This window comes from Canis lupus, chromosome 13, assembly GCF_011100685.1.
Source record: "Canis lupus familiaris isolate Mischka breed German Shepherd chromosome 13, alternate assembly UU_Cfam_GSD_1.0, whole genome shotgun sequence".
NCBI lineage: Eukaryota > Metazoa > Chordata > Mammalia > Carnivora > Canidae > Canis > Canis lupus.
The window spans coordinates 62950320-63238677 of record NC_049234.1 but is presented as its reverse complement, the minus strand read 5'-3'; the positions used below and the strand labels follow the sequence as shown (position 1 = coordinate 63238677).

The 288358-nt window shown below is 35.3% G+C and overlaps 3 protein-coding genes and 1 pseudogene across 9 annotated transcripts in view; 1 reads left to right on the top strand and 3 right to left on the bottom strand.

Annotated features, from left to right (window-relative positions):
• The window catches only part of AFP (alpha fetoprotein), a 20787-nt gene extending 15010 nt beyond the window's left edge, over positions 1 to 5777 (bottom strand). The window contains 5 exon segments of the mRNA NM_001003027.1: positions 242 to 374; positions 1491 to 1702; positions 3496 to 3628; positions 4758 to 4809; positions 5692 to 5777. Of these exon segments, the coding sequence (NP_001003027.1) occupies positions 242 to 374; positions 1491 to 1702; positions 3496 to 3628; positions 4758 to 4809; positions 5692 to 5776 (615 nt within the window). The 5' untranslated portion in view covers position 5777.
• A 13559-nt stretch (positions 5778 to 19336) lies between these two features.
• On the bottom strand, positions 19337 to 36131 carry ALB (albumin). The gene is given in 15 exon segments (NM_001389214.1): positions 19337 to 19506; positions 20679 to 20745; positions 21355 to 21487; positions 22951 to 23174; positions 23775 to 23913; positions 24963 to 25060; positions 26274 to 26406; positions 27748 to 27962; positions 29146 to 29275; positions 30742 to 30839; positions 31417 to 31549; positions 32185 to 32396; positions 33977 to 34109; positions 35148 to 35205; positions 36023 to 36131. Coding segments are annotated over 14 exon segments (1827 nt in total). The 5' UTR covers positions 36102 to 36131; the 3' UTR covers positions 19337 to 19506; positions 20679 to 20703.
• Positions 36132 to 116257: 80126 nt separating this feature from the next.
• Positions 116258 to 118036, bottom strand: LOC119876924 (annotated as a pseudogene).
• Positions 118037 to 132363: 14327 nt separating this feature from the next.
• On the top strand, positions 132364 to 286187 carry ANKRD17 (ankyrin repeat domain 17). Of its 7 annotated transcripts, none has more exons than XM_038556304.1 (34): positions 132364 to 132975; positions 207443 to 207596; positions 215519 to 215675; positions 218844 to 218991; positions 219270 to 219417; positions 220576 to 220809; positions 223398 to 223492; positions 225595 to 225832; positions 227324 to 227515; positions 227891 to 228000; positions 229785 to 229872; positions 230885 to 231012; positions 231255 to 231398; positions 231814 to 231916; positions 233391 to 234143; positions 238391 to 238536; positions 246640 to 246751; positions 246927 to 247072; positions 250943 to 251085; positions 251655 to 251868; positions 252329 to 252504; positions 253622 to 253784; positions 256105 to 256200; positions 257730 to 257846; positions 264828 to 264999; positions 266332 to 266779; positions 267276 to 267431; positions 269317 to 269466; positions 270771 to 272407; positions 276169 to 276366; positions 282348 to 282596; positions 283092 to 283270; positions 283691 to 283855; positions 284767 to 286187. In XM_038556304.1, exons 1-34 carry the CDS (start codon positions 132529 to 132531, stop codon positions 284824 to 284826), a joined length of 7866 nt encoding a protein of 2621 aa, XP_038412232.1. In that variant the 5' UTR covers positions 132364 to 132528; the 3' UTR covers positions 284827 to 286187. The 7 variants fall into 7 exon arrangements, with proteins under 7 accessions (XP_038412232.1, XP_038412231.1, XP_038412237.1 ...); XM_038556303.1 differs by having other exon boundaries at positions 238388 to 238536; XM_038556305.1 differs by lacking the exon at positions 132364 to 132975 and adding an exon at positions 166859 to 166990 and having other exon boundaries at positions 238388 to 238536.
• Positions 286188 to 288358: the final 2171 nt, after the last annotated feature.

The window sequence follows — 288358 nt, the reverse complement described above, 5'->3', positions numbered from 1 at the left end:
TTATCCTCTCTCCTCCCAAACTCACATCCTTAGTCTTATAAAAATGTTCTGGCCAAAGGAATGAACACAAAACAGCAAGTCTAGCTATTTTAGCCCAAAGAATATCAGACGGCTGAAATATGCTCAATTCTGAACATGGTATTCTGCATGCAAAGCATATTTCCATTTTTAACTTCATTTGGTCTTAATGAGTCACAGCCAGATTAAAGTATTGGTTCAGGTATCTGTGCAAATAGAATACCTTTGTTTGGAAGCATTCGACCGCATTTTCAGCTTTGCAGCAAAGTGGAATTATTTTGCCATAGTGGGCAGCCAAAGAAAGAATCGTGGGTGCATACAGGAAGGGGTGCCTTCTTGCTATCTCATAGATGTACCTATGAAACGAAAAGGAGCTGTAAGAGTTGCAAACATATAAAAATAGGACTACTACTAGAACTGGACTCGAGTTTGCTTAAAGAGTCAGAAAACAGTCATATTTTTTCCACGTGCTGACCAAAATTGTACTTCCTACCGATCCGCGGGGGGAGAAACAATCTGACCACCAATACCACGTGTTATCATGACAGCCAAATAGGCAGAAATGCAGACTATGATTCTTATTAAGGTGCCCTTTTCAATAAGCACACTCAGACGCGTTTGGAGGGTCAGTAAATCCCGACCTCCACTAAGTAAAACAGAAAGGTGGAGTCTTTTTTCCTCATCAGTACCGAATGGAATCATCCACCTTGCCAGTCTCCATAGCAGAGATGGTGTAAAGTCAGGCTCTCGGTTTCTCTGGCTCAGGCGTGCAAGACAGCAGCATGTCAGACCAACGTGATTGAGAGTCAGATACAGGATTCCCCAACAGAGAGCCTGAGTCCAAGTCCCTGCTTGGGAATGCACTAGCACTGTGCCCTCAGCCCTCAGTTTGAATTATCTTAACCTTCTAAACTTCAGTTTCCTCATCTGCAAAACGGGAAGAAGAACGAAGTGAAAGAGGACAGGAGACTCTAAAGGCAGGTAATGAGCATTAATCTGATCGGAAGTGCCAAGCACACACGGTCCTACAACATCCTGAATGCTCAGTAACTGGTAGGCATGCTTATGCACCTCAAGCTTTCTTGGTTTTCTAAAAATTTTTTCATTTCCAGGCAATCTGGTGAACGTGGCACACCAACTATTTGGCTCTGGAAGGAATCACTTTGTGTGGTACTGAACTATTCTTGGGCAAGCTAAAATGGAGAGATTAAAAGGGGGGGAAACAAAAGTATATCTCAAGAGACTAAAGGAAGAACCGATGGGTCTGCCATCTGGTCTGTACTGCATCTCCCAGGCACAAAGTTGCACTTAACATGGCTCACCTAACTTTCCCAGGTAGGACCTCAGCAGGTGCAACGTTACTGCCACTTCTCCATGTTTTAGAGTTCATCTGTAAGTCTCAGCAATACTAGATTCTGCTTGATACTGCTCTTCTTTGGGGGTTTTAATCTACCTTTAAATTGGATCTTTACCTGTTCATGAACATATCCCTGTTTTCTTCATATGCCTTACAACTGGTGACGGGTTCTGCAACTTGGAAGGGTGGGATGGATGGCGGAGCAGCCTTTTTGTGTGCTAGGAAACAGTTATGTCTTTCCTCTTCTCTTTGGCTGCAGCAATCTGCAAGTCCATACTTTTCGGAAATTTCCTTCTCATGGCAAATTTCTTCCAGAAAGGCAGGGAGCTATAAGAAAGATTTGTTTTTAATGAAAGACAATTAAGTTTACTTTGAGATTCTGTAAAACACATGAAGAGTTTTCTATTATTCCAAATTAGAACTACAGATTAAAAAACAATCCCCTATACAAATCCCCATATCTTTAATTTCAGCCTGATGAGAGCTTTCTTTCCTGACTTTTGGGCAATGGAATTTTAGTTTCCCACCTTGAGACATACACATGACTGTTAGACAAGATTACTTTATCTTAAAAGGAAGAGAGCCATGCAATATTGTATTTCTCCACCAAAATGTTTGAAATATTTTATTTTTCCCTTTTATATTATCAGCAGTTTGGCTCCGTGATGTCTAGAAGCTTTTTGAAAAATATATAAACCACTATTTATATTGCCCTAATTTTACCAAAATCAGATGATGACACCAATAGGTTAAAGAATGCCTCCAAGAAATACACATGTTTCATTCTTCTCTGGAAATTTTTATTTAGTTTTTATTACTGCTAAAATTTAGAGAACCCTAGAAATTTTAAGTAAGACTTTCGATTCCCAATCCACATAAAAATCATGCCTTTAAGTTTACAATGATAAATCACCAACCTGTAAACATTACTGTGAACCTCTCATTGGATGTAAAGTTGCAACACGGAATGTATTTTGCTTAATTTATACATGTTTTTAAATTAGCAAGACAAGCCAAAAATAGAGATGCAAAACATGGAGTTTTATTAAATCACCAATTTCAGAGTTGGAAAGTATTTTATATCTTTAAAAAGGCATCTTCTCTACAATATTCCAGATATACTGACTTTTGGCCACTCATCAATCCCACCATGACAGAAGATTTTTTGGATCTTTCGTTCTATAATTGGGTAGCTCTAATCATTATAAAGTTCCTAGTTTTTTCCTATTGAGATAAAATAAACAACAATAACTCTTATTTATTGATCTTCTACATTAAGATATGCTTGTACTAAAAGAAAACCTATTTGTCATTTAACTGAAATTCAAATTTAAGTGAATTTCATATTTTGTTATTGTTCATTTGCTAATTCTGGCAGCCTCAGCATGTGCTACACCCGTCAGGGTCACCGTAGTGTAGAGTACAGTGTAATGAAGCCACTCAAGGTGTTAGCCCTGGAGCCTGATGGCCTAGTTTGAATTCTGGGCTCCCTTTAAAAAGTTATTTAACCTCTCTGTGCCTCAGCTTCCTCAACAGGAAGAAAAGCATTTATCTGCTAAGATTATTGTAAAGATCTAATAAATTTATATTGTAGGCAAAGAGGATATTCTGCCCCAGAGAGGGTCTCTTGGCTCCCTGGACATCCATCTGATTCATCAGGGCTATGTTCTGTGTCATAAAATATTTTTATTATCGATGGGTATAGAACACTCCCAAGAATAATGCCTGTCACACTGTGTGATTAGTAAAAAGTAACTTCTATTACTGTTATTATATCTGTCTTTATGAACAACAACCCTGAAATGGAAATGGAAGCTATTATTATTCCTTATTTTACAGATACGGAAACTAAATTTCAGAGAAGTTAAATAACATATTCGTGGTCACCCAGATACTCCAACTTCAGAAACTTAGCTCTTAGTCGTCACGCGCGTATATATTGTTTCTTTATAACAGGCACCCACTCTTTTCCGCCTTCTTCAGCAATTCAGAATTAATCTAATTCCCCTTTCATGCAACTGCTCTTCAAATATTTAAATGTATCTCTGTATCTGCTCTTCTGCCTGCGAAACTTGGTTAAATATCCCAGTAGGATTGCATTATTATTATTATTCACTCACCTGGTTTTCTAAACATCCTCCGGGCTGCTCGCTGCCAGTAGATTTCTCAATTACAGTCAATATATCTTTCACCATTTTGCTTACTTCTTTGTAAGTGGCTTCTTGGACAAACTGAGCAAAAAATATGGTAGCTCTGAAACAAAAATACATACCAATGCTCAGGATCAGACATGTCAAGCTGCATTTTCTAAAGTGTACCTTTGTTTGTTTCGGTTTTCTGTTATGTGACCTGTTTAGGGGGTGACTTTTGCTAAAAATTTATGTAAAAATAGATTCTAGCCATCCAGAAAGAAATGTCAGTCACCTTGCCACTCCCCGCTCCAAATATACATATATCTATTAAAAACTCAGATTAGATTTCCCATAAGAGTGGTTCCTGCTTTTGTGGTCACTTACCCACTACAGTGTATCTATAGCTATATTCTATGGTTCCTTATAAATTTAAGCAAAGAATTAGTCATTAGACCTCTGCCTGTAGCTACTCTCAGCCTGATCAAGATTTAATCCAAGACGGCGTTCATGGATGGACCCAAATAATTGTTTTAACAGGTTTCTGGGTGCAAGTAGTAGCAGTAACCCACTACTTTAAATTCCTTCCTTTTTTTTTTTTTTTTTTTGACACAGATAGTCTTTTTTTTTTTTTAAGATTTTATTTATTTATTCATGAGAGACACAGAAAGAGAGAGAGAGGCAGAGGCAAGCAGAGGGAGAAGCAGGCTCTTGGCAAGGAGCCCGTTGTGGGACTGGATTCCGGATCCTAGGATTACACCCTGAGCCAAAGGCAGATGCTCAACCACTGAGCCACCCAGGCTTCCCTTAACTTCCTTATTAGAAACTTCAGGCGTGTGGAATAGCATCAAAAGAAAAATGCACTCTACAAATAATAGAAGGTAGAATATTTTACCTCCTATTATCTGCTACTAGGATTTACATAGTATTCAGAAAAGAGAATATTGTAATATCATCCTATTGGTAATGATGTGGAAAATTCCTGTATTTCTGTATGGTGGTTACCATTGATCCAATATTAATCTTGAGTTTCTAAAATCTGATGTGGTTTTTCCCATGGAATTTCAAGGAATCAAGAGGTTAATATCTAAGGCATGGCCAACAGTTCAACCTTTTCAATATCAATATGAGTAACTTCTTCAATTTGCTTTTGTACTTTTCAGAACTCAAAGAGCTATTCAGGTCTATTTAATTACCTAACTAAAATTATCACTACTTCATATTTGAAGTGCATTTATATGAACAAAACTTACAGGTCAACTAAATTCATTTCTGCAGAACATTGGGAAGAATCCAAGATGGAAGCTGGAAAGCAAAATAAACTCCATGAGAAATGATGTTTTCAACTGCAACTGATGTTTTCAACTGATAACTGTTTTCAACTGTTATCATCATTGTTATACACAAATGTTTGTGTTAATGTTAGAACTATATAATTTTAGAACAATTTAGAAGTGTACAACTTTGTATTTAAGGTATAACTATACAATTTTAGAACCATACAACTGAGAAGATGTTAGGGAACATCTATCAAAACATCTTAATTTTGTACTTGAGAAAACTAGGAAACTAAAGAATAGCTAATTTAACAAGAATAATTTATGGTAGAGCTAGCACTAAAATCCAGTTGTTTGGATCCCCCCTTGTACTGTGATGTTCTAATTGGCTTGGAAACCAAAGGATTAAAAATACATTTCAGTCCTCCTTTTGAACATGATTATACCACAGTTCCCTTGCCTATTTCTATCCCAGTCACACCATTTCTTCTTTAGTTAAATAATGACTCATTTTTCTGAAGTAAAGAATAAAGATATTACTTATTTTACCAGTTGGAGAGGATTTTATATGTGAAGGAAGAATTATAGCCTCATATATAGAGATAGATAGAGATATATCAAAGACTTAGATATTTCAAAGTTAATATGTATATCAACTAAATAAACAAAGTACAAAACATTGATTCAATGTGGAATATATAAGCCATTCATAGGTAATGTTAAGCACCACCATGATTTTGTAAACCTCTTGTAAAGTCACAAGTTTATCATTCATTTAAAGATATTCACCGTTAAGTGTTTTTCCTCTATGTGGAACAGGAAGTATAAATAAATCAGGACAAATGAATAAATCCAAATTTAAGAACTCTCATATACAGAAAGACAAAAAAGAAAATACAAAATATCTTACCTATTCCATATGCATTTCTATGCATTGTCCTGGATTCAGAAAAATTTAGTAGGAAAATGGAAAAAAATGATACCACCCACTTCATGGTTGCTAGTTATTTTGTTGTTGGCAATGATGGGGGGGGGAGAATAATGAAAATCATGCTGTAATTCTTTTATATTCTTCTCAAGCAATGCTTGTTAATTAGTAATCTTTAGTTAGTGTATGGGGATATCTGTTGCTTGATTTCCTTAGGTTGTAAATGGGACAACTTGTCAATAATTAACAGCACAGGGATTATTTGCATTTTATGTTCAAGGACACAGACTTCTTTTGGAGGAAGAGGGGGAAAACTTCAAATTTATCTCATTTTGCAAATATAACAAATACTCTTCTCAACCTACAGTATTCTCAAAGAAATATTTTTCCCTAAATTGCACAATAATTAGCTCCTTTCAAATTAAAAAGTTAAAGGCTCCATAAAGATGAAGACTTCAGACTTTCTATGAAATTCAACTAAATGCATGAGGTCATTTAAAAAATACTAATTGAAAAAAAAAATTTAAAAAAAGAAAAAAAATTTTAAAAAATTAAAAATACTAATTGAATGTTTATCATATGCCAGGCACTGGACATAGTATTTGACCAACTCAGACTTCACTGAAGAATTCATTGCTTGATTGTTATGTTGTTTAGCTTAAAAATCCTCTTCATCTGATTTTATGTCAATAAAATCCATTTTTAGGTATTTAGTATACTGCGTATGGCTTAACAGAAAATTTTGAGTACAAACTTTGATGAACCAAGCCCTATAATAATTTTATTTGTTACAAAATAATTTTACATGTATGTCAAACTGAAATGGATCAGCTGCACTGTTCATTCAGCAACTCAAATGATTATGTTAATACTAAGGAGCACTTACAAACACTGCCTGATTCTAGGAGCAGTCCACCTCATATCTTTCCTGTAAGGGCTCTCAATTTAGCTGCACACTTAAACCGCTAGAGGAACTTTTGAAATCCCCATTGCCTAGACTGTACCCCACATCTGTTAAATCAGAAGCTTTGGAGGTGAGATCCATGTGTCAGTATTTTCTAAACATTTACAGATTATTCACTCTTCCAAAGTTAAGATTTAAAAAAAAATAATGAACCACAGGCAAAAGTAAATAACATGGTGCATTCATTGAGTGAGGTAATATACAGCCCTCAAAATAATTTTGTGGAAGAATATTTGATAATATGAAAATATGCTCATAGTATGTCCCTAAGTAAAAAACAGGAGAAAAGTCATCAAATAACCCCATTTTTTGTAATTCTCTGGTCCTTCCCCCTGCTCAAAAAAAAAAAAAAAAAAAAAAAATATATATATATATATATATATATATATATATATATATATATATATATATGACAGGAATAGTAGATCACAAGGTTTTAACACTGTTTCTCTAGATAGTAAAAATTACCAGTGAATTCCTCTTCCTCACTCTTTCTCTTTCAAAACTCGGTCAATGAAAGGTTGATTATATAATTTAAAAATAAAGATTAAAAAATTGTTTGTATCTTTAAAACATAAATTATGTGCATGAGTCAGTCAGGAAAAACAAATACCATATGATTTCACTCGTATGCGGAATATAAACAAGCAAAAGGAAAAGAAGAGAGAGGCACACCAAGAAACTGTTAACCGTACACAACAAATGGAATAAATCCATGGTTACCAGAGGGAGGTGGGTGGGGGCGTGGGTGAAAGAGGTGATGGGGATGAAGGAGGGCCCTTGCTGTAATGAGCACCTAGTGTTGTATGGACGTGTTGAATCACTATCTTGTACACCTGAAACTAATATTACACTGTTTGTTAACTTCCTGTAATTTAAATTAAAAATTTATTAAAAATAAATACATTTTACTGCAACTCACGAGGGCAAACATTTAGGTGAAGTTTTATCAAGATCTTTTTACTTAAACTTCTAGCACTTCCGGGAGATACAAAGATTTAGTATAGCATGGACAAGTTCTTCATTCCGGGTCAAGTAAAATTCCCATTTGTCTGATAATTTCTGTTAATTTTCTGCTACATGGGGGCACCCTAGGTTTTGGCTCCTAAAGAACATGCTAATGGGGACAAACCTCGTTCTTCCTCCCTACTGAGAGGCATTGCTGACCTCGTCCTCCCATTTGAGTATAAGTGGGTCACCACTCTCCTGCCATCCAGAAGAGGGCTCTTTACTCAAGTTTCTGGGGAAAAGGCATCATTAATCAGGAGGAACTAAACCCATTTTACAGAACAAACTATAAACAGGGTTGCTAAGCAGGGGCCAACTATCCCAAAGGCTTTCACAGTGCCTGGTCCACAGTTCACCCTTTGCGACATTTACTGAATGAATGCTGAGTATATTGGTTTAAAGACAGGAATTTAGGGTAGAGGAAGAAGGTGCATTTGGCAAATCTCAGATTCTATATGCTCTGGTATCTTTGTGACTTTACAACCCTTCTTTCAAGTTTTATGCTAATATATATATATGCTAATATATATCATATATATATATATAATCGGCAAGGCTGGGCAATCCAATCTTCTTATTTCATCAAAGATTAGAGGAAAAAAAAAAGATTAGAGGGGTCATATGCAAAATGCCTGGCAAGTAGTAGGCATTTACTACAGTGAGACTATTTCAATATAATAGATAGACATCTAAATAGATGACTACAAATAATATGTGCACGTCAAGCTGAGGTGTAGTCTGTCAGCCACCAACTCATCAGGAAGCTGACAAGACTAAACCAGGCGTAACAACCTTCCCATCAGTCCAGGTCCTATTTGAATCTCTCCTCTGATAATGAGCTGGTTTTGTGCCATCCTTTGGTCTCCTTCCATATTCTCCCTTACAGAGCAGGTCACTGCCATTCCCTGCCCGGTGATCAGAAAGGCAGTAGAATGTCACTGTTAGACATGATGCAAGCTGGGGTTTGGATCTTTGCCCTACTACTTAGCCCAACATGACTTTGAGTGAGTTATTTAATTCTTCTGAGCTTTATTTTAATCATCCATAAAATGAGAGCAGTGATAATACCTTCTTTATGGCTGAATGAGGATTAAATAAATTAATGAATGTAAATGGCTCAGCATAGGGTCCTGCACAGAGTAGCACTTAATAAATGGAAGTTTTATTTATTCATTCAAAAGTCGAAGTCTGCATTCCAGACACTGTCCTTTGGTGGGAATCGTCAGCAAAACCTCTCCTTGGGGAATAAAAAGCAAAGACTGTTTCTGTTAGTATGGTCCTTAGGAGAAGAAATCTAGGGTGGCCACACGTAGCAGAAAATGAACAGAAACCATCAAATAAATTGGAGGTTTACTTGACAAGTAACAGGCACCATCCCTGCTTTCACTGAGCTACATCTAATAGGAGAGACAATTATGTCGGCAATCACAGTAGGCATGATGGATGCAGTGATAAGTAGAGTGAAAACCATTTTTCAAGGAAGTTAGGAAAGTCTTCTTGGAATAAATAGCCTCTCAGTGGAGACTGGTAGAAAATATGGAGGTGGGCCAAATAAAGAGAGGGAAAGTGTCCCAGACAAATGTAGAGAGCAGTGCAAAGGCCCAGAGGTAGGAGCATGGCAGATTTACAGAACTAAAAGAAATGTCATTTCAATGAAATACAAAGTTTAAAAATGAGAAAACTTACTCTGTAAAGGGAATTTCTGCCATAGTTAGCAGGGTTACATCTCAGAGACCTTTTCAATCTAGTTTACACCTCATCCTAAGAGAATGGCAGACCAAAGAGGGAACTGATAAAAATCACATTTGTGTTTAGAAACCATCTCTCTTGTTATAAAAGGGAACAAGATTGTGAAAAAGACCACTTAGGAAGTTTTTTGCAATAAAGTGGTCCAGGAAGTGGCCTGAATGAGAGTAGTGCCAATGGTGGAAAATGAGAGTTATATGTAGAGTCAAGCGATATGAGGCACAAAACCACAGAGACTTACTGACCACATGTTCAGTGTGGGATATATTGGGCTTAAGACAGAGTGACCAGTGTGTTCAAACAGTTAGGGTTTTAGCCTGTTGACTTAGTGTAATTATTAAGCAGAACACCCCAGTTTTGCATGTCGAAGTATCTTTAAGATCTCCAAGTGGAGAAGTAGAATAGTGCTCCTTGTCCTTTGGGGCAAGATCAAGGCTGGAGATGGAGATTCAGGAATCATCAACTTGTAGAGGGTCATTGTAGCCACGTGATTGGAGGAGAAAGAGAGACCATAGTGAGGAGAGGTACCCTGAGGGACATGAGATTTTCCAAGACAACAAAAAGAAGAGCTTTGAACCACAGTTTACCTACTAACTACAAACAACCCTTGATCCATATGTCATTGCTCAAAGTGTAGCCCTAAGTACACAGTTCACATCAAACGCTTTTCCATTGCTGATTCTGTTTGCTTTTTCATAAATCTATGAAACTGCTCCAAAGCAACAGAGCATGGTAAACTGGATTTGGGTATCGGACAGATTCTAATCTTGGCTGTGCCAATAATTAGCTGTATAACAGCAGGCAAAGAACTTAATTTCTCCGGTTCTTAATTTTCTTACCTATATAATGAAACGATAATATTTCCCCTGGGTTTTTTATATATAGATGAAATACTACACTTAAAATATCTGACACCTAAAAGACAGTTTTTTTTTCAATGACAATAATTATGATCACGAGTATCATCGCTATCAGTGAGATGTACTCTTCTTCCAATCCGTTTGGCTGTCCATGTGACTTCTAGAAAAATGCCTTCACCGCAGACAATACCAGATGATTTATTCTTCTGAGATCTATTTTGATCTTTGTTGCTTTGAGTGGCTGGTTGTTTGAAAGTTTGATTTTTATCTTTTATGTCACTTCCTCTTCCTCATCAATGCTTGTAAAAACTTTATCTGTCCTTTAGAGTCTGTATAAAATAATTTTCCATGAATTATGTCTGGTTACTCCCTAACTAGGAAAGAACCCTCTCCCTTTTGACAACTTATAACCCCCTTTAGACTGTTTTCACACGAGACTTCTTCGACCTTATATCATGTTTGTAAGCTTATGCGATTCTTCCTAGATAGCTGACTTCTTGGATTCAAAGACTCCTCTCAGCTCTCCTACAGTGCCCAGCACACTGGCTGGCACAAAGTGGAACCTTTGCAAGTAGGAAATGCATAGCACTGAATTAGACTGTTATGGTCGGGGTTTATGCACTAGTTGCCCTCACTCATTCGTTTGACTCAAATACCCTATTCATGTTGACATTTATATTTTCTCTGATATTTGGAGTCTAGAGGCCCTGGGACAGATCTGAGAAGAAGACAACAGCTGGGGCCTTGGGAGGAAGCTGATGAGTCTGTTTGCAAGTCCTGTAGCTTAAATCAAACTCCACACACCAGACATAACCAACATTCCAGTAGGATGAATGTCTTCAAAGTGCTTCCACCCAGTTAGATCCTCTTGTCCCTTCACATTTAATTGCATTTAGCCCCATGCTGATCTCACGTATCGAGAGCAACCAGAATTACCACCATTACCCTCCCCAGTTTTCTAAGAATCCAAGAGTAGGGGAGGATTGCATGCATTTATCCTTGACTCCTCTGGTTCTTATTCTCTAGTGCTGCTAAATTCTCTTTCCATGTGCTTTATCTTCTCTCTTATACATGCTCTCTCTTCCCTGTCCTAAACCTCATGCTGCATATCCCCCAATCGCTTTTTCAAAAAGCCCCCAACACAAGTTTGTATTAAAGAACTTGAAATCAAACACGAAATTGACTTTTCAGCTGTATCAATACCACCTGAGTCCTCACGGAGCTCTGACCAACCTTCTCCTTTCCTGTGCTCTCTCCCCGCCTCCTTTCTTATCTTTTCTCATCTAGTTGTGTCTCCTACTCCCCTTCTTATTACTGTTTTCAGGCAGAACATAGCATCTCTCCCTTTGTTTCATTTGAGCCTGTCTAAATCATGCTTTGGAAGGAGGAGGCCACCTTTCACATTTGCTTCCTCCCACCCCCTACTCCCCACCCCCCACTCCAAGAAGCTATCAAAGTATTTTCCTTCATTCCTTCATCAAAGGGATTTTGCCTCTGGTTGTCAAGGGGGAAAAACATGTTTTTCTTCCCTTCTAGACGGAGAACAAAGTGAGAGGGATCAGAGTCAGAAAAGGCTGGCAATCTGCCTGCCAAACTTGAAAGGATCACAGTGTCACAAGGTCAGCAAGGTGAAGTAAGACATCAGTGTGAGTCAAGCAGAGATAGAGCAAAGTCCGTTAAGGGTAAATTGGAAATAAAAAAAAATAAAAAATAAAAAAAAAAAAAAGGGTAAATTGGAAATACATTCCACAAAAACCTACGTCCCATTAAGAGCATTTCTCCTTATATGGGTCTGCTGCTCCTGCTAGGCTAGTTATGAGTCCTTGAAACAGCTGAACTGGCCCACATATTCAGACAGATGATAAACTACTTGAGGGAAACAATCATACTTTGAGACCATCTCCAAAAAGTCTTAGAATGATAACTTGTACATTAAAAGCACTTTCTACATATTTTTTTGCATGGCATACACTTTCTCTGGTGAGGAAATACTCATGACCCCTCTCTTCCTAGCGACTGTAGCAATGGCATGTTATGAAAAATAGTAAAGGGAGTCTTTGGCTTTATGCCATCATTGGCGCAATTGCTGGATACTCCCTTTCCTTGCCAAGGTTGAGAAATGGCTCATTGTCATAGGAAATTTAGAACAATCCCCTACGTGGTCCAGAGATTTCATATAACTGTTATAGACTAAATGTTTGTGCCCTCTCGAAATTCATATGTTGAAGTCCTATACCCCAATGTACGGTATTTGGAGATGGGGCCTTTGGGGAGTAATTAGATTTAGATAAGGTCACGAGAGTAGGACATTTGCCATGGCTTGATTATATTTATAAGAAAAGACACAAGAGAGCTCACTCTCTCTCTCTCTCTTTCTCTCTCTCTCTCTCTCTCCTGCCGTGTGAGGACATTGCAAGAAGGCAGCCATCTGCAAGCCAGGAAGCAAGTGCTCACCTGAAACTGAATCTTGGACTTTATAAAACTACAGCAAAATAAATTCCTGTTTAAGCCACCCAAGTTATGGCATTTTGTGTGGCAGCCCAAGCAGATTCACACACATTCATACACACACGCACACACATCCCTGTAAATATATAGTCTTCTCGTAGAAAATATATGGAATACAAAACCTGGAATTATTATCTATTGTTCTTAAGCAAATTGTGCTGCTTCCCAGAACATAGACTTTGTATTTCTAAATAAGACCTCTTATTTAGGGCAATGCTGCTTGCTTTTGATGTTCCTAAAACAGAATAAGAACATCTGTGTTTCTAGTATTGTGTAGGAGACAAGAAGTTTGTGAGTGGATTGTACTGTGGTCCTGAAATTTCTGTCATGAAAAAAATAATAAGTATCCCTCCATTTCCATCCTCAATACCTCACAATTATCCTTGCATTGAATCCTTTGTGTCTCAAGCAATGAATCTGTGGGCCACCCCAATCACAAAGTTGGAGAGGCTAGCTCTCTCGTCTGAGACCATTTGGAATATAGAAGACACAATCTTTCAGCACTGAAAAGAAAGCAGTGAATCAAACACTTGGATATTTTTGGTGGTGGTCTACATTTTTTTCTTATTGCAATTTAAAAAAATAGAAACCAAGGGATCATCTTTCCAGGAATGCAGAGTCTTCTTAATTTGGGCACATAGTCTGTTTGATAGCCACTGGAGCCAACTCTATGCTCTGCTCCCTCGTGGCCTCTGCTCTTATGCCCAAGTATCAAGCCCAAAGGTATGGGCTAGCCATATCTGAAACTTTAGAGTGTTCTTCCACCTTGTTGATGTCTCCATCCATCACTGGAAATCCTTGTGGATCTTGATACTCAGATGTGCGTCTCCTCACATCACCGAACCAATTACTTTACCAGGGGTGGATGACAGCCTCCACTCACCCAAACAGGATGGACTTCCTCTCTCTGCCATTTACTGTACCCCCAGTGATGCTGCTCCTTAGTTTCCAGTGACACTATCTTTAATTCAATTCCTCGCTTGAGATTTTTTTTTCAAGATTTCATTTTATTTATATGACTGAGAGAGAGCACAAGCAGGTGGAGTGGCAGGCAGAGGGAGAGGGAGAAGCAGGTTCCCCCCCAAGCAAAGACCCCAAATTAGGGCTCTATCCCAGAAGCGCAGGATCATGACCTGAGCTGAAGGCAGATGCTTAACTGACTGAGCCACCCAGGTGCCCCCTCCCTCCAGATTCTTAAGATCAGCTTTTTAAGGAACCAGCTCTTTGGGTGCATATATCAATTGACTAAGTGAATAAAGGAAGAAATATGCAACAGACAGAACTGAGTAAGACCTAAGTGGAGACAAAAAGTAAATATGGAAAAATGATCTGTTTGTTTGCATGCAGTATTTCTCAGATGTCCTGGCAACTGCTAATAGTCCAGTGCTAAAGAAATTTTTTTTAATAGACTTCTATGTCCCAGTTTCTTTTTTTTTTTATGATAGTCACAGAGAGAGAGAGAGAGAGAGGCAGAGACCCAGGCAGAGGGAGAAGCAGGCTCCATGCACCGGGAGCCCGACGTGGGATTCGATCCCGGGTCTCCAGGATCGCGCCCTGGGCCAAAGGCAGGCACCAAACCGCTGCGCCACCCAGGGATCCCCCAGTGCTGAAGAAATTACACGAGGTTCACATGAATTAAGTGGACAAAATGCTGTTTATCTATATGTCAACCATCATATGTAATATTTTATAAACAAAAAAAATTTATTAGAAAAAGATTCTACTTTTCCCAAAAGATATATCTCAAAATACTAAAGCACCTTCTTTGGTGTCATATAAGTATTCATATACTTTTTTAAAAAAGTATTCATATACTTGTCAGTTACTCACATGAGAGATAATTTAGATAATTTTAGATCAATTGAGCTGGTGCAAAAGTGACACCACCAAATGGAACATTACTCGGTCAATCAGCTTTAAACATTCAGTTCTTGAGATATTGTAATTTGAAGTCATCTTCATTATTTCACATTTTTATTACCTTAAAGCATAAACTTGCATGATACAAATCTGCATAAAATTCCCTTTACTATTTTTACTGTTTTGGAAGTTCTAGAAATTATTATAAGCCAGGATTCTGTGATTTTTAGTTTAGAATATTTATAGCCCTTAGTATAAATAAATTTATTCCTCTAATTTTTATTGAATATGCACTAGGTGCCAGGTTTGATAAATGCAGACACATGGGCTTCCAATCCATGTCCCTTCTGATGAGAAATACTGGTTAGTAGAAGAGAGAAATATAAATGAACTGATACCATTAAATGAGCTTGCTCTCAAGAGTCAGCACCATGTGTGTTTAAATTTCAGGTCTAGAACTGGATTTAACATGTTTAAAGTGGATATAAAATCTCCCATAATTACAATAAAGGGTGAATGCCACAACAATTCAAGTTCAAAAGTGAAGGGGCATCAGGGAAGGAAGTGACTAACAATGCATGGAAATTTCCTCAAAGAAGGTGACCTTTCAGTTGAATTAAGGAGGTAAAGAAGAGACAGACAGACAGACATTCCAAGTAGAAGAAGAACATATGCACAAAAAAGGGACGCCTGGGTGGCTCAATGGTTGAGCGTCCACCTTTGGCTCAGGGCGTGATCCCCGGGTTCTGGGATCGAGTGCCCCATCAGGCTCCCCGCAGGAAGCCTGCGTCTTCCTCTGCCTGTGTCTCTGCCTCTCTCTGTGTGTCCCTTGTGAATAAAAAATAAAATCTTAAAAAAAAGAAAGCACAAAAAAGCACGGTGTAGTAAGGAATAGTATGAAGTTCAAACTGCTTAGAATCTTGAAGGGGAGGTGAAAAAAGAGATGAGAAAGGTAATCACTTTATAAAGTGACTGAAGAGGAGCAAAGAGAGTTGTCAGGTGAGAAGCAAGGGTGGAAACTGTGTGATTCCATGCGTAATGTCCACATAGCCCACACATCCGGTATAAAACCGTGTTCATCACACTGTCAGCCACAACCTTTGGAAACCAAATCCCTAAAATGTTAACAACGGCAATAAAATAACTGGGCCCCTGTTGTTCAACTCCAGGTGGCACTCTTCACATTTATTCCATACTAATAATGTCCTCTGGATTTATGCAACACCAGCATGGGCCCATGTGAGATTCATTAATTTATCACTTAAGATTTAAAATAATGGAGAGAGAGAGAAGTGATACTTACATGCTTGATTGTCCAGTAAGTGCACATGAAGATTCATCCTAATGTCCAGACAGCATATCCTCCTATTCAGGTCCCGATACTCTCTTTGTTGGTACTGTCCTCTTTATTGTCAAATGCATCTCATTTCTGGCTAATTTTCTATCTATAATCTCAAGGAAAAGGTAGCAGTGCTGTTATTATTCATGGCGTGATCGCTCCTTGGAGCTTATTTGTATGGAAACAAAAGAAGAAATGTGTGGGAAATATCAGAAAGGGAGACAGAACGTAAAGACTGCGAACTCTGGGAAACGAACTAGGGGTGGTGGAAGGGGAGGAGGGCAGGGGGTGGGAGTGAATGGGTGACGGGCACTGGGGGTTATTCTGTATGTTAGTAAATTGAACACCAATAAAAAATAAATTAAAAAAAAAAAGAATCTCCCTTCTTGCCTCTATGGTTCTCAATTATCACCTATTTAAAGTAGTACTGGTCACATCATTCTTCACAATGACACGTCATTCATCATGTCACCATAAGTTCTGGCTTCCGAGGATTCTCTTGAATGTTATCATTGTGCCTCATTGATGATAACCACAAATGTCTCTGGTCTTTTTAAATGTATCATTATGACTTTCTTAGCATAAACATAGATCAGCACATCTTCCACCCATATTTCTACTGAACTTTTAGATCATAATCACTGCATTTCTAGAATGCAAACTCTTTCAATGTTAACTCCACTCCTGGTTTCCACACACAGCCACCAACAGGGATGATAGGTGAGGGCCCCGTGAGGACGCAAGAGTAATTCCATTCCAACAAGGGGTATTTGGCAGGGTTTAAGATATTTGGCAGAGGGGCATGACATAACCAAACTGACAGGAGAAAGAGAGGACCTCCACTGGAAAGGCCCAGTGACATTGCAAAGCAATTGTCTACAAAGCCCTTGGAATAGATAGACATGTAAACCCCTGAAGACTACATGACACTTGATGTGGAGTTTGTGGAAGGATTAGAATGACCATCCTGGGTGCCAATGGAAGGAAGTACACAAAGGACACCTGTCACCACTTCCCACCTTTGCATACGGAAGACAGAGGCTGTCTTATTGGAACACAGACAGGAAAAAACTGCTGGATGGACCCAAAAGTCAGTCAACCTCCCAAACCCTAAGTTCATCTTGTGTCCAATATGAGTGAGTCACCCAAAACTCACCAGTCACAACCTCACTAACGAGGGTAGAAAAAAATGGAGCTCAGTAACTGAAAAATAGGGTTATAAGGTATATAGACACTGTACTCTAGTCAGTAAATTTGTTTCCTATGGAGGTATGGGTCAATAATTTTGAAACTTTTCATATGTATCCCGGGGTTGAACAAATAAGTAAATTCATGGTAAGTAATGGGAGCCAAGCTTCTATGAAAGAGCTAAGTAATAAATATGCAAGAAAGGAAGGTTTGAATGAACTTTGTGGTTCTGGGAATGGTCAGAGACATCAGTATGAACCCTATCTATCTATGTAGATGATGATAGATAGATAAATGATAGATCGATGATAGATAATACAGAAATAATTACAGGTATGTGTTTGTAAATGAGCTAATATACAAACCCACATTTCTTAGCTCTCTTCCCTGAAAGAGTCTAGAAGCAGTGAGACCCCATTAACGAGTACAACCAGGCTCAGATTATTGTTTAAACACCACTATGGATTCAACAGAACCAGAGATCCTTGTAGAAATGACTGTTTCCAGGTCTGAGGAAAGGAAAGTAACAAAATGAGCCTGGAGTATCTCTGAGTGCCAGAGAGTAAAGAAATGCTCAAAAAGTCAAGTATGGGGGCAGGTAAGAGGGACTCAGAAGCCAAACTGAAAGAACTCATAAAGGCCAAAGCTGAAATAATTTGAGCAACAACAACAACAAAAATATGTAGCATTGAATTATAACCCAAAGTACAAAGTAAATATACATGAATTCATACTAGCATAAAGTGAACAAGTAAATAAATGGAGTGAAGTGACATATCTTCCTTACAGAAAAATTCTAAACACACACACACACACACACACACCAGTGAGTCTGCACCATTCTGGTGGCCCAAATTTCTGCACCGTGCAGCAAAAGGCACACTGCAACCGCCATCCAGCCAGAATAATGCGCTTACTAGGCTGCCCTGTCAGAAGTAGAGCAGGCCTCGGGCTCCTGAACCACTCAGCCTCAAATGTCTGAGCTCCCCAGGGGAATCTTACCCCTTAGGAAGCAGGGAAGCTGAACTCTGGGAGTTCTGTGTTTTGGGGCTTCTTCCTTCAAAAGTTTTAAGTCCTCCTTCACTGACCAAGTGACAATGCCATCCAGGTAGGGCACCCAGACCTGATCCTGTGTGGGCCCAGTTCTGTGAAAACATCTTATTCAAAATTTTCTAGATCTGTCTCCAGGGTCTTTGATGAGCCAGTGCCTACCATCTCCACTTTTCCCCTTCTAGGATCTCTCTCAACTTTGTGATGATTGCATCCAATGTGGAAAAGTATTTGATATAGTCAGTGGTGAGGCCAAAGTAGGTGGTGTGTGGAAATGGGTGGAGATAGAGGGATGGAGGGGAGGAGGCTGTGGGATGCAACATTCCAGAAATGAAAGGAGACTTTCTAAACTTGGTACAAAAGTCTTTTGCAAGCATCATGCTTAAAATGAAACTATAAAACATCATTAGGGAAAAGATAAATTGCGGATGGCAGGTACATATGAGACCTATTCTATAAAAAATTCTAAAGTACACAACCTAAAAAGGTTATAAATGACTTTATGCTTGTAAATTCATAGATAACTGTCTTATATCAGTGGTTACCTCTGGGAACAGGGACAAGAGGCTCAATTTTGAGTGTAACATCTCAATTCTTACATTTCACCTTTCAACTCTTGCACTCTCTCAGTCCTATATGTCTTTCTCACTCTTCTATTGCATCCGTGTTCAGATCTTTTGATCCCCCCTCCAACAATGCTCCTCCAAACAGGTGGTGAACTTAAACTTCTTACACCTGTTCATGTATTGTCATCCTAAACTGCCTTACCTTTTTTTTGAGGCTCAGTTTTTTTTTTTCCAGTTCAATTAACCACTCTTACAATCATCTCTATCCTCTTTGTCCGTCACATACCCTAGTCCTGGTAGTAAGGAAAAGCCTATACCAGTTTTCATTCTTTTATTCAGAGTTATCATAATGTTAAAATATTTATTTGAATGTTTATGATCCATAACTCAGAAGATTATTAATGTTTCTTTTCATCAGTTAGCCCCTAAAGAACTAGACTGAAGTGGGAAAAGAGAGAACAGTGGGATATTCACAGATCCTACACAATTTTCAGGATGGCAATACATCTGTGAAAAATAACACTCCTGGACAATAATGTTAGATTCTTTTCATTTTTTATTAATTGCAGCACAGAGAAAAGAGGCAAAATGTTTAAAAGAATTTGTGTTCTTAAGATAGAGGGTTGGTTTTACACCAACAGAAAAGAAAAACAGATGAATAAGCTCTAGGTCTTCATTTCTCTTTTTTTCTCTTATTCTCAGGGAAGGCTAAAAGACAAAAAGACAAATGTAAGTATTGTTTGTAAAATGGTCTGAGCTTTGAAATCTATTCAAATCAATGTTGAATTGCTTAGATTGTCTTCCTGCAATTTCCACAAAAGAAAATCATTCAGCCTGTCCTAGACTCTGAATTCTTCTATTGGGCTGGGGCAGAGGACACACCAATAAGTATTGTAAAGTCCTCTCTTTGTCTCTGATGTCATCAGTTCTTCAGGCTTCAAAATCCCAAGCTTGTCATCATCACTTACTTAATACCTACTTCTTATCTAAATTAATTACCAACAAAACAAGTGTCTTCTCAAAGTTAGAACTTTCCGAAGAAAATCTTGCCATTTAGGATGAAAACAAATCACATTTTAAGAAGATTGAATGTACAAAGATACAAAGTTGCTTCCTCCCTTGAATGCACAATATATAGGTATTATCAGGTGGGCAAAGAGTAAGTGAAAACCTAGTAGTGGGGACAGAAAATAATTCATGCTAGAAAATAGTTGGACAATTTGTTTTTAAAAAGAAAGTTGATACTATTTTTTTAATTTCCCCCAGAATATTACAACCAAAATGGATGAATATGTTTATGTTCAAGCATTTAACTTTTAAAGTGGGCTTAGTAGCAAGTTACTCACTATAAAGTACAAATTTACATAAGGTAGATCTATCACATTCTCCAATAAAATTACTTTGTTACCGGGCTGTTAGATTGAACCGTGTGAAATTATTGCTATTAAACTGTTTTTTACCTTAAAACTTTCATATGGTCCAGCCTACTATCTAAATACCCCACTGTTAAACCATTGCTCAGTTGAATGATTCTATCTACTGTGTCACATTAGGTCAGAATAGGAAACTGGTTAACTCTCAAGCATCGGTCTGAATTTTGAATTGGGGCTCCACCCCTCATGAGCTGGATGGTCCTTGGGTAAATTATGGAACCTATGTCTATCTGTGCCTTCACTTTCTCATCTGAAAAATGGGAAAACTAATGGCACTCAATTCAGGCTACTATTTTGAGAATTAAATAAGTTAATACATATAAAAGTCTTAGAACGGTGACTGGCACTGGTCTATATGGCTCTTGGTAAATGATTGGTCAATCTTTGCTATTTTAATAGTGACTATTATAATTACTTTTTAAAAACCAAAATCCAAAGTATAGTTACCTGAGATGTTTGTTATTGTGTTCTTTCAGACTAAGGCAGCTTGAGCAGCAGCAACGAGTTTTGGACCCTGAGTACAGAGAGATGACAGATTAAGGAAAAATATTAGCATCACTATTAGGATAAAAAATTATATAGCCATCTGTAATTACAAACTAATTTTACACGAATCACATTCTTTAATTCCACTTTGGTAGTAGAATCTCTACAAGGAGCGTTACTGGCATCCATTGTTCCCAAAGGAATAAAAACATTACCCTCAAGTCATAGGGGGAATAGTAAATGATTCAGACATTTAAATATAAAGTTCCCCCATTAACCTAGAAAATCAAACTCAAATTCAACCAAATCACAAACCAGCATTTTCTCAAAAATATGTTTAAATAAATTAATGTATCGGCTCAAAAACTTGAGCCTTACAAATATTTCTATCTGTATTTATAAACATCACAACTTTGGAAACAGAACAAACACTATAAATGTTTACTAATATGCTCCAGTGCAGCAGGAGATAAAAAATGAGAACTATTGAAGTAATTTTGTCAGATAATTGTATGTGGAATAAGATTCTGGTCTTGAATATACAGTGTCCTTCAGATATATAAAACCCTAAGTCCTGGTCAGATCAAATGCAACAAGAAAGGAAATTAGTCATGTCGCAATGAAGAAACTCCAGTACCTCTTCAGAAAAGCAGCCCTCTTTATTTTCAGCTGCGCAGCACTTCTCTACAAAGGCTCCAAAATCTCCCATAACAGTTTTCAGTTGTTCATCTGTTGCCTTGGGCTTGTGTTTCAGCAGTTCAACAAGTGCACTGCATTAGAATGAAAAGAAAACAAAACAACAGCAAAAATCAGGAAAAAAAAGTTTGCCTACGTATAGAAAGCAATGGAATGAGTAAATCGTAGGATTAAAAGGCACAGCAGAGGGAATATGGTCAATGATACTGTAATAGTGTTGTATGGTGAAGGATGGTCGCTATACTTGTGGTGAGCACAGTATAATGTACAGACTTGTCAAATCACTGTGTTGTACACCTGAAGCTAATGTAACCTTGTGTGTCAATTACACTTCAATTTTCTAAAAAGGGAGAAAGAAAAATAGAGATGGTAAAGACAGTTGCATTATTGTTTAAGATTATAAGTCGTGGAGCCTGGCAACTCTGAGCTTGAGGCCCAGGCTTACCACTCTAAGCTTTAATAGTCTCGCTTGCATAATGAGAATAAAGTCCACCCTCCCAGAGTTGGTGGAAGGATCAAAAGAGATAATCAATGTAAATTGCTCAACATCTGTAGTATCAATAAATCAATAGATCTCTTTTCAGTAAGTCTCTGGAAAGGATGTCATTGAATTTATACATTATTCAGATCTTAGTAGTTATACGATATTAAATAGAAAAAAAGCAGTTATACCATATTGAACGGAATTTTCTTGTGATTTAGGAGCTAAAACTGATCCTTAAAAACTTAATTATCCTGTTGGACTCCATCTTAAAAGTTTATAATCTGAGAGTCTTTATATTTGGTCTGCAAAATTTACCCCAATCAGTTAATATGGGAGAGGCCACAGATAATAAAACTATCCAAACTGACGGAAGCTGGTAGTGGTTCTCTTTTATGGACATCCACAAGGATAACAGTGCTAGAGAGAGGTTGGGGGTTTTGCAATATTACCCATAAGTCTATGGCCATGATTAGAACCCCCAAGATAACACTATAAACATTTACTAATATGCTCCAAGTTAACAACTTTATGGTGCTAAATTTCATGCATTTCCAACTCCTGTGACGGCAATAGGGTTTCAAGCCTCAGAACTCATTTTCCTAGATATTTTTCACTCAAGTCCAATTCTCAAAAGTTATATGTTGAGGATTTGCCTTGCCTGTGGGTTGCCATTGAACAAACTTAAAATAACCATTCATGCCTAGAAATAAATTCCATGATTTCTAATAACTAATTTGTTATTTGCACAAACGCATCAGTTAATTGTTCATCTTTTTCTGATGAACTTGTCTTAAGACACTATTCCACTGTAGCTTTTATCCATATGATTATTCTGAACGATTTGTAGACAAGATTATACCACAGAGGGTTTTTTGCTAAGAAAACAAAACGCTATCCATTTTATTCTTGACATTTTTATCAGCTTACTAAGACCAATACATAAATACTATTTTCTAAAGAACATAATCTCTACCTCAGAAAAAGTTACACATTTCAATTTACAACTCTCACTCTCAAGACTCTAAACGCTTGCAGTAATGAAATATTACTCACGTTTGTTTCTTGACTTGTTTCTCAGCCTCAGGAAGTGTGCATAAATCTGCATGGAAAGTGAATGTTTCAGCATTAAACTCTTTGGGAACATAGGTCTCATCGACTTCCAGACCAGAAAAGCATGGTCGTCTGTTCACCAAGGACTCTGAGCAGCATTTGGTAACTCTCTCGCTCACTGGGGTCTTCTCGTGCAACACACACAACCGGTTCAGGACCACGGACAGCTAAAGAACAGGTAGGAGGGTAGAAATTCAAAAGAAGCATTAAAAAGTTTTCCATGAAAAAAAAAAAAAAGTTTTCCATGAACTCCTACTTTCCAATGGACTAAAAGGTATGTTATATTTTAACTAGCAATGTTTAATCTAAGGTTGATTTGAGGAAGTGATTTGCTTAACTTTGGAACTACAAATAATGAGGGACTTTTAAAAGTATTTTCTCTTAAATATGTCTACATTTTAAGAATAATTCACTTGAGAAAATAATTGATTAAAATAATTTGACATGAGTCTTAAGATATGTATTAGAGTAGGAAGGAAATAGTCTTACACTGATACGTATTTTAAAAATACCCTAAAGAATATGAAAGTTTTAACTGCTAGGATTAAACATAGAAAATTCATGGAATTTTTGTCAATTTATCATTTTGGGGATCTTATACAAATCCTCGTTCAGGATACTATAGATGACCAAGTCCCGGCTGCCACTACCAAATACACACACGTGCATGCACATACATGTTAGTTCAGCCCTGTTTCTGAAAGTTAGCTTTGTCCATTTCTAAAGGCAAAAATTAATTATTAATTTATTATACATAAAAGACTCACAAAGTCATCAGCACAGGACATTCTCTCTGATTCAGGTTTCTTACAACATTTGGTGCCCACTTTTCCTAGTTTTCTTGAGACCTCCACGAGAGTTGGAGTTGACACTTGGGGTGCTTTCTTGGTGTAACGAACTAAGAGCCTGTAACAAAATAGTCCATGTGTTTTCAGCCAGGCAAGAAACTGTCTTTCTCTAACATAGTAAGTCAAGCAGAGAACGCTTAGGTAAAATTAACTAAAATGACTTTCCGTCCATAAAATTATCTCTGTCTCCAGGTTGGTTGAGTAGTATGTGGGAGGACTTGGTCCTGAGTAACTAGTTAAGCTTATCTTTGTTTCCACCTGTGCTATTCAATCTTAGGAAAGTGACTTACTTTATCATAACTCAATGACACTAGTATATTTATTTATTGTTTCTTTCTTTCAATAAAACCTACTGACATCTTAATATATGTCAATATCATGCTAAATTTGAAAGATACGTATAAGTTTTCTCATCTATAAAATGGAAAAAAATTATATCTGACTCAATAGGGATGGTGCAAGCATTAAATTAAAGTATGCGATCAACCTGGCATAGTATCTAGCACATAATAATCACTTATTAAGAGTTCAAATCACCACCAAAAGTCATGTGTGACTACAATCTACTCAAGAGAAGATACTATATCTGGTTTTCTGTTCTTATCCCCAGCACCCATAGTTAGAAGAATGCTAACATATGTAAACTGAACAGTAAATATCTACTGAATGATGTGTCTTTTATCTTTACCTCCATAGATAAGGCTCTATGTGGATCAGGACATTCATCTATCAGCTTATATATTACTTCTGAGCTACTATTATTCAAAGTCTACCACTGCCTCCTTTGTAAAGCATTGCTATGTTTTGTTTGCCCACAAGCTGTTCCTTAACCTTCAAGGGGCATCCTTGGTTCCTATATTCCATGATTTGCTATTTCCCTTTCTAATCTCAAGAGGCCAATTTTTTAAACTGCACTCAAATATAGGCCTCTCCATTCCATTAACCATTTTATCTCTCCCTCTCCAGTCTTTCTTGATAGAGAGAGATTAGGAATATATACTATATTTTCATGAATAAAATGTCTATGATAAGTGGTATATATATTGGGTCTTAAATAATAACAAATTGATCAAGAAAAAAAATCAGCCGATAAACAAAAATACTTACGCATTTTGGAAGCCATACTCTCCAAGTTTTTCAAAAAGTTCACAGTTTGTTTTGACTAAATTCTGAGGCTCATCCACAAGAGGTTTAAATTCATCAAGCTGAAAGGTAAAAGAATGGTGTTGATAGAATTCCGCCTGAGGACCAAACACAGGGTTTTTTTACACCCCTCTAGGCAGAATGAGATCCTTCCTCCTTTCTGCTCAAAGTCATGTAATTAGATCTTTGATGCCAAATCTATCAAACATGTTCAAACTGTTATTTTATTCAGGGAGGGCGTACAGTATAAGAGATTAAGAATACTCAGGCTCTGGAGTGTTACTGCTGGTGTTAGAACCAGACCATCCAACTCATTTTCTAATTGTGTAATTACACCCCTCATCTCCAGACTTCAAAACCCTTGCTGCTAAAATGGGGATTAAAAAGAAGAAGAAGAAGAGGAAAAGAAATAAAAATACAAAAGAGGAGAAAAAGAAAAAAATTTTAAATTGGGATAAAGATGGTATTCACCTCAAGAATTGTTCTACAAACCACCTGAGCTAATGAATTTAAAACGGTGCCTGGCAGATAATAAAAGCTTAACAAATGATGCCTCTGACTATATCATCATTATTAAGCCATCTATCTAGTTGGATTCTGAGCTACCTGAGATAAGAGAGTTTACCTTAGTCATTGGCTCCAGTATGGTGTTTGGTATATAGTAGGTTCTTGATAGAGGAAAGAATGACTTTCCTTTGATTTTGAAGTTTGGAAACTACTTACTATATATGCCAGGAGTGCTAAATATCTTAAACATGTTAAAATCCTCTTAAACTATAGCTGAATATGGCAAAAATCCTCAAGATTTCCTCTCCTTACTTAAAGTCTTGTAAAACAATCTCTAAACCTTTTCCAAAAAATCTGAAAATATTCTAAATGAATAGATTTCACAATCATCCTTAAGATGCTAATTCTTGATATTTGGTAAGTCTTAGAATCCTGGTTAACTTTATATCTAAGTTAAGCCTCTTAACACTTAAATTTATCTTATTTTGTTCTTCAGGAGTGTAAAAATGAAAAAAAGGCATGGTCAAAATTTTGTGAAATTAGAGGCTGTTCTCTTTAGATCTTTCCTTTCTAGACTACTCTAGGTTTTATTAACCATTCCATTTAAAGCTACTTTTCCTGTAATATTTAAGAGCACAAAACTGAAACCACTCCAAGAAAAGATCTAAATTGCACTATTTAGCAACTCACATTCTTGGATTATTTGTTTTTCTCATTATTAAGGATCATCAGCCAGAGGATGACACTTTTTCCCTTTGAGAAACCTACCACTTTGGCATAGCATGTAGGAGGATCATCGGTGGCACAGCATTTCTCTAGTGTGGCTTCATATTCCTTGGCGAGTCTCAAAAGCAATGAGACAGAGTACTCTGGATGCCTTCTTGCGTATTCATACAAAAACCTGATTCAGATGAAAATGAAATAGTTTTACTTGGATTTAGTTAGATACCAACAAGAAAGGTCACATAACTAACTCAAGAGTAACTCATATCACAAAGGTCTGAATTTGACCAGACCCCATGCAGGGAAGTTTAGTGGCTAAGGGGGCTGCAGTTCAGAATGAAAGCTACCTGCATTCCAATCCTGGCTCTGCCACTTATTTTACTATATCACCTTAAGCAATTTATTAAAACCATCATGGCCTTAGTTGCCTTCTTTGTAGAATGTGGATAATAACAAGTACCTATCTCATAAGATGGGTTGTGGGAAACACATGACATAATCAATGCAAATACACATTGTCTGGCACATAGTAAATGTTTGATGAGTGACACCTGTTATTATTATGTGTATTTTTAAGAATTTGAACTATACCACAAAAGGGTTTTGATGGAGATATATTCTTAAATTTTTCTTTTTCCTCTCTGAATGAGTGAAATCTTGAAGGGTACATGATTATGTAAAATATGTAGTGCACATTACACTCTTATAATCCAACAATAAGGGCATGATCCTGGATTCCCAGGTTCAAGTCCCACATCAGGCTCCTTGCATGGAGCCTGCTTCTCCCTCTACCTGTGTCTCTGCCTTTATCTCTCTGTCTCTCATGAATAAATAAATAAAATCATTAAAAAAAAACAATCTGACAATAAAAATGCGAAGTTTATCATCAAACTTACTGACTATATATACTCATTTATTTTGTCACTTAATTTCATGCTATCCTGCCATGCTACTGTATTTCTAGTCTGTTCAACCAAATATAAAGCACCTAGTTAGTAGCAGACTCCACATTTCTTTTTATACTTCCTTATATAGGCGAATAAATGGCAGATGGAGAGACAGATACATAAACACAGAGATAAAAGGATGCATGACATATATTCACACATATCTATTGTAGTAAGTTCAAGAAATACTCTTTGAGTGAACAAATGAATAATATGTATATAATTTATGTATACACAGAATGTTCCTAGACATATTTCCAGAAATATCCCTAAGGAGAAAATGAATGGGGTGAGGGATAAAGATAGAAATTTTTATTACTTCTCTTCCCTATTCTCTTTTCTACTGATTGAGTTTTTGCCATAAGCGTGTATTATAATACACAGTTTATAATAATTTTTCTAAGCTAATTAATTTTTCCCAAAAAAATTAAAAGCTAGGAGAGGGAAGGATAAAGAAATACTGTAGACAACATGGAAATTGTAGCAATGCCTATAGAAAGCCCAGTTTATTTATCTTCCTGAATCCTGAGACCACATAAAAGCTATGGAAGGATTATTCCTTATCCACTTACGTGCCCAGGAACACATCCTTTGCCTCCTGATAGTTTTTGCAAACCTCCTTATCTTCAACAAAATCAGCAGCTAATGAGGGCAGGTCACCAGGTAACTCATCTCTTTCCACCTCAGCAAGACACTGGGATTTTTCCAACACAGGCTTATCACAGCATTCCTTCAGTTTAGTGGAGATTGAATCTTGATTTTCACACATATACTTGGCAAGATCCGCCTATAAGCAAGTTGATAAAGATTTTTCAATGTAAATCGACATTTCTGCACTTTCTCTTTATTATGTTGGCAAAACATGTTTATTGTATTCAAAGACCATACACACACCAACATGACTCCTATGAACACTTTTAGTCCATGTTCCTAAGACTAGAGACTCAGATAGAACTACTATATAATATTTCCCCTCATTTACAAGAGACTGGTCGGTAACAGGGGCCCATCTCGGCTATTAATAATTTTATATTTCAACTGTTAAGGTATTTAAAAATTTTTTTTTGGCATTTAAGTTTCTAAATTAAAACTCAGGGGATCCCTGGGTGGCGCAGCGGTTTAGCGCCTGCCATTGGCCCAGGGCGCGATCCTGGAGACCCGGGATCGAATCCCACGTCAGGCTCCCGGTGCATGGAGCCTGCTTCTCCCTCTGCCTGTGTCTCTGCCTCTCCTTCTGCCTGTGTCTCTGCCTCTCTCTCTCTCTGTGTGACTATCATAAATAAATAAAAATTTAAAAAAAAGTAAAACTCAGTAGTGTTTTTCAAATATTCCCCTCAAATTAAGTACAGGCATTTTGAAACCAAATAATGAAATAAAATGTGAGAGATCTTTGAAAAATTAGGACCATAGTCACAGGTCCTATTTTACAGTCACATACATGTAAAATCTTTGCCTTAGTATTCCAGAAAGAATTCTGAGAGATTAAGATTCTGGTATTTGGTCAAATTTTTAAGTTTGGAGAAAAGTGATATCATGCTAAACATATTTGTATAGGTAGCACAGATAGTTAAGTAAGAGAGAATATAAAGTGGGAAAAACTACATCATTTCCAAAGATCTCTTCAGATAGCAGAACTTCTCGAACTCCACCCACCCCCCAAAAAAGAAGTCTTCTTAGAAATCTACCTTTATATCAGCTGTCCTACTTCAGTGTAAGACTTTGCCTCAGAATAGGACTGAAATGGTTACAAATTAGTGAATGTGTTTATCAGATCATTTAGTGAGTGAGATAGCCAGGTTAAAAAAGAAAAGAAAAGAAAAAAGTCCATAAGGCAGGGAAAGAATTGAGCAGATTAGGCACAGGAAATAATCTCAACCCACTGTTGGCTTCAGCGATGGATCATCCCAAGCAAATTCACCCTCCCAACTGACGCATGTAAGTCACCAAAGAGCATACTGCGGATTTTTTACCCTGTCATCTGCACACTCCAGCAGGTCACCATGGCAGCATTCCTTGTGGACTTTGGTAAGATCTGTCACCACCTTGGAGATCTCTGCAAAGTCAGCTTTGGGAAATCGCTGGCTCAGGCGAGCTACTGACCTAAAAAGAAAATTCGCCCGTGAAAACATTATTGACGTGCAATATTTTATGTGAAAGCATTAGGAAAGTCCTATTTAGAACAAGAAAATTCAGGGCAAAATAGCATATCAATAAACTTTGTACAATTTATTTGTTCTTATGTTAATGCTAGTTCCGTACCACATGGTTATCTGAGGGCAAAGCGTTTCCTTAGGGCAGAACTAGCTATTGTGAGTGTGTATGTGGTGGATGGAAGTCAAGCGATTCATAAAAGCAGAAATCAAAGAGGGATTCTAGAAGAGGCAACATGGGGAGAGGCACCAGGTTTGGAGTCCAGACCCCGCTCCTAGATCTGGCTGGGACACTAGGCGAGTTCCCTGGCCTCTGTGAACCTCAGCCTCTACACGATGCCAGCGGCCCGTGACATTGCAGGACTGATGTGAGAATTAAACTAATCCATGTGTAAGCATTTTATAAACTAGAATATGCCATGCAAACTCCCGTTATCTTTTTAAACTCAATCTTTCTGACATCTAAGAGTCTCTGAGAAAAGAAATTTTGTAACTTCTACAAAATGAGGGAGTTTTGATGAAGCATGCTTGGACTAAGCCATTGATCCAGCACAGTATCTAAGCTTTCTGACAACATGTTAATATCCATATGCGTTCCCAAATCATGTCAGTGTCTCCTAAATCTGATAAAAGCTTCCTCCTCCCCCAAAACCGATCCCAGCCTGTTTAACTGCATATCATTTCATGTTGGGGCGGGGGTTGTTTACTGATTTCATTAGCTGATCTTGGTGGTGTGGGTATAGGGATAGCAGGCAAAGATAGCTCAAATGATGGTTTCTAGAGTGCTTGCAAGATGTCTATTATTTTCATTTTATACCCTGTTGCTGTCAATTCATTGTTGACTAGCAAGTGAGGCATGGGGGAGGGGATTTTTCTTGGTTTAGGAATTGGAGGATGTTCCTAAAACCGGCTAAGTTAATATAAAAACAGAGGCCCAGACAAATAGAAGAGATTGACAACAGAGCTAGAGCTGTGAGAGACTGAGAACTAACCTTGATGGCTAAATTTAATTATCAGAACATGAAAGGACAAACATATTCAGATAATTGTGTTGTTTGGGGGATAAATTTAGGTAGAGGACCCTGACTACTGCTTTATAAAATGAATGGATCATTAGTATAAGGTCTCTAGTCTTTCTAAATAAATAGAAGTTTAAATACCTGTCCTATAAGGACAAAAAAAAAAAAAAAAAAGACACCCTCTAAATTCTTTGACTACTTAGAAAAAATACAATAAAAAATAATGAGGAATTCTCACTGACGCTCTGATTTTCACCACTGTTAAATTTCTACCTTTTAAATGACTAGAAAGATGTATGGGAAAGCACCATATAAAATGCCACGTAAATGTACATTTTTGTCTACTGGATCATAACCATTTACATCCTTATAAAGATTTAAACTAAGTTTGAAATACCAGGCTTTAAAGGCTCTATCTCCGAATTTTTGGAGGCTGGCACACTTGAATCTCTCCTTGGCAGATGAAAGCAGTACTTTTTCCCTCAAAGCCTCAATCTGCAAACAAAAACAAATAAATAAAAAATAATGATAGTAATATTTTGGAAAAATTAGAAAAGGAAAATTCTACACAAAATGCTCTTTCAAAACTTCAGATGTGACTTCTTAGTTTTTCATGGAATTCATCTCAACCGGTCGGGCACCAAGCCTCACGTCATAAGCTCCCTAGAGATGAGAAGGCAGTGTGTACGGGATATTTATGGGATGAACAGATAAACCCAGCCTTCTGGGTACAGCTGGAGTCTCCGGTCTGAATTCCCTCCCCAATAAAATGGGCTCATGAAAAGATAAGCAGTTTCTGTGCTTCATTAGAGAGACTGACTCCATGAAAGAAGTGAGATATTCAGACACATGCATTCCTCTGCCAGGTTCACGTTGGCAAATCCGAGAAGGAGGCAGGAGGAGGTCAGGGGCCTTAGACGGTGAAAGATCTTGGGGTGAGCGGAGAGGGAGGGCGGCTTTGTTCACCGTGTAAAGAAGCTTGTAAGGGAGACGCCCATCCCCTGGATGCGGCCCTAAGATGCTCAGAGAGTGGGGCCTGATGATGGCCCCCCCTCCCCCCCGCCCGGCCTACCTTGGGTCCCAGGCAGGCGGCCTTGTCTGCGGCCTGGCAGCACTCCGCAAAGACTCCTTTATACTGTTGAGCATAGTACAGGAGTTCTGGGGCGTAGAAGTACGGATGTCTTCTGGCAATTTCGTACAGGTACCTAGTTTCCCAAAAGAAGAGCAGGCGGTCATTCTGCCCTACGAGCATCTCGGGCACCTCGGGCACCTCGAGCATCTCGAGCATCTCGGGTACCTCAGGCACCTCGAGCATCTCGGGCATCTCGGGCACCTCGGGCACCTCGAGCACCTCGGGCATCTCGGGCACCTCGAGCACCTCGGGCATCTCGGGCACCTCGGGCACCTCGAGCACCTCGGGCATCTCGGGCATCTCGGGCACCTCGAGCATCTCGGGCATCTCGGGCACCTCGGGCATCTCGAGCGCCTCGGGCACCTCGGGCACCTCGAGCATCTCGGGCACCTCGGGCACCTCGAGCATCTCGAGCATCTCGGGTACCTCAGGCACCTCGAGCATCTCGGGCACCTCGGGCACCTCGAGCATCTCGAGCATCTCGGGTACCTCAGGCACCTCGAGCATCTCGGGCACCTCGGGCATCTCGGGCACCTCGGGCATCTCGAGCGCCTCGGGCACCTCGGGCATCTCGAGCATCTCAGGCATCTCCGGCACCTCGGGCATCTCGGGCACCTCGGGCATCTCGAGCACCTCGGGCATCTCGGTCCGACACCGGTCCCTGCAGCGGAGGGCCCAGGCCCGGGGGAGCGCGGCCCGCGGACTTACTTCCCCAGGAACAGCTGCTCGTTGTCCTGGAAGGCGGCGCACAGCGCGTCGGGCTCGGGGGCCACCAGCGGGGGGAAGCCCGGGTTGTCGTCCTTGTGCGCCAGGAAGCACTCGTTCCTGTCGGGCTCCTGCTTCTCGCAGCAGTCGGCCATGTCCCCGTACTTGTCCCGGAGGGAGGCCACCGTGCACAGCTTGTCCCCGAACAGGGTGTGCTGGGCGGGAGGGAGCAGCCAGGTCACCCGCAGGCCCTGGGCGCTCCTTGGGCCCAAAGAACGGTATGGAGAAGTCAAAGCATCGGTGCACCCTGGTTAGGAAGTCATGCAAACGTCCCCCTTTTTTCCTTAGCTTTGGACAGTTTCTCTTGAGCTGACCATCCGTGGGATCCTCCTAGGAATTGCCCACCACACCACTAGGAAGAGCAGGTGCACCCGGGGCAACCAGAAGGAAGGAGCATCGCCTCTGCTTCTAGCTGGCGCTGCACACAGGCCGGGAAAAGTAGTAGAAATAGATAGATAGATAGATAGATAGATGATAGATAGATAGATAGATAAATAGATGATTGATAGATAGATAGATAAATAGTTCTGTATTTTATAGACCTCACTATTAGCCAGAAAGTCTATTCACATCAGCTGTTATCAGATAGATAGATAGATAAATAGATAGATAAATAAATAGATGAATAGATAGATAGATACATAGATAGATAAATAAATAGATAAATAAATAGATAGATACATACATACATACATACATAGATAGATGATAGATAGATAAAAAAAATAAGAGGAAGATAGTCCTCTATGCAGCAGGCGAATTCACATCAAGGAAGAAAGGCCGCAGATAGTTTCTCACTTTATCTGCTCCTCTCCGAAAGGTCCAGTTCTTAAGTAGATAAAGCTTAAACACTGAGGAGTAACACAATTCACTGTTTATTGCTATGTTGAAATATAGATCTTCTGTTCTAGAAACATTTTTGCCTCAAAACGTGTTCCATTAGATGTATTCTTTCTGTCCCCATCAACGTTTATCATGAAAGTAACTGGAACTTCAGGGGAAAATATATGGCTGAAGACAGGATTTATTAATTTTCCATAAGTACATTTTTAAGAATTCATATTTACAGCCGTAACTCTATGTTAAAGACATCGAGTTAAAGTACTGATTCTACCTTGAGGGAGAGATACGTAGAGAGAAAGAAATAAAAGGAGAAAAGAATTCTGGGATACATAAAAACTGGCCTTGCCCCAGAAAGGTTGAGCGGTGAGAGAAACATAAACCTCTCCTTGAATTGAACACCTCCCTGGAAATACCAAAACGTCAAAGTCCTTCAAAATGAGTAAATGCCCTTATTTTTTATTCTATGTGAAAATGCAACTATCCCTAAAATGAAGACTATACATCTGTACTATTATTTTAACTAATAAACAAAATTACCACAGAAATCCTACGAGTGCCTCCGGAAGATAAAAAAAACCATGCTTTCACTGTTAGCCTCCAGGAGAAGAAGTCAAATCTCAGATTTTAAAAAGAGACTTTCACAAATAAAAAATTTCCACTTAAATACATTACAACCATTGTGTGTGGTCTTCATAAAAAAAAAAAAAAAGGCTTTGAAAACTGTGGATTTAGCTAGAGCATCTCTATCATAGAAGAAACAATGGCAATGCTCGCTTTTGAGACTTGTTTATGAATCAGTGATTGAGGATATTAAGTGGGATTTTTTCCCCTTTGAAATAATCAGGATCACTTATGAGAAGAAGAAATAATCCCCCAAATTGAATGTACTCACAAGGGATTTGTCACAGTTGGCCCCTGACTCTTCAGCAGCACAGGCTTTTGCAAACTCAGTCACTTCCTTGGCTAGTTTCACATGATCCTCAAATGGACACTGCTGGAGATACTGAGAAAAGGCAACCAGCACCCTGAAACAAAGGACACAGAAAAATGTAACATGATGAAATTTTAATATAAAGTAGCTTGCTGGGTACCTGGATGGCTCAGTGGTTGACCATCTGCATTTGGCTCAGGTCGTGATCCCAGGGTCCTGGGATCCAGTTTCACATCGGGCTCCCCACAGGGACCCTTTTTCTCCTTCTGCCTGTGTCTCTGCTTCTCTCTGTGTGTCTCTCATGAACATAAATAAAATCAAGAAAAAATAAAGGAGCTTGCTATGCTGGATAGCAAACTGTGTGTCTGTATATGTTCTGTATTTTACAGACCTCACTATTAGCCAGAAAGTCTATTCACATCAGCTGTTATCAGAAGCTAAGCAGGCATATTTGGCTTTCTGGACAGAGGACAGTATCTACACTATGTATAAATACATGTGTGCGCATGTCAGTAGATGCACAAACATAGAGCAGGGAAGTGAAATGTATTCTAAATAAATCTAATTATTATGACCAGGGACATTACATAGGCCCTTTGACTATTTACAGCAACCTCCCCCCCCACACACACACACATCCCTCTCTTTTCATCAGGCTGTAGCATGAGATTGACCTCTAAAAAAGAAATTTCTCATTTTATAGTGGATTAAAAAATATTAAAATACTCTCAAGAAGCCATAGATCTGTTTGCTAGGTAAAAGAACTAAGTGAGCTGCCACAGGAATCAGGTATTAAAGTCTTTCCCACCATGCAGGTTGGATAGGAGTTCCAGGGCTACAGTAGGCACATGGGGCTACAGAGATTCAAATAACCCAAAATCAAATGCAACTTTAATTTCTGACCCTCAGTTGCACTTGACACATTTAAAGCATTCAATAGCCACATGTAGTGTGGCCAGTGGCTACCATATCGAACAGTATTGATATAGAGCACTTCCATCAATGCAGACACTTTGATTGGATAGTGTGATTCTAGAACCTGGTCTCTGATGACTGAGGAATATAAGAACTTCAGAATGATAACCAACACTATTAGAAAAAACAAATTTGACTTTTCACTGTCTTAACTTACAGGCCTCTGAAATGTTCTTCTCCCAAATCATTGTACCGATGAGCAATCTCACTCTTATCTGGAGAGGAAAAAAGAAAAAAATAAAAATAAAACAGATTTGTTACATTCTGAAGAAAATGACCTCGTTATGATGTTACTTTTTGTGTTTCTCTCCACATGACTTAAGTATTCGTTTGCTCCAAAATATTGGCCTCTTATCCTGACAGAAAAATCTTAGAATGATGAAGTATTCATTCTGCATTAAAACAGATAAGTTATTCAATCACGAATGATATGATTTCAAAAAATCATTAAAATCGTTAAATATTTGTAGCCTTATATTCAAACTTGGATAAGATCTAATGCTCTTGTAATGTCTATTAACAGCTGCTGAGAGGACAGACTGAAATGAAAAATATAAATACAAGTTCTATTTACAAGATTAGCAACACAGGTTTGTGGGTTTTTTTTTTCCCATAAATCACAGTGCAATAGCCTTTGGGAATACGGAGCTATCAATTCTAACATCAACTATATTCTGTGAAGTTTAAGGCACTCTAAGCTCCTTCATGTACAGAAGGTAGTTACAGCTACTAAATAATTCTATTTTTTTTTTCACATAGGATGTTGGAAATATATTAATAAGATAACTTCCTCAGGCTCCCTGCTTCTCCCTCTCCCTGCCCCCACCACTTCATGCTCTCTCTCAGATCTTAAAAAATAATAACTTTCAAAGGGGTCACAAATATAAAATATCATCACTGTCTAGAAATAAATGCTAAAGGAAAGCAATTCTGGAAAGATGCAGGGTTTTCTAAAAATTTCTTTTACAAAAAAAAATTTATTTTACTAGGAAACTAAAATAAAGTTGAACAATAGGAAAATAGAATTCTTACATGCTTCTCGTCGAACCAAGCCCCTGGAATAAGCAGAGCTAAAGAGAAAGAAGAGGGAAATAAAAGTTACCCACTTCATTGTGCCAAAGGCTTGTGGGGTTGATAGAAGAGAAAAGGTAGGACGAACAGAGGGAAATTCACACTAATATACTTCTTTAACCAATAATTGTAGATTATTAACCAGACTCATCTTTGTATTTCATTGGCTCCCAACTGATTACAAAATTCATATCATTCTTGCCAAAAAAAATTGTTTGACTAAATCCGTTGCGTATGTTTGCCATCTGGAACTGTTTTTACCACAAGACCTTGTCAATTCATTAGTTATGTAAAACAGCTTATCAAATTTTACATAAGAGTTTAAACGATTTGTCCCTATTATTCATTACCATGTTCTTTATCCATGATTTACTATTTGAACTTTTTAGTTTTTAATATTTGCAAAATTCTAACCAAACCAATGACAAAGCTTGGAAATAAGACTCACTAAAAGAGCTAAACTTTGAACTGTATCTATTATTAACTCCAAATATGCTTTTGACAATAAATAATGAAAAATTCACACACACACACACACACACACACACACATACACAAGGTTTCCATGTCTTTTTCATTCTCCTAAAACTGTTCTAAAAAAAGTTTATGTTGCCTCAGATTAAAACTGAGAAAAAGCCACAGGAACAGTAACAATGAAAATGGATGTTCAAAAGTTCTACACTCCCACCCCAGCTCTGGCCCACATGTGCAATTCAGGTCCTGCAGTAGGACGCTTAGGTACAATGTGGCATAACTCATGGAATTTTCAGTTAACGAGATATGGGGAAGAAAATGGACACAATGACAGTAATGACAATCTTTGTCATAAAACTATAGATAGGATAGGAATACCTGGATGGCATCCGACTCTTGATCTTAGCTCAGATTTTTATTTCAGAGTGAGTTCAAGCTCTGCATTGGACTCTACATTGCATGAAGCCTACTAAAAAAAATTTTTATAGATATATATAAAATTGCATATATATACATTTTATATATATATATATATATAATATGTATGTATATGACAGGTTGAGCCTTGATTATACCTCTAGAGGTAGAAGAATCCTAAACCTTCAACAGGTATCCTATTTTTTCCATCCCTGCTTCACACTTTTTTCTTTTCTCCCTTTTAATAAAAAAGTCACATGTTCTTCTTTAATGTTACTTTTTATTTCAAAATAAATTTCACATTATTTCTAAAAACAAAGCAAAGGGAAGATAATTTTCAAAGATGTTTTTCTCAAACTGCTTTCCTTTTTGTTCCCCACCCAAGTTTCTGATCTCAACCTCTGAAAGGCTACTCCATCTCTGTCCTTTTGCTTTAAAGATAAAGAACTACACATTTCAACCAGTAGGAAATGGAATTTCTCTGATACTATAAAACAACAATTAGGTTTTAAGTAGTCATTTCATTTAATTAAATAACTGAGTCAAAACTGTCAGGTGCCCTATGACACGTATAGGGACAGAGAGCAACAAATACTGAAGAGAAGCATTACTTTTTTATTCAGTCATGATGAAAGAAGTATACTTTCTTTGAACATATTTTATTTTATGTCATTTTCAGGTATGAGTGCTAATTAAATAATCAAACAGAAGAAACCATAGATACATAGAAGATAGGAGATAATAGGTGATAGATGATAGATGGATAGAGATGGAATTTCTTACGTAGCACAAAGGAGTCCTGAATAATGGAGCCTGAGTTATCTTTCATGCCACAGATGGACAGAAATAAAAGAATGTCTGCCTGTGGAATTATTCCCATTGGAGAAAACTATTTTGTTTAAATCTGAAACCCTATATTAGAAAAGAAAAAAAAGGATACTATTCTAACTTTCTAACTTCATAAATAGAAAAAATAATTCCTTTTTTGGTAAATTATATATCATTTCTTTTGGCCTCTGGGAAAAAGTAGGCACCTTTGATTTGAAGTCAGTGTGTAACTCTAGCTTTTTCTTTATATAAATCCTTGGGGAAAGCTTGCTCAAACATGCTATCCTTATCATTGGATGTAATTGTAGTGCTAATTCACAAAATCAGGCCTTTGTCATCCACACATATATTTTGTCCATGTTTTTTTTTCATTTAACAAATGAAAATAATATTAGTCTCTCCATCTACTTTGCATAGCAATGCTATATTGTAATACAATGGTAAATATAGAACACCCAAAAGATCAAATTTATCACTGATCTAGAAACTTAGAATTGATTTTCCTGTATTTTATGAAGATCCCATAGTTTTCAACCCCATAATTTCAAATATAAATTGAAAACACCTGAAAAACTTTTTCCTTACAGTACCAATAGATATTTCCATGAATGCATCCTTATTAGAGATTAGTAGATGGTTGGTAAATTAAAATATTTAATTTTTAACACTATATACATGCTTAAAGTCCATCTTAATTAATAAGAAACCCTTGAGCATTTACATTTTGTGGATTTCCAAAGTAAGAGTTCCTATATTTATCTTCTATTAGTTCTGCATGTACATTCTATACTGAAAGAAATAAAACTACACAATTGTTATTATTTCTAAATATTTCTATATTATTTCTAAATATTCTGTTCTTCAAGCTTTTAAACGCTCAGGTTTAGTCAGTCATCAAAGGACTCTGGCATGAGAGTAAATGTAAATGTTTAAACCAGGAGTTATAAATATGGCCTACAGAATTGAGTTTCTAAGTAAATAGGAAACTAGCTCCAATGACTTTTAAATGTTTTCCCATTTTTGTGGGAGAAGTTTAAAAAGAGAGAGTGGTTAAGAAAATTACTTCATCTGGAAAGAATATGCTAATATACTGATCATTTAGAAGAGAAAAAATAGCTCAGTTGAAATATAAATATACCTGGAAATTAAATCTGATTCTTTATCCCTTTTCTCTAATATTTTGCACTTTTTTTTTTTTTTTGACAGGATAGAAAAGGCACATGAAGCATGTGAAACATCTCTTTGGACTAGTCCCTCACTTCCATGTCACCATAATCATTACCTTAAATCTATGCCTTTCGATTATCTCTGAAATCTGGAAGCTTCTCACCGAGTTATTCAAACCAAGTTTCCCTCTATTTGGCCATCTTCTTAGGTTAGTCCTTAATGCTGTCTCCCTCTGTAATAGATTACTACTTCTGAATTACCTTCTCTTGGAAATAAAGTGGAACATGCATAAAAATGGGGGGGAAATGTCTAATAACAGCCTCAGTATTTTAACAGATACTTTCTAGAAACAATCACTTAACCCTAAGGCACTCCAAAATACAAGAAATTTGGATCCACTCAGAAAAAAACTTGGAGACAGAAAAATATTTTCTTAGCCTTCTTCCTCTATCTTATGGACATATGCAGATCCTCCCTATCATGAAGGACCTGGACTGCTATAAGGAATACAGAAGAGTAGACAAGTGAAAGATCGTGAAGCATCAAACTAATCAGTTGAAACACTTAAGTAGTTTAATTTCTTGTTCATTTGTTAAGGAACATTTCCCATTAAAAAATAAGAAATAAATTGTCCAAAATGTATAGACTTTCATAGATGTTTCAAATGCAAATTAAAAAGTTGTAATATAATCCAAATATCAGTTGTCCCCTTATCTCCTCCATAAGCCAATTTTTATCCAAAATACCCACTTGCATTAATGAGAGATATAGAATTTGCTGGAGATATCACAGAAAACAATGAGAACACCACTTACATTATAAAACCCACACTAGATAACCATCTTTGCCTTGTTCCATCTCTTAAGTTCCTCCCTCTAAAGCCCCCATGACAAAAGATCCTTTTTTCTGCCTTTTCTTATGGTACAATGGACCTGTGGAATTTACTTCAAATTTTACATTTTACTATGCAGTTTAATTCAGCTCAATGTCAATTTCTAGCTCCAAACTCAAACACACAGATCCATATAGATCTCCATGTCATATGGGTCAAGTTGGATGAAATTATCTTTGGGAACTCTTCACTTTGAACATTCTCTGATTCCATATTTCCAATGTAAAAATCTTATAGAATGGCAAAAGGGCCTGACTGATAGAAGGTAGAATTAATATATCAAGTTAAGGAATTGGGAACCAAATTTGAGAATTTATTCATTGCTGACTTACTCAATGGCTCTTCAGGCATTACTCTGTATCTAGTTCACCTTGACATTTGTAAGAAATAAAAAGATCCTTTAAACTTGCCTAAACTGTACAAGTAAAATGAAACTTTTCCATTTTTTATCATTTTTCTATTCCAAGAAAAATATAGCTAATGTTTGAAAGCCATGCTTATTACTCATTCTTCATATAAGTTAACAACCAATATAATTTGTAAACATGTAAATTGAAGTTGATGCTAGTAATTCCTCTGTCATAATAATAGCTATGGATGGAAATCAAATAAATGAATATGCTACTGAGAATTTGAAAGTGTTTTGACTATTCATATTCCATATTTTTTTTCCAAACATAATTCAAGAGACTTACTACCTAAAAAAAGAGGTTAAAGTTACAAAACTGGACTTTTAAAAATTTCTTGTGAAATAACAAAAGTTGGGTCACTAAAATATTCCTAAGCTAAAACCTCAGTGGATCATACACCTGAAACTAATGTAATATTGCATGTGAACTATACCCAAATTTAAAAACTAACACAATAGATGAATGGATAAAGAATATGTGAGCTATATGTATTATATATAAATATATATAATGTAATATTATTTAGTCATAAAAAATAATGAAATCTTGCCATTTGCAATGACATGATGGAGCTAGAGAGCATAATGCTAAGCAAAATAAACTGTCAGAGAAACACAAATACCATGTGATTTCACTCATTTGTGAAATTTAAGAAACAAAGCAAAAGGAAAAAATAGCAAAAGAGAGAAACCAAGACACAGACTCTAGAGGCCAAACTGATGCTACCAGAAGAGAGGCAGATGGGGGAATGAGTGAAATAGGTGATGGGGATTAAATGTACACTTACCTTGATAAGTACTACATAATGTATAGCATTATTGAATCACTGTATTGTATTGTACACGTGAAACTAATATAACATTGTGTGCTAACTATACTGGAGTTAAAATAAGAAACCTAATTTTAAAAACTAACAAAAACTAACCACAAAAAAAACTTCAGTGGATCAGGTTTAGAAAGTTTTCATTAAAGTATGATGTTTTTTTCTTGGTGTCCTCTAAAGCTTAGAATTTATTAGATTTTTTGTAATCTCCCATTGCCAGACTCTAACTAAAACTTCTCTGGCCTGCCACCCACCTGAGCCTTGGATGTTAAGTCTGAAAATTCTCATCAACTTTTCAAGCATCTGTGTATGGACTAACATTAATAAGTGAATTATTTGATTAAAAAAAACTTGTAACTCTTAAGAAATATATTAAATAAATAATTGGACTAGTTCTCTTTTTTAAAAGAAATTCACCTGTAGCATAATTATAATAAGCTATATAATGTAAATGTTTTCAAAATTATTTTTAAATATAATTATTGCACATTTTGAATTTTTCAAAATTAGCTTTTCATTATATAGACACTGAAAATAACAAAACTCTTTTATTAGAATAGTATTTACAGGACTGAAGTTTTTATATGTAAATAAAGTTCATTTAATAATTTATCACAACAAAAAATATATATTCAAGTAGCATAAAGAATAATTTCAGTAATATATGATGTCAATAATGACACTCTCTTTCCAAAACACTTCTTTTATGATTTTATTTATTTATTTGGCAAAGAGAGTACAAGCAAGGGGAGCAGGAAAGGGAGAAGAAGAAGCAGGCTCCCCACTGAGCAGAGACGCTGTGGGGCTCAATCCCTAGGATCAGGACCTGAGCCAAAGGCAGATGCTTAACCAACTGAGCCACCCAGATGCCACTCAAAACACTTCTGATTTAGTTAGGAGACATCCAGTATATTAACATCAATAGCTTAAATTATTAGACAAAATACATACAATTACTATTTCAATTAAATTTAATTTTATAGTCACACTAAATATTTATTCTTCATTAAAATTATATGAATTAATCTTGTGGCATTTAATGTCTTGAAGGCAAATGACTGTTATTGATGAGTCCAAATTTCTCTTTGTGGTTACATGGAAAATTGGCAAAAAATGCACATCAAGAAAGATGGTATCTAAAGCAAACATTGTCCTGACATCAACAAACCCACTATTTATTTAAGAACACCAGAGTTCTTGCTGACAGGGCACGACCCAGAAATTAATGTTTTATACTTATTTTAAGTAGCACAATCTAGTCTTTCGTTCATGCTAAAAATGTATTGACCACTGAAGGCAAAGTATTTGCTAGGTTATGAGGATACAAAATATTTTTTTAAAATTTTTTAAACTTTTTGGGGGGATTTTATTTATTTATTCATGAGAGAGAGAGAGAGGCAGAGACACAGGCAGAGGGAGAAGCAGGCTCCATACAGGGAGCCTGACGTGGGACTCGATCTTGGGTCTCCAGGATCAGGCCCTGGGCTGAAGGCGGTGCTAAACCCCTGAGCCACCGGGGCTGCCCAGATACAAAAGATTAATAAGACAGTTGCTGACTTCAAGGAGCTCAGGGTCTAATAAAGCAGACAGACAAATAGAAAGATAATTATAATGCAACACTGTAAATTACTGTGCACTGTAGGATACAAGATACTTTATCCTGGACTGATAAAGTAGTAGCAGAGAAGCCCCAAACACAAAGTCAGTCTCATGCATAAATAAGATGTGTGGGTTCTTAACCTCTTAACTAACTATAACTTAACAGACTGTAAACCTTCAAATTTGCATTCTCTGGGTTCATTTTTGCTTGTGAAGTTAACTTCCTGAGGAAATGGGATGAATAGGTATAGCGGACTGAGGAAAGTAAGAAGGGTATGAACATATGTAATTTCTAAATGTTTGATAAAAGACCAAAATGCAGAAAGCAAAGAGTTAGGCCTCAATTTAAAAAGTGATAGGAATTCTTGCAGGAGCAAGAAAGAAAAGAAAAGCAGGCTAGCTGCAGAAAAGAAGAGCAGAATTTGCAATTATTTAGATTTCCAGGTAAAGCTAAAGATGAGATTGAACATTTTAATATTATAAGCACACACAAAAATTATTCTTATGGAAAGTTACAAAACATCCATGAGAAAATAGTTTATCTAAGATGATTGACAAAATTGCATAACATTCAAATATTTAGTGATGAAAAGTTGTTTCTGATTCAAGATCTATTTATTTAACAATACTATGTCCCTAGAAGTCTGAGAGGGCTTTTCCAGGGATCTCACCTTTAAACTGAGAATTTTTTAGGTGGACTTGAAGAATGAGGGAAGAAAATAGCCTTGAAGGCACACATCACGTGCAAATGCTTGAGGCAAGAGAGAACATGAAAGAAACTAAGGAACTACACAGACTTGGAGGGGAGCACTGTGTGAGATGAGATATGAGACTACATGCCTTTGTGTGTCATCCTAGCCACAGTATTTTTGTATTATTCTGAAAGCAATGAAAAGAAGCTGAATGATTTTATTAGCTCAATGATATAATCTTATTTCTGTTTCAGAATGATTACCTTGACTACAGCATAGGGAAGAGACTAGAGAGGGCAAAGCATGTATTTAGGAAGACTAGTCAGGGGACTAATGCAATAGTTCTACCAACAGATGGTGAGATCTTGAGTTACATCAATGATGTAGAAACAAAGACAGGTAGATAAGTTGAAAAGATGTTTAGGGATAGTACTGGCCTTGGACCCATGCAAGAAATCCTCTTCTCTAAAATCCATGCTAAATTTAGAAGTCCTCCTCTGGCTATCCTGTGAGTCAGACGGCAGAGAGTCTATATAAAACAAGGGGTATGTGCCCACCAAAATCTGTCTTCCTCCTTTTGGAGCTGTGATACTCAGGCCCGAGAAATCCCTGTCTAAACAACCCTGAAACTTTTTGAGAGCCTGAGAGGGTCTCTAATATGAGTGTAGATTCCCAAGAGCAAGCCACGTCATTGATGTATTCACTCCTAGGCCTGAGAAGTGGCCAGGAGACAACTGTTTGGAGGAGATGTGGATAAAACTGGGACCTATGAGGAGGCATTTCCACATGCACTACCTGATACATAATACAGAATGAAACCAGAGATAGGCAGAAAGGAGAGATGGGCCAGAGGTTGGAGCTGGTTCTTCCCAGCACAAAATTCCAAGGAGATAAAATAAGCAAGGACTTGATGGATTGAAAATGAGCCGTGAGAAAAACTGAGGTGTCATAATGATTTCTGGCTTTCTGCCTTGTATAATTCAATGCTTGTAGTGCATTGGACAAAGACCAGAGTTATGTAGAAAGATCATTAGTATGATCTAGATGTGTTTGATTTCAGACATCTTTGAGACATCTAAGAAGAGATGTCAAGTAAATGGTTAGAGTCTAGAGGTCAGTGGTAAGGCCTAAGGTTGGAATATTATTTGTGAGTCGTCAAACAGTGCAGGATTGAGATAACCTGGGGAGAGAGTAACAGGAGACAAAGAGAGGCCTATTATGGAGTCTTGAGAAAGATCAAAGATCAAAGAACAGGTAGTCAAAGAAGAGGGAGTAAAGAAAATCAAAGCAATGTTATACTGGGGAACATAAGGGAAAAGGATGTTTAAAGTGGAATAGATAAAGAGTTACAAATATTACTGACAAGGACAGTAGACAACAATCGAAAAAAGGAAAAAAAAAAACTGTGGGGTGGAGGTTACCAATATCCTAAATAAAGCTGTGTCTGTTAGAATGATGAGACCGAAAACCAGATTGGAGTGGCTAGAGAAAAACAGGAGGTGAGGAATATAATCTGCAGTATAGACAACTCTACCCAGAAATTCGGATGTGAAGGGGCCCAAGGGAAGAGGGCTGAGAGTCAATGACTGATTACTTGTGATCATTTAGAGGCCAGTGAGAAGGATTCCACTGATTGTGGCTTTATTTTCTCTGTAAAAGAGCAATTGTTAAGAATGAAGGGTTTGGGTGTCAATCATACTCAAAAAAACAAAAGAAGGAGGGGGGGAGGAGGAGAAGGAAGGGCTTGGGGCTGAATATTTGGGGGAAATGGAGAAATCTGTAGTCATAAGAAATGAGGGCATGCACTGAGCAGAGACTTACTGCCTTGAGCTAAATTGAAAAGCAAGAATATTTCATCCACGCCACTCATCTCCCTCTCTGACCCCTTGCTAGGGCTCCTGATAATCCCTCTCTCCCATTCCACTGCCCTCTGCAAACCTCAAACACATGGATTAGACTAAACCCAGCACTACTCTTATTCTAGGTACCCCAAACCCCACTGGTACCCTGCCTCTAGGTTCCACTTGCCCCCTCTCTAACAGACACCCTCATGCCAAAACTTCATTTCTGAACTAATGGGCAAATACAGGTAGGTGTTAAAGATCCACAATCACATGAAACTAAATCCACAAAATCTAAGAGCCCCTCCTTATCTTAGGCCCAGGCTCTCAATCTGTGTTGCCTCCACAAAACCATATCTAACTTTCCTAGAAATAGAGCCATTTTAGAAGGGACTGCTGTTCTGTTGGTGAAGTCCTAGTGGATGGAATCTTAGAGAGCTAACAAAGTAAAAAGTAAAGGACAGAACCTGAGGCCGTGGTCCCATGGTTCTTCGAATCTCACCAGGTTAGATCCTAACCCACCAGGACAGAAGGCTCACCGACCCTTATAAATAACCACTGGGGTCTGAACTTGGTTCCTGTACTGTGGAATCTCTCTTTGGTTGTTTAGAAACCTCTCTCTCTCTCTCTCTTCCTTATTGACCATTGACCTCAATGCCAATGTTTCCTTACAGATAAAATGCTGCAATTTGTGTCCTACATCCCCAATATCATAAGGTTCTGGAAGGCATAAAGTATGTCTTATGTTCACCATATCTAACATCAGATCCAAACAATCCTTGGTTAGAGGAGCCATTCAAAACTTTAATTCAATGTCAGTTGACTAATCAAGAGGCAACTGCACCCATATGGTGAGAGGCCTTAAGTAAACTGATATTCCTACTGTATGCCCTCCCACATTTTTAATTCTCATTGAACTTCAACCTGGGAATTCATTTAGTTTGAGAGAGGAAATCAAGGTAAACAGGTTACCAGAGGTTGATCTTGACCAACTTAAGAAATGAAAAACATTCTGTCCAGTAGGCATACCAGTTCTATTTAAATAACCCGATGGTATATCCTATTAGCCCAGGAGCCACATTCATTGCCCAGAATGTTGCTCAATTCTCAGCATGTACCATACAGCTGATATTTCTTTGCCCTCCCCCTCCATATCCAGGCAAGTCCAAAGCCAATACTAATTCACATTTATATTCTTCTGTGTTCAGTTTAGGTAAGTAAGCAAAGTTCAAATATGGAGTCCAAATATGAAAATCTTCCCAATGACTCAACCACCCTGTGAAGCAAGGTCTGCAGAGAAGCTTTGTCAGGGCCACTGATGACATGGGTGCCACTGCTTCTTCATCAGCCAAATAAAACATTAACCTAAATCAGTCCATTTGCAAGTTATCTTTTGGTTCATTCTAACTATACCTTAAAGTTGTAAATACTCTCCTGGGAAATATCAAATATGAAATATGTCTACCAGGATGGGGAGGGGAGGATATGAGGAACATTCCTTTACTCTGTAGGAAAAATCTTGCAGATTACTTAATGCAGTCAGCCATTAACACAGACAAGCTTCTTAAACTCAAGCATGTTTTTATAGGGAAAAATTATCATATTGCATAATATTACTTATTATCCATACTCTGTAGTATATCTAACTAACTTATCCATATGTTGGAGTCCTTTTTGTAGCCATGACCATCTAGGAAGAATTTCTATACCCTGTGAACTTTAACTTATTTCCTGATGCCCTATAGCACAATCCCAAATCTATATTAGCTTGCTCCTTATTGCCAAAAATCGCTGCAATCCACCAACTACAAAAAGATACTGATTTTCAACTATATTTAGAACAGTTTTTCAAACAAGGTGTCAAACCATGACCCTCAATCTAATTATTTTCCAAATTTATCCATGAGCCTCATTATACCATAATTCTCCATGTCATTCATTTTATAACCTTATAGTAATTTAATATCTCTTTCTCCATAACCTCAAGTATCCGATCTATACTTGAATATTTCTGATCCATCCTTCAAAATCTCACATTTATCCTTATCCCAGGACAAGGCTACTGACACAACTTTGTTTCAGGCTTTCACAAAATTATGCCTTAGTTATGATAATAAACTCATGACCAATGTTCATACCTTGAGTCCCTATAGACTCTGATTAATCCTAAAATTTTCCTCTTCTTAAAATCTTGTAATATTTATTTTAAATAAACTCCAGGCTCCTTTTCCCCTAGTATTCAAAATATTCAGGAATCAGGTTCCACTGGTTTATAACACCCATAAAAGCAGAGGCTTTATTTTTCCTTATCGCTGCAATACTCCCACTGAATAGCACATGACTGGCACATAATATGTGTTCAATAATATTTGTTGAATGGATGAGTAAATGAATGAACAAAGAAATGAAGAAACAGTCTCTGTAGTGTATCTTACCTTCCTCTTTCACATGTCAGTTCCCCCCATTAAAGTCAGTGATACTCAATGTAACATTTTTGTAGGCCTACAAAGTACCAAAGTTTACAATATTGTATAGATGCGAAGACTGTGTAAGGAGCTGAGAGGTCACCCTCATGGCTTCCTGGAATTCCAAGTTCATTTCCAGACTGAAAGGTGTCTGCCTGTTAAGCTGCTTCCCATCATACCATGACGGCTGCTCCTGCTTTCTATTTATAGAAATCCTCCTCCTCTTCAGAACATACCTTAGAACCTTCTCTCCTTAGTCTCACATTCTTTTCACTCTCTTCTGGTAATCTTTATTACTTCTTCAGTTCTTAGTCATATCTTTTGAATTTTTATGGTTTTATTAAATGTAAATTATTTTATAAAATAAGAATTTTTCCAGTCCATTGTATTCCCCACAAAATCTCAGTTTATTATTAAATACTTAGTTATCACATTTTTTTGGGAAAGATTTTATTTTTTATTCATGAGAGACACAGAGAGAGAGGCAGAGACACAGACAGAGGGAGAAGCAGGCTCCATGCAGGGAGGCTGATGTGGGACTCGATCCTAAGACTCCAGGATCACGCCCTGGGCCAAAGGCAGACGCTCAACTGCTGAGCCACCGGGCATCCCAGTAGATAGTTGTTAAACCCACGAATTAAATCAAATGAGTAAAAATTTGCCAATTTATTATATTGTGGAAAACACCAAGGAAGTTTATTGAATATCCATCTTTGGTAAACTTAAGATCATGTAAGTAATCACATACACTCCTGGCATGGAGTAGATGCTACAAAAATATTCATTGCATGAATGAATGAACAGTTACTAGTCTAGCGTCCATCAACTCCTTGATATCCATGACAGCATAATAAAAGTTTATGGGCTTATTGTCAATGTTACAAGTAATACTAATAGAAATTTTGTGTTTATTCATGCTAAGGATGCAAATGCAAAAATCTCAAGTTGCTTTACACTAAGTTAAAACTATCAAATCTGGGGTACCTGGGTGGCTCAGTTGGTTATAAACACCTGACTCTTGATCTCAGCTCAGGTCTTGATCTCAGCATTGTAAGTTCAAGCCCTGCACTGGGTTCCACACTGGATGTGGAGCCTACTTAAAAACAAGAAGAGGAAGGGAAGGGAAGGGAAGGGAAGGGAAGGGAAGGGAAGGGAAGGGAGGGAGGGGAGGGGAGGGGAGGGGAGGGGAGAGGAGGGAGAGGAGAGAGGAGAGAGAGAAGAGAAGAGAAGAGAAGAGAAGAGAAGAGAAGAGAAGAGAAGAGAAGAGAAGAGAAGAGAAGAGAAGAGAAGAAAAAAACCCAACTACATCAACTCTGCTAAAGCACTGCTGAATATATCAGAAGAAAAATGACAGCCATTTTTTTTAAACATTATAAAGTGCCTATGATTGCCCTATTGTCCCTATTCTCAGCAGTGCTCAGCATTAGCTCATTTACTCTTCAAAACAATCTTATGAGGGCAGCACATTATTATCTCTATTTTGCAGATGAGGAAACTGAGTTTAAAGTAAACTAACTGAGATTAAGTAACTTGGCCAAGGTCAAAAGTTAGTGAACAACAAAGCAAGGATTATGAGCTCATGCTGTCTTGGGACAGGAGGATATAGATCTGATCTATGTACAAATTTAATCTCGGTATAGATCTAATCTCTGATGTCTTTCAAAACATAAGGGCAGTTATTCTCTCCTGATGGTCCCTAAAAACTTTCCATCTTTTCACAAAGCTATATCCCTTGGCATTGGCAGTCAACATATTGTTCCTTGGGTCTGAGCAATAGAGGCTGGCATCAGGATATATCCCTTTTGTTTTATGCTTTATTTTTTGTTTCCTTAAAATAAGGTCTCCAAGAGTCACACAGGCCTTGCTTTTTATGATCCCAGTGGCTATAGCAGCAGATAGATGGTAGAGGTAGTAGTGCAAGCTGGAGAAGACAGGCACTGGCCACGCTGTTGGGAATTCAGCACTAAAATATCTACTGAGCGTCCTAGGAATCTGCTTGATCGACTGAGCAACCTTAGCCTTTGGCTCAGGTTGTGATCCTGGAGCCCTGGGATCTAGCCCCAAGGCAGGCTCCCTGCTCAGCAGGAGCTCTGCTTCTTCCTCTCCCTTCCTTCTTTTTTTTTTTTTTTAAAGATTTTATTTATTCATGAGCGACAGAGAGAGAGAGAGAGAGAGAGAGAGAGGCAGAGACACAGGCAGAGGGAGAAGCAGGCTCCATGCAGGGAGAGCCCAACGTGGAACTTGATCCTGGGACTCCAGGATCACGCCCTGAGCTGAAGGCAGATGCTCAACCACTGAGCCACCCACGTGTCCCTCCCTCTCCCTTCCTGCTGCTTCTTCTCTCTCTGTCACTCACTCTATCTCAAATAGATAAATAAAATATTTTTCAAAAATTAAAAAAATAAAATATCCATGAGTATTTTGAGTTTCAGGTAATCTGACAATATGTTACAGCTGTTTCATATTATTTTATTCTACTCTTTTTAAAATAGTCATAATACAAAGTTTTGTTTTAAAATATCTTAACCAATATTCTTTTCAGTTATTGCTTTGCCACTTCTAGAAGACATGGAGAAAGAACACTCTTTCATAACTCTAGAAGCAAAGTCCTTCCTCTAACCCACATAAAGACCTGCTCCTTTAGGAAGATTAGGTTTGAGTTTGTTTTCAGGTTAGCTGTACTAATGATTGCCTTTCAAGTTGAGTAGGTTAGATGAAACATTTTTGGAATTTGAAGACAGATGGGTGCTCAGATACAAAACTGCTGGATTAAGCAGAGACAGAATGGACTGGAGTGATAAATACAAATCTAAGCCACGTGAAGGCTGCAACCAGAAAACAACAAAACAAGGTACTCATGGTAATGAGCATCCTTTTCATAATAATTACCGAGGAGTGTTCTGGGTGACATATACAGGTACTTCATAGAACTGCTATTGCACATTTTTCTCTCACTCTCACTTTTATTCAGGTCATTTGAATGAATATCTAGTGTCCATTAGATTTCCCATATATTTCTAGGGTCTATGCTAGATGCTGTATGAGGCATTATCATGTGTTGGTTAAGAGCACAGTTACTTCAACTCTCTGTGCCTTGATTTTTCTCACCTCCATATTGGAGATAATGTTAATTCATGGGTTTACTATGAAGATTAAATTACTTAATGCATGTCAAGTATACACAGTGCCTGGCACATATTGGCATTCAACGAATTTTAACTAGCATTCTCATTACTACCATGAGAAAAAACAAGCTGGGACCAGCAAAGTCTCTTACCTAAAAAGTGTTCAAATGAAATTGCACCTATAGACATACATGCACGAGTATTTTAACTAAGAAGACAGAACAGCATGCAGCTAACCACAGACTGGACTTTAGAGACTCTACAGTTATCCGCACAGCAATGGCTGCAGAGAGGTCCAGGGACAGCATACTCAGAAATGTGACTTGATCTAGGTCCAAGAATATCTGTTCAATGTGGACATTTTGCCGTCCTCGTTATTCAGAACAATACAATTTTAAGAGGCTAGAGCAAGTCTTGAGACTGCAAAAGTCCTTAGAGATAACTGGTTCGGTCCTTCTGTTTGAAAGGTAAGAATCTAGCACTGAAAAAAGTAAATAAATAAAGGTAAGAATATAAAGACCAGTTAGCCAGCCCATCAACAGATATTTTTTGATGGCCTACCACCAGCACCTTCTATTCTAGGTGCTAGAGATCGAGCATTGAGTAAAACATACACATTCCTTGACCTCAAAGAGATTATATTCCAGCAGGAAAGATACAAATCAACAAGTAAACAAATGAACAAATAGCTACTTTCACCCACTGATAAATTGAAGTTCATAAAATTAGGTACAGAGAGAGAATCTGACTGGTGAAGGGCTACAGCTTTAAAAAAGGGACTCAGGCAAGGCCTGCCTGGGGAGGTGACATTTCACTTGAGTTCTAAATAATGAAGAGACAGGCATGGTGAGATTGGGGCAGGAGGCAAGGGATGTTCAAAGGAAAAGAATCCGTAAGTGAGAAGGCTCTCAGAAGGGCTGGAGAGGAGACCAGCATGGCTGTACTGCAGTGAACAACAGGAGAGTTTAAAGAAATGAGGTCCAGAGGGAGGCAGAAACTGGGCTCTGTGGACCTCAGTAAAGTCATAGGTCAATTCCTAAGCAACAGCATGATGAGATCTAACTTAGAGCTTTAGAGACACCTCTGTCTGGATAGTCTAGGACACAGTGAGCAAGAACAGATGTGAGGAAACCAGCAGGCCACAGTACTATTTGATGGTTTCGACACGGATTCTGGCAGAGGAAATGATGATCAGTGGGGAGATTTTGAATATACTTTTAGGAGTAGAGCTGTCAGCTCCTACTGACAAATTGGAGATGAGGTGTCAGGAAAAAGAAGGACTCAGTAAAGAATCTTAGATTTTGAGCTAAACAAATAAAAGAATCCTGGAGCCATTCATGGAGATGGAGAAGGTTTAGAGGGGGGATGGAGAGAGGAAGGTGAGAGAAGATAAACCCGGTTTAAGGGAGGTGATTGATAGTGCCATTTGGCCCTGTTAAGTTTGAAATATCTGTTAGACATCCTGATAGAAATATCATCTTGTTCAATATGTGATTCTGGAACTCAAGGCAGAAGTCTTGGCTGTAGATAAAAATTTGAAAAAAATAATACAGAGATTTTTCCAAAGGCATGAGATTAAGTGAGATTATCTTATCACCCAGAAGGAGAGTGTCGTCAGAGAAGAGATGGCTGCTGAGGACAGAACCCTCAGTGCTATAGGAGGTAGGGGTATTAGGGGGGAGGAGGAACTCTCGTTAGAGAGAGCTAAGGAGAGGGTTGGAGTAACAGGAAAACTCAAGAGAGTCTGTGCTGTAGCAGTCTAGAAAAAAAAAAAAAAAAGACCCAGATACTTATGCAAAGTACCGGCAATTAGGATGGCTGTTGTTACTTTACGAGTACCTTGAGGACAGCAGAGGCCTTAAATCTCTATTTCTCTTGTTTCTACATCACTGAAAGCACTTGGCAGAGCTAAATATATGGTGAAACACACAGTGAGAACTCACTAAGTAATTGTTGATTGATTATACATATATGTGACATGATCAAAACTGAGTTTACCTTGATAGGAAAAATAATAAATCTCTATTTTAACTTTTCTGTAGTTCCACTGAATTACAAATGGATATCTCTGTGTAAACTCATTTGGTTATCTTCATGAGCAATTATTAATTATTGACTAGTCACATCGCACTCTGATTTAGTGATGCAATTGGTGACCATACCTGTGTATCTTGACCCTTAGATTTAAATATTCTGATGCAAACAATGAGATGGACTTGTAGGTATGTTTGATTTGGACAAACAGTTAATTCAAAATCTTTCTGGACCTTTCTTTCATTCATGGTGACTTAAAATTTTAATATATAGAAATATCCAGCCCCTTAAGCTTTAGAATCACATCTGAACTTTCTCCTAATTCCTTTTGCACACAACAAAATATCCTGTAGAAATCCCTCAATGTATCAAAGAATGAATTCATTTAAAGATTTTAAAACTATAATATCGGACCACCCATTGCATTGAGGGTCAATGACCTGATGTTTACACTTTAATACTTTACCACTGATAATTTGCAAAACTCAGGTGAACAGCAAATACTTTACAACTCTAATCAACAAAGAGTGAACTATGTTCATTGAAAAGTATACTCTGGGCAAATGAATTACAGAAAGTCCACACAAAATAGTGACCCTCGGGGAGTAGCTTAGCTTTTGGGAGAAGGAGAAATGCTGAGCCCAGTATTTGTATTATCAGTCGGGGAGATCTAATGGGCAGAGTTTCAACAAATGAATCCCAACATTCTATAAGGGGGGGGGGGGGACAGCTAACAGCTTGAAACACATCAATAGTAAATACAATGAAACAATCACTAATTTGAATATGACAGTGATCTAATTTGGAGAAACACTAAGAAATATTCATTATGTGTTACACATTCTGCTATGCCCATTTTAACACATCAGTGGAAAGACATTTGCAAGGGACAATGTGGTGAAGTAAAACTAGGGATTAGTTTTCTGTACCTGTGAAGATCACTTTACCTCTTCCAATGCGATTTTTTCTTTTTAATATTGCAGTGGGTGGCCATAGTACACCCAAATTAGTGAAATAGTTCCAGAGACATTAAACTCTACTTTCTCCCTCTAATCTTCTGTCAAAAACCCATGATGTACAAAGAGAACAGTTAGATCTTATTTTGCCACTTTGTATATTCGGGTAGGGAAGTGACTGAGCATATGGGTGTAATCCTGCCTCGGCCACTCAGTGGCTTTTGACATTGGACAAGGTACTTAACTTCCATATGCCTCAGTTTCCTCAGCTATAAGTTGGGGGATATGAATTAGTTTGACAGGATTCGGTGATTTAATACATGTAAAGTGCCTAGAAAGTACCAGGCACATAGCAAGTAGCCTAATAAACTCTATTATTATTACAACTATTATTATTGTTATACATTGTAAGCACACAAGAACACGTGTATGTGGATATTGTGGTGTCTAAAAACACCAAGCAAACAAATGCGAATGAAGAGTCCCAGATAGTAAGCAGAACTCTTGTAGGTGGCAAGAGGAGAAAGAGGAAAAAAATCCACAGGCCCACTCACGTATATCCTGTTCTTCGTTACTGATATGTGCCGAGTGACTCTAGGAAATATTTTCAAGGCTAGTCTACACACTCTTTGTAAAGAGCCTTTATAATTTCTGTTTCAAAGTCTTAAAATGATAGTTAAAAACAGCCAGATAAACAAAAAGCCAGACTCTTAAATATAGAGAATTGGTGGTTGCCAATTCTATATTCTCAAAGGGGAGGTGGGGGGGATTAGTAAAATAGATAAAGGGGATTAAGAGATACAAACTTCCAGTTATAAATAAATAAGTCACAGAGACAAAAATCACAGCATAGGGAATATAGTCAACAATACTGTCGTAACATTGCATAGTGAGCATTTACTTATGGCAAGCACTGAGTAAGGTATAGAATTGTTCACTTAGTATGCTGTACACCTGAAGCTTACATAACATTGTAGATCAGCTATATTTCAATTTAAAAGAAGCAGCCAAAATTAATCTGGAATTCTTAAAGAGGGAGTAATTTAAAAAAAAAAACTAGAAAATATTTTATTTTATTGTATTTTATTTTATTTATTTTATTTTATTTTATTTTATTTTATTTCGTTTTGTATATACATGCTAAGTGCCTAGAACAGTCCCAGACATCTAACAGAATCCTGATATGAGTGTTAAACAGTTCTGACTGCCTCTAACAGGCTGTGCCCTTGGAGTGAATTACTTCTCTCTCTCAACATTACAGCAATAAATGCAAGAGATAATAGTTATTGTGTATAATTCATAAGTTTCCTCTAGTTTTCAGCATTCTTTAAATTTTTAAAAATAAATTAAGACTCACCGTTAGACAGTCCTACTTTATTATTCTGCCAATTATCATAGGAGAGATCATTTCTCTAAAGATTCTTACCTTCTATCCCAATATGACAATAAAGAATGACTCAAGATCTTCTTATTTTATATGGGAACTCCAAAAATCTTTGGGGTGGACACTACAATCAATCACTGGATATTTACCGAATAGAAATAAAAATTGAAACTGAAAATGACCCATCCCTACAAAATATCAGTACCTATGCAGTAGAATAACATTTGACCTGGTAAATTTTCTTCCTTTCTTTAAGAAAATGTTGACCTTTTTGGTCATATGTAATTAGGCTACTCTGTTCTGAATGCTTTGGAAGAGGGATGTGAAGGATGAAAAGCATGGTATAGACTTCCTTTTGATGCTGGCTTCTAAAGCTTAAGCTCTTAGATCTAAGGAGCTGAAAGTATTCCTGAAGTAGACAAAATGTTTGGGAGAAATACTTGGTGGAGCAACAGACATGGGAAAACATTAGAAATAACCTATGGATCTGGGGAGAGGAGAGAAGTGCAAGAATATGGTCCCTGGAAGTTGGAAAGAAAGGCTTGTCTGAGAAACTCTCTTTTTCTTGAAGAGCAGAGGGAAGGTAAAGAAAAAATTATTATCTTGAGAGAGAGGAGGGCCTCATGTTCTATCCCAGGAAGGGCTTTGGGACGAGGGCTCAAGACCCCAGAAGAAATGACTGTGTGGTGTGTCTTAAGCAATTCTAAATTGATGAAGATGAAACTTTCTCCACTTTAGCAGGTTGAAAGTTGGAATGCATTTGACTTACAAAAAAAAAATTAAGGAAAGTTACATTCTTACATAGCTACTTGATTTACAAAATATACACATAGACGTAAACATGCACACATATATATGTATACCTACATGTATTTAAGTAAATTAAAACTAATTTGCTTTGAAGACTGATCTATATCTCCCCTGATTTTTAGCAAACTCCAAGGTTTTCACAAATGCTTGATACAGGTAGAACCAAGATATCACATATAATGAAAAATAATCATGTGGGTTCATTTTTAAATTATTTATAAATCATATAATTTTGTGAAAATAAATAACATTCAAACATTTTCAGAAGAGGCCAGATGTAAGTTCCATTTTCAAAAGCCCTTCATTTTTATTACATTGTCAGTGTCTTGAAAGCAACATTTTGAACGTATAGTCACAAAATTGCATATATTTGCACATATTCAATGACTACACCTAAAATTTTTCCAGTTTCTATTAGTTATTACTATAGTTATTATCTTTAAACAATGAGAGTCAGATTTTTTATTATTATTATTTTATTTAGTTATTCATGAGAGACACCCACAGACAGAGAGGCAGAGACATAGACAGAGGGAGAAACAGGCTCCATGCAAGGAGCCTGATGCGGCACTTGGTCCCGGATCCCAGGTTCATGACCTGAGCTAAAGGCAGATGCTCAACCCCTGAGTCATCCAGGCATACCAAGAGTCAGATTTCTGATTCAAATTGACAACCTGAATTTGCTACATCTTTCTGCTTTTATTTTATTATGTTCATATAATTTAATCATATGCTCCAGTTAAGATTTTTAGCTCATTTTGAAATATATTAAGCATTCACTGTTTTAGCCAATTATTTCCCAAATATTCATTGAGTGCTTGCACAGCACCAAGAATTATGCTAAGGGTGTAAGCAAAATGTTTTATTACCAACACACAATTGTTGAATAAAGTTAAGAGTAAATATTTTCAATGTGATATTTTTAACACATTTTCATAAAATCCAGGGTGTACGTAAAGATTATAGAGACCTGTGATTAACTACCAAAATTCTGTAATTTGCTAAAATTGTGAGAAATTGGAAATGTTAATGAAATGCCATTAATCCATAGGAATAGCTGCTCAATTTGTCTTTTGAATTACATATCATTCATGGAATTGAAATGAAATAAAAATTGATCATCTCATATTCCATTTGATTTACATTATTATTCCACTTTAATATACCATCAGTTATAGATATAATTTAATAGCAATTTAATTTAATAGTAACTTTTGGGAGGGAAGGAAAGAAGAGAAAAAGAAAGCACTAAGAAACACAAGTCCAAAAAAATAAAACCAAAAACATAAATCAATTGCAAGATACTTCCTAATTTTAGAAATGTTATAACAACAAAATAAATGCATGTCCTAGATTAGAGAATTATGGTGTTTTAAAGGCCATCTTTTGAAGTTAATATTTTATTTCTATCTAACAAGATTATTTGTACTATTCAGTTGAGCGCAGAGAATATAAATCTAAATGACCCTGTTCCTTGAAAATTAATAGACTTAGCTTTCCTCAGGGAAAAATCTAGCAAAACAGGAAGGTTCAGTGTTTCAAATAACAAATCTATTTGAACCTATCCATTGCCTTCAGAATTACTCAGCTGATTTTAATACATAAGAGATCACACATACCCTCTTGTATACTCTATCAAGTTTAAATATATATCAAATCCATAGATCATCATAGTATCTGGTATTCTGGTCTCAATTTTAAAAGATTTTAAAGAATTTATTTATTTATTTATTTATTTATTTATTTATTTATTTATTTATTTATTTATGAGAGAGCATGAATGAGCAGGGAAGAGCAGAAGAGGAGGAGCGGAGGGGGGAGGAGAGGAAGAAAGAATCTGAAGCCAATTCTGCTGAGTATGGAGCCCAGGATGGGCTTTGATCCCAGGACTCATGAGATCATGAGCTGAACTGAAACCAAGAGCTAGAGGCTTAACCAACTGGGCCATCCAGGAACCCCACAATTATAAAAAATTTTAGAGTTGTAGCAAGCTTTATGTTTATAAGCACACACCCCATATAGTAAGCTTTCTACACCAACGGAGAAATTAGGGAGCTAATGAATTCAGGACCTTTTAATAGAATTTAATTCAGTTTGATTCAAATTAACACAAAAGATGGTATTCCAGGTGCTGGGAAAAAATAAACCAAGAGAATATGTGAAACCATTCAAATAATTCGAGAATCAAGCAATAGAAATAGTGTATCAGACCTAATAAACTTTTCATGTTAAATATCCTTTTAAGGATTGAAATATATGACAGAATGTAGACCAGATCTCAAAATTACCTCCGCATCTCTGAAACTGCTAATATCACACTAAGGAGTAATTGGATAAAGTCATGAAAAATAGAAACACACAAAGCAATATTGGAATATATGTACGGCTGGCTAGACCTTTTAGGTGCTTGATCAGCATATAGTAAACGCACAACAAACAGTAGTTCAGTGAATAAGAAAGTAAGTGAGTGATTCACTCCACATACCAACATCCTCAATTAAAATGTATATCTCAAGGCGATTATAAACTTGTGTACATACAAAGGACCTGTAGAGTAGCTTCAAAATAGTTAAAACTGTAAATGTTAAATCTGAATTTCCACCCTGCCTTTTAAAGCCTCTATCCTCACTCTTAATCATAAAACAATTCTCACTCTTGACTGTAGGCTCCTTGAGAATTGAAACTTATCTGTCTTGATCCTCACTCTGTCCCCAATGTGTATGATACTGGACATTTAATAAATATTCATTAAATGAGTAGATACCTAACAAATGTTTGTTGAATTAATAATATAAAACATGTAAAATGATTTTTAGATAAGTAACCGATTTCTTCTGCTCCCTCTTCTTATGACAAAGTAAATACATTTATGGAGATTAGTATTACCTCTAGAATTTTATTGATCAATTTACTGCATTCGGAACCAAATGAATTGATCCCTATGTATGGCAAATCACTACATGAACTTTCTGAGACAAACTAATTTTTATATAATTTTATTCTGTACAGTACTGTCTTCACTTAAAAGAACAATGAATATGATTAAATTTAACACGTTTTAAAGCTTGCTATTTATACTCACAAATAAAAATGAAATTGTTGGGCAGCCCCGGTGGCCCACCGGTTTAGTGCCACCTTCTGCCCAGGGTGTGATCCTGGAGTCCCGGGATCGAGTCCCACATCGGGGTCCCTGCATGGAGCCTGCTTCTCCCTCTGCCTGTGTCTCTGCCTCTCTCTGTGTGTGTCTGTCATGAATAAATAAATAAAATCTTTAAAAAAAATGAAATTGTTAGACCATGAATACTTACTTTTAGTTCAAAATATGATCTGCATAATTTAATTAAATAGCCACCTTATAATGATTGTAATAGTGTTATATATCAATGTAACATAATTTCTTGTATAATTTAAATATAATTCTACCAACAACACTGGGACACAATAAGAATAGTCCAGAAAGAAGAATAAATTTGTTTAAAATTAAAATTAAAATAGATGGTAGAGCAAAGACAAAAAATTCTTCTAGTTGGGGTCTCATAGTTTTCCATTATCCTGTTGTCATTTAAGATACCTAATATAGATAATCTATGAAAGAATAGTGTTGGGGAGGAAAAGTTTTCCTCTACTTTTTAAAGATTCTTCTGGCTCATCTCAGAATTAAACTGACATGAAACAGACTAACTAGAAAGAGAAAATAAAATTTAAATAAAATAAAATTTGATTTCTTGTGTATGGAACCCCACATACATGAGAGGTTCAAAGACAGAGAGGTAAAATGAGTTATATATGCATCCTGAGCTAAGGAGTGGAATAGGGGGCTGGAACTTCAAAGGGGAAGAGGGAATTACCCTGTGAATTCACCAGGTAATAAGTAGAGATGTTTGGTAGTTAGATGTTTGCCCTGCCAAACCCTGAGTTGGATCTCTCAGATAAAATATTATCTCTGGTAATAATTCTTATTCTTGGAAAGATCCCCAATTTAGATTCTTCTAGGTAGTTAACAGATAGGCAAAAGTTTCTCTTGAGCCCACAAGGTCTCTCAGTTACCTTCAGTTCAAAATAGTTCACGTGCCAGTCATACATTTTGGGGATTCTTGTTCTGAATCCCTTCAATAGGAAGATATACCAACTACTACCCAAACATCCAAGAAATACATACTTTATATATACATGTCAATTAATTTAAAAGCCACATCTGCATGTCATGGGAAAGAATGAAATCAGAAGATAATTCTGATCTGGTTATGTATTGTAGAGTAGAAAGGCACGTTTGTCGTTTTGGAAACTTTAAAGACAACTCAGAACCTATCACATGAAAACTGGAAAAGGGAAAAAAAAAAAAAAGAAAACTGGAAAAGGGGAAAACCTGAATGAGTTTAGGAGGTGCTCACCGAGTAACTAAATGTGTAAGCATCTATTAAATGAGTTTTGATGGTGAATTCAAATCGCGACCAATTATTGTTGGTATGTTTTTATTGAAAGATCAGTCTCTGTTAGCCACTATGCAAAAGATCTCTTCATTTAAAAGTGAGATATCCAGAAAGAAAATGAGTGGGAAAATCAGAGAGGGAGACAAACATGAGAGACTCCTAACTCTGGGAAACTAACAAGGGGTAGTGGAAAGGGAGGTGGGCGGGAGGTTGGGGTGACTGGGTGAAGGCACTGAGGGGGGCACTTGACGGGATGAGCACTGGGTGATATGCTATATGTTGGCAAATTGAACTCCAATAAAAAAATAATAATTTTTAAAAAGTGAGATATCTGGTTTATAGAATAAAATCAAGTTCTATTTCTCTTTCAGCAACTACGAAACTAATCACCAGAAAGCCCTGCATGGGACAAAGCAAACACATAATATAGTCACCCAACTGCAAGAATCAACTAATCCATAGTGGGTTATAATTACCTGAATCTTGAGGTAAACATTAATGATTAAATTGTGAATGATGGGCCTCAGATTAATAAATTTGTACTTTCACTGAAAGAGAGTCAAGGTTATCACTGCTTCTCTGAACAAATTCTAAAGCCCACGCATGGTAACCTTTGAAATTTTAACAGAACATCACCAGTCTTGCACTGATTGCTTCAGTTTACACGCCACTGGTCATAGAACTTTGAACTGGCCATTTTTGTTTGGAAAACTTGCAGATACTGTATCTCTTTAAGTTAAACAAACCCTTGGACATACACGCATGCTGTTTAATGAGCTTGTCCCCTACAAATGGAAAATTTCACTAGTAAAATAATTGAATGAAATAGTACAAACCAAATCTAATTGTCCCAAACTGAAAAATGTTCTCACATTTCCTGTCTTTTCTCTCACCTACACTTTATATGAAAAGATATCTCTACCTTTCTGTTATTCTTCAAGAGAATGATCTTGTATGATCTGCAGTTATACCTATTTAAAATTGATGTTAAAATATCTTACTATGATATCATAAATATTATAAAACTTCATTATTTTTGCTTTGCAATATCTCTTGATCAAATACAGAGGTGTTTCTAAGCAAATTTCTGGTAGTGTAATTCTATCTTTCTATTGGATTTCATGAAAAATCATAGGCAAATTTTTATGGGGAAAAAATATAACCCCTTTGATAAACTAAAGCCACATTTTATTCTATAGCAAATAAAATTTGAATTCTTTAAATAAAAGAAATTAATTTCCCATAAACATTGACAATAATGTTCAGAATACTAATAATATTATTGGCCTATAATTATAACATCTTGGAATAAAAATACTAAAGAGAAAATAAACAGCCACATTAAACTTTAACAGTATTCTTTTTTTTCTTTCAATGAAGTTTTAAATATATTTGTTTTTGCTTTTTGTGTAGGTTTTACTACTGCTTCAGACTAGACTAGAAGAAGTTGGAGGTTAAAATTAATTCAAGTACCAACAATGTAAAAATTAACCTATTCCAAGCCCTTGCATAACACTGTGGCTAGTCATAGTGACAATTCAATGAACTATTCTTATTGCCTTTTCATTTCCTAAACTTTTAACTCAATCACAAGCAAAATGTGTTATAAAAACTGATGTTCCAGAGTGCCTGGGTGGCTCAGTTGGTTAAGAGTCTGACTCCTGATTTTGGCTCAGGTCAGGATCTTGGAATCCTGGGACTGCCACACACACAGACATACCCCGCTGCCACTGAGTCGGACTCCATGCTTAGCGGGGAGTCTACTTAAGGATTTGTCTCCCTTTCCCTCTGCCCCTCCCCCCATGTCCTCTCTCTTTCTCTCTCTCTTTCAAATAAATAAATCTTTTCTTAAAAAAAAAAAGCTGAGGTCCAACCTGTATGTCCATTTGCTATAGGACAAGTTGTATGAAAAGCCCATAATGTCACAGTAGCAGAAATTCAGTGGGAAGTCCTTCCCTCTACACTTCAACCCAACATAAGCATTGTCAAAACATGGTGTCCAAACCCATATATTTTCCTGTTGTTTACAGTAAAGAGTATTTTAAAAGCATTTTAATTTGTACGCCATTTGGTGGGGCTCCCTTTATCCAGTTTACTAGTGGATAGTCAGTCCCAATAACCTTATACCTAACCTCACTCAGACATTTGTGTCACATCTGCCTGGTCCCAGTAGACAGTTGATTTTCCAACTCTTGTGTTAAACTGACTGGTATCCATCAAAGCAAAGACAACTTCAGGAAGATTCTCTTTTATTATGACGACTAAGAAGAAATTGATTGTTTAAAAATCTAGAAACATTTACAATTTTTTAATTGCCCCAAATAAAAAAAAAAAAAGTATAGCTAGAGCAAGCAAGGGGAGTTTCAGGGAGCCTGGAGCTCTGCAAGCCTCGCTCCTGCTCCGGCAAAGGAATCCCAGGAGTACAGAATGCCTGTACAGCAGCAGAGGCAGGCTTCCCTACAGGTGACAGATTACCAGAATGAGAAATCCTTCAAGGCACATGACTCAACATACAGTGCTCAATTCTTAACAAGAATTTTCAGCTTAACTTGAAGGAAGATCCCACCAAAAGAAAAGTGTGTTCCTGCATCCACAATTACCTGCTAATGTCAGCTATATGGCAACTACTCATTTCCTCTTCAATTTCCCCCAAGTGATTTCTGTCTCCACCACCGCTCTGAAACTGCTTCTCATATCAAGCATTCACATCTACTAGAAAAGTATTTGCTAAGTGTTTCATGCAAATGAAAGGTATTTGACTTGTTTCTTTCATGTTGATCCTCATGAAATACCATTTATTCTAGCTCCTCATCTTCTTCTTGAACCAATTGTTCTCTTTCTCCTATGCTAACAGCTCTTTCCTTTTGATTTTCCAACAAGGGGCTCCTTTGCCTTCTATTGAATCAGTCAGAAATCATTTAGCTCTTTCTGTCTTCATTATCTTGTTCACTGTCATTTTGGTTTTGCTATTGTAATGTGGGAATGGGCCTCCATACTTCAGGCCATAAGGAATTCTGCACATTGCCCCCACAAATATCTTCTCAGAATGTCATGTGTTATCCTTACTCTCCTCCTGCTCAAAAATTTGTATTGACTCTCGCCATTGCCTCCAAAATAAAATCCAAACTAATAATGAGCTGAACCCTGCATTTGGTGCACAGAGAAAAGCTGCATCACTTTAGCCCAGAAATGAGGGCCTTTCAGAATCTGAATCACTCAACTAGCTTGGGACAAAAATGCAGGCTCTATGAAGGCAGTGAAAGTCAAAGGATTGGTGACATACAACATGCAAAAAGGAGAAGACTGTACATAACTGGTATTCAGTGAATGCTTGTCCATGAATGGGAGAACCAGGTTTCAATCAAAAGAGATAAGAAATAGGCTTGGGATAAAAAGGTTGAGAATCCAAATGTGCCCAATAGATAAAAAGGGGTAGATAAAAAGAAACTGCAAACTTAGAAATGACATGAGCTACATGAAGGTAAAAGAACTAATACCCATAAAGCTTTGGATATCAACAGTTATCCACAAGTATCTCACAGAGGCAGGGAGAGGGAAACCTTGAAGTGAAAGCATACAATTACTTCTGAAGTAAATGTTAAGGAATGGAGCCAATTTTCTTGAAGACAAGAAAGCAGAGACAAGATAGACATAAACAAGAAAATAAATACATATTTAACAAAGATAATATTTTTGGAAATATTTTATTTTTTGGCTTCCTTGCATATGATATTCCTCTTCATTACCTGGGAGAGAATTAAAACTGTTATAGCAGGAATACAAAGAGAACGAAGTGTTAATATTCATCTGTCATTATTAGATTTTCAAGTGACATGATTATCTTGAGAGATTTTTGTTCAGGGAAGAGATTTACCTTAATCTTGCTCATGCACATATCAGAATGGTCTCAACCTACAGTCTTTTTTTCGTCGTCTTTTACAGGCTTGAGATAGAGAGAATTCTGAATGTGAATAAGGGACATCCCACTATGTAGGAATAAAATGTGGAGCTGCCTCCCAGAGAAAGAACAGGAGGAACAAAAGGGAAATTCAAAAGAAATGAAGTGAGGATGAATACATGACTACCTTCACTCTGAGACCTATTTTCCCCAACAAAGGAAGTAAGATGAAGACGGAAAGTCAGAAAAGTTGAGGAGGAAGCCCGAAACTGTTTCTACCATTTCCCTTTTGGAACTCTTGGAAAAAAGACAGATGTTCACCTGGGCCAACATGAGGAAGCCTTTGCAGAGCAGAAATTAACACACTGGCATAATGACAGAGAATCCTGTCTTTGTAATATACAACACTGTTTCGTCCATTTATAATTACATTTTACGTGAATAACTGAGGTATGTGCAGTAAGTGCATATGCCTAGTTCATGGGTTTGAAGTTGGGGTAGGACAACCCTCTTTGGTGAATTCATCTGTTACTGTATCTGAGTGTAGTTCAGTGTGACCCTCACAGAACTTTATCCTACGTACATAAGACTGAATTTAGTATTTTTTGTCCAGTGTGGATAGTATACTATAGAATCTTGTGGAATTGGACAATTCAGGAATACTAGAGAAAAGACTAAAAAGAAGCCCATAGCTGTAATATTTGAGAAGTTAAATCCTAATCAAGTCTTTAAGTTATTCCAAATCAAAAAGAAATGAAATTCTAAACGGTGACCATCATTTTGATCATCAACACTGACCTTCTTGTACTGCCTTTGTGATAAGAACATGTTGTTCTGGGCAGGTCTCAAGCCAAGTAGCCCAAACCATTAGAGAGTAATAGTCCCTTTGGCAACAGTTTGATCACTAAGTCCAATGTCACATGGAAAAATAATCAAGAACATTCACAATGTGTCTTATTCCAGAGAACTCACCCACACATGTTTGCCTATTATGTGTTCTACCACAAAATTTTACTACTTCTAAGATAGCGTGTTGACTCTGGTCAGGAAACACTAACCACAGGTTTAGAGGTCACATACTACCTGCAGGAGAGCTCACTCATCTCCAGCCTCTACCACTCCCCTCCCAACACCAAAAAGAAAACCACTTAGGACAGACATCTCTTTCTTCTACTTTTACCACTCCTATTCCCAATATTTTCTGATCACTCTGAACAAAGTGCCATATCTCTTTTATTTCTAATAGACCTTTGGTATTTTCTTCTAGACAAGCTACAAGAATTACCGTTTCCGTTTTTTATTTATTTTTATTTTTTTATTTTGTTTTATTTTTTTTACTGTTTCCTTTTTTTAAAAAAAATATATGAGTAAAATAAACTTTACTTATATACTAAAAATACACTAAAAATGAACTTTTCCTAGTCTCACTTGCCTGAAGAGAATTTCCTCTCTAACCCTTTATTTACTTCTAAGTTTGATATTCAGTGGGATTTTAAAATACAGAGAAATAACCAATAGCATTTGCCATTCTGAAGCCACGAGATAAATGTGAACTAAAGTAACACATGTGTGATGCCACTAACATTTTAAGGAATAGGTCTCAATTTTTCGTGTTCTTAAAATCATCATTGAGGTGATAAGACATCTCATAGTAAATCATATTTTCCTGATGATACTCCACACTAATGATGATTTATTCCTGATTTTAAAATGATTGTCCATATCTAAAGGTAATATTGCATCAATTCAATGGAATACTATGCCTGTACAAAGAAGGAAAAAACTCTTATAAAATATATGAAATAACATCTGAAGTATAGCATTTAGAGAAAATATATACATAATAAAATAAAATAAGGATAGGGCACCTGGGTGGCTCAGTGATTGAGCATCTGCTTCTGGCTCAGGTTGTGATCCCAGGGTCCTGGGATGGAGTCCCGCATCAGCTACCCACAGGGAGCCTGCTTCTCCCTCTGCCTATGTCTCTGCCTCTCTCTGTGTGTCTTTCATGAATAAATAAATATTTAAAAAAATAAAATAAGGGCAGATATCAAAAAGGGGAGATACATATAAAATAAGAGCAATGTATAACATTCTACCACATAGGTTAAAAGGGGGCATGTCAGGAGGGACAAACCTAAGAACACCGAGTAGTTTGTGATAAAACAATCTGTGAAAGGATATGTAACAAAATGGTAAAGCTAACTCCTTGGGGAGGAGCTGGATGACTATGGAATAGCTATAGAATGGATACTTTCCATTTAATACTCCTTTACGACTTTCTAAAAACTTGAGTTATACTAATGCATTCTCCCTTCAAAAATAACTGAAACTAAAATTGAAAGAATATTTAAGACAAAAAAGATTGAAACTAAAATTAAATAAATATTTGTCATAAGCAGTCTTTTATGAAGCTAAGAAGTGGCAAATTTTCTCCCACCATCATATTAATTCTAGGAAAGTATGGATATGTCTGAGATCACATGTTTCAGATACCTTCTCATTTGGTTGACAGAAAAAATTCTGGTCTCCTACTTTTGAAAAAAAGCTGCCAGTGGGCTTGGTCTGCACATTTCCCTTTTGTTACACTGGTTATACTGACTGGGGAAGTTTGAGAAACTTCAGGAACACCTTTCAGAAATTACCTATGCCTTTGAAGTTTTTAAACTCAACATTAGGGACACCTGGGTGGCTCAGTCGGCTCAGGTAATGATCCTAGGGTGCTGGGTTCAAGCCCTGTGTTGGGCTTCCCGCTCAGCAGGGACTCTGCTTCTCCCTCTGCCCTTCCCCCCTGCTTGTGATATCTCGCTCTCTTATAAATATTTATAAATAAATAAATAAATAAATAAATCTATCTTTAAGCTCAACATTAAATCTTAATTATTGCACATGATTTTTAAAAATTTTATAAGCACTGAAGGATGGTAAAAATGACGATTAATAGAGTAGGGAAAAACAAAACAAAAAGTACCTTTCCATTCTAGTTGGAAACTAGCCATCAAGCTAAATTGATGGGCACACTATTAAGCAGGCCTCTAGGACTGTGCAGTGTTCTCAGGCAGACACCTCCTCTTATTTATCCCTGTACACCCAGTATCTAGATCAGTAATTTTCAAGTTCTGTTCTATGGAACCCGGGGTGCTTCAGACATTTTGCAAATACTTGATTTGGTTTACTTCTTTTAAAATATATATAGTTTTAGACATATAGACATTTATATGTAAACATATATATGTAAATATGTCTTATATCCAAGTTGGAGACTTCAAAGACAATGAAAAATCAACTTTTATGGCAAGGCAGCTCATTGTTATACGAATTGAGGGAAAAAATCTTCTCTATGCATATGTTTGAACTTCTCAAAACCATCAGTGCTTAGGAAGGTTGTAACTTTGTAATAGTATTTTTCTAAAATTCAGAACCGAACATATCCTGGTATATAAAATTCTATGTAAAAGATTTGTTTCTGCTCCTCTGCTCTCCCAGCTGAATAGGCACTTCCAAACTGATTCCATCTAGTCCCTCCTGGGTCAAGAAAAAGATGTGGCTTCCAGTCACCATCTCTCCCAAAAATGGCTAAAATCTTCACCTTTTTTGAGACTGTGTATTACAAGTGTCCTGGGTCATTTCACCACCATGTGACATTAATAAGAGCAAGATAGAACTCAACCAAGTTCTGTGCAGCTTCCTGATGCTGGAACGTGTGATAAAAGGCATGACTGTGGCTGGTTGGTGGGAGTGGGTAGGGTATATCATTCCTTCTCTTCCCTCTTCTCTAGCTGTATTCCTTCTCTTAAAGATAAGGAAATTTACTGTTCAGTTACTCAAATTTTTCTGTATTCTGTACTTCACTCCCCTCCTTTCAATAATAGCGCTCTGGCAGAAAGGGAAATATCCTTAGGTTATGAGTGAAAAAATTTTGTGAGCCCTGGTTGAGAAATTTGGAAGGGAAGAAGAAAAAAATTAATACTTAGAAATGCATGTGTCATGCTCACATAAATGTTAATTAACCTTTAGGTATATCTGCCTATTACATACTTTTCACAAGTCATAAATAATCATGTGCAAAGACCAATGAAATTCTAGCAGGTACCATTTTGAAAGCATTACAGTTTTATCACTCACTGTAAATTTCGATGGTTCTTGTCTGACTTTTATGATAAATAATGTAAATGGTTGTTAAATATTTTTGGTGATTAACCATGAAATAAAATTATTGCTATTTCTATTTACCACACTTTGAGATAGAAAACTATTTTATTTTTCCCTTTTTTAAATTTTTATTTTACTTTATTATTATTATTTTATTTACTTATTTTTTTTTAGAGAGAGAGAGATTGAGATGGAGGGGAAGGGCAGAGGAAAAGGGAGAGAGATTAAATCTTACACAGCTCCATGCCCAGCTCAGAGATCAACAAGGGGCTCAATCTCACGACCCTGAGATCATGATCTTAGCAAAAGTAAAAGGGCTTAACCCATTAAGCCACCCCTAACTCCTTTTGTTTTATTTTTAATTATTTCCATTTGCAATTATTTTTCTTTTTATCCATTTATTGCAGTTTAATTAACAAAATGGTAATATATTTAAAATGTATAATGTGATGATTTGATATATGTATACATTATGAAAGATTTCCACAAAAAAGTTAATTAATATATCCATTACCTCATATAGTTACTTTTTTTCTTTAATTGAGAGAATGCTTAAGATCTATTCTCTCAGAAAATTTAAATTAAAACAATATAGTGTTATCAACCTTTATCAGTATTATAGTCATCATGCTATACAGTAGATACTCCACATTTATTTGTCTTATAACTGAAAGTTTGTACTCTTTTACCAGCCTCTCCTCATTTTCCCCACACATATCCCCCCACCTGCCACTAGCAACCACTACTCTATTCTGTTTCTATAAATTCAGTTTGGGATTTTTTTAAGACTCCACTTATAAGGGATAGGAAGCAGTATTTGTCTTTCTCTGTCTTATTTCACTGAACGTAATGCCCTCCAGTTTTAACCATTTTATTGCAAATTGCAGGAATTTCTTCTTTTTTAAGGCTGAAAAATAGTGGTAATGAGTATATTTCTATTTACTTATATTCATTTTTATCATTTTATTTATCCACTCATTCCTCAGTGATTGGAGGTAATTTTCTTTTGATTGTGTCTATAGTGAAGTGAAGTACAAATCACAGTCATGGCTTAGAAAGATGGGGGAGGGGAGAGAGATTTGATCTGATTTCCTGACATTTTTTTCTGGGAGCCTGGGCCAGTTCATAAGTATATGACCTGTGCAGTCACACAGGACTCCACATCCAGAAGGGATTCACACTTGGTTTAATGACTTGCTATCACATTCTTGAATACTTACTAATTTTTGAACAAGGAGCCCCACATTTTGGTTTTTCACTAGGCTGCACAAATTATGTAGCTATCCCTCTTCAAGCTTTTGAATCTTTGTCACCGGTGTTCGAGAATTTCCTGTGGTACTTTGACATGGGTCTCTTTTAACTCTTGTACTGGATCACAGTTGTGATCAGAATAGCAACCAATTAATGTCCTTCAGGTCTAAGAAACTTCCTTGAATTGCTTCATTGACAATTTCCTCTTTTCCTTTTTCTAAGTCTTATAATGTGAATATTTAACTTCTTGTACAAATCTGATTTTTCTTATCATTTTCCATGTCTTTGTAGTTTTTGTTTTAATTTCTGGGCAATTTCCTCAACTCTGTATCCCAATGCAAATTCTGTTAAGCTTTTTTTCTCTTCTGTTACATTTTTTAATTTATTTTTATTTCCTAAATTTATGTTTTTGTAGTCACCTGTTCTTATTTAACAGCTTTTGTGATATCCTTGCTTGTTTTGGCTTTTTAAGTTTTTATTTTAATCCCATTATAGTTAACTTACAGTGTTATATTAGTTTCAAGTGTACAATAAGTGATTCAAAAATTCCATACATCACCTGGTGCTCATTAAAGTGCTCTCTTTAATCTCCATCACCTGTTTAACCTATCCCCCCCAACACCCAACCACTAGCTTGTTTCTGTAACTAGCAGTCTATTTCTTGGTTTATCTCTTGTGATATCCTCTCTTATGTCTGCATGATTAACTATAGTTTTTTCTTCTCTGCTAGTATTTTCTGTATCCTCTGAATTCTGTGTGCTTATTTTTTTCTCATCTCCCATGTAAGAGACTCCTCTCAAATGTATAATGATGTGTAATGATTCTTTGCTTTTCATACATATTTTAAAACAAGACAGAAGATATTACTTGGAATTTTTATAGGATTTGTAGGATTTATTGACTGTGGATTTTGCTGCAGTGTGATCATAGGTCCAGACATTTTGTCATTCTCTACTCTTGGGTCTGCCAATTTCCTCAGAGAGGAAATTTCTTAGTTTCTTGCTTAGTTATAAAAGTTTGGCAGCCAATGCTCTGGAGATCAATTGACAAAAAGAGGTTGGAATCTCACTATTTAAAGTACTGACTTTCATTTGTTTTTGTTATTTTTCAGTATGGTGTCTCATCCTTGCTTCTTCCTGAGCCCAGAGATTTTCTGGTTCAATAATTTTGTTGACTAAATCTTCAGTCTCCAGTTATAGGAAGAGAAGGGTAGCCATCTGAATGCCTAGAGAGGACAGGGGATCTGAAGAGATAATTGCCCTTTTAATTTCATTTAATCCTTCAGTTAGACCTACCATCTTTCACTCCTACCTTTGAAGTTGCCAGTTTCTCCCATTCATGATAGCCAGGCTAATGATAGCCTGAACTTGATTTTTATTGACCTTTACGTTAGTTTGTTAGAGCTGCCATAAAAGTACCAAAAACTAGCTGGCTTAAAGCAACTGAAATGTACCTTCTCAAGAATAAAACCGGAAGTCTAAACTCAATGCATCAGTAGGGCCAGCTTCTCTACAAAGACAGTAGGGAAAAATCTGTTCTCTCCTGGCTTCTGGTAGCCTCAGACATTCTTTGGCTTACAGATATATCATTCCAAGTCTTCACTTGACATTCTCCCTACATGTTCCCCAACATTTTGTGTGTACTTGCCTCTGTGTCCAAATTTCCCCTTTTTATAAGGACACCAGTCATGTTGGATTAGGGCCTATACTAATGACCTCATTCGTCTTAATTTGATTGAATCTGCAAAGACCCTATTTCCAAATAAGATCGCAGTCTGAGGTGACAGAAGTTTGGATTTCAATAAGTCTTCTTCTGGAGAACACAATTCATCCCATTGGCCAAAATGTAGTTACATGGACAAACCGAGTCCCAAGATTGGCAGAAAATGTAGTTGTTATGTAGGCCTACACAGCCATACTTGGGAGTCTATTATTAAGGAAAAATGGTATTGGTGAACAACTGGCAGGGTCTCTCCCAGGGATTATTTCTCTTGTATATGAAATGGCATCCCAGAAGCTAAGTAAGAGTCTAGTTTACCTGTTGGGTAAATGATTTCATGTGACTTGGAATAATTGCCATATATGTATATCACTGTAGTGGTATTAAAATTTATTCTCACTATACTCAGATATGTAATAAAAATATAGGTTTTTTTTGTTTTACTTTCTAAAAGTAGTGACGAATCCTTTCCCCACTGAGTAGTAGGGAAATGGATAAATCTTTAATTTTTGAAGTATGGTATCTGTATTCGTTCAGACTACTGTAACAAAATACCATAGACTGGGTGGCTTAAAGCACATAAATCTATTTTCTCAAAACTCTGGAGGCCGGAGATCCTAGATCATGGTTTCAGCATGGTCAGATTCTGGTGAGAGTTATCTTCTGGTTTGCAAATGTCACCTTCTCTCTGTGTTCTCAAATAGCAGAGAGATACCAAGCTCTGGTGTCTCTACTTATAAATATCCCACATTCATGATCTCATCTAAACCAAATTATCTCTCAAATGTTCCATCTATAAATATAAGCACTTGAGGATTAGGGCCTCAACATAAGAATTTTAGTGGGAGACACAATTCAGTCCAATGTAGTAAATTTATCCCTCCTACTTTAAATAGTCCGCTTCATAACTCAGTCTTTTTTGTTTTGTTTTATCTTGTTTAAATGTCTACTCTTTCAACTTGTCCCCATCCCCAGCATTTTTCCTTCAGTGGCATCCAGCTGTACGAATACAGAGTGTTCATAGCACTGGGGAAAGTGGAAGGTCTGTATTTGTAACTTGGTGCGCACTGCTCCTGAGACATAGCTGATAAGAACCCATCTCTGGACATTTCACTGTCTGTTCCTGAGTCTACAGCCTATGAAAAGACAGAATACAGAGGGTAGAGTGTGAGGAAGGGTCAAGAGTGTGAAGCATACCCTGACTCTGCCCATCCTTACTGCTCTACCTCCCCGCAGAGTGGTGAACACCCAGTAGACCAGAGAGAAGAATCCTAATTGCCGCTGCTGCCAACACCCATTCACCAAAATGAATGTACCCATGCCTTTAACTGATCTAGCATTTCTCCCCTCCAGGATTTCAGCCTGGAGCATGGAGATCAGGGCATGTGTATCTCATAGCTCTCTTCCTTTCTCTCCTTCCGACAATCTCCTGAGGACAGAATAGGTGGATTCAGACTTTTGTCTTTCCTCAAATCCCTCTTCTGTCCTAGTATAGCAAGGGCCATAGCCTAACCATCATCATTAGAGATAGTCAAAGTAGGAAAATCTATGATCTAAGTCCCTCTGATCTGGTTCTTGACATTAGTGGGACATTAACAATTTGGAAAACTGCTTTTCTCTCTTCACAAAACCTAGATTTCAAAGCTTTTCTAAGAATTTTTCTTGGCAGATAAAAATTGGTTCAGAAATTACCAACATTTTGTGATGATGTTTCATCTGTAACTCAACTTTTTCTTCTGGACTATTTTAAAACAAATTCCAGATATCATATTATTTTTATTTTCCTTTATAATCTTTCCATAAGTCCAAATTCTATGAGAAGTCCCCCAAAATAACAGTAAGTTGCTTTAGGCTAACTAAGATAAAAATTTAGAACATGGAAATGCAAGAGAAAAAACTTTCCTGGCAAATTAGAGAATCACCAAAAGATCCATGGTTTCCACTGCTAAGTGCTTTACATTAATTTTTTTTTCATTTTTACTAGTAAATATTATTTTGTAATAATTTTCTCACTTGGGCCTGAGAAGCGTCACTTAAAAGTCTTTCATATTCAAAGCTTTATCACCCTCTCAGTAACCAATTTGTCATTGACTCACAGTTAAACAAAAAGTATCTGAAAATATAATTTTTCCTTTTGAATTTTCTCATTTGAAAATATAATGCTCATTACATTATGATATTAAGTAAAGGAAATTCGGAATGGAAATTATGTATGTCCTGTGAATATAATTATATTTTTTTAAAAAATAGACATATAGGGGAAGAGAGTGTGTAAGCCAGAAAACAAAACAGTGCTGTGATAACATTTCTTGAATTGAGGAAGAATTTTTCTCTCATTGAAGTTTCCAGATGTTCTATAATGTAGTTGTGACACTTCTATAGGAAAATATTGTTTTAAATAGAAAAAAATATAGATTCTAAGGACTTTCTTGATGCAATTCCCTAATTCCCTTGTTTTTCATTTCATCTGGTGTTTCACCAAATCACAAATTATTTCCAATGTTTACCCAGTTATGCAATGTATACCAAGAGCTCCAGGTGGCTTTTTACAACAAAGTTAAGGCAATCTTGTTTCTATTAAACACAATCTGTGAAAAATTTCAAAAGATAAATGATGCAAATATATTTTGACAGGGAGACCAAACCTGTTAAAATACTTAAATCTCTTATTTGAGCTCCTGGCTATGTGGGAAGGCTCTGCACTACTACTCATGTGGTAAGAAAATCCTGTAGAGTATACAAAAGACACTGGGCAGGGAGTTAGGGAGCCTGAGTTCCCATCTCTGATCTGCTCCAATTGCTCTGCAATTTAATGAGCTTTCTAACCCATCTGGGCCTCAGTCCTCATCTGTAAAACCTAAAGTTTATCAGCCTCTCTCACATCAGTGTGCTAGCAGGCAGACAAAGTTAAAGAACCTTATCATTATTTTAACATTATTGGTTGCAAATCACAATCCAAAGGCAACTGAAAAGGTAATCATGGAAAGCGTCTGATTAGCAGCAGTCCTAAAGAGGCCTAATTGAATTCTACAAGCTTAATGTAAATCAGAGTTTGTGGAAAAAAAAAAACAAAAACAGCAAGTTTAGTGATGAAGGGATAAGAAGAAGAAAATCAGTTGGAAAATTGCACAGAATATTCAAAAGAAAAACATGGAATTTTTCAGAAACACTAGCTTTAGTTAACCAAAAATGTGTGTGTTACTTGACTATTCATAAATTATGTTTGCTCACATAAATTATAAGGCAAGAAATTTACAAGTAATGTAATTCATATAAAAGAAAAAGAAATGACACTATGAAAAATCTTTCTCTTGGGCATCCCAGGTGGCTCAGCGGTTTAGTGCTGCCTTCCATCCAGGGTGTGATCCTGGAGACCCAGGACCGAATCCCATGTCAGGCTCCCGGCTTGGAGCCTGCTTCTCCCTCTGCCTGTGTCTCTGCCTCTCTCTCTGTGTCTCTCATAAATAAATAAATAAATAAATAAATAAATAAATAAATAAAATCTTTAAAAAAAAATCTTTCTCTTGAACTTCTAGGAATCAAAGAACTCAGGGTGAGCAAAACCTATATACTTAAAATCTACAAATAACTCCTTTCCCTAATTCTTAGGTACTTTAGAAAAAACTTAAAGGTAAAGATATCACATCTCTGAAAAGAGTGTTTTGCATTGCCTTTGTGCACCATTAAGCAACTCCAATTATGTTGTCAGCCAGCTAATATCTCAACCCCATTTGGCTTTCTTGGTGTTTATCCAAATATTTGTTTTTTCACATAATGTTCACTCCATGGACATGATGGCTTTTAAACACTAAGTTCCTCTACCTTTGAACTTGAGGGCATTAACAGGTGATAGGCATTTGTACAGTGATTTATATGAGAGGGAAAATATTCCATCATGGTTGAATATGTATAAATATTATTTTAAAAACTAGCTTTACTAAAAAATAAAAAAAATAAAAAAAAAATAAAAACTAGCTTTACTGAGCACTGATCATACACCCAGCACTGACTTTTTTACAGATATTATTTCATTTAAGCTCTCATGGCAAATAAGGAAATTGAGGCTTAGAGGAGGTTGGTAACTAATCCAAGGCCATAGACCAAGTTTGTAAGTAAGACAGGGATTCAAACCCAGATCTGACTTAAGCACCTGGCTCTTAGCACTCACCATGCTGTTAGTGCAAGAGCAGTTCATTAAATCTTGCAGCAAATGCAGTGTTTCAAGAATGCAATGTGTACTGGGAAAGACTTGGATAGCATAACCTTTCCTTTCCCGTTCTTCTGTATGTAACCATTATCTTACCTGTGCTAGAACAAAGGAAGAAGGGGGAGGAGAAAGAGAAGGTGGAGTGGAGGAGAGGGAAAGGAGAAGAGGAAAAGGAGGAGGAGAAAAAATATTTTGTATTTCTCTGCCCTGGAAGATAAAAGTTAAATTCCAAAAATATATCATTTGGATCATATAGATTGGCTCATAAGGGAGTGCTCTCAGATCCAAATCCATTCTTCTTTTCTTGATTTTGCAAAGATGGGACTGTGACTCTGAAAGTTTCATTTCCCCTTTGTAAGCAAATTCCTGTTAAAATCTGTCAAAAGGGGCTGCAGAAGGAGATTAAGAGGTGGAAGAAGACTAATAGATGTAAGAAAGAGACAATATGGATAGAAACAGAAGCTGATGGAACAAAAAAAAAGAAGAAGCTGATGGAACAAGGAAACTTATCCAACACAAGAAATAGTTAACTAAAAATACAAAGAAAATTTTCCAACCTCTGATACAACTGATTAAGAAAAAAGAGAAAATACGCACACAATCTGAATGGAAATGAAATGATGATAATAATAACGAGGCTTCTGCCTCCAAGCATGAGGTACCAGGTGAGTTAACTCTTACAAATCAACAAAACTCCAACATCCAAAGGAAAATGGACTAGAAATAAAGTAAAAATGTGAGATCATCAGAACATATGATAGGAAGCTTCAAATATATACAAAATAGAATAGTATAATGAATCTGGAGGGAGGCAGGGACCCACACATCCAAGGAGAGAGCACCACTGGATCTGCTTGTACTTCTGTGGCAGCAGAATAAGGCTGGTTCTGGAAATATCTAAAGAAGGCAGAAACTGGAATCAATTGCTGTTGTCAGGGTAAAATGGCTATAGCAAAACTGATCTGAACGGCCACCCTAACAGGAAGGAGAAAACAAAAATTAGAAGGTACCAAAAAATATTATTCACAGTAATAGGGAAAGATGTGACATTTGTGTACAATCATGTATAACATTTCTGGAGGCAATGAGAACCATAAAAACGTTCATACCATTTGACATTGTAATCCATACTTTGTATTTTATCCAAAGACAGATTAAAAAATGTGCTCCCAAATTTATGTTCACAGTGAGTGGTTCATGACAGTATTACAATTTAACTACATGCACAAACATGTCCAATGATGATAGGGCACTCCCTTTTACCCTAGTTCATTGATTACTTGCATAAGTAGGTTCCACCTCCATAGACTGTCTTTAGCCCAGCTTCTAATTAAGCAATTCTAAAAACACCAAAATTTTCCTCAATAAAATCAACTAACCATTGATCACAATGGTCATTCTAAGTGTAAGATAATAAAAATAGCGCCAGAGATTTGCATTGTACAAATTGCTGATCTCAATTTCAAGGAACTGATAGAGCATAATTAAGAATTAAGAGGGTAAAATTGGAAAAGAAGCAAGGAAAAACCTCATAGCCAAATAACTGACTCTAGATCTTTGAAGGAGTGTCTATTTCTGTGCCCCCCCAAACCTGCTCAAAGAAAGATTTGATGACTGTTGACTGAATGAATTAGGGATGGAAAAATAAGGAGGAGAGGATATTCTTTCATGGAATGGGGACAGACTTGTAGACAAGACAACAAAGTGTAGGAACAAACTCACATTTCTTTCAGTTTCAAAGATATGAATCGCTACATTTCCTACTTTATGAACAAGGCCTATGCTGAGTTTCTTCCACTTGCTTCTCTAAATCCGTTCTACACCCTTCTCCACCCCAATCTATGTCACAGGAGGCTGGCCTGTGTGTACTGCATCAACTGAATCTCTTGCCCTCCAGATGCCAGGGGCTTCTGTCAATCCCCTGGTGACAGATGGGGATTGGTAGGAGAATGAGGTGAGGATATTATTTTCCCAGGCTCCCTCCCTGCTGGTCACCATGGACTGGCTGCGTCTCCCTGGGAAAAGTTGAACTTTCCCCAGGGAGACGTACAGCCCCCTTCTTTGACTTCTTGAAGCATTGGAAGGGTGCTCCCCCCCCCTTTTGCTAACCCTGGAAGAGTGTGTTTTCTCAACCCTGCCCACATGCTTAAAGAAGTTGTCCTTTCCAACTACCTACTTTGGGGTCCCTTCTGATTCTTGCCAGGATCTTGGCTATTCAAAGGCCTCAGTTCATAATTGTGTATAAAATCTTGAGAAGGGGACAAATTTTATGGCCATCATTGAGGTTCTCTAATAGGTTTGGGGAGGTTTTTCAATCAAAATAGATAATAATAAATATTAAGAGTGTATATTTATTTTGAGGTGGGGTTAATTAGCTGAAAAGTGTTAAGAGAAACACTGTGAGCAAAGGTTAATGCATTTGGGAATTACTAACATAAACTATTAGAAACTATAACTATAGTTAGAAAATAGTGGAAAAGAACCTATCAGGTATAATGCAGGAAAAAACATTATTATTATAAGTATACTAGTATAAGTATACCATCATAATAATGATGGAATTTGATTTTGAAATTTTAAAGAACAATAAAATATGAAGAATCACTATACAAAAAGCTTCTTCATTATGCTATCCATTTTTAAATTCTATACTCTCGGGGTTTAGAACAAGACCTTGTACATAGAAACTGAGAAAGTATTTATTGAATGAAATAATCAGGAAGGACACTGAAAACAAAACAGAAAATGTCATCTTACACTTGCATATTGCATTTTGGTCATTACCTAACAATAAAATATAACACCTAAAACCAGACCCAGAAAACAGTAAATGCTCTTGAATAAAAAGATGAAAATGATTGGACCCATACCATAACAACAGAGAGCATTTATTAGGTATCATATACTCTGCTAGATACTTTAGATAACGTTAGCTTCCATCCTCACATACCTGCCCAGTTGAAGCAGTCAAGGAAGGTTTCTAGGAGGAGTTAATGTCTTTGTTGACTCAGAAAGAAGGAGCAGGAATCATCCATAAAAATGAAAAGACAAAAAAAGCTTGAGGTAATATCATGCATAAAATCACAGAGAGAAGAGAGCAGGAAGCATTTCAGAAACTTTAGACATTTCAGTAATGAGGAAAGAGTAAAGATTGGAAAGGAAGTGGAATTTTATCCATCATTTAACCATCGTTTCTACCTAGAAATGTCATTAATCTAATGTTTGTTTTATGTATGTGTATAGAGCAGCAGTGAAAAGATTATTGTTATAAAGATTAAAATGCACAATAAAGGTGACTACGAAGTATACTAAAAACCACTGTCCAGACACCAGGTCTTTTTTTTACTTAGGTTGTCACCATACTAAGTGACTCCCTGCCCTCCTCTACAAATCAGTCCACTCTCTCAGGCCCACCCGTGGCTTTGTGCCCGGTTAACTGTTCAGTCTATCTGGCAGACTCCCAAAGGCGTTCAGACCAACCCTATCTTCTGAACTTGTCTGTCCTTTGTCCAATATACTGTTCTATGTAACTCAATGGGACAAGAGTGCCACCTCGTGTTGCATCATTGACTGTTCACAATCCCCAACATGCTGTCTTTTCACTTGATTTACTTGAGGATGAGGCCATTGAAGCTTCATCCCAGGAGTGATTTGGAAAGGAAAACTGTTAACAAATGTTCTCACAAAGACAGCAGAAAGGGAGCCCAGGACCTTTTCAATACAGTGATAATGCTAAAGCTTGAATTTAGTAGATTAATTGTTCTGTGCTAGAAAATACTTAGCTTATGTGCTTTAAACTCCTGCTATTATTGTTTTTAACAGATTTATGGGTTTTTAAAAACTTGTGTTTAAATAAATTTAAAAATTTAAATTTGTGTTTAAATTCCCATTATAATGGGAATTATAATGTAGGAACCGAAATAGATTAAATAAAAACCTGCCCTGCTTTCCCTCATAAAGGCCCCATTCAATAATAAGTTCTGAGAAGGGATTCCAAGAGGTTGTTTGAAAGTACATTCCTTGATGTCTGCAAAAGAGGTTGCAAGCCTTTGCATGCAGACCAACTATTTAAACTATTTTAAAAGAATTATTGGAGAAAGAGTTTCCTTAAATTCCTGGAGAAGGACCATGCATGGATTCTATTTGCCTCCTCCTCCCCACACTTCTCCACAGGCAGTTTTGCTTTATTTTTCTCCTTTTCAAGCTTCATTTTTTCCCTCACTATTTATTGAAAAATGAACTCCCAATACCTGGGAGTTTATAGCTATTTCTTAATCAAAATATAAGCCAATACCTTGCTACTGTACACACACAATGCTGTGTCCAAGAAAATAAAAACTATCTCTACTGAGCACTTTCAATATATTAACTCATTTAATCCTCACAAAAGTCCACGAATGTAAGTCCAAGAAATGTAAAAACGATCTTTACTGAGCACTTTCAATATATTAACTCCTTTAATCTTCACAAAAGTTCACCAATGTAAGTACTATTGTTCTCATTTTATTTTTTTAAAGATTTTATTTATTTATTCATGAGAGAGAGAGAGAGAAAGACAGAGACAAAACAGAGACACAAGCAGGCTCCATGCAGGGAGCCCAACGTGGGACATGGGACTTGATCTCTGGCCTCCAGCATCACACCCTGGGCTGAAGGCGGCACTAAACCATTGAGCCACCGAGGCTGCCCTGCTCTCATTTTAAAATGGAAATTGAAGGGGCACTCGGTGGCCCTGCTCAGGTCAGTTAAGCACCTGCTCAGGTCATGATCCCAGGGATGGAGTCCCACATCAGGCTCCCTGCTGAGCGGGGAGTCTGCCTCTCCCTCTGCCCCTCTCCGCACTCACACTTGCGCACGTACTCTCTCTCTCTCTCTCTCTCTCTCTCTCTCTCGTTTCTCTGAAATAAATAAGTAAATAAATACATAAATAAATTTTTAAAATATAGAATAAAATAAAACGGGAAACTGAAACTCAGAGATGATTATGCAAGTCATACATCTAGGACATAGTACAGTCAGTTCAGATCCAGGTTTCTCTGACTCTAAATACCTATGCCCATAACCATTATGACTTACTGACTCTAACCATAAAATCCCAAATCACAAGGATATACTAGGACCAATAACTTCTTAAGTACAACCAAAAGATAATCAAATTCTGTGTAAATGTCAACACTTTATACATTTGCAAATTAGATGATCATTCAAAACTTACTGCAAAGCTATAGTAATCAAGATAATGTGATACTGGCATAATGATAGACATATAAATTAATATAGTAGAATTGGGAAATCAGAAATAAACCCTTAAATCTATGGTCAACAGATTTTAGGCAAGAGTGCCATGACCACTCATAGTCTTATCAACACATGGTCCTGTGACAACTAAATAGCCACATGCAAAATAATAAGGCTGGACCCTTACCTCACACCGTATTCAAAAATTAATCCAAAATGAATCAAAGACCTACATGTAAGAGCTACATGTAGCTACACGAGCTTCTACTTTTAGAAGAAAACATAGGCATAAATCTTGGTGATCTTGTGTTAGGTAATGATTTTTTTAAAATGACAACAAAGTATAAGCAACAAAAGAAAAAATAGACAAATTGGACTTCATCAAAATTAAAAACTTTTGTGGCTCCAAAGAACACCACCAAGAATGTGAAAAGTCAACCCACAGAATAGGAGAGAATTTTTGTAAATCCTATATCTGATTTGTATCTAGAACATAAAAAGAACTTATAACTCAATGATAAAGTCAAATAACCCCAATTTTAAAATGAGCAGAGGATCTGAATAGACAGTTCTCCAAAAAATATATACAAATGATCAGTAAACACATGAAAAGCTGCACAACATCATTAGTCATCAGAGAAAATGCAAATCAAAACCACAATGAGACACCATTTCATACGCAGTAGGATGATAATAATCAAAGGACAGATAATAACGTGTTATTTTTTTAAGATTTTTTTTTATTTATTTGAGAGAGAGAGAGAGAGACAGAGACAGAGAGAGACAGCACAAGCAAGGGGAGGGGCAAAAGGACAAGCAGACTCCCCACTGAATGCAGTGCCAGATCTGGGGCTCAATCTCAAGACCTTGAGATCATGACCTGAGCTGAAGTCAGTCACTTAACCAACAAAGCCACCCAGGTGCCCCAATAAGTGTTATGAATGATGTAGAGAAATTAGAACCTTCATACATTGCTTGTAAGGCTACAAAATGCTGCAGTCACTTTGGGAAACAGTATGCAAGTTCCTCAAACAGTTAAACATAGAATTACTACATGATCTACCAGTTCCATTCCTGGGTATATACCCAGGGAAAATGAAAATATATTCACACAAAACGGGTTCACAAATGATCATAGCAACATTATACAAAATAGCCAATGTTGGAAAACCCAAATGTGGGTGGAAAAACCCAAATTTCGTCAACTAGTGAATAAATAAACAAATGTGGTACATCCATAGAATGGCATATTATTCAGTAGTAAAAAGAAACGAAGTGATGATATATGTCACAACATGAATGAATCTTCAAAAGATTATGCTAGGTGAAAAAAATAGTCACAGAAGACCACATCTTACAGATTACACTTATAACAATTGTCAGGAATGGATAAATTGATAGAGACAGGAAGTACATTAACAGCTGTGTAGGTCTGTGGAAGATGAGAAGATGGAGGGGTAACAGCTAAGGGGATGCAGATGGCTTTTTTTCAAGGTAATGAAAATGTTCTAACATCAATTGCAGTAATGGATCCATAACTGTGAATACTACAGGCCCTTAATAAGTAGAGTTGAAATGAATGAATTGTATAGCATGTGAATTGATCTCAATAAAACCATAAAAACAGGGGCACCTGGGTGGCTCAGTGGTTGAGCGTCTGCCTTTGGCTCAGGTCATGATCCCGGGGTCCTGGGATCAAGTCCTGCCTGCATCAGGCTCCCTGTAGGGAGCCTGCTTCTCCCTTTGCCTGTGTCTCTGCCTCTCTGTGTGTCTCTCATGAATAAATAAATAAAATATTTTTAAAAGTTTAAGAAAACAAGTTATTTGTATGTGACGGTCATTCAGGAATATTTTGCCTTGAACACAGAAGCAGAGAATCACATGCTGATTGTGAAAGAATGTCATAAATCAAATGTGAATGTAAAATATTGCAAGTCTCTGAGCCTCACATAGCTGCCATTCAGAAATGCAATAAAGACATTACTGGCTTCCAAAACCAAGGGAGATAATGAGCAAACAAAGGAAAGGTACATAAAGTAGTGAAAATGCTGCAAAACATTACCTTGGTGATGTTGAAGATACAAGTTCACGCAGAAGTCATTGACATAGACATTTAGAGTTTGTTTTCAGGTTCCCTTTATTAAGGGAGCAAAGAGGAAAAAGAGTCCATTTCTTGTGCCACAAATGAAGCACTGGTAAGCTTGGAGACTTCTCAGCTTCTTTACTCAACTTTAAAATTACAACAAATAGAGGATCAAGAAATCCTATCACTTCAGAAGGACTCCTGCTCTTGAATTAATATTTGAAAATCATGAATTACTAAGGAACACTGTCATTTAGGGTAAACAGGTGAACTTGACGATGAAGAATGATTTTTGAAAAATATTCATTTTTACTCGAAAGAACCATTCAAGGATCCAAGGCAGAAATTACAAGAAATATCCTGAGTAGATATGTAAAATATTTATATATAATAGTAAATATAGTAATATAGTATCTATAGTAGAATTTAATATAAGTTCCATACTTATGTTATTTTTTAAATTGCTTTATAATATATGTGTATGTTTAATTAAGTTAAGAGATCCTGAAGGGAAGAGAAGGGCTGGGGGAGATAAGGAGATTGATGGATGATAGCTGGGGATGCATACATGTATCAAGATATAGATAGATATTATCTTTATTCATGTTATATTAACTTTTAATTGGAAATTATTTCAAGTATGAACTGACATCCAATTATTGATGAATTTACACATTAATCATCTTTTGCTAGATAATGCGGCGGTAACAAATCCCAGTCTCTAAGGAGCTTACAATAACAAAGAGGTTATTTTACTTGTCAGGTGGAAGCTGTCTGTGTACTCCACATTCTCTCTCCTTCAAAATCCAGATAGAGAAGAGCCTCTGCGTGGAGATTTGTCATTGTTGTGGCAGACGGAGAAGCGACAGAGCAGAACCTAGGATAACCCTTAGAGCTTCTAATGAGAGCAACGATACGCGGAACTTTTGCTTATGTCCCATTGACCAATGCATGTTGCTGGTGATGCCTGATATCACTAAGCTGAGTGTAATCTTTCCACAGGAGGGTACTGCTGGTCACGTGGCTGAGCCTGACATCACAGAATGGGGGATTATCAATTTTTCACAGGAAGAAGAAGCAAATACGTAAAAACAATAATCTGCCATCACCACAAATCATAGAATCTGAAGGAAAACTTAGAGACCATCTATTTTAACTCATTCAATATTATCTGTGGTTGAGAAGTCACAGGCCCAGAAAGAGGAAAGTGATTTCCTCAGTTATATAACTAACTTAGGGCCAAATCTCTGATACTCTTTCCCCACAGTAGGATTCACCTTTTTGTTTACATGAACAATTTATAAACAAAAAAAGGAATAGATGGGTAGACCAACTTTGAACCTGCACAATAGATACTGAGAGTACCTTCAATCAGCAAATTCGAATTTATGCTACTATTGGGGAGTATCATTTATATCCAACAGGGTACTTAAACAGAAGAAGAGAGAAAGCATTTCTATTTATTTTTAGAAACACTACAGGTCTTGATTTGTTGCTTTAATGATAGATCTTAAAAACTGTGAAGAAGGGCAGCCCGGGTGGCTCAGCGGTTTGGTGCCACCTTTGGCCCAGGGCGTGACCCTGGAGACCCGGGATCAAGTCCCACGTCAGGCTCCCTGCATGGAGCCTGCTTCTCCCTCTGCCTGTGTCTCTGCCTCCCTCTCTCTCTCTCTCTCTCTCTCTCTCTCTGTCTCTCATGAATAAATAAATAAAATCTTTTTAAAAAATTGTGGAGAAAATGTTAAAAATTTTGGTAAAGGCCAATGAAAGAATTCTGAGAATCAATTGGCTATGTGAAATTCTCAATAAAGAACATTATTTATTTTATTATAATTTACAAATTTTGTGCTATACATCCTTTCTCTTAATATACTTTATAACAAACTTATGTACCTATATGTATACTTTTTTACAGAGAGCTTGTTAATTTACCAGCAAGCACCAGGAATATAGAAAGCTTCTGCTATTTATCAAATGCTTTTCTGTTTATATATTTAAGTACCTACAAAGTGTTAAAGATCTGTTTCTAACTGTTATGTCAAATACAACAATGTAGTCTCCTTAAGGAGTTAAAAATCCAACAAAAGAAATAAGTGACATAAATATAACGATCATACAAAGCAGTATGAGCAGCCAGAAAGAGCAGCAAAAGCTGCAATGAAGCAATGTTCTAATGCACTTCTATTAGAAACTTCAAATATGGAATGAGGAATTATGTTTATATACATTCCTAGTCATGAGAAAAAGTTTTACTGTGAACTACTATTTAGAATTAGTGCTTATCAACAGTGACTTGTGAAATAGTAAATGGTCAACATATGTCTCCTAAATTATGCTAAAGGTAAATGTGCCAGAAAATAAATAAATAAGTAAACAAACTAACAGTAGAGTGAGAGAGAATAGCAAAGATCGGGTTTAAGAAGAGGCCTAAAAAAAAAAAAAAAAAGAAGAAGAAGAAGAGGCCTACTGATGATTAGGCACAAAAGCAGCAAGAAGCATGGAAGGCAGATGGTAGAACCAACCAAACTCGAAGGGCTAGGTTGTTGGCGTCCTCGGTTCTAGGAACTGGGCTCTAGCTTGGAGTTTCCTCAAAGGAGCAGGTTTGAAGGGAGATAAAGAAAGATAAATTAATTTGTGTGCCCACCCCCCCCCCCATTTCAAGTTACACTGAAAGAGAAATTTCAGGATTCTTTTCAGGGCTTTCAGTTTTATTTGCTTCATGAGATTTCAAGGGTCTCATGGACTCTCCTCTTAATATAGTCTCACCTCTTATGGATACTTTTAAAACCCACAAATATAGAATAGGATTTAAATGCAGATGGATGGTTGAAATTCAAATTAGCTTCAGAATGAGCACAACCAGACAGCAAAGAAGCGTCAATGATAATTTGTCTGATTTTTCCTCGTTTTGATGGGATGAATAAATAAAGAAAGAAAGCTTGAAGAATCTGAAGAAGGGAAAAGATTGCAAAAAGAAAAATCTAGGAACAAGAAAAGACTCTGAGCCTTCACATTTTTACCTCAAAAAAAAAGTTGTGAGGACTGGGTGTTTTATGTAAGTGATGAATCGCTAAATTCTACACCTGAAACTAATATTGCACTGTATGTTAGCTAGCTGTAATTTAAATTAAAGCTTAAAAAAAATAAAAATAAATAAATTAAAGCTTGAAAAAATATAAGTGAACTAAGAAAATTTGTGTAATAGGTTATTTTATGGCATAACTGCAATGATACTACAGTATAGGTTTCTTTTTTTTATAGTATAGGTTTCATAAAGATTTTTTGGTTTTTATCATTTTTAAGCTAAGGAGGCCTCCTGGGCATTTAACTGAGATATTAAAATGAATGGATTGATTTCATTTCCTGGATTTCCACATCAGAATGATGTATCTATCATTCTGTGTTATAATGTGATGCACGGAAATAAGATGACATATACATAGAGTGTAGTGCATTTAAAAGATTAACTTATATAAACAAGAGGGTTTGTTAACTTGTTAAAATGAATAATAAAAAATGGCTTTGACAGTTTAAAAGGCAAAGAAATAAAGTACTATATATAAAGTACTACATAAATGTATAGGGTGCACCCAGAGTGCATCTAAGGAGAAATCTAAAACTTCAACTGCATTCATGGGGAGTGGGAGGGGGAGAAGAATTAAATTTGTTAAGTAAGTATTCAAATTAGAGAGAAAGGAGAGAAAACCCAAAAAAGCAGATCCAGGAAGGAAATAATAAAGTTAAACTCTAAAACTGAAGAAATGTCAAAGAAACAAAAAAGAATAGAAAACCTAAACTAATTGTGAAAAGGCTAATAAAATGAACTAGTTTTTAGCAATCAAGGGGAAAAGATAAAACAAAGAAGTTTAAAAAAAAACATATTAGGAATAAGTGAAGAAGAAATTTTTAAAATCATAAAGAAATGGCATGCCAATAATTGTTATATATTTTATATTTCAATAGATAGTATTCACATGATTCTAAACTCAAAATACTTCAAGTACATACAGTAAAAATTCTCTCTCCCACCATATCCTCCAACCACCCTGTATCTTTCCCAAAAACATATTAACATTTGTCATTTATTTGTGAATGCTTCCAAGGACATTTCACTCATTTCCAGGTTAATATAAATATGACTTCTCTTACCCTTTTTCTCACATATAAATTAAACTACATGAGTTTAAAAGGCCTTTCAGATCAAAATGTACAGGTATATTTCACAAAACCTTACAGAAACAGATAATCCCTGTCCTATACAAGTTGTTTTAGATCACAGAAAATAAGAAAGAGTTACACATGTACATCAGTGTGGACTGGCTTATTTAATACCTATTTCACTTACTTAAAGCAGGCTGAAACCATTAAAAAAAAACATTGCATTTCCATATATGATTCAGTCTCTGCTACGTAACTTAAGTCATATGAAACTTCAATTTGGAAAGGAATCAAATGGGAAGGAAGGCAGAGCCTAGGACATCTCCTATGCTGCAAGCTGGTTGTGATAAACTCAGGGCTGGTTCCCGAGTCAGTAGCTGGCAGCAGCTTCCTGACTGTAGATGACTTAATGGTTAGCAGAAGCAATGCGATTGCCCAGCTGGCAATAGAGAAGTCTCTGTTGCCAACTAGCAAGTAACTTCCTGAGTCAGTGGCTTCCTGATCATGGCAGAGACGGTAGCTTCTTAATTTTTCAAATTCTCGGTTGCATGACTGGCATGATCTATCTTGATGATCCACTTCTGCAATATGGATTTGGGTGTAATTCCTGAAAATTCAGATAAAAGTCTTTTTCGTTCTTAGTGATGTATGTCTAAGTAAGCCATTTCACTACCGATAGGATAAATCCCTTTTTGTGTAGCAGAGAATCTGTTGCCTTGAACTGAACCCTAACTAATATACTATCCAGTTTACCTCAAAACTAAAACTGGACAAGAACAATATGAGACTGGAATACTGTATGTGAATGCCATTTATAAATACAGGTGCAAAATCCTAAATTAAAATTTAATAAATCACATTCAGCATTGAACAGATGGATATAGAGGTAGTCAAGTGGGGTATATTCCAGGAACTTCAAAATGACTCAACCTTAGAAAACTAATTGATGTGATTCACCGCATTAATAGATTAAAGGAATGACTTATGATTATTTCAATTAATGAAAGAATGCACTAGAAAAAGTCAATATATATTCATGAGTTTTTAGAGTAGCAAACCAAAAATAGAAAAAATGTGCTTAACTATAAGTCATTTTTAAAAAACCTTCCATAAACATCATACTTAGTGATAAAAAACTAGAAATATTACTTTTAGAGTTATAATACACAGATGTTAACTAAAACATTGCTTTTCAACAATGTGCTGGAGCTCTAATAAAATGTAATTAGAAGAGAGAAGTTTTTAAAAATTATAAGACTTAGGAAGAAAGAATTTTGTCCATATTGTTCTTCGTCCTCATTGTGTAGCAATAAGCCTATTACCCATAATAAACAGCACTGATCACCTCTGTCAACACACAAACCTCCTTTTTTTCTTGTTTGTCCAGTGGCATGAATTTCCCAAATGGCCAGTTGGCTCTGTGCACTTTTAATTCAGTTGAACTTTACTTACGTTCACCAATGGAACCATTTATTTTAGATATTAAGACCTCTACACTAGTAAAAACTAGTGTTCTGAAGACAAGATGCAAAAAAATTTATAAGCAGAGTATTGGGTATAATTTTGTGAACTGCCACTTAAAAACATTGTTTCTCAAATCCGTGCATTCTGGCTGTGAGAAAAACTGCACCACATCCTGGTTCCTGGTTCCAAACATATAATGCATCATACAAGACGGCATCCTGACTTCTCAAGATACTGCATTCCCACCTAGCACTCTAAGTTGGTATTTAGTAGTACATTTTGACAATTTAGAAGGCAAATCGTAAGGGATAAACTATAAAATATAAAATCAATTCCTTGGAGGCAATGTTGTGTGGGATACAACAACTGTAAATAATAGTCAGAAATTCCATGCAATAATGGTGCTAACAAAAGCACAGCAGGCAGAGAAATCCAATCTATATTCTTTCTAGTGACCTGCCCTCCACCTACTCTGCTCCATTTTTATGGTATCATAGCAGGAAAACTCCAGGGGTGGCCCATGTCATCTCCACCTCCTTGTATTCATGGCTTTTTATAATTCCCACCCCTTGAGTGTGGGCAGGACTTGTGATTTGGTTCTAACATACTATAGCAAAGGTAATGGAATGTCATTCTTGTGATTACATTATATGGCAGAAGGTGATGGTTATCATTTTGTGATTAAATCATGTTATGAAAGACTACATCTTCACACTAAAGCTAGAGATTCTCCTCACACATAGGATTGATTCCATAATTTGTGGAGCTCAGTGCATAAGCAAAATGTAGGACTCCTTATTCAAAAATTAAGAATTTCAGAACAGCTACAGAAGAACATAAACCAAGTGTGGGGCCTTTTAAGCACAGGACCTGTGTGACAGCATAGAATACATGCCCATAAAGCCAGCTCTGCTTCTTGGTTTGATGAAATAAGTGCCCATGTTCATGAAAACTGTATGTCAGGGAAATCTGACAGCTTACAGACAACTGCTTCCAGTCAGCAAAAAGCCAAGGCCCTCAGTCATATAGCCAAGAAACTGAGCTTAGAATTGGATTCTTCCTGGGGCACTTGGTGGCTCAGTTGGTTAAGTGGCTGCCTTCAACTCAGGTCATAATCTCAAGATCCTGGGATTGAAACCCACAAAAGGCTTCCTGCTCAGTGGGGAGTCTGCTTCTCCCTCTGCCTTGTCTCTGCCTCTCTCTCTTTCTCTCTCTCTGTGTCTGTCATGAATAAATAAATAAAATCTTTTTGAAAAAATTGGATTCTTGTCCATTCAAGGCTCCAAATGAGAATGCAGTCTGTTCAACACCTTGCAGCCTTACAAAACCCTGAGCAAAGGACCCAGTTACACCATGTGCAAATTTATAAGCCATGGAAACTGTGAAATAATAGATGTCTGTTGTTATAAGCTGCTAGCTTTATGATATTTTTTATGCAGCAATAGAAAACTAGTGGATTTATCACATAAAAGGCTGAGGATAAGTCGCTGCTGTCAGCAAATTAGGCATTGAGTAATGATGACAATATCCCCCTTCAGGAGTAAACATGGATGTTGCGGAGTCCCTATATAACCTCTATTCCTGCAGGATGGTCATTTTGTTCATGAGCCCATTGAAAAAGTAATGATGAGGCCATGGAAAAAGGCTGACTCACAGCTAAAGGAATTGTCATTTTGTCCATGTGATTATTAAGATACTCTTCTTTTTTTTTAATTTTTTATTTATTTTTATTTATTTATTTATTTTTTTAATTTATTTTTTATTGGTGTTCAATTTACTAACATACAGAATAACCCCCAGTGCCCGTCACCCATTCACTCCCACCCCCCGCCCTCCTCCCCTTCCACCACCCCTAGTTCGTTTCCCAGAGTTAGGAGTCTTTACGTTCTGTCTCCCTTTCTGATATTTCCCACACATTTCTTCTCCCTTCCCTTATATTCCCTTTCACTATTATTTATATTCCCCAAATGAATGAGAACATATAATGTTTGTCCTTCTCCGACTGACTTACTTCACTCAGCATAATACCCTCCAGTTCCATCCACGTTGAAGCAAATGGTGGGTATTTGTCGTTTCTAATGGCTGAGGAATATTCCATTGTATACATAAACCACATCTTCTTTATCCATTCATCTTTCGATGGACACCGAGGCTCCTTCCACAGTTTGGCTATCGTGGCCATTGCTGCTACAAACATCGGGGTGCAGGTGTCCCGGCGTTTCATTGCATTTGTATCTTTGGGGTAAATCCCCAACAGTGCAATTGCTGGGTCGTAGGGCAGGTCTATTTTTAACTGTTTGAGGAACCTCCACACAGTTTCCAGAGTGGCTGCACCAGGTCACATTCCCACCAACAGTGTAAGAGGGTTCCCTTTTCTCTGCATCCTCTTCCACATTTGTGGTTTCCTGCCTTATTAATTTACCCCATTCTCACTAGTGTGAGGTGGTGTCTCGTTGTGGTTTTGATTTGTATTTCCCTGATGGCAAGTGATGCAGAGCATTTTCTCATATGCATGTTGGCCATGTCTATGTCTTCCTCTGTGAGATTTCTGTTCATGTCTTTTGCCCATTTCATGATGGGATTGTTTGTTTCTGTGCTGTTGAGTTTAATAAGTTCTTTATAGATCTTGGAAACTAGCCCTTTATCTGATATGTCATTTGCAAATATCTTCTCCCATTCTGTAGGTTGTCTTTGAGTTTTTTTTTTTTAATTTTATTTATTTATGATAGTCACACACAGAGAGAGAGAGAGGCAGAGACATAGGCAGAGGGAGAAGCAGGCTCCATGCACCGGGAGCCCGACGTGGGACTCGATCCCGGGTCTCCAGGATCGCGCCCTGGGCCGAAGGCAGGCGCTAAACCGCTGCGCCACCCAGGGATCCCTGTCTTTGAGTTTTGTTGACTGTATCCTTTGCTGTGCAAAAGCTTCTTATCTTGATGAAGTCCCAATAGTTCATTTTTGCTTTTGTTTCTTTTGCCTTCGTGGATGTATCTTGCAAGAAGTTACTGTGGCCGAGTTCAAAAAGGGTGTTGCCTGTGTTCTCCTCTAGGATTTTGATGGAATCTTGTCTCACATTTAGATCTTTCATCCATTTTGAGTTTATCTTTGTGTCTGGTGCAAGAGAGTGGTCTAGTTTCATTCTTCTGCATGTGGATGTCCAATTTTCCCAGCACCATTTACTGAAGAGACTGTCTTTCTTCCAATGGATAGTCTTTCCTCCTTTATCGAATATTAGTTGCCCATAAAGTTCAGGGTCCAATTCTGGATTCTCTATTCTGTTCCACTGATCTATGCGTCTGTTTTTGTGCCAGTACCACACTGTCTTGATGACCACAGCTTTGTAGTACAACCTGAAATCTGGCATTGTGATGCCCCTAGCTATGGTTTTCTTTTTTAAAATTCCCCTGGCTATTCGGGGTCTTTTCTGATGCCACACAAATCTTAAAATAATTTGTTCTAACTCTCTGAAGAAAGTCCATGGTATTTTGATAGGGATTGCATTAAACGTGTATATTGCCCTGGGTAACATTGACATTTTCACAATATTAATTCTGCCAATCCATGAGCATGGAATATTTTTCCATAAGATACTCTTCTATGGTAAAAGTTTTTTGATGAACAATCAGGACAATACTCTTATGTTTTAGGTCCACTAAAAAAGGTCTATCCATGTATTTTACTTCTCAAACCTCCCTATCTCTAAGATTACAATCTTCTTCCTTCTGGTTACATTAGCCAATGACCATGAATAAGTGTAGATTTGTGACTGATACCACATCTTTCATAAAAATTGGAAAACAATCTGAAATACTAAAAATTCCACCTATTAGGAGGAATTCCTTCTTATGATCCTTATGGGCCAACCCTGACATGTGGTTGTAAGGCAGTAGCAGTTCACTTCCACTTGGTGCCAACAAATCATCTGGACTAATCTGTTAACCAGGGTCATGTATGTAGGCAATGAAGAATTTCCTGAGTCCCTAAATGAAGTTGAGGGAGAAATGACAGTGTTGCAGAAGTAGCATAGTCAGAATGTGAGTCATCTGCAACTTGTGCCTCTAGATATTCTGAAGCTTGGTTCCATATATATTACTTCCATTAGATGATGGAATACTGCTGGGCATGATCAACTTTTTGGTTATTTTGATCTGAAAACATGCTGTTAATCATGGGCAGCTCTGATCAAATAGTTACTTGGTCTCATGGTCAAGAATTTACTGTCTCTCACTATTATAACCATGCCAATTTGCCTCTATTGATTAAGTGCTTCTAGTTAGCTTCCGCCAGTCTACAATCTCCTCATCCTCACTGAAATGAAAAGAGTACATAATATGCTGGAATTCTCCACTCCAATGTATTTCTAAGAACTTAGTGAAAGGGTTGTCTTCTGGATCCACTTGAAGAATAGAGTTAGGAATGAGAAAAGTAGATGTACATAACAAATCAATCCAACATTTCTACTTCCTAAATCTTTTAACTAGTTTCTCTTTTCTTTTTTGTACTATGTCTATTTCTTTTACTATGAGATATTGTCTAGATTCAAGTCATCCAAAACAAAACAAAACAAAACAAAACCACTAAGAATACCTATAATAGGCAAATTCAATTAAATCTTATATTCTTCCTTTTTACTGGTCTAGCATGATCAGATTCCATTATCATATGTATTTACCATATTTATTTTAGCTAATTTTAAACCTATGCCCTAAGTTAAAAATTTGAACATGTCATTCCTTTTTTTAACTGTTCAGTGTATTTAGAAACACTTCCAGCCTACTCCTGGTACTTATCTATATCAATCAGAATTTTTAGTTGGAAACAAACAAACAAACAAAAAAAACAAGTTCAACTGACTTAAGCAAAAGAGGAAATTATTAAATGGATTTTGAGTAACTCATTGAATTATTAGGAAGCCTAGACAATTAGAGTCAGGACTTCACTAAAGAATATTTGTTCCTGCTCACAATGCAAACAGTTGGCTCTGTAAACAAAATGCCAACAATAGCATGGATACTAATGCTGCTACAAAATTTAACCTTGCTGCAATGACCTACCTATCTGTCCAGAGTTCTTCTCATCTGATGCATTGACTCTTAATTTCAAGTACAAAACCAAGATCATATAACCATGTGTTAGGTGCAAGCAAAGCTAAGAAAGTATTTGACATTTCAGTGTTTATGGCGGAAAGTAGGCTCTGCCTTCCATAATATTTGTAAAATGGAAAGTTCCCAAGGCATAGGAAGGCAAATTAATTGATGAGCAGTCAAAATGAATGACAAATGTCAACTATGATTAAAATTATGTTTAGTATATGTACTCTATGATCCACAAATTCGGCTACTAGAATTTCTAAAGGAATTCTCATGCAAGCCCAACATGGAAACAAGGTTGTTGTTGTTTTTTTTGAAACAGTGTATATAGTAACAAAAATGTGAAAAGAACTCAATATTAGTAAAGAATTTGATAGATTATATGTTAATATCATGTCATGTTTTTTGTTTATATATTGAGAAACCACTAATCAGATACAATGCTAAGCACTGTGGACAGACATTGGGATGGGATGAGGAGATATTTACAAATATGAATTTTTTAAAAGATTTCCTTTGAGACTGTCCTAATGGACTGGGAAGATAGACACATAAGGGGTTTTTTTGACACATAAATGTATCACCAAGATATATGCAACATATTAAAGGCTCAAATGGATCATGTATAATGGTGTTAGGAAGGTGAGTGAGGGATCCCTGGGTGGTGCAGCGGTTTGGCGCCTGCCTTTGGCCCAGGGCGCGATCCTGGAGACCCGGGATCGAATCCCACGTCAGGCTCCCGGTGCATGGAGCCTGCTTCTCCCTCTGCCTGTGTCTCTGCCTCTCTCTCTCTCACTGTGTGCCTATCATGAATAAATACAAATTAAAAAAAAAAAAAAGGAAGGTGAGTGAGAAGAATATAACTGCCTGCATAAGTGGAAGAAGCATTACTGAGGAAAAAGATACATATGTAAGTAAGACCTTAAAATGTCTACAGGAGTATATAAGGTAAGGGAGGAGAGGTGCATTCCAAGTGTACAAAGTCTATTTGTAAAGTCACTAAAGCTTGCTATATATAGCACACTGTTTTTCTGAAAAGTGCTTTCCATGCTTGATTTTAAACAAACAAACAATGCTTGGTGGCAGTACGGTGGCATGAGGGAAAATCTCTAAGAAGAAATTTTAAGTTCATAAGAACTTATTTTTAGCCTCAAACTAAAGTAAAGCATAAACGGAAAAAGCAACATAATACTCCAATTTTTGTCTACTTAAATCTCTGCCATAGCTATATTACATCATTCAAAAACTTTTCTATAAATAAAGCAATTATAATTTGTCCAACAAAAGATAATTTATTCATAGAAAACTAATCAATAATAAAATTGATGCCAACAAAGTGGAACACCTAAAAGAAATGGATAAATTCCTAGAAACATACAAACTACCAAAACTGAATCATGAGAAATAGAAAATCTAGACAGACCAATTACTAGTAATAAGGTTAAATAAGTAATCAAAAACTTCCTCACAAAGAAAAATCCAGGATCAGATGATTTTACCACTGAATTCTATCAAACACTTAAAGAAGAACTAATACTAAACCTTCTCAAACTCTTCCAAATAATCAAGGGGAGGAAACACTTGAAAACTTATTTTATGAGGCCAGAATTACCCTGGTACTGAAACTAGTCAAGGACACTACGAGAAAAGAAAATTATAAGTCAACACCTCTGAAGAATATTCAAAGGATCATATACTATGATCAAGTGGGATTTTTCCTAGGATGCAAGGATGGTTCAACATACACAAATCAATTTTGTGAATGTGATATACCACATTCACAAAATGAAGAATAAAAATTACATGATTATCTCTTTAGATGCAGAAAAAAGCATTTGACAAAATTCAACATCCATTCCTAATTTAAATAAAAAAAAGAAATGAAGTAGGCATAGAGGGACTATACCTCAACATAATAAAGGCCATTAATAACAAGCCACCATTAACATCATATTCAATGGTGAAAATAGAAAGCTTTTCCTGTAAGATCAGGTACAAGATAAATATACCTATTTTCACTACTCCTGTTCAACATAAGATTGGAAGTCCTAGCCTGAGCAGTTAAGCACAAAAAAGAAATAAAAGACATCCATTCTGAATACAAAGAAGTAAAACTGTCTCTATTTGCATATGACATTATATTATATGTCCAAAACTCTTTAGGAGTTTATCAAAAATTATTAGAACTAATAAATTCAATAGAGTTGCAGGATACATAAACAATATATAAAAATCAGTTGCTGCTCTATACAGTAACAGTGAACAATAATAAAGTGAAATTAAGAAAACAATTCCATTTACAATCGTGTCAAAAAGAATAAAGTACCTTAGAGTAAATTTAAACAAGGAAGTGAAAGAAAGAAGAATAAAGCTCGAGTGTCACATTTAAACTATATTACAGGGATCCCTGGGTGGCGCAGCGGTTTAGCGCCTGCCTTTGACCCAGGGCGCGATCCTGGAGACCCGGGATCGAATCCCACGTCAGGCTCCCGGTGCATGGAGCCTGCTTCTCTCTCTGCCTGTGTCTCTGCCTCTCTCTCTCTGTGTCTATCATGAATAAATAAATAAAATCTTTAAAAAAAAAAAAAAATAAAATAAACTATATTACAAAACTATAGCAATCAAAACATATGGTTTTGGTGCAAAAAAAAGACATACATTAATGAAATGGAATAGAGAGCCCAGAAATAAACCCACATATATATGGTCAATTAATTTACAACAAAAGAGCTAAGGATACACAATGGGGAAACGATAGTTTCTTCAATAAACAGTATTGGGAAAACTGAAGAGACATATGCAAAAGAATGAAATTATCTTTCTTTTTTTTAGAATGAAACTATCTTATATCAAAAACAAAAGTTAAGTCAAAACAGATTAAAGATTTGAAATAAAATTTGAAACCATTAGACTTCTACATGAAAATATAAAAAATAAACTCCTTGACATTGGTCTTAGCAATTTTTTTTTATTTAACCCCAAAAGTGAAGACAATAATAGCAAAATTAAGTAAGTAGGACACATCAAACTAAAAAAACTTCTGCAGAATAAATGAAACCACCAATAACATGAAAAGACAACCTACAGCAAGGAAAAAAAACGTAAATCATATATCTGATAAGGGGTTAACATCCAAAATACATAAAGAACTTATAACAGTTTCAAATCTTATAAAATTTATAAAAGCAAAAACTCTCAATTTAAAGCTGGGCAAAGGAACTGAGTAGACATTTTTTTTCAAAGAAGACATACAGATGGCCAACAGGTACATGAAAAGATGTTCAGTATCACTAAACATCAGGGAAATGCAAATCAAAACCACAATGAGATATCACCTCACAGCTGTTAGAATGGTTATCATCAAAAAGCCAAGAGTTAACAAGTGTTGGTAAGGATAGGGGAAAAAGGAGAACCCTAATCATTGTTGGTGAGTATGTAAATTGGTGTAGCCACTATGGAAAACAGAATGAAGATTCTTCTAGAAATTAAAAATGGAACTACCATATGATTCTGCTATTCTACTTCTGGTATATACCTACAATAAGTGAAACAGGATATCAAAGGGATATCTACATCCCCATGTTCATTGCAGCATTATTCACAATAGCTAAGATATGGAAAATTAAGTGTCCATCAATGAATGAATAAAAAAAATGTGAGGTGTGTGTGTACTATATGTATGTGATCTGTATGTATTTATGTACATATATGGTATATATCTACACACAATGCATACAATTGTATATATACAAACATAATATGTACACATAAGAGTGTACCTATGTGAATAAATATGTATATATATTATATATATGCAACGGAACATAACTCAGCTATGAGAAAGAAGGACATCCTGCCATTTGTGATAACACAGATGGACCTTGAGGACGTCATGCTAAGTGAGATAGGCCACACAGAGCAAGACAAATACTGCACAATATCACTTATAAATTAATCTCCCCCCAAAAATCAAACTCCTAGAAACAGAGTAGAAAAGTGGTTGCCTGCTACAGGGGAGGTAGTGGTGGGGGGAATGAAGAGCAGTAAGATAAGGTTTGAGGATCTAATGCAAAATATGGTGACCATAGTTGATAACACTGTATTGTATTGTTGAAATTTGCTAAGAGAGTAAAACTTAAGAGTTCTAAATTATAATTGATTAATTAATTAATGGGATGATGGATGTGATAATTAACCAGATGGGGAAAATCCTTTCACGATTACGCATTTATCAAATCATCACGATGTACACTTTAAATATCCTACAATTTCATTTTTTATTTTTAATTGTTATTAGAGCTGAAATTTTTAAAAAATGAAATAGTTGTATTTACTTTTCCACCTTAAACTTTCAAAAGTTTTAATAAAACTTTTGAAAATGTTGCCATCTAGTGGTGTCAAACTTTTTTTTTTAAAGTTAATTAGTAAATCATTCAACCACATTTCCTAGGAAATGTTTCCCTAGTATTTTTCAAAGAAATGTTACACTTGTGCCTCTGCTTTAAGAGAAAGCATTCTGGATTTAGGCTACTGGGTTTTTAGAATCTGGCTTCCAAATGAGCACAGACAAGTTGCTTAATCTCTCTGTAAATGCACATAATCATAGTACCTACTTCCCAAGACTGTTAAAGAGAATTAATGGAAAAATCCTTATAAAGTTGTTTAGCACAGTCTTTGGCTCATAGCATATACTCAATAAGTAGTAATTATTATATTACTTGATGGAGAAAGAGTTGCAATCTTTGGGCAGTCAGTTAAATTGAAGTTTGAGTGATATAGTACTTAAAAATATGGGACTTTATATTGTCAATTCTGATAACAGTATTAGACTTTTTTCTTGGGGTAGTAGAAACATTGTATTGGTATATGGTTGCTATGTAGATGGCAGTTATTAATGACTGGTATTATCTAATTTTGAAAGATCCTTGAATCAAACTATGATTGTGATTTACAGTCAAAATGTTTATAAAGTGCAATTTACCCCTGATTTGATCTCTTAGCTATTCTATAAGGAAATAGAAATCTTTCTATGATATCATGAATGGAAGTAAAGGAAAGACAGTTCCACTATTTGGCTAAAAAAATTCAGGCTCATATAAAATGCAGTCAGCCCTAAAACTGACTGTCAAGAATGCAAGGCAGATGGAACTGGTCCTCTCTATTTATGACATCCTTCGAGCTCTAGTAGTGCTATGATTTATTTTATTCTTTAGGACAGTCCTTGAATCTTATTTTAACTTGATTTCACCTGTCCAGTGAAGCATAGTGTGATTTTAAAAATCTAAATTTTAAAAATCTAAATCACAAAAAATGTCTCCTGAGATCTCCAAGGATATGATGACAAAATATTAGTCAGACGACACTACTTTAGTGAATTTACAGATAGGCATCCAACAATATTCATAATATGAGTTAGTGGATTGGAGTCGGTTTGGAGGGAAAAACATGCCACAAGACTCTGTTATGAACACTCTTTAATATTTTTATCAGAAACTTGAATGAATAAAGCATGCTTTTGCTTAAGCGGCAGAAAATTCTGGATAGACTGATGTGGTAAATAGCCTGTAAAATAGCCCTAATGATTCCTGCCTCTTGGCATTCACACCTTCATGTAATCCTCTTCTCTTGTGTGTACTGGTCCTAATGACACACTTCTAATAAATATAATAGAGCAAAAGTGATGGGTGTCACTTCTGAAATTAGATTACAAAGAGATTAGGACTTCATTTTGCATTTCTTTCTTGTTCTCTCTTGCTATGATGGAATCATAGCTGCCTTATGGAAATGCCCATGTAGAAAGGAACCAAGGGAGACCTCTAGCCAACAGCTAGTGAGGACCTGAAACACTCAGTCATGAAAAACTAAATTCTGCCAACAACCTCGTGAAAGCTCAGACTGGATTCTCCCTCAGTTGAGGCTTTAAATGGACAGACCCAGACAACACCTGAAGCCTGATGAGGGCCTCTGATGCACAGGCAACCAGATAAGCCAAGCCCTGGATTCCTGATTCACAGGAATGGTGAGATAATGATAGGTATTTTTAGCCACGGAGTTGTGAACTGATTTGTTATACAGCAATAGATAACCAATACAATTCATCAAGAGTCAGCAAACTATAACCTGTGGCTAAATCTGGTCAGAGATCTGCATTGTATGGCCTTGGAGTGGCCTTGGAGCTAAGAGTGTTTTTTACATTGAAAAGACTCCTTCCTTCCTTCCTTCCTTCCTTCCTTCCTTCCTTCCTTCCTTCCTTCCTTCCATCTCTCTCTTTCTTTTTCTTTCTTCTTTCTTCCTTCCTTCCTTTCTTTCTTTCTTTTTCTTTCTTTCTTTCTTTCTTTCTTTCTTTCTTTCTTTCTTTCTTTCTTTCTTTCTTTCTTTCTTTTCTTTCTCTTTCCTTTTTTTTCCTTCTTGGAACATGTAACAAAGACCCCCCCTGATCCACAAAGCCTAAAATATTCATGATCTAGATTTTACAAATCTAGATAAAGTTTGCCAACTCCTGGAGTAAATAATATGACTGATAAAAGAATCGAGATTCAAAATGATTATCCTAACTGACTAAAATAAAGAAGTGAAGTGAATGAGATAAAATTTGGCAGTAGTTCATAAAATGTTTTGCCCTTAAGGTCAAAACTTCAATCTCAGAAACATAGGATAATGATCATATGAAAAGAATTAGAGGATTTTAGTAGACCCCAGGCTCCCAAAGAGCTAAAATAGAATATGGATGCTTAAATCATGTTTAATATAATCCAAGATTTCATTAACATAAATATAAAGCCAGTTCATAAAGAAATATAACCTCAAGACTACTCTACATTAGTCAGACCACATGTAGAATATTTCAACATAGACCATTTAAAAGCTATTTAGAGATCATGAAAAAGGCTTTTATATTTATTTTGATAGAAAAGGCTTTTAAATTTATTTCTTTAAATAATTGCAAGATACAATTTTTGAAATCAACATGATAGTGGAATCACTAGTATCCAAAATTATGCATTTTATCTGTATTAATCTATTTTTTACTCACTTCTTCTTCTGATACCTATTTGTATTTTATAACAGGAAGACATTATATAACTTGTCTTCCTGTTTTCTTTCTATGTATGCCCAAAGTTGTAAAAGGGAAGGGAAAGACATCTAAGGACATACCTATGTTTGACCAAGGAGGTGGGAGATGGTTGCTTATTTAAGAGGATTGTAGTTTTCGGTGAGGATGTAGAGGAAAAGGAAACTTCATGCACTATTGGTGGGAATGTAAATTGGTGCAGCCAATGGAGGTTCCTCAAAAAATTAAAAATAGAAATACTATATGATCCAGTAATTCTATTAAGTATTTACCCAAAGGGAACAAAAACACTAATTCAAAAAGATGTATGCTCCCCTATGTTTATTATAGCATTACTCAGAATAACCAAATATGGAAGGAATCTAAGTGTCTATCACTAGACTAATGGATAAAGAAAATGTGTTGTACAGACACACACACACACACACACACGAATATCATGCAGCCATAAAAAGAATGAGATCATGCCATTGGAGACAATACGGATGGACTCAGAAGTTATTATATTAAAACAAATACTATATGATTCCACTCCTAGGCGTAATCTAAAAAACAAACAAACAAATGAATAAAAAAAGAAAAAGAAAAATCAGACCTATAAATACAGAAAATAAACTGATGGTTGCCAGAAGAGAGAGAAGTGGGGGTTGGATAAAATGAATGATTGGGAGAAGGAAATTGAGGCTTCCAGTTATGAAATGAATAAGCCCTAGATTAAAGAGATACAGTCAATGATATTGTAATAGGGAGGTAATGGGACTGATGGTAGTTTCCCTTGTGGTGAGCACAGCATCATGTATAAACTTTTCAAACCACTAAGTTGTATCCCTTTAACATGTGTGTCAACTACATTCAAAATTTTAAAAAAGAGTATTGTATTTTATAACCTCCTGAAATCAGGCCTTCTCTGAGTGCCTACATTTGTGTGTGCTGTACACATCTGTGCTTACAAAAGTATCCCAGAGTTTCAAGGTTAAATCCATTGCAGAATAAATGCACCCAGAAACAAACAAAAAGATAATTTTAAACAAACTCTAACTTCACATTTCTCCGTGTCACGAATGAGAAGCATAGAGTCTAACCAAATATAATTCAACTTACTTGAATACAGGGTTTTGAGACTGACTGGGGATAGAACATACCTGAGAGGCTCAATTAGCTCCACTCTTTCCTTATTTGCAATAAAATCTACTCATCCTTGCTTTTCTAGAAAGCTACTACAGTTTATTTTAACTTTATAGTCCATGACTCCTCACTGGTTACTCTTACCCATGAGAAATTGTTCTGATTGTAAGTAAGCAATGACTGACTCAGACCCAGTCAGAGTCCACACCAGGCAGAGGGAGAGCAGGCAAGGAGGACTGGTGATAAAAATAGCCTTTGCTGCCAAACCGTGGAAAGCAGAACTGTGAAGGCACTAACTTCCTCTTGGGAAGATGCTTTCTCCTTCAGAATGAGTGAAAAGTGACTGCTATTTTCATACTCTAGAGGGAGGTGCAGACTTGCACGAAGCTGACTCAGTGGTAAAAAGACAAAAGAGAGATTGAAGGAAAAAATAAACACACCAAGGAAAGAAAAGAATCAGAGTGATAGCACTTCTGCTTATATTGAATCCCTATTTGAATGAAATTACTTAAATATGTAAAGTTAAAATTTTAATTTCAAACCTACATTTGAGTAATGCTTACCTTTGACTTTATTTTGTTCCAACTTTATATAATATGTAAGTCAGAGATCACGATGCTCAAAAAAGAAAAAAAACTTTTAACTGCTATGGGTGTAGATGGACATCACCGCATGATAAGTTTCTTAATTACGAGTGTGTAAACAAATTATTCCTCATAAATTTTAATTTGACCATAAGAAACTAGGAGATGCAAATGCATATATTCTTTTAAGTTATTTTAATAATTGAGGGGGAAAAAAGAGAAAACTGGGAATGAAGTAAACTGTAAACCTGCTTATTCAAAAGGAAATTACAAGCATATATGACCAGTCTTTCTATTTTTATAGTTATTACAAAGCAATTCACCAAAGATTATTTGAAGTCTTTAATACATTTAAAAGATGACTCTTCGTGCTCAATGTGCTTTCACTTGTCTGAAACTTGGGAAGCCACATGTCCAGAAAATACTCTTTTTTTGTTTTAAAGATTCTATTTATTTGAGAGAGGGAGAGAGAGCGCACATGGGGGGTTGGCGGGAGAAGCAGAGTCCCTGCTGAGTGCAGAGCCTGATATGGGGCTCAACCCCACAACCCTGAGATCATGACCTGAGCCAAAATCAATAATCAAGGGCTTAACCTACTGAGCTACCCAGATGCCCCTAGAAAATATTCTTTTTGGTATGAGGTATATAATTATGTGGCTATTGCAACTTCATTTTGAGTTTGAGTTTTCTCTGTTACCAGGTATAGGCATTATCAGATTCATAGGTAAATTAGAAATGAAAATGCCTCTAAAATTAATATGGCTTAATATATATTTTATCACGTAATTATTATTAAATATGATGTGTTTTGTATTATTCATATCATATTATTATAAATTTTATATTCATACAATGCAGAGCTTTTATTTCTTTTTCTCCTAATTTTTATGATATAAACAAAATAGCAGTAAATAAAATGAAATATCAGCATGCCTTTTTAATATAGTCATTGTTTCTTTTCCCTTGTTCCCTTATTATTATGCCCATATTCATGCATATTTTAAATTGTTGTTTTCATAGTAGACGAAATGTTATGCCTTACCTTTTTCACTTAAAGTTATGTCAAAATTGCTTTTCTACTTGCTGCATGGTTCCTAAATATCATCTTAATGTGTAGAAACTCAAAGGCACTGTAAAATGAGATAAGATAACACCTGTGGAAGGCCAAGTGACTGGCCATGTCCACAACATGCCACTGACCTTGATAGAGTTTTCACTGTCCCCTCATTTTACAGACTGGGACACCCAATTTGTCCCCTGCCCCAGAATTAATTGGATACAGGATATCAATTCATTCAATGAATCCTCCAAGACTGACATATGATGAGACTAAAATAGTAATTTATTAATCTACAATGGAAAGTAAGTGAGTAAACATGCCCCTGTGTTTGCTTTGACCTATCACATTCTCTCTCTCTAGACAAGCTATACAAGAGGTTGCTTGATTAGGAAGGACTCCAGACAGAGTCCCTAATACAATTAAATGCCTGTCCCCAATAGCTGCAAGTACTTCAAAAGAGGATAATAAAGTCCTAAACAGTGTTACATGGGCAGACCTGTTTTGTTTTTAAGACTTCTCCCTTTTCACTGGGGAGCAACCCTATCTTTAATTGATACATTCATTAGAAGTGTCAGTAAATTCATTCTGGTTACAGTTACATTCTTTAGGCCCTGGCAGCCATTCTCCTTCTTCTGACTTGACCCATTATAGTTTGATTTTACCATCTCTTTCTTGCAAAAATATTATTTTTCTTAAATCTTGGTTTTTGAAAAGCTCATCCCTTATTGTACCCATGTGCCCCAAATATCCCTTACAAATGGCAGCATAGTATTACATCCAGTTTCTCCATCATTAGCAATTTATAGTTTTCCTTTCTCCATCCTATGAAATTATAATGCATGCATTTTTTCTTCCTCAGAATTTTTTGAAAGAATAAATTCCTATGAGCATTAGAAATACAAAAAGGGAAGACATTATTTAACTTTTTATATTACAACCTAATTAGTTCACAAAATGATTTGAGTCTATCCTGATAACCAGTAACATAGAGCAATTTCAAAATAATCTCACTTGAGTTATTTAAATTACTTTGAAATTTTAGTTTGTGAATAGGAGTAAAAATATAATATGTTGCTATTTAAAATTGCATTTTTAAAAAGTAGGCTCCATGACCAGCGTGGAACCCAACATGGGGCTTGAAATCACAACCCTGAGACCAAGATCTGAGCAGAGATCAAGAGTTAGATGCTAAAAAAAAAAAAAAAAAAAAAAAAAAAAAAAAAAAAAAAAAGAGTTAGATGCTTAACTGACTGAGCCACCCAGGTTCCCAAACTGCATTTTTAAATTCTACCGAAACTGGTCACTTTTGCAGTCTCATTATTAATTTTTTTTCTTGTTAAATAAGTCAAATTATATTCCTGGTTCATTTTTTTGAGAACTTGATATTTACCTTATCACTTTCTATGAATTCTGTATGTAATATAGATACTGTTTCTATCAATAAAGAGGCTAAAATTTCCCAATTTGTTGTTTTAATTTAAAATATCCAGATATATTCTATGTTTTATAAATGTCTTTAAATTGTGTTCTGCTCATTTAATACATTTTAAGTTTTACTTTTTTGATAAAATCTTCCTCATTCACTTCTCCACTGTTTAAAAATACCTGATTTGTCATATGTTAAGATAAATGATTACATATAGCTAGTTTCCCTCTCCAGTATTGCTTAGGGAATTTATCAGCCATCCTTGATAATGAAAAAATTCCTGCAGCCTCACACTGCACCATATACTACATTGAGTTGTCCCTGAAAGAAGCAGCTCAATTGCAAATCAATGCCCAAAATAAAAACTTCCTTTGTGAATTTTGACTGAAACTCATATTCAAAATTCCTGTCTGTTCTCTTTGTTATGTTTTAATATGTATGACCTATCTTTCACAACTAAAGTAGCACGGGCCTCGATTTCATCTGTTCCAGAGAATTACTGCCTATCTTTATGATGTGCTCTCTACAAAATCCTCAAAAGTGATTTATTTAGATTGGGTCTTTCTGAGTTTCTTTTTCTGAATACATATCATATCATAACACATTTATTATATTACATTATATTACATATTACATAATATTTTAGTCTTTTGAATTCTTTTGCATTTTGGTTTGCATCTCAGTAGTGTGAAAGAATCTTGGAACTAAAATTATGCGTATTAAAACAGGTTAAAGATGACATTCCTCAAAGTACAGTAAATTCTCTCTGTTACTTACATCACCTAATCAACTCTACAGATAGATAAATGGATGGAAGAGGAAAGAAGAGAAGGAAAAGGGAGAATGAAAATAGAATTTACAATCAGAGTCATATATTTTTTAAAGCATATAAATGAAACATAAACTGCATTTCTACTATTATTTGTAAATGACTGTTGTTTACACTCTCACAATGCAAGGCTCTCTAGCATTCCCAATAATAAATACTATACTGGGTTCCAATCCCTCTTAGACATTCTGCAAGCGTAAGGTATGATTTCATATATCTTCCAAGCCTTGTATTCCCAAATTCTAAAAACAGGAATGTATAGATTTAGATATATACTGCCCAGGGCAACAAGAAGAGCCTTTCAACTATGCAAAGACAAGTCTTTTCCTGTTGGTCTGGTCTTGTCTGTTTCACTAAATCTCTTAAGTGTATCTTTAAATTGCCATCAGTAATATAGTACATGAATAGGGAAACAGTAAAAAATATTAGAACAGAAGACCCTGTATTAATGGCTCTGAAATAACTAAGGCACTTAATATATTATTATAACAGGGAGATACTGTTACAATGTCTCACTCTTAGTGTAACATGTATAAAAAAAAAAAAGAGGTGGGGGTGGGGGACAGGGTGGAGAAAGCAATGGAATGCTATGATGCTTACACTACTCTTGGGTAAGCCCCGTGACCATGTTTAAGGATTCCGGTATTCACCTAATGTAGTCAGATTACTTTGGAGGACAATGATTTTTAAGTCTTTACCACCCTCAACAAACATACTTGAAGGTGGAATTTCACACTTAAGAGATTACAGCAAGGTATTCCAGTTAAGACACTTGGACCAATACATGGTTTTGTTTGCAACAACAACAAAAAGTATTATTTGCCTTGTGAACATGGAACCAACAGAAAGTGTTAAAAGTTATGTTAGTCAAGTTTGATTTTCTTATTTTGGATTTTTTTTTAAGATTTTATGTATTTATTCATGAGAGACACAGAGAGAGGCAGAGACATAGGCAGAGGGAGAAGCAGGCTCCCTGTGGGTAGCCCGATGCGGGATTCAATTCCAGGATCCCAGAATCACGACCTGAACCAAAGGCAGATGCTCAACCACTGAGCCACCCAGGCATCCCTTTTATTTTGGATTTAACATAAACCCTAAAACCCTAATTGGAAAAAAAAGTTTTAATAAATCTGTCAAATATATAGATAAAGAGCTTTGATAATAACATGTAACTGAAATTCTCCAAAAGATATGATCTGCTCCTAAACATCCTGTAGGAAGTGATTTTTTAAAAAATCTATTTATGTTTTTAAAATATAAAATATTAATAGTCATGCCATATCTGAAAAAGATACTTTCTTAAATGTATATGACCTTCAGCTAAAGGAAGCAAAAATGCCAGCCTTTAGATTTTATGCACTGTTACATAATTTTTCCATTACTGTTTCATCATGCCTTTTTCTAAATGTTCTAACTTCAAGTTGGAGGTTGAGGTAGCAGGCACAGAACAGAAGTTGCACAAACTGTTGCCAATCTAATCTCATTTAAAAAGTGTTTTCAACAATGAATCCCTATTTCCAACCACCTCTAGGCTAAACTCTTCCTCAGGGTCCTAGAGTTTCCATAATCTGGATCTAACTTTTCTATTTTATTCCCAATAAATCCTTAGTGCCCTTCTTTTTTCCCAGTTGGGCCTATTAAATTAATTCATTTGATAAATCTTTGTTGAATGCTTACCATGTGGCAGTCACCAAGCCACAATGTAGTGGTGGCATAGGCTCCAGAATCAGGCAAAAAAACAAATAAAGATACAAGCTAAAATGCCACCTATTGTGAGATTCTTTAATCTCCATTTGCCTGTTTTTGTATCTGTCAAAAGAGGGTAATACAGTACCATAAATTTATTATAGAGATTAAAGGAAATAATACCTGTTAAATGCATACAACAGTTCCTGACACCTAGTAAGCCCTCAAGAAACACTAAGTGTTATTAGGGAGTACAAAGTATTTAAGAAAAACAAAGAATTAAAACAAAATTTGATAGGTGCTAATCCAGCAGAAGCGTGGGGTATGATGCCAAGGGTCAAGCAAAGCAACTACATTGTCAGAACAGGTTTCCCAGAGGAAACTACATTGAAGGTGAGTCCTGACATATGAGTTGAAATAAACTTGGTGATAGCAGAAAGGAGTGGTCAAGGCAAGGAGAGCTATATGTGAAAAGGCTCAGGAGTGCATTAACATGATATTTTGGGGAAACTGAATGAAATTCAGTAGACCTGAGGAACAAGAGGTGAAGATAGAGTGGGAGTGGGGGAGGGGCAGGATCCAGATCCAGTCTTTAAGATCCAGATCTATATTCTTTAAGAGAATTTCAACTTTATACCAAGAGTAATGAAAAGCAGTTTGAGGATTTTAAGAAGACAGACAGGGTCCGTGGGTGGCTCAGTTGGTTAAACATCTGCCTTCTGCTCAGGTCACCATCCCAGGGTCCTGGGATTGAGCCCTGAGCCCCATGTAGGGCTCTCTACTCAGCCAGGAATCTGCTTCTCCCTCTGCCCCTCCCTCCGTCCATGTTCTCTCTCCCTCTTCTCCCTCTCTCTCTCGCAAACAAATAAATAAAACTTTTTTTTAGAAGAAAGAGGAGGAGAAAGGCAATATGATCATATTTGGGTTTGAAAATAAATGGCTACAGATTGGTGAATAAATTGAAGGAGAAAAGAAGGAACAGGATCATCTCTTGTGTGCTACAATCATGACATGCTCTACTATCTTTCAAAGAACTGACGAATACCATAGTCCTTACAAAGTCTTTACTGCTTGAGCCCTCCTTGATCAGCATTGATCACTTTCTTTCTTCTAAACTCCAATAGCACTTTTTTGTTTTTTGTTCCTTTTGTTGTTGTTGTTGTTGTTTTACTTTGGCAATATACTTTTAATCCATAATCTCACCACAAGGTTAGTATATGGGGGAGACAGACTGAGAGAAGGAATAGTCATTTTTCCAAGCACAACTCCAAGAAAGACTCACAACTATACTGGTGTTGCCTGTTGGATTCCTAAAATAGTCTCAGGTTGAGTTTAGCATATGAGAGTATTTAAGGGACAAAGGAGTACCCATGGGATTAACATTTGTGGAAGAGATGAAAAGTAAGCAGAAGTGGGGAGAGGAAGAAGTCAAGCAACAGTCCCAACCAACCTTGTTGGAGCCTTGGAGTTAGAACAGCCTTTCAGATGACAAGGCCTTTATACCCCACACCAATCAACTATTGGGTATAGGATTCCCATGTGGCTTTCTGTAACTGAGGCAATCTCTGAAAACTACCTATAAATAGTCCCTTCAACAGGCCTTAACCCTTCATTGAAAGGGGATCCAGGTGGTATATCATAGTGTCATCACATTGGAATAAGCTTGGACTGCTTAACCAAAAAACCTAACCAAACCCATCAAAATCTTCATTAGAGTTTATGCATAGCCATTATACATACTTCTTAATAGCCATGACCTCCTTCTCTGGAGAAAAATAAATTTCCAGTGTAAATAGATGAGTGAAGGAGAGGACTATGGAAGAGAGGAAAAAGAAAAAGCTGAGTTTGTAGTGAGCTCCAAATTTAGCTAGAATATTTTGAGAGAATATGTCCAAGACCATACATTAGATAGGCATTTACGATTAGAGGACTATTGTCATCAACTAACCAGAGATACACAATGCTGTGAATTTCTCGAGTATTTAGACACTGAATGTCACCTAAATCTAATCTAGCATTCCCACAGGCCATGCATAGAATAACTATTTTACCTGATACTGTCATTCTTGAGGAGATGGATAGATAGATATATAGGTAGGTAGGTAGATCAATCGATCGATTGATCAATTAATAGATAATAGATATAGAGATAAACACACACATTTAGCCTATTAAATGGTGTTTTTGAAATAGGAACCAAATATTAATTGTGAATAAATAGTTGACTGCATAATCCAGTTTGTGTCTGTGGCTCAAACCCAAAAATTAAAAAGGAATGTAATATACTCTTACAAGATCTCTATATCCCTTAGAATTCCATAGATGAAATATCTATGACAATCTCTCAACCCTCTTTGCTTCTTTGCTGGTGCCCTGGTACTCTTTAAGAGAAGAGCGAGAAATCTGCCAGGAACTTCTGCAACTGCAAATCTGTGCTGGTATGAAAGTATTCATCCCCAAGACCTTAGACCAACTCAGAGGGATCATGAAATCTAATCCACATTCAGGAGAACATTATCAGGAAAATGGTCATCCAGACCCACTTGGAGCAACTTAAGTATTTGGTAATACTTGTTAGCCATTGGAACACTCAGGTAGCTTTTTGATTCTTTGTGATCTAGATATATCAAGAAGTGTAGCCTTATATGATTGCCTGGATTTTGTGGCCCTAGCACTACTATACCATCTCTGAGGAAACTCTAATAGATGTATCTTTGAGACCTTTGGGTTTGAATGTCTTTGCAGAATTTTGTTATGTGAATTTAGCCAATGCTGAAAACTACATTTCCCAAAGTTCTTTTCCCACTGTGGTACAAAGAGTTAGCCAAAAGTGGACCACGTGAGATTTGGGAGTCAAAAGTGAAACAGAAATCATTACTCTTAGAAGGCCATTGCCGTCAGACATGGTGACAGCTTGTCCTCCCCTCCATCTGGCTCATCTTCCCAGCTTCTGGTTCTGCTGGGAAATTTTGACTCCAGGCCCTCCACCGGGTGCTTGACTGTGGACCTATGGAGGCAGAAGCTACCTGAAGGCAATAACTTCCCAGAACCAGCAATTTCCATAAACCTTACCCTCACTGTTGTGCTTTGGCATCCTGAAGGGTTTGGCTTCTTGTTTCCTGCAAGCTGCAACGTCTCCACCAGGCAGGTATTTAGAAAGTACTAATTGATGATGATTTTTCTGAGTCATTAACGCCTTTCAACCAGACTTTCATTTACATGGGCTCCTTTCACATTTAATAAATCCCTTATTCTTTTAAATTTCACAATGGCTTTATCACCTGACAGAATCTTGAATGATATCTTTTTTAGCCAAGGAAGTTAGAGAAACCAGATAAGATATTAGGGCCTACAAATGGTAATTATCTATCAAGAGTGGAAGAGCTTCTTCACCTCAATCTCAACCATACTCTGCCTTCCATCTCCTCCTCTCATAAAGAAAGTCCTCCATCATCTCCATGGAGGAATCCCTGCCATATGGGTACCTCAGATTAATGTGTACTCTGCTGGTGCACATATCTCTAGAGAAAGTTTGATGGCAATGATCAATTACACAATATATAAGACTGGACATGTTTCCTATACACACTGCCTCCAAGGCCTGGATACACTTACTCGAGAAGTCTTAAAACTCCTCTATGATGTTCTTAACAAGGAACAGCACAAATGACAAAAGAACTAAACATATATCAGGTGCAGGTGTCATATTCTTCTTGGAAAGTCAAAGGTTAGTAGCTGGGGGGTTGAGTAGGAAAATGTATATATACATTACATATATATATATATGTAATGTATATATACATACCAGGTTTATATAAGCTGAGAAGAATCTACAAATTTATTGATGTACAAGGTTATTCATGCCTTAAAGTCTTTGCTCAAAGACTGAAATGGCCCTACTACCACAGACAGAAGTGAAAAACTTCATCAGTGGATAAGAAAAGGCAGACACTTGGGCCAAGCAGCATCTGAAGGAGCTGTAGGATTACTAGAAGCAGTCCTGAAGAATTAAGGTGTTGCTGGCACTAACATGAAGCCCAGACAATGTGATATGGCTGGATACTGAGGTCCATTTTTCTGACAAAACTTTCTGATGCATGCCACTATTTATAAGATTTGCATTTAGAAGCAAAGCAGGCTCAGGATTACCTAGGAAAAATTCTACCCTGATCCTTCAGAGCTCATCAAAAAGGGTTTGTCCTAGGGTTGCCTGAGCAACGCAGTCAGACACCAGAGTCTGAGTTTCTGCTCAAATCATGATCTCGCAAACCCTGCCTTAACTCTACACTGAGCATGGAGTCTGCTTAAGACTCTCTCTCTCTCTCTCTCTCTCTCTCTGCTCCTACTCCTCCTCTCCCTGAAATAACTAAATAAATGTCTAAAAAAATGTTTGTCCCAGCCCTTCCCTTTCATATAGATTTAGTACAATTTTTAGTGCTTCCACCAATCTGGATGGAACACAAAGTATTCTTTACATTGGATCATATTCTGCTTCAGAGCCTGCTGCCTTACTGATGAGAAAGTTGTTTCCTCTCTATAAGCTATCTTTACATAATTTACATATTTACTTTAGATAATTTACAGTGAGATCATATATAGTGACTAGTCTTGTTTTTCGAGAGTGCATCCCTCAAATTCTTCAAAGTCTTAATTCATGCCTCTCCTCACTATCCACAGATAGCAACCAGATGCATATGGCCACATATCAAATAAATAATATGACCATGTCATCTGTCTTACAACAGAGAAACTGGCCTTTAACAATTTTTATATATCCCTTCTTCAATAAATATGGATTTCATGTTCACTGCTTTCCTCTATGCCTAGCATCACCATAACCTTTGCCTCAAGCCAATTCCTAGAAGAAATCCAAAACAACTCAAAGATCCAAACATCTCCTGAAACAAGACTTCTCTGGTTTTCATATCCACTATCATTCAGGCCCTGTAGCATGTGCATCTTCAGTTTCTACAGCCAGCATTGTCCAGACCTTCCAACAGATGGGTTGCCAATTTCTAGGTCTATGACCACCTAAGTCAAATCCTCTGGCTACTTACCACTGTTTGTCCCCCTCAAAGAAATTTCCCATACATTTCACCCGTGTTTCTGTTATATGACAAATTGTATGGTCAGTCATCCTCCACTTCACCATCATCACCATAACACTTTTCATTTCCTTCTTCAGATAAGACTCTGCCTTTTAATTGAAATCTGGATCTCCCTTGAAGATATCAGTTCCCATAGGCCCCTTTCAAGTGCATGTTTTTGGCTGGTAAGTGAGTTTTTGTCTAATGGCTTCTATTCTCCCAGTGAAATAGGAGATAAGATCATCTTCTAAAAGTGATCAGGGAAGTGGAGGCAGATTGGAGGAAAACATCATCTTTCATCTTCAATTCATCAGGAAGTCCTATTTTCTCTGATTTCAAAATATATCTTGAATCTAACCACTTTCAGTTACCTCCACCACTAGCATAGTAGTCTAAACCAGCATTATGTCTTGCCTGAATCAACTAAATAAGCATTCTGACTGGTCTTCCTACATCTTTTGATCTTTTCTACATAAGCAACTAGGATAATCTTTCAAAACACAGATCACAGCACTTTATTGCTTAATATACTTCAGTGGCATCCTATCTTTGGGTAAAGACAGAAAGTGTTACAATGACAGCCTATGATTGACCTTTACCTGTTTCTTAGACTCATTTGGCAACATACGGTTCATAGCTTTCTGACACAACTTCTTGAAGCTACAATAATTCCTTTTATCAGAAGGAGTTAGGAGTACTTTATCCCTTGTTTACATAGTTATCTCCTATTTCCCCTTACAATCTCAGATCAACCATAATTTCTCAGGGAAGCATTATTATACTCTCCTTCCTCCCTATAATATTTAACATAGTTACAGTTTTCTATTAATTGTTTTAATTAATCAACAATTATTATTTCCATTAATTAGTATTATATTTATATTTGGTTATATGGATCATTACATTATCATATTATATTTATCAATAATTTCCATTCAATAATTTGGATTCATGGATCATTACATTATCATATTATATTTATCAATAATTTCCATTCAATAATTTGGATTCATGTATAATGTCTTTCCCCCACTTTGCTTGTAAGCTGAGTAATGGTAGGGACCACCATTTATTTTTGCTCACCACCGTATTCTAACCCAGAGCCTAATACATATGTGGTAGGCACTCAAAAAAGTATCTGTTAAAGAAATGAAAGCTTAAGTTAACAGTATTGAACACTAAGAAAGACAATATACACAATATAGATGGCAGACTATGTGGCTCTTCATAATAGATATGTACTAATCATCACTATTTTCTAGCCTATATATGAAGAAGATTTCTGACCATAAGGTAGGAGACTTCTATTTCCAGGTTTACCATTCTTGCATCCAAAATTCATTTTCAGGGTGCCTGGGTGGCTCAGTGGTTGAGCATCTGTCTTTGGCTCAGGTCGTGATTTTGGGGTCCTGGAATTGAATTCCGCATCAGGCTACCCATAGGGAGCCTGCTTCTCCTTCTGCCTATGTCTCTGCATCTCTCTGCGTCTCTCATGAATAAATAAATAAAATATTTTTTAAAAATTCATTTTCACTAATCCCTATACCCATGACACTAGAACTCCACTCTAAACCCAATACTTTGTAACTTACCCCAACTGCCAGAGAGAAGGAGCCAAAATACACAGTAGGAAATGATCTGGACTTTGGCATTATTATAGCTAGCCTGGTACTTCATCTGTGGTGACAGTACTTGGTAGAGAAAAACGCATATGGACAACCACTGATATGAAACTCTTGTGTAAGGCCCAGTGGTTTTGGTTGAGGCATTGCTCCATGACCAGAAATGATGGTTATGTTTCCTACAGAAACAGGGGTTGAGACCCTATAGAATAATGAAGTCATTTGCAGTTGAATGATCTCTAGAATATGCTTTTGAGAGCAAGCCAAGAATCAAAAGAAGAAACCAAATACCAAAGTCTAGTTCAAAGGACAGGAGCAGAACTAAAAACTGGGAATGGAGCCACAGACAGAAGTTAGATGGACTATGGAATGAATGGGTACAGATTAAGAACCAGGAAATTGTTTACAAAATAATCATAGTGAACAGATCAGAGTAGACAGATGCCTGGGGCTATGGCTATTAATGACTGATGTAACGCACAGAGGTAGAATAGAACATCCAACCAAAGAGAATTGATGTCTACCAGGGAAAACCCTGGGAAAGTGTTCCCTTACTTGAGAAGGAAAGTCTGGATGTTTTTGCAGGGGTCAGAAGGAAAATCCCTCCAACCATATTCCTTTAACTGAGGGCCCACATATTCAGCTTGTGACCCACACCCCAATAGCAATTAAGCTTTAGCAACAGGTAGACTTCTCTGGTAACTAATAGGGAAGTTGGGTAATACAGTGCTTCTCACATCAGGAATGCTAAATCCTCTAGCTTTATTGCCATCTTGCTTCTTTCTCCCACTGTATTCTTGTGTTGACACAATTCATAATAATGAGTATGGCAATATTTAACTCCAAAGCCTTCTGAGAAGTTATATGCTACCAGATTCCATTCAACACTTCTACAATTAACTTTAATAAAATACTATAATCTTAATAAGTAAGATAATTTTCAAAATGATGTATTTGTTTTTAAGGAATGTACATGATATCAAATCATGGAAATTTATAGTTGGAAAGACCCTCATAAATTATTTAACATAATCCCTTGATAAAATTGGAGATTATCTCCTTAATGTTCCTCTCTAGGCCTGTGGAGACAATCATTAAAACATAACTTAATGAAAGAAGCCAAAGACAGTTCTTCTGAAAAAAACAGAAGACAAACTGATTTATAGGGATGAGTTAGCTAAGTGAAGGGGGCACACAAAGTATGGGGTAAAGGCTGGGGGAAGAGAGACATAAGCGCCCATTGAGTTTGAGCAACTAGAACAAAGAGAATAAGGGAAGAGTAAGGGTACAAGAAAACCTAAAGCCGCCAAATTTTGAAGACCCTGCTGAGGATTATGGACTTTATCCTAAGAACAGTGAGGAGCCATTAACAGGTTTTATGAGTAGCTTAATATGAAAAGATTTGTATTTTATTAAAAAAGGTCACTCTGGACTTTTGCTTCTGGTAAAGATGGGTAGCCAGGATTTGATTTATCCTTCTGCCTGAAATAACTAGAAAAAGATAACATTTATAAAACAATGGCTTTCAAGATATTGGCTATCAGTCAACGAAAGACATTTATCTCCTGTGAAATGAGAACAAATAAGGTAAGCTATACCATAGCCCCGCTTACTGCCTTGAGAAAGTTTTCAGGCTGCAATGGAGGGAGGAATAACCCTGAGTTGAAGAGAAGGACCTGGGACTCTGAGAAAGTTAAGTAGGCTAGAAGCAGCAAGAATAGACCAGGGAAGAGAGAACTGCATTGAGAAAGAATTCTAGAGATCTGCAGAGAGTGCCTTTATTCAGATAAATATTCATTAGCACGTGCATGTGAAGAAACTACCTGAAGCTAGGGGGAGGAACCATCCAAAAGGATTAGAGGAAACAATATTCATAGTTCACATAGGATTTAGGATAGTGCCTGCTGCTAGCAGCCAGGCACTGGCTTTATATTTTAGAAAATATAAAGCTTTATATTTTAGAAGACATCAGACAGGAAACTAAGAAGAATCATGCCTCAGTGGTGGATAATATTTCATCATGGACTAAATGTTCTGGTCCTATCTAACACAGTTTAGCAGCAAAATTTCTTTTTTTTTTTTTTTTTTTTGAGGAAAATGCTTGTTTCCACTGCATTTATTACTAATATAAAAAATGTTAAAAAGAAAAAAAATTCATTCTCAGTTCTCCAACGGCTCTCATCCTTCCCTCTTGCCCACACAACTCCTGACCCATTTCCTCAGGGCCAGTGCAAAACCGAACCTGTTCACTGCCGTTTTCACAGAAAACAACCAGTGCCAGGGATGTAGGGAAGAAGGTTAGACGAGGGCAACAGTACCGTCCAGGTTCCACCCAAGGGTAGGCCAGGTGGAGATTCACAGAATTCAGACGAAAGGGCTGGTGGCCTCACAATGACGTACTCTAACTAAAGTGGGCTGGAGAGGAGATAGGATAGCCCGTAAGAGGCTTTAGAGGACATCTCATGGGCTTGGGTCAAACCCAAAAAAACCGACACCAGGATAATAAGGAGACCAGGGAGGCAGTCTTGCAGAAAGTTTCACAATTCTCCCATGTTGGGAGGTGTGGAAAATCTAGAGGGCATCAAGAGCCTCACTCATTTTGGCAGAAAAACTTACTCTAGTGTTGGGAAGTCACAATGATGCCACGGACACTGAGAAAGGCTACGTACGAGGGGATGCACAGTTTCACAAAGCACAGTGATCACAGACGAGTGGTGGGGACCATGCTACTGACGCAGGATCTACAAAATCCAAAAGCAGGGAGAGTGGCCTTTCAGGGAATAACTCTGCACCAGTCATCCGTACTTGACCCCAGGTCAACCTGGTGAGTTTCACAGAGCAACTGGCAACTTTGGGGGTAGGGTTTGTCACATAAAAAGGACTTAAAACAAGCAGCTAGAAGAAGGGAATGGCAGGAAACTGCTCCAGGGCTCTTAGGAATCGAGGGCAGTGCCGAGGGCTGGGTGGACAGATAGATGCACAAGAAACAGCACCAAAGAGGCTTCCTGTTCAGCAGTCAATCGGCGAAGGGGAAGAGGATCCAGGAGGCAGTTGAAGAGAGCAATGGTGGGGTCCTGAAGGCGAGTCTCTGGAGGCTGAATCGGAAGAAAGCCCACACGCTGGGCACCAGTGATGAAACAAAACTCTGGACCCCAAATGGGGGAGGTGAGAGATGGGGGTGGGTGTCTGAGGGTGGTGGGTGAAACAGCCTCACAGTAGCCGTCACAGGGCCACAGGGAAATATATGGCCGCTAGGTCAGAGGGCTCCTTCCAGCCTGGATGGGAAGGCACAGTCTCACAGAGGAGGTCCATTGACGCCTGGGTGGTAGAAGGCACAGAGGTCCTCATATCGACAGTGGCCCTTTTTGGCAAAGTGTCGGCAGACGGGGCGGTTGGATTTGTCTTCCATAACTTGGGGGCCATCCTTGGGTGGGCAGGTATTTTTGATAAGAGACCAACTTTTGAGCCTTCGGGGATTTCTCTGCTCTTTGTGAAAGCCTCCTCTGGAAGGACCCCCATGGCCTGGTCCAGGAAAAGGAGGTTCAGTATTGGCCCCCCACCAGCCACGACCATATGGGCCGCACCTGGGACCCAGGCCTCCCCGGATTGGGCCTCTGCCCCTGGGAGGAGGTGGGAGGCTCAGCAGTGGTGGAATCATTGGTCCCCTTGATCCTGGAGGACCTCTGTGAAGAGCTGACTTGGGATCACCAGGCTTTCCATTGGCCATGGGGGGAGGGCCCAGAAGGCTAGGTGGTCCGATGGGACTCCCATCCTCCTCGTCTCCAGTCTCCCCCCGCTCTGGCAGCTGGGGCTGTTGCGGAGGCGGCGGCTGCTGCTGATTCTGCTTCTTTCATTTGGGCATCGTGGTTGCGGCAATGGCTGCCAGCAAAATTTCTTAGAACTAATAATAAGCAAATCTTAAAAGCAGTCAGAGGAAAAAGGCTATGATATAAGGGAGACTAAAGATAAATATGAGAGTAAATTTCTTATCAGAAGCAATTCAAACCAGAAGATACTGGAAACAATATCCTAAAAGTATTGAAAGAAAAATAAAAATCAATCTAGAATTCTTTACCCTCTGAAAATATTTTTCAAAAACAAAGATGAAACAAGGACTTTTTAGGAGTCAAATTAAAAACTTATAGCAACTTAAGGGAGCCAAAAAATGGGGACTAACTGTACAGAAAGCATTATTAATGAAATTGGCTGAGACCTCTAGAAGTGGCTAGTAACTAAGAAGAAAGATGGGGACTGTCAGTAGCAATCCTATGGTGGCAGGTGCTGCTGTGGTTCCTAATGGCCAGGTTTGTGGAGGATCCTGGGAGATTTTGCTGCTGATTATCTCAACAGTCCTTGCAACAGCTGTGGATTCTCTTCAGCTTTCAGAGCAGAGGACCCGTAGTGTTCATCAACACAGATTCCAATGTCCTGGTCCACATAGGACACCCATATCCTTTTCATTGAAGTAACCAACACCCATTCCAGCCAGGGGTCCCAGAAAGAGATGCTACTGTACTTCCCTCCCACAAAGAAACTACTGTTGTCCTTTCCCAGAACTGGGGCTGCCATCCTCCCCCCAGCCTTGCACTTGCCCTGCACCCAACATTGGAGCACCTAAATATATAAAGCAAACATTAACAGATATGAAGGGACAAATAGACAGCAATATAAATTGGTAGTGGACTCAAGCCTCCATTTTCAACAATGTTGAAATTCTATCAAATATTTAAGCAAGAAATAATACCAATTCTACACAAACTCTTCCAGAAAACTAATGAGGGGGAAATACTTTTCAAATCACTCTGTGAGGACTACATGACTTATACCAAAACAAGAAAACGACATTATAGAAAAAGAAAACCTCAGAAAAATTTATCTTATGAATATACATGCAAAGCATCTTAACAAAATGTTATCAAATCAAAAACAATATACAAAATGGATAAATACAAAATGACCAAATGGAATTTATCCCAGGAATGTAAAGTCATTTAAATATTCAAAGCCAATTAATGTAATGCATTGTAATAACAGACTGAGATTTAAAAAAAAGACACGATCGTCTCAAAAACACAGAAAAAGCATTCGAGAAATACAAAATCCAGTCTTGATAAAAAGTCTCATAAAACTAGGAACAGAAAGGAACTTCCTGCATCTGATAAACAATATACATGAAAACTCTACAGTGAAAAATTGAATGCTTTCTTCTGAAAGTCAGCAACAAGAAAAGAATGTCTATCTATTTCTAATCAGCTTTGCACTGCTAGTTCTCACCAATAAAATCAGCCAAAAAGAAAAGGGAAATGGAAAAGGAAAGGGAAAGAGGAGAGAAAGAAAGAGAGTGAGAAGGAGAGGAGGAGGGAAGGAGGAAAGGAGGGAAGAGGAGAGGGAGGGACGGAGGAAGGAAGGAAGGAAGGAAGGAAGGAAGGAAGGAAGGAAGGAAGGAAGGAAGGAAGGAAGGAAGGAAGGAAAGAAGGGAAAACATTAGACTGGGAAGGAAGTAACTCCTTTTATTCACAGACAACATGATTTCTGTGAAGACAAATAAATTACTAGAAGTAATATGGGAGTTTAGCAAGGTTGCAGGATAAAAGATTCATATACGAAAATCAATTGTATTTCTATATAAAGTAGAACATCATTTCATGTGCTTATTTGTCACTCATATATCTTAGTGAATTATCTAGTCAAGTATTTTGCCCATTTTTAGAAGGCAAACATATATCTACCATATGACCTAGACATTTGAAAACATTCCTAAATCACATCCTAATCTCAGAAACCTGTGAATATATATAATCTTATATAGCAAAGGGGACTGGCAGATGTGATTAAGTTAAGGTTCCTGGGATGTGGAGCTTATCCTGCATTATCTACATGAGCCCAATGTAATAATCCCAGGGTCTTTAAAAGGATGGAAAAGAAAGAGGGTCAGAGAAGATAAGATAATGGAAACAGAGGTTGGAGAGATACCTCTTAAGATGACGAGGCCACAAGCCAAAGCATTCAAGCAATCTTTAGAAGCTAGGAAAGCCAAGTAAACAGAATTCCTTCAGAGAATTAAGAAGGGATTCAATTCTGCCAGTATCTTGGTATTTTAGCCCAGAGAAACACATTTTAGATTTCTGACCTCCAGAATTGTAAGATGATAAATTTGTGTTGTTTTAAGCCACTGGGTTTGTGCTAATTTATTACAATGGCAATAGAAAACAAGTACTCTTGACTTCTGAAAAGATTCTTCTGTGCAGTCTCTAGTTTTACTTGCATAAATTTATGTTCTGTATAAGAATGGAATGAAATGGAAAAGTTGCCTATTATTGTAGAACACCTAAATTTGATATGACATTCAAAGAATCATAAAATAGAGATAATTTATTTGATGAACTTTGTCTTATAAAAATATTGTCCTGGGTGTCTCAGTGGTTTAGCGCCTGCCTTTGGCCCAGGGCGTGATCCTGGAGTCCTGGGATCGAGTCCCACATCGGGCTCCTGGCATGGAGCCTGCTTCTCCCTCCTCCTGTGTCTCTGTCTCTGTCTCTCTCTCTCTCTATCATAAATAAATAAATAAATAAATCTTTAAAAAAATATTGTCAAAGAAATTTGCTATGAGTTAAAGCAAAAAAAGACAGTAACTTTAAACATTTGGGCTGAAATATTTATATATTTAATAAAACAAAATCTAACTTGAGAATATACTCCATTTAGGGGCACACCTGGGTGGCTCAGTTGGTTAAGCATCTGCCTTCAGCTCAGGTCATGATCCCAGGATTCTGGGATTGAGCCCTACATCGGGCTCCCTGTTCAGTGGGGAGCCTGCTTCTCCTCTCCCTCTGCTGCTCTTCCCTCTTGTTCTGTGTCAAATAAATAAACAAAAATATTTTAAAGAGAGAGAGAGAGAATATACTCCATTTGGAATAATTTTCTCTGAGTTTACCAGGTACCTATATTAACCTATAGAGAGTATGTTCCCAAATAAAAACACTAAGGTCAACAAAGGACAGTTAATTGAGAACATCAACAATTTTGAATTTATCAACTACAATGTTAAGGAAGTTTAGAGATATTTTTATTTAAAAATTACAAACATAACACCGTATTAAAATATATTCTTGAGGATCCCTGGGTGGCTCAGAGGTTTGGCGCCTGCCTTTGGCCCAGGGCACGATCCTGGAGTCCCAGGATTGAGTCCCGTGTCGGGCTCCTGGCATGGAGCCTGCTTCTCCCTCTGCCTGTGTCTCTGCCTCTCTCTCTCTGTCTATCATGAATAAACAAAAATCTTTAAAAAAATATTCTTCATAGGCACAGGGGATGGGGGAAAATGGGGAGATGCTGGTCAAAGGGTATAAACATCCAGTTGTTAGATAAGTGACTTCTGGGGATCTAATATCTAGCATGTGACTATAATTAATAATAATGTACTATATATTTGAAAGTTGCTAAAGGGACTAGATTTTAAATGCTATCACTACCCCCCAAAAAAGGTAATAATACGAGGTGATGAGGGTGTTAGTTATCTTTATTGTGGTAATCATTTTGCAATACAGTCTCTTATGATTTTTACCATTGTAAAAATAGTATGAAAGCAATACAATACAATAGTATGAAAGCAATACACATTCAGTGGAAACAATATTTCAAATTTTGAATTCAATTTTTTCCCCAGGTTAGTGATATGCAGTACAATACTCTATCATGATACTGGGCAGTGACAACATGCGACAGCTGCCATCAGCCGTGTAATCATGAGGCTAAACAGCCAGTACACTTATAATCATTCTGTACCAATATAGCCATTCTGCTTTTCAATTTTAGTACAGTGTCCAATACATTATATGAGATATTCAACAATTTATTATAACATATGCTTTATGCTAGATCATTTTGCCAACTGCAGGCTCATAGAAAGTGCTCTGAGCGCATTTTAGACAGCATAGGCTAAGCAACAATGTTGAGTAAGTTAGGGGTATTAACTACATTTTCACCTTATAATATATTCAACTTTGGCTTGTTTTATCTGGACATCATTCCATCATAAATTGAGAATAATCTGTATGTATGTGTATCAAATCATCATGTTGTATATCTTAAACTTAACACAATGCTATGTGTCAATTATATCTCAATGAAGCTGGAAAAAATATATTCTTCAGAAGTAAAAAAAAAAAAAGAAATGGCATGAGGGACAGATGTAGTCAATAAACTGGTTAAAATTCATGAATATGTGTAGAATAACTATTGATATTTTTAATATGCTGATAATCAGTAGTAAGCAGTTTGCCTTTGTTTTTCTCTAGTATATTCAGATTTATTTTTCAAATTAGCTTTTAAAGTCTATTTTGTAGAGCCACCAGTATAATAAAACTAATTTGTCAGTTAATACATGTCTTAGATTTTTATGTAATTTTATTTATTTATTTATTTTTTAAGATTTTATTTATTTATTCATGAGAGACACACAGAGAGAGAGGCAGAGACATAGGCAGAGGGAGAAGCAGGCTCCATTCAGGGAGCCTGATGTGGGACTCGATCCTGGGACTCCAGGACTACACCCTGGGCCAAAGGCAGATGCTTAACCACTGAGCCATCCAGGGATCCCTGATTTTCATGTAATTTTAATTGTTTAATGCTCTACTTCATTCTTAAAAGTATCTAAGTTTGGCCAAAAAATTATATGGTCCCTCCAGGCATTAAGTTTAATGGTGACTGATACCATTCCACTGCCACCCCTTTGTTCTCAGACCTCTGCGTTCTGTTATTAGGAAAAACAGTATTTGAATTTTGTGACACAGTATTTCCCAACTTGTACCATGTATAATAAATGAGTTCTTCAATAAATCATTCCGCATTCTACAAAGTCATTGCATTATAGTTCAGTAATCACATGGGTTTGTAAACCATTTAAAGCCTGTGATCACATGGTTGTTATTATTTTGCCTTAGCTCATTTAGAGTAAAATTAGTTCTTTGGTCAGATGCAATGTTGTGTGAGCTTCTCTAATGGTGAATAGGCATTTTGTCATTTTATAAATAGCACTGCTAGAGGAAGTATGGCAATCAAGAAAGACAAATACAACTGTACAAAAATGATCCATTCTAGGAGAACAAATTAATGCTGTCTCTATGATGGAAGAAGTCTAATGAAATCAACCTGCCACCAGAGGCTGACTGGTTCCCCTAGTATATGATACTTCAAGTGTATATAGCATTGGTTTTCTACTGCTGGAAGATTGGGCTCCCAACTATAGCAATAGACGGGTCAGTCTTTCAGTAGAGAAGACCATGTTGTTCTGAGATCATAAATAGCTTCTATCTGACCTTGTTCAGGGAACCATTGAACAAGCACTGCCTACCTGAAAGAAAGAAGCTAACTAACTGTTAGCCACAGTAGAGGTTATATTGACTACCTAATTAATGATAAACCTCCCCTGGTAGCCTCTTTTGTTGTTACTGTTGTTAGTATTTACATGAGATAGAAGTATCCTCATACTCTGTTACTTTGGGAGTTCTATCCGCATATTGCTTCTCTAAATTTATTTATCCCTAAATCTTTCAGTCTTGTTTTTCACATGTCCCAATCTGTCCAGCCATATTATTAACCATTGCCCATAAATAGACACGGGACATTGCTTGGACACAGTAAGCAAATTGGAAAAAGAGATACATTGATCAAAGTTCTTCCCACTGGAGGATTTTCTCTTCTGTGTATATTTCAATAGCCTCTGAATGACTGCAGTGCTATAGCATTCTGCTTCTGGCAGGGGCAGGCTCATTTTCCAGAACTATCTGCAAACCAGGCTTGAATTTTTACTTCCTAAATCAACTGATAATAGAGAATTCCCTTTGATTGATGCAATGGTGATAATGTAGAAACAGTAGGCAGCTGGTAATGTGAACCACCTACTTGGTCATGAAATTTACCAGTAGCTTCAGGACTAGCTTTGTTCCAATCTTCTATATTGTCACTTCCAGTTGATTTTGCAGTGATCCTGGATGTATTCAGCTTTATGGTTCGTAGGTTACATAGAATCCAGTTTGTGATGATCATCCAAGAAGACCTCAAGGTGTTAAGTCTCTACCAGGGCTCACAAAGCAAACCAGGGACTGTTTCTCAAATGGAGAGTAGTTTATTGTTTGGCATCGATCCAAAGCCCTAGGAGCCTACATTGTGATTCTCCTAATGGGTGAGACTGGCCACCAGCTCCAAATAGCATCTTGACCTGTTTTTGACACTTAATTACTGGTCTTGTTACAGCCTATGCCAGCTAGAAGGGTTTCTTGCTTTTGAGGACCTTTCAAAGTTGGTAACTTTCATTAAAGAGATTGAAGTAGTACATCCAATTGTAGCATATGCAACTTAAAAAGAATTCAGAGGCTCATCAAGTGTTCTCTCTCTCTCACTAATATGGGTATAAGGTGCAAAACTTTTCCTATTCCATTGGAAAGAATATCTTGAGATGTTCAAGACTGCCTGATCCCCAGAAATTTCAGTGAGGTTATAGTTACCTGGATTTTCATTGTAGTTTATCTCCCATTTTCTGAAATCTAGTCACTAAGTCCAACGAGCACATCATAAAAGTAGTTGGCCAGTGTGATGTTATATAGGATTATGAGATAGTGAAATGGTAAAAATCTCTGTAGAATAGTTTCCAAACCAGAGCTGGAGAACTAAAATAGATCAATGAAAATAATTTGTGTTCTGACAAGGTAAAAAACACGCATCCTTTGGAGAACTCTTCTTATCAAGATAGAGGGGGGAAAAGCCAGATTAGTAGCCATATTCTAAAGCTGTTACTAAAGTCACTATTTATGGCAACCCTGATTATTCTTGTGAGCTGCCTATCTATTTAAATCCTAAGGAGCGGGGTATCCCTGGGTGGCTCAGGGGTTTAGCGCCTGCCTTCGGCCCAGGATGTGATTCTGGAGTCCTGGGATCAAGTCCCACTTCAGGCTCCCTGCATGGAGCCTGCATCTCTCTCTTCCTGTGTCTCTACCTCTTTCTGTTTGTGTGTGTGTGTCTCTCATGAATAAATAAATAAAATCTTTAAAAAAAAATCCTAAGGAGTTTTATGGTCAGTTTGCCATTACCAAAGAATCTTTTCATTCTCAATATCATTGTATTATTACGTTGACGGCAATCATGCCTGCCTTGCCTCTATTGCTTAAATGCTATGATTTGATCTTTGTTACTTTGGGATAACATTTTTTTAAAAGATTTTTTTTATTTATTTAAAAAAAATCAGAGAGCCTCTTTATAGATCCTCAATAGCATTTAAAAATACTTTTTGGCCCTAGCCTTCACATGTAAGATACTAGAGTGCTGAGCCTTTAAAGACTGTTATCCCTTTCATCACAGTCTCCTCAATATCTTACTGAAGAGTGTATCCTCTGGGCCTTTTTGGGAGACAGTGAGCAGTAGGAGAAAAAGTGAATATGATAAATCAATTCAAGTTTTCCTATCTCCTTAAGTCTTTCTATTCTTTCCTCTACATTTTGCTAAGGAACTTCTGATCTCAAATCCACTTGACATGTCCATCAGTGAAAACACATTTCAGTCCCTGAAGCAAATGAATGATTATAACTACTCTAAAAGAATTATAAGTACATTAATTTAAAAATTCTGTATCAATAAATTTTACTCTATAAGAAGTGCATTTATTGAGATGAGTATTGGATGAAGAATGGAATTCTTGATTCACTGTATTGTACACCCGAAACTAACAAAACACTGTATATTAACTATACCAGAATTAAAATAAAATAAAATAAAATAAAATAAAATAAAATAAAATAAAAAACAGATTTGACTGTATCTAAAACTGTGTTCCTTTATTCTTCATCTTTATACACATTCCCAGTTTTCTGGAGGTGCAAATTAGCAAAATCTTGCCATTAATTTGTACATAGACCTTTTCTTCATGGATTAGGACTCTAGACATAGGTCTCAACTGGATATAAGAAATGGTAGAGATAAAGCAGAAAGTAACTTCCTCCAGTGAAGTTGCTACAGGGATTCCACGCAGAAAGAAGGCAGTCTCAACATAAAGGGAAAGAAGGCTCCTGGGAAGGAAGACTCTGAGAGATTTGGTGTTTTGTGGACCTCAAAGTCATCTGAATTTACCCAAATGTTCTCAGGGTCCCACTATATCCCAAATAGTCCCTGATTTTTACATATAAGTCCCAGACATCCTAAAAATTCAACTTTTATATTAATTCTGCAATTTGGTAGAGGAGATTCAATATCTTATTTTTTTATAATTGTCCTGGACCTAAAGATGCAAGAGTTTCTTTTACAGTAATTATAGAAGCTACCCAAATCTCTAATCATGTCTGTAGAATTTAAAACTCCGAGTTTGCCATGGTCTGTATTTAAGCCTTTTTGGTACAGTTAAAAGCAGACAGCCCACCCCACAAACCTTATTTTCCTCATTCTCACTGAAGTCTGTGGTCTGCCAAAGTCTTGCCTTCAGTAGGCACTTCAATCCAGGTATTCACAAGTGATCATTTAAGTAACATATTTTCTGGGCCCCACCCACTGATGCTAAGATTCTTGCTTCCTTAAAACTTACCCAGGTCAGATAATCAATCACAGGTTCCCATTTTCTCAAGAGAATGTTGTCTACAGCCACTCTTGTTACTACTCTATTGTCAAAGGTAAGTTGAAAAGAGCAGAATTCAGTGTAGTTTAAGCAGAAAGGGATATGTTACAGGACATTAAATGGCTTATTATTTTAATGCACAGATGAAATGGATATTACGTGAGTTTCCAGAGTTAATACCCAAAGTCACACCTCAGAATAGGGCCAATAATGGTGCTACTGCTACCGCCAAGATCAGGAAGGTGCCGAACCTCCTACCTTGGGCTAAGGAATCTTATTACTGTGCATCCCACATAAACTCACTGGTTTTACATTTTAGACTATGTCACTTGTTGACACAAGTACTATTTTATGGACTAATCAGGAATAAAAACACAAACCTTGCCATTTTGAGATTCATACTCTCTTCCAGTTTAACAGTCTGTTTTGAATTTCACATTAATTTTCTTATTCAGGTTCACGAATTCAAAGGTTAAGGTATTATTATTATTATTATTATTAGACTGCTCTCATTCTCCTCTAAGATTTAATCTAGTTGCTAGAGATAACTTCTTTACCCTCATGGCATTGGCAGAGGGAAATATGGTTTGCTAGGTGTCTAAATTTGTTGTTGAAAGGTCTGTTGTTCATACGACTTGTAATCCACTCTCTCAGTTAAAGTGTGATTCTTTTCCCTCTGCCCTTACTTCAAAATGTATGGATATTAGTATCTTCTCAATAGGATCTTCTATTCAATCCATTGGATTCATACCACAGCCTCTGCCCCAAGTTTCCACCACCCTGTCCTGCAAGCGGTTAGGCTGTGAGCCAAGATTACATACCTCTTGAGAGATTCTGTATCTCCTTTTCAGTCCACGGTCATCAAGAAAGGCACAGGAGTGCGAGTCGTTATCAAGCTGCCTGGGCTACTCGCTTAAACAGAATATGCTGCATTATTTTTTATTTTTTTGTAGTTGTCCTTGTTGGGCAAACTTCCTGGTGGGGAGCTAGGAATAAGCCACAAGCTCTGTTTGAATTCTGAAGTCTTCCTGGTAGTATCTATCCCTTACCCTTGGTATATTAACTCTAGGGAGAGAGCCAGGAAGTACATGTCTCCAATCATGGGCTCTTCTCTTACAATTTCATTCTCAGGCAAGTCCACTGCACAAGGCGATGATAGGCCATAGAGAGTTAAGTTTTCGCATAATTCCAGACTGAGGTACCTCTTTCTCAATAGTGCTAGCCAAAATGGTGAGACTTTTTCTGATTGGCTTTGTTTTGTTAGCTTGCCCATGCCTGAACCGATCATTAGGACTGTGTAGTTAAGGTACTTTGGCTGACCTGATTCATGGGCCCATTCCTGTGGTATCATGGGTAATGGACAGTTGCATCTTGGGAAAGAAGGCTAGGATTATATTAGGATAATTTCCAAATCTGTGGTTTAACACAAAAGAATGCATATAAACTCTAATCCAAGTGAGTCCTTTTACCCTGTGGCTTGGCCATCTTCAACACATGGCTTCTAATACAACTGTGTTCATCAGCCTTGAGTTGGTGGGGAACGTGGAGATCTTGGACTTTTCATGTGCTATTTTTCTAGACCACAGCTGCAACAGGAGCACATCACTTCTACTCATATCCCACCTGTTAGAACCTAATTGGCACCCCTCACCGGCAAGCCTAATTGCAAGGGAGGTAGGGAAATATAATCTGTGTGCCCAGAAAAAGAATCTAGTATCTGCAAGAGTCCACTATTCTGATCACTAGATATCTATTTTACCTTCTCTTCCCACACAGAGATTACATCCAACTCCAACAGAGACAACCTAAAATTCTGTTGAGTTACTAGGTCAGGCTTAAAGTCTAGGTTTATAAGTAGTGTGCAGTCCTCTTAGGTCCATGTGTAACCCACGAACTAAAAAGACAAGTTATCTCTAATATAACCCCATGCTTCCACAAACCCAATGTACAGTGGTAAATCAGAGATAGGTAATTACATTATAGTCTTATTGGGAAGAGAAAAATGTGAGATACTAGGCAATGTGAATACATAATGATGATGAAATACTGCACGGACATTTTGTGATCCACCTTCCTTGAGAGTAGAAGAAGACTTGATGGGACCTCAGTCTAGTCTTTGGGAGAACTCTGTTGTCCTTTGTCTTCTGTATAGCTCCCGGTATCAACCTCTGATATGTTGTCCGATATTCTCCATGCCACATCCTATGTGGGTACTGGGATGCTATAAAGTGTTTATGCCCTATTTTCTTTTTTATGAAAGCCTGGGGCCTTACTGTTTTAATACTTGAATAACATTTGAACCAAGTTAATAATTTGATTAGTAATAAAAGTCCTTGAAAAATTTAGTCTTGTGATGATTTGCTTCCAGTAACTACACCCAAAGTTCGTTCATTCTTTCTTCCTTTTTTAAGTTTAGTATTTAAGTAATTTCTACACCCAACTTGGGGGTTTGAACTCATGACCCTGAGATCAAGAGTCACATGCCCTTCTGACTGAGCCAGCCAGGTGTCCCAACCCAAAGTTCTTTCTTACATAATTCTCAAACCTGATTTACTTCTTTGCTTCCTTGTCCTCATGCCTGTTTCTCTAGAACTTCATCCCAGCCACCTTCAGGCCATCTAAAATAATGGCTTGGTTGGGAACAAGAAAGCGTTGATATCTTTGTTCCTGAACTATAGTCAAGGCTTCTTCCATTTCATTTGTTACCACTCAAGGTCTAGAAAGTCAGAATCCTTCCAAGAAAGTCTTGGAAAAGTCTTCTAGAAAGTCAATCCTTCCAAGTATTCTTACGCATTTTCATTTCTGCAATTCTTTCCTTGAGCTCATCTTTTTAGAAAAACCTTGCTAAAAGCAAAATGTAAAATTCAAAATACACTATCACTTTTAAATTCTTTTGAACTATTTCCTCTAGAACTAGTCTCAATAGATAGGTGATATACTTTTCAATTATGTTGCCCCTAGAAAACCTAGGTCTCCTTTCAGCCTCCTATATCAGTTTCTACAACCTCTGCTACATCATCACTAGGACAATGCAACATATTTTAGATGACTGTCCTAGCAGTATTCCCCTTCTGGTACCAAGTTCCAGATTAGTTATGGTCATTCTAGCTCCTATAATACATAAATTCTCAAATCTCAATTTTCTCTTATAATAAGCCCCAAAGAGGTTTGTTTTATTTATTTATTTATTTATTTACTTATTAATTAATTATTTGGAGTGGCAGGCTTCCAAGTAATGATTTAGCTACTCATGTGCCTCTCTTCTGGCACTGGCATCTCCGACATATAGTTTTCAAGGTTATGATACTAGTTATAAGCTGATGGAGAAAGAATAAGGGAAGACGGGAGGAACTTTATTAAGCCTGGAAATGAGTGCATCACTTCCATTCACATTTCACGGGCTAAAAGTCATCTACATGGCTCCAACTTGCAAAGGAAATTGGGAGATTCAGACTAGCTATACGTCCAGGAAGAAGAAATGTTTCATGAATGGCTAGTCCAGTCTCTGACACAAGGCTCTGAAAAACAACAAAAACAAAAACACAGACACACACAGAAACAACAACAAAACAACCAACCAACCAACCAAACGACAACAACGAAAGCTATATAAAAATAACAGAAAGTCACTGCAGGGGCTCTATTTGAGCAGGCTTGACTATATCCTACTAGTCCCAATAAGGTGCTCACTTTGCTACTATGGAAGAGATAAAAATTTATTTTCTTCTAATAATGGAATTAAAGTGAGTGCTTTTCCTAGTGTGACGGGCACAGAAGTTAGGATGCAAGGGGTTAATGAGTTACATTCAGACCACAGAGATATTGAGCACAGAATCCTCTCAAAGAATTGCGAAGGAAAGGAAATGGTGTGGAACCAGAGATGTGGGGGGCATCAATCTTCTTTTGACATTTGAAGTAAAGTCATACGACGACGGAATGTGGCCGGGACTTAAGGCTGTAAAAAGTATTCTGGTGAGAAGGGAAAAGAAGGTAAAGAAGGTGCTGATGGATGGATATACAGAGTGGGAGGGAGGAACCCAGCTGAGGTTCTAGAAGCTAAAGCTGCAGCGGGTGGGATACACACTACAGTGTCAGGCTCTGCACAGGAACCCAGCCACTGCTGTAGGAGAGGGACAGGTGGATGGTCAGCTTAGCGTGTGTCTTTTACTACAGCACTTACTATACCAAAAGCCCCTGGAAGTAGAGACTTTGATAAAAACAAAACAAAACAAAACAAAACAAAACAAAACACCAAAAAAAAAAAACGCAAAAAAAAAAAAAAAAAAAAAACCAAAAGAAAAAAAAACCAAAAGAAAAAAAAAACCAAAAAAAAAAAAAAAAACCTATGCACACAGTAGGAACATGATGAACTTCTGTTTGAATGAACTGATTCAGTCATCGCCAATCCTGCCATAGTACTCTGTAGAGTACTGGCAACTGCCCACATTTCATATGGTATGCCAATGCTAAAAAGAAAAAAAAAAATGCTAAAAAAAAAAAAATGCAGCACACTCAATTAAACTCAGCAGTCTTAAAATGGCAACTGTGTCAGCTGAGACGTACTTTTTAAATCCTGTGCCAGTACATCTGCCTTGGGCGTCTGCTTCATCTTCCCTACGCCACTGTCCTCTTGCGGTACCAGCAGGGGAATGATTCCGAGTCCGATAAGCCACGCTCTGACGCCGACAGTCCTGAAGTCCTCCGTGGATGTACAAGTGGAACTCGAGACCCGCCTTCACGACGCTGCCTCCCGGAGATGCTCACACAAACGCGAGGACCGATAACGCCCGCTCCGCAGGGAAAGGCGGAGTCGGCGCGGGGTGGAAGGACTGCTCGGCCGTTCCGTGGAGCATCCCCAAAGCGCGGCGGACCGTCTCGTCCTGCCTCCTCCCTGCTTCCTGGAAACCTCGAAGTCGTCGCCGTCTCCGGCATCACCGAACCGGACTCCTTCCCACCGCGCAACGGGACACCCAGGTCCAGGAAGCGTACGCGGCCGAGAGGGCTCCTTCCCTTGCACGACGCCGTCTCTCAGAGACCCAAAGTCCTTACCACGAGTCGGCGGTGGGGGACACAAACAAACAAGCACCAAAAAAAAATAAAATAAAAATAAATATAAATTTAAAAAAAAAGGCCAGGAATAAAAGTACGTCTCCGCACGACGGCCCACCTGGACCCGGCGGCGCCGCCGTCCGCTCACGGGAGCGTCGGGACCGCGCGCTCGATCTCACTCACGTTCGTCTCTCGGGCGCCCGCGCGCCTCCGCTCGGGCGACGGCTGATGGCGTCACCCGCACTTCCGGCCGCGGCTGCGTTCTAGTCCCCAGCGAGGAAGGAGGAAGGGAGGTCTGAGGCGCTGGATGTGTGGGGGAAATAGCGAGCGAGGGGAAGCGATCCGGGCGCCCGCGGGCTCCGCGACAACGCCCGCGGGCCTCCTCTGTCCCCGCCGCCCCGCATCGGCGGCCGCCCGGGGCTGCCCTCCCTCGCCTTCTCGCGGTCTCCCGACACCCGGTCTCCCTTCACGCCTCGCCCCCCCCCCACTCCCCCCTCCCTCCCCGTCCCTCCCCCTCCCTCCCTCCGTCAGGCTCCCCGCCCTTAGTATCGCGAGACGAGGTGAGAGCTGGCGGAGCGGCGGCGGCGGCGGCGGCAGTAGAGGTGACCGAGGCGGTGGCGGCGGAGGCGGCCCCGAGCGCTGTGCGGCCCCGGTGCGGCCGAAGTCGCGGTAGAGCGTAGCCCCCGCGCCCCTCCCCCGCCCGCGCCCTCCCTCTTTCCCTGGGGATGGAGAAGGCGACGGTTCCGGCGGCGGCGGCGGCGGCGGCGGCGGCGGCTGAGGTAGAAGGGAGCCCCCCGGCGGTGGCGGTGGCGGCCGTGGCGGGCCCCCCCGCGGTGGCGGCGGCGGCGGCGGCGGCGGCGGAGGTCGGCAGCGGCGTAGGCGGCGGCGGCGGGGCTCGCTCGGCCTCCTCTCCTCGTGGGATGGTGCGAGTCTGCGACCTGCTCCTGAAGAAGAAGCCGCCGCAGCAGCAACACCACAAGGCCAAGCGCAACCGGACCTGCCGACCCCCCAGCAGCAGCGAAAGCAGCAGCGACAGCGACAACAGCGGCGGCGGCGGCGGCGGCGGCGGAGGCGGCGGCGGCGGCGGAGGCGGCGGCGGCGGCGGCGGCACCAGCAGCAACAACAGCGAGGAAGAGGAGGACGACGACGACGAGGAAGAGGAGGTTTCTGAGGCAAGGGCCTGGTTTCAAAGGAAGGAGGGAGGAAGGGACCGTACAGGGCCCAGGGGCCGGAGGAGGGAGGGGACTCGCGGCGGGACACGTTCTCGTGGGCTCCTGCCCCTCGGTGGCGCGGCCGTCGCTGTCCCCGTTCCGCCCCGGCCTAAGTCGCGAGGCGTGGGGATGTGGGGGAGGGTAGCTGACACGTGGGGGCGGGAGGCCGCGGGGCCCACGGGCTTGGATGACCCGCTGCTGGCGCTAGGATGCTCCCTCCACGCGGTTAAGCGTGAGGAGCTGGTTAGATCCCCGTGTGCTCACCCGGCGGGGTCCGCCTGGGGTCAGTAGGGCCGTGTAACTCCTGGGGCGGGGGCGGGGGCGGGGGCGGGGGCGGGGGCGGGGCCGGAACGGGAGGGAGAGGATAATAGGCAGCTGGGTCTCTCGCGGAATGGCCAGGAGCTTGGTGGATGGATTCTCCCACTTGCGAGGTGGAAGGGAGCAGTTCTGAGGGGAGGGAAGAAAGGTTGCGACGGACTCAGAGCTAAGAAGTATCTGTGTGTGTGAGAAACACGTGAGAAGCTGTACTTTTCCATACTGTTCTGCTGCAGGCTGCTGCTTTTTTTTTTTTTTTTCTTCTTCTTCTTTTCATGATTAGTTGTGGCTGCTGAAGTAGCTTTTAGTTCTTTGATCCCTCAAGGGTTTTGGATGGATCAAGGGTGAACTGATTTTAGATGCATACACATCCATACGCAACTCAGCGGCTGAAAAATGCGTTTGACTCCTACACGTGCATACCTGTGCATCTTCAGATGCTTCCTTACTAAGGAAAAAGTAAAGCCAGGCTCTGTCGTTTTCCAGATAATGTGGGGCAGCTAAACAGTGCGTTGAAGCCAGCCTTGGTTGTGGTGAGTTGGAATAGGAAGGCCTCTTGGTTTGTCCTAGTGATCTGGTTTCATAACTGTTTATAATTTTTCCTGGGTCCACAGACAGGCGGCGTTGCAGGACCTTATTCTTCAAAGGCCACATAGAACCCAAAAGCTCAGTAAAACATACCATACTGACGAAAAATAAGAGCCTTACTATCAGCTCTTTTGTAACTCTCTCGTCCACTCCCTGAAATGGAAGCTAGGAAAATCTCGATTCGGAGAATGAAGTTGTAACTTAAGGCAGCAGAAGGAAAAATAACCTGAAAGGCTGATTTTAAATCTGAGTTGTAAGAGAACAACTGAATTATCTAGAAGCATCACTTGCCATTATTCTCTTCCACAGAGTTTATCTTGGTGCAAGGCTTGGTTTTTTTTTTTTTTTTTTTTTTTTTTTTTTTTTTTTTTTTGAAAATTGTACTATTGGATCTTTAGTTCCGTTCCAGTAGAGAAATGCGAGTTTGAGACTTGTCCTCTATTGGAAGACCAGATTCTTTTACCTCAGATTGGATGAAGTTAGACAGGTAGAGATGTAATAGTTCAAGTATGTATACCAAAAAGATGGACATTCCCTGCTATTCCGTTATCCTGTTGAATTCCAAGAATAGGTTTGTATTGGTAGATTCTGTATTGGTTTTAGTTGGGCCTTTCAGTATAGTGTGTTACTTGGGCTGCACTTGTAACAATGAAGAGGAGGATGTGGCGGGATTCTTATTTCCAGTAAAATCTATTATGGTAGTTAGAATCACTTCACTTGTGTGATTCTTTGCAGAGATGAGAAACATTTTAGAGATGATCTAGTTCAGCCCTTTTGTTTTAAAAATGAGGAGAACAAGCTTTAGAGGAAACTGTGGTGGATAGTAGCAAAAGTAGAAATCAAAGTTTTCTAATGGTTCAGACCAATACATTTTTTATGACCACTCATTTCCCCTCCTGACATCTTTCAAGAAATTGCAATGAACTTCAAGGTAACACAATCATGGGCAGATGTAGGCAAAATGCCAGTTTTTTATTAAGATTTTAAATTCTCCCACAAAATATCAAGCTTTGGTTCGGAACTTGGTATCAAGTTGAGTGGAGTACTTACTGGAATATTATGCTATAAACTTCACATACCTAGGTAGTTTTGTTCATTGAAATTTGGCCTAATAAGCAAAACTTTTAGTAAGTTTATAGGTGTTAATTTTGTGAGTCACATTTATTATCCTCAGAAATTGGGAGTGATATATGTTGACTATCATCAACTAGGTAGGGGAGTTTCTTTGTTTCTAGTATGCTTTATTTTGTTTTGTGCACAGTGGTGTAAACAATGGGTTTGTCAGTAATGAAGATGAGTCAGGAGAAATAAGTGTAAGTAAGAAAGTACAGCCATTAAAAATAAATCTATATAGGTACATGAGGGATGAGCAGACAGAAAGGAATACAGTATGCCTCTGCACCTGCCTCCATCCTTTACCAAAATAAAGAAGTAAATCTCACAGTCACTGTACATTATAAGCCAAATGGATGAGTTGTGCAATGTTTTTCATATTATTATCATTTTATTGGCATGTCAGCAGAAGTTTAGCTTTCTAGAGCTAGGAAATCTTGTGGCTAATACTCATGGTATTTAAGTCCATTTTCTAATTCATTCTGTTATTGGCTACACAATGAAAAATGTGGATAATATGATCCTTGAGATTATCCTTCCAATAGAAATCATAAAAAGATGAGAAAAGAACATGAAAGGCTATAGTTTTTGTATATAGTTGTGGTTTCAGGTATTTAAACTGAAAAATTGGAGGATAATTTAATAAAAACATACATTTGCTATGAAGAAATGTTAGCTGGATATTCTGTATATCTGCTGAAAGAGGAAACCGTTGGAAGGAAAGGAGATTCAATTTAAAGAACAGCTTTATTTGAATGTTGAAGAACAGGAATCTAATTCTTATTAAATGTTAGAATAGCTTATTGAGAATTGGATTTTCTTTTCAGTATCAGAATAGGATAATCATGTTTTAGATAATATGTGTAACTTCATCTATACCTGAAAACAAAAGTATAAGACCAGGAGCTCTCCTCTTCCCTCTCCTACTCCCATTTGACTTAAAATCTTAGATCAGAAATTGAAAAATGCAGAATTTCGTTGGCTTTCGGTGGGTGACTAACATGGAAAATACACGGAGTTGTATTTCCTAACATATCAGTTGTAATGCACAAAAGTTAAAATTGCGAGAGTTCATACTCCATTTCAGAAATAACATTGCATTTTGTTGAGTGCATTTTTAAATGTAATTGAATGTTATCAGTCTGTGTTTGCTAATGAAGAGTTCGAAGGGGAAAAAACTTGCTAGTAAAGGTAGCATTCATGTTCAAAAGTAACTTTTACTAAAGATGCATAAAATGTAAAGATGTTAGTAGGAGTTATTCAGAATTCCAGTTATTTTTGGTAGGTAATTTGAGGCTTTAAATTTAAGAGACAAATCTAGTGGTGAAATTTTAGACAAGGGGAGCCAGTGAATAAATTAGTATTGACTATTTTTTTTTTTTAAGATTTATTTATTCATAAGAGACACACAGAGAGAGGCAGAGACATAGGCAGAGGGAGAAGCAGGCTCCTCATGGGGAGTCTGATGCGGGACGTGATCCCAGGACCCTGGGATCACATCCTGAGCTGAAAGCAAGACGCTCAACTGCTGAGCCACTCACTTTTTAAGGAATTTGCAAGGCCAGGGAGAATCTGTTTGTAGACCTGGAAAAGGTAGGGTTGAGTATGAGAGAAAAATTATTTCAGTCGATAGTTTTCTCTCAAATTCACTTCAAAATCTTTTTGTTGTTGTTGTTTTTTAATGGAAAAATGCCACCCAAGTTCCTTTGTTACAGTGGTAGAATCCCAGATAAGTCCAGAGAAGCTTACCTTTTCCCCATTTTCATCTCTTAATTGATAAAGCGGTATTTTAAGATCTTTGAAGAAATAGTTCTGTCATAATTATCCTGTCTTCTAGACTGCTTAAACACAATACTTGATAAAAAACATTTTCAGTGAGTAACTAGTACTTAGGGAGGATCCAGAATTCATCTAGGAAACCAAGAGAAGGAATTGAGTTTCCTTTTCCCTTCTTGGATCCAGGACTGCCAAATAGCTAAAGTTTGGACTTATTTCAGTATCTTTTAGTTGCTAATTCTTAGCGACAGTCCTCTTCCATAGGTATTACAGGGAAAGCCAGTTAAGCCAATATACATTGATTGTTGAATGCCTGATAAGTACCTTAAGCCTCCTAGATACATTTACATTTTAAAAACATAAGAAACTATTATTCAGTGCCTACTGTATGTTAAATCCAACATAATGGTTAAGAGCGTAGATATGATCCATTACTCACTAGCTTTGCGATCTCAGGCAAGTATTAACTTCTCTGCACCTTAATTTCCTCTTATGTAAATGATGGTAAGGTATGTTCTACTTTATATCATTGGTATGAGAATTAAATGAGATAATACAAGTAATATATTTTCATTTTATTTTCACCATATCCCTACAAAGTAGGTATTTTTATATATGTTTCATTATTTAATAAAATGTTTAGAGTTCCTATTATATGCTGGGTATTTTGCTCTACTGGGTAAGTAATGGTGAAGAAACATGTTTTAAGACACATTGATTTTAAAATGCACCAATAATTAAATATAGGTTTTGGGAAGTATGAGAGCGAGAGTAAATGGTTAATGTAGATCCTGAATAAAGTGGGTGAATTTCAGAAGTATACAAATGTTGGGAGAGGATATTCATATTGACTTCAAAGGCAAAGATCCTGGCTTAGAAGGGTTTTGGGTAACTTCATCAGAGTCACATAGCTAGTAAGTGGCAAAGCAGGACGTAACCTGTCTGAGTCAAAGCCTCCTCGTTCATTCGCTTGCTCACTCACTCATTTATTAATTAATTAATTCATTCACATGTTGTTATGTGGTGTTGAGTGCGACATCTTAGATGTTGGCATTTCAGATAGTGTGAAAACAAATTCAAATGGTATAGGAGAACATACGTTTAGGTAGTAGGGCAATCACTGAAGACAAGTTGACTACCCTAAACTTTTCTTTCCTTTTCTTATTCCTATTTTCTTGTTCACCTTCTCTTTTTTTTTATTCAACTCCTTGAAAAGGAAGAAATACAGAAAAGTACAGATAAGTGTGTCCGTGTTCCTACCATCTAGAATTAACAACTGTTAACAAAATAAACTTGATAGTGAAAACTACCCTCTTTAGAAGCAATCTGTTGCTTCTCTCAGATTTTTAGTTTTCAAGGTTATTTTCTTTACTAAGCCAAAAAAATTTTACTTTTAAATAGGAGTTGACTTAGGATCTGGGTAGGCTGTGAATACCTGACATTAAACCCAAGATTTTGTTGAAGGTGCTCATAAGTGTTTTATTCTTTTTTCCCTTACACCCATGGTGTGTGTGCAGAACTTTTATTGGATATTTTAGAGAGGTCAGGTGACTGCCTCTTCCCTCCCTCCCACCTTGTTATTTTGAAACATTCTCACTGCAGTAGTAGTGGGGAATCAGGCAGGCATTTATGTGCATTGTTTGGAATTGGGAAACTGCTTGTAGCCAAGGTAATGTGGTAACTCAGAAGACCTATTTGTGTTGAGAAGTCCAGAACTTACTTTACTTGTTCTTTCTGGAAACTAACCTTACGCTTACTTTGTCTTAAGTCCTCATATTTTGTCTTTTAATTGTTTAATTAATGAATCAGTTTTCATCTAGTCTGCTAAGAACTATCAGATCTGAAGATGGAAACCTTGCCTTACACATCTTTGTATCTCCTGCTGCACTGTTCAATGTGTTACATAAGTCTTAGTGTCTTACCTTTGCTAGGTTTTCAAGAAGTTAGATGTCTGAAGTAAAAATAAATAAGTAATTAATAAGTATTTCTTCTTTAACCACTACTCTGGAAATATTTGGGTTCGTCAGAGACTTCCCAAAATTTGCTAGACTGTTTACTAGACTGCTGCTACTGGCATCCAGTTTTACCATCTGGTTGACTGGAAGTTCAGTTTTTAGGTCTTTGAGATAGCATATTTGCATTTATGACAGTAGTTAATTCTGCATTCTTACAAAGATGATTTAGTGGGTTAGTAAAGGTACTTGTCATGAATTTCCATATAATTTTTACAGACTTGACCAACATCGATGAAAAAAATTTCACTTCATAGTGGTATGTGAGATAGTGTGTTGATACCACTTAGTTTTTGTTAGCACCAATAGGGGGCACCAACATCCTTGATAATCTATGCCCAATCTGACTAACTTCCTTCAACTTTCACCTTTTGGGGGAAGAAAAAAATCGTTAGGGAATTGAAGGTAAAGAGTGAATATGAATACCCTTTTAGTCCCTGGAACCTTACTTGTCTGGTAGTTATGCCTATCCACGTGCCATACAGAATCAAAACAGCTCTTGTCATGTTTGGTGTTTTTTAACTTACTAATGTATATATTTTCTTCTCTTTAAAAACTTTTTCAATCATTAGGGGAAGTGAAGTTGTGGAACAACATAGATATCATTTTATCATGATTTATAATTTAGATTTTAATTATTGAAAAAAGACATATTGAATTTCATTTTTCCCAAAAATGCTTTGAAACTCAACATTAATAGAGACCTGATTATTTAAAGTACAACACAGATTGCCTTCTGTTATCTTCTAAAACTCGTAAACATTACCTTGATCTTTTGAAAGAGTTGGCTTAAGTTTACTTCTGGGTAAGACTATAGACATAAAAGAGGGTCAGTTGCAAAAAAATGTAAAGTTTGTAGTACTTTAGGAATTTCTTTTGGACCCAATATTATTTAGTATATTTATAAATAATTTGGATAATATGGTGAAATACCTCTCAGGTGTACAGTAGGTCAGAGTGAATTGTGTTTGAGAAGGTTGTTGAGAATATGTTAAAAATGCTGAATAGGTTTTTATGAGTCACGGGTAAAAAAATGTGGTTTTTTTTTGGTAAATGATCTGAAACAAAGCATGCGTTTTCAGTAAAAGTTCAGTATGGTGTGGAACAAGATGAAATGCGGTATTGGAGAATCATAACTCTTATTTTAAATAATTCTGTGATACCTCTGCACAAAATAGATTATGTATATTTCCATCTGCTGTACCATGGAAATGTTGACCAAAACTAGGGAGGATCTAGAGTGGGATAATTTAAAAATGATTGGAGGGTTAGGGATGGAATCCATGATCAAGGAGGATTGCAGATTATCCTTAATTATATTCTTATTGCTTGTTACTTAATGTTCAGATTAATCAGTTACTGAAACTTGAATCATGGAGAAAAATGTGAGGTGTGTTAGGTAGTGTTATTTAAATTTTGAAAATAAGTAAACTCCTCATTTCTTAATTCTTGATATTATTTGAAAGTACACACCAGACATGACAAATTTATGAAACTAATTTATACAGATGCATCTCTATCAGGCCACATATATCTCTAGCAGGCATTCCTCTCCTGAGCTATCCTTAAGTCTCATTTAATCTTCCTTCCTTCTTTCCTTCCTTCCTTTATTCTTTTTTCCCTTACACCCATGGTGTGTGTGCAGAACTTTTATTGGATATTTTAGAGAGGTCAGGTGACTGCCTCTTCCCTCCCTCCCACCTTGTTATTTTGAAACATTCTCACTGCAGTAGTAGTGGGGAATCAGGCAGGCATTTATGTGCATTGTTTGGAATTGGGAAACTGCTTGTAGCCAAGGTAATGTGGTAACTCAGAAGACCTATTTGTGTTGAGAAGTCCAGAACTTACTTTACTTGTTCTTTCTGGAAACTAACCTTAACTAACTAACCAACCTACCTACCTTCTTTCCTTCCTTCCTTCCTCCCTCCCCAAAAATAAAGCAGAAAATTTTTTAAAAAGGTGAAGAAATAACCTATCCTAAAATTAGTGATCTGTGTTTTCCTCTTGAATTGTCTTGTAATTAAAGAACCTTTGAGAAATAACTTGATCTGTAGAAAAATTAGTTTCATCAGTTTTGAATTTGGAATGAATAAACATTAACATATAGTTCTATTTTCCTTTCCTTCTTTCCTATCAGTCTCAGTCTGAGACCAGGAAGGAAAGGAAGTTTGTCTTCTAGTTTGTGTTATATCAGGTCTATTTCCAGTTCAGTCTTTGATCTCATTATTGTCTCGTTTTCCTCTTATATTTTATTTGAATTTAATCAAACAGAAGGAGTCCTGTTATCAAGCCTCCAGTACTTACTAGTTCAAGATGTAGTATAGGAGTTAATTCTTTTACCTGACATTTACTGAGTCTCCTATGTGTAGCTGTTTTGAGTATATAGTAATCTCAACCATTTCCCTCTCAGTGAATGTTAAAAAGTCAGCTATATTTAAAATAATAGCTGTATATGTTGAGTTAAATTATTTTATTAATGTTGTAGGTTAGTAAAACTTAAATTTACATGAAAAATTCAATGATGGAATTTTTTTTCTGATTTTTAGAAAATATCACTATTATACTTTTTTTTTAAGACATTTATTTATTCGTGAGAAACACACACACACACAGAGAGAGAGAGAGAGAGAGAGAGAGGCAGAGACACAGGCAAAGGGAAGAGCAGGCTCCATGCAGAGAGCCTGATGTGGGACTCTATCCCCGGTCTCCAGGATCACGCCCTGGGCTGAAGGAGGCGCTAAACCGCTGAGCCACCTGGGCTGCCCTTTTTTTTTTTTTTTTTTTTAAGATTTTATTTATTTATTCATGAGAGACAGAGAGGCACAGACACAGGCAGAGGGAGAAACAGGCTCCATGCGGGGAGTCCGACATAGGATTCCATCCCGGGTCTCTAGGATCACACCTTGGGCTTGCAGGTGGTGCGCTAAACTGCTGAGCCACCCAGGCTGCCCACTATTATACTTTCCTAAATAAATTTAAAAAGCATTATTGAGACCTAGCAAAATCAGGGATTATGAAGAATTTGAAGGCACTGAAACATTATTACTAGCTTCGTAAAATTTAAGTCATGTTGAGATAAATTAATAATAATTTAAAACTGTGAAGATGGTTTTAGTTTTGTATAATTAATTTGGGGATCTGTGTTTTCAGTATAACTGTAGATATATACTATATATACTATACTATATATGCTATATATACTATACTGTATATATAACTTTAGAATTGGTCTCATTATAGGGATTGTTTTATTTCTGTTTTTGAATATAAGCTGGGTAGACTTTACATCTTTTATGAGTGCCTCTTGGAATACTCCCTAATTTGTGGTATTATGTTCTGATTTTTTTTATATGATGTAGTCTGTATCTGCTCTTTTTCTAGAATATCCTTAGCAATTACATTACACCAAATATTCATCCATTCTGATTTTACTGTGAAGATTTTGTAGTAAGAATAGATGTTATAAAGGTATACTTAATGGTTAATGCAGGTACAAATATGTTAAAATATGAGGAGTTGAGTGATAGGATGGTGTAGAGTACAATGTTAAAAGCCTTCTAAGTTAGATTTTAAATGTAGCATTTACTTATAATTCTACCCTTCAGAATTTATCATTATTTGAAATTTTTTCTTTCACCCTTGGTGTATGTTAATCAAATTATCTGTCACACAGAACAAAGTTATCACTTACACATTTTGTCTGCTAAAAGTTTAATTGATGAGCATACTTAAAATACATCAGTTGAAAAGATAAGTCTTCAGTCAATGATTACGTACTTAGCTATAAAAACTAATGAATACGTTCATACTTTAAAAGAGTCTTCTAATAATTTTTTTTTATCTTCTTTCTCAAAGTAAATGCTACTAACAGCTTGGTGTATATCAAATGTTCTAGTTTCTTTTCTTGGTGGGAGTGAATGAATGAGTGTGGGGTGGGGAAGTGGGGATGTGTGTCTGACCAAGTACATTAGGATTTGCCTCATTGTTCTCATTTTCTTATGAATGTTCCATAGAATGAATGTTCATAATTTATTTGCTCTTTTATATTGGTAGACATTTTTTAAAAGATTTATTTATTTTAGAGAGAGAAAGTGTGCACAGGCACATGTGCAAGGGGGGAGGGGCGGAGAGAGAGAGGGAGAAAGATAATCTCAAGCAGACTTGGAGCCAGATGTGGGGCTGGATTTCATGACCCTGAGATCATGACCTGAGCCAAAACCAAGGGTGGAGTGCTTAACCAACTGAGCCACCCAGGTGCCCCTATATTGGTAGACATTTTGATTGTTTTTAGTACGTTGCTATTACATGTATAATGCTGAAGTAAATGTCCTTTTACAGTTATTTTTGAGTATAAAAATATTTCTTTGGGATGGATTCCTGGAAAGAATTGCTGAGCCAGAGGTTATGCATGTGTTAAATTTAATAAATACTTCCAAGTTTAACTTCCATCAACAGGATTTTAAGGATATTACTGGAAATGAGCAATCTTAGTTCTTAAAACGTGTTAAACAAAAAAGTGTTTGTATTGTTTTGTTTTCATTTTCCTGAGTACTATTGACATTAATAAATTTTTATTTTTATTTTTCATTTGGATTTCTTTGGAAAATTTCCTGTTATATCCTTTACCTTTTCTATTAGAATTGTCTTTTTCTTAGTGATTTGTTGGTGCTGTTTATATTTATGCATAATAATCCTTCACAGTATTATTTGTGCTCTCTGTTTACAGTATGTTCGCAATGTAGAAACATGTTTATTTTTGTGTAGTAAAATGACTTACTCTTTTATAATTTCTAGAGACCTTCACCCCAATATTTTAAGAAAATATTCTTAGAAATTTTCTTTTGATACCGCTGTGATGCTTTGTTTTTGAAAGATACACAGATATCTTTTTAAATATAATATTTAACTGTTGTGTCCATTTCTTATTTACTCTTTTTAGTAGCATTTGATCTTGTTGGCCAATTTTTGTCTCTTCAAAAAATGCTACTCTCTTTGCTTATGTAATACCACCCTCTTCTGTTTCGACATTACTAGCAGCTTTTTTTGGTCTTCTTGTTTCCTCCTACTCCCCTCACTGTACATTCTTTGATTATTTAGGACCTCGTTGCTCAGTCGTGGGCCCTTTTCCATCTTGTGTGTAGTCTCACTTCTTAGGTGATCTTATCTAGTCTTGTGTATTTATATGTAATGCTAGTGACTGTCAAGTGTGTATTTCCAATTTATAAATTTATTTTTTATTGGTATGTGTATTTCTAATTTAAACTTTTCTTCTTGAGTATGGATATGAACTTTTTGGTCATCCAATATTTGTACAAACCTTTCTTCTAACAGATACTTTTCTTCCTTTCTTGAGAATCACTCCAAAGTTTCATCCAGTTACTAGATGTAGCTCAACATGATAGATATTTACATAATTCTTTTTCTCTTAATTCAGCCAGTAATCTATAAAATAATAAATAATGTGTCTCTTATTTTGCCCAACCATTGCACAGCAGTGAATAGGAATAGGATAATCATAATGATGCTTCGTTGGAGAAGGAAAAAACAGAAGTAGATAGCAGTAGTTGGCCCATGTTAATACTGAAATCCTTCTTGACTGAAGACTCTGCTTTGGCAACATATAAATTCCTCAGTTAAGCCTTTGATTTTGCTCTATGATAGAAATGCCATTTTGATTATTGTGTGTGTCGTTGGCTTTGTTCTTAGGTGATTCTTCCTTGTTTGTTATTTCCCTTTGCCACATCTGAAGTAATAGGCATTCAAGATAATGACATCCCTAGAAATTGTACAACTTTTATAGCTCCCTGCCAGTTGGTATAGATTAAGGGTTATTTAAGGTTCAGTCATAGGTTTCTTTCTTTCTTTCTTTCTTTTTTTTTTTTAAGATTTTATTTGTTTATTCATGAGAGACACAGAGAGAGGCAGAGGCAAGAGGCAGAGAAAGAAGCAGGCTCCGTGTAGAGAGCCCGACATGGGACTCGATCCCAGGTCTCCAGGACCACACCCTGGGCCGAAAGTGGCGCTAAACGGCTGAGCCACCCTGGCTGCCCCTAGTCATAGGTTTCTATAGGCTAGTAATGTAGTTTGGTGGTAAAACTTTCAAAAACTTTAATTTCTATTCTGTTTTCTTTAAGTCAGTACCGTATGACTTTATCATCAGCAGAAGATCTCTTTTAGATTTTTTGAAAGCTCTTTGTTCTCATAGTGCTGTTCTCCCTGTTACTGGGCTACCTTGAGGGTATCTGAAAAAATAGGCTTGATTGGTTTATCAGTCAGAGTTTAACCAAGTTGACACATCAAAACCCAGGTAGGAAAGCAATACTCTTCACGTGTTCTTTGCTACCCTGTGGCAAAAAACCTTTGAGGTCACAAAGTTCTCTTGGTATATTTGGAGCACAAAAGTCCTGCCTTTCCTAACCTGAGAGGCCTCAATGTACAGGATTCAGGTTAGAGTTTGCTACTGAAAGAGCTTCCCACGGTGGCATTGTATTTATGTCTATCTCTGTTTACAAACTGTGTTACTCTTGGTGGAGCTGTTCTTTTTGCCAGTTCTTTAAACAACCAACAGCCACCAATATTCTGAGTTTTTTAATTGCTTTTCTTAGAGTTATACACATTTGGTAGTCATATAATGTGCCCTCCCCATTATTTCAGGCATAGTGGTTTGGTACTGTATAACAGAGGTTGTTGGTTCTTCAGCCTGATGTGTTTCCTTGCTATCTGTCCTCTGAGCCTTACCAGAGTTTTTAGGAATTTGTTATGGCAATTTACTCTGTTGGTTAAAATATAAGATGGATTGTTGGAATAAAGAGACTCCAAAACATATCTGGTTATGTGATACCCTGGGGGTAGTCCTTCAGGTCATACATAGGTCTAAGCTCCTGTTTTGTTACACCATCCCTTAACCTGTGCTGTCCAGTATAGTAGCTGTGTACCATGTATGGCTATTCAGTGCTTTAAATGTGCCTAGTACAACAGGGTCTAGATTTTTAGTTTTATTTAGTTTTAATTAATCTAAGTAATCACATGTGGCTAGTGGCTACCATGTTGGAGAGTGCAGATATAGAACATATACATCGTCACAGAAAGTTTTATTGGACAGCTCTGCCTTAGGGTGTTGACTTCATCTACAAAGTCTAATTTGTGTCATTAACATCACATTCATGTTCCAGCCTGTTTTGGGCTGAATTGTGTCCCTCCAAAATTCATGTTGAAACCCTAACCTCCATTGTTGGTGGGGTACAAACTGGATATTATTACTGTGGAAAAGAGAATGGAGTTTCCTCAAAACATTAAAAATAGAACTACCTTACTCTACTGGGTATTTCCCCCAAAATACAAAAACACTAATTCAAAGGGATACATGCACTCATGTTTATTGCAGTATTATTTACAATAGCCAAATAATGGAAGTAGCCCAAGTGTCCTTCAATTGACGAATGGATAAAGAAGATGTAACACACAGGAATATTATTCAGCCATAAAGAAGTGAAATCTTGATATTTGCAACAACATGAATAGAGCTAGAGAGTATAATGCTAAACAAAATAAATCACCCAGAGAAAGACAAATACCATATGATCCGACAATACAAGTAAAGGAAAAAAAGACAAACCAAGAAACAGACTCTTAACTATAGAGAAGAAACTAGTGGTTATCAGAGGGGAGGTGGGAGAGGGGGATGGAAATGAGGATTAAAGAGTGCACTTCTCATGATAAAAAATAATGATAATAATAAAGAAGCCTTATTATACCCCCAGTATCTCAGAATGTGACTGCATTGAGAGGTAATGCTTAAAAAAAGGAATTAAGGTTAAATTAGGTCATATGGGTGGATCATCACCCTAATCCAATCTGACAAGTGTCCTTATAAGAAGAGGAAATTTGGACACAGCAAGAGGCACCAGAAATGCACACAAAAAAGGTCATGTGAGGACACAGCAAAAAGGTGGCTGTCTACAAGCCAAGGAAGGAGACCTCTAAAGAAACCAAACCTGATGACACCTTGATCTTGGACTTCTAGCCTAAAAAACTGTGAGAAAATAAATTTTTGTTGTTTAAGCCACCAGTCTATGGTATTTTGTAAGACAGGCCTAATGTAAAACTAATGTAAAGCACATGAGAAATAAGAAACAGAAAGGCATACACAGATAGCTTCCTTTTAATGAATTGGCCAAGAAATTGCAAACATCAGTTCCTGACCAGAATTTAGTTTTATGTCCATACCTGGGACCCAGCTCTTGTTATAAGGCCATCACACACAGATATAGCTTGTGGAGAAGTGTTTTACTAAAGAAAAGGGAGTGTGGATGTTGGAGGACAATTAATGTCTTACACCAATATAATTTAGGATTACATTGTTGTTATGGCTAGCAATACAAAGAAAAACAGTTACTCCTGGATCCTGAAATAATCTTCTTGGGTCATGTGTCCATTCTTGAACCAGTCGTCGATAAGGAAAGAGCTGCTTTGTTTAGGTGTAGATCATGTCTTTCTGTACTTCTAGGAGATAGACTAGGACAGGTCATTTTCATCTGAGTCTCATGGAATGGTTTCCTGTAAAGTGTTTCTGCTACCAAAAAGGTAAAGTGGTAGAGTGGGAATGGAAAGGATACTGGACATAAGACTTCCAAGGTAAACCTCAACACTTCCCACTTCTCTCCATGTTTGCTGCCATCATATTAGCCCAGGCTGTTATCTTGCTTGGACTTCATTGTGGTCTCCTAATTTGATCTCCTAGCTTTCTTCCTTGCCTCCTTGTACTTCATTTCATTCTTCATGCAGCAACTAGGCCAATCTTTGTGAGATGTAAATTGTTATTTGACTTCTCATTGCTGTTAGAATAATATCCAAACTCCTACTTTGGCCTGTAAGACTTTGTATGGCTGATCCTTCTAACTATTCTAGCCTTATTTTATATCCTTTTTAGTTCATTTACTATCTTCTAGTTCTGCTCTATTCTTAGAGCATGGAGACTTTCTCACTTAGGGTGTTTTACTTTCTTTGTAGAATATTCTTCCCCTAATTCTTTGTCTCATCTCTTTTAGGTTTCAGCTTAGATATCCTTTCTTGGTCAGGGTTATTGAAAGAAACTTTTCCTCTCTATCTACCCCTCTCCACCCTCCCTTTCAGTTTTCTGCCTATAACTGCTACTGGGGTAAGAAATAGGGAGCCCTCTTGGTCTTTGATCAAGCTTTATTAGTATTAGATATTTTAGTGGACTCCTCTGTTTCTTAAGACTTGGAAAGGGATTTGTGGGCGGTGGGAGTAGGGGAATTTGAGTGTTTAATATTCCCAGATTAATAATAGCTGTTTTTATTCCTTTGTTTACATCAATTTTAGTTATTAGATTGGACCTTTTGATAGTGTTCTTTTTGTACATGGAGAGTCCTCAAATATCTGTGATTCTGTATGGCTCAAAGCCTAATATGTTAAAATGCTTTGATGTCTTAGAAGGCAGTTTTCCCTCATTGATCTGTCAAGAGTTTTAGATATTATGCATAACTTATCAGATGGCTTTTGTAAACTGCCATAAAATATGCCTATTGAGATTTTAATTGGAATTACAATGAAATATGGATTAGTTTGAGGAGAAATAGATGTGTAATACTGAGCATTTCCATCCAGAAACATGGCATGCCTCTGTTTTCTTCAGGCCCTTCATCTGTCTTTAATAAAGTTTTATAGTTTTCATATAGATTTTGCACATTTTGGGGGGATTTATTCCATATTATTTTATAGTTCTTACTATCATGAATTTTTTTTTAAAGCTTTATTTATTTATTTATTTATGAGAGAGAGAGAAAGAGAGAGAGAGAGGCAGAGACACAGGAGGAGGGAGAAGCAGGCTTCATGCAGAGAGCCCAATGTGGGACTCAATCCTGGGACTCCGGTATCATGCCCCAGGCTGAAGGCAGGCGCTAAACCGCCAAGCCACCCAGGGATCCCCTGAATTTTTTTCTTCCATTACACTTTTTATTTAGTTATTGTTGGAGTATAGGAACCTATGAATTTTGATATTTTGATCTTGTATATATGGCGACTAAGCTGAATTCTAATATTAAGTCAGTTTATTTTGTTGAGTTTTCTGATTAAATTGTTATATTGACTCCAATAAAGTATTGTCTTTGGTCTCTTCTTTTTCAGTACTCTTACCTCTTGTTTTTCCTCTTACTGCATCAGTTTTGAACACTCCCAAAATGTTGAATAAAAATGATTATAATAGAGGCAATTGTTATCTAGGGAGTGCTAATGGGAGTGCTGCTGTGTCACTATTAAGTATAATGCAAATATCCTTTCTTAATTTAGTATATCTCTTTCTCATAGCTCACTAAGTTTTATCAGAAATGTATACTGACTTCTATCAAATAAATTTTTGGCATCTATTGAAATGAGTATTTCTTCCCCCCCTTCAATCTATTCATATAATGAATTGCAGTAATAAATTTCCTAATATTAAACTGTTGGGAATACTTAGTATTATGTAGTATTTTTTTAACACAGTGTTGGGTTTGATTTCATTAACATTTCAATTTATATTTTCTGGGAGATTATCCGTTTCATATTAGATTTTCCAATTTCTTAAGAGAAACTGTATTCCTTTCCTACATTCCAATCCTACATTACTCTTAAAAAGATTTGTGCTCGACAGATGCAATTTTATGCATTCTTTTTCTTTTTTAATCTTCGATTTTGTGTTTTTAACCACATTTGCCAGTTGGATGTTAGAAAAGAGTTTGATTATTTGATCTCTGTAGTTTTATAATTTTTAAAAGTGGCTTAAGTAATTCAATGTATACCTCTTAATTCATTTGTAATTGAGAAAATAGTAATTGTGGTAAACAAGGAAAATAAAAAAATTACCATTTTAACCATTTAAGTGTAGTTCAGTAGTGCTGAGTATATTCACGTCATACAACAGACACTTTTTATCTAGAACTAGCTAGACTCCCCATTTTCCTCTTTCCCCATCTCCTGGCAATTACATTTTACTTTCTGTTTCTGTGAATTTGACCACTTTAGATGAGTAATATAAATGGAAATCATGTAGTATCATTTTTTTATGACTGACTTATTTCACTTAGCATAACGTCCCTAAGATTCCTCTGTGTTGTAGTATATGGCAGTATTTCTTTCCTTTTTAATAAAGACTGAATAATACATTGTGAACATTTGGGTTGTTCCACCTTTAACTATTGTACCTCTTGTTTTTTAGGCTTAATTCATGTATTTTAAATTTAGACTGACTTTTGGAGGGAGATAGGAACTTAATTAATCTTATATTTTTAAATGGTTAATCAGTTTATTTGGCTATTTCAATCTATCCTTTCTCACTCTTTGAAGTACTACCTTTATTTCATATATTTGGACAGTAGAATGGTAGACTGGATTATATATGCTCAGTATATACATCTCTACTTGTACTGCATTTGTGTAACCTGAAGGCCCATATACTAAAATTAGGGATTTTTTTTTTTTTAAGATTTTATTTATTCATGAGAGACACACACAGAGATAGAGAGAGAGGCAGAGACACAGGCAGAGGGAGAAGCAGGCTCTATGCAGGGGACCTGATGTGGGACTCGATCCCTGGACTCTCCAGGATTATGCCCTGGGCCTAAGGCAGTCACTATACTGCTGAGCCACCCAGGGATCCCCTAAAATTAGTTGTTTGTACTAAACAGTTTCCTGTGCTTTTTGACACGTAGCTAACGTCTGCAGGGTTTTATGGTTAACAAAGTAATTTTCCATATTTTTCATTTAATGTATGTTGTCAGTGATCTTTTGAAACCATTTTTTTTTCCCTCTTAACCTCTAAAGCTCTAAGCAGGCTTGGCTTCTTTTTTTCCTTTCTTTCCTCTCTCCCTTAAAAATTTCTACTAAAGAAGTAAAGGTGCTTTTATGAAGAAGACAAGAGCAGTAACAGCATCTGTAAAGTGTTCTTAATGATTTATGATGTCATTAGTCTTAAGTAGGCTGTTTTTGGACTTGAACATATCTATACACATTTACGGCAGGACTTACAAATTCTATGAATGTATTTTAGTTATCTTTTGTGTTATCTTTTGTGTTTAGTTTTGTTTCAGTGATTTTGAAGTATATTTCAGATAGACCAGAAATAGTTTAAAAATTATGTAGTTGCTATTTCAAAGAAAAAAATGCCAGAATAGAAGAGTTGCTATAAGACTCAAGCTAAAAAAAAAAAAAAAAAGACTCAAGCTAGATAAGTTTCAATTCCATTGGTGGGATGACATATCTTTTGAATCAAACCTGTGATAAAGTATGCAATCATAATATCAAACTGTGACTGGTATTTTGTTTTCTTTCTAATTTTTTTATGTGAGAGGAATCTTAAGGGAAATTGCATTGTGTTTTTTCTATTTTTATTAAGTCATGTAGTAAATACAAACTGTAAAATTTTAAATAGTAGAGAAAGATAAGTATAATAGTTGAAAATCTCCCTTTTATATCCTAAAGGTATAAATCTCAGATATATGTAATGTTATACTTTTTTTTGTGCATTTTCATACATATATCCACGTGTGTATTTATGTAAACAAATTTTTGTTTTGTATGAATGTGGTCCTTATGAAAATATTGTGAAATTTTTTTAAACTACTAGTTTATCATACTCTTGCCATATAAATACACATATAGTTTCTTATTTCCTTTAATGGTTGGGAAGTATTCTCTTGTCAGGAATCATTTTTTTTTCCTGGTTTTATACAGTGTTCGTAGCCAGTATTTTGATTGTACCTAGTGTTCTGCCATTACAAATAATACTGCAGTGGACTCTTTGATATACATATCTTTGTGTATACGTTTCTGTTATTTTGGCTGGATATATTCCACTGGTAAAAGTGCTGGACCAAAGGTACATGGGTCTGTCTCTGTAATTCTCATTTTATTATGTGTGTCAGCACCATATTTTTAAAACTACAGTGGTTTTGTAGTGGTTTATTATGTTTTGGGTTATGGTAGGTCAAATGTTAGCTTTCAAGCCCAATTAATATCTCTTCTCTGTAGGTGTAGCTCTTGGCTGACTGCTTTATCCATAATCTCTCCCCTGAAGCTGTTCATTACATTTAGCACATAGAGTAATTATAATCTTCATTAACTAATATTTTAATGAGTGCTTACTATATCCCAGGCACAGTTTGAATTGCTTTGTCTCATTTAATCCTCACAGCAACTCTAAGAGGTAGATAATATTATTAGTCACATTGTATAGTTGGAAAAAATAAAAAAAATACCTTGTTCAAGGTCACAGTAAATGATGAAATATAAACAGGAATAGTCTCAAATCAAAGTCTGCTTTCTTAACTCCTATAAACCACTGCCTTTTTTACTACTGTAATGGCCTCCCTAGTAGTTAATCAAGAAATATGTTTTATATAAATTATTAGAGATCACTAGCTCATTTCATCTTGTGTCTAGGTCCTTTTTACAGATATTTGTATGAATGACATCTTATTCTAATTACCCATCAGTAGTGATTGTCTTAGTATATTTAAGAGTTGGTTAAACACCAGATTATAAAACTGTTCCCTCTTCTCTTCCCCACCCCCAAAAAGATTTGTCAGAATGTAGCTAGTTAATGTTGCTCTGTTCTGTTAGGTCTTGTTTATCTAATCTTATCTTGGGAAAAATCACATGATTGATTTTGAGCTAGATTATAAGTGAATAGTGTACTATTAACCTTTTCTGGAACATCAAATCAAAATACATACCTTTAGATGATATCTTTTATTGTAAGTTCTCAAAATTTAAGGTGAGATGAAAGCTGTTTTAGATCCTACTACCTCTCTTAATTCATTATGTTCAGTAAGTACAATATGTAAACTGAACCCTTCAGAGCCTCACATAAAACGGGATATAGTAATAAGCTTTTTTGGGGGTGGTCAGATGAGATAATGTATGTGAAAACATTTGTAAAACTATTAACGGTCTCCATAAATAATAGTTGTTAAAAGTGAAGCATTAGGAAGAATGAAGGGTGTTGTGAAAATAGATTTACTGTTTTGGTTATTTTTTTTTTTTAAAGACAATTTAAAACTAATTTAGAAAAATCACACTCTTTCATTTTCCTTCCTAATTCCGTTTCATTTATTTATTTATTTATTTAGTTCATAGATTGCCAATAAAACTCTTTAGCTATAATTGTGCATGTGGGTTAATTTATTTTAGATGGAGCCAATGTTAGCATAGGGAATGAAAGTCTAATGGAGATTCTACAAATCATAGTGACATAGGTTATATACCCTTTTAGGATTCTATTCTGGATTCATTAGATCTTTAGTATTTAATTAGAATATGTTATTAAATTCCCACAGAATTAAAAAAACATAGCATTCTATCATACTGTTGTTAATAGAGGGAGTGATAAGGGTAATGCAAAATTCAACATCCTTTCTTACTCTTCTGTCTCCTTTTCTGGAATGGTTAAGCAAACCTTATTTCTGTGACTTCTCTGCTATAAAGTTAGCAGATGATTCTGTGATTCTAGATAAAATAGCAAAGTATCAAAGCAAAGATTTGACCATGCCGTTTTCTAAATCTTGGAACCTTTAAGATCTCTGACTTGCTTTGTGGATTATTTTTTCATTTGTACTTAATTTCTTTTCTTATTCTGCCCCCATATAACCATTACCTTACAGTCCAAGATCCTCTCCCTCATTTGACCCAATTTTCTGCTCCAATCCAAACTCTAGTACCTGAGTTCTCTTGGTTAGATCCAAGTACTAAGAATGTGTTTTAAGTTGTAAATGTGCCTTAGTATGTGTGGCAGAGGTCTTTTAGTATGTGGAAGTTCTTATTTACTGTAGCCTTATCAGCAGATCCTCTTGTCTTTTATGCCAAAATGTAAAAAAAAAAAAAAATCCCAGGCTTGGCATTTCAGCTTTTTTGTCCTCCATCCATGAGCAACTTTGTTGGGTATCCAGTGGAGCCCAGAAGAGCAGTGTTGCTTGGCTAGAGAGAACCTATTCATTCACTTAAATAGTCTTCAGTGTTAAGATTTATATATCTTAATCACACTGAGGTCTTCCTGACTTCACTACCAGAAGCAGAAGTTTTCCTGAATATCTTAATCAAAGGGCAATTAGGAATAAGGGTCAAGTTCTACTTTCATTAAACCATGGGCATGTGAGTACTTGACAATCTGTGCCTGACATAAAATTACATTCTATTATGAAATAACCCATTGCCTTTGTATTTCTTTTCTTATGAATTAAAAGAATTTGAAATCAAGTTGGAAAATTTGCTTTTGAATCCTATTTTAATACTGTGTGTCTTTGGGAAAGTTACTGCTTAACCTCAGTATTTTCATTCATATTGGAGCTAATGATTTTTTTAACGGTTTTTTTTTTTTTTTAAAGATTTTATTTATTCATGATAGTCACAGAGAGAGAGAGAGAGAGAGAGAGGCAGAGACACAGGCAGAGGGAGAAGCAGGCTTCATGCACCGGGAGCCCGACGTGGGACTCGATCCCGGGTCTCCAGGATCGCGCCCTGGGCCAAAGGCAGGCGCCAAACTGCTGCGCCACTCAGGGATCCCTTTAACGGTTTCTTTAAAGAATGGAAATAATTTATCTAAAATACTCTTACATGTTGAAGGTATTCGTTAGATATTTTTCTAGATTTAATTATTATATGAAATTCTTGAATGAAGTTGTCATTGTTCTTTTTCAATTAGGAGTAGTTTTATTTATCTTTTTTAGGTCATGAATTTTAGTTTTTAGATTCTGATGAAAACCATGGACCTGTTTTTCCCCTAAATGTACTTAAATACATACATACAGGAGGAGTTCTTAAGGCATAAGTCTATGAACCATGAATTATGAACCTTACGTGAGGAGTATTGGATATCATCTTTTACCCATTGAGGAGTTCAGTGACCTTCTGTACTTCTTACCCCTCTACAATTGAAGAGTAAGCAACACTTTCCCTATCTCTGCCCCAGTAATCACACCAACAGCTATAGAATTTTTCTTTTAGGGGTTGCCATTACATAACTATACAGAGGGTTTTTTTTTCTTTTTTTACAGTAATAGATTAGAAAATTTTAAATTACTGTCACCTTTCTGTGTTTGTTCTTTTTCTTTTTTAAAACCATTGGAATCTTGACTCAGAGAAAAAAACTCTTTGAGAGATAATTGGTTTTTGTGTCTGCTTTTTTATTCCTGGAGGTATGAATATATCTTATGGAACAATAAGATACACTTAATAAAGTTTACAGCTATTTCCTCATGATATGTTTAACAGCAAACTATACATTGCTAATTTTATTTCTTCAGGCTGACTTTATAGTTATTATCCTAACTTTTCTTTTAAATATGGTGGATTGAGCACATTCCTTTCCTTTAACTTCCTTTTTTCCCAGTGTCCCACTGATATTGTATAAGGATTGAATTAAACAACAGTCCTGAAAAGCAGGAACAGATGTTACTATATTAGTCAAACTACCTTAAAAAGGAGCAAAAGGACCTCATTAGCTCTGTGACTTTAATGTAATGTTTGCATGTGTGTGGGAGGGAGAAGATCCAACCTTGGTGTGGATAAATCCAGATTTGAATGATGTCATCAATACTGTTTCAATGTTTTTAGTCTTTATTTTCTTCTGGCTTAGCTTTATTTTCAGCCAGGCAGTGATGGCTGCAAAAGGAAAAGGGGATGGGATATTCTAGCCAGACCTAAGTTATGTGGCCACCCCTGTGGTGGTTGGAAAGAAATCACCTCCTAAATCACATGGACTATTTTCCCCACAGAAAAGAGGGATTATGTTACTAGAAAAAGGGGGAGGGGAGAAAGCCTGTTGAGCAGTAAAATTACAGTTCACAGTCCACTACAGGTACCATCAGAGGACCAGAAATTTTGAAGAAGATAGAAAGTTCATGGGATTGGATTGACAGCAAAATCTCAGAAGAAATGGAACCCAAGATATCAGAGGTAAGCTCAGGTTTTCCTAGGGGAACCTCCGAAAGACTCCAAGCTTGGAGCCAACAAGTACAAAGAACAGTAGTGGGTAATTGGGTAATAATCAAGAGTTTTTAAAGCGATTATTTTCCTAAATGGTTTAGTTGGACCTTTCTCCAGCCTAAACAGCTCTGATGACAGTGATGCCTGCCCTCAGACCTGAAGTCTAAGAACTATGCCCTTAGGAAAGTAGACCAACAATTTAGTAGGACATCTACTGAGATATTGGAACCTGAGAGGAGAAGCAGAGCCACTAAAGCATGCTACTCCAGAGGAAAACAGTTTCGACAGTTTCCAGTGAACTTCCTATGCAGGTACCTGCTTGGATCCCTTATTTATATCCCCTGCCTGATTAAATAGTACTACTCTCCTTTTTAAGGGAGAAGCCACTTGGGCAAACAAATTTGAACAATCTCAGAGAAAGCCCACTTCAGCTTCCTGTACTCTCTAAAGTAATCTTTTTATTTGCCAGTATAAATAGATAGGGATAATCAGACAATTGAGGGGAACCAAGATGGAAGAGGATAAAGATAAATAAAAGAACAACTGACATCAGATACAATTCAGAAGAAAACTTCAAAGAAAAACTAATTGATATATCATGTAAGATTCAAGAACATGTTGTAGTTATTAATCATGCTTTCACTGAAAAGGGGGCAGAGAATCAGAAAAGATTTTGAAAATTATAAAGAAAAATTTTAATGGATGGGCTAAATAACAAATTAGCATGAGTCAAGAATGAGTTGTTGATTTGGAGCTAATAAACAGGAGGAAATCTCTGTTTATATGAAGCAAAAAAATAATCTGGAAAAACAAATTTAAAGAGATATGGAAAATATATCACAAAGTTTTCACATCATAAATTTGAGTTCTAGAAGCAGAAAACAGAAACACTGGGAAGGAGAAAAATAATGAAAGAAATAATTGAAGAAAATGTTGTGAGCTGGAAGAAAGATAATGAATCTGAGCCCATCTAATACCAAGCAGGATGAAACGAAAAAGATCTATGTCTAGACACATCTGGTACAATTTCAGAATTCTAAGGATAAGAGGAAAATCTCCGATTACTGCCAGAAGGAATAAAAAATGGAAAATGAAATGACTGAGTTCTTAGCAGCTGTGATGAATGCTTGAAGACAGCAGTTGAACATTACCTTCATATTTAGGGAAAAAGAAATTTGGACCTAAATTTTCCATACTCAACCACAATACTTATCATAGGAGAACAAGTACATTTTTTATACTTGGAAAAACTATGCACTCCACATGAAAATATTTCAGATACTATAGTACAATGAAAAATACAGTCCAAAATAGAGGATATGGTGGTAGAGCAGTGTGGGTAGGAGGAAATTACAGTGGCCATCTTGGGCATTCAGAAAAAACTGAAGAAACCTAGGAAAAATTTAAGAGTGTCATCTGTCTGGGATACATGGACAATTCTCCTCTTTTTTGTTGTTGTGTTTGTTTTTTAAAGATTTTTATGTATATACGAGAGAGAGAGAAGGAGAAAATAAGCAGCGGGACCTGGAGAGGGAGAAGCAGACTCCCCACTGAGCAGCTAGATGGATGTGGGGCTCGTGGGGCTCGTGGGGCTCGATCCAGGGACCTTGAGATCATGATCTGAGCTGAAGGCAGACGCTTAACTGACTGAGCCACCCAGGCGCCCCAACGATTTTCTTTAAATCAGTAACATCTGAATGATATAAGATTGTATTTCCCTGTGATTAGTATTTAGGCACATTATAAATGTACGTAATTGATTTTCAGTTTTTAGAATCCACTTAGAAGATATATAAAATAGGTTTAATTAATGTTATGGAGTAGAATGCATTATAAAACTTTATAATATAAAAAAATAACCTATAAAATTAGCAGGAGATTGAGGGCAGTTGAGGAAGGGTCAGTGCTCATTTCTTCAATGGACAGTCAATAGATAGCATATAAAAATGCTAAATTAGGAAACAGAAGTAAAATATTAAATATTTTAATATTAAAATTTATTATTAAAATTTAATATTTTAATATTAACTTTAATATTAAAGTTAAGCTGGTAAACTACACCAGAAGTCTATTAACAGTGTAACAGTGTATTGCCAATTTGATGCAGGGAGGTACAAAAAAGACCTATTGTTCATTTTGTCCCTTTGTAGCCTTTGAATTTTGAAAAAAATCTCACATGCATAGCATTTATAACATTAAAAAGATTACAGAAGTCACATCTACCTAGTTAGATGATAATGTTTTTATTTATAAAGTGACATTCCAGGGTCACATGGTTTTTAGAAACTGAGGTAGAAATAGAAGACGCATAGGCATTAATTCCAGGAAATTGGAAAGTTGCATAGAATACTGATGGCTATTTGTATGTGGAATGAATAATTATTTCTTGGCTGGCATATATACTTGATTTTATATGTCAGTTCCTAAATCCTTTCCATGATTCTTTTCTAAAAAAAATATTCATTGTTAAAAATTTGGGTATATGAGAAAATTTTGAGCCCTTCTTCCTGCCAATGGCGCTTAATAAGATATTTTCTTTGATGTACTGAAAACCAACATTAGAAGCCTGGTTTGTCTATAAGGATGAAATCATGTGTTCAAGGAGAGCAACAGCTACTAGAGGCAGGATGTGTCTTCTGGAAGAACTGGAAGAAGGAAGATGGCAAATAGAAATGGCCTTTTTTATCCTTCTAGAGATGGCACTGATATTATGTCCCTAGCCAGACAACAGTTGTTGAATGAAAGAATTAATTTTTTTTATTTTAGAATTAATTTTATTTTGGTGCCATTTCAATGTACAGTGGTTAGCATCCTGTTTATGCTGTATATATGTAAAATGGTTTTTTTTTGTGATCTGTGGGAAAAAGATTTCTACTTGTATGCTTTGCAGACTTGATTATAAAAAACATAAAATTTTATGGTATTATATTCCCTTAAGTATTGAAAGTGTAAACTGCAAAGGACTCTAAACCCAGGTATACTATCTACTTAAAGTGTACAGCAGTTGGAGTGCTAAAAAAAAAAAAAATCAAGTTATGTAAATGTATGCCTTTGAAATAATCATGAGACATATTTTAAAAACTACGTGTTTTACTGGAAAGCATGGAATTTGTGTGAGAGGACAATGATTTCCTTAAGCATACAAAAATATACTAAGTATAAAATTATGTTAGTTGAGTTATGCTTTTAAATATTCTGTAAGCTATTATTCAGTGTCTATAATATTAAACTATTGATTTAAACAATATTGATTACCTTCATTGAGAAACATTGATATATATGTGGTTGAAGAGTATGGGAGTTGATAGGCTTTCTAAAAATACTTGATTCTTTTAAGAAATTGGTGAAGAGGAATCGAAAGTTATGAGTGTGGGTTAAATTTGATTTCATAAAACATGCTAGTGAGATATCCATTTCAGACATAAAAGTTGGTAAATACTGCCTTCTGTTTTCTTATATTGTTTAGTTTTTTGTTGGAGATTTGATAGTAAAACTTGATATCTGAAATTTGTGGGGAAAGTTGAAAGTAATAACAGCTGTGTTGTGAGATAGCTTCATAAGGACCAAAGAGATATTTCAGTTACACAGAATGAAATCAGTATGTGTGCATATCTATTTATCTATCTATCTATCATCTATCTATCTGAAATACGAAGGTTGTGTTAGAATCCTGTTTGTATATCCACTTTGGGAACTTTGGAAAGTCAGTTACGCTCTGAGATTCTCTTTATGTGAAGATCCTTAAATATCTGTGGTCAGATTACGTTCATAGAATACGAAATGGTACTCTGTTTTGTAATTTTTGACCTGGCCTTAGGTTGATAGAGACAATTTGATGAAATACCTTTCTTAGGAGATGGAGTTATGAATCTGAAAGAGTGTCAGTCTTGATATTTACAGCAGTTGCTTGCTGACAAGCCATTCAAGATTTGTTATGATTAAATTAGATTAGAAGGAGAGGCAGCCCGGGTGGCTCAGTGGTTTAGCGCCGCCTTCAGCCCAGGGCGTGATCCTGGGGTCCCAGGATCCAGTCCCACGTCAGGCTCCCTGCACGGAGCCTGCTTCTCCCTCTGCCTTTGTCTCTCTCTCTCTGTCTCACTGTCTCTCTCTCTCTCTCTGTGTGTCTCATGAATAAATAAAATCTAGAAAGAAAGAAAGAAAGAAAGAAAGAAAGAAAGAAAGAAAGAAAGAAAGAAAAGGAAAGGAAGAAAAGAAAAGAAAGATAACAGGCATCACGAGAGACCAGATTGATTGGAGCATGTTGCCAGTAACCCCAAACCATCCAAGAACCAAAGGAGGAGAGCCAGTGACAGTATTGGAATTCTAAGGTTGCTTGGATATTTTTTACAGTCTAATTATTTTCCATGCCTTTGATACCATGTTAAGCATGTTACCCGGAGCTGTTTCTTTAGTCATCTAGAGTAGGACACTCGTCCTTCAAAAGGGTGGTAGAAATTGGTGACTAAACAAGTTGGTTTTGGACTTAAGTCTTTTCTTGTAATTTGTATTTGTATCCTCAGCCTCTCTTCTTTCTCTACCACTCTGCCTGTGTGATATGTATATGTGTGTTGGGGAGTGGGGTTTTGTGTGGTATATTTCTTTTTGTTGGTAGATACTCATTTCAGAGCAGAGGACAGCTAATGTATTGCTGACCAAATTGAGAATGTTGTGTTATCAGTAGATTTAGCCTATTTGAAATAAAAATGAAAAACATTGAAATAAGTAATTTCTTTTAAATATGTACCTTTAAAATTTTTATTTGAAAATGTACAGTACAAATTGGGGGTGTGTGAATGTGACCTAAAAATAATAAATATTTTACCAATTTTGTATACATAGAACCTATTGTGAAATACTGGAAAAAGAATGAATTCATGGTGTGACCTATCCTAGATAGAGACAACAAATGTGAGTGTCCAACAGGCACACTGTTACTAGAGATGTGAAAAGAAGAACAAGCTGCTTTGTTTCTTACTTTGCTTACTTACTATATTACTTACATTTGGACAAGACCATGCTTGTATTCCATTCTGTACATAAAACACATATGGATGAACTATTTTGTTTAAATATATTGATATTTTCACACTTATTCAGAGTGAAGTTTTTTTTTTTTTCTGGATTAAAGAAAAATGGAAAAATGGAAAGACTACAAATCACTAGGTAAAAAATTCATTGAAGATTTTGATTTTAAACGTTGTGAAGAATCAGGTTTAAGTTTTTCTAGATTGTAGACTCTAGGAGGTGGACTGACTTTGTCATTCTATATCCATTATGCAGTATAAAGCCTGTCACTTGATAAGCGCAAAAATATTTATATAAATGTGTGATGAAAATGCCAATGATGATCTTTCAAAACAAAAGTTTGCTAGGGCTTTTTATGTTAGCCTTGAGAAAAATTTTATTTATGCAATAAGAAATTATTATAAAATAGTTCATATCTTTTTCCTCAATTTAAAGTATACTACTAGATGACCTTTGCATTATTTTATTTTTGAGTTTACAATTTTAAGTATCCTTACTTAATCTTTCATTACTTAAACCTTTGAGGTATTTCTAAACATACCCAGAAGCATGCCTAACTGCTAACATTTGGTTGGTATGGAGGTTCTAGTGGAGGTTTAATCATTATCATTTTTAAATTGTATCATCAAATTTGGCCCTGGAATGTATGTCAGACTGAGATAGAAACTGTTCAGTACTCTTTATGTCAATAAAAATTGCTTATGTGTGGTTCTATCTTCTTACTCTGTATTTTTTTTTTATAATGATGGCAGGGTTACTTTTAAAATTTTGTGCTTTAAAAATGAGTAGTTTGAAATAAATGTGGAAAGGAAACAAATACATCCAACAACATTTAATTAATTTATTTAGTGAGAATATATCCAAAGAATTTTGTACTTTTAGAATACTAAATTCTGGCAGAAACTTCACAGTTTACTCCTTAGTTAAAGAACCTGGATAGAATTTGTATTTTAGCAGAAGTAGATTTAAAAATTATTTTATTTTATTTATTTGTTTTTAAGCAGGCCCCATACCCACTGTAGAGCCCAGCACAAGACTTGAACTCATGACCCTGAGATCAAGACCTGAACTGAGATCAAGTTGGTTACTTAATCAGCTGAGCCACACAGGTGCCCCTTTTAAAACTTTTTTTTGAAGATTTTGTTTATTTATTCATGACAGACACAGTGAGAGAGAGAGGCAGAGACACAGGTAGAGGGAGAAGCAGGCTCCATGCAGGGAGCCCGACGCGGGACTCGATCCCAGGACCCCAAGATCACACCCCGGGCTAAAGGCAGCACTAAACCGCTGGGCCACTGGGGCTGCCCCTTTTTAATTTTTTTTTTTAAGATTTTATTTATTTATTCATGAGAGACAGAGAGAGAGAAGCAGAGACATAGGCAGAGGGAGAAGCAGGCCCCATGCAGGGAGCCCGACATGGGACTTGATCCCGGGTCTCCAGGATCACACCCTGGACTGCAGGTGGCACTAAACCGCGGGGCTACCGTCCCCCCTTTTTAATTTTTAAAAAGATTTTTTTCCTCCCCACTTTTTTCTCTTTTCTAAATGCATACAGATAGAATCAGCATCAATGCCCTTGGGGGAGGGGGGTGGCATAAATAGCAATTGAGGTCCTAATCTGTCAGGGAATGAATTTATGGGATTTATTTTGGTAAGAGGCAGAAATTAAATGAGAGAAGGTGTACCTTTAATTTGAAATTCCTTGAAAAGTGGAAATGATGAGGAAGTAATGATAAATCTAGATACATGTTTTTAAAACTGATGCTGATCTCTGATCTGGGTTTTTTAATAGATTTGTACCATTAATACTTAATATTTCTAGGGGAGCAGTCAGTCTCATTCACTGTCAAAATATAAGGTAGTTCAACTTCTTTAGAGTATTGGTAGCATAACAATTTAAATACATATATCTATCAAGAAATACACTATACAGTTATTTTTAACCATGTGTAATATATGTGCCCTTGCCTTGGGCATGCTCATTGCAGCATTAAGAAATATTAGAGACAACACAAATACCCATCAATAAGGAGGGAACTAATTAAATATGGTATAGTCCTTCAGTGAAAATTTTAGCAACTATTAAAGCAATAGACCTGCATGTGCTAAGCTGAAACAATTACGAAGTACTAAATTTTAAAAATGGGGATGCAGAAAAGGATGTATAATATGCTTCCATTTGTATAGAAAGTAATCTTACACTAAGATCTACATCGGTATGTAGATTATGTCTGGAAGAATACACAAATTGTGCCTTTTTAGAGTTGCTAAGAGGTAGGTATCCTATTCTCTTTATTTTCTTTTATTTGTGAATGTTTTCCATGAATATATATTACTTTAAATACCATAGTTAATAAGAAAGTTAACAGTGGAAGAAATGAAAAGAATAATTACTATGCTACTTTAGACAGTTATCTAGAACCTTGAGTTATATAATGGCATGACTGGTTCAGGAGAAATGATAAGGTAAAATCATGAGATAGTGCTGTTTTAATAACGTTTGGGCTTTCCGAAATTTGACCAGACTTTATTGGTCTTTTAAGTTTTGTTTAATTCTTTAATATCCTTATCTCATTTATGCTTGGTCCAGGTTATTTCACACTTGAGTTTCATATTTCTGCTAAAATATAACTTTCAGGTAGAAAAATTGATTAAAAATAGCTTAATATGGGGGGAACAAACATCAAACAAAGTGTTGAGTCATAAGAAATAGTGTTGCTTGCTTGTCCTCAACACATTTGTGCGTATGTGTGTGTTTGTATGTGTTTGTTTTTTTTGTTCCTTATTCCAAGAAACCAGTGATGGTCCTAAATAAAATTGTGATACTAGAAGATTTCCTTCATCCAGTCTTGGTATTGAGCTTCTTTTGTCCTCCCCCCCCCCCCCCCTTTTTATGAGGCATTTCTCTTCACTTTGGACATTTGAATCTTAATTTTAGTCGTATTTTCTTTTATGATTTATTATTTACATACGATAGTTTGCATTTGTTTTTGTAACTGTTCATATGTTAATTGCTATTTGCACTTTAATGTTTTTACTGTTGGGAAAAAATGAAAGACCTTTTGCCATTGAAATCAGTTTTAGGCAAATGGGAAAACAGGTTTTTGTTTTTTATTTTTTTTACCTTGGAGATGAGGTTGACTAGAAGGAAGGTGGCTCACTTCAGGTTGTAGGATTTTAAGGCTGATACATATGAATCTCTCTTGCACCCTTTGCCTAGAGTATTTTATGCTGTGGCATAGTTCATCATATTAACAGAAAGGACCAGAAAATAAAAATAAAAGGACCAGAAATTAAAATAAAAATAAATAATTACTTTGCTTGTATAATAAAAAATTACAGAAATTCTGAAATAAATATTCTGCTTGTTGTGTTATTTCTAATACCTTATTTCAGTGACCTCGTCACAAAATAAATGTTTTTGTCATTGAAATTATTCTTAGTATAATTTGGATGCATTACTGGATATCCAGCAATTCCTGTATTTATGGCATTTGTTGTTTAATCAACAAATGCTGAAGTGCCTACTCTTTGCCAGACGCTAGCCTTGGGTATATGTTGGTGACAAAATGTTGCCTGCTTTCATTAAGCTTCTGATCTGTAAGAGAGAGAGTGATGATGACAAATGGGTATAAACATTCAGAATCCTGGAGGAGAGCTGTAATCACATACTTTTTCATAAAAACTTAACAGTAATTTTCTAAAAAGATAAGAGAAGCACCATGTAACCCAAGAAAAGAAGGGAAGGAGAGAGGGTAAATGGTTTGATTGACTTGAGGCATAAGGGGCCTGATTCCTTGTCAAATAAAGTTGAAAAGTATATTCTTGGTTTTGGGAAATAAAAGTGACCTAACACAAGAGTTCTTTGAACTCAAACCTGTCTTTGCTTGCTTATGTTGGTGGAAGGTTTGAGAAAGAGAAATCTTGTTGTTGACTTCTTTTAATCTAAGGTGAAGCAATTTATTTGATGCATAGAAATAATTGGCCTGGAGGAAAGGAAATAGTAAAAGCCACTTTGCCTAGTTTCTCTTAAGCTAGGTCTTAACAATGGAAATTACTTTGTTTGAGAAGCCTCCAAATGCCAGGCATACCCATACTTAGATGTAAGCACTATGTATGGCTTGAGGGAAACATTTTTAATATCATTTGTTTTCCATTAATTCCACACAGCCTTTGGAGTTAGACTGTTCGGGGTTTGAATTCTAACTCTGCTATAAAACTGTATACACTGAGATTAGATTTCCTTTTTTTTGTAAAGTGAGGATAATATTACCTCAGGAATATTACCTGAGGAAGTATATTAGAGGAGGACAGATTCTGGAGCCAACTGCCTGGGTTTAAATCTTAGCTCTTCAAGTTAATTAGTGTAGTTGGGAATAAGTTGGGCCAATTTTTTAACTCCTCTGTGCCTTATTTTTTATTTATCTAGAATGGAAATAATAGTTCCTACCTTACTTTTAGAATTATTGTGAGAATTAAATGAGTTAATACATACAAAGCACTTAAAATGGCATGTGGCATATAGTAAGCGTAATGTAATCCTTAATGTTGTTATCACTTAGCAGGGTTATTATAAGGATTAAATAACATGTCTCTTTAAAAAAAGCCTCATGTATTTCCTGACACATTTAATGGTACCCCCTAAATATCAGTTATTAAATAGTAGATAATTTTTCTCATTTAATATTCATATATTAAGAAATGTTATGCCTTTAGAATAATGCTGTTAAGAAATTTTATGCCTTACTGACTGTACCTGGAACAGTTTCTGATATACAGAAGATATTCCATGTTGAATGGATGTTATGCTGTTTTATAGGTAAATAATCTGAGGCCCAGGAGAACTTTAGAATCTCTTTCCACTCAAACATGACATCATTTTGAGGAGACATTACTGGCAATGTCTTTTCATATCATGAGTTTTCTCAAATTAGATTTGGCCATATGTGTTAATAATAACTCCCACCTCTAATTTTTTTCATATATTTTTCCTTTCCTTTAAAAATTTATTTTCTTTAGTTAGGAGAATTTAGACTAGAAGAACTATTCATTTTAGAATTATAATTAGACTGGTTAATCAGTACTTGGAGGAATGGGTTCAGTTTTAGTTTGTGTGACACTCCTACGTGTGCGCATTTTATTAATGCCACAAAGCATAAAATATTGTTCCTTTCCCATTGCATTTCTCATATTCCAGATTACATTAGAAAGAAATTTGAGGAGGTAACAATTTTTATTAAATTGAGGACCAGTTACAATAATGAATATAATATAAATTGGCTCTGCTGTCAGTCAGCAACTTTATTTGCTGTTTAATGATCCAGATACAGTGTCTCTGAATTTCATTTATCTGAATATTTTAGTCTCTTGTAGTATTTATGATAAAGGGGGAAAGGGACATTCTTAGGTTAGTAAATGAAGTTTAGTAAATGACATTATTAGAAAATGAATATAACCATGATGTGTTATGTCTCGCTTCAGTACTTGTAAATCAGTTGAATGTTGATATTTCCAGATTAGATATTTCCAAACAGATTAGCTTCTAGTTACTGTTTTAAAAATCTACATTAAGAATTATTTTTGACACCCTTAAGTCAGCACCTGTAATGTATATGTTATATAATGCATTTGCCTTATGTAGCAAATTCCTAATTTGGTATTACCCTTGCCTCCTTCCTTGCGTATTTAATACAGCCATTAATCTCACTACAAGGCTTTACTAAGGATAAATTGCTACGTAACCCACTTCAACCTCTTTTGTTCAACCAGGAAGCCAGACGTGTTTAAATAGCTTTTTTAAAAAATGTATAATTACTTCTTTTTTTGAAATTTTAGGATTTTAAAATTTGTAATGGTAAAATAGGAGACTTTATTTATTTTGTCTGTTGAAATTACTTGACAGAAGTTTGCTTTGGAATAGAGCTTCTGTGTCTTTAAAAAATACACAGTGAGTCACCCCCTGCTCTTTTGGTAGATGCCTGGCTAGTGAACAGCTAAGCTGCTTTAGGCATGTAATAGAACATTCCATTTCCTGTTCCCTTGCTGACACAGAGGAGTGTTCCTGCTGGCAATGATCTAATCATAGTGCAGTAAGAAACATGGCAGTTTGATAAAACATGGTGGAGACAGCGGCTGAAATGGAAGCATATGTTCTAGAAGACATTCTTGAGGTAGGGCTAGGTTTGTAAATGAAATGAAAGTTGAAATCTGAACAAAGAAATCTTATCTGCCGGAATTATTTTACAGATGAATAGATTAGACGAGAGAGCAAACAGAGACAGAGCATAAAAGCAAGATATGGTCAGACCTTATTCCTTGTGAGAATGTGCCAGTGTGGTTCACATGATTACTAAACAAGTCTAGAATTATTTTGTTTAAACTTTATGTTTTGTAAATTGTAGATATATGTTTGATAGGAAATTTAAAAAAAAAAAAAGAAAGAAAGGGCCTCGGACTTCATAAAAAACGTTGGCTGGTGGTGACCTTTAGATTAACTCATTAGAAGGTGGGGTCTACAAAGCAGCTTTGAGTAGGTTTAGTGTCATATGTCTTAGAATTCATTTACATATTTAAGCCCAAAGCTCTGCTTGCTGTTAACTATTAAAAACAGCTGGTTATTTTAGTTTCTAGAGTAAAATTAAGCATGTATATCAATCTGATTGCTTAATTTAACTGGTACATTCTGGTTCTGGATTTTTCATGTGACTTTGACATTATGAAATAATAAATTAAAATAAGAAAAAAAAGACCCTAAAATTTAAGGGTCTGAGAGTTTGTAATAAAAATCTGTATTTTGAGTCATGAGAATTTTAAATTAATTTTCTTTTTTATCCTTGGTTGTATGAAATTTATAAGAACCTATTTGAGTATAAATCAGTTCCAGGAAATACATGTCAAAGTGAAACTATAATGGGCTTTGGCCTTGGATGTAGTATAACATATCAAACATTTGTATTTGTAGGTATAGATATTTAATGCCCATTTTAAAATTATAGGTGTATAGAGTTTTTTTCTTCATTAAGAATAAAACTGGCTAATTAAGGTAAAGAGGCTCATGCTGGTGAGTGGTATTCCTAATACTTAGACTGTTAAGACAATTTATTAAATATTTCACTGTTCTTAGGAGGAGATTGTGTTAAGGGGAGAGGGCTTGGGAAATTAAGCTGCAATGGGAAGCTAGGCGGGGTTAGCAGGAGAAAAAAGCCTATGCGCATTATAAAGTGCTGCATGATCAATGAGCATTTTCTGGAGTCCCTCAGTGTGTGCTTGGAGCTGACATTGCAGCAAGTCTCATGGTTGTTCTGCAGAATGAAAACTGATTCCATTGTATTATCTCGCTCCTTGCAGACACCTGCCAACATACTCTTTCCCTCTCTCCTAAGAGCTTATTGTCTGAGTTGAATCCTCTGGTTAATTTCCATTCTTTTCTCTCTCTCTCTCTCTCTCCCCCTCTCTCCCTCTCTCCCTCTCCCTCTCCCTCTCCCTCTCTCTATCATTTTAAACGTTGATACCATTGAGTTTTCTTTATTTGGGGGCAGGGGATACTATTGAGTTTTCTTAGAAATGATATGAATTACCTCCTTAGAAATAGTCTTATATACTTTCATGTAGGAACTTTCGTAATTAGGAGTGGTCACATGACTTAGTTGTTCAGTTTAAGCAAGTGTGATTAGATTATAAAGTTCTGGTGGTACATTTTAATGTGCTTTTTAATTTTTGTGGATTTTAAAGAACTGTATAGATTACAATAAATCTATTTGATGATTTGTGTAGCCATTTAAAATTTCAGTATATAACAGATTTTACAAGTCTTATTTATTTTCTAGGAAAAGCCCACTGGAGCACAATTTTGTGCCTTTTATATATGTTTTTCTAATACTGTATTAAATATTGGCTTTCATTATTTCCACTAAAATTGTTTAATGTTATGTTTTTACATTACCTATTTTGTTCATATTACTAGTTGTTAAAATAACCTCTAACTTTAATTATTTTTTCTAATTTTTGGTCTCAGTTTGTTTCCTATATACCTGTTGCATTAAACTATACTAAGTCGTTTTCTCTTTATATTATTTAACTATTTGTCAATAATTGGAAGACTAAATGAGAAAAATTATCACGTAGTGATAAAATATGCTTCTTTTCCAAAATTCTCCTAGGTCATAATGACCTAAGAGAATAAATTTGTTATCTGGAGATAAATGTACCATTTTTTAAAGTACCTATACTGCAAGTGAAAAGACAATGTGTTACACTATAAGCTTTCCAGAAAATTATTTTTCTTCTTTTGAAAAGAATTAACTCCTAGTATAAATGGCCAATAATGAATAATGAAGTTCGTCTGTATACCACAGTGGCAGTTTTATTATTATGCCTAATGTTGAACTATTTAAAGTTTGTTACCATAATGTTCATCTTTGTGACTTCATTGAAAGTCTGGAATTTTATGTAGATTTCTGCTTCTTTACATTAAACATAGGACCCCTTCCATTTTTTCTGTGTTCCAGTATAACTTGGTCCTTTAAATTATAAATTTCTTGAAGATGTGCTTATTAAATCTTAGTAAGATAAAAAAAATCAGTATCAGTGAATATAGTGCAGATTAATTCTCATAATGCTAGTTTACCTTTTAAATTGTAATTGTTTATTATATATACCTATATGTATTTAACTTGAATTTTTAGTGATCCTCAAAATCTTAAGTAAAACATTCTAAGTTTCTGAAACTTATAATCAAACTGGAAAAGATTGGTTTCAACTTGAAATCATTGTTTCTCAGCTACCCAAAATAATGAATTAAATTGAATAACTTCTTTATTTAAATTACCTGAATAATCCAGGCAGTAATTTTCTTTTCCAGATCAAAGTGTGTTGCTTTGGTCAGCTTAACTAATACTTGGGAGTATAGCCAAATACAGATGATAGAAAAGGCTTAGAAGTCTATATAAATCTCCCCCCCCTTTTTTTAATTAATGTTATTTTTGCTGATATGTTTATAATTTAAAAATTTTGATGCTTTTCCTATAGGTCATATTAATAATGCATCCTAGTACGTGAGATCAATAAGAAGAAAAATAGTCCTCCAAATTTATTTTGTGTATTCCAAATTTGTCTGACCAAATGCTGTGTATATGAGCTTGAGAGGTTTATATATATAAGCTCTTTATATGACAGCATGAATCATGAGAGGTCATTTCAGAAACTTGATTATACATTCTAGTTTTATTATTTAGTTTTAGTAGTTTTCTGTAAGAATTGTTTTACAAATGAGAAATTTCACAAATATTTTTATCTTTTTAAAAATATTTATTCATGAGAGACACAGAGAGGCAGAGACATAGGCAGAGGGAGATGCAGGCTCCATGCAGGGAGACTGACTCAATCCTGGGACTCCAGGATCACGCCCTGGGCCAAAGGCAGGCGCTAAACTGCTGAGCCACCCAGGCGTCCCCAAATATATTTATCTTAATTAAATTCAGAATGCTTTTTTCAGGGTATAGCATTTGATATATTTTTGTTTCAAGAAGTAGCAATTTTATGAAACTAAGAATATTTAGAATATTAAGTATAATAACTCTAATGCCTAATCTTGTTCCTTTGTCAGACCAAAGCCATAGTTTCTAGCTTCATCTGTACTTGTTTTACAGGTTGTTGTATATAAGCTAAAAGCCCCAACTCTATGTGTTCCTTAATGATCCAGGGGATTGAGGATTTGACGGAACCCATTAGGGGAGAACTAAATTAAGGGTCAGATTTAAACACAGGAAGTAGATGTATTATGAAACCATTTCTTACTCTGTATTTATTTGACATCAGAGGGTTTTTTTGCTTTTATTTTTGTTTTTAAATAAGATCAAAAGAGTCACAGGCAGGATATTGTTTTCTTTTGATTTGTCAACATGATGGGCTAATGGTAAATAGGGCATTATAGCTCAAACTGGTAATCTTTCTATTTACAATGAAAATTATTTTCAGTTAATGATATAAAATCTCCATGAAGTAGACTCTTTAAACAAGTACTTGCTATATATCTTTTTATTCTATAGAATATGTTGTTTATGTATAGAATATATTGTTTATGTAATGCACATCATTTATAAAATATTGTATCAGCAAATCTGTGAATTTCTAAAGTTCTATATTTAGTATAACCATGGTAACATTTTTCACAAAGAATTGGAGGAACTTTTAGGACATAAGTATAAATTGATCTAGAGACAGAGAAGTTTAGCTAAATATGTAAATTATTTGAGTTGATATAAGTAACATTTTCTGTTCATAAAGAGGTTTTGGAAAGATTAGACATGTTGAACAATTGAATCTTATAATTTCACTCCAGTATTGAGTATTTTCAGTATGCTAGACACTTGAAATTCAATGAAATTAGTCTAACTAATTTTACTTCATAAACTGAAAGTTCAGAAGACAAAATGTCTGCCATTGGTATTTAAGTATTCTTGGATTCAGGATGCATTCAGCTGTGTATTTGCATACTAGTATTTTACTTCATTTTTTCGTTTGAGTAATTTGAAACCCATGTTTTCAGCATTCTGAAATTTTCAGTAAGCATATATTTTCCTTTAAGCACTTATTTTCCTTTATTTAAGCACCTTTAGGTTATCCTTTTTTATACTTACCTATGTAATTGTTAGAGGTATTTATGAATGTTGGGCTGTCCAGAAAGTCTCCTGGATCCTGTTTTCTATTTTTAGTCCTTAAAGATTTTCATTACCATTTAAATCAGTACATTGTTTATATGTGTATGTGAATGCATACTGTGTATGCAGTATTAACACTCATATATATGCTTGAGTGTATTCTGTGTACACACATTCATGTTCCTGCTATATTATGCATTAGCAATACTTTTATTTGAAAATTGAGTTTATCTTGGAGGGAGGGGCAGAAATTGCAACAGTGCTTTTTAATATATCAACTTTGGAGGATGCATGGGGGGTAGTATAGGATAGCTAAAATATAATGCTTATATTAGTTTACAATCCCCCTGAAGAAGACTGATGTTTTAGTAGAGTATGAAGGCTCCAGTTTGCAAAAATACAGTGTAACTAGAAGTGTGTGAATTAATCTATTACTCTCATGTGTTAATCCATCATAGTCTATTGGTTAATATATGCTGTGGTATATGAATTAGGAAAGGTCAATATTTGTATTATCTGCAAAACCATTGGCACTTTCCTGATTCTGCATTGTTAGGGGTCTGTGTTCTGACACTTGACTAAAGAACTCTTTCTGTGTGAAATGAATTGGCTATTGCAGAGTTAGTGAGCATCGAAGTTCTGCTTTACCACTGATGTTTGGTTTATATAGCTTCCAGATTTGTGAAGACAATGGTCTTTCAGGAGGTGTTCATAGTGTTGAATGTCCGTGAGATAACTTTTGGTTTAATGAGTGGTTAGATTAATAGTGGTCGTTAATAATTTGGTCTTGGATAGTATCAGGTTTCTTTTCTTTTTTTTTAAGATTTTATTTTTTATTTATTCATGAGCGATAGAGAGAGAGAGGCAGAGACACAGGCAGAGAGAGAAGCAGACTCTATGCAGGGAGTCCGATGTGGTACTCGATCCCTGGACTCCAGGATCATGCCCTGGGTGGAAGGCAGGCAGACACGCAACTGCTAAGCCACCCAGGCGTCCCTAGAATCAGGTTTCTAACTAACTGGTTATATATGAATATATGTTGTACATTGGACATCGACATAGTTTCTGGTGGCAGTAGTAACTGAGCATATTAGTTACTATTTATTGAAAATTTCAGTTATTATACAGAGGGACTAGGCCAGGTACTCCACAAGCATTGTTTTATTTAATCTTTTAAATGTCTCTCTGAAGAGAGAGGTATCCATTTCCTAGAATGAGTATAAGGAATAAATGAGATAATTGGTATAAACATTTAGCACAGCACTTAGCACGTAGTTAATACTTAACTGTTAGCTATTTTTTAAAGTGATAACCCTTATGTACTATTTTATGTTAGTAAGTAACATCACCTATTTGACAAACCAATAAAACTTTAGTCTCAGAGGTAATTAGAGTAGCACTTCTCAAATTTCTTTTTATCTCAGGACTCTTTTACTTTCTTAAAAGTTATTGGGAACTCATTGGGATTTTTGTTTTATGAGTTATACCTATCAATGATTATATTGCAATTTAAAATTAAGAAAATTTAAAAACATAAACATTTATACATTTAAAATAATTGACATAAACCCATTACATATTAACATACTTTAATAAAAAATAACTTTTCTGAAAGAAAAGAAAACTGAGAAGAGCAGCATTGTTTTTGCATTTTTGACTTCCAAATATTGCTACATTTCATTATGCAGTATTGAAAAAATACATTTGCTGATACCACCACTGACCTTACAAATGTTGAAAACTAGGAAGCTGTCACATTTACAATGTCAGGTGTAAATTTCCCAAAATTCTAATTTTTGCTTAAAGGCTTGAATTTATTACTGATGACAAAGAGAGTTGTTTTCCTTGAAATGATAGGCTCACTTTATTCATTTTTGAGAAGATGTCTGCCAAAAAAGTATGAATAACCATAGTCTGTCTCAAATGAAAATGTTATACCATGAAAAACAGCTATTGGGTTAGCTTTTTTACACAAGTGTCTTGAGATAACCACCATATCAAAATGTTTTCCGTTTTGTCACAAAGAATATGAAAAAGTCATATATTCAAGGTTGGAAATTTAAAAATTAGCACTTTTTACTGCTTCATAATGGAAACTGGCTTTCTGTCCTGCCCCCCCCCCTTTAAAATTATGAATGCATGTCAGAAAAGAATATAATTAGTACCATTGCCTTGATTCATGTTTAGGAACGGCAGTTTTATTCACCATTACTTCTATATCATCAGTGCATCACTCAAGCAAACAGTGTCTTAGTATTATAAGAATAGTTTTAATCTCACAGATCCTCTGGAAAAGTCCAGGATCCCCATGAATGCTGTGGACCACACTTGATTAACTACTGGTTTATAGTAGATTCCCCAAGTTCACCATTAATAAGATTTAAGTCTGTTTGATAATATTTTCTTTTACCATTTTATCGAATTTCTTAATTCACATAGTCCCAATTTATTGAATCTCTTTTGACACTCCCTCTAGGATTCTTCTATCCTTCAACTACAATATAGTAGGTTAAAGAAATGGGAAGAACTTTGCGTGAAAATTTAAGTAATTGCATAAAATTTTAAGTCCTAGGTTAATCATTCAGAATTTATGAAAAAGGAGTTTGAGGACTCCTAAGTGAAGTAGTGAGTGAAAGGAGAAGCTAGGAATAAGTAGAAAATTATTTTGCTTGTAGAATATCATTAAATAGTAACACTTTTGATTTTGATAAAGACCGTTATTAAAAACTGAAATGGATTTATAAATTCTATCAAGTGTCTTGTTATGATTCTACTGAATAATTAGGAAAGCAGTTCATAAATTTGTTTGGATACTCATTTTAACAAGCAAAACAAATATATGTAGTTGTCAAATATGAATATTTTTTAAAAGATTTATTTGAGAGAGAGAGAGAATGCATGAGCAGAGGGAGGGGCAGAAGGGAAGCCGACTATATACAGTATACACAGGGGCTCCATCTCCCTATCAGAAAGATCATGACCTGAACCAAAACCAATAGTCTAAGGCTCAACTGACTGAGCCACCCAGGCATCCCTTGAATATCTTTCATTTGAAAGGCTTGTTGGCTACTTTTCTGTGTTCTATGACAGGTGCCAGGTGGTTTTCATCCAGTAAAGAGAAGTTTTTTCTGTGGGACTAGTTCTTTTTTAAATTATCTACGAAAATGAAAAATAAGTTCAGATAATGTATATATCTTGATTATCCAAAGACTAAGCTGTTAGTTTCAAATTCCTTTGCCTACTAGCAAAATTATATTATTTAAAATCTAATTTATATCTTTCTTTTGTATGTATATAAACACATATGCCCTACATTTTTGCCACAGTTTAATTTTGAAATTGGCATTGAAATCATGTGTTCTTGTAGGAAAGGAGGAATGTCAATAACATCTGTACATCTCTTGTCTATTCCACTTCTCAAATGCTAATAATTCTTCTCCCTGCTTCCAAATTCTAAAGGATTGTTGAGATGAGGAACAGTGTTGAGCCAGTATTAAACAGCTTGTTGGTTTTCTTTGCTATCTTAATTTTTGTTTAGTTTGGTTTCTGACCTTTTGTGATTTAGCCTCTTTCTTCTGAGGTTGGATACCTGCTGCCCATTTCATTTGATTTTTTTTCCTCCTACAAATTGTCTAGATTCTGATTGTCTACTTGATATTTGGATATTATGGTCAGCCTGACTCTTAGTATTGTAAGATATTCTCATTTGCTGACCTTCTCATTCATCTAGCTAGTGTTTATCCTCAGCTGGTTCTAACCTTGAATTTGTCCTGTTGCCACTTCCCCAGTCCTTGTCACATGTTCTGCATTTTTAATTTATGCTCTGTCATAACAAAGACCAGTATATATTTGTGTGAACTGTTTAAGCAAGTTTGAAAAATACAGTTTCCAAATTCTTATATTTCATAAGGAAATACTGGTTAAGATTTTCTAAAAACATATGGTGTTTAAGTGTTCACAGTATTGGAAAGTTTTCTTTCTTAATATTTTGTTACATTTGTGTAATATTTTGTTTTCTTCTCAAAATATCTTTCTCAGTTTCTTGTTCTTGTTCTTAGTTTTCTCTACAAAATAAAGTAAATGGAAACAACAGTGGGTAGAAAGTTACTCTCCCATAAAATTATATCCATTTAAAGAACCGAAATATTAAGATTAAGCCCACATATATAATTTTAAAAAATCTTGGCAGGTAAATCATCATTTCATAAATATTTTATGAATTATAAAGATACATCTTTTATAAAGTGAGTAAGTGCTGAATTATGTTGACATTGATTTTTAAGTATTTTTAGATGGCATTCAATGGGCTTTTTCATTGTCTTGAGCTTAGAGTGTTACCGTATGATTTTCTGTGAGTAATTTAATTTTTGGTGTCTTTAGTGACTTAGCATTATATATTTGAACACAGTAAATATCTGTTTCTCATTTTATTTTTTATTTATTTTTGTTTCTCATTTTAATTTGAGGTATTCTTGTATAGGAAGGAGCCACCTTTTTTCTTGAGGAGTTCTTTGAACTCTTAGCCTTGCTTATAGGTGTATACTGTATATGAAATGAGGAAGAAGAAAAAGTCATATTACTCAAATCACCCTAGGTGATCAATAGGTTATAGTTCTATGGTTTATAATTTTTGTCTGCTATTTGAAATTTTTTTATTGGTTTCCGTACTCTAAAGTTGTACCATATAGTTTCTCTACAATCCCTTCTAGAGGTAAAAGGGTAAAAGTCTGTAACTAATCCTCTTAAGCTATTGGCTTCAGTAACTTTCAAACAAAAAGTTTGAGATATGGTCCCATATATTTCAAAAGCTTTATAACCTGTTTTACTGCTTTATTTCTCAGTAGAGAAAATCCAAACTCATTTTTGCACCTGATCTATTATTTGACTTATTGACCCATCTTTTTTTTTTTTTTTTAAGATTTTATTTATTCATGAGAGAGACAGAGAGGCAGAGACACAGGCAGAGGGAGAAGCAGGCTTAATGCAGGGAGCCTGGTGTGGGACTCGATCCCAGAACTCCAGGATCACATCCCGGGCCGAAGGCAGGCGCCAAACTGCTGAGCCACCCGGGCTGCCCTTGACCCATCTTTATCTTTACCATATTTTTCTGAAGTGTTTCCCTTTACATTGTGTTCTAATATTCTGTTGCTAATCACATTGCCTACTGGCTATGCTCTTCACTATCTAGTTATTCTTCAAAGTCCTACTCTTTTCCTAGGATTTCCTCTCCCTGGTCATCTTTTCAAGTTCATTATGTCCCCTCATTTTCTGTTCTTAAAAATTTACATGAGACTGTATATATTTAAAATATTACATGGTTTCTATTATGTTTTTGATTAAATGGAAACTGTCTAATATGGCTATCTTGGCTATTTTATTTATTTATTTATTTATTTATTTATTTATTTATTTATTTATTTATTTATTTTTTAAATTTTTATTTATTTATGATAGTCACAGGGAGAGAGAGAGAGAGAGAGAGAGAGAGAGGCAGAGACACAGGCAGAGGGAGAAGCAGGCTCCATGCACTGGGAGCCTGACGTGGGATTCGATCCCGGGTCTCCAGGATCGCGCACTGAGCCAAAGGCAGGCGCCAAACCGCTGCGCCACCCAGGGATCCCTTGGCTATTTTTAAATTAAAAAAATATTACTTATCTATTTATGTAAAAGATATTTCATCCTGCAAAAGATTTGAAGTAGCTTATAAGAGTATATGCTCTAAAAGTGCAAAAGGCAAATTAGTAAATTAAGACCAGAGATAAAAGTAGTACACAGAGGGATCCCTGGGTGACTGGGTGGCAGGCACTGAGGGGGGCACTTGATGAGATGAGCACTGGATGTTATGCTATATGTTGGCAAATCGAACTCCAATAAAAAATAATAAATAAATAAATAAATAATAAATAAATGAGGGGGGCACTTGATGAGATGAGCACTGGGTGTTATGCTAGATGTTGGCAAATCGAACTCCAATAAAAAATAAATAAATAATAAAATAAAATAATAAAATAAAATAATAAAATAAAATTCAGTTGGGTTAAAAATAAAATGTAGTCCGAGTACTCAGTTTTCTGATGGTCTGATTTGTTCCAAAGATAAAATTTAGAACATCCAGAGCAGAGGTTGCAAACTGGTGAATTCTTGGCCAAATCAGACTTTGAAATGTGTTTTGGATAGCTGACAGTGTTGGCCCACACAATGACCATTTATTTACATTTTCTTTAATTTCTTTCAGCACTGTAGTATTTTGTTTGTTTTTTATTTTTGTTTTGATTCCCATTTTTGGTTGAGCTGTTCTCTTCTATTACTGGTTTGCTAAGAATTTTTATCATCAAAGAACATTGTTTTGTCAGGTACTTTTATCAGTATCTTCTGAGATGATCTTACTGTTTTCCTTTATTCTGTTATTATATGAATGATATAAATTAACTTTTGGATTTTAAGCCAGCTTTATATTTTTGACATAAACTCCATTTTGGTCATCATATATGACCCCTTTTTGGATATCGCCAATCCTTATTGTGGTTAAGGATTATTATTTTTCACAAAGCAGAGTGTTCCTTAGTTTTCTTTTTTTAACTAAAATCTTTGACCATTTTTTGTATCAAAAAGATGTTAGCCTCATAAAGTGAATGGCAGTGTATCTTTCTGTTCGTTTTCAAAAAGCTCCTGTATAAATGAATGTTTGATCAGTGAAGTAATCTACAACTAGTGTTTTGTTTGTGGGAAAATTATTAATAATTGAATTTCTTTGATAGATATATAGAGAGCTATTTAGCTTTTCTCTGTCAGTTTTGAAAATATGTAAATGTTGTAATATGAATTGTTGAATTGACCGAGTTGTTTATAGTAGTCTTGTACTCTTTAAATAATGGTAGGACCTATAATAGTGTTCTTCTTTCAATCCTGGTTCTAGTAATTTACGTTTTCTTTTTTTTTTTTAATGTGTAGTCTGATATGAAATTTATCAGTTTTATTTTTGATAAACTTTAAGCTTTTCATCTCATGTGATCAGTTTTTCTGTTCATTTTCTATTTCATTAATTTCTGCTCTTAAATATCCTCCTTTGTACTTTTTATTTAATTTGTTTTTATTCTAGTTGCTTTAAGTGCAAGCCTAGATTACGGTTTTTAACATTTATTCTTTTTTACTATAAGTATTAAAATCTATAAGTGGCTTTTATGCAGTGCTTTAGTTATAAATACTACAAATTTTGATATGTTGTATTTTCATTATTATTTATTCTAAATGTTGTATAATGTCCCTTGTGATTTCCTCTTTGACTTAGTCTGCCTTTCTCACCTGGGGTTTCATGGTAGAATTAAGCTGTAATTCTTAAGACATCTCTGTTTCCTGTGCATGTAGAATAATACTGATTATATATCATTCTTGAGAGAATTAAGATATAGTCACTCAAATGATTTTTCGTCCTCTGTGATTCAGATGAACTCTTTTTGGGAGAGGTTCTGTGAGTTATTAAAAAATGGCATACTTCATATGTAATATTTTGGGATGCTACAGGTTTCCAATTTAATTATGTGTGGTCAGAGACCATACTCTTCTTTCAGTTTTTAAAAATGTATTAAAACTTGTTTCATTGTCCAAATTATGGTCCCATTCGGTGAATGTTCCATGTACACTTAAAAAGAACGTGTTCTCTGCAGTTGTTGGGTGAATATTCCATAAATGTCAGTTAGGTTATGTTCGTTAATAATGTTCAAGTCTCTTATATACTTATATTAATACTCATATTCTGTAAATTTGTTCTATTAATAATTGAGAAATGAGTTTTAAATTCTTCATCTATAATTGTGGAGTAGCTCATTTTTGCTTCATGTTATGAAGTACATGGACATTTAGGATTATTATATATCTTCTTGCTAAATAGATCTTTTATCTAATTAAATGTCCCTCTTTATATTTGTTAGTATTCCTGGTATTTCTGGATTCTGCTTTGTCTGATGTTAATAATAGCTCTACCAGCTTTGAAACAACTAATGTTTTCATAGTATATCTTTTTGCATGCTTTCAACCTTTGTCTTTATATTTGAAGTGCATTTCTTATAGACAGCATATAGTTAGTTCTTGTCTTTTTATCCAGACTGACAATCTCTGCCTTTTAATTGGTGTATTTAGTTCGTTTTTACTTAATTAATAGTAGTTATCAATATTTTATGTTTGAAACTACCATCTTGCTAATTGTTTTGTTTGTCCCATTTGTTGTTTTGCTCCTTTTCCTTTGTTCATGTCTGTTAATTTGATTATTTGTAGTATTTAATTTTATTACCTCTATTGTCTAATTACCTCTTTTTATTATTTGTTTGAATGATTGTTTTGGGTTGTAATATACACGTTTTTAACTATAGCTACTTTCACATAATAATATACCATTTCACATATAATGTTAGGAACCTTATTATACCAGTGTATTTTATTTCTCCTTTAATGTCTCTTGTGGGATTATTGTCATATATTTTATTTCTATATGCATTGAGAATCTCCAGAATAGATTATTATTACTTAGAGGTATTTTTTAATAAGAAAATGGAAGGCATCTATTTTTATATCATTTCTGGTATTCTTCATTACTTTGCATGAATCCAGTTTCATCAAGTATCTGCTTGAATAACTTCCATTTACCTGGATGACTTTCCTTTATGTTTTCTTAAAGTGCAGGTCTATGGACAACAACTTCTCTCAGATTTTGTCTGCAAATGTCCCTTTATCCTTTCGTTTGTTTTAAAGATTTTATTTATTCATTTAACAGAGACAGAGAGAACACAAGCAGGTTGAGAGGCAGAGGGAGAGAGAGAAGCAGGCTCGGCTCCCTGTTGGGCAGGGAGCATGATGTGGGGCTCCGTCCCAGGACCTGGAGATCATGACCTGAGCGGAAGGCAGTCATCTAAGCCACCCAGGCACCCACCCCTACCCCGTTATGTTTGAAGTATATTTTCACTGCATATAGTATTCCTGATTGAAAGATTTTTTTTTCCTTAAACCTTTTAAAAGTCTCTTTTGTCTTCTGGCTTCCATTATTTCTGATGAGAAGTCAGCAGTCGTTCTTATCTTTTCTTTTTTTTTTACATAATGCTCTTCCCCCCTCTGACTGTTTGAATTTTTTTTTTTCATTTTTGATTTACAATAATTTTATTATGGCATGATGTGGTGCAATTTTCTTTACACTTGTTCTGTTTGAAGTTTGTTGTATTTATTAGATTTGTGAGTTTATATTTTTATGTCTACATTTTGAGAATTTCTAGGCATTATGTCTTCAAAATTTTTTATATCCTTTTTTCTGGGATTCCAAAGACACACACTATATTGCATTTTCCTAAACATAATGTTGCCTCTTTACATTCTTTTTTCAGCCTTTTTTTTCTCTTCATGCTTGAGTTTGGATAATTTCTATTGCTCTGTATCAGATTCATTGGTCCCTTTTTTCTGCATTGTCATCCATTGAAATTTAATAGCAAACACTACTATTTTTTAGTTATGGAAATTCTATTTGATCCTTTATTTTTGTAGATTTCATTTCTCTCTTCATATTCACATTTTTCTTTGAATAGTTGAGCACACATAAAAGAGCTTGGAAGTTTCTTGTCTGCTAATTCCATGCCTGTCATTTAAAGGTCTATTTTTATTTACCTGTTTCTTCCCTAGTTATGGGATATATTTTTTTGCTTCTGAGTAATTTTTATTTGATGGTGGACATTTTGACACTACATTTATTGAATGTCTGAATGTTAGGTCCTTTTTTAAAGAGTGTCGAATCTGTCTTGGGCTAGCAGTTAGGTTACTTTTGAATCAACTTTATTCTTTTTATTCCCCCCCTTTAAAAAAATTTAACTTTATTTTTATCATTATTTTTTTTTTTTAATTTCAGTATAGTGTCTTTTCTAATCCTCACCCCCTATTTCACCCATTCTCCTACCCACTTTCCCTCTGGGAACCATCAGTTTGTTCTCTGTAGTTGAGTCTGTTTCTTGGTTTGTCTCTCTCTTTTTTTCCTGTGCTTGTTTCTTAAATTCCACATATGAGTGAAATCATGTGGTATTTTTCTTTCAACTTTATTCTTTTGAGGTTTTGAAGCATTGTTATGGCATCTTTCTAGTAGCCTGTACTCTAAAGTTAAGAGGTGTCTTACTCTAATGTGTGGCCTTTCTGGATTCTCTACCAAATAACCCAAGTTTTCAGTTGAAAACTCTGGCTGGCTGGTTGGATATGGATGTTTTGCAATCCTGTGGGAGCTCCTATAGTTGTTTAACTTACAGTTCCCCAAAAGTTCTTTTTTCTCAGTTCCTCTCTCCAGTTTTCTCATACATATTAGCTTTCTTAGCTTTTCCAATCTCTGATTTTTGTCCAGAAAGATGGGAGAGTGGTAGAGTTCACTACTTTTTTTTTCTCTCTCTCTCTATGCCTATTGTAAGTTGTTTGAAAAGAGATGAGAAGCCTTGTTATTTAAACTCCTGGGTTGTGGAGAGAATTACATTAAATGGACTGGGCAAGCTGTGGTAAATTTGCAGTGAAATATCTTACATGAGTAACAGTGCCATGTCCTATAGTCTTTCTAGCCCTCATCTATTTAGTTGTAAAATCATTTACTCAATAGATGTAAGCAATATGTACTCAATAGATAAAGTGTCATTGCAGTTCCATTGCAGGTGCTACTGCCACAGATAACTGCCAATGTACTATGTTTGATAGCAGCATCTAATATGCTTATGTTCCATATTTCATAGTACATTTTAAGAAAGCCTAACCTTATTTAGTTAAAAATCCCAAAAATTGCTCTTAACTATGTTTAGAAAGGTGAGTACTATTTGAAGTAATTTAAAATAAACTGTTTCAGGTTATTACTAATGGCAAACACTATTGTCACCTCTTTAGTAATGGGATGGAAAGCTTCATTAATTATAATAAAATTTCATTGAAAACTAGAAATTATAGAATGGTTCAAAGAAAGTTAGAGGAATATTTTGGTAGATTTCCTTTCAGTCCATTCTTTATGCCAGATGCAGGTATACACACATTTTTATCAAAGTGGGATCATATTTTTAAAAAATACTGTGTCTTGATTTTTTCTCCTCAGATGTTATTTATATTTTTCTGTGTTTTTTAAAATATGTGTTGGAAGTATCAATTTAAAAAATATCAAATTTATTTTTCTGTTTTTCTGTTATTAATAATACTACATTGAGTATTTTTCTGTATTCTTTTGGATTTCAGAAAACATCTGGTAGATTCCTACATCACCGGATATAGATTTTTGAAACCTTTTCATTTAATTACATTAATAAATATTCATTGTAAAGATTTTGAAGCATCAAGAAGTATTTTAATATTTGTATTTTACTCTGTTCACAACTGAATTATTTTTGCTATACTTGAAAATTTTATCTTCTAACTTTTGACATATATATGTCTTGAGCTTTTTCCTATTTTATGATTTTTTTTTTAAATTTTTTTTAATTTATTTATTTATGATAGTCACAGAGAGAGAGAGAGAGGCAGAGACACAGGCAGAGGGAGAAGCAGGCTTCATGCACTGGGAGCCCGACGTGGGATTCGATCCCGGGTCTCCAGGATCACGCCCTGGGACAAAGGCAGGCGCTAAACCACTGCGCCACCCAGGGATCCCTGATTATTTTTTTAAATACTCCTTTTGGTGATTACCTAATTAGTCTAGCTTGAGAATATGACTTACTGTGTTTTTATATTGTTGGACATCTGGGTTATTTCCATTTTCTTGATTGGAAAAAGTCTTTAAAATATCCTTTTGCCGCTTTACTAGTGGAAGTGTGGCTTTTTTTTTGAGACAATCTTTATGCATTGATGTGAATCTTTGTCAAATATGGGAAAAATTTTTAATTGAATTTGTTAATTTATATTTTTTACTAATGCTATGTTTTGCAAAACTTTTATATACTTTGTGATTGATTTCTCTTGGAAAATCTTTTTCCTTTTGGAGATTAGATAATATTTATCTATTTTTTTAAGATTTTATTTATTTATTCATGAGAGACACACAAAGAGAGACGCAGGTACATAGGCAGAGGGAGAAGCAGACTATCTGCTAAAAGCCCGATGTATGACTCTATCCCAGACCCTGGAATCACTGCTGAAAATGCAGAGACTTAGAAGCCAAAGGACCGAAAAAGAAGAGCTTGAAGAATGAGCCAGCCTCTCAGCTATCCAACAAGCTGTATCTGGTGGAGGGGAGCTCCTGCCAACCATCACAGGGATTTCAGGATAGACCACAGAATATCTGGGACAGGATACAGGCCCTGAGCCCAAGGCAGATGCTCAACCACTGAGCCACCCAGGTGTCCCGATCTATTTATTTTTTAATCAAGTTTTGCTAGAATTTATTTTGAATGTAATATATGATGTGATTAGAATCTTAACTTTTTTTCCCTAAGGCCATTTAAACAGATGGTTAATAACTGAGATATCATACCTTTTGTATTTCAGGGTATCCATTCTTTACAGAATGATTTCTTTTTCCTTTGAGATTGATTAAATTCTTCACTAATCCTTGAGTAAAACAGAGCTTGGCATACAAAAACCTGTAGTTCAACCTGAACACTAGTCCCCAAAAGGTATATACATTTGGCATTATGGTTGTACTCCTAATATGTCTATCCCTTGATGGAAAGGAGAGAATGATCATATTGGTGGTTGAGGTGGGGACTCCAATGAAATGTAGAGATTGATGCCTGATTTTTAAGAATATAGAAATCTAGTTTTCTCACCAGTGCCTAGCATGGTGCTGAATGCAGGTATTTTGAAGTATTTAATACCTGAGAGAAAGCACAAGAAAGAAAGATTCTGATGTCTTCTATGTGACTTATAATATGTTTGGCTATTTTTTTAATATAAACAAAGCTGATGGTAAGCAGAATGATCAAATGCCTTTCAATTAAGAAAAGTTATTTTTCTCTTCATATAATAAAACTTTCATGTTATAGCTATTAATTCTTATCTTTTAAGCAGTAGTTTAACCTTGATCTTGTATTAGTATCACCTCCAGTGCTTAAAATATATTTATGCCCACGCCAAACACTAGAATGATTAAGTCACAATATCTGAGGATATGCCCTAGGCATTAGTACTTTTTTGTTGTTAATTCTAGTGTACAGCTAATGTTGAGAGCCACTGCTCTAAGACTATGGATAAAGAGAATTTAAAGTAGTGTATTCCTAAACTCTCCCTTCGATATGGGCTGATATAACGAAGTAACATAGACTGGGTGCCCTATTAAACAACAGAAATTTCTGTCTCATAATTCTGGAGGCTAAAAGTCAGATCTCAGCATGGCAGTATGATGTTGGGTTCTGGTGATGACCTCCAGGTTACAGACTGCCAACTTCTTGTACCCTCATGTGGTAGACAGCAAAGAGGAAGCAAGCTGTCTCATGACTGTTATAAGGGCATTAATCTCCTTCATGAGGGCTCCACTCTCATGATATTTCATTTTCATTACTTCCCAAAGGTCCCACCCTCTGATGCCATCATAAATTTGAGGGGTGGGATTTCAATGTATGAAGTTTGGAGGGAACACAGATAATTTAGTCCATAGCACCAAGGAGGTAAAATTGTTTCTTTGTTAAATGCTGGATGGAAATAGACCTTTGAATTGACTGATGGATTCTAAAAATTCTTAGATGGGGACATTACATAGTCTGTCATGGTAGACTAGTATTTAGATAATCTGGAGAAAAGTGTTCCTTCTCTCTTTATTTTGTAATCCAAATTATTTTATTTTATTTATTTTATTTTTTTTCCCAAATTATTTTATTACATAATCAATGCAGATAGAGACAAAAGCTCTTCTGTGTCTATTTTTTTGGATTCTGAAATTCATGGATTGAAAATATATGTAAATCTTGGTTAGCATGAGAATATTTCTGGTGTTTGATGTTCTATAGCTTCATAAAGGATATATACTAAACCAATATAAATTATCATTGCAATAGTACTGCTCTAAATCAAAAGATACACTTCATTGATATACTCTGTTGTCAGAAAGTGTTTTAAGGATACAAAAAATATAGGAGGCATAGAAGTATATTTCCAGGTCTCCAAATTAAGGACTTGTCAAAGTTAAATATCTTTGGTGATATCAGTCATTCACTAAATATTTATTGACTGCCTCCTAGGTGTGGTGCGCTGTTCTTACAGTGAAAAAGATGAGGTTCTGACTTTTATAGAATTTACATTGTTGTTAGACAGTCTACAATTTGACTAGAAAATAATATAATTTATAGTCATTAATACTATTAAAAATAAAGCCAAGGTGATGGAGCAGACCATAACAGAGAGGAGGAAATATTGTTCGTAGGGTCAGAAAATACCACTCTGAGAATTAACATATTTAGGTAGAAACCTAAATGTTGAGAAGAAGCCGGCCATTTGAAAATCTTGATGAGTTCCAGACAGAGGAAACTTTGATTGTGGATTCCTGAGCTGTGCTCTAGTTAATGTTTTGAAGGATGTTGGAAGAGGTAGAATTAATGAGGGAATTTTGTGTAATAAGATAATGGGAAATTGAGACAGTGTTTTCTTCGATTAACTAGAAGACCTCTTGCTATGAGATGCCTGGGAGCCTGACTTTCTCTTTGTCCTCTGGGTTGGTTCCTTCTTTCCTTTTTAAAGATTTTATACATACATACATACATACATACATACATTTATTTATTTATTTATTTATTTATTTAGGGAGGGGCAGAGGAAGAGGGAGAGAAGGAATCTCCATCAGACTCACACTGAGTGTGGAGCCCAATGTGGGGCTCAATCTCACCACTCCGAGATCACAACTGAGCCAAAATCAAGAGTTGGACACTTAACTAACTGAGCTACCAGATGCCACTGTCTTTCTTGGGAGTTTTTGTGTGTGTTCTTTTAATTTCCTTGTCTCCTTTATCCACCCCCCCCCACCTCCCACTCCCCACACAACAATATTACATTATTTACTTAGCAGCCTATGGAGAGGGGCCCAGGGCAATCATGGGAATAACTTCTGTAATAATCTTGAGGCATAATTTGAAGCAAATGGAGACAAGACTAGAATGAGATATGTTGGGAAGAAACTAGGAATTTTTAGAATGTGTTATAGCCCTTTCTCTTGAATTTGTTCTTAGGGAATAGGAGTTAAGTGTTAAGTTTTTTGATAATGAACTCTTCAAATCCTTTTGTATCTTTTTATATGTTAAGAGTTTTAAGTCACCTTTCTTAACCAGGATGTTTAATCTTCACAATTCCTAAAATTTACAGTATGTTTTGTTCATGATTCATCTAATTTATTATGTAATTCATGGAGAACATGTGTTAGTATTATTTTGGAAGTAAAGGATGGATTTGATCTTGTTGGGAAATGTATGGTGGGCACCAGATGTCCAACAAAAGGAATTATATAATTTTGGTTTAATCTCCTTGGTAATGCTGTAGTATACTAAAGTAAATTATCTTTTCTTACTCTGATATTAGACATTTTATACTAAAGAATTATTCTTGAAGGTATAATGTTGAATTATATGACTGTTAGCATTTCAGTTGTCTTTTTCTTTTATAAAAATAGGGATTTGGGATGAAATTATGCATATGCATGTATTTTAAAGCTATTTTGTCAGTATACGATGTAGATAACTTAGCCATATTTCATAAGAGTTTTTGAATTTCTGAGTGTCAAGTCGACCTATCCTTAAATAATTTAACTCTTTATCATATGAAACCTATTACTGATGGCTATTCAGTTAATTTGTTTGATGTTCATTTGCATTGTTATCAAATGTGATTTTTCATTTACTGTAAGCAACTAAAGTAAATGATTTGTTTGGGTAATTTAAGGGTTTCAGAATATAGGCATATATTTTTATTGCTAGTTAAATGACAATATTATTTTATTATCATGACTAGGTAAAAGATTAAAATTGGTGATATTTTAGTAACACTGTTCTCCATTGGATGCTTCTATAAAGCAAATTATATACAATTAGTAGGTACGTGGAATACCCATATGTTTTAGTTCCCTTGGGACACTTCTAGTTTATACTTGTTTTTCTGGGGCAGTTTCAAAATTTTGATTTAGTTGATATATATGGATACTCTAAAGTTAGGGAAATGATGGCGGTATAACTCTCAGCTTACATTGGTTCATACTGTTTTTCCCAATACTTTTAGGAGCTGAATGCCAAGTATACTGAATACATCCAAACAGTAAATATGATGTTTATTTATTTTAAGATTTTATTTATTCATGAGAGACACAGAGAGAGGCAGAGACAAAGGCAGAGGAAGAAGCAGGCTCCATGCACGAAGCCGGATGCAGGACTCGTTCCCAGGACTCCGGGATCATGCCCTGAGCCAAAGGCAGACGCTCAACCACTGAGCCAAAATACGATGTTTAATCAGATGCTCATTCACCTGAATTTCTTTGCCTTGGCTCAATTTGGCTAATTGTTCTCTCCTGAAAGGGCTTGTTATATGGGCTCTCTTAAAAGTTATGACATATTTACTGTAGTAGTTTCTTATTTGTGGGAACTTAATGTCTTTTTAAGTATAGTAGTATTGTTATTACAATTGTAATTTGTTTTTCTAAACGTTTTGATTACAGTTGCATAAGTATTGAATGTCCCCAGTTCTGTTTTTCCCCAAGCCATGTTATTTTATGTGCTGTTTGAAGAATGTGATGTTTGTCAGGATTTATTTATTGCATTACAGCACAATTGTCTATATTGCCATAAACATTACATAATGTAAACAGTATTCATTATATGACTATAGGAATATAAGACTTGAGTGGTTTTTGCATAATATCGGCTTTTCCACCTTCTAAACAAGAAATCTTACTGTAGATGGGATGTGTTAGCACAAGATCTAACAACTATTTCAGAGCTGCTTAATTTAGAGTGACTGGTGGGGAGTTGGTGGCTCAAAGGGTGCTACTCAGAATACATCCTGAGTTCTAAATAACCAGCAGAAAAACAGAGCATTTTAGTCAGTATGTTTATAGATGTCCTTCTGAAAAAATGAATATTAATTTCTTTAAAATATTTTATTTTAAAGATTTGATTTATTTATTTGAGAGAAAGAGAGAGAGAGCATGCCTGCACAAGCAGAAGGGAGAGGTAGAGGAAGAAGCAGACTCCCTACTGAGCAGGGATCCAATCGGGACTTAATCCCAGTATCCTGGGATCATGACCTGAGCCAAAGGCAGACGCTTAACTGACTGAGCCACCGAGGTGCCCCTCTTCCAGACATTTTAAATGCAGGAAATAGAATGTGCTTTTTAGGTTAAATTTAACCAGCATTTATGTATGACCTTTGATGTGTAAAGTGCTCTGTTGGAAACAGATGGCATAGACATAGACCATACCAAGTAGGAGTTACTGATCTTATCTTTGAGACTCATGTCCAAATTAATTAGGTAAACAATATCTCTTAAATTCCCAATGGAGACTCTTTTAATAATGCAAATGGTAATTAATTTTAATCTTTGTCATTTAAGGTATTTTAATTTCATATTTACTTAAATCAACTGCAAAATAATCCTTTCCTTACGATGGAGACAGGTCTTTTGTGGAAACACTTTGTGAATCAAACCATTTGCCTACTGCTTCTTGTCTGCCAGCAGACAACAAAATCAGTGAATTAAAAAGTAAGATTTCAGTGGGGACACCAGGGCAAGTTATGATGAATTCCCTTGGGAATGTATTTTCATAATTGTGATTTTATTTATATCTAGTAAAATTATTCCAAAACGAGAGTTACTTAATGATAGCTTGCAAAGAGCAGTATGCTTTCTAGAGGCCATTTGAATAATGCTGTGTTTTATCTGGCTATGCCATAAAAACTTCACAAACCTAGTTATGGAAAGCTCTTAATATATTTCAGTCGTTAGAAATGTTTCTTGAGGTCAGGTGCTAAATAAGCAGGGATTTAGTAAAGAAAAGCTACTTAAATATAAATGTTAGGATATGGTGGAACTGCTTAAATGTCTACTGTTTTATAAAGTAATTTTGAAAAAGATTGATTCTTACCCATTCTAACATTTTATAAAATGCTTTTATTCTGATTCTTCATATGTACCTCTGAATTAATGTCTTTAACACTAAATCAGTGTTTTGGGTCATTAGCACAGTTTTCCTTTTTCTTTTTTTTTAATTTTTTAATTTTTTTAAATTTTTATTTATGATAGTCACACAGAGAGAGAGAGAGAGAGAGAGGCAGAGACATAGGCAGAGGGAGAAGCAGGCTCCATGCACCGGGAGCCCGACATGGGATTCGATCCCGGGTCTCCAGGATCGCACCCTGGGCCAAAGGCAGGCGCTAAACCGCTGTGCCACTCAGGGATCCCATTAGCACAGTTTTCCAAAGTTCATCTTCCATTCAATTTAAGATGTGGAAGATAAAGTACTCTCATAGCTGTATATGATGATTGTATTTCAAGCCACAGACACCTATACCTTTAAGAATTGGAGTTTTCAGTTTTCTTCTATGTAGCTGTTTTTGACCTCCACAATGAAATCATTTACTGGTAGTTTTTTTTTTTAATTGGCCTTTAGTGATAGCTGGGTGGCTCAATTGGGTAAGTGTCCGACTCTTGATTTTTGTTTATCATGATCTCAGGGCCGTGAGATTGAGTGCTATATTGGGCTCCACACTAGTGTAGAGTCTGTTTAAGATTCTCTCTCTCTTTCTCTATCTCCCTCTGCCTCTACCCCCCATCTCTCTCTCTCTCTCTAAAAAAAATAATAAATTTTTTAGAAAGTGGCCTTTAAGAAGTTTCTTTATAATAATATCTAGCATTTAGAATTGAAGACCAGGAATACATTTTTAATCTTGTTACTTTTCTTTGCTTGAAAAAGATTGGCATGTGAATTTTATACATACTTTACTTATATCCTAGATATAGATACTATCCTTAGATTCAGGTAAAACTAGCAGGTAGAGAAAAGTATATGTTGTAATAGACAGCAATGATCTTTTTTGGTAATTTATCAAATATTGTACATATATACTTATATCAGTTTGAGTGAGCAGGTCTCCAGTGTTCTAATGTTATTTGTGCTCACTATTGTTTGATGTGTCAAGAGTATTCTTTTCTGTTGGATCTCACTCAACCGTGGAAATTATTCATTTAGCAAATATTTTGAGTACCTATCCTGTTCTTGGAGTTTGGGTTACCTAAGTGACAGAAACATAATAATTTTTGCCATCTTGAGATATTGTATTAGGACTTTGGTACTGAAATAGTGAAATGGGAGCCATTGGACGGTTTTAAATAAAAGAATGATAAAACCTGATTTACATTTTAAAGAGAATTGGAATACTTGGAAATCTGACCTTTAATTTTTATTTGAGCTTGATTAAGATGTAGATATTTTTCTATATATATACATATACAAAAATTGCATATATGTGAAATTTGAGATAGGGTTCAATCATTTGGGTAACAGTAGTCTCTTTGAGTGTGCTGCCCTCTGTAAAGTATTATCTTTGATCTGTGGAACAAATGAGAAGATAAAGCTAATAAGGGCAAGACTCTATACTTGCCTCTGAGGGAAAAAAAGATCCTGGGGGAAGAAGAGTTTTCTTTTCTTGGAGATAAAGAAGAGAAACAGAAAGATAATATTTTAAGATAGGCTTAATTGAGGTATCTGTAGTGTATCCAGAAAGATATACCCAGTAGTTTAGATAATACAGAACTGAAGCTCAGCAGAGAAGTCTGTTTGGGAGAAAAAAATATTTCAAAGTTATCAGTAGAATAGGTTGTTAAATAAAAGGCTGAAGATGGAATGGAGGGAACATATCAGTATTTGAATGACTTGGCCAAGGAAGAGAAGCTCCAGAAGGACCTGACCAGAAAAAGCTTTGAAAAACAAAACAAAAAAATGAATATACTTTAGATGATGGGCACATTTAATAGTGAACTGGACAGGAAAAAATGATCCATAATAGAACAGATAGACTGAATGAAAGGTGAAAGTTAGGCCTTAGAATGCAGTTAAATACAGATTTAATAGAGAATAATAAAAAATGATAGAATTAGAGAGGCTACATAGTAATAAAATGTAAAACTTCAGAGTTAGATAAAGATAAAAGTGTTCAACCATGAGAATAGGTTCTCATTTTTTAGTAGCTTATCTTTAAGATACTTTCCTCCTCCAAAAAAATTTTAGGATTTTTGGAATGGAGCATTCATATTTTTTTCTCTTTATTGAATTTAAAGTAAATATTGATATCAGCAGTCTTTTTTTTAAAAATTGACTTTTAACTTCCTTCTTAAATTTGATGTATATTGAATAGTAAAATCTGGGAATTAATAATTTTTTCCTGATTTTTTTTTTAATTTTTTTATTTATTTATGATAGTTACACAGAGAGAGAGAGAGAGAGAGAGAGGCGCAGAGACACAGGCAGAGGGAGAAGCAGGCTCCATGCACCGGGAGCCTGATGTGGGATTCGATCCCGGGTCTCCAGGATCGCGCCCTGGGCCAAAGGCAGGCGCCAAACCGCTGCGCCACCCAGGGATCCCTCCTGATTTTTTTATGGTAATATACACATAACAAAATTTACCATTTTAACCATTTGTAAGCATATGATTTTGGTACAGTATGCCTTTTTGTCAATGAACTTTATATTAACTTTAGTTAAAATTTCTATGAACTTCAAAAATATTTTTATTTTGGTTAAAAATGTTCTTTGAGGGGTGCCTGGGTGGCTCAGTTGGTTGAACGTCCAACTTTTGATTTCAGGGTCATGAGTTCAAGCCCCACATTGGGCTCCAAAAAAACAAAAGAAAGTTCTTTGACCATAAGAGAATTAAACTAAAATAAAAAATAGATCTCTGGAAAATCCCCAAGTATTTGGAAATTAAACAATAATCTTAAAAGTAATACATGGTTCAAGGAGAAGCCACATGAAGAATTAGAAAATATTTTGAATTGAATGAAGTATATCTGAATTTGTGGTATGCAGCTAAACCAGTGCTTAGAGGGAAATTTAAATGCTTGCTTTAAAAAAAAAAAAAGTTTTCAAATCCGTGATCTAAAAGTTCTGCATTAAGAAACTATAAAAAGAAGAACATATTAGAGCAGGCAAAATATTAGTAAAGATAAAAATAGAAATCAATGAAATTGAAAACAAAAATAATGAAAATAAAACTGAAAGTTGATTCTTTCAAAGAATCATTAAAACTGATAAAGTTTTTATCAGACTGAGGGGGAAGGAGAGAGAGAGACAGACACACAGGTTACCCATATCAGCAGTTAAAAAAAAGTATATCACCACAAATTCCACCCTTATACATTGGAAGAATAAGGATATTCTGTTATGGATAACTTTGCCAACAAATTTAACTGAAATGAAATGGACAAATTCTGTGAAAAACACAGTCTACAACTTTCACTCAAAAATAAATAACCTAAATATTACATCTAAGAGAAATATATTTTTTTAAAGATTTTATTTATTTATTCATAGAGATGCAGAGAGAGAGAGAGAGGCAGAGACGAGGCAGAGGGAAAAGCAGGCTCCATGCAGGGAGTCCAATGTGGGACTCCATTCCGGGCCTCCAGGATCACACTCTGGGCTGAAGGCCGTGCTAAACCGCTGAGCCACCTGGGCTGCCCGGCACCTTTTCTCAATAGAAAAAATGTAGTCTTCTCAATGAATGGTGCTGAAACATTTGTATGTCTTTTTATGGGAGGAACTTCAATTCATGCCTTACACTTTATAGAAAAATTAACTTGAATTGGATCATAAGCCTAGGTATAAAAGAACAATAAAACTTATGGAAGAGAACATAAAAAATCTTTGTGACATTGGATCAGGCCAAACTATTTTAGATAGGGCACAAAAAATACAAACATAAAAGAAAAAATTGTAATTTGGATTATATCAAATTTAAAAAGCTTTGTTCTTCAGAATATACTGAAAAGAAACTGAAAAGATAAACTACCAGCTTGCACAAAGTATTCGCAAACCGTATGTATGTCTGATAAAGGATTTGTGTTAAGAATATGTTAAGAGTTTTCATGACTCAATAATGAGAAAACAACTAAGCAAAAAGTGGGGAAAATGTTCTTAACAGATCTTTTATTGAAGAAATACACTGATGGCAAAAAAGAGGGAAGGTGATCAGTATCATCAGCCATTAAGGAATTGCATTGTGAAGTCATAGAATGGTTTTATCCTAGTAGAATAGAGAGGAGGAATAAAAGAAAGGAAAAAAAAAAAACTGAAGATACCAGACACTAGTGAGAAGCCAGAGCAACTAGAGCTCATACATTGCAGATGGAAAAGTAAAATGCTGCTGTCATTTGGAAAAGTCTGTTAGTTTCTGGAGGATCCCTGGGTGGCTCAGCGGTTTAGTGCCTGCCTTGGGTTCAGGGTGTTATCCTGGAGTCCCGGGATCGAGTCCCACATCGGGCTCCCTGCAGGGAGCCTGCTTCGTCCTCTGCTGTGTCTCTGCCCTCCTCCCCCATGAGTAAATAAATAAATAAAATATTATTTAAAAATCTGAACAATGTATAAAAAAGTCTGTTAGTTTCTTATAAATGTAAATATACAGTTGTCATATGACAGCCATCTCATGTATTTACCCAAGGGAAATTAAAACATGCTTATTATGTAAGGTCTTGTACTCAGATTCATTAACTGGGGAGTATCTAAACAAATCGCGATACATCCTGATGATGGAGTACTATCCGCTAATAAAAAGGAATGAACTACTGATGCATCCTATAGCACCAGTGAATCTCAAAGACATTATGCATTTGTGAAAGTTGCAATCAGAAGTCTGGATGATTCCATTTCATTTTCGGAAAAAAAAAATCTAAAAGTAACAGAGAATGTCATGTTTGCTAGTGGCAGAGGGTAGTGGTAGGGAGTTGTCTACAAAGGGACAAGAGAAATTTTTGAGTGATAAATAATTATCTTGATTGTGTTGGTAATGGCATAACTATGAATTTGTCAAAATTCATAGGTTTGTACAACTAAAAAAGTGATTTTTATTCTAAATTATATATACTTCAATAAACCTGACTTTCAAAACAGTTTAATTTGTTACAGAAGGAAAATTAATGAAGGAAGAGTATATATTTTTCTGATTTATTGTGCTTCTTTTGAGAAACAAGCAGTTGCTTTAACTGATACTTACTATGACTTGATTTTGCTAGGTCTTCAGTCATTTAAAAATAATTAGGTTGCATATGCATACTTCAAACTAAATTACATAAACTAGCAAGTTAATTCTGTGTATCTAAAAATATTACAGATTTTTATGATAGCTCTTTTGGAATTTTGTTAGAAATACGGAAATGATTAGATTTTTTCCTGATAGTTTAAAGATCTGAAATTTTTTTTTAAATTCTTTCCTAAAATCATACCTTAGAAAACTATGTGGTCTTTTTTTCTTTTAAGGTAAGCAATATAGAAGTACAAGTAAAAAGGTAAATTCTCTCATTGATACCACTCTTCAGTTACCACTGTTAATAACTTGGGTTTCTACATATGGAAATATTTTGTTTGTATTCTTGCACTTGCATGCATTTTGGTTTTAAATCAATTTAAACGGATACTTTCTATGTTTGCTTTTCTGTGGCTTGTATTTTTCACCTAATGTAATGTAGGTTTCTTTCTGGATTAATATAAAATTTGTTCAGTAAGTATTTTTAAGTACTTAATGTTTAAGGCTAGCAATGAAAAAAATAGGGTCCTTGCCCAAGCAACTGATGTTCAAATAAGAAGATAATAAACAAATTGGAGGAAAATGTTACTATTGGTAAGTTTCATGAAGGTAATTAGTGAAGGCTAAAAAGATGAAAAGTGGTGGGACAGAATGAGCAGACAAGTGCATTAGACAGTTGTGGTATAGGGTGTTATATCTAGATCTGTTTTATTCTGCAGATAGGTATTTACTATTTCATAATATAGTTTATCTTAACCATTCTGTTTTGGGTATGTGGATTACTGATAGTTGTTTTCTGTTATAATCAATACTGTGATGAATATCCTTGGATGTATTTTTTTGCTTATTTATACAAGTATTTCTGTAACTGAATTCTTAAAAGGAAAATTGTATTTTTAAAATCTTAATTATACATTCTGCCAAATTACCCTCTAAAACATTAGACATTCTCTGTCAGTAGTTGAAAAATGCCTCATTTTAACTTGTATTCACCTGAATCCCAATGAAATTTAGCATATTTACTGGTCATTTGTTATTTCGCCCATAAATTGCCTACTCCTAGGATTTTACCCATTGTGGGGTTTGTCTTTTCCTTACTGAGATTTTAGAATTTCTTTATAATTCTGTTTATACTATATACACATCATATTTTGTGATATTTTCTCTTAATCTGTACTTGTCTTACTTTATGGAATCTTTAGATTTTTCATTTTTCTACTGTCAAAATCTATCACTCTTTCTTTCCTAGCTTTTAGGTTTTGTGTCTTTTCCAGAAAACCTTCTTATATTAGTGAAGTCTCATTTTTTTCCCTATGACTTCTTTAGGTTTATATTTCTGGTAGATTTTAATTCATCTGGAATTTTTATATAAGTATATATATTTTTTTTTTTCCTGTGGTAGGGATCTGTTTTGTCCAATTTCCTAACCATTTTCCCAAAATAATTTATTGAACAATATGTCTTTTTTCCCCACTGACTTGAAGTATCATCTCTATGTGTTTTCTGGATTTAATACTCCATTGTTTTAATTATTTTCATTTTACATTTAACATCTGATAGGGCACCCCTCCCCATTGTCTTTTTTTCAAAAAAATTTTGGCAATTTCTGTGTATTTTCTCTTCCAGATGAACTTTAGAATCAACATGTCAAGTTCCATTAAAAATCCCTCTGGGATTTTGATTGGAAGTGCATTGAATTTACAGATTAATTTGGGGAGAATTGACATCTTTACACTATTGAATCTTCCCATCCAGGAACATGGTATGCCTCTCCATTTCTTCAGGTGTTCTTTTATGTCCTTTAGTAAAGTTTTACGGTTTTTTTTTCATGTAGGTCTTAGACTTCTCTTGTTAGGTTTATTCCTAGGTATTTTGTAGTTTTGTTGTTATTGTGAATTACATCTTTCCTTCCAGTTTACATGTTGTTTTTCAATTGGTTATTGCTAATATGTAGGAAATCTACTGATTTTTGTGTGTTGATCTTACCATTTACTTAGTTTTCAGTGGATTGCTAATATCTAGGAAATCTACTGATTTTTGTGTGTTGATCTTACCATTTACTTAGTTTTCAGTGGATTTTCTTGAAATTTCCAGAAGGATGATTATGCTTTCTGCAAATGATGGCATTTTGTTGTTTCCTTTTTTTCTGTATTATATGTCTCTAGGGGATTTTTTGTTTGTTTGTTTTATTGGTCATATTGCATTGGTTAGGTTTCCAGATCTGTTTACTACTAGCTCTGATTTGGGCATCTTTCCTGATTTAATCCTTCTAATTTTTAAACTTTAACGTTTATATGTGGCTTAGATTTCTGGAAAGCGTATTATCTGGAACAAAAGTTTCCTTCTTGATTTAACAAGTATTTTCATGGTAATGAATATTGCATTTTATTATGTGTTCTTGTTAAGAGGATACATGATCTTTTTACTTCTAAATTTTAATGTAGTGAATTACATTAATACATCTACCTGCTACTGGTTATGATGTTTATCATTTTTAACAGTTATTTTGCAAGTATTTATTTGGATATTGCATTATGCCGGGAACTTTGCCACACACTGGTGATAGTGCTAAATCTGAATGGCTTCTGTCTTTAATTGGAGAAGAGATAATAAACAGATACCCAAGAACAAGATAATTTTAGGCTGTGATGATATTGTGGAGGAAATAAAATTAGTGGTGTGGTAGAGAGATGAGTAGAGTATTTCTTTGATAGTACAATCTGAGAAGGTAAAATGTAAATTAAGACCTGAAGAATGAAAGCTTTGGAAAAAGCATTCTAGGCAAGGAAGATCACTATTTCTGTATGTACAAATAATTGTATTTCTCAGTACTTTCTTTATTCCTTTTCTTGTATATGTTGTATGATACTCTATACAACTGCTGAATTTTCTTTTCTAATGATGTGTTTCGTTAAGATTTTGTTTAGTTATTTTGCTTTTCCTGTTCAGGTTTGCTACTAGGGTAATTTATGCTTATGAGCTAGGGAGTCTCCCATCTTTTTTCTGGGCTTCGTAAATAATATAATAATGATTTGTTCCTTGTAAAAGATAGATCTATGACTACCCTTAAGATTTCTTCTGTTAATACATTCTGTTTCTACCGTTTCTTGAAACCCATCCATTTTGTTTAGACTTTTCCTATTACTTGACTTAAAATTTGGCTTAGTTTTCTGATTTTAATGACTCATGTTTTTTTCTCTCATTTTCTATAATCAGACTTGTCAAGGGCTTGTCTCTTTCATGCTAGACTTCCCCATGAAGCAGTTACTGGCTTTATTAATTACTTCTGTATCTCTTCTCAATTTCTTCATTTCATTATTATAAATTATATTGATATATTTTGACTTGGATTTTATTTTTGAAGATTTTTGTTTTATGTATTTTTAATCTAAAGCTCTAAAATTTTCTTTAAGGACAAGTATGGCCAAATTTCATAGGAAATTTCATATGCTTACAATTTTAATTTAATTTTCCCTGTTTTCTGAGAGTAAATTAGTAGGCTTTTTTTTTCTTTTTAAATTTCTAAGTATTATTTTATTGTTAAATTTTAGTTTCTCTTAGCTTTATTGACCAAGAATATAACTTGTATTTTTTTTTAATCTTTTGAGATTTTTCTTTGTTTTAAAGTATGGTCAGGCTTTTGTTTGCTGTAAAAGACTATTCTCTGTTCATGATATACCTTACTATTTTGATATATAAGTATAGTTTATGAATGAATCTATTTCTGAATCCTCCATATCCTTGTGTAATCTACTTGCTCTCCTCATTTTCTGGCATAGGTATGTGAAATGTTTCCAGCTAAGTTGTGTGAATTTTCCAGGTGCTTTTATTTCCAGTATTTTTACTTTATATATTTCATTGTTATATTGTTAGGTATATAAAATTTTACACATTCTGGTTATTAAATCTATTATCATGATAAAAATACCTTTTTCTCAAGGTATTTTCTCAAGATATTTCTCAAGACTTTTTGCCTTGAGTTCCGTGACTGGTATTAAATAGCACCCTTGACCACGTTTGCTTTTTCATGCTTCTGTTTTTAGCCTTATGACTAAAAATTTTAGGTCTTCTGTTATGATAGAGTATAGTAGAAGGGGTTCTTTTTCTTTTTCTTTTTTTTTTAATTTTAAATCTTAATCTGTGTGCCATTTTTTCAAATAAGAGTAGTTTTCCTACTTGCTTTTATAGTAACTTGGTTTTTTGGTCTTTCTTTGGTCATTTTACTAACTTTGGAGGTTATTGTGAAGATGTCTTTTCCTATTGTTATCACTGCCCTCTGCTGCCCCCACCTACCGCCCCTTGTCTTTAGCTGAATTTATTGAATTTTCTTTGCTTCCTAGCCACTTTAAAAACTATGTGTTTTATTTCTCTTTTTCAGCAGGCATTGAATTGAAGTGAACCGTTTCTTTAACTAGTTGATTTCCTTGCTGAACATAGGCTTATAGCATTATATTATTCAATCTTGGCTTTCCTGTTTTTTAAACTGATATTTTAGTAATATGTTTATGTTATAATATGTTTTTACTTTTCTAACTTAAGGAATCATTTATTAACAACTACTTGAGATGATACAGATAGGGTTGTATTATACTAGTTTCTTTTCCAGCTGCTTTTCCAAGGCTATCCTTTTCTTGGATTCATCCTTTTCTTGGATTCATTTTTGTTGTGAAGGCCTACATCCTCTAAATTCAGAAATATTTGTGGTCTTTAAAATCCTTAATTTGCTTACTTATCTAAAATTATTTTATTCTACCATTTAGAATTTTACTTTCAAAATAATTGTACTTTAGAATTTTAGTTGTACAGTTGTCTTCTAGCATCTTAGAGTATATTGGGGAATCTGATATCAATCTGATTTTTAATTCTCTTATTAACTGCTCACATTACAAACTTTCTACACTTTATGTCCTTGGAATGCTCAAATTCCACCAAGTTATGACTCTATATTTGTATCTGAGAATGAGTTTTGTATATCTGCATATTCATTTTAAAGCTATCTCATAGGAATCATTTTATTCTGAGCTGTTTTTATGATAATTGATGAATAATGGTAAATCTAGAAACAGGTTACATTTGTAATTTATCATATTATTGATAGCTAGAGTTTGGGTAAATCTTTTTAAATCTGTAACCTTAATTCTGTTATAGAAAAACCACTTACAAACTCTAGATGTGGCAATTCCATACAATTTTACTTACTTTAAACATTCATAATTTGTTCCCTTTATAAAGTTTATAATTAATGTTAAAATTTTTATATTGAATGATAATTTCACACTGAGTTGTTATAGGCAGATAAGTACTTTGAAGCTTAAGAAAAAAGGCATATTTTGTATTAACTGTGAGAACAGTGCCATGTTAACCATTGTTTTGCTGGTTTTTAACACATTCCTACATCTTAATTAAAAGTTATTGGATGAGTAGATGAGTATGAATGAAGGAATGCAGAAATAAATCAGTAGATTTTTTTGAAAGCTGAATTTACTTTTAATCAGGTTCAGTTTAGTTGAACCTCAGGATACTGACACCATGAGGATTCATATACCTCAGGATACTGACACCATGAGGATTCATATTATTAATTGATATTCTTTTTACAAGAAAACTTTAAGTGGCTTTTATTTTATGTTATTTTATTTCACTGTTAGATTACTGTTCAGTTGGACTGTACTGAAGGTTTTATTTTAATAGTACAGAAAAACTATATCCAAATGTATTAATTTTGGAGTACTTTACTTTTTTAAGAATTATAACATGTTAGCTAAAATTTACCCTATTTAAGACTACAGAAAATATGGATCAAAGAAATTTTATTAGGTTTTGGGCTAAGGTACAAAAGCGAAGAAACTATTATTTCTTTGAATTAGATTTACATAGCCTGTTCTGAATATCACTGAATAAGTGACAATACTTAAGTTATGTAATTCAGTCCATGGTGATGACCTCAACTCAGATCATTCTAATGAAACTTTATTTTTGGTAGGTGAAACAGTATAAGTTATGATCTGTGTCTTTAAAACCCACTGTTTGTCATTGAAATGATAAAGTTGGTCATAAAAATCAAATACTGACATTTACTAAATATAAAAATCATACACAATATAAAAAGTTTATCATAAACATTGTTTTGGAGGGATTGTTCTGCATTGACTGGATTAAGACATCTTCAAATTTTAAGTATGATGTATTTTGAAGATACTCTGTTTTCCTGGAGCAAGTGTGAGAATTCTTTATTATTCTAAAAAACATTTGTAATATAATCATGACCTAGATTATATTTTCTTGAAATATATAGTATCAACTTGAAATTCAGATTACCAGCTTTAAGTTGAATGATAAATGGACAGGGTAATTTTCAGAACAACAAAAGGAGGAACTAGTGAATAGGGATGGGATGTAAGATGGGGAATGTTAAAGGTCAAGAAGTCCAAATTCTGGAGTGGCTAGCATTCTCATTTTTTAAAGTATGCTTATCTTCAGAGACTGACTCTTTTTTCTCATCCTTACCTTCCATAATCTTTCATTTGATGTGTTGAAGTAAGTAAGTTACAAATTGATTCTTTGTCTCTGTTGTCACATATGTATAAAACCATCTTTCACATGATCTCTAATTGTGTTTCCAAAAATTGACTGTTGATGGAGTCTGAGGGCTGTTGATTATACATCCCACTCTTGATTTTGGCTCCAGTCTTGATCTAGGGGTTATGAGTTCAAGCCTGGAGTTGGGCTCCACACCCCTACCCCTCACCCTTGTACTCCTGCATCTTTCTCTCAAATTAAAAAAAAAAAAAAAAAAAAAACCCTGATTATTTAGCTTAATACTTAAGTCCTTCAGTAACCTACCATATAAATTCTGAGCTCAGCACAATATTGAAAGGCCATATCTTTCTTAAAAGCATTATTCTATTTACCATTCTCATTCAGAATTGTTTTTTTCCTTTTTCTATACAATCACTCTATTAGGTCTATTTAGTACTGTTTCTCAGTCTTCTTTGGTATAGTTAGTTCTTCACACATAGGGTTGCCTTTCCATATTGTATATTTGTAGAAGGCATTAATTATAATAAAATCATTTTTGTATTTCCTTTCTTCCTTGGCTGCCCTACTGCTTCTTGCACATTGTATGTTATTGGTAGTGAATATTTTTAAGTTGAATATTGTTAAATTTACTAAATATTGTTAAATTTGTAAATATTTGATGTCTCAATCAGAATATACTATATCCTTTGAAATAAATGCCAGTTTATTACAAGATGGACTGCTCTTTAATAAATACAGCAGTGATAATTTATGTTTTGATAGGGAGTTAGTTTGAAATGTGATGCTGATGTTCACAGTTGGCCCAGACGGCCCTAAGTTTCTAAACTTTTATATGACTTTGTGTTTTACTATAGAAGGTTTGGAAGTACAATTAATGGCATAAGCATTTCCTTTAGCCATGACCTTTGTTAAAAGACCTTGGTTTTCATTGTTGATTGTGTTAAGTTTATTTTGGGAAGAAAGTAAAAGAATTTTAATTACTTTGTTAATCTGAATAAATAGTATTACTGTTAAATAATGATTTTTTTTAAACAAAAGCAACCTCTGTAGAAAAACATCACCTGTAATCCTTAAAAACCAAAAAGATTTAACTTGCACAAAAGCAGATAAAGTATGATAAAGCCACTATAAATCTTTTTCTCAGATTCAACATTATCAAGAATTTGCCACACAACTTTGTTTTCCTGAAATATTTTATGGCACATTTATGACTCTATTACTATATATGGCAGTATGCATCTCTAAAAGAAAAGAGCATTTTCATACCTAACCAGAATAATTCCTTTATACTATCTAAAACCCAGTTCATATTCAAATTTCTTCACTTGTCTTAAAAATTTCATGTAAGGTCTATATAATTTTGCTAGTTATGTCTTTGGTGTCTCTTTAATTTAGAGCAGTTCTTCCCTTTTACTCTTTTTTTTTAAAAATATATTCTACATTTTAGTTATGTCTGTTTTATCCTATTTAACTTTGTGGTTCTCAATTTATCACCCTCCAGGGTCTTTTGTTCATTTCTATTTTTTCTCCAAGGGGATATTTGGCAATGTTAGGAGGTTTTTTGGTGTCACAACCTGTGAAGAGTTGCTACTGGCTCTAGTGGGTAGAGGCCAGGGATGCTGCTAAACATCTCAAATATACAGGGCAGCCCACAACCAAGAAATTATCCAATCCGAAATGTCAGTAGTGCTAAGATTGAGAAACACTGATTTAAATTGTTCCTAATACTTGCCTTATTAATTTTTATAAACTGGAAATTATTTCTAAGGGCTCTGTTAGGTTATTTTCAGAGCAACAAGAATACTTCATAGACATACTATGTATTTTATTCTGCATAATTCAGAGGCTTCAGTGTTTATTAATTAATTAATTTATTTATTTACTTATTTATTGGACAGTAGGTTCAAACATGTCCCTAAATATAGAGTTTGAAGTCATCTTTTTTAGAGCAGAGTGGGGAAAAAAAAAAAAAAAAAAAAAAAAACTTTTTATTCCAGCATGGAATCTTCTAGTAGAAAGGATATTGAACTAATTAATTAAATAACTAGTCTCCTTAATACTAGATTTTTAGAAACCTACTATTTAAATAACAGACCTGTCCTTCTGTTTTCTCATCTGTAACAATGAACTGAAGCTGGTGATTTCTAAGGTCCTTGCATTTTGATGGTTCTTTATATTAGAAAAGAATTTGATGTGCAAGCACCATTTCACAAAATACCCATCTAGTGAAAACAATACTTCCAATATAGTCTAATTATAACTTGCTATGCTTTGAATTAGTGATAACGTTGATAGGTTATTTTCCTTAAGGATTACATTTAATAAGGACATACCTTTCCCTCTTTATCTCTCTTTTCATGGAAATTATTTTTACATTTCATTTAAAGAAAACATTTCAGAATATTTATGTGAATTTTTTTATTCTCACCATTTTTAATGTTCTAGAACTTCGCTGTGGTTCAAAATGAAATTCTTTTTTCTGTACAAATGTAATAAAAATGACTATGGTTTCAAGGGGAAAACACATTTTAGGATTTAATCTGAATTATCTTAGCTCAGGACATGGTAGAGCAGGATATGCTCGTAACTTAGTTGGCCTATGAATAAAAGATTATTTTTGTATTTTTATGAGTACATGTCCTTATGTTGGTCTCTCTTCATTTGTCCTATAATGTAGTACAAGAATCTTTCCAGTTGGGGAAAGAGGAATTGGTGTTAATTAGGAAGTTCTCTTCTACTTCCTCTTCCTTACAGCTTTTTTCCCCCTCCCTTTACCTTCTACACTTTTTACCCCATAATAATGTTTATTTATACACATACTTTGGCTGTCTTATTAAAGAAGTAAGTTCCTAGATAGTAGAGTTGATTTTACACACTCTGTATCTCCACTACTAGCAAACTGTAATATCTCTTGTATAAGGACTGTTTGCCAATGATGGGCATTTTGCCTTACCTGCCACTTAGTATTGTTCTGTTACTTAATGTATGATTTTTCACTATCTGTAAGATATACCTTTAAATTTATGTTTTATAACTACCTCTCCCTTCCCCAAACACACTGTGTAGCCTTTTAGAATCTGAAAAGATAGAATCTCCAAACCATCTTTTATTTACTGCATCTGAACCCATAATGGTACCTAGGTCTTTAGATCCTCCCAGTGTCCTTGAAATTAATTTCTTCATTAATATTAAACTGGGGGTGGAGGAGATAGAAATCCATTCTTGTTCTTTTCTTTCATCCCAACACCTTTTTAAAAAAACTGTATAGAATTTCATAGTCATTTGAATTTAACTGTTTTTAACTTACCAGGATTTTTACAAAGTAAGAATAGTGGATAACTTTTGTGGAAAAGTTTGAAATCAATTAAGAAAACATATTCCTGTAATTAATATCCCTCATGAAGAGATCGAGGTGCATTTTTCTTAATAAATTTTCATCAAGCTCAGTTAGGATACAGTGTGGCATGGGGGGACTTTATGTCGGAAAACCACTTTTGATTGAAATTTAATACCTCTTGTGATGTAACTTCTAACTTTCTAGCCTTTCCTACAGTACATACTCTGTTCTAGTAAAAGAAATATGCTTGTCTACCAGTGCCACATCCTTTCTTCTATTGTCTTACATAAATTAATTTGGTCAAAACTCTTCATATTTATCTTTCTGTATGCAGTGTTGTCCTTGAACAGTTTTAAATACCTCTGATGTATACTTTTGACTCGGCACTTAACCATGCCTTGCTCTTAGAGATATTTTGTTTTCTAAAACTCTAGTCTGAAATATTATTTAATTTTTCATTTATTTTGCCTGTGTACCTTTGTTTTCTTTCTTTTGTTGTCTCCCATTGGATTGGAAAACTGTAGATATTTTCACAGGGAAAATTTCACCGGGAAGCAACTTTTTCTTTAAAAAGACTCATCTTTTGGACTTTTGTTGGAAGATAAGAAGACATGGTTTTTATTTTACTATAATTTTGAATCACAGCTTGCTATTGCCAACTCATGTCCCAAAGGTTTACTTATTTTTTGAAGATGTATTTATTTCTTTGAGAGAGAGAGAAAATGAGAGCAGGGGAAGGGACAAAGGGAGAGGGAGAGAAGCAGACTCCCCACTAAGCTCACTGAGCCCAAGGTGAGGCTCAGTCTCCCTAACCAGAAACCATGACCTGAGCTGAAACTATGGTCAGACACTCAACTGACTCAACCACCGGGGCGCCCTCTTCTTCTTTAAGATTTATTTATTCCAGAGGTATACTTCTTAAAGTATGAGACGTATGCTACTACCTTAAAGGACAACTTAAAACTAAAAAGAATATATTCTTGTGTTTTTCCCCTAACTCCGTCATTTTAACAGTTGTTATTGATGAGTTAAAGTTAATATACTGCAAAATTTTGTGAAATTTTTCAAATATTTACAGATTATTTTTAGAGGATTCAGTGTCTATTTGTATTTAAAATATTAGAAATCTGAAATTACGTTGAACTATGCTAGTGCAATGGAAATTTGGAGAGAAACCTATTATTTCCTCCCACATTTAACATTCAGTATTAAATACGTGTTGGTTATTAAATATGTGTTGGTTAAATACAGCAGTTGTTCCTAGGTACTAGATAAGGTACTAGATAAGCGACTTTCAAAGATGAAATGGCTCAAAATTTCTGATAATACTTAAATATTTATTCCTTAAGGTTTTTTTTTTATTATATTTAGATACTGGGTATGAGCATAGTGTTCTAGGTTAATAATTTTATATCTATTTTAGTTATTAGTGTTAGAAGTACTTAGATTTGTGAAATAAATTTCATCTAAAATAGTGATAGTTTATATAATAATTATCAACTTTTTATCAAGCAAACAGGAAAGAATATATCTTCATATTTATTTGTAAGTAGCACCATAATAAGGGATATCACAATAAAACTTTTCCCTGTGTCTTAGGTGTTTGCTATGTTCTAATTCTTTAAATATTTTTTTAATTGAATCTGGTTTATGTTACTATATTACTGGTTCTCAATGAATGGTCCACATGCCCCTCAGGGTCCCAGAGACCATTTCAGGATATCCAAGGGGTCAAAACCAATTCACCACAATACTGAGATGTTATTTGCTTCTTTTATTGTGTTGATATTTGCACTGATGATACAAAAACAATGGTAGGTAAAACTGCTGGCCCCATAATCAAGGCCAGGGCACCAAATTGTACTAGTGTCATTGTATTCTTCAATTCTGCAGTCTCATGATTAAAAAAAAAAAAAAAAAAAAAAAAAAGCCAACTTCACCTTAGGAATAATCTTGATAAATAAATATTAATATTATGAAGTCCCCACTTTAAAATACATGTCCTTTTAATATTACCGTGTGTGACAAAATGGAAAGTACATGGAAAGCATCTCTGGTTCTTTTTGTGGGTTTTTTTTTTTTTTTTTTTTTTTGAGATGCAAGGTGAATTAGCCATTCTTTTTTTTTCCTTTCACGAAATGTTAGTTACTAGAAAATATACCTGACATACACACTATACTTATCAAACTTGAATATTTGGCAAATGTTCTCATCAGAAACGATGTAAATGAGCTTGTCATTTTAAGAAAAATGATTGGCTGTATTTGTTGCCAATGATAAAATTAAGCTTTCAAGCACAAATTAGAATTTTAATTTTGTATTTGCCTGAGTACTTAAAAACTTCTGTGATGAAACCAGTGGTGACATGAACAAATGTGATTTTTTGATACTGTAGTTTGATTTCTTAATATTGTAAATATTAATAAATTTAACCCTTATCTGAAGTTCTTGAGAGCACAGTACTTTATAAGTGTATAAAAAGGGTCCTGAGAGCAAAACAATTAAGAATAGCTGATTTAGGTCATCTAGTAATGACAGAGGTTTCAGAGTGTAATCATTACACTCATTGCTCCCCCGTCTCACCCTCATCCCACCAAATTAAAATAAAAAAAATACATAATTTCAGTTAAAAAAAAGAGGGATGACTATGTTGCATATGAGTAGCACTTTTTTAAATTCTCCTACAAATGTAATTTTCTCCTTTACATAGTGGGCTTATCTATTGCATTGACTTCATTTAGAACTGCATTGTATTTATCATGATATGTGCATTAAAATATTTTTTTTCTTTCCTCTTTCTTTTTCTTCTGTTTACTTCTCTTACCATTTTCCCTTTCTCCTTTCATTTCATTCCTCCCTTCCTTCCTTTTTTTTTTTTTTTTGTATTTGTTTTCTAGGTGGAGTCTTTCATTTTGGATCAGGATGATTTGGAAAATCCAATGCTGGAAACGGCTTCCAAGTTGCTCTTGTCAGGTACTGCTGATGGTGCAGACCTCAGGACTGTAGATCCAGAAACACAAGCTAGACTAGAAGCTTTACTAGAAGCTGCAGGTAAATCTGTTGACCTTACATATGTAATTAGACTATCTAATTTTCTGAAGTTACATATACATCTAATAAAGACTACTGTGATTAGGGGCTCCTGGCTGGCTCAGTTGTTAGAGCATACAACTTGATCTCGGTCGGGGTCATATGTTCCAGCCCAACATTGGGTATAGAGTTTACTCAAATAACAAAAAAACTGTGATTATGAATGTAGGAACTTGGGCATTTAGTATAATACTATTCATAGAGGTTAATGGATTGCTTTCTAGAGAATTACATAGAGTATTTCATTAAAGCATATTTTCATTACCCAAGTAAAATCCACATATTACTGTCAACCTTATGAAGAGAGATTTCTCATATAGTTGATTTTCTTTAGTCCCACATTCCATATTTGTGAATATGCCTACTTGATAATGTGTATGCATACCCTAAAATTAGTACTTTTTTCTCAGTCTTTCATAGAAATGCACAGAATGGTGAAAAATTTGAATTGTCCTACACACTTGTTCCCTGCTGAATGAAATAAAGTGAAGCTCTATCATTTTGTTTTAGCTCTCATAATGTAAACGAGTGCCCCTTTCCCAGTCTACTAAGAGCCAATTTTTCACATTTTTGTGTCTTTTGTTGGTGATTTCATTGTTTATAATGGTCCCCAGGTAAAATGTGAAAGTGCTGTCTAGTGTTCCTACACATGAGAAGGTAGTGATGTGCCTTGTGGAAAAAGTACGTATGTTAGATAAGCTTCTTCAGCATGGGTTAGAGTGCTGTTAACCCTGAGTTCAATGTTAATAAATCAATATATTAAATAAGGTCATCTTTAAACAAAAACATACATAAGATGGTATTTGGTTAATGCAAATGTTGTGTGACCAGAGGCTCAGGAACCTAGACCTCTTTTTTTTCTAGGAGCAATGGTTCGGTATTCATTAATTCAGTGTTTCCAGTGACTTTATAGAATGTAATTACCATGAATCATGAGAATTGACTGCATATAATTTCCCCTCTTTTTTCATAGACTAGGTCTTGAAACCTTATAAAGTGAATCATTGTATTTTTGTAAAGTGTGGATCATTATTATGCTATATACATATACTATAATAAATATATTAAGACATAATATACATATAGTATAATAAATATATTAAGACATAATATATACATAAATATATATTTATGTATATATTATGGACATAAATATATTAAGAATATTAATTGATCATTCTTTTAGCACCCTGATTTGTTACATAGTGCAAATATCATGCATGTAAACTGCTACTTTATTATAGCATAAAACCAACCTACTACTATTGGGTAATCCTTTCAATAAATATCTTGTAACACCAGCATCTAAATATTTGAAGGACTCGTTAAATGTGATTTCTATCCTGAATAAAATTCTAGAATGGATTTTTAAAGGAATCTTGACCAAATACAAATGAAAACATAGTAAGGTAGATGCAATGTTCTATCCTTGAGTATAGAAAACTATTTGTACCAAATAGTAGATACAGAATTTAGCATTTGCCAGAATCTGGTATTGCTGTAGAAGTTTATGTGAGAGAAATGAGGATTTTTGAAAATGTATCCTAAGAGGAAAAGAATGCTTTTCCTGAAGATGAGAAAACTCAGGTTGAATATAAGAGGGATATTTGTTTTTGTGCCCCCAAGAGGTGGAACCAGGTTAAAAATTGCTACATGAAAGTAGACTTCAACTGAAAGTTACTTTTGGAGGTAGAGTTCCTTTTCACAAGATGCTAGTAGTTGCCCCATTTTCTCATTTCTGTGTTTATTCCCATTTTTTTTTCTGTTTTCTCTACAGTAGGTAACAAAGTAGCCTCCCTGCTCCCTCCCTCCTTTCCTTATCTTTTTGTCACTTCTCTTTCTCCTTTCTTTTTTAAATGAAAAATGTTGCATACAAGTAGAGGGAATACCCATCATCCAGCTTTAATAGCCATCAATCATGTATGGGCAATCTTGTTTCTTCTTTACTTGTTACTACCCAGCTGATGCCCCACCCCCCAAGTTAAAGTAAACTAAGCATTTTATAATTTCATATATAAATACTCCAGTATAAGGGCACATGGGTGGCTCAGTCACTTGAGTGTCTAACTCTTGATTTCAGCTCAGGACATGATCTCAGGGTCCTGAGATCAAGCCCTGCGTGGGGCTCTGCATTCAGTCAGCTTGTCCCTCTCCTGCTCCACCCCCAGCCCCCCAGCCTCCCAGCCCCCCAGCCAGTCTGGTGTGTATGCTCTATCAAATAAATAAATAACATACATACATACATATATACATACATACATACCGATATATTTCAAATTAAGAACTATTTTTTAAAGATGTATATTCTTTTTTAGATGAGAGAGAGTGAGCACGTGAGCAAGTGCATGGTGGGGAGGGGCAGAGGAAGAGAGAAAAATGAAACTTAAGTCTTACAGAGGGCTTGATCTCTCCACCCAGATAGAGATCATGACCTGACTGGAAATCAAGAATTGGTTGCTTAACCAACTGTACGACTCAGGCATCCCAAGAACTTTAAAAAAATAAACATAACCATAATACCATTGCATAGCAAATAATAACAATAATAATAATAATTCCTTAATATTGTCAAATATCCTGTCAGTGTTTAAATTTCCCCAATTTTATTTCATAATGGTCTTTTTTGAAAGGTCATTTTTATTTATCTTTTTTTAGAGAGAGAGGGAGGGATGGGGGAGAGAGAGAGAGAGAAAGGGGGGAGACAGAGGGTGAGGGAAAGAGAGAATCTTAAGCAGGTTCCATGCCCTGGGGCTTGATCTCACCATCTTGAGATTATGACCTGTGGTGAAATTGAGAATAGGTTGCTTAACTGACTGAGCCACTCAAGCACCCCATAATGGTCTTTTTGTAGTGAGTTTATTTGAACTAGGATCCATAAAAGTTTCACATTTATTAAGTTTTTAATTTTTTAAGGATATTTATTTATTTTAGAGAAAATGTGGAGGGGAGGGGAAGGGGCAGAGGGAGAGAATCTTCAAGAAGACTTCCCGCTGAGCCAGTGCCTCCTTGGGGCTTGATTTCACTACCCATGAGATCATGACCTGAGCTGAAACCAAGAGTCTGATACTTAACTGATTGAGCCACTCAGACACCCCTAAGTTTTTAATTTTAATTCCAGTAGTTAACATTACAGTATCATATATTAGTTTCAGATGTACAATATAGTGATTCAGCAGTTCTGTACATATTCATGCTCATCATGATAAGTGTATTCTTTAATCCTCATCACCTATTTCATATTTACATATTTCTATATGTAAGTTTGACATTTTTCATCTTAATTATTAGTGTGTCTTTTAATCATAAGTTTCCTTCTTTTTCCCCCACTTGTTGAAGAAATTGATTCATTTGTTCCCACTTTATCAGTTTGGCTGGTTGCACCCCTCTGTATTTCCTGTAAATCAGAATTCAGACCCAGATAATGGCCAGAGTCAGATTCATTTTGTTTTTGGCAAGAATAGTCAGTCACTCATGGTATATATATTTCCTGTGCATCACGGAACTACTCTGACAGTTTCTCTTTCTGTGGTGTTGAGACTGATCATGGTTTAAGTATCCTGAGAAAGGACGCTTGAGAAGTAAAAGTTTTTGATACTATCTGAAAATACCTTTGATACTATCCTCATACTTGATAGTTTGACCAGGTATAGAATTCTAGCTTAAAAATCTCTTTTAGACTATTGAAATTATTTCTCCATTATTTCCTAATTTCTGGTGTTTGCAGTTCAGAAAGTTAACACCACACTTATTTATAGTAGTCTCTCATCTTTGCAGCTTTTCCTTTCTCATCCTTCTCCATAGCATTAGAATTTGGGGCATTTTTGGGCAGCCCCGGTGGCTCAGCGGTTTAGCTCCGCCTTTCACCCAGGGCGCAATCCTGGAGACCCAGGATCGAGTCCCATGTCAGGCTCCCTGCATGGAGTCTGCTTCTCCCTCTGTCTGTTTCTCTCTCTCTCTCTCTCTCTCTCTCTCTCTCTAATAAATAAAAAATCTTTTTTAAAAAAAGAATTTGGGGCATTTTAAAATTTTGCTCACATTTTGAATATTTTTGGCTGTCCTTTACATTTCAGATTTTCTTCAAATGTCTAGTGAATCCTGGCTTTTTTTGTAGTCAGCAATGTTATAAAAAGCTAAAATGGAAGGTATATGTGCATGTTTTATTGCATGTTTTGTTTATATATTATAAATTATAAACATTATATAATTAGTTTCCAATTTTTTATAAACATAGGACATGATACAGCATCTACTTACTATCACTTGGGTTTTGTAAAGACATTTGGGCACAGTGTGTGGCTAGATTCTCTTGCCCAGGGTCTCATGGGCTGAAATCAAAGTATCTGGTGAGTTTAGTTCTCATCTGTAGGGTGTAAGAGAAAATCTGCTTTCAGGTTTATTTAGTTGGTAACAGAATTCAGTTCTTTGGAGTTACAGGACTGAGATCCTGATTTCTTATGGACTGTCAGCTTGGGCTGCTTTTACCTTTTTGAGGTTGCCCACATTCATTGGCATGTGGCCCCCTCTGTCTCTAAGCCAGCACAGTAGAATTCTAATGCTTTGAATCTCTAACTTCCTTTTCTCCAGTTAGCCAAATAAATCTAAGTTTTTCATAGTCTCATGTGATAAGGTCAAGCCCACCCAGATAATAGTACTGTCTTCAGGTCACTTGAACCATATAATGTAACCAAATTGTAGGGATAAAAGCTATTTAATTCCTGATCCCAAGGATTATATAGAGTGAGTACAACAGAGCTGGGTAAACTTGGTAACATTTTAGAATTCCTTAAGTACACGGATTGTGTAGAGAACTTACTTTCTTTGAGAACTCTCCAAATGTCAGTGTCTCAGTCTTTTCTCTGGGGCTTTTCAATTTCTTGAGAGACCTATATACCAGTCTTTGTCCAGTGAGTGATAAACCTATGGTTTGGGAGCTTAGAGTGGGAGGGGGTTAAGGATATCCCTGTTTATCATGCATACATTCATTTAATACTCATTTCCCTTTCGTATATCATCTCTCTCTCATCAGTATCCAATGACTACTAATCCTGGGTCTTTCTGGTTTGGTGTCTATAGAAAGTAATCATCTGGCTGTGCAGTTTGGGAATGGAGTCTTCAAGTATCTGACTGCTCCTCACAGATGTTCAGCTAGTCTCTCTGTTTTCTGACCCAAACTTCACCCCTATATCTGGTACCTATAATTTCTGAGCCCTTTTGGGCTGATCACCCTGTTTCTCTTTGATATCTGTATTTCTCTTTGTTCTGCTAAGTCAGTTGCATCTCTTCTTTACTTTGTCTTCATAAATAGGAATTAAGTTGAGTAAGTTCTAAGAGGAAAAAAGGGAGAAAATAATTATCTTAAAATAAAAAATCTAAGTAATCTTTTAATGTACTTTTTTCTTCTATTGTTTATATAGCCTATAATGTCTTATTAGGACATTTTTGGTCACAAGTTATATGGTTCTGTTGTTCAGTTGATTAAATGTTAGAATTGGGAAAGAATCTGATCATCACATCTTTTCTGTTTTTGATCTTCATTGACTAATACCTAATAACTGGATAAGATTAATAAAAAAAGATCATCATAATCCAGAGTGGCTATAATAAATTAATTTTCAATCACTATTTATTCATTTGAAGGATTACCATGTATGTCTTAGATTACTTCCTCATTATCTTATGAAGGTAGGAGAAGTTCATAAAAACTTAATATGGAATATTTTGTTTTCCATGTTCTTTTTTTTTTTTAATTTTATTTATTTATTCATGAAAGATGCAGAGAGAGAGAGAGAGGCAGAGACATAAGCAAAGAGAGAAGCAGGTTCCATGCAGGGAACCAATGTGGGATTCGATCCCAGATCCCAGGACTCCAGAATCACGCCCTGGACCAAAGGCAGGACTTCTCTTGCTATCACGACAAATAGTTGACAAATAGTTGTCAATCTGAATTGGCTAAAAAATTGGAGCTTTTTCTCTCACGTGAAAATGCATCTGTGACCCTGGTTTTCATAGTGTTAGGATACTTAACTAACTATAGATATCTAATTGAATAAAGACTAATACTGCAGATTCAGAGTGTGGTTGGTTTTTAATATTAGTGACACAAATTATATGGTAAGATCAGTTTTATCAGACCGAGGCTGTCTTTATTCTTTGCACATCTTGACTGTAACAGGTACGAAGTTTGACCTCTCTTAACATTTGTTATATCTAAAATCATAAAGGCTTTCTGCCAGATTTATTTTTTGGTTCCATAAGATGTAGTATTTGATATCTTGTATTTTTCAGAAAGGAAGCAAACAAGTATAAATTTTTATATACTCTAAACACAAACTTATGATGTTAGTAAGCCCTTCCACTCTGAAAAGAAATCTGCACAGATATGTTTACTATTACCATTTGAGTGGTTTTTTTGGATCGATGTCTTAGTTGAGTAGTTTGTTTTAAAACCTGTTACAGTGCCTCTTAAACTTGAATGTGCATTTGCATCGCTTGGGGATCTTTTTTAAAATGCAGGTTTTGGATCAGAAATTCTTGGGGTGCAAAATTCTGCAGTTCTTTTTTTTTTTTAAGATTTTATTTATTTTCAAGAGAGGGAGAGTGCACATGTGCTCATGAGCAGAGGGGGAGGGAGAGGGTGGGAGGAGGAATCTCAAGCAGATTCCACTCCAAGAGCAGATCCCACCTAGGCCACAACGTGGGGGCCGGATGTGGGGCTTCAGGACTCAATCTTATGACCCTGAGATCATGACCTGAGCCAAAACCAAGAGTCGGATGCTAAACCGACTGAGCTACCCAGGTGCCCCCAAGATTCTGCAGTTCTAACAAGCTCCCAAATGATAGCAGTGTTTCTTGTCCATGTACCACATGTTGAGTAGCAGGATCTCTAATATGCATTATAACATTAGTTATTTTTGTTCAAGTTGGAGCAAAGGTTTTTAATTCTGGCTGTACATTAGAATCTTCTTAGTGCTTTACAAATAATGTAGGTGCCTAGGCCTCACCTCCTACTTCATGATTTATATCCTTAGATGTAGGAGAGCTTAATGTCTATATTTTTGAAAAGCTCCACTGATGGGCAGCACCATTGAATTAGACTAATAAAAGTTAGAGATAAGTTTGATTTGTAGTGAAACCCAGAAAAGCAGCAAGTTATATTTCATGCAGATGGTTATTAACCGGTTCCGCTTTTGAATTTTTATTCTTTTGCTGCTCTGAGTGTTTTTAGTTATGACTTTGAGTACATGTAGTGAGTTGTAGATATAATTTAAAATAAATAGGTACTCATATTATCTTTAATGTGGCCTGTAATGTCTTATTAGGCTATTTTTGGTCACAAGTGGTAGCAGGCCACCTAAACAGTCTTAAACAAAAGTGAACATCTACGAAAAGTATGAGGATTGTTCTGGCTTCTGGAACTACTGGTCTCAAGGAGTCAAAAATAACTTTTATCAGAACTGTCTTCTTTCTGTTTCTCTGCTTTCTTTTATATTGACTTATTTTGGGTAGTCTCTCTCTCTTTGTGATCATGAAAGTGGCCAAATAGTTCATGACTCACATCATAGCATTTCAGTAACTTTTGAACATAGAGCTTCTTCCAAACATATGGTAAACGTCTGAGGGAACTCCTTATTGTCCCAGCATAGGGCAAAGACCCATTTCTGGCACCAGAGTCATGGGTTCAAGCACTATAGACCAGATGGGAGGAATAAGGTTATTAGAGATTTGGAGAACAGTGATTTCCCAAAAGATCTTAGACATACAATATATACGTGAAGTATAACATTTAAAGATTGTTCGTTAATGTATAGAGAGTTAAGTAACTTGACTTCTACTTTGTTTCTCCTTTTGGGTATATCCATATTGGTGTGAAAATCACATAATAGGAATAGGCAAATTATCTACAGCTGATGGTAAAGCCTTTGCAGATCCTGAAGTGCTTCGGAGGTTGACATCATCTGTTAGTTGTGCGTTGGATGAAGCTGCTGCTGCACTTACCCGTATGAGAGCTGAGAGCACAGCAAATGCAGGGCAGTCGGACAAGTAAGTACGTTTTCTCTGTGATCAATATAAAAACATTTTCTTAAAAATGGCTAACGTTCACTGAGCCTTTATTTTGTGCTTGGCATGGAACTAACTCTTTATATTTGACATCTTATTTTTATTCACAAAAAGCCTTAAGGCAAACTGTTTCAGTTTTACTTTCCTTTTATTCTGAAAAGCTCAATAGAAGCAAATAACCTAATCAAGATCAAATAGCTGACTAGTGGCAGACCTTGGGACAGTGGTGACTGCAAGGCTGACTTCTTAGTATGTTATAAAAGACCTTTCGCCTACTTTGATTTTGTTTTCTTTTAATGTTTTGGTGACAAAGAAATAAATGCTTTCTAATTAGTCATGCCATTTTCTAGTTCATTGCATAGCTCTAACCATTTTAAAGAGCAAGGTTTTTATTTTTTGTTTTGTAATGTTCAAAAAATATCATAGATCTAGTTCCCATAATTTGAATATAAGTGAGTCCTAGGGGCTTTTTTTTTTTTTTTTTTTTTTTGTATGCCCTACAATTCCTTTTATATAGTACTTCACAGTTAGTAAGGGTTCGGTGAATATTTTGTAACTCTGGTTTTTTAAGTTTTTCTGATGATCTTACACAATAAAAAAATCATACCATCTCATGTAAAAAACCAATTGTGAATAGTATATGAAAAATGGATATAAATAAGCTCCAAGAAAACAAATGGAAAAGAATTATTAATATACTTTTTTTGCTTCCTCAGAGGCTTGTTTTCCTCTAAAATGATACTATTTTATTTATCAGTTGCCTTTAAATAGTTGAGAAAATGAGAGTATTCTGTTATGTATGGTTTAGAAAATAAAAAATACAGCATTTAAGGAAGGATTGTCTCTTGTAAAATAGTGTTTATATGTGATATCTTTTAAGGGCATGAAAGGTTGTATAATATGAATAAGAATATGAATTTGCAGTGTTCATCTTTATTGGTCCAGATTTTTGTGTTTTTTTTAAATTTACTGTTCTTCTGATGGATTGACTCTCCTTCTTAAGTTAACTTCATGTTGTATTTCTTCATGGTCAGTTTTACTACCATATGGTATTACTGATACTCTCTTAAATGTGGTACTTGCTGAGACTGGCAAGAAAGAAAGTTAAAAACATCTTGAAGAGTATATTAAAACTAGTTCAAGCAGGAAATAAAATCGAAAAATAAAAAGTCCACAGATTCTTTGGCATTGAATACTAGAAGAACAGTAGAGCATGTTTGTGACAATCATTTATTCAGCAAAACTTGAGATAGTGGAGTACAGTGATGTTATGTGCTAGATTTTATATTAGTTAAATGTAGTGCCATGTGCTAGATCTATTGTACCCTTTGCTCAGACATTCAGAGTTTTAACTATTGCTACAGTAGTTCCTGTAAGCTTATTTTAAAGCTAGCATACACATAAAGAAATTGAATGCAAGCCTAAATGGGATAGTAGAGAAGGGGTATGTGTGTGCCTCAGGAAGAGAAAAAGAGCCCACTTGAATGAGAGAAAAAGTATGTTCTTACAGAGGAAATGTCTTGTGGGAAAGATTTGTCTTACATTTGTTTAGTGGTAATAGAGAGCACTGGGTGTAGGGACTGTCAGTGTCCTGTAAAATGGTAAATTAAGAGACAAGCTAAGTGCTATTCAAGACTTTGACTTTGCTAAGAGGGTAATCCCATTAACCAGTAAGTAAACTATATAGCATGGCACACAATGATAAGAACTATGGGAGAAAATTGAATGGGGAAGTGCCAGGGCAGTTTTTGGGGTTAGAGATCAGTATACTTTTAAGAGAGTAGTCAGGGAAATCCTTACTTAAAAGGTCGCTTTTTAGCAAAGTCCTGAAATTGGTAAGGGTGTGAGCTGTGTCTGACAGAGAGGCTATCTTGGCAGAGGGACAGCAAATACATGTATCTTGGAGTTGGAGCTTTTTATGAAAAGCAGGAAAGCCAGTTAATGTGACAAGAATAAGCCTGAGAATAATAGATGATGAAACCAGAGAGGTAAAAGTAGCAGTGTGGTACCCTACCACTGGAAAGATTTCATAAGTACTTTGGCTTTTAGTGTGAGTGAAGTTAGAGGGCAAATGGAGGATTCTGAACAAAGCAGTGACATGATCTGCTTTCCCTTTAAGCGGGATCTCTCTGGCTGCCTTGTTGAAAAGAGTCTGAAGGAAAACAAAGGTAACAGTAGGAAGACTGTTAAGGAGACTTTGCCATAATCTGGGCTAAACATGATGTTCTTGAATCTGGATGGTAGTAATAATAGAGGTATAGAAAAGAAGTTACCCTTGGATACCATTAGTACCAGAAATGACAGGATCTTCAAGAGGATGCTATAAAAATTAATGCATATTTGAAATAAAGAGGATATTAATTAATAGCATTGGATTTGGTGTTTTTCTTAGGATGGATTTTATCCAAAAGTAGAGAGAATCTTTAGAAATGTCCATAGTTGGAATTATTTTGGGAGGTTTATAGGGCAGTCCCTTTACTCTCAGTCTAATTTTCTGTTGTCCCACTTTTTCCACCCTCCTTTTGCTTGAATTTCGCCTTTGCCTTGCTGGTTATTTTTCAGACTTCACCAAAATATGATGTACAAGTAAATTCTTCAAAAAAAGAATCTCCTTATCAGTTATTCATACTTTAGTCAAAATTACATGCTTACAGCTTTCCTGTGTGATTTCCCTTTGATTGAAGAACTCAGGTAGACCTTAATTAGTAGAAGTTTTACCCGTTAATTAAATACATTTTTATTGTCTTTTATATAAATGTTCTCCTGGCCAAACAAAAAGAAGTACAATTATTACCTGTATTTTGTTCATGTGATTTTCCATAAATTTTATGTTTTAGAATTTTGGTGTTTTCCCAATGATAATAAATTGGACTTTATCCTTTGTTTGCATAGCTGTAAACATCTTATTGATAATTCTAATTCACTGACTTTTATACATAGATTTTAAAGTGTATTCAATTCAATGAACCTGAATGATTTTCAGTTTTCTTTCTTTTTTAATTTTTTTTCAGTTTTGTTTTCATTATGGATCATATTGCAGTAATCATTCTTGTTTAGCACTGTTGTTCAGAATTACCTCAAAAGCCAATACTTTTGTGTAATTTTTCATAATTCTTGTATCATGATATTATACTGTTTCTTCCCCAATAGCCGCAGTTTGGCAGAAGCCTGTTCGGAAGGAGATGTAAATGCTGTGCGAAAGTTACTCATTGAAGGGCGAAGTGTAAATGAGCACACTGAGGAAGGGGAGAGCCTCCTTTGTTTAGCTTGTTCTGCTGGATACTATGAGCTTGCACAGGTTTGTATTATCAAAATAATCACATTGGTTCTGGTGTTTTTGTTTTTTAATCTGGCATACTTGTTAGGGAAATTCTAAACATAATCATTAAGACTCATTTCAAAAAAAACAAAAACAAAAAAAAAAGACTCATTTCAACAAATAGTTTTACTAGATACACTTTGTGGTTGTTGGCTCTTTTACTATAAATGACTAGGTAGGTGTTAACATAAATATGTTCCATATATTTTGATGAATATATCATTTTCTAATATCATTTAAACTTTTTCTTTCATAAGGTTTTGTTGGCAATGCATGCAAATGTGGAAGATAGGGGAATCAAAGGTGACATTACACCTTTAATGGCTGCTGCTAATGGAGGACATGTCAAAATTGTGAAGTTGCTGCTAGCTCATAAAGCTGATGTCAATGCACAGTCTTCAACAGGTTATGCATGTTTCTTTTTCAGTTTTGTTAAGTATGAACACCCTTCAGTAATAATTATTTCACATGGAAATCATTAGTAAAGCTCCTGCAGTTCTCTAATTATAAAATGCTGCATGTTTGCATAAGGCTATGTATTAGGATTAAAGTATAGAAGATATTTTGAATAAAATTTCTCATCTTTGGTGTATAAGGGCGATCACTTGGCCTTTTAAAGTTACTTTAGATTAAATTAAATGCTGGCCCAGTTAGAAGGACTATCCTCTTGGAAATGGGCTACAGTTCTCCAACCCAGATTTCCTGTTAATCAGGGGAGAAGGGAAGGGAAGATAGGGACAACAGGAAGGCTAGGGGAACAAAGGGAGGTCTGTCATTGTCTACTGATATTAAATTGTGGCCTATAGAAAAAGAAAGTATTATGAAAACATTGTGTCCCACAAGGGACATGACTTAAGTTTAAACTCATTTTATTTTTTTTCAAACTTGGGCAAAGATGGATTTACATGAAAGTTCTAAAATTATATGAAAATATATTTTGTTCATCTTCCTCATGTAAGATTTTCAAATTTGTAAACTATTTTAAATAATTTTTAGAATCTTACAGGTTCTGGTTTGAAAGGGTTTTAGAAATCCTTATTTTACCCAAAATGTTAATCTTTTTTTTTTCTTGTAACATGGGAGATTTCTGTTATCCAAGAAGGAACGTTTTTAAAATTACTTTAGCTTTGATCAATTAGCTGGTGTTTTAAGTTCTGGTGAAAACAAATATGTATGATTAAAAGGAACAGTATGAGATGTATCTGTATATGATGAATAACTATAATCACAAAAAAATAAAGCATGTGAAACTTATCTCTGATTAAAGTTAGAATGAACATAACTTTTTTCTCCTATAAAAAGTTAAAGTTTCGGAATTGTTCAGTTATTTTATATTTCTACAATCATGGTAAGTTTATCTGTTTTCCGCATGTATTTGACCCTGATATTAAGTGGAAAGAACTGGGACTTGATTTCGGTAAGATTAAAAGGCAATGGGAAAGGAATTCTATATATTATCTAAATTAAAATTTTAGTCTTCCATTTCTGTTTTTTTCTTGATGCTAAATTAGGCTCTTATTTTGGTATTTTATATTAATATCTTTTTTTTTTTAATTGAAATAGGCAATACAGCACTTACATATGCTTGTGCTGGAGGCTATGTAGATGTTGTAAAGGTGCTCTTGGAATCCGGTGCTAGTATTGAGGACCATAATGAAAATGGTCATACTCCTCTAATGGAAGCTGGAAGTGCTGGACATGTGGAAGTAGCCAGATTGCTGCTAGAAAATGGGGCTGGCATTAATACGCATTCCAATGAATTTAAAGAGAGTGCCCTTACATTAGCTTGTTACAAAGGTATGGTATAAAACATTTTAAAAAAACAAAAAACAAAAGTTTTCTTAAATAAAACTGTATTTAGAATTGGCAAAAAAAAAAAGATTTTAAACGCATGATATGACTTATTTTATATAATATAGTTTTAAAATTAAAAAGTAAATTAAGAGGTGGTAATAGAATATAGTATAATTAAAGAAAAATGTTTAAACTGTTTTGGAGTTTAATATGTAAACTTTTAAAATATAGACAGTTAATTTTAATTATGCACTATACTTTTTAGTGGTTTTTGTGTCAGAATCTTTTGCGTAGTTCACACAAAAGAATACTGTTGACTCCATGAGTATTCATTCAGTCTGTAAGTTTAAAAGAAAATACGATAAAAATAGGGTGATCTATTAACAAGAAGCTGCTTAAGCTATTTCTCATAACACTAAGAAGGAGAAAAATTGAAGAGACAGGAGGAGATTTGAGAAATGAAAAGTGTGAGAGGAGTCTGAATTCTAAAGAACAATTTTAGAGTATCATCAACACATTTAATAAAGTTAGAAGGAAGAGCTGGTTGAAATAGAGAAAAACACCTACCTATACATATTTTAACTGTACAAGAGGGGTATGTGATATTTTAAATGATGTCAATCAACCTGAAAATACTGGTCATACAGAAAAATGCCCTCCTTTGAGAGGGCAAGACAGTTGTCCGGAAAGTTGCAGTCTTCGGCTAGTTAATGCTCTAGATTATAGATTCTAAAAAGATAGCTACAGAACCACATACTTCTCAAATTCTACCTTTTTGACAGATCAGTGGCTATAATTTTAAAAGGCAAACTTTGCGTAGCCATTAAGTTCAGTGTTTCATACCATCTGCAGCTGTGTCCTCTTTGTATCATAAAATAAGTGATAAATTCTTGACCTTGAGGCATCAAGAAAAAGCTCTTAGAAGACAGGGTAGAAAATTTAAGAGAGCATTCACTTTCAGTGGCTGAATCAATTCCCCCACCAATTTCGTGAGGGAATACCTCCTTAAATTATATACCTAGGGCTTTAATTGCCACACCCTAGTTGTGGGCCTGGTTTTGTTTTGTTTTATTTCATTCTATCTCAGAGTGACCAAGGTTTGTGAGGTCTTCTGGAGTAATTTCCTTTAAAAAGTGGCTAAAATCATTCTTAGATACGTAAATGACTAAAATTTAAGTTAAATGTGAGAATATGCTCTATCTAAAGTGCTTTCCATTGTCTCGTGTTAAGGGAGTCTCAGATTAAGGATGGTTAGGAAACACAGCTGAGGTCCCTTACTTCCCCCGTACTGTTTGGTAATTAGTAGAGGCTTATCTTCATTGAGAGGAGAGGAATTAAAGCCTTGGGACAGCCTCTCCAGGGCAGGCTGATTGATTGGGTGGCTCTCTCTTTTCACAAATACTTTTGAACCCGGAACTGGCTGTATTTTACTACTAAGTCCCAGCTGGCCAGAAGAGCTTTGAGATGGGGCTACATATAACTACTCTTCCCTCTCTCCTTTGCTTGTAGCCCCACCCTGCTTTCCAAGGGGCGTCTGAGGTTGGGGCTTGCAGGCTTTAATTAGAAGCTGGATATAGAACTGAGCTGGTGGAGAACATTTCTACTACTTAAAAGGATCCATGGACCCTCTCCCTTTCCTCTATTTCGGGTGAGGTCTTCTAGGACAAAGATTGACAAGAAGGAGATGGGGAAGGAATAGAACTCAGGCTGAGGCTGAACATTGATGTGGATCTTTGGGAAGGGAGAATGACAGAGAAGAAAGGGAGGGGGGAGGTAGGTAGTTAGTGAAACAAGATATGGCAAGATGTATAGTTACTCACTGAAGTTAGTTTTAATTGTTTTTGATTCTGTCACTCACTCCTTCCCCTTAGTCTTAATTGATTGAGAATTGACTGCAACTCCTTCCAAATAAAGTTGGAAAAAATTTAGTCCTTTCTACTGTTTCTTGCCTAGTGTCTGAAATCCTTTTTAAAAAATACCTTGTTTTTTTAGCCACTCATAAGGCGTCTTTATTTGAACTAAAGCATATGGTTTATTTGAAACTACATAAGTATAAATATATAAATGTGTATATATGTACGTGTATGTTTATGTCTAAATAAATGAATATAAACTAAATGATTTGGTTTCAAAAACATTTTATATATATGCAGTTTCCAGCTTGTAAACAGATTGTTCTTAAAAAGTTTGAGTTAGTAATTGAAACTTAAAACATTTCCTCCTAGAAATAACTTCAGTTTTTATTATCCCAGGCCACTAATTCATGAAAGCTAATTTGTCCTGTAGCATAAATAAATACAGCATGCCCTGGCTCTTAAAAGGTTGTAGAGGCGTTATTCTGGGTTTTGGTTTTTAATGACATCTTTGCTCACCTGCAGCAACAATTGTAGTATCGGTAACAGAGTAAGAAGTAGAGCAAGTATCACTTGTATGATTTATGTGTGACAGTTGAGGGTAGCTTGCAGCTGACTTTAGTATTATGCTTATAAATTTATTACTATAAGTTAAATATAACTTTTCAAAGTATTGCAAATTTTTCTTATATTTTTTGTAATAATAAACTATTTTAACCTTACGCATTTTTGGTTTAGGACACCTAGAGATGGTGCGATTTCTTTTGGAAGCAGGTGCAGATCAAGAGCATAAAACAGATGAAATGCACACTGCTCTAATGGAGGCTTGCATGGTAAGACTGGTGAAATACATACGTGAAGTTGATCTATATATTTCATAGAGACAGGGCTAGTGTATGATGAGCACCTTTTCCTTGAGTTCAGAGATTTGTTTATTATAGATTTATTGTAGAGCAGAGCCTCAAGTATCTGAATTATCACTTGTGTTCAGAGCCAGTTGTACACTAAATTCCTTCTATTAAAGGTGCTTTCTGGAGGCTTACGTACTACTTTTATTTTCTTAGTCTCCTATAACTATGCTGGTATTAACATAGTTGACACAAAATGCAACTATTTAAGAGTTGATCAAGGATATTGAGAAGATATAATCCACAAAATATGTGCATAATCTAAGCAGAGCACGTTCATCAAACTGATAATTTAACTTAATGAAAAATTTGAAATTAAAGTATTATTTGTGTAACATTTCCCCTCTATATATGGTATTTCTGAGCCCTTAAATCCTTTTTTAAGAATCTTCTTTTTTAGCATTTGTACTTAGGAACAAGTAATAATAGTATTCTTAAACTTTTGTATCTTAGTCTGTGATCTGTGGCACAGAAATGGATCAGAATAGCATTATTGGCAGATTTATGAGGAAAACATGCAGATGATAGAAAAAAGCCCCAAATGAATTTAAGTGTTTTTTTTTTTATTATTATTAAAGATTTTATTTATTTATTCATGAGAGACACACAGAGAGAGAGAGAGAGGCAGACACACAGGCACAGGAAGAAGCAGGCTCCATGCAGGGAGCCTAATGTGGGACTCGATCCTGGGACTTCAGGATCACGCCCTGGGCCGAAGGCAGGCGCTAAACTGCTGAGCCACCCAGGGATCCCGAATTTAAGTTTTTTATCTCAACTTCTCATCAGAGGATTTTTGAAAGGATGTTAAATTTTAATAATTTTTAGAAATATCAGATAGTTAATTTAGACTTGAATTATCTTTGTTTTCTTTACTGCCAGCCAGTATCTGTTTTAGTGAATTATCCTTTGAAGAAATTAGTTTTCTTTGAAGGTCCCAAGTTCTCATCTGTTAAAATTAGGGTAATAATCTTTCTCTCAGGTTGTTGTGAGTATGAAATACTATAATGTGTTAAAAATACATCCAAAATATCCCCATGGTTAAGGAACTTAAAATATTGCTTGTGATCCCCACTAGAGAAGTATTCAGATTAAGAAATTAAAATGGAGCATTCTGCAGACCTAATCAGCATATACTGTTAGTGTTACAAGTAGATGAAAGATATTGGTAGTAGCCAGACATTTTGAAGCTTGATAAGAGATTGGGATTTTAAGATGGACTTTAAAGGAAGTCTATGGAGAGAGAAAATTCTGAACTGAAGGAACACAAAGTAACCATTGTAATGGGGCATTAAAGTTGTGCAATATGGCAACAGAGGCAAAAAAAAAAATGGGTGTTTCATGTTCAAAAGAAGATGAAATGTCTACAAGGTAATATATAGAAGGAAAAATTATATCAAAGGCAAAAAAGGAAAGAGAGCCTTGGAGTTGCATATAGTTAGGAAAGCTGTAGGGAAAGGGAGACCAGCAAAGGAGACAGAAGATAGTAAGAGAGACTTCCTTTTCTTTTAATTTTCACTGGCATTTGAAAACATTGAACAAAAAAAGGAAGTACCATGTAAATATTGTGTTCCCTTTCCCATAACACATCATCTACAATTCTCTTGCTTTCTCCAAAAAGTATATTGCATTCTTCTTTTTCTACCTAGTGAAAATGAAAAGTTTGCTTCTTCTTAAGGTTTCTATAAAAATCCTACTTTCCCTTTATAACCTTTATTCATGTAGCATTTAAGTATATACCATGTGGTGCTGGTGTTATTTCCTAGTAGTCTTTTTATCCCCAGTGGTTAATAAGCCTCTTGCTTGAAGGAAGGTATTATTTTTCTACATGTTTCATAGCCTCAATCTCTATTTCCTAGTCTATGCCACAGAAATACTTAATACTGGCTTTCTCAACTGTTAAGTGTAGATTTATTTGAATGGAGATCAGTAAGTAAATCTTCATTGTATAGTAATTGATAAGTGTTCATATTTTTAACAATTTTTTTAAATGGTACTGATTTAATTTTTTTAAATTGCATTGTAATTAGGATGGCCATGTTGAAGTAGCTAGGTTACTTCTTGACAGTGGTGCCCAAGTGAACATGCCTGCTGATTCATTTGAGTCACCATTGACTTTGGCTGCATGTGGTGGGCATGTGGAACTTGCAGCTTTACTCATTGAAAGAGGAGCTAGCCTAGAAGAGGTCAATGATGAAGGTTATACACCACTGATGGAAGCAGCCCGTGAAGGACATGAAGAAATGGTGGCATTACTTCTAGGCCAAGGTAACCATACCAGTGAAAACAGGAAAGCATAATGTTTAAAATGTAAGATTACAATATTATAAAATTGGGTTTTTGTGTTTCATCTTTCAAGTAGATTTGTAACAAGGTGTTGTCGCAAAAATGAATGAGAAAGTATTTGCTTTGAAAATAATTTCCTAAACTGTGCTGAACAAAATCAAATAGACCTTTAATAGAGTTTTCAGCATGGTATACTTTGTGCATAAAAACAGAACTAAGGGTGAGGTGGGGTTGTAGATAATGTAGGACATATATGAGATTCAACATTTCTCAAAGTTGAGAGAATTCCTTTTGGGACCAAACACCTATTAATAAATAATATATCTAGTGTTTCATGAAACACAGTGTGGGGAGTCCTATCATAAGGACAAACTTGATAAGAATGTAAGAATGCGTTTATAAGAAACTGTCAAGGAGTCAGGACACAGTGGACTTTATGTTTAGGAAAAGTGAAACAGTTACTTTACAATATTAAGATACCTTTAGTTTAGAAGTAGTTTCCTGTCTCTATATTTGTAGCCAGATTTTATCTCTTTTAGTAGTAAAGTTTTTGGACAAATTTAAGAAGAGTGGCACATTTTTTAAAACCTTATTGGATAGAACTTTAAAGGCTGGATTGTTTTTCTTTTTTTTAAGATTAATTCATTAGAGAAAGCACAGCGGGGTGGGGGGGTGCACAGCAGGCAGAGGGAGAGGGAGATGCAGTCTCCCTGCTGAGCAAGAGGCCTGATATGGGGCTCTCTGTCGAAGGACCCTGGGATCATTACTTGAGCCAAAGGCAGACCTTTAACCATCTGAGGCACCCAGTCGCCCCAAAAGCTGGGGTTTTATAGCACATTACTTATGTTTGAATCCTAGCTCCACGGCTTGCCAATTTTGTAACTTTAGGCAAGTTCCTAATCTTCTGTGCCTGAATTTTGTCGTCTGTAGGGTTGTTGTGAGCATATACATATAAATATATATACATTTATATAAAGCTTTTTGAACACTTTCTTCTTTATATATGGTGATGATGGTGGTAGTAGTGATAATGATAATGTTGTGGTCCTGGGCAAATTAATGAACCTCAATTTCCTTAGCATTAAAATAGATGATGTAAAATGCTTTCAAATATTACCGGGCAAATAGTAATGGTGTATTAAATGTGAGCTATCATCATCATCATCATTTTTGAATCTTTATAACAAGGGAATGTAGTTTATTTTTCTAAGTCCTTTTATCACCTGGCTTGTACTTACTGGCTGAATAAATCTTATGTGCAGCTGTGTGCATCAAATATTGACTTGTGGGTATATTTTTAATAATTTTCATTTGTAATCACCTTTCAGAGTTTGGGAGAAGAACTTTTTTGTTTAGTAAAATAGTAAAGCTCATTTTCATTTTTGAAGTATAGTTATTAGGAAACCATCATGTTTTGCTTATCTCTGGAATAAATTAATGACTTTCTTAAAATAATTAGAATTTTTATTCTAGGAGCAAATATCAATGCACAGACAGAAGAAACTCAAGAAACTGCCTTGACTCTGGCATGCTGTGGAGGCTTTCTGGAAGTGGCAGACTTTCTAATAAAGGCAGGAGCTGATATTGAACTCGGGTGTTCTACCCCTTTAATGGAAGCTGCTCAAGAGGGTCATTTGGAGTTAGTTAAATACTTATTAGCTGCAGGTAGGCATTTTTGCTTTGGGAGGAGTTTTTTACATGATTTATTCAAGTGCAAAAGTTATAATGTAAATAACTTTCTTCAGATACGCTCAATGTATATTTAAAAATGTGGTAAAAAATATAGTAAACTTGTGTGTATTCTGCATAAATCACATTATTTCTGTTTAAAGTATCTCTGGCTTTAATTTCAAGCAGTAATCTTTTTTTTTTTTTTTTTTTTTTTTGCTTTTAAAGATGCTGATAATATTCTCTACTTCTAGAAAAGGATAGGGTGTTTTATCTAATTTGAGATATGGCTTATGTGGAAGAAATTTCCATTTCTATCATTTATGTCTTCTGGGTTTTGCATTAAGTCTCTATTGTTTACTACTACTGCAGGAGCTAATGTTCATGCAACAACAGCAACAGGGGATACAGCACTAACATATGCCTGTGAAAATGGTCATACTGATGTAGCAGATGTCCTGCTTCAGGCAGGAGCAGATCTGGTAAGCTGTGTCACTTTTTAGATCCTAATACTTAAAACCAAGATAAGAAATTAAAGTTTTCAATGGAGATGACAGACAAAAGGTATTTATTCTAATATGCGTTGGCCTTTTTTGCCATTTTTTTTTTCTTTCATTAGTGTCCATTATTATTCTTGTTGGCAGGGTTATCCAATCTGTTACCCTTTGTGTCCCATAAAAAAGGAGGAAATTTTATGTTAATATATTAGTGCAAATTGATTTTTCTTAGGTATTTAGCTATTTTTAGAAGATAAGTATTTAATAAGTAGTCTTTTCCATCAAATAAGTTATAATTTAGTAAAAAGGATACTGAGGTAAATGTCATAGGAAAAGTACAGACATTAAAGAAGCTCAGAAGAGGTTAAGAGGTCATCTGAGATGATATATTTTGGGCTGGATAAGGTTTAAAAAGGTAAATATGACAATGTTGTGACAAAAGAGATATTCCAGTTGGAAGAAGTAGTGTGAATATAGCCTGAGAGGTAGGGAAGCAAAAGCAAATGTATGTGGAGAAAATGCACTTCCAGCGTGTGAGGGAGTAGCACTAAGACATGAGGACGTAGTTAAAACTTAAGTAACCATATGGTCTTGAGGCTGAGATTAACAAGCAAATGTGTATTCCTGTAGAAGTTCTAGTTTATGACAAAAATTCACATGCAAGCCTAAACAGACTACTCCATTAACTAGTTTGGTAAATTTTATTTCACTTCTCTTTCCTCATTTATGGAAGGAAAAGGTGGAATTGGATTACTTTTGTGATCTCTTTCAGTTAGTGTGCTAGTACAACTCTTGAAGTACTTACGACACTTGTTATTTTCTGATTAGTTGTGTGCATATTTCTTCCATATTAGACTTTGAACTTGTTTAGCTTAAGAACTGTATTTCCAGTGTTTACCACAGTAGCTGTGAAATATATAGCAACATAATAATCTTCCTTAGTTAATTGCAATTCAAACAACTTACTGTGTGGCATAAGAGAACAATCAAAAATTACTCATCAGATGTGAATGTTAAAACATATATGCATTATATATATGTTATACATATATTATGTATAATGGCATATGTATAATGCTTTATGAAATGTATTTTTTCTCATACCTTTATATTCTAAGATCTGAAAATTTCTCCAATAGTGTTCTCAAATATGAGCAATCACAAGAATGCAATAGATTCTCCATCCTTTTGAGACCAAGAACTCTCTAGTAATATCTTATAATTGATGGTTTCCTAGATACTAAATCACTAGCTTTGATGTTTTCAAATAAGGTAATATGGACTTAATGGGAAGTCTATAAAGAAAGGGAGGGAATGATGAAAAAAAAAAAAAAAGAAAGGGAACGATGTACTTGCAGAAATACATACAGGTAGGATACAAACTTACAAAAGGGAAATAACTTGGAGTGGACAAGAATAATGCTAATAATGCTGATTGGAGAAGGCTGTGCTAGAGGGCCATTCACTGTTCAAATTCCATAGGCCTTTTGGTAGAGAGAGAAGTAAAAAATACCCAGATGGATTTAGATGAGGGTATCACAATCATATGAATATAACTTCAGTTCTTAAATTATATCTGTAGAACATGTGTCTAATTTGAGATATTTTTAAATTTAAAACGTATTCCTTAATTTGTTTCAAAGCATAATTTTTAATTTATTTAGATTTAAAGCCTGATATTTAATATACAATTATTTTCCTTTTGATTTTGAACAGAGCAACTGTTCACTAGCAATTAAATATCAATTACGTCTGTGCTTTTTTAATAGGAACATGAATCTGAGGGTGGAAGGACTCCTTTAATGAAAGCTGCAAGAGCTGGTCATGTTTGTACTGTTCAGTTCTTAATTAGTAAAGGTAGGTTTGTGTAAAGCAGTAGCTTTTTCTCCAAAGCTGTCTATTCTCTGCCCTCAGGTATTTAGAGGTTGAGAGGTAAAGGATGTTTTGAGGGTAACGCTGGAAGAAGGATGCTACTGAAATTTTGTGAATGGGTGGTTGATAAACATCCTGTAATGCAATGAATATTTCTGAACTATGAAGAGTTGTCATATTGAATACCACCCTTGTGAAAAATTTTTTAAAAGAAAAATTTCTCTATGTAAAACTTTTAAGAGTTTAGATTACTTAAAGTCTGTTCTGTTTATGTAATAATAGATCTTGAAACCTGAATTCTTAGGTTTATGCCACTAAGTTACTTAAGGGCAAGTCACTTTTCTACGTTACATTTCCTTGGGCCTAAGTTTCTTTCTTTGTGAAATATAGAGAAATAATCATACATATGGCACAAAATATATTTAAAATTGAAATGTGACCAAAATGCATGGAGGATTTTCATCTGTGGTCCGTAATTCTACTTTGAATATCAAAAACCATTTTAAATGACAAGTAGCATCTTAATACTTCTTTTACATTATTTGTTAGGTGTTCACTACATAAGTTCAAGTTGAAACAGTTTTAATGCAGATTTCATCATATTCTTAAGTATAGAAGATGAAAGATTTTACTTTTGATTCAGCATTTATTTATTTGTTTTAAAGATTTTATTTATTTATGAGAGACACACACAGAGAGAGAGAGAGAGAGAAAGCATTTAGCCTTATCTTCTTTCAGTGCATACTGAAATATTTATGGATGAAATTATGTCATGTTTGCCTGGGATTTGCTTTAGAGTAATTCAAGATGGAAGAGGAGAATTGATAAGGGTTTGTGTGAAATGAGATTGGCTGTGTGTTTATAATCATTGAAGCTGGGTAAGGGGCATGTGGATCTTCATTATACTATTCTCTCTACTCTTTATGATTTTGAAATTTACCATAATTTAAGAAACAGCTGTCTACTAACATGATTTGCTATGTCTTGTCTGTTTTAGGAGCGAATGTGAACAGAACCACAGCTAATAATGACCATACTGTACTGTCCCTGGCTTGTGCAGGGGGTCATCTGGCAGTGGTGGAACTACTTTTGGCTCATGGGGCAGATCCTACTCATCGTTTAAAAGTATGTGATTCAAATGTTTCTGGTAGCATTATGTACATTACAGTGTTTTTCACTATTGAACATTACAAGATAACATCTACCAGTTCCATTTATACTGGCATTTTAAGTATATTCATTTTTGTTTTGTTTTGTTTTATTAGAGGAAAGTGTTCTTTACTAAACCTAAGATTTTATGTATTTTCTGGTTCTGTAAATTAGCTTATTTAAAAATTTTTTTTTCTCCTTCCATACCCACTCTTTAGGATGGCTCAACTATGTTAATAGAAGCAGCGAAAGGTGGCCATACAAGTGTTGTTTGCTATCTTTTGGACTACCCTAATAACTTGCTTTCAGCCCCTCCACCAGATGTCACTCAGTTAACCCCCCCATCTCATGATTTAAATAGGGTAAGATTCAAAACTAAAACATTTTATATCTTCCTTAGATAACTCTTTGGCTCATAGTTTCAATGTAAACTAGATTTGACTATTTTTTGTTATAATATGTAGGGTTCTTTATAACTATGTAGTTGAAATGGTTAATGACATAATCTGGTATAATATTCAGATTGTACTTTGGTTTGATTTTGATTTGCTTTCTTACTGTGGCCAGAATAATCATTTGAATTCAAAATCCACTTAAAAAATGTTATGGAAAATAATTTGGTACCAACATATTTTAAGTAAGTATGTCAATATCTGAGATTAATACCATGTTACAAATATTTTGGAGAGTGTTTGTAACTTAATTCTTAATTTAAAGCTTATTATTTAATGAAGTGTGTAGGAAAAGCAGAAGTATAATCAATTTCCTTTGTCTTAGGCTCCTCGTGTACCAGTTCAAGCACTGCCCATGGTTGTCCCACCTCAGGAGCCTGACAAACCACCTGCCAATGTTGCTACTACTCTTCCCATTAGGAATAAAGGTCAGTTATACTTCTGAAGACTGTTGTTTACATGTTATCTGGGTAAAAATGATAAGTTTACAAAGAAAAACCTAGCCATTTATAATTATTTTTCCACAAAAAGTGAATTTTACTAATTGACATAGTTAAAAAGATTTTTTTCCTAATGAATAAGGCATGTTATTGGGAGAGAAGATAGTTAATAGCACAAATTTATGCTAGAATTATCAGCAGTAGCAGGAGAAATTCAGATGCTCATCTTTGATGCAGTTCTGATTATCCATGATTTCCTCTCATAACTGGTCATTTCTATTCATGTTAAAATATTAGGCCTGGGTATAGTTGGGTGACATTTTTGTAAATTACTTAAATTTCTATAGTGATACAAGGCTTAAGATTGACAATTTAGATCAAAATTAAAATATATTTTAGAATAACTGGTTTAATAGAGATTTTATATCTGGGCTGCCTTTACTCAACCAATAATTGAAAGTTACTTCAGATATGCTTGTTTGTTTCTCTAGAATTCTGAGGTCCATATTTGACTTGTGGATGTTACACCATGCATGTTCTTAAGTTATGTCCCAAAACATTATAGCTACCAGTTTGAATCAATTTTTCTTTTTAAAAGTTTGACCTGAAGAACCAATGCAGTTTTAATTTTTTGGTTTTTGGCTACCTATATTATTTTACCAACAAGATACTAAGTATTTCCACCAGTTCTTTACAGTCACTACTACCAATCTAGAGCCTTGGCACCTTTTTGAGTTGGTATAGCAAACAACTGATTGCTATACCTGTAGCCAGATCTGTTTATTCACCTGGCTGTCAGAAGATACAGTGGATGGCGTAGTCCAGCATCTTTTCTTCCAGGGAAACTGAATCCCAATTCTCTACTGGCCAGGTAGCTGTGTGAATATGTGAATTTATATCTTGCCTTAATCAGTCTTGAAGATGGTAGGCCCCCAGCAAAGACAAATTTTAGTTGGATTTAAATTTCCTGGTACTTCTCAGTGGTTTGGGTACTCTCTGTGTGTATGTGTGTGTGTCTAAAAGGCATAGGCTATCAAATGTGGAAAAACCTTGACTTAGAGGTCTAAGTTTTCCCTGCATCTTAATAATCTAGCATTATTTTTCTGTTCTTATAAGTTTTTACATCTTTATGACCAGATGAAGTGTCTACACATAGTCTTAGATTTTACTTTAATTGCACCACTTAGATATCACAGACCTGCATCCCTCTATTGTCTAATTTTAGCCATGTGATATTTTTAAAATTAATTTCCCAAAGATAACTCTATGCACATAAAATACATACATTCTATATTTATGATAAAGAAGGTGGATTTGTTTTTAAACTCCTTAACAGTGCATTTTCACCTTCTGTGGATATAATAACTTGGTGCATAACTGTTGGCACTAAACCTCCCAACAGTAACTCTGTAATGAGGATGCCATTCATGTGCACTTCTGAGGGGGTTTCTTTTTCACACAGCTGCTTCTAAACAAAAGTCCAGCAGCCATTTGCCAGCAAACAGCCAGGATGTACAGGGTTACATCACCAATCAGTCTCCAGAGAGCATTGTAGAAGAGGCTCAGGGAAAGTTAACAGAACTGGAACAGAGGATAAAAGAAGCCATAGAAAAGAATGCACAGCTGCAGTCCTTGGAACTGGCTCACGCTGACCAACTTACCAAGGAGAAGATTGAGGAGCTGAACAAAACAAGGGAGGAACAAATTCAGAAGAAACAAAAGATTTTGGAGGAACTACAGAAAGTAGAACGAGAGTTACAACTGAAAACTCAGCAGCAGCTAAAAAAGCAGTATCTAGAGGTTAAAGCTCAAAGAATTCAACTTCAGCAGCAGCAGCAACAATCTTGCCAACATCTGGGACTACTAACTCCAGTTGGGGTTGGAGAACAGCTTTCCGAGGGAGACTATGCACGGTTACAGCAAGTGGATCCCGTTTTGCTTAAAGATGAACCCCAGCAGACTGCTGCTCAGATGGGTTTTGCACCAATCCAGCCTCTGGCCATGCCTCAAGCTTTGCCTCTGGCGGCAGGTCCCTTGCCTCCAGGGTCCATCGCAAATCTTACAGAACTTCAAGGAGTGATAGTTGGACAGCCAGTACTGGGCCAAGCACAGTTGGCAGGGCTGGGGCAAGGAATTCTGACAGAAACACAACAAGGGTTAATGGTAGCCAGCCCTGCTCAGACCCTCAATGACACGCTGGATGACATCATGGCAGGTGGGTTTATATTGTTATGAGCAGGTATCAAATATGATTTGCTTAAGGCGAGTAAGAGTGTGCCAGAATTTTTGCCGTTACCCAACTTGAGAACTATTTTTGGACTCTTGACCCATGTATATCCTTAGAAATATTAGTTCAATCTCAGAAGTTCTCAGACGGATACAGGTCGAATTAAAGATTAGCTCATGCAATACAAGTGACTGAAACTTTTTGGCTTAGCTGTGTAGGCTGGGAATCTAGGTTTTTTTCAGTAGTGGGGTTGATGTTTGAGTTTTTTTTTTTGTTTTTATTTTTTCTCTTTAAGTTAAGAACACTAAGATTGAATTTTGGCTTTTGTGCTTCTGTATTCACACCAATAAACTGGGAAATTGATAGAAGTTGAAGTGCAAAACAAATAGGACACATCAGGAAGTTTATTTGTGAACAGAAATACTTTATATCCTAATGGATCAGACTTCAAACCTGATGGATATTAAAAAAAAAAAAAAAAAAAAAAAAAAAAACTTAAACACCTTTACAACAAAAATAAAGTACCAAACCAAACAGGGTTTGATTATACTGTATGTCAGTGGTTTTATCCCCTGTGAATGTTAATGTATAGTTCTCTTTCTAATTGTATGATGGGAAGGTGTGGTCCCCTGACAGTATCATAAATGATATATCTTTAAATGTGTAGCCAAAGAAATTTTATTCCTTAATAATTAGTTTCATTGGCAAGAGGAAATATTTTAGAAGGTTGTTTTAATAATTCTAACTTTTGGTATGTGCTTTTCATGAGTTCTGTAACAGTGGTAGAATGAGGTTTTATAGGATTATAAACCATAAGAATGTCATACTAAGAAGGATAATTTTCTTCATTTAAGAAAAAGATAAAGAAAATTTGAAAAGGAAGGAAAAGGGGAAAACAAAGTAAGTCATTGATATTTGGTAGTTTTTATCTGCTCTCTTCCCCTTTTTTTTAATTCTTTGATATATACCTAAAAGATGATTGAGTTTTTTTTAATTTTGAAACTGTTGTGTGTGGCAATGTTACATATTATGATGAAATTATATCTGTAACTTGTCTTTCATCTTTTAAAAGAATAAAGGAAAATTTATAGTGTTGAGAGATATTTAGCTAACATTCAGAAACTAAGACACCAGCTAATGAGACAGAAGTTTATGAACAAATTGCTTTTAAGTTTTCCTGGTTGTCTTTTAATATCACCCAAGCAGTATTATGTGGAATGAACTAATCTTAGAGGGTACAGTAACTACCTCAGAAAAAGTCCTAGTAATCATTAATAAGAACTGTAAGGATTCTTATAGTGATAAATATAAAACTTTTCTATAGATTTGAGAATTCCTATTAACCACTGTTAGCTGGTTAAAATAATTGGGAATACAATTAAAGAAACATTAGTATCTTATGAAAATTGGAGTACAGTAGCCAAAAGTCCCAAATTTGCTCTTAATTATATGTCCATTAATCTAGGTCATAATGATAGTCTTTCTGTTATGTCAGTTGAACTACCAAAGAATGTGTAGTTAAGTGTTATTTATCCAATTAAATGAAGAATGGACATTCCTACCAATGAATAGTTAAAAACTTTTGATATGCTATTAGAATTTACATGATGTTCTTGGGCATACTTATCAACATTGTACGTTGTACAACTGTACAGTTTTTATGCTGATCAGAATTATTGGAGATTTGTGAAATAGGTTTTCTGTTGATTGGTTTACCAAGCAAAAACACTTAAATTCTGCCTCTATGTTACAGGTGTTTTCATATACAAAAATTTCAAAAGCACTTAACTTTTTAGGAAATATAGCAAATACTTCTCATTATAAAAATACTTCACCACTTTATTATGCCCATTTATATGGAGAAAGCAGAGATGGCCAGAAGGAAGAACAGGATTAAAAACATCCAACCACTTACCCACAGTCCATCCCTGTCATCATGCATGTGCACATGCATAAATACATATACTCCTGCACTCACTTTCACTTTTCTTTAAACAGCTTCTGTGGTAGTACTTGTTCTTTAGGTCGACTAATGATCATTTCCATTTCTTTCTTTGGGCTTCTTGATATTTTACACCTTTTTTTAGGCTCAGTCTTCTTTCTCCACTTCAGCATAACCTGTTCTTTATTTTTCAGCTCCCATTTATTAGACTGCTCTTGTAAGGTTCAGTCTCTTTTTCTCTAGTAGTTGGCTGACCCACATCTTCTATCTTCTCTGTTCTCTGTACTTGCCATAGCAAAATCAGTTCCCTGTTTAACCAGTCTTAACACCTTGCCCTTGCTGCGCCTTCTTTCCTTACCTGTTGTTAAAACTTTTCTAGAGCATCTGGTTCTCCTTCTCTAAAATCTAGTCTAAAATGAAGTACCACGTGGAAAGATCTGTACCAGAGTTCCTTCAGGTACCTGCATATTGACAAGTTGTTACTTTCACTATAGGGAATGGATAAGTGACAGGTAGTTATTTCATTCTAATAAACCAATTTCATAAGTATCCCAAAGGAAATGAAAGGAGGGAATTGGTTTTTCTATATCTCCTTTTAGATGAGAATAAGAACAATTTGACCAAATATAGGAAAACTAATATTAGTATGTTCCTTAAAATAATTTATTCCAATTAAAATGTAAATAATATAGTCATTTAACAATAAAACTTAGACTTTTTGTTTAATATCATGAAATAAAAATCAGTTCTTTGGACAGCTTGGTGTTCATTCTGTTTAAGCTAATTTTTGTATTTAGCATTTTCATTTGTGAAAATCCAATCAGAGGAGATTATGCAATCAATTTTAAGAGCCATAGATTTTATATGGTTTTGAAATTTATATCTAAACTATGTACGTACATTTAAATTATCTTGATTTTTTTCTCAACATATAAACTTTATCTATATGAAATAACAATATCAAGGTCATTAATGATCAATTTAATATATTAGTGCATGCCCTTTTCTATTAATCTGGATCCCTGCCAATTCAAACAGTGTTTTGTTTTGTTTTGTTTCCTTCTTTGTTTTTTCTTTAGCTTTTAAGTGGACTTAAAATGTATAATTATAGAATGTGTGTTGCTATAATGTATATAGTGTATGTTTGTGCTTGAAGTAAGGATCTCATGTAAAATAGATTTCTTAATTGACAATCATGTTTATAATTGTTATAATAAGGTCAATTTCAGTTTTACTCTTGACAGGATCATAACTTCTTTTGCCTGGTTTCAGATCCAGTTGTGAATCATGATTGTTTTCTGTCTGATGTAGTTGATAAGTATGTTGGTAACACACATCCATGCTACGTTGACCATTCAGAGATTAATGCCCACACTTCAGTGCTATAGCATTTTTAATAGGGGGAGAAAAAGAATTGATGTTCACATATCAACTCCAGAAGTGAATCCGTGAGGGAATAAAATACCCTCAGTTGCCACCACCTTTGGAGTTCTCCCACCTCAAGTACTGACCTAATTAGCCCCTTCTTAATTTGGAGATTTTGGTTAAAATAATATCAAAGCAAAAATATGCTTAGAACTAAGAATAATCTATATTTGAAGGTTGATTGTGTGCATACATTTATTTTTACCATAATCTTTTAATTTTGTCTTCAAAAGTCAGTGTGATTGCTGGATTGATTGGTGGGCATTTTAACCCCCTCAGAGTAATTCTGATATGAGAAACTATATTTCTGTGTGAGGATCAAATTTTTATATTTTACTATGCATGGCTGAGAGCTAACCATTCAGAATATTATCATCCCCCTGTCTGCAGTTAGTTAAAGGGTAGGGAGTGTTTTAATGATTCAGGAGTGAGGCTCACCCCAAACAGTGAAATTACTTTGATTAGAATATAATGTATGAAAGTGGCAGGTTAAAACTCACACTTTCTCGCTCTGAACTTTGGCTGTTTTACCTTTTATTCCATTTTAATTCATAAGAATATTTTTGTTTTCAGGGATATTTTGAATTGAAGTTTTATGATTATGTACTGTTAGAAGAGAATTTGTTTTTCAGATGGATTATTATTTAGAAAATGGGTTATTCTCAATATACTTTCTGTTTTTAGACTTGTCCAAAGTCAGAAATAAAATAACCAGAAAAATAAAATAACCAGTATTAGTGCTATACAGGACAGTCTATAGGATATTTTGTTTTAAGAAGTCTTTTTAAATATTTTCTAATAATTATTTCTTACTGTTACCTAACAGTGTTTCATCCTTATTAAGTGCAGTTATTTTGTTCAACAGCAGTCAGTGGAAGAGCATCCGCAATGTCAAACACTCCTACCCACAGTATCGCTGCTTCCATTTCCCAACCTCAGACTCCAACTCCAAGTCCTATCATCTCTCCTTCAGCCATGCTTCCTATCTACCCTGCCATTGATATTGATGCACAGGTAAGCTCCAAGTTCTGGAGGGATGGTTTTAACTAAAATTATACCATCAGTAAAAATATTAGTGTTAGTGATTTAAATCATCTTAGACTGCTTTGTTTCTCAGTGATCTGAGTGACAGTTATGAATATATTAGAATCCACATTTTAAAAAGTAAAATGCCAAATACAGATTATTAACTGATAATTACGTGGTGATCTGGTTTCCAGGGTCATCGAGTAACTTTTTTTTTAACTTTAGAAGAGGATGTAAAAAGAAATACTTTATTTAAGATCAGTTTATATTTTCTTCTAATATTGAATTAGAAGACATGCTTCTAATTCATAATGGATTACACATAAAAGATTCTTCCACTTATGTATCATATATACTCAATTTTATTTATATTGTCTTAGAAAGTTCTGATCTTGCTGACTCTCTGTGTCTGTATCTGTAGCACTAAGTCAAAACAAAACAAAGAACACAATTAAAAAAAGTTAGTTTATCATGTAACTCAGGGCAGAGTAAAGTTGGAGAGGTGAGGATAGCTTATGTTTTGTCCTGAGGAAATGCTAAGAGGCTTAGTTTGGAAGACTGCTGAACAAGGTAAAGGGTGTAGACTGAGATATGTTTGCAGTTTAGTTTTGTATTTTGGGGTGGGGGTGGCATTTGAGCATAGATGAGGGTGGCAGTTTTTATTTGTTAATCATCAGTTCTTTATAAACCTGAATTTCAGGGGGGCAGGGAGAGAGAGAGAGAGAGAGAGAGAAAGTGTGTGTGTGTGTGTGTGTGTGTGTGTGTGTGTGTGTGTGACCTATTAAGACTGTGTACTCTTAACCAATTGAAAATAGAGCTTCCGGGCAGCCCTGGTGGCTCAGTGGTTTAGCACCGCCTTTAGCCCAGGGCATGGTCCTGGAGACCCGGGATCGAGTCCCACGTCGGGCTCCCTGCATGGAGCCTGCTTCTCCCTCTGCCTGTGTCTCTGCCTCTCTCTCTCTCTCTCTGTGTCTCTCATGAATAAATAAATAGAATCTTTAAAAAAAATAAAAGAAAGAAAGAAAATAGAGCTTCCTTTTCATTAAAAGGTTTCTTGGTAATATAGTGGAAAAGGAATTTTACTTCTGTTTTTACGTGCTTTCCAAATGCTTATTGTGTTATATACGCTTTTTTTCAGACACTTAAAACTGTTAGGGGCGATTTTAAGGAATTATCTAATCTTCAGACCACAAATATGAAGTAGCTACTTTTAAGTACCCATTTTCCTTAGTGAAGAAACCAAGGCTAAGAGAGAGATTAAACATTTTGCTTAAGATCAGTTCATTTAGCTAACAAGTGAGGGTTGAGTTCAAAGGCCCCCTCCTAACTACTATACTCTGTAGTCTTTTAAAAAATTACGAAGTATTCATTTGATGAACCACAATGGTTTATATTTAATAATGATCTAACATTATAGGGGCACTTGGGCAGCTCAGTCAGTTGGCTCAGGTCATGATCTCAGGGTTGTGGGATTGAGCCCTACCTACATTGGGCTCTGCTCTGGACGTAGAACCTGCTTAGTTAGAGAGTTCTCTCTTTCCTTCTCCCTACTCACACACTGTCTCTTCCCCACATAAAAAGAAAAAGAAAAAGAAAAGAAAAAAGAAAAACGAAACATTATAGAACTGGGTTGAATTTGGTATTGAATGTGCATTATTTTCCTCAAGTCTTTTTTGCTCTGAGGCTGTTACATTGTAACTTGCGGCTATTATGTTTTAAAAAGAGATATATTTTTTAGTTTTTATGGAATCAAATTGAACCATAAACAAAACTAAAAACTTGACCAAAATATAAAAAGAATTTTTAAAAATGCTTTTGAATAGAATAGTCATAGAAAAAGTTTCTCAATGTATGATCATGATTTTATTGAATTTGAAATTATTATAGTGATAGTGAAATTTTACTGGACTATACTACTCAACCAGCCATTGCTCTATTATAAATTAATTTCTAAGAAACATATAAATATTTTTAATGTTTTTTTTTAATTTCAAAAAACATACATTTTAACTGTAGCTGACATATAAAAAGATTTGACTGCATTCTCCTTAAATATCTGTTCCTTCTTATCTGGTATCTATATCGAGGTGTTTCAATTGAGTTAGCCTCTCATGAGTAACACAACTTGTCATGGAGTTTAGAAAGTTCCTACTTTGGAAAGCGTAATACCAAATAAACATGAAGAAATAATTTTTCACTGTTTTTTCCATAATTTTTGATGTTTTTAAAATTTACTAGCTTTTATATCAAGCAGGTCTGTTAAGCAGTAAAAATAAAGATCCTTTTGTACTCAGTTCATCTGAAGTTTTTTCTAGATTCTAAAATACAAATTCCATGAGATTTTACATAATAAATATTTTGGTTTATGCAGGATACTACTGTGCCATAACAGGCAAGTGATATGATAAATTCATACCAAAACCCTTTCTCTGTTTAGAAAGGTTAAATTTGTTCTAATATTTAGATCTTGTATTTGTTTATTGAACAAACCTTAACATATACATTCTTAACACTTTTATAAATACTAACTTCTTTAACTTTATAACATCATCATGGAGTGTTAGGTACTGTTATTCCCATTTTACAGATGAGGAAGGTGACTTAGAGATATTAACCATTTGTCCAATAGGTAATTTATGGTAGAGCCAGCTTTCAAACCACCCTAGCATTCTGGCTCTAGAATCTATACTCTTAACCACTGCAGTGTATGCTACCTGATTTTCAATTTTTGTCTTAGGTGTGAATGTTGATTTTAAATCAGAATATAGAAAATTGATCCACTACCTAGATATCAAAAGATCATGTGTCTTTCATCTTTGTGTCTTTTCAGCATGTTTACTTGGCCATACCGCATATTTATATCAAATCTTAATTTAAAGAAGAAAAAAAGAAATGTTAATTTTTTTAAACCCTCACTGTGTCTCTTTTTTAAAAATGCTAATGATTCTTAAAATGGACATACTTTAAACTCCTTTAATTGATCATTGTATGCAGAAACTATTTTTAACAGGGATCAGCAGGAATCATGTTTAATTTCTAGAACTTGAATGCTAAAGATCAGAGTTTCCATTCTTTATAAGGTTCCTCAAATCTTACGAAAAAAAATAGTTACGTAATATAACTAGAAATTACCTTCAGAGTTCATGTATGTGCCACAGGCTCTCTACTTCTCATGTGATTTTATTGAATCAAGTGTGTCCGGATATACTTTTTTTTTTTAATTTTTTAATTTTTTTAATTTTTATTTTTTTCAGATATACTTTTTTAAATCCATTTTTGTTTTCTTTTTTGTCCAAGTAAGTTCTACATCCAACGTGGGGCTTGAACTCGTGACCCTGAGATCAGAAGCTGCATGCTCTACTGACTGAGCTAGCCAGGCTCTCCTTGTCTGGATATATTTAATATATTTTAATACCATTTACTGTGCCGTTATCAAAATTTATTTTAGGAAACATCAATAAATAATAATTTGAAGGAATTATTTGAGATTGTTTTACTATAACTAATAATAGCATTGCTCTAATCTTTATTTTGCTGGAATGGTGTAATGAAACATATCTGGGTATTCTACATAGAGTAATTAGTAATCATATAGAGATTTTTAAGAACCATTGGTTTTATATGAAATAGTAAATCTGGCTGAAGATTAGAGTAACCAGTAAGTTAAATATTTTCTGTATTTGATTGTATGAAATTTTGATTGACTCTTAACAGCCTCTAAAAGTGAGAAAGTACCAGTTCTTTCATGGGTGTAAAACTTGTGTTCCCATCCTCTCCTTTTTTTTAATCGCATTTTTTTTTCATGTATTTCTGAACTGCTTATTTTTATTCACAAACTTTTAAAGGCTTTTCTTGAACTTGGAATAACTGGTTCTAGTCCATTTCAAAAAAGAGAAAAATAAATATTGCCTTATGTAATTTTGCCTTTTTTCCAATTTTTAATAATATATATCCATGATTATCCTTTAAAGAGAATAGGCATTAAATTCTACTTTGATGTCAAGACTGAAATTATAAAGTATGTAAAATTATGTTTTGCCTTTAATGGTATAGATATCATTTAGATATTTTTTCTCTTATTGGTTTTGCAGTACACAGAACTGTTTAATCACAGTAATTTAACAAGAAAAATTGAAGAGACCAGGAAAAATGAGTTAATAGTGATTTACTGCCATTAAAGCATTCTGCTTAAAATGCCTGCATTCTGCTTATGTGAAATTTTAAGCAGGTTATTTAATATTTTACTGATTATTCTCATTCTTCCTAAATGCTGTCCTTTTTATTTTTTTATTTATCCTTTTTGTATCTTATGTGTGACCTGTCATGTTTAGAGAATGAGATGTTTTGGGCAGCCCGGGTGGCTCAGCGGTTTAGTGCCGCCTTCAGCCCAAGGCCTGATCCTGGAGACCTGGGATCGAGTCCCACGTCGGGCTCCCTGCATGGAGCCCGCTTCTCCCTCTGCCTGTGTCTCTGCCTCTCTCTCTCATGAATAAATAAATAAAATATTTTTAAAAAAGAGAGAGAATGAGATGTTTGGAATTATGAAGGTTATGAAGGTCTAAGAAAAGGTTAGCCCTTGAAGTCCTAATGATTTTCAAAGTAATTTAATTCTTTAATTGTAATTAATAGGTCCACATCCCTTTTTTTTTTCTCAGACAGTTGAGGTATCTTTTTTTACTTGCATTCCAACTCAGTAAAAGTTGCTTTTTTCCATTAATATTGCATCTGTCTTATGATTCTTTATTTTTTCAGTCTTACAAAAATTGGATAATCATGTTAATAATTTACAGAATACTTTTACATTGAATATAATTTTAGCATTTTTTTATAAGTCAGAATCATAACATTTGTCATGTACAAAATGGTATATTTTATGGTATTGTGGGCTAAATGAAAATTTTCTTTAGAATGTAAACCTGAACGAGCTCTTAACAAAGCTCTGGGCATCTCCCTCCCTTTCAGGTTTCTCTTTCTAGATATATGACAATGTATGTGACTTATTAACCAGTGTAACATAACATGACTTTAGTGGTACATTTTCTTTCAGAAAGCCATCACCTATATTATTGTTATTACTTCCTTGATTAATGGTATTCAAAACACCTATTTTTTTATTCTATACCATGTTAGTTATTGTTAATTTAACCCAAACTTCTGCATCAGTTAATTTGCCTCTTGATGTATTGCAAGGCAGGATAGTGTTCCTTACCATTTGGGGATTGTGTAGGTGTTTAATAGGAAGGTAGAAGCCTCACTTCAGAATTTTTAAATTATTTCATTATTGTCTTTAGAAGATTATCATAAGATATTAGTTGATGAAGTTACCCACTGTTAAGTTCCCCCCAGGAATTTGACAAGCCCTTTTTTCTTAGCTTTATATATTATATTTCTTTCATAGTTTGAACTCAGATTTGCCCTGTGCCTTAGGACTAAGCTTCTAGTGAGCAGGGACTGTATTTACTTATCTTTGTCTACCCTGGAGTACCTGGCAGAGTACTTTGAACATAAAAGGTGCTTAATAAATGTCAGTTGAACAGATGTTTTATAATGTGTGTGTGTGTGTGGGGGGGGGAGATAACAATATTTTACTAATCCACTAAAATCTCCCATGCTTATCTTTTTTCAAATTTTGTTTGTCTCTTTATTCTCTGTTTAAGATTGGCACTGCTTTCCTAAATTACTCTTTAACCCCCAGAAGACTTTGAGGAACCTAATAAACCTCATCATAAAGCATACTCTTCATCATAAAGTTGACTCTTCTAATTGTCACTAACATAGCACATAAGGCAAAAAAGACTTAACATTATGTTGACCTCAGTTGGCTGTGCCTTAGGACTGCTTTATGATGTAATGCAGAAAGCAAGATTTTGTTATCCAAGATCGCCTTGGTTTTTTTAAAGCCAGTCCTTATCAGTTATTGGCTTGTATGACCATTGGAAGGTTATTTCTCTAAGCCTTTGTCTCTTTTTTTCTGAAATCAAACATAATAATCCCTTCCCTATAAACCTGAAATGAAGATCAAACACTATTACACAGTCAGAGCTGTCACTCATTTAAGTATTCATTTCCTTCTTCATTGTTGTAGTTGGTGCATCTCTCCCTTGTGGCCATCCCTGATCTCTGCAGTCAGTAGCTCTGGTCTCTGCCAGCCTCTTCTGCAGAGCAGCTTTTGCGGTCTCCCTCTTCATCACTGACTAGTAGGCTTTTTCTTATTTCTTGACTCTTACTGATTTTGCCTTTTGTCTCTTGTTACTCATTTTTTATAATGGAGTTTGGTTTTTAGAGTTAGTGACCTCCTGGGAGAAAATGCCTTTCCTTTTTGTGTTTATTACATAAATATAAATATCACATAAATATATAAACACAATAAATATATATTTCTTTTTTTAATTAAATATATATTTCATATTTTATTAGTAATAGCTGAATCTCTCACCCTGTATAGCTGTTGTCATTCATTTAGCTATCCTTTATTGTTTCCTAGGCAAAGCATTACTTATAGGTGGAGAATGCAGACATAAATAAGACATGTTCATAATCTTCCAGGAATTTACAGTTATAATACCAAAAAAATTACTCAGATAATGTACATTTTTGTTTCATACTAAAAGTCTTCAAAATTCAGTCTGTATGTTATACTAGGATCATAACATCCTAGTTTTTTCTGGGACTTGCCTGAATTTAGCACCAGAAGTCCTTCATGCCAGAAACCTCCTCAGTCCCAAGCAAATCCAGGATGGTTTGTTACCCTATATCTCAATTTGGATTTTATTTAGATTTGATTATATGTACAATTAAGAAAGTAGATTTATTTACTCAAATTGCTCCCTACTAAAAAATTCTCTAATAGCCAAATGAGTATCAGTTTTTAAATTTAAATTAAAATAAAATTTAAAATTCAGTTTTCCAGGCACACTAGCCATATTTCTAGTACAATAGCCACATATTGCTAGTAGTTACCTTTATTCAGTAGTACAAGTTTAGAGTACTGAAAGTAAAAGGGCTTCATTCATGAAATAAATATTTTAAACTATAATAGAATATGGCCAGTAAACCCAGATTGGTCATTATCATCAACAGAAGTCAGAAGTAAATCATAATAAAGCATCATGTGTCAATTTTAATAGTCTCTTTTTCAAAATACTCTGTATATTACCTATTTTTGTTGTTGTTCCTTTAAGTATTTTGGGGCTTCATTCTCAACTGGAGAACATTACTTGAAAACAGTTTTTTTCATATCAAAGCTTGCTTTTTTAGCTTTGATAGTGGGCTCAGAACAGCTAATTCAGCCTCACAGCGCAGGATTTTACTTGTGTTCTGAGGTCTTTCTACTCTGGCTGCTAGGAACCAAACTATGACCAGCCCTGTGGAAGCTCTGAGTGTTGTTATGCCTTCTGGTGGTCTTTCCTTGGCCTCTCATAATTTTCCTCATGCATAAGTGCTGATCAGAACTCTGCTGAAAGGCTTAACCAAAGACCCTCTGCAGATATCTAAGAGTAGTGTGTCATGTTTTCCTCTCCAGTAGTCTGCCCCATGAATTCTAGCCATCCTGATTGCTCCAAACTCTGTCTTCTCAACTCAGGGAGATTGCCAGGTTGTATTTGGGTACCCTGTCTGCACAGCAGCCTTGAAACTCTCCAGGCGATAAAATTGAATTTAATCATTTCTATCCTAAGAGATGACTGCCATGCACTGCCTGTCTAAATTACACGATCATTTCAAATAGTTCATCCTCCTCTTTTCGGTTGAGATAGGAAAACAAATCTTTTCTATACTACTCTATTAATGGCTAGAAGCAAAAGTTAGTTCAACAGTATTTCTTTTAATCATGTAGTTGTAAATAGCATAAGGTTGAAAATCATACTTTTTTTCTTCATGCTTCCTTTAAGAATTGCCCATAAAGTTCAAAGGTTATTTTATAGTCTTTACAAAAATCACAAGTTAGCCACTGATGGGAAAAAACAACTTAATATCCAAATGTTTGATACAGTAGAATGGTACATCTGTATCTGTATTTGGTAGAAGTATATATTATATAATTGATGTTATCATTTTAAAATTAAGCTAATCAAAAAAATTAATTTTTTGTAGACTGAAAGCAATCATGATACGGCGCTAACACTTGCCTGTGCTGGTGGTCATGAGGAACTGGTACAAACACTGCTAGAGAGAGGAGCTAGTATTGAGCACCGAGACAAGAAAGGTAGGGTGTACTTCTGTTGTTTTGTTTTGTTTTGTTTTATTTTGTTTTGTTTTTTTTCTGGAGTATTTGTGTTCTGTGAAGAACTCCGACATCCAGCCCTATTGTAATAGTTGGATATAATGAAAAAGAGTAGTTTTTTTGCTTAGCATGTAATGAGAAGATCATTTTTTTCCAGGTTTTACTCCACTTATCTTGGCTGCTACAGCTGGTCATGTTGGTGTTGTGGAAATATTGCTGGACAATGGTGCAGACATTGAAGCCCAGTCAGAAAGAACCAAGGACACACCGCTATCTTTGGCTTGTTCTGGGGGACGACAGGAGGTAACATTTTCTGCAGTGTAATGTTTGTCCATCTGTTTAGCAAATATGTTTTAACTTATATGATTTGATGGGAATAATGGATTAACATCCGGGTTTATCAAAGTAACAGTTCTTTTGCTAATAAGTAATAATTTCAGGTATTGTGTTAGCATAAGCTATCATGTCAGAAAAATCATGTTTATCATTCTATTCATCTAAAAGTAGTACCTGCCATGGTAATCCCTGTGTGTTGCATTCAGGCTAGAGCTTGATTAAGATGTTCCAAATAAAATCAGTAAACTGATAAGCAGAGCCTATATTCACTCATCTTTTCCTCTCCCAGAGTACCTGGCATGAAAGGTATTTAAGCTCAGCCTCTGTTGCTCTCTGTGTATAAGATTAGTAGAGAATTAAGAGCATTCAATTTTTAGTTGTTCTTTTCATTTTTCCCCACTCTTCAACTGTGGAAGATTCTCAGATAAGATTGTATGACCTTTTCATTTTTTAGGAAGGGTAGAATAGCTGGTATGATTGGGTATAACCCAAAAAGTGACAGCTTTATACACATGTGTCTTCTTCTGGAATTTAATGATCAATTGGACAACCTGTTTTTTTAAATCTGTTTGTTAAATCCAGTTTTAAGGATTTTAATTAGCCGATTGTGCTGTTTCAATTAGGGAGTTGTTGAATTTTAGATTTAAGAAGTACCCTAAGTCCTGAAGGTCAGTTTCTTACTCAGATTAAGTTTTTTTTTTTTTCCCCCACCATTGTTACAAAGTTCTCTTGTTTATCAATCCTGAGTTATGCCTTCCCTGAATTTCTCCACTATTCTTAACTCTATTCTTTGAGCTAATGGGAAGAGGTGTTTTTACCCTCTTGTATCCATAAGTATTTGAGTATGTATTTGCCAGTTACCTGGTCTCTTTTTGAAGTGTGTCCTGTTCTTTTGATTGTTAGCTTGAGGATGCCTTTTCTAAATCCCTCACCTGGCTGTTTTATCCATTATGTCAGTATCCCTCCTGAAATATTATATGTAAAATGATTCTGGCCAGTGAAGTGGTAGATTATCACCTCCATATTTGTGCATCTTAAACTGCCTCCTGCTCTTTGCCTGTCATATCACATCAAGTTATATTGAACTCTAATCAGCTAAACCCATTAGAGTTTTTAATAAACCAGAAGATAAAAATTCTTTAAGAGGTAGAATAATTCTTGCACAGAAAGAATGTGAAATCTAATAAAATGGTGCATGTATAGAAAAATTAATGATCCTTTATCTTGTGGATTAAAAAGAATTGGAGACTAGTAATAATATAGTCTTTTTTTTCATAAAAATTTTGCTTTGGCTAGTTTATAATTTTATATGTACAATTTTGCTCCTTTATATTTGGAGTAGATAATTATATGTGTGGGTAGTTAGATGCACTTGTTTCTACAGATGTTCTGCATAGAAGACAACAAAGAACCTGTCTTTACTGTGCTGTTCCTTCTGGTTGATAAAGTGAATTCATTGTATCATTTTCTCCCACATTTCACAGAAGTAGTGATGGGTATTTTAAAAGGATAGGAAGTAAGGTAGTAAAAGGTAGTAAAAAAATATGCTGCTTAATTTGATAAATAATCTCTGCCACATCGGAAAATGTTGAGATCCCCATTAATCTTAAATTAAAATGTTATGGCAAAAATTTTTACAAATAATAACAACGTTAAATTGAAAAACTTAGTTGGAAATGTAAATGCTTCTGTTTTGGTAAAATTTTGATTTAACTGAAATTTTCCATCATTATATAACTCAAAATAATTCTTGCTTTATATAATAAATTTTTCAATGTTGAATTAATAAGAAATAAGTTTATTTCTTTCCTTTCAAAGCAATATTAAAGCCCCTAGGATACTATAATATTTATATATTCTTATTAAAATGTAACAAATGAAGTTATAACAGATATAGAAGTCTTTTAGGGTAATAATTTTGCCTATAACACTCTGTTGCTTTGATTTGGTGTCATTGGGACAGTTAAGTATTTTAAAGTAATCAAACTGTGGAAACTCATTTTACTGTAAAATCACAAACTAATTTCTTTTATATTGAGTGTTTATTACTTCCTGGGAATAGGCCATTCCCTTTGAGAGATAACTAAGATCAGTTATCTTTGCATAATGGAATTAATAACTTTAGAAATTTGATTAGGGTTTTTTACTTTTCTTGCTTAAGGGACTCTCTGTAAAATGAAACAGCCTAAAGCCATTTTTTGTTCTTTTTATAACCTTGACATACAGGCCACCTAGACTTTACTGGCTCTAAGGGCAAAAATGTGGTGGACAGAAGTCATAATCTAAAATTGGTCATAGCTTTATTCAAATGAATAAAGTTTCAGGTTATGTGTTAAGACAAAGCACTGTTCATTAACATTACTTGTTACTTCCCAGTTAGTATTTTAGGATATTTTTCTAGTACACAGCTCTTACCTTGTTCTTAGATCTTGGATAATCACAGTGTTTGAGAGTCATTTTCGTGTATTGTGTAGCATTCCATCATATGAATATACTACAGTTTATGTATTCTCCTACTGATGAACATCTTTGTAGTCTCTAGTTCATGGCAATTTTGAATAAGTTGAAAAGTTGCTCTGAACAATCTTTCAGAAATACGTTTTCACTGTTCGTGGGTTCTACATAGCAGAATTTCTGGGTGTATGTTTAGTTTTATAAGAAATTACTAGATCTTTTCCTAAAGTGGTACAACCATTTATACTCCCACAGATAATAAGTGAGTCCTGGTTGCTCCACATCCTTGTCAAGATTGGTATTGCCAGTCGTTATGATTTTAGCCATTCTAGTTGCTAAAAAATATTCACAATTTAATTATGTATTGGCATCTTCTGTCCATTATGCCATTTAATGCACAAAACAGCTCTTTAACATGCGTACTAGTATTTTCACCTTCATTTTACAAAACATGTGATTTCATCTATATGAAGATGTAAGATAGATGAAGCTATTCTATAGGCGAGATTATCTTGAAAAGGGGCATGAGTAAATAACAGAGATTTAAATTACATTAGCTTTATGTATTTGTCGGTTCTTGAGTTTTGAGCATTTGCTCTAAGTTACAAATTTTACCCCGGAGAAATGAAAACAAGTAATATTCTACATAATGGTACACATGCTGATGTATTTGAGGAAAATTACAGCTGTCTGCAATTACTTTGAAATGAAATGCATCAAAAAATGGACAAATAGATGTGATAAAGTAAGTATAGTAGAATATTAATGGTAGAATCCAGGTAATGATCTAGATTTAATGATTTAATAATCAATGATTTAATCTCAATATGTAAATTTCTCAAACTTTCTGTGTGTTTAAAAATTTTCATAATAAAATGTTGCTGAAAAATAAGTGTTAGCTTTATTCCAAGTTTTTAAACATTTAGTTATTGATTATAAATTTAAACAAATATTTCAAAGAGGGGTGCCTGACTGGCTCAGTCAGTAAAGCATGAGACTCTTGATCTCAGGGTTGTAAGTTCAAGCTCCACGTTGGGTGTAGAGATTACAAAAAAATATGTAAAACTCTTTTAAAAAATTATAAAGACACTTACATATATAAATGAAAAAATTTTACTCTATTTTACTATGTGATAGAATAACATAAATAGTAATTTCTAAAATAACATTGCACAAAAACACAGTTAGGTCCAGCAGCTCTGAGATCCAGAGCTTTCATGAATACAGTGTCGTTTTAACAAATTCCAATGGATTTAATTGAGAAACAAAGGACTTTCCTCTTTTTTTCTTATAGGATTTATCAGAAAAATAAATTAGAAATGCACACCTTGCAGATTGTTTCACCATAAGAAGAAAACACAACTTTTCCTCCTTTCTTTTCAGGTGGTGGAGCTATTGTTAGCTCGAGGGGCAAACAAAGAGCACAGGAATGTTTCTGATTACACACCTCTAAGCCTGGCTGCTTCTGGTGGCTATGTGAACATTATCAAAATATTACTCAATGCAGGAGCTGAGATTAATTCTAGGCAAGTTTTATTTTCTCCCTATAAGCCCCCCAAGAGTGTTATGCTAAAGCTATTTGTAGAACATGTATATTTTTAATGCCATATTTTATAGGAAATGCCTTCATTACAAATCTAGAATCCAAATTGTTGGAGATTTTTAAGATTAATTTTATTTAAGTATTTAAAACTATTGATACAGAACTTGAAAAAAACATCACTTATTCTAATTCTTATGGTACTAAAAGTAAACCGTTTTCTTAGGAGTTTTTATTAAGTAAGTGTATGCTTTAGGATGGAAAGTCCATCTTAATAACCTAATAAATTAATAATCATTTTTCAGCCCAAGTCACTATGTTGAATGAGATACAGAAAGTATTCTAGTTCTAGATAGTTAAAGATTTCTAATGGAGTCTTGGGTAGTATCTCATAGACTTACTAGGGCTGAGAAAAATTATTATTTTAAATAATCCTCCAAAACAAGGAATCTTAAATAAATCCTGAAGTAGAATTCTATAGAACTCATCCAATTTTTCTGGGGCATTTAAAATTTATATTCTTTCCTTTTGTTCTTCCCATACCTCCACCCCCAGAACTGGTAGCAAATTGGGCATTTCTCCTCTGATGTTAGCAGCTATGAATGGGCACACAGCTGCTGTTAAGCTCCTGTTAGACATGGGCTCTGACATAAATGCTCAAATAGAAACCAATCGGAACACTGCCCTTACCTTAGCCTGCTTCCAAGGAAGAACTGAAGTGGTTAGTCTTCTACTTGATAGAAAAGCAAATGTGGAACACAGAGCTAAGGTAAGAAAAAGTCTGAGATTTATATGTGGATTTAATACTTCAATGTTTAAGGTGTACAATGGCATTATGCTAAATCAGAAATCATCTGTGTCCTCAGTCAAGCACTCGCTCTTGAAAATAACGTCAACAATAAATTTTTATAGGTAAAGATGACATTAGGGTTGTCAGCTAGAAAATATGTACTATGAGAGAGAAGAGAGGAAACACCTAATAGTACCAGTTATATGCCAAGTGCTTGCATCTTAAACAAATTTTTTTTCACAATAAATTGATGTTACATAGAATTAATCGTTCAGTAGATCACACTGTAACTCAGGCTAGTAATGTCAGTACTGAAATTTAGTTGTGAATCTTTGCAACCACTATATCAAGTTGCTCCCCAGATTAAATATTCTTTAAACATTTTAGCTCTTTTCAGTCTCTTATGTGTCCTTGTTGTTGCTGTTTTCACCAAATCTAGACTGGCCTCACACCACTAATGGAAGCTGCCTCTGGTGGATATGCAGAGGTGGGCCGAGTTCTTTTGGATAAAGGTGCTGATGTTAATGCCCCCCCAGTGCCCTCTTCGAGAGATACCGCTTTAACCATAGCAGCAGATAAAGGGCATTATAAATTCTGTGAGCTTCTCATTGGCAGGTATGATGTTTGCATACCCATACATGACTGTGGTGTTACTAGTGATTACTATTCTCTCTGGGCATATTGTAATATTAAAAAATCAAATGTGACTACTTCCTCTATAAACTACAAGTGCATGTTTTGTTTTATTTTTTAAATCTACTTTATTTCCCATCTATCCAGAGCTATGCCACATTGTCTGATTTATTTCACTGCAACCTACTTCTTTTCTTCCTTTCTTGGATGTTTATACAGTTTTAAAGCACTATAATGAGCTGTTTGAATATCCAGCTGTTGTCATCCATATTTACATCTTGCACACAGTTTGTTTCCCAAAGACTATCACTTAACATCTTAAAAGCCTAGCAGCAATCTGAAATTTATTGTTGATTTTCTTGGTTTTTTTTGTTTGTTTGTTTTGTTTCTTTAAATAGCAGTTAGAGCTTTTGAGTGACAGTTACAGAACTGTTCAAGGTATCGGACAGGATCTGGAAGAATTCCCACTTTCAGTCACTTAGAAGTTGCCTACCAGTCTCCGAGAGATGCTTGTCTGCTTCACCGGATTCCCTACCTTAACAGCCTTAAAGACATTTGCATGGTGGCCTAAGCAGTAGTATTTAGTAGTGGCCACTAGCACCTGTTACTCACCTTGAGTCTTACTTACCATGATGCCCACTGTGTGCAAAACCTACGTGCTATTTTTAGATTCATTCTTTTCAGAAGCAACATAATACAAATACATGAATACAAGTAATCCAAAATAGAGGTGCCTTGTAAGATACTATTTGTGTTTTTTGCATACTGTTTATTTCATGCATCAATTATGCTAAACAGGATGTACTTTTATTTTTTTTTAATACACATTTTCTCAGGATTGAAACTCAGAATTATGCAGTCATTATTTTTAAAATAAGAAAAGCAATTATTAGTATATGATTATTTTTTAATATGATGACTTTTAAATTTGATTGTAAATTCTTCGTAATTTTGAGAGAAAAATGTATTTTAGTCCTTCAATATTAAAACTAATTTTTCACTATTACAGAATATTTTTCATAAGTTTATAGTTGATTTTTATTGTTACTGCTGTCATGCCATTTCACTTTAAACAATGACATCTGTGTCATTCATTTAGGGGAGCTCACATTGATGTACGTAACAAGAAGGGGAACACTCCATTGTGGCTAGCAGCAAATGGTGGACATCTTGATGTGGTTCAGTTACTGGTTCAAGCAGGTGCAGATGTGGATGCAGCAGACAACCGCAAGATAACTCCTCTTATGGCAGCATTTAGAAAGGTAGAAGTCTTTCATCCTCATTCACTTGGATGTTTTTCATTTAGGCTATGGAGGTGTATGGTTTAGTGATTACTAAAGACTCTCATTTTAGGATTTACACTAGTGATGAAAGAGGAAAAATAATATGCAAATAATCACTGTGATGGCAACACTGAAAGATAGATAATAGGTATCCCAGAAAAGCCATGAATATTAATATTGATAAATAAAGCTAAGTAAACTTGTAAAAAAGTTGTTCTAAGTAGTATTTCAAAGTGTAGTTGTAATCTTAATCTTTCATAAAGTATAAATCCAACTAAGTAATTAATTACTTATGGATGAATGTTTTCTTGTATAGCACAGCAGGGAAAAAAATTTTTAATCATTTGCTTTAATTTCTAGGAATAAGAGAAATAAATAATGAAAACCCAGCTACCAGTATTTTGAAATGACAAAATCGAATGAACTACTTTCAGAAGTAGAAATAAATTTTGTGAAGAAAAACTTTGTTTCTCTTCCTATAATGGATAGCACAGAGCTGTGTATAAGTAATTTGATTTAATAATTTGATTGGTCTTTTAAATGCAGTTTTAATTTCTCCTGGGAGAACTGGGTTACTATTTCAGGGTTTCTAATTCTGAGTTTTATCATTTTGAGACAGATAGGTAAAATCCCTTGGTAGACTGCAAATGATTTGTTGCATCAAAAAATTTTAATATATAATTGCAAGAAATCATCTCTCTCCTTTTTCTCTTACTATTCTCTCTGACTCCTGTGCTTTATTTATACCACCTCTTCCCTAGGCATTCTAGACTACCTAGATACTGACTCTCTGTATGTTTTTTCCTCACCAAACTTATGCTTTATCATTGACTATCTACTTCTTCTCCAAGCAAGCTAATATATCGTTATCAAGTTAATCTTCCTAACCTCTTCACTATGTTAGTATCCTCTTCTAGAACTTTTCCCTTTTTTGTCATCCTTTGAAATCCAGTCTTAGTTGTTATTCAAAGCCAACATAAATCTAGTGTCATAGAGCTCATCTCCCATTATGAGTCCCTGATGGTGGTCTTCTTGCTTGGTCTTTTTGTTGCTTGCTGCTCTCTCTCACATCACCTTTGTTCTCATCTCAGAAATACCCATGTCCTTCCTCATTTCCAGAGTTACGCATTCTTTAGGTATAGTTTAAATCTCTCCTTTAGGTACAGTTTAAATCTTTCCTTCTGCAAAAACTCTTCCAATTCTATTTGAGCTCACAGTAAGATATTTAATCTCCTAAAAATTGTAGTTCTATAATGTTATTTTTTTCATTCATTGTGACAAAAATTATCTTATTACTCTAAGAGGCATATATCTTATCTTTCCAAATAGGCTTAGTTCCTAAAGAACAGTGTTCATCTTTTATATTCTTTTGTATTCACTTCATTATTTTTTAGTACCTTATCATGTGCAACTGTAATGGTTGGGATATTATATATCGTGCAGAATGCAGCAGTTTCACTTGTAAGAAATGTATAATTTAACTGGGGATGTAAGATCCACACACAAAGTGGTAACTGTGTGAGGTGTCCCATATAATTTAAATGCTGTCAATGTTGGTGAGATATCAAGGAATGATGCAAATGGCATTGAACTATTTGTTAAAAGATAGAAATAGTTTTAAAAAATATAGATGGAAAAGAAGAGATAAAGATACTAAATACAAACAATCTGTTTAACCAGACTGGCTAATTTATAGGTGTTGTGTTCAAAGAGGAGTAGTGTAGATTGGAGAAAGTTAGAGTCTCTGAAGTGCTGGTCTAAAGATTTTGAACTTGGTAAACTGTGTTACAGTGAATATAAATATACCTCATGCTTTAGGAGAGCGTATTTTATTTTTATGCTCCTAGTACAGTGCTGTGCACTCAATTTTTGTCTGAAATAAAGAACAAAATTGTTATTTCTCCTCTTTAAGTGCTTAGAATTAGGATGCTCACTTATGAGTTAATTAGAAACAAATGAGGTTTTGGTGGTTTTTTTTTGTTTTTGTTTTTGTTTTCTTTTAGACATATTCCTCATTTCTTCATACTGATTTCTGGCTTATTTTTGTATTCATTGTTATTTAGAATTTTAGGTCAGGTTATTCTGTACTGTTTTTGGAGGGTGGAATGAAAGTGAACAGTGTAGATTTAACTTACCAGAACCAAAGTCTGTCTCCTTTTCATTTACAGTGCAAATAGTATCTAATTAAGACTTTATTTTGTGGCACTGATATCAAAGTAATCTTAGATAAGACAGACTATAGATTTACTGAATCCTATTAGAATCTGTTTTCAATCTGACATTGGTATCTATTTTTTAGGGTCATGTGAAGGTGGTGCGCTACTTAGTCAAAGAAGTCAATCAGTTTCCATCAGATTCTGAATGTATGAGATACATAGCAACCATCACTGATAAGGTAATATATGGATTAAATTCATCCCACTATATGAGCTAGGGATCTCATTTGGATGTACCCACATACACGTATACATATACACGTGCACACATGCCTGCATGTGTGTCTTGCACTAAGGAAAAAGCCTTAGTCTAAGCAATAATGTGTTATATATAGAAATTTTCATTTATCTGAGTATATGATAATGAAGTGTTCTATTTCAAAGATGCTTCAGATTATTTTCTTACCTAAGAAGCAATAAAACATTCTCTGTAATAGAATTTTATTTTTTTAAATAGTACTTGAACTAATTAAATTTTTATGTAACCGCTAAATAATCTAAAGCAAATATTGTTGTTATTCATTAATGTTATAACCTATATATATATGTTTACCTGAACTGATACCTTTTCTGAGAGGAATACTCTCAGTGGATTTTTTTTTTAATACCTAAACAAAACTGAGCATAGCACTTTTTACAGTCATGGCAAGAAAATTTAAATGTCTTTAGTTTAATATGAAAGTTGGAGTAATTGTCAGCTTAAGAATGAATTGGCCAGAATTTTTGCAGGAAAAGTAGGGAACGTTAAATAAATCCTATTAGAGATCTAATTGGGATATTTCCCTGGTGATGTTTTGACTTGGGGTTTATACTTAAGTTTGAATAAAATCCTAAGACACGCCTCTGAAAAATGCAAAAGAGGTCAATAAATTTAAAAATGTCTTTCTACTACATTTTTTCAGCAATTACTACATAATAGTGAGCACTCTTTTTTCATGGGTTTTATTTAAAATAGCTAATTCACTGTCTTGCCTGACTCTACATTCCTCTATGGTAATTATCATTCCTGGTTTTTTGGAGAGATGGGGAGATTAAAAGTAAGGCTTTAGTTTCAGTAGGAAATAGCCCTTCCCTGGTAAAGTAGTGTGTTCTAAGAATGAAATCACTGAGAAAAGTATGTAAGTACCCATGTCTACAGTTTCCTTAAGCATGATTCTTGCACATGAAGTTGTAGCAACAAAGCTTAAACCTTGAGAACAGTTCCTGTCCATTAAGTACTTAAAATTTTTTAAACCCATTTTCTTTGTTGACATTGACCTTTTCCTATAGCCTATTAACCAGCTGGCATAAATTATAGCAGCTTTGTTTGCTGTATGATTTCTTCCATTGAAATGTTGGAGTAAATAATTCTGGTTTCCAAAGTACCAGTCAAATGGATATTATTTTGAAGGACAGTAGAGGGTCTTTGCTTGTGTATTTTAAAAAACATATACTGGGGTGCCTGGCTGGCTCAGTTGGTAGAGCATGTATGTGACTCTTGTTCTCTGGCTCATGAGTTCGAGCCCCTGTTGGGTGTAGAGATTATTTTTTAAAGGTTTATTTATTTATATACACCATTTAGATTATGATTTGTACCCTTTTTTGCATTAGCACTGATTTTTATTTCTTTATGTTCATTCAAGTACCTTAATTATCTTCGTGTTTTCAGGAATCTCTCTAAATGTGAATTGTTTTTTGAGGCTGCAAACATCTTAATTTTTTATTTTAGGAGATGCTGAAGAAGTGTCATCTTTGTATGGAATCAATAGTACAAGCCAAAGATAGACAGGCTGCTGAAGCAAACAAAAATGCCAGCATTTTACTAGAAGAGTTAGACTTGGAAAAGGTAATGAAAACCTTTACATATGAAAAATACCTACTTTCTCCTTTGCCTTCCAAGCCCTAATTTATAATCTGTTGTTTTCTGGTTTTGTTGCATTTTGTTTTTGCCTTACCTTATACAGGTGTTTTTTCCTCCAAGTTTGTTGCAGGTAGAATTATGACTTTTAAATAACATTAAAAGAATTTTCTTTGTAATCAAATTAATGAAATTTTATTATAGGAATTGCATTGATCTGGAAGTCAGAAAACCTAGCCTCAATAATCAAGTTTAATCAAGTTTAGTCTTATCTCAACTAATGATCTCTTAATCCTCAACCAAACTGATCTTTCATTGATCTTAGACCCTCTGTAATTTGTTGCCAACAAATTTATCAGAAGTACCAAATGAATAACTATGACATAACCAACCAGTAAGTTACAACCACTTGGTAGAATGTTTAACGAATACATTTTTTTTTAATGGATGATTTCTCTTGTACTTTTCTCTTTCAGGCAGAACAACATCATAACCATGTATTCCCACAGGGAGTAAAATACTCCAACCAACATTTGGTTTTGACAGTTCCATAGCTCCTCCTTTCTCTCCTTTCCTTTCAATAACTTTGTACTCTAGAATGTAATACAGATAGTAATCACAGCAGGAAAAGAGTTAGCATACGTATTCTGCTGTATTTCATCTTTTATAAAAAGGTTAAAAATGCTATAAAATTTTTCTAACTGCTCTAAAATTTAACAAGTGCTGTTTAAATTTATAAAGGAGGGCAGCCCAGGTGGCTCAGCGGTTTAGTGCCACCTTCAGCCCAGGACGGGATCCTGCAGACCCGGGATCGAGTCCCACGTTGGGCTCCCTGTGTGGAGCCTGCTTCTCCCTCTGCCTGTCTCTCTCTCTCTCTCTCTCTATTATGAATGAATGAATAAATAAATAAATAAATAAATCTTTAAGAAAATAAATAATATTAAGGATATATGGTGATAATTTTAACCTTTTTGTTTTAAATCAGCTACATTCTTTTTGTACTTGCTGACTTTGTTAAACTATACATTTCAACTTACATAAAATATGAATTATTCTAAAGATTTTTTTCTAATTTAAATGTGAAAATACACTGTTATATTTCAGAAAATATATTTAATATTGAAGATTCTTCATTTTAAAAAAATCTGGCTTAGGAACACCTGGGTGGCTCAATGGTTGAGCATCTGCCTTCGGCTCAGGGCATGATCCTAGAGTTCTGGGATCGAGTCCCTCATTGGGCTTCCTGCATGGAGCCTGCTTCTCCTCCCTGTGTCTCTGCCTTTCTCTGTGTGTCTCTCATGAATAAATAAATAAAGTCTTTAAAAAATTAATTAATTAAAAATAAATTTTAAAATCTGGTTTAAATTCTAATCAAACTAGTTTTTTTGACTTTTGAAATTTTAAAAGAAAAAAAGGAAATTTTAAAAGATTATGAGCACACGGAGAGGTAGATATTTATAATTCTTATATAACTATTACTTGGCCTATTTTCATATTCAGTCTTATCTAATATTTATTTAATGCCTGCTACATACCACGCAATATTATGGGGCCAAGTTGTATGATAAAATATGTATTGTTTTAGTCTTCTCACTAAAAAATATTACTACCTTCCTTTTACAGATCGAGAAACTAAATCAGTGGGAAGTTAAGTAACTTGCTTAAGCTAGTGTAGGATTTGAACCTTTTTTTTTTTTTTTTTTCATTCCAGATTCCCAGGTTCCCACTCTTAATTGAATATCATCTACCATTTAGTTCTTCCCAAAGTATTATAATACCCTGTTTTGGCATTACTCTCCTATTTTTCTATCTTAGAACTGTCCTATCTCTAAGCAAGTTATTTCATGATATTGTTCCTTTTTGCATTTTTATAAATCTAGAAAGCATCCTTTCTATAGCAGAGTCATAGATACTGGTTTTTAAACAAAATCTTTAATTTTTTCATGCCTTTGATATTTACACATTACTTTAAACACATCTAGGAATTTATTGCATCTTTTTAGATTATAAAGTCAGGAAGCAACTTACAGGTGACATCTTTTTAAAAATATCTATTCTCAATCACCTTCAGTTTTTTTCTTTATTATAAACGATGTGTTCGTTTAAACTATGAAAGATAACTAAAGAAAAACATATGTCACCATTGTAACATTTAACTAAAGTTAAAAACCTGGTATGGTAACTGAAGTGTGCACCTCTGCAATTACCTATAAAGCCTTTTAAGAATGTACATGATCTGCCCACCCACAATACTTCTTTCACCTCTCTGCTCTTTTATATATATATTTAAATATATATTTATATGTGTATAAATATATAATGTATATGTATATATGTATGTAAATATATATTTATATACATATATACACATAATATATGTATAAAATATTTTTATAAAAATATATATAAATATATATTATGTATATATATTTTATACATATATATCTATTTTTTTTAATTACTTTCTTTGGTCACTGTGCTCCATCCATACTGACAGTCCTCTTTTTGCTCTTGGGTGCCATCTGCCTTGAATGTCCCTTCAGTTGCCTCTTACTTTATTTAGTCTCCCTTCTACAAGCACTCTTGCTATTCCTCTTCCTTTCTTTATTTTCACTGTATAACATTCTAAAACCTGTATTTAATTTAATTATCTTGTTCGATTCTACTACTACAATGCATATACCACAAAGTGGTGCCACAAATGATTATTCACAAAAAGGGAGGTAGTATACTTTTTTTTTAAAAAAAGAGTCATGTGAACACATTATTCTAATAACTTACTTTTCCTTCTCTCAGCAATTGATGGATATTGTCAGTTGATAGTGATTTAAATAAGTGCAGAATATACTCCATAGTAAGTTTGTTTCTAGTTTTTTTGCCACTACAAATAATGTTACAAAAAAAATCCTTATACATATTTCCTTATATTTGGTGCTTTTATTTTAGTAGAGTAAGTTTCTTCACTTGGCTCAATATATTTTAAATTTGATTATTCCAGAATATTTTCCTGCTGTTGTCAGCAACACAAGTATCATTTTTTTGAATTTTTTGCAATATTTCTTAACCTCAATGTTCATGCTTCAAGAACCTCAGATTTAAAGCAAGTCAAAAGGGGGGGATCCCTGGGTGGCTCAGTGGTTTAGCACCTGCCTTCGGCCCAGGGCATGATCCTGAAGTCCCCAGATCGAGTCCTACATTGGGCTCCCTGCATGGAGCCTGCTTCTCCCTCTGCTTGTGTCTGTGCCTCTCTCTCTCTCTCTCTCTCTCTCTCACTCATGAATGAATAAATAAAATCTTTTAAAAAATAAATAAATAAAGCAAGTCAAAAGGAACTTCCTTCAAATGTCATTGCATAGTTTTCCATAATATTAAATTCTAGATTACAGAGGAGGTTCTTCTGAACTCTGGCTCGGTATTTTTATTTGAAAAATTATCAGATTAGGATCTGATAGAGTTTGGTTCACTTTTTTACCTATGACTTATATATGGGAAAGTACACTTTTTTTGTTTTTGGTTTTTTGGTTTTTTTTTGTCCTTTGAAACAGTGTATTCTGGCCCCACCATTTCTGATGTAGGAACATCATTGGAGTTGGTTTTGTTGAATGGTCTAAGTTGAAGGTTCTTATGTACATAATTTATTGCTTATATAAAAGTGCTTATTTGGTCAGCCTTTCTAATTTGAAATTTTGGGCTAATAGGTTAATATAAACTGCTGCTGAAAATACTGCCCATTTTATTTATCAGCTTCCCTTATCCTTGTTCAGCAAACATTTTTTTATTAGGTGTTTATTATGTGGAAGAGTCCCCGCTTTGGAGCATTTCATCTGGTTGGACCGTGGAATTCTTTTGCAGTTAATTGCTTTTTCTCTTAGGACATTAACAATGAAGTTATTATACTCATGACTGTTGGTATCCTTAGTAGATATTGTTGGTCTGCCTTTTTGATATATTTGTTTCACCCCTCCACTTCTTGTTGTTTCTTCCCCTACCTTTTTCTTTGTAAAGTTGCATTACCTCTTAAGGGGCTATATAGGATGTATTTTTAAAGTATTCCTATTAGACATTTTCAGTTGTTTTTTTAACCATCGCCTGAGCTTTTAATATGCCAATACTACAATCTTAATTTTATACATTTCATTCTCTGATCATCTTTTTGGCTTTACTTCCTCTAGAATTCTCCCTCCAACAATCTTGACAACACTTTCTACCAGTATATTCTAGGATTCATTTATCCTACCATCCTTCACTGTTCCTTACTCTTTTCTGTCTTCTTACTCTGACCTGTACCCTAGTTACTAAATGTGTAGGAAAAAAATCCAAAAAACATTCAGCCCTGATGATGAATTTTACTTTGTTGGTGACAATAAATTCTTTAATGCTGCCCAGTAATTATACTGTATTTCCCTGGTTTAATTCATTCTCCCATTCATCTGGACCACTATTACTTCCTCTTTTATCCTCTGACTTCCAATCCATCCTCTCCTTCAGAACTATCAGGCTTTCCCCACTCCATTTCCCCACCCCACCCCCAATTTCTATTCATATTACTCTCAGTTACTAAATAAACATTTTGTAACCAGTCCATCTAGTGAACTAGATCTGGTTTCCCTTACTCAAAAACAGTCTGAGTGTTCTTTTTACTTTGTTGTATATATCATTTTCCCCCTTCTCTTGGGTCATTCATCACCTAAGTTTATTTTCCAGTCTTAAAAATCCTTTTGGTTCCTCCATCTCCTCCTTTAGAGCTGAATTCTACTGAGTCTGATAATCCAGAATTAATATTATCAAAGGACCAGCCTCCACTGACTGAACTCTGTAAGGCATGGGGGGCACTTGCCTACCTAAGACCCAGCCCCCAGAGACTAAGACCTATCTTAGCCCTTCAATCACATCTAGGCCAAATGGATTTGTTTTCTGATTTAAATTTGTCTATTCCTAAAATAGTTCTTTTCCTGCTTGATACCAATCAAAATGACCACCTATCACCAGACAAATTTAAGAAATCCAGCAAATCCAAAAATCCATCCTGGCTTAACCAAAAGTCTTAAATTTCACTTGTTATTTTGATCCACCATAAACCTTTCTTAAGGCTTTTCTGTCTATACAGACATTATATGGATAAAATGTGTTTTATTTCGCCACAGTTGCTTGGAAAATGTTTTTCTGGCATACCCCTCACCCCACTTCGACTTCTTATCTTTCCTTTCCACTTAACCTATTCATTCTGTCAAAGTCAGAGCTAGACAGGACAGCCTCACTGGAGTTCAGAGGGAGAAAGCACGTTTCCTGGGGACAGGCAGGTAGCTCCATTTAGGCAAGGTTCCAATGAGCAGAGTCACTTACACTTCTTTCTTTCAGACTCTTGGGTCAGGTATTATTCCTCTTCCTATGTAATGTACTGGAGAGTGAAGTTCACCAGTGTTTTCTTCTCAGTCCTTCTGCAAGGTGAAAAGCTTCTCTTTTACTGGTCTTCAGACTGGAATTTGTATACTTCTGGAGGACTAGCAAAACTCTCTAGGGTGACCTTGCAGACAATTTTTAGATCTTTAACTTCCTGTTGTATTCTTTGCAGAAATCCCTCTGCCTGAGAAAGCACCAGTGTTCTACAGATTCTCCTTAATTATTTCCCTTTTCAGGAACAAAAGATTTATCCTTCACCCAAGAGAATATAATTATGGTACACTGCCCCAGGGTGTAAAAACTTTCCAGGTGTACAAAACCTTTTAGGTACCTGACAGGGGTAATTTGAAAAGGCAAGAATGTCTAGCAAAAGCAGAAAACTTAAAAGATGAAATGAAGTCTAATTTGTCTTTTGACCTTATATTTGAGCTCTGGTTTCATTGGTTAGGATATTGTGACGTTTTCCATAAACTAAGTGTCATCGTTTTAATGCATGTATTTGAAATACACAGGTAATACACAGAACACTAGATTATGGGAAGGGGGTACATGGATTGAAAACGTCTTTTAAAAAACTGGAAAACAAAGAGTTTGAAGATAATTTTTATCAGTTTATGAATCAAAGAAGAAAATTTAATGTGAACATCACTTATTAAGAGATGTTATACTTTTAAAGTTATTCTTAATTTTTTAACTATTAAAGGAACCATTTTCACAAATAGAAACAATGGACAGTTATATTAAATTGAAAGCCACTATCTTCCTGCTACCTGTCTTCCAGTCCCATTCGAGAGTACTCAATAGCTTTGATTTGTATCCTCTTCAGTTTTTTTCTCAATTTCTACAAATAAAGCCATAAAAAGGGTTCCCTTCCCAATAAGTGGGATCATTGGTCTGCAATGTATATTCTTTTCTTCTAGCCAGTATAATTTGGGAGCAGAATACCAAGTATGTAACACTTGTAATAGCTGTCTAGTATTTTGTGAGTGTATACTTCTGTTAGCTTTTTCCCCGTACCCTTGGCATTGCTGGATTTACCTTGTTCCCATTTATTGCCATTATAATCAGTTTTACAGTGGAAATTTTTATTACAGCCATTTTATAGAATAAATTGTTAGGATAAGCAGCTTAAAATTTTCATAGGAAGTTTTCGAATTACCTTTCCTAAAATGTAAATATTTATGCCCACAGTGGTCTAGGAAGAAACTAATTTTCCCAAACTTTTGTTGATATATCTTTCTTAGTTTTGCAAAATTAATGAACAAAACATGGTAACTTATCTTTACTTATATTTCTTCTTTATTTATATTTCTTCTTAAGTGATTACAAAGCTATGTATCATTCACCCATTTTAAAGTTGGATTGGTTTTTATCATTAATTTGATCTCAACATGTAAAAATATTATTTTCTCTTTACAGCGACTTGATTGTGATCTTGATCAAACAATAAATTGAACTAGATGATTTTGGATTTTGTAGTATTTTAGTTCCCTTATGATAAAATGACCATTATGTGAAAACTTTTTTTTTTTTTACAAGGTAAATCTGTTTTATTTGATCCTTTAACAGTTAAGAGAAGAAAGCCGAAGGCTGGCTTTGGCTGCCAAAAGAGAAAAAAGAAAGGAGAAGAGACGAAAGAAAAAGGAAGAACAAAGAAGAAAACTAGAAGAAATTGAAGCCAAAAATAAAGAGAACTTTGAACTCCAAGCTGCTCAAGAAAAAGAAAAGCATAAAGTTGAAGGTATTTTCTCTAAGTTACCATCTAATTTGATTCATGTAATATATTCAGAAATATATTTCCTTAAATATCAAAAAGTTAAGGTAAAAGTAGATTTCTAAGTCATTAAGCCCTTATAATATTTATATGCTATTTTTATTTATTGACTTCTCCCTCGCTTTTTATTTTGAAGAATTTCAAAGCTACATGGGGATCCCTGGGTGGCTCGGTGGTTTGGCGCCTGCCTTTGGCCCAGGGCGCGATCCTGGAGTCCCGGGATCGAGTTCCGTGTTGGGCTCCTGCACGGAGCCTGCTTCTCCCTCTGCCTGTGTCTCTGCCTCTCTCTCTCTCTCTATCATGAATAAATAAAAAATAAAAAAATCTTTAAAAAAAAATAATTTCAAAGCTACAGACAAGTTGAAAGAATAATAAAATGAACACCTGAATACCCTCCATCTAGATTTTTAAAATAAACATTTTACCGTATTTGCTTTGTATTTTCTCTCTCAATATATATGCATATTTTCCTTTAAGCTGTCTGAAAGTAAGTTGTAGATATCCTGACATTGCACCTACAAAACTTCCAACATATATCCTAGGAATGACATTTGCTTGCATAATCACAATACCATTTGTAATACCTTAGAAATTGAGCAATTCCATAATATTATTTATTATCGTAACCACATTTATATTTTTTTTCTTAAAATGAAGAAATTATTTTAACTAGGTTCTAACTAAAGGATTATTTCATATGAAAATTTTATGAGGAGAAACCATTGCCATTAAACCACCGTGTGTGTGTGTGTGTGATTCCCCACTCCTTCAGCCTTTTATTTTGAAAAATCTCCAAACTACAAAAAAACCTTATGGATTAGTATGGTGAATACCTTTCTGTCACCTAGATTCTTGTAACATTTTGGCACATTAGTTCATCTTTTTTCTTCTTTTTGAACATATTACATGTAAGTTGGACACCCCATGCAGAATCACCACTAAATACTTAACTATGTATTTCTCAGAAAAACGTTATTTATGTAACCATAATAACATTATTAGACCCATGAAATGTAATAATTACATAATATGTAATATGCAGTTCATATTTCCCAAATTGTCCCCAAAATATTTTTTATAACTGCCTACTATTGTTTAGGATTTAGGCACAGAGAGGAGAATAGATGCCATATCCATCTCATTTCTAATGAATGCTGGAATGATTGATGACTTTACATAGTTATCCAGTAGTTGCAAAGTAACTCCTGACTATTGTTCTTCAAGTGCTTAAAGCTAAATATATTCTAAAAATGCTTAAAACTTACTAATTTGGTATTGCTGGCATTGCTACTTTTACAGATGAGCCTGAAGTCTTGACAGAGCCTCCAAGTGCCACAACTACTACTACCATAGGTATATCTGCAACCTGGACAACTTTGGCAGGTTCCCATGGTAAAAGAAATAACACCATAACTACAACCAGTTCAAAGAGGAAAAACAGGAAAAATAAAATTACTCCAGAAAATGTTCAGATTATATTTGATGATCCACTACCAATCTCATATAGTCAGCCAGAGAAGGTAAACGGCGAGTCCAAGAGCAGCAGTACCAGCGAGAGTGGGGACAGTGATAACATGAGGATTTCCAGCTGCAGTGATGAAAGTAGTAACAGCAACAGCAGCCGAAAGAGTGACAATCATTCACCTGCAGTGGTAACCACCACTATGACCAGCAAGAAACAGCCATCAGTTCTGGTGACATTTCCAAAGGAGGAGAGAAAATCTGTTTCTGGCAAGGCTTCAATAAAGTTAGTTCCAATTTTCATTTTTATTATTTATAGTATCAAGATGAAATACCTTGCTGATGAACCTTTTAGTAAGGCAAGCAAATAAGCAATTGGCAAAATAAGGGTTTGTCTTGGTGCCAAAGAAGTCACCATTTCATTTTAGTTGAAGAATAAGCAAAATAGCTGAAGTTTGTGTTAATGAAAGATAAAATTATTTTTACTACGTAACTTCTTTATTTTGGTTGTTAAATTTTAGCCTACAAAAAGTATTGATTATGGTTTCTCAGGATTATTGTTATAATTCAACTCTACTGATTTTGACCTCTCAATAGTATTTTCTTAAAAATTGGCTCTTCATGGTATAATAATATTGAAAAGTGAAAAATAAGTTCCTCATTTGTTTACCATATTTATTCCAACAATAAATAAAAGAATAAAATTATGTAACAAATTGCCTCTGTCATTTAAAATTCTTCATTTGTTCTATATCTAATGTATTTTCTTCCCTCTGTTAAAGATTGTCAGAAACGGTCAATGAAGTAACCAGTAATTCTCTGTCTACTTGCACAAAATCTGGCCCATCTCCCCTTTCCTCTCCAAATGGGAAGTTAACAGTAGCAAGTCCTAAGCGTGGACAAAAGAGGGAAGAAGGATGGAAGGAAGTTGTAAGAAGGTGAGTGTTCAATTCTTTAATTGTTTTTCTTTTTATGTGAAGTATTGTTTACCTTACTGTTAGATTCCTCTAACTATGCCAAAGATTGCAAACAAACTGATGGTCCAAAACAAACTTCAATACTTTTAAAATTAGGAGATTTTACATAAAAAGTACCTAGACTTTACAAAAAAAATTACATGGATGATTGTCATACCTGCTTGACCCCCAGGTATTGCTGTTTGGTAGAGAACTAATTTAAGTTCTTTAAGTTAATAATAGATTGTGTCTTAATCAACTTTGTAATATCACAGCCCAGTATGTGGTATCTTTTACATACTTGTAAATATCTGAAGAATGAATAAGTATTGGTTTTAAACTATTCTTGTCTTTAAGCCACAGGATGCCTTTATTTTACGGATTTTAGGACTGAAATATTTGATTATATTTTGCTTGAGATTTTTTTGAATTATATATATCAAAAGTAAAACAATATCTCAGAAACTAAGAGGTGGTAAGATACCACAGAAGATCTATTTTCAGTATTTGATAACCTGTTTTAAAGAACTTTGTGGAAATTTCAATAAAAAAATTAAGCTCTAGATTATTTGAAATAAGAGCTATAATAAACCAAACTTATGACTTCTATTAATCCTAAAATGCACTGTACATTTTTTTGTATTTTTAACCAAAGTCTCCCCCTACCACGATCTCTATCTTCATTTGTCTCTCTCTCATATTCATTCACATATACATACACTCATTCATGTATATACACTCTGTTGAACTAACTGAAATTGATCATAACATTAGAGTATTATCTATACAAAAGTAAGATAATTCAGTTATTCTGCATGTATTTTATATTGTGGTGTACTAAGAAATTCATAACTAATTTGAAGATAATGATCACTGACTGATTATTTTGCCCTTTGGAGAGAAAGGAATTATCAAGTAACTTAGTTATGTACATAAAAGGGCAGGGGTCATACCTTACCTTTTAAAATATACAGCATTTTAATTTAATATTTAATCTCCCATTCTGAATAAATAATTTACTTGGCCAATAAAGCATGGTTGGCTCATTCTCTAAATTTATTGATATTTATACTATATTTCTATTAGAGGCATTCTTTAATTAAGGCTGGTCAGAAATATATATGTAACTTTTCCGAATTGTGAATATTTAGAATTGTAAAGCATTTTGCAAGTGTTAGACAGGTTTTGCTTTTTTTGAAATTCCATCAGGGTCATCTTTTTCCTCACATGATTAAACATCCTTTAGCAAGTTTCCACGTTTGTGGATAATCATTTTAATACCTCTAAAAGAAAGCAAGGAAACAATGCATTTTTAATATCATCCTGTCAGTTATATATTAGAGAATAAAAAGAATCTGAGTCAAACACCCAGAAGTGCCCACAAGAAGCCTTTCTTTTTTCTTCAGGCTGGATTAGGTGCCCCAACCAGTGTGTCTTTATGATACCCTATTAGAGCATTTGTGGTGTGGTGTTGTGGTTTTCCTACTTGGTGTCTACATAGTTAATACATGTGGGCAGGAACCTACGTTTATCTTATTTGCCATTAGTATTTATATTAACACAATGCATGTCTACATAGTATGTGCTTTATAGATACTAATGAAAGATGAATGTCAAAAAACAAACCGTCTTTGGTAATGGGAAGCTATCGTAAAGCACTTGCTCACGCACTTTCACTCTGTCTCTCTCCTGTCACTCTTAGATGCCTTTTATCACTTAGAGTAAGAAAAGATAGAGGAGGCTGACTCAACAATAATCTATTCTGTATTCGAAGAAGTATATTTTAGTAAGCCTCTCTCCTTATATTTTAATTATAACCACTGATACTAATGATAAATCTCAATTTATCTTTGCAACTTTTAAACAGGTCAAAGAAAGTATCTGTTCCGTCAACTGTGATATCCAGAGTGATTGGAAGAGGAGGCTGTAATATTAACGCTATTCGAGAGTTCACTGGTGCACACATAGATATTGATAAGCAGAAAGACAAGACAGGAGACCGGATAATAACTATAAGGCAAAAATTTGTCTCTTATGTTTTCTCTCTTTGTGTTTTATTATACTATGTCTTAATGAAATACAAGCATTTGAGTTTAATAGCCTACTTTTTAAAATGGGAATTTGATTAGTATTAGAGAAGATAACCTTTACAATTTTTTCTCGTAATTCATGTGCCCTTATGAAATATTTCAAAGCGCTTTAAAGGAATTTTTCTTTTGTGTGTGTGTGACGGAGGTTTAGATAATCTTTTCCTTACATAAACTGTTCATATGGCATTCTTAAAATTTTATTCTGAGACTTTGTAAGAATGAATAGGTTTCTTACCCATTTTAAGCAATAGGTTTCCCTTTTTCCTCTTATAATAATAGCTTTTGAGATTTATTATTCTGGGATTGTATCCTTAGAATATGAATTCAGTCATAGATATAAATCTAAAGTGGATATTTATCTTCTATTGATTATGTCTGTATCTGAATACCCTTAAAATAAAGATACGATATTCTAACAAGTCATTAAGTTTGGTTGTGAGATGCAGATGACCCATTGCAGGTCTGATAGTTCTAGAACCTTCCTAGAAGGAGACAGCCATCTCTATTTTGTACTTACCTTCCTCTCCTATCTTGTTTTTCCCTTTCCTGGGATAGGTGGGTAGTCACAACCTGCCTTATCTAGAGAAGAGGGAAGCAGATACCCTTTATGAATAATTTCCCTTTAGTGTTTCCATAAGGCTTTCCTTACAATCAAATATTTTCCTGAAGATCTAACACTAGGGTTTGACCTTATGGCCATTGTTAGCATCATTAAGATTCCTCTCTCACTTTGAGACATCTTTCCAGAGGAATTATAGGAATCATTATAGTATAGAAATCAGTCATAGATGGGGCCATTTTAGGTACCAGGATTTAAAGTAAAATACTGTTTTCTTATTCTTTTGTTGTTGTTTTTCTTTGTCTACATATATTTGCTTTTAACATTGATCAACTATTTAACTTTACAGTGCCATTATGGATTACACAGGCTTTTAAGTACAGTGGTTTCTCTAACTGTAATGTATTTTATAGTAGGAAAATGACTTCTTAGTCTAAGGAAACAAAAGTAAAATGCATTTTTAAAAAGTCATTTACTGTCCCATTGAAAAATATAGTGGCATGTCAGGAGAGTTTATTGCTTTGCAGAATATTTCAAGAGTAGTCAGACAATTACTGCTTAACATTTATTATTCTCTGTATGTATGTGTACACATACACAAATTAATTTAGGCTTAACCTGTTAAAAAGTAGAGGAAATTTGGCCTAATTTGTTTTTTTGGTCAACTTATAGGGGTGGCACTGAATCAACAAGACAAGCAACTCAGTTAATCAATGCTCTGATCAAGGATCCAGACAAAGAAATTGATGAACTTATTCCAAAGAATCGTTTGAAAAGCTCCTCAGCAAATTCCAAAATAGGGTCATCAGCACCTACCACCACTGCTGCTAACAGTTCCTTAATGGGAATTAAAATGACAACTGTAGCTCTGTCATCAACATCTCAAACTGCCACAGCACTCACTGTGCCTGCAATTTCTTCTGCATCTACTCATAAAACCATTAAGAACCCAGTGAATAATGTGAGGCCTGGTTTTCCAGTTTCTCTTCCATTAGCATATCCTCCTCCACAGTTTGCACATGCTTTGCTTGCTGCTCAGACTTTCCAGCAGATCCGTCCACCAAGGTTGCCCATGACCCACTTTGGAGGTACTTTTCCACCAGCTCAATCCACTTGGGGTCCTTTTCCTGTCAGGCCTTTGAGCCCTGCCAGAGCTACTAACTCGCCTAAGCCTCACATGGTGCCTCGCCATAGCAATCAGAATAGCAGTGGTTCTCAGGTGAATTCAGCAGGTTCTTTAACTTCAAGTCCAACAACTACAACCAGTTCATCAGCTTCAACGGTGCCTGGTACATCTACAAATGGCAGTCCAAGTTCACCTTCTGTCAGAAGGCAGCTTTTTGTCACAGTTGTGAAGACATCCAATGCCACCACCACAACAGTCACAACCACAGCAAGCAACAACAGCACTGCACCCACAAATGCCACATATCCTATGCCTACTGCCAAAGAACACTACCCAGTATCATCCCCATCTTCCCCATCACCACCAGCCCAGTCAGGAGGGGTTTCTAGAAACAGCCCTTTGGATTGTGGAACAGCATCTCCAAATAAAGGGGCATCTTCCTCTGAACAGGAAGCAGGTAGTCCACCAGTAGTAGAAACAACAAACAGTAGACTTTCAAACAGCAGCAGTTCTTCTGGGAGTTCATCAGTTCATTCTAATCAGCAACAACCTCCGGGATCTGTTTCTCAGGAGCCAAGACCACCTCTTCAGCAGTCTCAGGTTCCTCCCCCGGAAGTTAGAATGACTGTTCCTCCTTTAGCAACAACAAGTTCTGCTCCAGTGGCGGTGCCTTCTACTGCCCCAGTAACTTACCCTATGCCTCAGACACAAATGGGATGCTCCCAGCCTGCTCCTAAAATGGAAACCCCTGCTATCAGACCACCCTCTCATGGCACAACTGCCCCTCACAAGAATCCAGCTCCAGTGCAAAATTCATCTGTCGCAGTCCTCAGTGTCAATCACATTAAAAGACCTCACAGTGTTCCCTCTTCTGTCCAGCTACCTTCAACCTTAAGTACACAAAGTGCTTGTCAAAATTCAGTACATCCAGCAAATAAGCCTATTGCTCCCAATTTCAGTACCCCCTTACCATTTGGGCCCTTTAGCACATTGTTTGAAAACAGCCCTACTTCTGCTCATGCCTTCTGGGGAGGATCTGTTGTTTCATCTCAGTCAACACCAGAATCTATGCTATCAGGAAAGTCCTCATATTTGCCAAATTCAGATCCTTTACATCAGTCTGATACTTCCAAAGCTCCAGGTTTTAGACCACCATTACAGAGACCCACTCCAAGTCCCTCAGGTGAGTTTGTATTTTCTCACATTCTGCAACTCTTCACTTATAAGTGATATGTAAACTTTTGGTCATTTTCTAATATTTTTATTCTATGACTGGGCCAAATAGAGATTGTTGTATTCAGTTAAGTTAAATGCTGTTGAGTATTAGATGTGTCGAGTATGGCATTAAAAAAAAAAACTTTTTAGAAGCCACAGTGGATTTTATCTTGAATTTCCCATCAATTTCAGGTATATTTTTCTCTCTCAAAATAAAAGTTTCTTATGTTTTAATTTAATAAGATAATGCCATGGAAAGTTTGTTTTGTTTTAAAAAACATAAAACTTTTTAAAATTTGATTTCATTTCTTTTTGTTTTTAAAATAATGAGAAAAATATAGAGCCACAGAGTTTTAATAAGGTAGCTACTAATCATATATGCTATTTAAATTAAAATTAGGTAAAATAGAAATTTCTCTCAGTCAAGCTGACCATATTTTTAAAAATTTGTTTTCTAGTTTTATTGCAATAATATTGACATCACTTATATAGGTTTAAGGTGTACAGCATAATGAATGATTTGACTTATACATATTGTAAAATGATTACCATAATAAGTTTAATTACCACCCATCATCATTTGGCTACAAGAAGAAAAAAGGAAAAAACTTAGATTTCTTTGTGATGAGAGCTCTTAGGGTTTTACTCTGTCTTAAAAACTTTCATATATGTCACGCAGCAGTGTTAACTATAGTCATCATGTTGTATATTATATCTCTAATACTTATTTACTCTATAACTGGAACTTTAAACCTTTTGATCATCCTCCTTCAATTTCCCTTCCTTCTACTCCCCACCTCCTATAACCACAAATCTGATCTCTTTTTCTATGAATTTGTTTTTAGATTCCACATCTGTGAGATCATACAATATTTGTCTCTCTCTGTCTGACTTATTTCACTTACCATGATGCCCTCAGTGTCCATCCATGTTGTTGCACATGGCAGGATTTCCTTGCTTTTTACGGCTGAATAATATTCCTCTGTGCGTGGGTATGTGCATGCATGTACATGTGCATCACAACATCTTTATTCATTCTTCTGGGTAATGGACACTTCAGTTGTTTCCATGTCCTTGGCTTTTGTAATAATGCTACTATGAACATGGGAATGCAGATATCTTTTGAGTTAGTATTTTTGTTACCTTTGGTTATATTTTGAGAAGTGGAATTGTTGGATCATATATAGCAGTCCTATTTTTAATTTTTTGAGGACTCGCCATACTGTTTTCTATAGCGGCTTTTAAGCAGGCCATATTTCAAGCACTTAATAAACATAAATGTCTAAAGGACAGTACAGATATCAGATATATCTTTTATAGCAAGTTCTATTGGACAATACTAATACTTAGAGAGGGTGTAAAGATCTCTTGGTTTGGATAAGTGATTTTTTTTTAACTGTTTACTTTGAAATATTTTTCTGTTTATGGAAGAGTCTATAATTATATAATTACCCCAACTTCCCCTAATACAAATATTTTATATAACCCTTTATTTATTAAAACTAGGAAATTAATATTGGTACAGTATAATTAACTAAGTTAGACTATAGACTTTATTCAGATTTCTCCAGTTTTTCCAGTAATGTTCTTTTTCTGTTGCAGTGTTCAATCCAGTAGTATACCAAGTTGCATCTAAAGCTATGTGTTTTAATATGATCATTTCAAATAGTTAAAGATAAGCCATGCCAGAGATAGACAAACTGTCGTCCATGGGCCAAATATGGCCTGCTGCCTGTCTTTACATTTGTAACTTTTTAAAATTGAGATTCAATAATAGTGTAAGATGCTTTAATGATTTAAAAAAATTTTAAATAGTATGTGACATAAAAAATAGGAAATTAAAATTAAAACCAGTGTTCATAAGTAAAGTTTTATTGGAACACAGCCATGCCCATTCATTTACATGTCGTGTTGTAGCTACTTTCATGCTGTAATGATAGTCTGAAATACTATTCAGCTTTTTGCAGAAAGGTTGTCAACCTGATCTGTGTTACTGAAGAGATGACATCCTGGGACTAAAAATTTCTAAATTTAATGGGAACTGAATGTTATTTTTGCCTATTTCTATGACATATGAATACAATGTAATGAACATGGTCAGTAAATATTTCTTTACCTGGTGTTAATTGAAATATTTGTGTACTTTCAAAATAACATAATTTCTCTTGAGTACTAAAATGTTTGAATAAATATAATTTAAAGTGTTATATGCTAATGCATTGGAAATGTTTTTATATTTCATTTTTATCATAGTTGAAATTGAAAATATTTCACTTTTCAAAAAATATGAAATCTAGGTGCTGTGTGAGAAAGACTAAAATTAAGATTCAGAGAAAAAAGAAATAAATTGTTACTTTATGGAAAGGTATAGAAAAAAGGCCAGCTCTATAAGAGAGGTGAGATTTGGGGGAGTGTGCACTTGATTTAGAGCCAAAATTAGCATTGAAGTTTCATTGTAGAGTCCGTTGGAGGAGACTATGACTCACTTCAGGTCAACAAAACAGGCATGTTTGCCTTTACAACTCTATCACTATTACTACACTCAAGAAAATTAACATTAATTCAGCAATGCCACCTAATATTCAGTACCATCATCTCAAATATATCCATTCATTATGCCTGTGTGTTTCTTTTTTTTTTTTTTTTACTTTTGATCCAAGATTCAGTCAGGGTTCACACATTGCTTTTGGTTGTTGTGTCTCTGTGGTCTCTTCCCAGTCTAAAATATCTCACTACCTTCCTTTGTTTTTCTTGACATTGAATCCTTTGAAGAGTCCAGTTGTTCTGAAGAAATGTCCCACATTTTAAATTAGATTCATCTGTTTCCTAAGTCCATGATTACATTCAGATGAAACATTTTTGGCAGGAACATCGAATGGGTGATGTTTTGAACCTCAAACTGCATTACATCAGGAGGCACTTAATGAAGATTGTTTCATTATTAACTATGTAAAAAAAAAAAAAAAAAAGAATGGCCACTTAGTTAAACTGCTAATCATCTTACCTCTTCATTATAGAAGTGTAGCCATGTTTTTCCCTCTTAATCTTTTTAAGACTTTTTTTTTTTTTTTTAATAGCTGCACTTCTAGGTTCTCAGAAAAGTACAGAGGAAATTGAGAGAAAAGTAGAGATTTCCCAAATAAAGGGAACAGGTATAGCATCTTCTATTATCAGCATTCCTCACCAGAGTGGTACATGTGTAGAATTGATGACCTGTATTAACATATCATTATCATCCAGACTCCATAGTTTACATTCGTGTTTACTCTTGGTATTATACTTCTGTGGGTTTGAACAAATGCCTAATGACATGCATCCACCAGTGTAGTATCATACAGAGTTTTTTCAGTGTCTTAAAACTGTCTGTGCTTGGCCTAATCATCCCTCTCTCCCCCTGAGTTTTTTAAAGATAAATTTTTATGTAATTCCTTGGCCATTAAGCCTTTTAAATTCCAATGTTGATATTAAATATACATGTACCCTATAATAACTATTAAAATATCAGATAAGAAAATTAAATATAAAAATAAATTTCCTTGATAATTGTTCCTTTTTTATAGTTACCTTTATAGAGGGGGAAATGATGAGTCAATAGTCTGGAAGAATAAGCAAGACTTTTTTTTAAGCAATCTAAAATATTTGGGGGTATTAGGGACTTCTTGGAATTTTAGGTTTTTAAAATTTTTTTTCTTCTACAGGCAACTATTATAAATTATCTTTTAATTATAGGTATTGTCAATATGGACTCGCCATATGGTTCTGTAACACCTTCTTCTACACATTTGGGAAACTTTGCCTCAAATCTTTCAGGAGGTCAAATGTATGGACCTGGGGCACCCCTTGGAGGAGCACCCACAGCTGCTAACTTTAACAGACAGCATTTTTCCCCACTTAGTTTGTTGACTCCATGTTCATCAGCATCGAATGGTGAGTATTATACATTGTAATTCCATTAAGAAGAGTTTGTATGTATGTTTCCTTAAAAGCAAAAGGTTTTAAGGGGGAAAATAGAAAGTAAAAGATGATTTAAGAGCTTTGAATAAGTCTTGAATATATCAAGACTAATGAAATGGGAACAGAGGAGCAAACATTGTTGTAAATAGCAAATGATTAAAAAGTCTAAAATCAATAATTATAAATAATTTATTATAAATAACTTATAAAGTCAATAATTTTTGAGTGATTGTACCTGCTTAATTTTTTCTTAGACTCCTCTTAAAATTAATTTTTATCCATAAATATGTAACAGAGCTGAATCAGTGTCTTCTGAGTATGTTGAGCTGAAACTAAACCATGTAGGAATAAATCTATTCCTTAAGATATCTACATATATGTGATTCATATTCACCTATTTATATATAAAAATAAGGATAGTTTTTGGTTTTCATGTTTATAAAAAAATAGGAATTGGGAGAAAAGGGAATCGACTGCTCATTGGAAAATGTTAACCTAAAATTTTTTGGTAATCTTTAAAATAGAAGGGATTCTTAGAAGCAGAGAATGTTTTTAAGCATAGTAAAAACATACTTCTTGATATTAATGCTTATTTATTTAGGTATCATGTTTATTGCTTTAATATACTTATGTTTATTACTTTTTTCGGAAATAAACTCTGAAATTTTTGGATGAAATGCACAAAGTATAATAGGTTGTTTTGCCCTATAAGTTCAGTGTGTGGGCTTTTCATTGTTTTTTTAAATTTTAAAAATTTTTTTTATTTGTTTGGATGTATGTTCATTTGACTTACTGTTGAAAAACATTGTGCTTTTTGTAACAATGCAACCAATATAGGTTAGGTTTTCTAATACACTGCTAAGTGATACAAAATGTCATTGAAGTCATTAAAATTTTCATTGATACATTCCCACTTTTTTGTTAAGCATCTATATTCCTTTCAATTGATAATTCCTTAGGATTGCCAATTTTTTAAACATTTTGCTCCATTTTATTCTCTTTGCTTTTTTTATTGTTGAACCATTTGAAAGTAAGATTCAGATATAACACTTAACTAAAAACTTTAGTGTGCATCTTAAAAATTAGGGACATTTTGGGGTGGCTGGGTAGCTTAGTCAGTTAAGCCTTTGGCTCAGATCATGATCCCGGAGTCCCAGGATTGAGCCCTATGTCGAGCTTCTTGCTCAATGGGGAACCTGCTTCTGCTCCTCACCCCGCCTGTGCTCTCTCTCTCTCTCTCAAGTAAATAAAATCTTTTAAAAAAATAAGGACATTTTCTTGCTCAGCCACAATATTATTATCAAATACCTAATGTAAATATTAATTAGTAATATGTGATATGCAATCCCTATTCAAATATCCCCAGTTGTCCTAAAACCTTTTTTTTTTTTTTTTTTTAGATTTTTTTCCTACCTTTGAACCAGGAATCCCTTAATGTAAACATATTATAGGGCTAACTTAAAAAATAATAATTTTAAACTTTTGAGAATAGTACAAAGAACTCTATATTTTTCTCAAATTCACCAATGTTAACATATTGCCACATTCCTTGGGCCCAACGGTCGTATTTCTGGGAGGCTGTGTGTGTGTGTGTGTGTGTGTGTGTGTGTGTAAGTGGGTAGAATTTTTTTCCCATACCATTTTAGAGTTAGTTGCAGATATCCAGCTACTTTCCCCTGAATACTCTAAATGATAATATTTCTTAAAAACAAGAAAACTTTCTTCCATAGCTATGGTACAATTAGCATTCAGCTAATTTTACATTAGACCATATTATCTGATAGTCCATATTCACATTTCACCAAGTGTCCTAATAACACATTTATTATTTCCTCTCATCCAAGGTTCAAATCAAGATCAAAATTGCATTCAATTCCATATCTTTTTAGTGTCAAATAATCTGGCACTGTCTTTTAAGCCTTCCTTGTCTTTCCAAGAAAGACTTTTTTAAAGATTATGAGTCAGTGGTTTGGTAAAATTCTTCTTAATTTGTTTTTCTGATATTTCTTCATAATTAAATTTAGGTTATGTGTTTTTGACAGGAATATAGTATATAGCCAATGTTATATCCTTCTCTCAAAACATTCATTATATTGCATAATATGTTACTTTGTACCATTATTGGTGCTGTTAACTTTGATCATTTGGTTAAGATCCTGTGTGCTAGGTTTCTGTATTGTCAATTTAATCACTTTTCCCTTTGTAATTACTAAGAAGTCAGGAGTTTCTTTGGACTGTGTTATTACTCCTCATCAGACTTTGAGGCAAAGTGTAAGGGAATGGGGGAAGAAGTAGCACTTGTTGAGTAAAAATAATAGGTTTGCTTTTGTATAAGGACAACTCATACATGTAGAAGGAATTGTAATTAGAGTCATTGTTTTGCTATTGTTAAACTGATTGATGTAGGCAAGACTTTCACCTTTACCTCGAATATGGAATTTTTAGCTAGTTGACATTTTCCTCCCTTAATGTAAATCTTAATACTGTTACTTTTTAATGACCTTTTAGTTTGTTTTGTCAGACTTTCAACTCTTCTTGAGGTAATTTGTTTACGTGAGTGTACCTTTGTATTTTCATTTATTGTAGTCTTTCAAAATTTTGTTCTCAGTATTTATCCAGATACTTTTCTTAAAAGTTGCCATTCTGAATGCCTTTGTAGAACTAACTGCAGAAGCATGTGACTTATTTTTCATAATATATTTGTTTGGTTTTATGTACTTGAACAGGTTCTGTCATATTTCTCCATATAGTCCGTCCTCTTCTCACTCCCTCTCCTTTAGAACATGAGGATATGATATTAGGACCCTGCAAATTAAGTTGGGATATGGGAGACACAGGACCCTTCCTTTAAAAATTTTTTTTAGAAAGCAAAAAAAAATCCTTTCTTGATGCCTCAGACAATAGATTGGTGATACCCAAGAACCTTCTGCATATAAAGGCTGGGCAGAGATCACCTGAGCTCTTACTCCACTCAGAATGCTAAAATCTATTCCTACCAGCACTCAACCAGCTCATGCATTGGTTACTGATCACTAGCTGTGATCTGTGAGTTTCAGTCCTTAGCAGATTTAGTTAATGGGGCATTTTGACATTCAGTCTTATAAAACTGTTGTCCGATCAAAAAATAGTAAAAAGGGATCCCTGGGTGGCGCAGCGGTTTGGCGCCTGCCTTTGGCCCAGGGCGCGATCCTGGAGACCCGGGATCGAATCCCACATCGGGCTCCTGGTGCTTGGAGCCTGCTTCTCCCTCTGCCTGTGTCTCTGCCTCTCTCTCTCTCTCCGTGTGACTATCATGAATAAATAAATTAAAAAAAAAAAAAAGTAAAAACATAATTTTGAAAGGAAGAAACTTCATGACCCATGATGCATGAGTGTTTGTATGTACATGTACATGAGTGTGGGTAGCTGAAATAATAGATTTACTTTTGACTGGTCTTGTGTTTGCTTTGCTTCTAATGTCCCTTTCCTGCTCAACTTGGAATCTGTTCTCAGAAGTTTCTTAGTGGTGTGTGAGGTTTTATCCTGGAATGAGACTTCAGCCATATTTTTGAGAATTCATAGGGCCACTATTGCTCCAGCTTCTTCAGACATTTTTGCAAATCCCTTGCAATTACCCACGCATAGGCAGAACTCTCCTGGTTTCAATTGCTTTTCTCAGATTGGCCTTCTCTGCTTTTCTTTGAGTACCTTTGACTATTTTGTTTTCCTATTCTATTCTTAGGTCAGGAGAATTGCTTCTTTCCACACAGATGCTAATACCACTGAGGTCTTAATAGCTGTTGGTGATTTGTCCCCATTCACTTGGATCTTTCCATATGTTTGGATACTTTTAGTTTGGGTATAGATGTTATCCATGGGTATTTGGCTTTGCTAACTTGGTAGCTTGGTTTTATGGAAGGATTTGGCTTGTTTTTAATGGAAGGATTTGGGAAGAATCAAAACTTGTGCTGCTACACCTACCTCCATCTTAGAATTTTCTTTTAAGGTGAATTTAAAAATATTTGTAACTGCTAAAGACACATACATGGCTTTTCTATTTTCTTATGATTTGTTGAAAATAATATTGTCAAGAAATGCTAATGTATCCATAACTACAGAAGATATATTTTAATTTTTCATTAGAAACTAACAGTTCAAGGCACCTGGGTGGTTCAGTTGGTTAAGCTGCTGCCTTGGGCTCAGATCATGATCTCAGGGTCCTGGGATCGAGCTTCACATGGGGCTCCCTGCTCAGCGAGGAGTCTACTTCTTCTTCTACCCCTACCCACCTCGTATGTGCATACATGCTCTTTCTCTCAAATAACTAAATAAAATCATTAAAAAAACAAACAGTTCTTAGTTTACTTGTACAGATAAGCTCATAAGTTTCATGTTTTGTTCCCAATAATATCTACATCCTTATAATAATAATTTATAAAGTGCTTTCACATTCTTTATTTAGTTAATCATATTACTACAATTCATGAGAAAAGTGGTACTATTGATTTAGACAAAATGGACTTCTGCAAGCACTAGTAAGATGAAATTGATCTCTGCAGAACTTTCCAAATCTGTATGATTTTAAAATATATATTGCAAATCTTTTTTTAAACATTTTCATGCTACTACTATTAATGAATTTTTGTCTTCCAAATTCCCTGAAAAGTACCTTGGGAAGTAGAGGCACTGTGCTTGGGACGCCCGGGTGGCTCAGTGGTTGAGCGCCTGCCTTTGGCCCAGGACGTGATCCTGAAGACCTGGGACCAATTCCCACATCAGGCTTCCTGCATGGAGCCTGCTTCTTTTTCTGCCTATGTCTCTGCCTCTCTCTCTCTCTCTCTCTCTCTCTCTCATGAATAAATAAATAAAATCTTTAAAAAAAAAAAAAAAGAGGCACTGTGCTTCTGTCTATGTGTACATGTGTGTAGACAGGTTGATTGATTTTTGCATATTTATTAGCAAATAAGTCCCTGAATCCCTTTGAAGGAATGTAGACACACATACACATACACACACTGACACATAGACACACACAGACAACATATATGTGAAAAGATGATTAAATGGAAAAATATTATTAACTGATTATCCCTAGAGCATTTAGGGCATACAGTCAGGCATTTATGAGTAAATTGTAGATATACAGGTAACTCTTGACTGTTAGGCTTCAGGCTCCACCATTTACACCCTATTTAAATTTAAATGTGCCTCATATTTAAACTTTTCACACGAAGTACAATTTGGGTTCTTATTTTTTCTCTCTAGTGCATGAAGAAATTGAATCACTAAAAAATACTCCCAAATTGACTATATTAAGAACTCACCTTATTTTGATAGATAAAGCTTAAATTGTCATTTTGAAAACCTTGTTCTGTGAAATACCCATGTGATACGATAAAACAAGGTTGGGCAATGAAGCATAATGCTCTGTTGGTATTTTATCAGCATATTAAGGTTCTGTGAGGTTCTGATTTAAAGAAATTTATTTTTTCTCAAGTTAGATTTTCCAAATTTATTGGCTACCTGAATCCCTTTGTTTCATACTAGCATACCAAGGGACACTTCTTCTCAAGAAATAGTTTGGAAACTGCCAGTATAGGCATGATTTTCTCCACCTCTATTTTGTTGTTTAGCCTTTTTAATTTAAACATTGTCTTCTCATTGCTCTGGTGTTTTACTTAGTGTCAAGCATTTATTTAAATAGTAATTAATTTAATGGGTTATAATACATGTGTAATTAGACATCTTCACATTTTGATATCACAGAACTAAATGGAAAAATTGTGAATCAAATTAAGAAATGATTTTGAAGTCATGGAACTTAACTTTAATATGCATAATTTTAAGCATTATTCTCATATTTCACTTTTCCTCAGAGAACACCTATTTAAAGTGTCCTCAGAATGTAAGATTTAGTTTTAGAAAATTATATCCTCTATAGATGACCTGTATATTTCAAAATATTTTTTCTCTAGATTCTCCTGCACAGTCTGTATCCTCTGGAGTTCGTGCACCGTCTCCTGCCCCATCATCAGTACCTTTAGGGTCAGAAAAGCCCAGCAATGTCTCTCAGGACAGAAAAGTTCCAGTCCCTATTGGGACGGAACGTTCTGCACGTATCAGGCAAACTGGAACTTCAGCTCCATCTGTTATTGGGAGTAATTTATCTACATCAGTAGGGCATAGCGGCATCTGGTCCTTTGAAGGGATTGGTGGCAATCAAGGTAAGACATGCTATCCTGCCTACTAGAAATTAAGTATATGCATTTAACTAAAATATTGTAAGTAATAAGAACAGTCATTCTTAAAAGATCTGTATTCATATCTCTTAGTTTTCACTAACCAGTTTTGAGTTCAAGCCAATTTTTGTAATGTGATCTCCTGTTGAATTTTTAATTGTTTTCTGAAAATTATCTAATGCAAGTATATTCCTTCTTTCATTTCATCATATTAAGGAGATGCTAATTTTCCTTTTGGACTCTTTATCTTATGGCTTTTTTTCTTTTTAAAACAATATTTAGGTTATTTTATTAGACTACTATATCACTACCTACACACAAGGGAAATACTGCAGTAAATATATAAAATCAGTCATTATTCTGAAGGAATGTACAATTCAATGTGGAAAATTCTAGATAGAAATATACAAAATATTTTGCTATCTTCTGGTTTTAAAGATCACCAGCTATCTTTTTTTTTGCCTTGTTATTTTTCCTTAGACAAAGTAGACTGGTGTAACCCTGGTATGGGAAATCCTATGATTCATAGGCCAATGTCCGATCCAGGAGTGTTTTCACAGCATCAAGCAATGGAGCGAGAGAGTACAGGAATTGTAACTCCTTCTGGTACATTCCATCAGCATGTTCCTGCAGGATACATGGACTTTCCTAAAGTTGGGGTAATGGTGACTTAAATGGTGACTTTCATATTTCTGAATGTTTTTCTTCTTATTAGCTTCATTTTCCTTACAAGTGGATGAGTACTTGTTGAAATGATTTGCAGGCTTTAGCCTGTGATTGTAGGCCAAAATCTGGCTAAAATAGAATTATTGGTATATTGGAATATTTATATTGTGGGATATTTATATCCCACTTGTTTAGAGAAATGTTTTTTGGTCAAATATTTTGGCTATAGTAGGCCAAAAGAAAAAAGAAATCACATAATGGAAAATAATTTTTAGATAACCTAGATAATATACTTTTCAAAATAAGATGCAGTTTCAAATATAATTTTTAAGGCTATCAGTTATATTGGAAAAAGTAAGCAGTGACTTGGAGATACAACTATGTGCCTAATTTTTGTTTTCTCCTCTTTTAAGGGTATGCCTTTCTCTGTGTATGGGAATGCAATGATTCCTCCAGTAGCACCTATTCCTGATGGTGCTGGAGGACCCATATTTAATGGCCCTCATGCTGCAGACCCCTCTTGGAACTCCCTAATAAAGATGGTTTCAAGCTCCACAGAAAATAATGGCCCTCAAACGGTAAGTCTGATCATTCAGTGAACATTTCTTTAGTGTTTTTGAGATCCCAAGACAAATAAGACACAGATAAATCATGGTAGTGAGGAAGTATGGTGAATATAGGTAGTTGAGGAAATTTAGTATAGCTGAAATACAACAGAAGGATATGGAAAATAGTACCAAAGGTAGTGGTTGGAGCTAAAATTATAAAAGGTGTATTTCATTGGGACCAGATGGTAAGTAAAAAATATTTTAAATTACAAAGTGTAATTTTATACATCAAAATTTACTAGTGCTGTTAAAAGGGCCATCTAGGGGTTATTTATTATTAGTAGTATTATAAATGTCAGAAAGCCAAAAACTCACAGAAATGCTTAGTATATTTTAGCTTATTTTGGTGTCTGTTTAATATCTTTGACTCCTATTCCTTTAGTCATCAGTCTATATGTGTTGAGGTAATGGTTTTTAAAAAGCGATGATAAGGGTAGCTCCGGTGGCTCAGCGGTTTAGCGCCGCCTTCAGCCCAGGGCATGATCCTGGATACCTGGGATCAAGTCCCATGTCGGGCTTCCTGTATGGAGCCTGCTTCTCCCTCTGCCTGTGTTTCTGCCTCCCTCTCTCTCTCTCTCTCTCTCTCTCTCTCTCTCTCTCTCTCTGTCTGTCTCTTATGAATGAATGAATGAATAAATAAATGAATAAATAAATGAATGAATGATGATAAATCAGATCCTGTTTGAGAAATAAGCAACTCAGGAAAACAAAAGTGACTTATCTTTGTTTTTCTTCATTGTTGCTAAGTATGTTGCAAATTGAATGAGATTTAGCTATTTTAGCTCATAGGTATTAAGAGCACTTCCTTAGGTTTTAAGAGTTTTAATCAAATATATGGTACATGTATAATACTTAATAAAACATATACTCTGTATTCGTAGGTGTGGACTGGACCCTGGGCACCTCATATGAACAGTGTGCATATGAACCAGCTTGGCTGATGAGGATCAGCTTGTTAGCCTGCAGATTCCTTTTCATTCAGAGGAAATCACAAGTGGCCGAAAAAAATTTATGCTCCCAAATCATTCTACTGATGTGCTTGACTGAAGTGTGTAGGCTTTTTGCAGAAGAAGTTACTAACTGACCTATTTTCTGTGAACATTTGTGACTGCCCATTCCCCACCATCATCCGTTTTACCTTAGTTAGCATTTTTCTTATCATTTTTCTTTTTTTCTTTCCCTCTTGCCCTTTGGACATAACTTTCTGTTGAAGCTGTTCTTTGGCTGGTTGGTTTTAGTACTGTAAACTGCTTCTGAGCAAACACGGAAATTTAGCAAAATTATGTAAACTTGATCCTGAAGTTTTAGAATGGCAAATAAATGTACAATTGTTTACATAACAGAAAAGGCTAAGCAGAAAGTAAATTTCAATATGTCAGTATAGAGGCTCTACTTTATGTAGACTTAAATTAATGTGAGATATGTACCTTCATATTCAGAAATCTGGATGTTTCCTTCATACATTAAACTATTAATAAGCATAACTTTTCTGCTTGTGTAATTTAAGTATAAAGTAAAATAATGGGCATTATCAGTGGATGTTTCCTGAGGTTGGCTTTTAAAATACTCATCTCGCTCTCCTTTGAGTTTGTTTGCAGCAGGGCACATATAGAAGAAATTTATCACTTTTCCATGTCTTTTTATTACCTTGTCACACTTTTAAAACTAATACACACTTCTCTCTTCACTCTTCTCTTCTCATCTTTACCGCTAATATCAGTAAAATTCTCTTGCTGATGGTGAAATAATTTTATAAAGATTTTTATTGTAATGGCTGCTACAGAGAAGTGGAGCACCTTCGTCATCACCTGTGGTTCTTCTAACCATAAGATGTTTTAGTCTTTCTGAGAATATAAAAAGCCAGCACTGGTTCCCAGTCACCATAATACAAGCTCAATATACTGTTTATTATTTAAAGATTCAATGTACTATTTTATATTGGATAATATTGATTCTTAACATTGGCTTTCCAGTCATCAAGAGTCAACATAAAAATTCCAATTTTCAGTAATTTAGTGGGAAGTATCTTTTTTTTTTTTTTTTTCTAATTTTAAAGGCTTCTTATTCTCTACACTTGTTTGTATATTATCAGTGAAAGGGATCAACAGCTAACTTGGGACAAGTAATAAGGAAATTTTGCATTTGTCATTAAGATAATTTATAGTATACATGAATACACAGAATACAAAATACCATCTTCATTTAACCTGTTTATATAAGATCCAGGGCCACACTATAAACTACTCAGTGGGATTTATCTATTCCATTCACTTGAAACAATAAACAATAACACATCCAAGAAGAGTATGTGTCCTACCCTGTCTCATATGGAAAAATAAATTATATGGTTGAAATATAAAAGAAAATAAGCAAAAAGTGAAGTGAGAAATGCATCAATCTCTCTCTTTTTTTTTTTTTAATTAAACAAATTCCACAACGGTGAATCTCAGATTCAGATGAATCACTCAGAGTTGAAAATATTAACAGAGTTCCTTGCCTGTAAAGTAAATGAAATTATTTCTTTACTCTGGTAGCCTGAATAAAAAGGTTTCTCAAACATATCTAGAAGTTTGTAAACAACACATTTATATCTTTTAATTTAGGAGGTGGTCTTAAAATATATAAATTTGTTTTTCTACCTATAATTGATATGACCAAATTTAAGGGAAAAATTAAATGATACCCTGCAAACATAACTATGAAATAAAACTATAGCACTTTATTAAGAAAGGTGTGTAATGCTATTTAACATATTTTATATATGACTTTTGCCACAATCCTATAATTTTTTGCTTAATTTTTTTCCTGTTAATTATAATTAAAATAATCCTGCTAGATAACAGATACCACTCAATATTTATTACAACACATGAGTTGTGTTGATTCACAAAACTGGGTTTGTTGAGATGGGTGTCTTAATAAGAAAGAACCTTTATTTTCTTGACTTTAAACCTATGGGACAAAAAATAAATAAATAAACCTATGGGGCAGAGGGATATAGATTGCATGCTCCACATTTAGTTTTGGAGCTCAGTCTTGTTGAATACAATACCATGATGTTAGAAGTCTGTACTAGGAACACTTTTCAAATACATTTTTTATATTTCAGTTGTAATGCAGTGCATCTTTATTTGACAAATAAAAAACCCATAATTTTTTGAGACCATGCAGGTCTTTTTTTTTTTCCCCTCTTTTTGAAAGCGTATGGTGTGTGTAATTGCAGACTACATAACGTATTCCTTTCCTTTCTTCCTCTTTTTTTTTTTTTTTTTTAAAGAGAGTGTGCACCCAAGAGCTGGAGGGCTGGGAGGAAGGTTGGTGCAAAGGAATAGGAAGAGAGGGATCCCTGGGTGGCGCAGCGGTTTGGCGCCTGCCTTTGGCCCGGGGCACGATCCTGGAGACCCGGGATCGAATCCCACGTCGGGCTCCCGGTGCATGGAGCCTGGTTCTCCCTCTGCCTGTGTCTCTGCCTCTCTCTCTCTCTCTCTGTGACTATCATAAATAAATAAAAGTTAAAAAAAAAATTAAAAAAAAAAAAAAAAGGAATAGGAAGAGAGAGAATCTTAAGCAGGCTACACACCCAGCATGGAACCTGACGCTGGACTAGATCTCACAACCCTGAGATCATGACCTGAGTCTGATGCTTAACCATCTAAGCCATCCAGGCACCCCTTTCTTTGATTCTTTTAAGAAGTGACTTAACTCTTGGAAATAATATTTGGGTTAGATCACACCTTAAATAGCAAAATATCCCAATTGTGTAATCTTTTTATACCAACCATTTCATTTTACTTTTTTAAAGATTTTTATTTATATATTCATGAGAGACACAGAGAGACAGAGGCAGACTGACACAGGCAGAGAGAGAAGCAGGCTTCATGCAGGGAGCCTGATGTGGGACTCGATTCCAGGACTCCAGGATCACGCCCTGGGCCAAAGGCAGGCACCCAACCGCCAAGCCACCTAGGCATTCCCCCAACCATTTCGTTTTAGAGATGATTTTGTTTACCAGTGCCAACAGAATCCCCATTTCATGAGTTTTCAACATGTATCAACATATTCACAAAAATTAATTGTAGTATTCATGTGAAAGGTATTTTTCACTTGTTTACTATTACTGTAAAACTAAATCATTAGTTGAAAATTAACTTTTTGTTAAAGAACTTACTGTCATTTTTCTTCTCAGGAAAAAAATGGAGGGAGGGGATAGTTTACTGACAGATCCTGTCTCGTTCTTCATGAAAATATTATTCCATCTTTCGACTCAAATGACCCAAATACACATTTCATAAAAATTATTTTGCACACTATGTTAGTCACTTTATTTTTAAAACAATACAAAGTAATAAAGAGGGAAACTCAAAATCACAAAACCTCTTCAGAACTGTTTTATTTCATCTTCGAGTTTCTCAGAAACACTTTGATTCCTGCAGATCTGACATTACAGAACTTCTGCAATGCCAAGTAATACAA

Coding starts and splice junctions, on each gene's coding strand:
- ANKRD17 (XM_038556303.1), top strand. CDS start 132,529: ATGGAGAAGGCGACGGTTCCGGCGGCGGCGGCGGCGGCGGCGGCGGCG. Junction 227,516..227,890: donor TAAATACTTATTAGCTGCAG/GTAGGCATTTTT, acceptor CTACTACTGCAG/GAGCTAATGTTCATGCAACA. Junction 231,917..233,390: donor TCTTCCCATTAGGAATAAAG/GTCAGTTATACT, acceptor TTTTTCACACAG/CTGCTTCTAAACAAAAGTCC.